Genomic DNA, 285,295 nt, shown 5'->3' with positions numbered 1-285,295 from the left:
CTGAGCAGAAAGCAGCTACTAAAAGAAACAGGCAGGCACGAGGATACAGACGCACCTCTCTGACCCCCCTCTGAGGCGGCCCTTAGCCTCCCTGCTGCGAGCTTCCTGGGCCACATGGCTCCAGCAGGCAACCTGCTTGGCTGCCTGCACGTCCCCCACTGCGGAGTCAGCTGAGCTGGGCATGAGGCTGCACATCCAACAGGCTCCACACAGTCTGGAGGAGGGAGAGAGGGGGCGAATTACCACCATGCGTATCGCTGCTCTCAGGAATATCAACGTGTTATTAATGGGATTTAAAAGAGGGATGAAACGATGTACATTCAGATGCTTGCTAAGGGTTGTTGGTGAATCCGGCATTGATCGCATCAATGGTGAGGGGCGTGCGGGGGAGTCTGGGGGTGGAGGTGAACTCTCAAAGGAGAACACAGGCGTTGGTCTGTCTGTATGTGGCTACAGGGCAAAGCTAATAAACATAGTAAAGTAACAGGACAACGTTACATCCGCTGCTCGTTTTGGGGTGGTGCTGCTGAAACAAGCGTTGACCAGGACGAACGAGGAAGAACAAACTCCTGCCCACTAATTGGTCAGGACTGAAAATGGTAATCGATCCCCTTCAACCGCCTCCTCTGACCATATAAGGGCCTGCACACCTGCCCTGCACCACGTCCACCCACAAGAGCTTTTACCACCTTTTTCTAGCTATTTCCGATTTGTGATGTTTCAGTCCTGTGGCACTTCTTCTCTTTGGTTCACTTCCTTTCTTCCGTTCTGTGGGCAGTCAGTTTGCTTTCACACTGTAAAGAACTGCACCTGGGGTCACTTCCAACTGAAATAAGATCCACAATTTCGGGCTGACCTGAGTTGAGATGTGCTTTCACACCTGCTCAAACAAAGGGAACAAAGGAGGAAACCAACCCTGGTCCGTTTAAAGCAGACCAAGCAGCCCTGGTATGAACGCTCCATTAAAGCTCTCAGCATTGTGAAAGAGGATCAACGAGGTAATCAATGATAAGACATAAAATGGCTCCAGACAGTGAAAACACTTGCCTTACAACATTCCCCTGGAAGTGTGTTTGTGCTCCAAACACCATGACATCTGTTTCCGGGCACTTGTAACCAGTATGGAGCAAATTGCTTCATATGTGGTCAAACTGGTTGGGGAGCATGTTGCTGCCACTATCATCTCATTACTGTCAAAAAGCCTCACCACAGAAAGGATAATGAGTAATCTCAAACAGGAAAATAATTGCTGGACTTTTGCAGATAAAGATACTAACTAACAGCCACAGTAGCAATAGCTACATACCAAAGATGTATGTATGTTGTACATCTTACACGATCATATATTGCATTTGGGGTGGGGGGGTGGGGGGGACTTTATTTATGCTGTTTCTGCAGGTCTGTGATATTAGCATTACCATCCATGTCTGTCCAGCACCACGGTGTTGTACAAAGAGCTCGGTCACATGGTGTAATAAAAACCACTTAAAGCTCAATGTAAACAGAATCAAAGCACTTGAAATCAATAAGATTGAAAACATTGATTGTTCACACAATCCCAGTAGCGCCGATCTATAAGATTAGCACAGCTAATGCAAAAATTGAATTAAAATTACAATCATGGGTTCTTGGTTGGTAACTAAAAATTGGTTTACCGAGTCGGTGCACAACCTTGACCTTTGACACCTGACCATAAAGAAATTGAATCAGCTCATCCAGGAGGGTGGTGAAAATCCGTGAAGGTGCTTATAAGGTCCTGCATTCGCGCCCAGGATTACTTTTAGGCGATGAAACGTGGAGCTTAAGGAAATTTAATAACCTCTGGTGTTTATGAATCGAACGTGACTAACAATTATGCGGCAAAATAATGCTGAAATATTCTTTCAAGGAAATGGCTTTATTTTCATTAGGGTGCAGTTTTAAAGGACGCCCCATTGATAAACAGCATGTTCTCCAACATCTCTGATCTCCATGCAGCATTTGTAATAAAGACATTTCTGCAGAAATGTGAAGCCAACGAAGCATCGTCTGACAGTCCTGCGGGGGTGCCCGTGTCATGGGCTTTAATATATGCATAGTACTTCCACCACACGCACACATGTGCACGTGCACACACATACATACACGGACGTGTGCATGGCATACTCAGGCAGACACGCGTGTCAGCTATGCTGGAGGGCCCTTAGCTGACTGCTGTTAAATCAGCCCTTCCCCCCACAGAAAGGGGCTTGTCTGGGAGAGGGGGAAGGGAAATCATGACCGTCTGAACAGCAGACAGCCAGCGTAGAGCAATCACAGCAGGCTGGGAGAGGCTGGAACAGGCTGAAAAGAAATGTCTCCAAAAGAGGCTCACCTCATGTGAACCCCAGCAAAATGTTGGTTTTCCAGGGAACGCCGTTTCTGGTTGGCCCGATTCCCCGTTGGGCCAATTAAGGTGGCCCGATTACATTTGTAGCTCATATCAATGATGTAAGAGTTCAGCTTTTATACTGCAGGAACATATTTGAGGTAATTATACAAACCTTTGCAGGCACTGTAATTGGCTGCTGAAGGAGCGCATGGATGGTGAATTGGTGTTGTTGATAATGGGATGGTTGTAAAGCTGCTCACCTCCATGTCTTCCTACTTTAGGTGAATAGTCACAGTACCAAGGTGTTAATGGAGCCCCCAAACCTCTTTCAAACATCATCTGTTCATCACTGGTTATGCTTCAATTGTTTTTTTCACCTTCCTTTGAGTGTAGAGTGTCAGTCAAAGGGGGTGATGTTACAAAGGCTGGAGGGGGGTGCATATTGATTTCCTCAGCAGATGTTCTCTGCGTTCACACCTTTTAATAGTGGGTGGCGAAACCATCTGTCCATGTGTCCACGCTTACACAACATGATGCTTCACTCAGTGTAAAGATGTGGAAAAGTGAAAATTGGGGTGTTGCCACTGTGGGAGTTCCTGGTAAATACTGAGAAGCAGGAACTTTAAAGGTACTTTTCTTCTCACTTGGCCCTCTCAATGGTCTTCTGAGACCTTCTGCTCATAGGGGAGGTGCCAGAACTCCTTCAGAGCACTGCTGAGGGACCCCTTGAACAAGGCACCAAACCCACATATGGCCCTGCAATGGATTGGTGATTCCTCCATGGGCGTACCCTGCCTATATGTGTAGCCTCCCCATGACCCCGAAAGGGAAAAAGTGGTTAAGAAGACAAAGTGTTTAACCATCAAGCGTTTCAAAGACCAGTTTTGATGTAATGAAATAGTCTTCCAACACCAGTTTTAATGTAAACGCATTACAAGCATGTCAGATAGGCCGCAAATAATCTAATTAACAGAAAATAAATTGCAACATATTGGCGCTACAATGCAGCCGTGAGCTCTTGAACTGGTTCACAGCATTAGGATAATAAGAGGAAGTTACTTTTGCCAATTATTACATTTTAAAATAGCCAGTAAGGGTGTATGTTTTCATATCGCACTAGCATGGTATCCAAATTTTGTGGATCAAAATAAGAGGACCGATGATCCTCTTTATGAATGAGCTAATGGACACCCCCTAAAGGGATCAATAAAGTACTCTGATTCTGATGAGAACATGAAGTGATACAGTCATGTGAGAAGTTTAGATAATATGTTCATTCATTTGATCATGTAATACTCACTTTTTTGTATCCATTTGTGGATAAGCTATGGTTGAAAATATGAGATGCTAATCGACCCACAGCTGATGTTATCAGGTCACATTTAAAGAGATGAAGTTTCATATTCAAATAAATGAGTTGCAGAGTTTCAGTTCCAGCTGATATTTATTTCCTTCCTTGAAAAAGTTCTGTACACAAGTTTATATCAACAATCTGACAGGCAGTAAATGGACACAAGTTAGCTGGCATGAGACATCCCCCCATTTCTCTGAGTCTTCAAAAGAAGGGTGGTTTCTTTGTTTATGGCATGATTAGAGACAATAAATGATAATTCTACACAGCATATTGCACAGGATGGATGAAAAATAAAGTCAATATATTTAAAAATGCTTTCATATATATATAAAAAGGAGTCCTGAACTGACCATCTTAAATGTAAGTAAGGATGTGTAAAAGATAGCAGTTCCAGACAGTGCCTGTCCTCGATAGCAACAACATACATAAACACACAATCTTTTTGCTTTATGATACAGTCAAATATACAAAAGATCGAGTTCACGGTTTCATCATTTTTCCTCATTTTTTTCTTTTTTTTCTGAAAAACACAACAGCTAATAACCTGAATCTGAAATACAAATGCTAGTCACCATGCCATAAAGATACTAAAACAATTATTAGCTAATAGTTAGCCGACAAGTAGAAAAGATTATATATTCAAATACAATGAGAAACGCAGTACAAGTAGGTGTTGCGGAACTCAAGTCGCACATTTGAATATGTTTGATGTCATCATCCTTGTTGCTTGCTGTGTTGATAGGCGGTTCAATCCAGTGGTTGATTGGCAAGTTTGACATCACTCATTGAAAAAAAATTGTGAAATCAGTCCAATTTAAAGCTACAATCTCCACATGTGTTGTCAGAGGCAAGTAGTTTGACCAGAAGTAGAAAAATTAAAATCAAATAAAAAAACAAAAAAACTGGGTGCTTAAAACAATAATCCTCGTGGTCCACAGGAGTAGTCTCAAGAAATAATGCATTCCTGTGTCTTTAAGGAGCCTGCAGACTGGCACTGTAAACGTAGAAGGTAGGCTGATACAAAGACCGGTGCTGCTTTCAAGTGCTGTCGGGAAATCGCAAAACACCTAGCCACGCGCCTGTGCTGACAACGGTTGATGCTAAGGAATGAAACATCAATAAAGCCTTGTCAGCGTTTGCTGGTTAACGCCAGAAATCGAATTAGTGAATTTAAACTACGGTGAGTTCCTTAAGAAAAATCACACAGGCACCACAGTGATCCGTTTGCTGTTCTTTAAACCCAGAGTAGGTTTAAGTACGACTCCGCAGGAGCACTTGAAGGCAGCATGAAAACCAGTCTGCCGGGCAACTAAGAATTAGGAAACCCAACACAGCTGAAGGCTACACACGCCGATTGGTGATCCCCGATTTTCTATATAGATTTGTACAAAAATACACTGAGAAAATAATCAAACTGTTTCCTCTCTTTTAAGTGTCCAAAAGTGTGTACATTTAAATATAAAACGAAATCAAAAGTTGCGCGTTTTTTTTAACTCTAGCCCTTCGCCTGAGAAGGAAATGTGACAGACAGACAGACAGACGACCATGTAAAAAAGGACTAGAAAGAAATTAAAAAAACAAAACCATCGAGATAAAAATGCTTGGCCCAGTATATAAATACAACATCCCATATAAAATGGCATCTGGAGACATGTACAAAACAAAGCTCAAATGGTGAAAAAACAACAGTTCGGTGAGGATTTCTCTATAGCTATCATCTGAAATTAAAGAATTTTGGTCCTGAAGAGAAAGAGAACGCGTGTATAAAGTTCAGCACAGATTTGAAGTTGCGTCTGAATCCTGAAGTCGGAACAATTAAACAGCTGGTGATTATTTCCGTGTCCTTTTTTTCTGCAGAGAAGAACCAAAAGCGAGCGCCACCTACCCATTTAAATAACCCTAATACTAGTTTTTAAACTGCTCGACAGTCTCACAGAAAGTTTCAGCACAAGATAGGAACAAAGTAGGCTATCATGCTTAACATGTTTTTTGTGGGGTTTTTTTGTTTGTTTTGTTTTTTTTTTTTTGCGTTTGAGAAAAAAAATATTCGGCTGTTTAAAAAAACATCAACCCACCTGCTGCATTTTTTATTATTAAAAATCCCTCTTTGTGACACACCACAACAATAATGTCGCACGGCAGTCCTGTTTTTGTACCTTTTTAAAGTGGTGAAGTTCACTTGGCGGTTGGCTAAAAAGTCGAGAAATGTCCCTTTTTCTTTAAAGAAACGTTGATTGCGTGAACGGCGGACCGCGTAGCGTGCAAAATTAATCACAGTTAAGTTGTTAAATTCTGGGGAGCTCAAAAAACACAATGTTCGAGACTGAGCGTCTCTCCAGTCTCCATTTTCTCCCCCCTCTCTCTCTCTCCTGCACTCCGCTTCTGTGAGCGCACCAAGCCCCCCTTCAGTCCAGGCATCCAAAGAAAAGTACCAGAAAAGGCGAGTCGGTCGCCTCAAAGTTGGGCTTTCCAAGGATGTGCGATTCCTGCCAGTCAGGGCGAGAAGGGACGGGCAGGTTTTAGACTACAAGTCTGGATAAACAAACTATTACGCGCACTAACCAGGACCTCCTGGTCGTGTTTGCGCTCATGTTTTTGCTCGCAGACACCTGTCGTTGGCTTCATTCCCCCTCTGTTATGCCTCGCTCAGTATGTGAACACCAGGTTAGAGATGGTGGACTCCAGCCAGTCCCCGGAAATCATCTCGCTGACCTCTGGCGTGCAGTAGTCTGGGAACTCAAAGTGAGAGCCCCCGGAGCCGGACTCAAAGTTCAAATCTAAGTCTCTATCCAGCACCGACGAGCCGAAGCTCCCCAGCGACATGCTGTCAAAGCTGGGGCTCGGGTTAATGTCCTCGAACTCCTCGTCCTCCGAGGAAGAGGACGACGAGTGGGACGAGGCGGAGGAGTGGGAGCCGGAGGGAGTCGGGGAAGAAGCGCGCCGGCTGCTGTATGTGTGCCCGCCTTGGCGCACGGAGGAGCCGCCCTGGCTGCCGCTGCTGCCGGGAGACTCCGCTCCGTCTTCCCTGCCGCTCCCCGCGTCCTCGTACAGGCTGAGCGGGTCGCTGGAGTCCGCCGAGCTGCTGAGCGTCGGGCTGGCCGGGACCACCACGGAGGACGCGGGGCTGACGCTTAGGTTGGCCGCGCTGCTCCCGTAGACGTACATCCGTTTGGGCTTCTTGCCATCCGGGATCTGCTTGGCCGCCGAAGAGACCGATTTCGACTTGTAGAGGGAGTTGTGGTGCTCTGACTGGTGCTCAGAGGCAAACGGTGATGCTTTGGTACTGCTGCTGCTCCCAAAAAGTGATTTGTGGGGTTTGCTGCTGCTGGGTGATTTGGGTCCATTCTTCCTCGAAGACGAAGACGTCTTAGTGCTGGTGTTGATAGAGCTACTGTGGAGTTTCTCCCCCTTCTCCCCGCTGCTGCCAGGCTTGGAAGCGCTTGATTTTACCTTCTTCCTCGGCCGGTACTTGTAGTCGGGATAGTCCGCCATGTGCTTGAGCCTGAGCCGCTCCGCCTCCTTGATGAAGGGGATCTTGTCACTGTCTCTGAGCAGCTTCCACCGCTTGCCCAGCCTCTTGGAGATCTCAGCGTTGTGCATGTCCGGAGACTGCTCCATGATCTTTCTCCTCTCGATCTGCGACCACACCATGAAGGCGTTCATGGGTCTCTTGATGTGGCCACTGGGAGTCTTACACCACGCCGGGTCCTCCGCCAGCTTGTCCCCGGCGGTCGAGGAAGCTGTGGAGCCCGGCGAAAGAGGCGAGGCGGCCGGGTCCAAGTCCATGCACGTCCCGGAGTCGGAGCTGGAATCCACGGCGAAAAAGGACAGCGCCTCGGCGGTGCTCTCTGTGTGGCTCGTTTTCTGCACCATGCTGCCCGCTTTACGCACGCAGAGGGAGAGCGGTGTGCTTGCTCGTTCTCCCCCTCTCTCCTCTGTCCTGTGAGTCACTTTAAAGCACACTCAGCTCTTTTTCCTCCTCTTCACAGCCGGAGCTGAGAGAAAACAAAAATAAAACCGCAGAAAATAACTCACTCCTGAGATGTGAAACAAACTCTGGGTAACAGTTCAGTCCAGTGTGGCCCCAAGACGGAGTCAAGAAAATATAAAATCTCCAGTTTCTGTAGTTGTGAATGAAGCTCACTCTCCACTCAGCAGCCGGTTATCTGCCTCTCTCTGTCTCTTCCTTGTGCGTTATAAAATCAATTCAGCCGGATGGTGACGGAACATAGTCTGTGCGGCTGCAGAGTGCAGACTGGGTGCCAGACTGTGCTCTAGTGTATAAGGGAAGTGCTTTTCTCTGCATCGGCTCTGTTCCCCGCTTCTACAGTCAAAAATCGTGCATGCTGGGGAGTTTAAAAAAATGTTGAGTTTTTTTCTTTCCTTAAAAAAAAGCCCAGTGGCGAGTTAACACTGTCCGTCTTCCTCCTGCAAACCTGCAGTCGAGTTTCAAGCAGCCCTCCTGTCCCGGCCCCCCTTGCTTGCATTTATCCCTTCTCGAGATACAACGGCGATAAAAATCCACCAATGGGAGGCTGTCGCTACCCTGCTTCTGCGCGAGGTTCACGCCCACCTGGGCGCCGATTGGCTGAAAATGAAATCTAATAATAATCAGCGCGTGCAATGAGGAGCCTCGTGTCTGACCTCATTCCAGAATACAACAAGAAATTTCATTTAAAAAAAAAAAAGACACACTGGTTTATGTTGTGAGACCCCCCTTTTCCTCCTCTCTCACCACCAGCCCATGTGTGTACCATTACCATTAACATCTATATGGGAATCTGCCTGTACTTTACATTATGGAAACTTTAACACAGCACAGGTTTTCTTTTTCTTTTTTTAACCAGAGTAGTCCGGGCAACGGCGAATTAAAGAAACACTCCATGTAACATTAACCTCCTTTTCTGCCCTCTATTACAGACTGTTGCTGTTATAAAACTGTTATATCGAATATGAATAATCTGGAACAGAAGCAACAGCATGCACCAGTTATTATCTAATGTTTACTATGGTGATGCGATGAATTTGAAACACGCTTCAGCGGTTATTTCTTATCGTTATTATCTTCTTAAATGTGACATAAATGGTGATAAAACTCTAATAAAACGCCAGGTGGGCGCTGTTTAATTGTTGTTGGTTTTTATTTCCCCTGTTGACCTTCTTTTTTAAAGACGAGGTTCAACAGTTGAGCTTGTTTTCGGTGCGCTGCGCAAACAGAAGCGCCTGTTGGACACGCTGCGATCATCATGTTGAACTGTTGTGAGCAGACACTAAATCGAGGTTTATCTTCTCGCCTCAACCCTCCCTTCTCCCTCTCTCCCTCCCTCCCACCACCTCCTTCCCTCCAAAGTGAGGCGGGCTTTGTCACAGGACGCGCAGGAGTCAGGTGGCGGTGGGGCGAGCACACCTCCAAACTGACACCCGGCTCAGCTTTCCGTGAAGTGACACGAACATGGAGCAACAGAGTCGACTACCCGCTTTTACGCACACGCTCACCACATTTACGCACGTCGGGACTGCCTCATACGTTCTAAAATATGTCAAATATAAACAGCTGAATAATTGAATTGAATCATGGGTTAAACGTTCTATTCTTCTTCTTTTTATTATTATTATTATTACTACTTTTTTTCCGACGTTCAAGCATCTGTTTATTTGACTTTATATCAGCAGCAAGGGGATGAGGTGTTGGACGGCCGCTAGATGGCGTCGTAGAGCCGAAGAGAACTCGCTGGGCCGCTTTGCAGAGAATTTAGGGAGGCCAACAGAGATCAGACTGAGCATTTAGAGCAGTTACCAGGGGTGAATTACATAATGTCTCTGCACGATAGGAAGGCATCCAAGCGAGGCGCGTGTGTATGCGGTGATAGAACACGGATGCTAGGACTGGGGAGGTGGAGGAGACGGTGAAGTGAAGGGAGAAGGGCAGGGAATTCAAGTTGTTAACTCAGCTCACGGCAGAACATGAAGGCTGCATCAAACATGGAATGAATGGCAACTGACATTCAAAGTTGGTGTGTAAGTGTGACAGAGAGCGGGGGGGAGAGAGAGAGCTGCTCCAAATTAAAAGAGAGGTGACTCGGACTTGGATCCAAACTGGGAAATTTCTCATCACCAACACAACTGGATGCATTTCACTGGGTACAATTATATTTAATATGGGCACCGATGTGCAGTGCATCTAACTAAAGCTACTGGTAATTGGCCGACAATTTGTGTGCTCATGGGGCATAACTGCAACGATATAAGAATGTTAGCTCAACAGTCCTCAATGCCTTTTTAATAAGAAGGTGCAAGGTGGCATTATAGCATTTTTCTTTTATGCTTGGGGGGGCTGTAAATCCAAAACAACAGTCCATTTCTAACTACACATACAATTACTACACTACAGTTTAAAAACTAATTCATATCAGTCACTTTTTGAACATATAACATGTTTTCTGGGGGGGGTTCTGTTTTTTTTTTATACCTCCTGCAGCAAAACTCTACAAGTTCAGAGCACCTGGAGCGACAGCTGGCAGAGCCTTTGAGCTAACACCTTTCCTTTTGTCCGCACCTTCAGCAGGTGTCCTCTGTTCAGCTCCATTCTACTTGTTCTACTTTATAACCAAAAGACAAACAAGACCTTTCCCCCAGTCTGGCTCCAGAGTAAACTTGAATGCACTTTTTTCTAAGCTGCCCACACTTCTCTCCCTCTCCCCCTTTCTGTCCTGTTCTCTTAAGTGTACATATTAGTATGCCACACACACACACACACACACACACACACACACACACACACCACACACACACACACACATGCACACTCACTGAAAGGATAAGTAGTGCATTCAAACTTTCCTCCCTCTTTCTCTGTCTCTCTTTTACTGCCATTGTTCCATGGAGGTGCAGCTGCCACGCGAGTTCGAGTGGGTCGCGTGCCAACCCTAATCTCAACAGGTGTTCTTTTGGGTGTCTCTAGCTCTGCCCCTGTCTCACCCTCCACCCCCCCTTTGGTCTCACTCTCCCTTTTTTTCCCTCACCCTTCCCCCACTCGCTCTTGAACTAAAACCACAGTTGTGCATCTCTTGAACTTTTGCTGCAATGGAAACAAATGAGGTTTCACAAATTTGCTGCAATGCTGCAACAGAATGGAACAATCCCATCATTTTGCTACTAAAGAAGCTACATTGATTCCATTTTATAGGAAGATATTTGAAGATATTCCTTGTTTTTGTTCCTTTTCAAACATTTTGAAATGTTTGAGAGCCTCTGGGCCACTGCTGATTGGTTAAACATCTTTATGTGACCATCTTGAACATCCTGATCTTCCCTGATTGGTGAAGAAAAATCTAGTGAGTCTGCTGCCCCACGGAGATGCCCAGCCTCTGGATGTGTGTGGAGGTTGCCAAATAGGGTTAGGGTTACGATCCAAATACGATCACTCTCTGGGGGGCATCAGCGAATGTTAGAGTCTGACGCCCGAACACGCAACAGTGGCAGGGAAAACTCCCTTTTAACAGGAAGAAAGCTTGAGCAGGACCAGGCTTGTATGGGATAAAGGAGATAACAGAGAACAGAAGCTCAGGTACGCCTCCAGCCCATCCCAGGGCTGTGAGGAACAAGGCGAGCAGCCAATCGGTGGGGGTGAGGGGGCTTACAATTTGTTGCATTATAACCCTCAAATGACATGACATTACAAGTGCAGCTGCTCTTCATCTCGTTGCAAATATATAGTGTCACTCCTTTATATGTATTTCAAAAATGGAGCTTTCACATCACACTTCACCCACCTTACACGGCTGGGATGTGTGTTTCCTTTTGTTTTTTTATGATAAGCACAATACACGGGCCTTAACAACGTCATTGATTAGCTGAATGATGAAATAAATGAAATCTGCAGCTTTTACTTTACGACCGATTTAACGTCCAAAGCGGCTGCGCATAATTGACGAGGGTGTCACAGTGATATTGTTCCAGACGAAAATGGAGCCGCAGGAGTTCTTGTGCGGGGGTGCCGGTATTCCCTCTGGTGCTCATGTGCTCTCAGAGATATTTTGCTTATTCAGTAGCAATGTCAATTATTTCCTCAGGTAAATATAGATTTTCGTTTCAGTCCGAGAGTCAAACTTTTGGTACGTAACACTTCTTTTAGTCAATCTCTCCCTCCCTCTCTCCCTTTCTCTCTGGTCAGGCAAGCTGAGTTTGTTTAGTTGGCACGAGTGTTGGATGAGCGGCACTGCTGCCAAGGCCGGCCCCCCCATCTCTCCTTTCTCCAACCGTCTCCTTCTCACAATAAATCTGATCTGAGGTCATCTGGTATTCAGAGCACTGACACCATATGGTCAGCCACCCACTCACAGTGCATCCAGTTTCATGAAAACTTCAAATCTTCCCATATTAAATATTAATGGAGATATATGGTTGCCTGCTGTTGCAAACCCTACTTATAGAAGAGTTGGTAAGAACCGGACAACTGAATCTGCAAATTTAGTGAGTAAAGATGATCAAATCCGTTAAATGGAAAAGAAAGCTGATTCAGCAGCTGTGTTTCAGCTTGACCACATGATGCAGCGGCTGGCCTGCCTGAGAATACGTTATCTTGTTGGACGTATTAGAGGAAGTCGGCTTAAACAGGAAGTATCCTGCAAGGGTACGTTCATTTGAGTTAATTTGACTCAATGTTGCTTTATCTGTGCATCCATCCATTAACTAGACCATACCATCTCTGTGCTGGTTGCGGGTGTGATGGGGCTTATACCAGCTGCCCATGAGCAAGAGGCAGGTGACACCCTGGAATTTGACAAAATTAGAAGTTCTGCAAATCTGTAGGTTTTTGCCACATTTACACATTCAATCTTAAAACCATTAGTTCCCGAGTGAAGACAGAACCCAGATAAGTCCAGCTGCGAGACCTGTAATGAAGATCTTTGATTTATTGTTTTTACTGTCATCAAAGTCCACATTCACAAGGCAGCCTTTTACAACACTATAAAGGACAGATGGCTGGTTACTGTATATGTGTGAAATGTATTTATTCAGTTGTATTTCTAAAGCTGTGTTTGAACAGGTGTTTTCAGACGCTGATACAGACAAAGATGCAGACATATATACACACAGATGAACACACACTCTCAGTAGTCGGAGTGTTATCTTATCCAGAATGAGCAGCTGCAAAGTGTGACCCTTCGCTTCCCTGTTAATGATTGGCAGTGCGTGTGTGTATCTGTATGTGTGTGTTTTTTTTTAAAGCACCGTAATCGCACCTCTCTCTCGGATGACAAGGGCTCATTATTAGAGGTCCAGCTTTGATTTGTGAAGTTCAGTGAGGTGAACCTGAACATCTGTCACATTTCAAGGCTCTGCAGGAAAGTGCAAACACAGACAGCCAAGTTAGCCATTCTGAAGAGTAAAATTCATTTGCTGGCGCGAATACACACACACACACACACACACACACACCACACACACACACACATCCACACACATATGCACGTGCCCTTAAGCATGCACACACACGCATACACAGACTATAAATATATGCAGGGAACCCATTGGGTGGTGTCACTGCATTTATATTTGTATTTCTACAAATACTTGTAATAATTGCACATAGTTATGAAGCTTTGTGCAGTTCGAGTGCTACTCAAATAAAAATGGAGAACATTTAATCTGCCAGCAGACTTCAAATGATTTTGTTTTTAATTATAGCATTTATTACTTGGTAATTGTTTTTTTAAGGCTTTCTGTAATGATCATTTAATGCATAATGTAAAGGTGGGCTGCATTTATGTGTGTGTATGCGTGTATTTGTGATTACATGTGGTCAGATGTGTCTGCATGCTTGTGCATCCTCAGCTGACTGCATTTACATTGATATAAATCCATATAATTACTCACACACTTAAAATTAATCTTGACTTCTGCTGTTTTGGGGGTTAGTTGCAACTGCTGGTCATTTCCTGGGTCAGGGATGGAAAAGGAAAAACAAGAAGAAAAAAAAACAGAGTGCAAAGTGCTGCAAAATGCTTTAAAACCGCAGAAATGGTCATGAGCAACAGCACTTTGGTGGCTATGTTCCCCAGCAAACTCTATTAAATGATAAGATTTGAGGCGATATCTGACATCCTTCAGTTGATTACTGCAGATTTGATATTTCAAATTGGGAGTTGTCAATTTGTCAACGCAACTGATATGATCAGGTCCAAAAATCTGTTGATTTTGGTGTTTATCTACATGAAGCAGCGTGTCAAATCCAGTCGGTGGAAGAATTGTGGTGCAGAGTAGAAAAAAAGTCACCTCTTATTATGGAAAGTATGCATTTTTCCATAAAACCTGGCAGAAAACAGCACTACAGAGTCGAAAGTGGTGCCAGAATTTTGCAGGACGTCAACCATGATCATGTTTTAAAACTCCACCAGGTTTCTATCATTGAAATTTAGTTTTTGATATTCATTAAGGTTAATATTATACAGTCTGTTCAATGTTCAACAATATTCGAACCAGGCAGCGTTGTCAGAGACACTGTATCAGGGATGATATGAGTCCTGTCCTCTCTCATATCAGCAGTATATTAGATCTCTCCTCCTTTCAGTGACAGAGTGCTTTCTCACCAATTACAAGCTGCCACCTCCCTTTCACACCTGGCAGGAAGAGGATGAGGCTGACGGTGCTGGTGTCTGATGAAGAGAGCAGGAAATACAAAAAAAGGGAGGGAGAGAGAGAAGGGAGAACCTCTCAGATGGATTAAAGCAGAGAGAGGTTTTAAAGAGGTTGTCACTTGTGTTTACGTTTCCCCGGGCCTCATCTTCTGAATGACATGTCTTCATCTCGGTGTGATTACGGCACTGCTGTTAACCCTTTGTTCTACATTGTTCTCTTCAAAGTTCTTCAGATTCGTCACCCTGGAAATAAACCGAATGCACGTGTTTGCAGTTTCGGCAGGGTCCTCTTTTGTGTTCCCCATAGAATCAGACACATTCTACAGAGGTGTACACCTGGAACTGTCCCCAGAGACTTCCCTGTTCTCCACTGGTAAAGCAGAACAGGAACTGGCACCATAGCTAACAAAGGTCCTTCTGCAGGCGTTAAGTTACTGACATGTTTTTCACAGGGGACGTGTGTGTGTTTGCGTGTTCTTGTAAATGATACATAGTAAGGACCAAAATACACATTCCAATGTCAAAGCCAGGACATTTTTAGGAAATGAGGACATTTTGGCTTGTCCATAGAAATCCCTCAGAATAAAACAGTGCTGCATAGGAAGAGTCAATAAAGTTTACCTACTGATCTTTGCACAGGTTGCAATTCATTTAAGGCAATAATCAGTGTAAATAACGAGTCACCTTTATAAACAGTTAGGCAGAATTACTCAACATCACTAATAATAGACACACCCAGACGGGAAAGAGAGTGAAGCATACCTTTATTATCATACTATAGTTATTTTTAAAACTGCTCACATGGTTCCTCCTCCTTAAGCATGAACTCAAAATGACTACCATGTACAAAAGGGCATCTGATCTATTTATCAGTATTTTTCAATACACATTTGTATTGTATCAATACCCATTTTCTGATCAGACAAAACAGAACAGCGCATTTAATTGAGTTTATACACATTGTGAGGGCTCATAAGACTATAAAAGCCTTTATAATAAAGCATAACTTCTCTATATTGCACTGTACACACTGTGTCCAGACATTTGATAAACATGAAAATATAGAAATACTACTGTAGCTACAAGAAATAAAATGTCCTAAGACATATGAAAGTGTAAATATCCAAACCTCCACCAGCGCGGCTGCAAGACAAAGGTTGGTTTTCTTCACAACTTATTCGATTATTAATTGGTGGATGGCAGAGTGGTTCCGACTTTTCGGACGAGCAGAAGGGAGGTGAAAGGAAAAGAATGGAGCTTTGTTCTTACACAGTAGATGTCTCTATCCGTCCACCACACATGGAGACGCGTTAGGTCACAACACGCAGCACGCCACGGTGGCAGATTAGGCGTACCTGCTTGCTCCCAGTCGCTCGGGTTCACTGCTCTCATTGTTCCACACTGTTATCTGCTGGTTTCTAGGACTCCTGAAGGCTCAATGCACATATGAACACATCTGGAATGAAGCAGCATCTGTATTGCAGGCACCACAGAAGAAGAGAATATGGTTCTACAGGACGAGTGGCACCTTGAACACCTGCTGTTTTCTTGTCGCCGTAATTTGTCATCTAAATAAGAATTTAATTAAGACACGGATGAAGATTGGGGATTTGTGTGTGTGTTTGTGTGTGTGTGTGTGGTGTGTGTGTGTGTGTGTGTGTGGTGTGTGTGTGTGTGTGTGTGTGTGTGTGTGTGTGTGTGTGTGCTACTTAAGTTGACTGTCATGTCCACACACTTGCCATCCTCCAAACACACACAGATATTCACCATGAAGGACTGTGACAGTGTGATGAATGATTGATGGCTCCATCTGACTGCTGCACCATGATGCTGCAACCAGCCGGCTTCCTACACACACACACACACAGACACGTGCACAAATCCGCACACACACATGCGGACAGAGACACACACGTGCAAACACTTTCTGCCATCAAACAGTTAGCAACAGTCTGCGTTTTGCTTCCCTCACTTCTACAAGCCAGTCGCTCTGCACTGCGGCAGGGGAAGCCGACACACACTCACACACACTCTCTCACACACACACAATCTTCCCCACTCCACTCCCATATTTTTTGGAAGGGAAGAGACGAGGAGAGAGCAAATGCAATGCAGCGCCGTGATTTTCGCCCTGTCTGAGGAACTGCTGTTGAATCCAGACTTCCAGGCAGACGATTCGGGGATTTCTGTCCTTGCGCTGAAAGTTCTTTCAAAGATTTTTTGGGAGTATCATCATTACAAAAGGAATATGCTTGACTCAACAGGACAGCCTGCCAACCAAAATTAAAAAGGAAAAAAGGAATTTGGATGTATGTAAAGGATTTTGGAGGCGACAATCATGTGAGGTTCCACAGCTTTTCGAGTTCTTTTTATTGGATGGTGAAGTGAGAAGGCAGGAGCGATGCCAAAGGATTCCCGCTTCTCCTCAGAAAACACTCCCACAGCGGCTGAACCGGTGAGTATATCAGTGCTCAGCCTCCACCTGTGTGTCACCTCTGCTGATGCCACGGACATCTCACACTCCCCTTCCAGGACGTAGACGCAGCCGGGCCTGGAGACTGAGCAGACTGTGCAGCGTGAACCGCAGCCAGTGCAGTGGGAACCAGCCAGAGGAGCTGTCCAGCAGCCGGCACAAAGCCCAGACTCCCAGCCCCAGCAGAGCAGGGAGAGAGGGAGAGAGGTGGAAAAAGGTGGAATGAATGTAGGAAGGGTGATGGAGAGAGAGAGAGAGAGAGAGAGAGAGAGAGGGGAGCTTCCAGACAGGATGACCTACATTTACCACTGTCTGGGCAGAAAGAGAGAGAGTGAGTGTGTGCATGTGTGTGTGTGTGTGTGAGAGAGAGAGAGAGAGAGAGAGAGAGGAGAGAGAGAGAGAGATGGGGGTACAGGAAGCTGTCAGAAATTAAAAAGAGAGTGAACGAGGAAGTGGGAAAGACAGAACAGAGGAGGAGGCAAAAATAACAACTGAGTGGCATTGCATTCTGCCTGTTGTCACATCCTTCTTCCTCTCTGGGCTTTTCTGTTGCTTTCTATCTCTCGCCCATCATTAATCAACCATTGTCTGAGGCATGGGGGGGGGGAGGCAGCTGCCTACAGTGCTACACCCCCCTCTTCCTCCCCTTAACAAACAGGGCGAAAAACCCAGACAACCACTTTCCACAGCTTTGTTCTCTCCCTTCATCCTGTGATGCCTCTCCATCCTCTTCATCTCCTCCTCCTCCCCAGTCAGTGCTTATTGTCATTCGGTGCCATTAATGGTATTTCTATGGTGGATTACTTTGTGTGTGTACTGGACTTGTTACTGGAGGTGTCGAGCAGCACCAACGTGCGGCTATCTGTCTGTGAACCCGAGCGGTGAGCCCGGTTTCAACACCATATCCGATCGCCTGTGGGCTAAAACGCTGCTCAGCATTGTTGGTAATTTGGTAAATTTGAGCGGCGCTCTGCAAATGCATCAAAGAGTAACCTTACGCCAGCGCTTTTAAACAGCAAAATGATGATCTAAGCGTTTTCTGCGCCCCATATTTACAAGTCATGGTGGGAACAAAAATCAGATGATGGGATAAGCTGAACGGCTGCGGCTTGACCAGTTTTGCTTCACTGAACATTTGAACATTTTCTTCCAAACTATCATCTTTTCCTACTATTGCAGACACTGACAGTAACAAGTCCCCGTTGCTGAGAACTTGTAGAAATAACATTTTGAGGCTCGTCTTCAGCTGAATAATTCATGCGTTCAGGTAAGAGGACACGTGGCTTTTTAGCCTTTTTCACCGCCCGCTTTCTCGTGCTTTCCGTCTCCTTCCCTCCCTCCTCTCCTCCTCGCTCCCTCCTGCCCGTCAGTCCTCGGGGATTGGCGTTGAGGACATGAGAGAGGATTGCAGCTGAAGTAGAGGAAATGACATGGGTAATGGAAGAGGACACACAGGCATCTGTCAGGGAAAATTAAGGATGTGCAAGGGCAGAAAATGAATTATTTATAAGGAAGAATTACACCGCCTTCACCTTCTGAAGCTTAATTATAATCTGATGTTTTCTACAGTTTCAAGGATGGAGACTTTCTCATTTGTCCTTCTTTAGTCTTTCTTTGATGACGCAAAGATAATTATATTACAGTGTTTCTACAGTTACAGTTGACAGTTATTAAAACATATGAAAAGTGGCTTATTAGAGTCAAACCTGCATGAACCAAATCCACATGAAGTTGCTCACTGAGCACATGATGGCCTACATCCGTTTGGGTTCCACGTTTCTAAACAGGTGATTTTAACACGGATTTTTTTAACTGTTAACCTCACTGCGTTTTAGTAGGGTGGTATCCTGGCTCCATGCTAACGCCGCCCCCACTCGCCACTGCCCTGACAGGCTTTCGCTGGCTCCTGTCCACAAGCTTGTTTAGGCCACTGTGCTCTTTCTTTATCAACCTAATAAGGTTGACCTTTCCATAAACATACACCCAATGAACAATCTCAACACCCCCACACACACTCACATATATACTTTGCTGTGCAGCAGTCTTCACACATCACATGACAGGTCCATTATTCGGAAATGGCAATTACGGAGCATATTCGCTGGCACTCAGAGCAAATCTCCTCTGTTGTGTGTGGTGTTTGTGGCCTTCCTGTGTCAAAATTACCCTCCATTCTATGTGCTTATGCATCTTCCTCTATTTTCCTCACTCTGATTTTGTAGCTTGTTGAAGTCCAGCTTGTAAATGTCTCTAAAATCGTGGGGAAATTGAAGAAAACCTCTGTGACCAAAGACGGCGCTACATTATCAGGGAGCATTATCCGTAATTGGGCTCGCACCCATTTTCAAGAGGACACGGCAGACAATGCCAGCCGTCAATTACAGTATAAAAGACACAAAATTGGAGACCCGCTTTTGGGACTTTGCAGGAAACAGTAAATGTACTGCACTCTGTGTGTCTTAAAATAAATGGCAACAATTTGTGGAATAACCTGAGTGGGTTGCTCTCAACTCCCCACAACAAGCACCTGCGGTGAAGCTGGCAATTCTTCCTCCGGCTAATTAGATGAACATGTAAAGGCTTATGGAGGCAGCATTAAAATGGGTGTTACATGATAGAGTAAAAAAACAAAAAATGCTAGGTCGGCGTGGCAACACAGGACAAAGCATATTTCTGAAAATCTTTTGATGTTTTTCTTTATGTGTGGAGTTAAAAAAGGTCAATGAGGCATCCTGACAGTCACACCTGTTACAAAATGGACGTATCTTTGGCACAGTAATGTTTTCTAAATCAAATCTACACCTACCGCTGAACATTCTAGCAATAAAGCAACAATTTCCACCTCTTTCAAAAGTCACGTTTCTCCCATTAGGCCGAATTTCCTCGCTATGATTAACAGCAGCCAACTCAGCAAGTGGCCGACTGCGTAAAATACTGACAGTATTTATCTGAGTTTCCTTCTTGATTCTCCTCCTTCGCTGATGCTTGAGAGGAGAGCTTATTTGTGTGAAAGGTTAGGCACTGGCGCCCACTGAAGATGAAGACTTCAAAAAACAATCGGGTGGAGAGGAAGCAAGAATTCCTTTTTTTTACTCCTTCTGCTGCCTGATTCCACACCAATGATATTTGTGAAAGCCGTGCATCTGTTGTGTGAGGAGGAATACAGCCAGGCCGACAGAGTGATTCTGTATTGAATAAACTGACTAATAGAAGACATGTTAGTCTATAATTAAGTTGTTTTTTACTTTTGTGTTCAAGCCCTTAAGTTAAAAAGACAAAGTGCCTCTAATGCTGAGAACCAAGCACACCATATTGTAATCATCTGAAGCATCTACATGTTCCCTGAATTAGAATCTGATTAAAGGTAATGGGAAAACACCCTGTTTTGTCTTCAGTTTTTGTCTCGCCTCTTCTACCTGTGCAGAATGAAACAGGTTGTCAAAACATGTCAAGATGAAATTATCAAGCCAATGTGCAGGAAACTGTTTGGACCGAAAACAAGGCACTCACGCGTTCCTGTGTGGCTGTATGCAAATGGTGGTTTGACAGTTTGGATGTTCCTGTGTGCTGCCGCTCTGCAGCCTCGTCATCCCGCTGCTGGCTCCAGCTCAGGGACTGGTCAGACCAGCTCTGAGCCTCTGACTCAACTCAGTGTCTCACACGTTATGCTGTGTCAACAGATAACGTCTCAGGCACCTCAGTTCAGGGGCCTCCCGTGGAAAAATACGTGTAAGTGTAGACACATAACAGACGTGTTTGTTCATTCAAGTTCGGTTTAACCGATCCAACTGCTCACAGGATTACCTGCACAGGAGTGTCAAAATGACCTTGGAGTGCATGCGATTATCATTATTATAGATTATTATCTGTAATTCCTGTTCTAATTATTATTTGCAGGTCAGAATTCCATCATGACAAGAGCATCAAAGCAATTATTCACTGTTGTGCTTTGATCTTTTCCCGCATGCTTGTGTGAGGCTGAAGAATAACTTTTTTTTTGTTCCATTTGGTTGTCAGCATTCCAGATCTGACTCTGCAAATAGGGTTACACACTTATCATCCTGGCAGGCAATCAGACAGGAACAACACATCACTACACGCATTCTGTGTAAAATGCTTTGATATGATGGAATAAAGAAGGTTATCCACGCAGAGGGTACACATTCAGATGGAGAGTGACTGCTACTGTATGTTGATAGGGAAGATGTGGGGAAAACTATGCTTCTGAGGACAATACAGTGAAATACAACATCACACACACACACACATACACCCTGGAAACCAGGAGCAGGATGTGTTTGGCAGTTGAACTGAGCAAACCTGCTGTAGGAAGTTTCATCTCAGCATAACACGCACACACACACACACACACAGTGGGTTGCACATCCCCACGCTGCAGGGTTTAACCTCCTAACACGCACCGAGAACATCAATAAATGCAGCAGACACCGACTTCCTTGGGAAAACACATGCGGGCATGCACACTCGCGCACACAAGCAGGACCCTCCCTCAGACGGTCCCATATGGACTCATTAGGGGCCAGTCTATCGCCACCTGTGCACTGAGAGGCCCAATGGACCGGCTTTGACACTGACAGGACAGGCACTGTGTGGGGAATACACACACATACACACACGCACTCACAGGTGTAGGCCATCATGCACACACACAAGACACCTTCTTCCTTCCTGCAGTGCGAGCAGAGGGCCTTCAGGCTAACGACACAGTCACATGATCTAACTGACTGTAAACTTGTGCCATCCTTCAGAATAAGATGCACGAAAATGTCCAAGTAAAAGAGGGACTGTAATGTTAGAATGAGGGATAACAGAGGGCAATGGATGCTGGGTAAAAACAGCAAGGCAAAGAGTGTGTGTGTATATATACTTCTACACACGGGCCCCCTGCAGCGTGTGTGTGTGTGTGTGTGTGTGTGTGTGTGTGTGTGTGTGCAAATGTTTGTTATCTACAAACGTCACCAGTCAAAAAGCCCTTTGACACAGGCGGTTCGCTGAAGGACTGTTGTGCCTCGAGTGCAGCTCCTGTTCTCTGCACACAGGACGTCTAGAACAGAGAATCATTGTTGTTCCACCTCTGACTCCTCAGCCCAGAAACACACAGAGCCAGACTGCTCTTCCCGGGTTCAAGGGGCCACGATTACATCATCGCATGAAACGCCGCGCGACATATGGACCAAGCATCGCAGCGGTAAGACGTGGTACTCATCCTGAGTTGGACACACTAGGAAGGCTCAGAAAGCAGCTCTGGGGGGGCTGTGAACAGGCCGGGCTACTGGAAAATGTCCTTTTGCTCCAGAGCTGACGATGAGCAGATACTGTTCATACTTGCTGCTCACAGCGTGAACGGAACACGTTAATGACCTGTCAGGCTCTGAGCTGGTCCACGTTTCCACACCTCAAAGGGGGGGAGGGCGTTCACACTTCAGCACAGTCACACTCAGATGCCATCAGAGGTAAAAATCTGCCTCTGACACACACACACGCATACACGGATCCTCTATACACCCATCCTCCGTGTTGTATTACTTACAGAGACATTAGCATATCTCATCACGCCGAAGTCAGGTGAAAAATCTCATTTCTACTCCCTCTCCTTCTTCACTCCTCGCTCGCTCTTCCTCCCTGCCCTTTCCACTGAAACTGGCCTTCGTCTGTGAACTTTGCTTGACCCCCCCTGTTGCTAATCCGCCACGCTTGGGGGAAGTTGGTGTCAAAACGTTGGATTTTAATGGAGTCTTGGAGGTGAGGTCTGAAATAACACGTCAGGGAAGGGAATAAGAGACAGCTAACAATAGCATGGCTAATGCCGGGCTTCAAAAGGCACCGAGAGGGCCCTGCCGGCTTTCATCAGCCTGTCCTGGAGAAAAGAGTTTCCTCCAACAATTAAAGCACTTTCACTTGTTCAGCTTGTTACTTTCTTCCAGTCATTCATTGTTGCTGGCGGAGCTGCTCATTCCTTTGCTTTGCCGCGTTTCTTCCCCGAGGCCTCTAATGTTTTGATTAAAGATTAAATAAGTACTGCTGTTAAGTTTCAGTGTCTTCCAAACGGTTCACGCTGTTATGCTAAGAGGGCGCGGTGCTGTATCTGGTAGATTAATCAAGCTGATACAACAAGAACGAGTCAAAGCAAATGAAGGAACCGGGGGAGCTGGAGTCCCTCCCAGCAGGGGGGACACACCCTGGACAGGTAGCCAGTCCATCACAGGACACACACCAGCCACTCACACCTAGAGGCCGGTTAGGGACTGTGGGTAAACCCCACACCTCATCACCTCACTTGGAACAGTGGAAAGTCTGAGAGGAAACATCCCCCCCCCCCCGCCCCCGCCTGTTCGAGCTGGTGCCCAGTGTTAAACCCACTCAGGCTTTCAGCTCTGTCCGGCTCATGAAGTCACCTGGACTCTTCTGTCTCACCTCTTCCAGCACTAAACTACTCTAATTCTAGAACTGCACTCCTTCCCTCACCTCCTGCCCTCCTTCTGTCCCCTTTGTCATGCGGGTTCTAGCTAAAGTTAAATGTTCAAATAAGGCAGCAGTATGAGAATGAGAAAACCAACACACACTCTTCTCACCTGTTGCCTTCTGGAATATTTCCAAGAAAAAGAAACTGTGTCTCTTTGAAAGCAGCATCGCCGGAATTAAAAAGAAAAAAGTCTTTTCAGCTGTTAAAATGGATCCAAACCTTTCATTTTTCTCTCTGTGCCATCCACATCAGACTGTTTGCTGTATTTTAAAGTGTGTATCCCCAAGGCGGAGTTTAAAAAAAAAAAAAAAAAAAAGCTTTTTAAATAATCTCCACATGAAGGTTTCTGTCATATGCATGTGGAATGTAAGTGTGGGTGAGGTTAAACAGGCTGTTATTAAACAACAATGATATTAATGACTATTATTACTATTATTCTAACACATTTGTGTTTTTAGTGCAGTTTTGTCTTCTTCAACTTGAAATTTTTCTCCTTTACCTCCTTTTGTTAAGGAATATAAGAAATATATATAAAGAATATATCGAAGAAGCTTCTCTTGCTTAAACTCTGCAGTTAAACTCTGTGATGAGACTGAAAAATTCCAATGCACACATTGGTTCGGAATACTTTGCATAAGCTAATTTGTAGCTGGGTTGGGGTTCTTAATTGTTAGTTTTTAATTGTCCGTGCAATGATTATGCTCGTGTGCTGGTTCACGTGTGTGCATGCGCGTGTGGGGCTACACGTGTACACACACCAGCAGCTAACACACACACACACCGTGCAAACACGTCACACACGCGACGCCACGTCTCCTTCCATTTCACACGTGTCAGTTTGTACTCCCAACCAGGCCGTCGCATTAAAGCTGCTCATTATTTATGCAAGGGCAGAGATTGCCAGTCCCAGATTTACCACATCAAATGTTAATGTATTCATTGGGAAATTGTGGATTTTTTTTTTAACTCTACTCCATCAGGGGGACAAAACTAAAACACTCATCCTGCCTCTCTTATTGTCTCATGGTGTGGTCTTGGTTTTTCAAATAATCAGAAAGCTGTGTGTACATGTGTGTGATCGTTCTTTTTATCCAGATTTTGTGCATTAATTGTACTTCAAATTGCAGTTCAGAATATGAAACACACGTTTATGGGGTTGTTGCTCCCATGAGTCTCTTTTTAAGTGACCTGTATCTCCATTTTTTATTGTAATATCAATCTTATTCCACCATTCATGTATCATAATATTATATTCTTGTTTGTTTTTGATTAAATTAACTAATCAATTAATGATTCAAATTTTTTTTAATGAGCATATATCTTCATACAATCACAATATTATTTTCTCTTTTGTTTGTGTCATTTTCTGACACGGCAGACAGAAATATCTCCACTTGTCCAGTTCAATTAAAGAAGGAGGAAGAGAGAGAGAGACATTTCTATCACCTTAAATGAGGCAGTGCTATCTACCTCAAAATTACCTCTGGTTGCTATGCAACCGCAGCATCTGTGAAAAGCCTTGTCATTTCCTAAACCAAACTAATATTCCATTATAACCTCAAATAAGCCCTGTGTGTGTGTGTGTGTGTGTGTGTGTGTGTGTATTGGAAGGACTGTGTGTGTTTTTTTAAAGGGAATAAAAAAACAAGTGTTGTCTCTTTAGAACTTTACGCTGCTGCTTGTGTGTGCGGTTGTGCCTGTCCTTCATACTGAGGAAGACTTTTGTATGTTTGGCTCTATGGAGCAGGAACCCCCGTAACAAAGACCCCTGAATGTTGATATGAATGCAACAGCTGCATCGCTGTCTTTTACTCGATTATTGCTCTGTTTAGCCACGTTTAGCCATCATTTGCTGGATTTTAACAGCTGCAACTGTTGGCCTTGGAAATGTATTTAAGCCTGTCAAGTTCCTACACTGAGCTGGGTAACCAGGTTTAACTCTAAACCGCCGCAGTCTGACGCTGTTCTGGCTGCACTTCCTGCTGAAATCAGTCCCAGAGGAGAAAGGTCGCTTAAAATTCCTGTAAGGTCAAAGAGACAGTTGCAAACATGTTTGTAAAGGCAAAACGGCCACTACTTTCAGACACTAAGACACCAAAACTTTACATGCAGATAAAAGACTCCATTTTCCAGGTGAGTCCTTTTTCCACCCTTTTCTTTGCCATTTGAGTCAAAAGTAAATGTCAAAATAAACTTGGGAGGTGGAAAAAGAAATTGGCTTTCAAAGCTCTCGGGGGATTTCAGGCCAAATTGCACTTTGATCACGAAATGGAGTGTAAACTTTCTTCAGAGAAACGTTGGCCCGTGTAACAGCCTGATCTCTGTACTTTCCAAATATCAAAAGACTCATTTCAACACCCATTCATTCCCATTCACACATTAATATAACACATTCGCTGGTACAATAGGCCAACATACAAACACACGCAGATGGCAGACACTGGGACCAGTCCAGTGCGTGTGTGTGTGGAAAGGGGGGGGGGGGGGGGGGGCTGCAGGACATTGATGGGCAGTGAGTCTGTGAGTGTGTGTGTCCAGGCCACTTCTGCCCCTGACAGTAGGTTTAAAGTCGAGCATACATAAACGAGGTTGCACTTAAGTGTGTGTTTAACTTGCAAACGTGGACTTAACATGTTTAACATCTGTGGGTGAAGCCAGAGACAGAAACAGACCCGGGCTGCTCGCAGTCATTCAGCATTCCTGGCAGACTGATACCGCTCTTAGAGCCATCAGAGAGTAATACCCAGCAGGCTGTGCAGGCCCGAGAGGAGTCTCCTGCCAGCCCTTCCTGCTTTGATAAGATTGCGTTAGCCACCAGCTCACGCCGCCTCACACTTCAAACACTTCTATATCCCCCTGGAAACGGTGCCGAGGATGATAGATACATTAATTTCTAATCGCGCGGCCCATCGAGCCCCATTTATTTATAGTCAGGCAGGTCAGTCAGGGAGGAGGGAAGGTAGGAGGCTTGGCTGGACCTAAATAAGACAGATGTACGAAGGTAAAAAAATTAAGAAAGACTCCCTTCTACTGAATCCCAGCTTCCTGGTCAATTCACCAGCAGTAGAACTGGTTTATCTGGGATCCCCCTTTGATGCACATAATCAGGTCAAACTGCAAATATACCACTAAAATGTTGACATAAATTCAATGAACCTGTTCTATTATCAATAAGTTCAACTACAGCAGAGCAGGATGAAGCAAGTAGAGTGAGAGGGATCTGTAGGAAGGTATCAGCGCGCGGTGAATTTATGACCTCTTAGGCAGTGAAAAGTGATGAAAAGGAGCAGAAGGAGCAAAAGAGTCTCTGTTGCAAGTGATAGGAAAATAAGCAACAACTATTAATGCCAACAAGACTTAAGAGTGAATTTACATTAGCCTTAAAAACCCCCAAACTGCAGCTGAAATGAATGCTAACTTTTCTAGTGCTAATATTATTAGACATTATATCTGTATATTGTCGAAATCTGCTGTTATTTTATTAATTCTTTTTGGAGACACCAATGACACTAATGCAATCAAAATGTGTGGTTAAAGTTGACATTACCTGTGTCTGATATCTAATAAAGAGCATGAATCTATGATAAAGTTTAAAGTCTGTGGTGTTTTCAGTCACCCGTGTGTTTTTCTGTAAAAACCATCATGTGTTTTCTCACACTGAAGTTGTTTTGGGTCACAGCGAGACAGGAAACGGGCTTCCAAAATGAGAAAATATGACAATATGGCAGCGTGTCACACAGCTGGGTATGTGTGGGAGTGAGATCAGGTGGTTACACCTAGCTGTGATTTTCTCACAGCGCCGAAGCCCCTGCTAACTTCCTGCCTGTCGGTATTTTTAGCCCCGCTATCAATCACCTGCAAACACACACACACACACACGCACAAATGGGTTAGAACATGTTTCCTGTCTCTCAAAGTCTCCTAAATCCTTTTTTCACATGACTTTCAGGGCGCCTGCTTTCAGGTGTTTGGTACGAGTGCTGAACTGGATGGCTGTTAGCAGAATTCCTGCATTTTCCCTCTTTGTCTCCCACGTGATGACGTCTTTATGATCCTTTTTCCTTCCTCCTTCCGGCTGACATCACACTGAATCAGCCAGGGGACAGCAGCAGAGCAGAGGGCTAATGTGTCTCCTCGCTGAGTTAAAATCCAGATCAGAGAGCAGCTTTAAACTTCAGTGGTTCTTCATGTGCAGAGGCCAGTTTATTAAACTGGGACTGTGGGAGGGGGTAGGCGGGATGCAGATGTTTTCCTTTACATCATTGCACATGTGTGCTTGAGATGCGTGACTTTGGTTGAGAGTGTTGATTTCATCGGCGCCGGAATCGCGATTACTGTGCACGTTTATTGATTCTGAATGGGTTCATTTTTAATAGAGTTTTGTTTCCTGGAGGAGAAAAAGCGGCCCCGGAGAAAGTAAAATAACGAGACTAATGTCAAAAATAGCTCAAGCATTTACTATTAAACCTTAAGACTTTCATTTTGCTATAACTTCACAGCTTTATTCTTGCAAAAATGAATTTCTATTGGCAAAATTACAGCTTAAATCTGGTCACCTATAGGCAGAACTTCCCTGAGTCGGGGCCGCGTCACACATTCATCACATAAATGTGCGGCTGGATCGTTTTCCCAGCGTGTGTCTCAATCATATCTGCAGTTATGGAGTCACAAAGAGGCAACATTTGTCATGCTGACAGCTCTCTGGGCCGACACTGACAGTTACGCGTGTTGTTTTACGACCGCACACTCTCACCTCGCCAGTCCAGGTGGCACCTTGACCTTTTCCATGCTGGATGTTCTTGCAGGTGACACCGGGCCTCATGTCAGGAAGCTGCTTAACGAAGGACTCCTCGATGAAGGAGTTAATAAGGTATGTGACGCGGTGACTCCGCGATGACAGTGTGGGTCACCACGGAGACGCGGAGCACACGCTGAGGACGGCAGAACGCTCCCGGACCCCCACCTTTAAACTGGTCTGGCTCGCAGTCGTGTGACCAGTCAGTTCTTCTCTTAGGGGTTTCTGCTACCAACAGGCTGCCTCAGTTGCTGAAAATGCTGCCGTAACTATGGCAACAATGGGATTGGTTACAGAATAAAAGGAGGACTGAACAAAAGGAAAACCCCATCATCACCCCCACCAACCTCCACCCAGTTACATCACCTCTGTTTACTTTCAGTCAGTGGCCGTTTCAGAAGTGACCTTCTGACCTTGGCACTTGTGCACGTGGGACCAGATCTCCAAGGTCATTAGCCTCCGTGAAGCCGTCGCCTGTGCCGCGCCGAGGAGGGGGATCTCTTTGGATTAGCAGGAGAATTAACGTGTAAATATTCAAACCCGCTGGACAGGCTGGTGAAACGACAGGGCGGAGGACGCGGAGCCCGCGGAGAACGCTAATCAGTTAGCGTCAGAGGGAGGCGTAGGGGGCCAGGACGCGTAATGTGGCAGTGTCAGCGACCATGAGGAAGGAAGCCAAATGCAAAGAGACACCTCCTCCTGACAGCTCCTGTCCAACCTCCAATGAACGGCACGCTGCCTCAGTCCTGCAGCTTAACTCGCCGTTTGCTTTATTTCAGAACAGAGAGGTCACCTTAATCCATTTCCGGATTCTCTTCACCTCTTTTCTCCTTAAATCAGCCAACATTTTCGCCCTCATACGTCAACCTGCCTTTTCTCTCCGCCCTCTCCTTCCCACGCCGTTCCAACACTCCTGCTGGGGATTTCTCCATGAAGCAGCCACTCTGATCCTGCCCCCTGATTTCTCCTCCACCTTCAGCTGACATTTGTCTTCTGCTCCATTTAATCCTACATCTCCTTTTATTCCTTCACTCCCTCTCAGTCTCTATCATCCCTTCCACCTGCTCCGTGTGGTTTTTTTTTTTTTTTTTGTTCAAGAGCGAATTGATAAAAGGAGCAACGGGATCCGGAATCTCGGGGATCAGAGATGTTGCCTTTAATCGCACTGATGTTAAAGAGATTATCCGAGGGGAGCAGTGGCAACATCTCGGTTATCTAACGCTTAGCTTGCTGATATCATGCAAAATGATTTGATCTGTACAGGAGATGACAGCCGTGATGCTGGAACAAACAAAGGGCATTTAAATGCATAATGTGGATTAAAAAGAGGGGAAGAAGAGCAGAAAAGAGACGAGGAGAAGGAATTAGAGTGAGCTGCTCCTTTAAAACAAGGAAATAGCAAAACGGACGCTCACGAAATGTCACATTTGTCGTTGCTTTTCCACCATTTTCCACAGGGAAAATATCAAACCCCATAATTCCAGTTCAAGAAACAGTGTGTGCACCTCTGACACCAGATGAAACACACAATTAGACCTTCTTTTAAAGAGCAATGTGTGCTTAAGGCTTAACAAACGATCAGAGATTCAAGAACAACAGCGTCTCCCCCTTTTGTACTTTAGATCCAGATGAAGAGAAGAGATGAGATATTATTAATAATGGTATCATTATTGCTGTTTAACAATGCAGCATCTATAAAAGGAACTGAGCCATTACTGCCGGACTCCCATGAAACACACAGACTTCATTTTTGATTATCCCACTACAGCTCACATGTTCAGAGGAATGCTGTGCCTCAGGCGTGTGTGAGTGTGTGTGTGTGTGTGTGTGTGTGTGTGTGTGTGTGTGTGTGTGTGTGTGTGTGTGTGTGTGTCCACTCTGTCACTACATCCACATTTCATACTGTAACACTTAAATGTGGTGTTACAGAGCGCAGAAGAGCCACGGTAAAAAATAAAGTCTGATTGTCTTAGGGCATCAACAGTTGTGCCACTTGAGATCAAAGATGGAGTCGGCGGAGATCGATGGAGTTGCCGAACAGCTCATTTATGCTAACAGAGGACCGTCTTTCACACGAGCCCTGCAGCAACAACGGGAGACATCAGTGAGAGACAAGCTCCTGCTTTGTACCAGACACAAGCGCAAAGAGGGGCCTCCATCGCTCACTCGCTCCCGTTTTCCCCCGCTTTTCCTGCTTCGGAGATGCTTTACTCGCTGTAATCCACTGAGCGTTGCTTTAATCACATCTTCGTGGGTCTCCACTTTTTAATTAAGGCCCGTGTTTGGGCTCATTTCACCGCGCATATTTAGCGCGCCGGTGGGATGCCGAGGCATTCATCAGAAGGATAGTCTGACAGAACAGTGTCAGGCAGCTCTTGAGCAGGGGTTTTAAAGACACTGATTAGGTTTTGAACCAAGGGAGGGATGAGCACACACACACACACACACATCCTCGCACTTCTGTCTTACTGGGGACATTCATGGACATGATACAGTGCCCAGATTTTAACTCTACTCATTTCAACCAACCCCCAACCCCAACCTCAACCTTAAAGACATGTCTTTACCTCTAAACCTCCACTGAAGTTGTGGGGCCCTGTAAACTGGCCCCATTTCCCCAAACGTGGCCCCACTTTACTAGAAGAATGAGGATTTTTGGTGACCAAATGTATATGTAAATGAGAGGACACATACACTTCTCTTCTAACGTGATACATTTAGAGAAGATGCAGAACATTTTCCACTGCACATTCACAATGAATTTAATACACATCTAAATGCTTTTAAAATAGCCAATTAATGGCTATAATTGTGCATTAATTGTTTGTCAACAGACTGACGCTTCCTCGAGCTGCAGATTTCAAGTAAAATACAGCTCTTCTGAGTGTGCAAACACACAATTCCATATCAGCCGTCTAGTCCACAAGACGTGCCAGTCTTTTACCCTCTTTAACACTCCGTCACTCGCACTCGCACTCACACACACGCACGGGCACCTGCACCCATCGCTCCATCGGTGATCATCACACAGTCTTCCATTAACTTCCCAGCACGCGCATTTCCATCTCGCTCCGATTGCTCTTGTTTGTCGTCCTAAGCTCTGCCTTCAATCATGTTTGCCCACGCCTTTACAGCACATTGCCCGTTTAATTGGATCGAGGACCCCGTTTTGAATATGTAGGAGCGGCAGCCGCATGATAATCAGGGGTGTTCAGATGAAGGACGGTGCGGTTAATTGACATTTCTGGACACTCTGGTCAGGCGAGCAGAGGGTTAACGGCCATGTTGGCGTGTTGGTGACACATCAGCTCCACAGATGCAGCCAGGTCATCATTATTCTGATCAGATCAGATATTATTGATCTGCGTGAGGAGAGTATACAGATTCTAAGAGCCAACAGTGAGAAAATTGAATGATGTCATGAATAAAGTGGATTTTCCATCCCGTTTCTGCAGATTCTGTTGAATGAACACACAAAATAACAGCTTTCTTTTGAATGCAAATAATAACGCAGCTCCAGCATTGATCTGAATGACACTGTGGCCCCTTTGGTTTCGAATGCTTGTTGATTATCGGCTCTCTTGGCGCCGGCTGAGGATCGGCCTCTCTCACATCAGCGGTGTGGTTTAAGGTCAGGTCCGCGTCCGGGTCAGAGTTCACGCCTCGCCAGTGAGGGAGCGTCTTGTCCTGAATAATGAAAGAGAAATGTTGCAGTAATCACCGGAGGAGAAGTCGTCGTTTCCTCTAAATGATCCTAGGGTAATGGGCTGTGGCGAGGAGACCTGCCCCATTACGTGGTGAGTCGGGACGGATGGAGGGATGGAGGGAGGGAGCTTCTTCCAGGATCATTTGATGAGGTGTTGAGCTGATTGGCAGCAGGATCACAAGGAGCAGAGGAACAGAAGGAGTCGTGAAGCTCGTGAAGCTCCCGTGTGCTTTGAGATCAAACGCGTTTTAATGATGATTAGAACTTCAGGTTGTAATGAGACCACATGCAAAGACCTTTGGGGAGGCGTCTGTGTCTGCAGGAACACCTGCCGGCGTCGGCTGTAATTAGAGAATATTAAACACGTCTTTCCCCGTATTGTTTTCTCCAACAAGTAGTCCCCCCCACCCACCTCCACCGCCAAGCAGAAGCTATTCTGGAGCTCGCTGGTGCAGACGGAGGAGCGCTGGAGCGGAGAGATGGCGAGATCCCAGACAGAGAAAAGAATAGACGGAGCATTAAGCAGTGACTTATAGGCAAATGACAGAGTTCAAAGCAAGGCCAAGTCCTCTTGTCTCTTCACACACACGCACAGCTGACAGAAGAAATGGCTCCGCCCCCTTTCTCATAACTGACATATAGAACAGCACCCAAGGGCTCAAAGGGGGGTAATGGGAACAGCCATCACTGGCTCCAACACTCCACCAGGAGGACGTCATCTTCAACGTTCACGCCTCCACTGTGCATGCGTGCAGATGTGCGCATTGATCCACTCTGGTGTGAACCCGGGTCTGCAAATTCCAGATTGTCAATCCGCAGTACGCCTGGGCGTGTGAGCGTGCGTGACACCGACCTTCTGAGTCGTCGGTAAATGCCAGCGAGGATCATCGTGTCAGCATAATGCACGAACGCCACTCATGATGAGGAAAAAAGGGCAATTACCACCGCGGGGCTGAGAACTCCCTCCATCCACACAAGTCTCATATATAGAAGTTTATAGGCATTTTTCTTTTTAATTAATAATAATTCTTAATATTAATGCCGACGCAGACAGCCAAAGTCCCAATAACTCTTCAAAAGTATTTCCCAGGTCTATTCCCATGAGGCGTTCAGGTCCTATAGGTGGTGTAGGTAAAAATAGGAATGGAACAAAAGTAAGATCTATTTATTCTGGGCGTGTCCAGGAGAATAGAACATAAAATTCACTTAAAATTCACACCAAAACACTGAGAATCCAACACCACACCAAGAAAATATGTCACTTTCCTTTCACAAACATTACGTAACTTTAAAAAAAAGTTTACATTTGTGATGATTTCCTCTTTTAACTTTACACAAATGGTTTGACTGTTCAGCTCCTTGTTCAACAGCAGATACATGCACAGTTCCCCATGTGGTCCTATCTACATCTCTGGACATTAGCGCCCACCTGCATGTGTGCGGAGCTTATCGCCATGCCGACAGACTGTATTTATCTGTGTGTTTTCATGCATGCCCATTAAATGTAGATACACATATCAAAAAGGATTGGGGTCACCGGTGTAATGAGTGTTGCTGATGCCCCCACATGGTCACTGGGTATCCCACTGCAGAGGCCTAATCAGACACAGGCGCACACACACACACACACACACACACACGGGCCCCCTGCAGCAGTATATGAGGTATAGGCGACATGTTGGCACTGATGAGGGCAGACAGCTCACCCCTTACACATATACAGACTCAGACAGGATGGCATGGTGCCAGTAGCAGCGATGAGGTTGGTGTGTGTGTGTGTGTGTGTGTATGTGTGTGTGCATGTGAGGGGAGAGGGAGGCAGGGAGGGAAAGAGTGTGCTTTGCCCGCCTCAAATGCCGTGCTGGGATTTTGGCTCTGTCTCATAAACAAACAGGCAGGCGCATATAGAATGAGAGGGAATGGAAGAAAAAGACCAAAACAGCCAGAGAAACATAAATATTCGGTTCATCTGCCCACACCACTCTGTATCCTCTCAGACTGTTCAGAGGTAAATGAATCGATGTCAGATGATAAAGGGTGAACCTTTCGCTAGTTAAGGCCGCCTGTCAAACACCTTCCCTCAGCCAAATGCTTCATGTAGGACGCAAACACACACACACACACACACACACACACACACACACACGCGCGCACACATCTGCAGTAGGTGTAAATGAGACAGACACAGCAGGTTTAATTGCAACTGCATCCACAAAGAAGAGCAAACGAGGGAGAGGCCTGACGTTTTGTCTCCTGAAAGCTTTTTTCTGTCTTGACACACCTCAAGCGGCGCAACACACACACCTACACGCCGAATGTGAGCCACACACGGACCCCCCGTCGTTCACTACGCTAGCTAGTTATGCAAATGTCTCTCCTCACTTAGACTGTCAAGGCGTGGAGCGGGATTAGCATAAAGTTGATTTCAAAGCACGTAGACACGAGCACACATGCGCACATGCACACACACTCACACAGATTGATGATATTAAAAAAAAAAACATTACTTGGGCTGAGTAATCAGTGAAGGGGTCTGAGAAAGTGTAAAAGCAGCATTTGCAATCATAAGAAGAAAAGGCCTCCTCTTCCTCAGCACACAAAGGTTCATTTCCTATTGGAGGAGTTCAGATTCACCTTTCCCCTCCCGTCCCTGTCCTTGGGGAGCCCCCCCTTCATTATTGCTCACAAAAATCTCCATTTGTAAAGATTTCCCAGGAACATTTTTGGTTTCACTCAAATTTGGCCTCAATTCTAATATCGCTGCTGATCCGACCCCATATGGACACACACACACCCACACACACCCACACACACACACTCATACACTCACACACCCACACACACCCACACACTCATACACTCACACACCCACACACACACACACTCACACAGCACAGGCGGATTTGCAGACTTGCATTTTTGGTGAAGTGACATCTGCCGTAGGTGAAGATAACCCCTTCGGTGACATCACCAACATCTCTTTATGACATCACCAGCTCGATAAGCTGACTGACAGCAGAACTGACACGTCACATGATCTGGCTCTCCTCCACCCCGCTGAATTTGTCAAGCATTTGTGGAGATTCAGGAAAAAGCAAAAGTTCATATATCTGTAACCTTTTGGATGCTACTAATCTGATACCCTCCCCAGACCTCTACCCGTGCACCCTGAGCGTGCACCCTCAAACAGCCCTTCACAGATGTGAGGACCAGCCAAGTGTCCTCACTTCAAAAAAACATCCTCATTTGGTACTAAAATGTGCTTCTTGACCTTAAGGCAGCATGCACAGGAACACACACACAAACACACACACGCATGCACACACACGTACACAGCAGTTCCTCCACAACCTTCAGTCCACGTGCCGTATGGCCAAAAAATGGTCAAATGGCAGTGCAGGCGAGCACTAAAACAAGAGGAAATGTGTAAAAGCAGGACCAAAGACCGTGTTTTGCTAATTTGTGACAGAACAATGATTAATGGGTGAAGGTCAATTTCCTCTGGACGTCTGGACGAACATCAACCCACAGGTGGGGCCATGGGTGGAAGCTATACTATATAAAATGCATAGACTTAAAACATGCTTTAGCATTTACATGTTCCTGTTGCCTTTCCTTAACAAGAAAAAAAAGAATTTTAATAGTTTTTGCCGGTTGAGTCACAAAATCCTGAAACGACTTCCTGGTAAACCTGAATGGAAATGAAATGGGGGGGGGGGCAAAAAAACATTTGATCACGTTGCTAATGCACTAAGAGTCATCTCTGACTTTTTTTTTCCCTGAGAGCCTGAAGCAAAAACACATCCCTGAGAAAAACATCTTAAATATATTCTCATATATTCAATGACGGCCGCCTCTTTCAAACCAGTGAATGAAAACCGTTTCAAAGCTGTTTACACACTTGTGGAAAGGCAGGAAGGCTCGGAAATGCATACACTTTGAAAAAATGGGGAGATGTAGGCTGTGTGTGTGTGTGTGTGTGTGTGTGTGTGTGTGTGTGTGGTGTGTGTGTGTGTGTGTGTGTGTGGTGGGGGGGTCTTGATCGAGGGCGGAGGTATACACTCAGGAGTTCTGGTCTTCCTCCTCAGCGCCTCACACAGTCAGACAGAATGATCTCCCACTGATGTGATGGCCGAACATGCGCGCGCACGTGCACGCGCAGGCAGTCCCTGTCTGCCATGGGTGTCAGTACATCTAAAAGGTCTCAACATAAATGGGATTAATGCAGTCTCTCTCCCATCGGCGATCATTAAGCATTCTGTTTAAAGCGCAAACACACTCAAAATAAACGCACTTCCACTCTCCCCTGCTGCCCTAAATTATTCAGGGGGAAAAAAATTAAAGAGAAAAAAGGGAGAAACTAAGATGGGGGTGGGCGATGGTGGTAACTTCTCTGAGGGGAGGGGAGGGGAGGGGTACGCTGGATCGGAGAGGGAGATAAATAAAAACGGAGGAGAGCAGAGACGGAACCATGAAAAGAATTGTTTTTTTTAAGTGCTCTCTGGCTCCGATCCCCATTTCTCCTCTCCGGCCACCTTCCGCCTTCCTGACTGCCACCTTCCCTTCCCAGCCCCCACCTCCCTCGCCATTTGAAATCCCCACTCACCATACGTTAATAACAATTTACTTCCTACTGAGAGCAATTAAACTAAGAGGGCCTATTTTTTTCCTCCACTCGTGTTTTTTTAATGTATAAATACCAAGCGCTCGTGCATCTTAAAAGGTAGGTACAAAATGGAGGATTTCACACTGGTGGTCCGACTTTTGTGTGGTATTTAAAATAAATAAAATGTTCATCGAGGTTTGCATTGGTGTTGTTGAGCTGCAGTTCAGTTTCTCTGCTACAGTTAAAAAAAAATTAAAGAATCTGCCACATTCTATAAAAAAATAGTGTTTTTACCACCACACTGCATAAAATAGGAGAAACTTGAAACCTTTACAGGAAGACGTTTGAGGTCTTCCTGTAAGGATGAGAAAACACTGCCACACACAGCTCATCAGATGTTCTTCCATCATCTCAGAGCTTTACATTCGGTCATTTCTTGCCAGTTCGGCACAGTCTTGCTCTTTTTTGAGACCAGCTAACCTTTAAAAGTTGCCTGAGCGAGACGATAATCACACCGGAGCTGTTCGGCCCATTTTAAATGGTCCTTCGAGGGTCTGCTTCCTCTGGAAGGTGTGAAAGTCGATCCGAACTCAGGCGAACTCTGGTGGGAGGCCCCCGACAAACGTGGGTCTCGCTTCACTGGCAAGTGAACTGCGGATCCGTTCCAGTGTGAATGCAAACAGAGTATCAGGAGAAACCACAAGGAAGAGATGAACCAACAACCGCAAATGGACGAGGAGAGCAAGAGACCCAGAGCGGAGAAAGACGTTTTCATTTCATAGCATGCAGCACTTGTTTTTGGAATTTTTCTTCCCACCATCACTACTGCTTCTGCTTGCCAAGCTGAAGTGCATTGTGGGATGTCTCCCAAGTATACTTGGTATACCAGGTAAAATGGGCGAGACAGGAAGACAGGAAGTGAGCCAAAGACAGGAAGTGAGCCGAAGACAGGAAGCGAAGAGCATAACAACGCAGATTTCGATGAGCCGTGCTTTCCTCTCCTTCGTGTTTTTGAACCAATCCGAAAGAAGGTGCGAGATGTTTCTGAGGCTCATCTCCATCCTCTGACTTATTTTCCCAACAAATTCAAACCAACAACCACGTAAGCCCCAACAGAAATCACGCGTCAGTAAATTTTGGGCGTTAGCGCTTCAGCTTGACGGTTTGAAGTTCAACTTTTGAGTGTTTGGCTTTGGCGTCTGAACGCCGCTGCATGATGAAACGCCTCATTTGCATTTCCGGCGTGTGTCTCAGCGTTCACTTCCCATCAGGAAAAGCACGCATGCTGAAAGCCGTCACGGCTGACGAGTTTTATTGCTCTCTAATCTGGCACCAGCAAACGAAACCTTCTCGAACTACAGAACAATCCGCCACGACGGCCTTAAACTCAAACTACATTTATAATGTAAAGTGGATTGAACACATGAAATTTAGCCCCAATTAAGGCATAATTGTCTCAAGTTCTTCTGTTACAACACACTCTCACAAACTCCAGCTCTGCGTAATGAATCCCGGCTCATTTGTGGATCGCGGAGGCCTTTAATGACTTTCCACCAATCAGAAGGCGCCGCCGTGGTGAAGCCGTTGAGCACCGATCCCAACACTTAATCTGCCGCCGCCGTTTAAGATACGCCGCTGCTATCTGCGATCTTCTCTGGCCATTTATTTTTCTCGGGTTATCTCATCCGTAAGTGCGCCCGAGTATATATGTTGCGTACACCCCCCCAGACCCTTTTCTTCAAAGTGAATTAACAAGTAGTCTCTCTGATTAACTTCACATGTAATATGCGGCCGCGTCGGCATGAAATACATAAAAATAATTCCCACATTTTTTCCAATTAGCGTCGACTTTGCTGTGGTTAATTACATTTCTCTTGGTTCAAAAGCCCGACAGAAGATGGCCTCTAACTATAGATGTACAGTATATCCCCACTTATCTACCCAGTGCGGAATTATGGAGCTTTCACGTGGAAAAAGAAATGTATAGCCTTGTTTGTGGTGCACGTGCAGCACCACTCTCCCCCCAACGATATGTACATATTCTGCACATCATCATCATCAGCAACATCATCACCATCGTCTTCATCAGGTCGGACCGTTGTCCCGGCAGCCAGAGGAAGCTGGGGGAAGCAGAAAAGAGGTGCAGGATGAGGCCGCATGACAAGCAGAGGCTGCAGTCAAAACCTTTGATGAAATATAGTTGAAGGCGTGTGGCTGTACGTCTCCAGCTTCCTCTCATCTTCATCTATCCCTCTCTCTCCCCTCCTTCGCCTTCTTTTCATTCATAAGTCATGGCACACTGTCAGACTCATCAATAACCTACAGCAGCGCTCATAAATGTTATCATTACCACCATGTACAGCAGTGTGTGTGTGTGTGTGTGTGTGTGTGTGTGTGTGTGTGTGTGAGAGAGAGAGAGAGAGAGAGAGAGAGAGAGAGAGAGAGAGAGAGAGAGAGAGAGAGAGAGAGAGAGAGAGAGAGAGAGAAGAGAGAGAGAGAGAGAGAGAGAGAGCGAGAGAGAGAGAGAGAGAGAGAGAGTCAATGTAGCGTAACTAGAGTTATTTTCTTGTATATTTTCAGGAACTGTAAACACTCCCAGGGGTAAATCTGCCGAGTGTTTACATTTTCCTTGCTAATACAAGTGGAAAATCGTCCTCTGCTCTGGCTCCGGGCGCTCTGGCCCTCTCCACCACGTTACTGATGAACACCGTTGGGTGACTGAATCTTTTGTTTTGTTAGTCACTAAAACACTCCGGACACATTTGACTGTAGCAAAGTGTCCTCTGGGTTCAGCGTTGAGGTCGGTGTTTTGTTGTTTACGGTTAGGAGGGCAGTTTTTTAACCGGTTGGAGGTTGAATGTGTTATTTCATATTGAATTGCTGTCATATGGAATAAAAAAATGCCCTTTCCTAACACGATAGTTGTCTCCAAACACTCTGAATATACATTTCAAAATGATAAAACAGAGTCTGGGAACTTGAGCTGCATGATGGTTTCAGAAGCTCCATTAATCTGGTCCAGTATTTGCTGGCTGAAAGGCAGCTTAAAGGATTTAAACTAGTGCAGGAAAATATGTTGATGGGCTGATTCTGATTTGGTGGAAGCTCCTCAGCACATGCAGATATCAAAACAAAACACAACCCAGCCCAGAAACGACGGGACGATAACAGCCAACACAACTTCCGCGTCCTTCTTCTCTTCTAGAAGGAGCAACAGTCCACTTCTGATTTGTGGGTTTTTGAATTTCTACATCGTACAAGTTGAGTTTCCGACTTTCTCTGAGCGATGTGTCGAGCAACATCTGGATCGTGAAGCAAATACAGCGCTGGACGTAGGTGTGAATCAGTCTTCCCTGAGGACGGTGGTCACATCTGCCAGAAGCACCAGCTTCTCTGCCAGGGCGGTTTAGCCACTTCATTGTACTTGGCAACAGGCGTAACATCACATAGCCTCCGATCATAAATCCAGATTTGGCGTTTGATGCTTCCCGTGGACCGTCTCGCTCTTCGTTAGCATCGGATCCACAGCGCAGCCTGAATGACCTTCACGTTTCCAACTAAAAATGCAAACAATCCTCCGTCGTCTATTTCAGATACAGAAATGGTGATTGTGGTGGCTAATTTCCACAGGAAGTAGTCAGATTGGAACCTCAAGCCTCACTGTCACTGTTCTATTCCGTTGTCACTCACGTGTCCTTGAACTCACCGTCCTACCTCTGGGACGGCGCCATTAGCTTAATTAAATTTCTATCACCTTGTAAAAATGTGTACATGTATGCATATCTTGGAAACACACTTCTAATTACACGGCTGCTTAACATGGACAGTGAGCGGCTGCTGCTTCTTCTCTTTTTTTAAAGGAACATATTTATATCATTATTTCTCTTTCATCAACCGCTGCCTTTAGTGAACATTAAAGTCCAGAACTTTACAGGGTTCAAATTAGCCATCGAGGTAGTCAGGGGGTCAGAATCAGAGGGAAGACTTTGAACATATTAATTAATAATCCATGGCTGGGTTATTAGTGTAAGAGGAGTTTCAGACCCCACCGTGGATGATACAACCAGAGGGCATCATGGGTAGATCGCCATGTTAGGTTGGTGCTAAGGTCTGAAGTTCTTATCACCTTGTGAGGCAAAAAAAGTACTTTATCAAAAACCCGATATTATTATTATTATTATTATTAAAAATAATTATTTTTGCCTTTTAACTGCCTTTGATAGTCATTTTTAAGGTTATTCTTGACATTTTTGTCAGGTCTGTAAACATTTCTTCACTTGATGGAAATCAGGAAGCTGCACAAAAGATTAAAGTAAACCCCGTATAACACCATCAAATGGAGTCCATTACCCACACATCACATGGAAAAATACCTTGAAGCCCCCCCCACCCCACAACCGCTATAGCCAATTTAATTTCCATACACTTATGCTAATTAGCCTGAAATAATCAAGCTAATATAGAGATGCAAATGCATTTGAGGTTTGGTTCATTAGGAAAGGGGGCCAGAAAATAACAGAGAGAGAGAGAGAGAGGAAGGGAGAGAGGGAGGGAGAGACAGAGAGATGGAGAGAGAGAGAAGACCGAGAGCTGTAGTGTTGAAAAGTAAATCATTGAATCAAAATGCAGGCAGGAGAAGCCAAACATTTGTCTATATTGATTTCAGACGCTTTCAGTTGAAAATATGTTTTACATATAATCTCTCCACTCCCCACTGATTTTTAAAAATATATATGTGGCCACTTTATCAGGTAGCTGTTTAATTGCTTGTTAGCACACATAGCAGATCAGCCAATCACATGGCCTCATGGTAACTCATATCACTCCTTAGGAGTGCAGAATCTCTGAACGCACAACACGTGGAATCTTGAAGAAGGTGAGCTCCAGCACCGGGGGCCCCTCTGGGCAGCAGAGGCCCAACACAAAGGGATGATAGGAGGCTGGGAAAATGACAACATGTAAGCATGGCTCCATCCTGCCTGGAGTCATAGTTCAGACTGTAATACAGATCCTTTGGCATGTGGTAGGACGGGGGAGATGCAGCCGACAAACCTGCAGCACCTGCGTGCCGCTATCATGTCAGGCGGTCCAACCTTTTACAGCAAGCTCCACCTAATAATAATAAATGTCCAGTTCGGTCAAGCAGCCAACAATGTGACACCTTTTATCCTCTAATTTTACCCTTTTTTTTGCAGATGCAGGTGGAAAAAGCTGCAGAAAACCTGTTTCAGCAGCATCTGCATGTGCATACGACAGTGAACCAGCCCCCCACCAGGGACCTGCCATCACAGAAACAGCTCAGATCAGACATCAGACCTTGTCCAAAGGTACAGGAGAAGTGGTGCTTTTCCTGTAATTCTGTTCTTTTCCGTAATTCCTACTGGTGTTGATGTCCTGAAGGGTATAAAAGCTGAAAAACGCCTGGAGCCAACCCCTCCCCCCCACCCCCCTCTGATGTATCTGGTCAGTGGGTTGTTTGATGCTAAACAGAAGCTAACAAAGGAAGAGACTGTGGACCCTCAGAGGTTGAAGTTTTCCCACAGCTTTCCACTGAACTGATGGACTGGGACCACTTGAGTGTTCTAGTTTCTCCTGCTTTGACTTTATAACTGTTGCTGTTATTTAAGGCCAAAGTTCACACGCTAAGTGTGCTTTTACTGCAGCTCTGGTCCAAATCAGGTGGTGACCCGCCACAGCTGGTAAAAGTCCGGAGTGTATCTGTATTCTCTTTTTCTGGTCCAGTTTCTCAAACTAGATGTGATTAAATCTAAAAATAAAAAATACCATAATCTAAAACCCCAAAACACATAATTCTGGCTTTTTTTGTGTTACTACCGACCAATAAATAAATCAAATTCAAAGCGTAAATTAAGTTTTCCTGATTAAAAATTGAAAGTGTTGCTCACGTCTCAACACTGTGACCAGTCTTATTGTGGCTTCATCCTCCTCTGATTATCCATATAGTCTAAAACGAATGTAATCATTTTAATCAGCGTTGCATTTTAAATGGCTCCCTCTGTTCTTTAAAAACACCATCAACACCAATTGACTTTTGGATCTTCTAAATTGTTCAGCTCTGAGTGGAGCCAACCACACTGGCTCAACTCAGAACAAGACCTTTCCTTGGCACTTTTTACCACTGCTGTTGGAGTTTGGTGACAAAAACCTGCTGACTGGGGGATTTCTGTTGTCCACAGGGTTAAACTGTCCCCCACACCCGTCTGGGAAACAATCGGCTGCTGTCGAGACGCTTGATTGTCAATCAAGCTTTTGCTGGGATGAATTGACAGGCCTGGAGCACGTGGCTGATTATAAGGGCCGTCAATCCATCTGATTTGCTCTGACCCCGTCTGACTTGGGGAGGAAGGTAGTTGTTTTGAAATCTTTGAAATCTTCAAGCACTGATCTGTTGGCAGCAGTTGCCTTCAGGAGAGCTCAGACATTTGGGTGCTTACAGTAAGACATTCGGCGTCGATGAGCCCCTCTTCTCCCTGGCTCCTCCGACACGTTATAATCTGACGCCCCTGTTTCATTGGGATCCGCCTTCGGACGCCGAGTCCAAATTTCTGCTGACGAGTCCATCGGCGGCGGCTTGTGCGAGGTGCGCAAGAACAAGTGTTCCGCAATCCGCGCAGATTATCAGCCTCCACAACGCCGCCATCAAAGGTTGAGACAGCCTCCACATTATTCTGCTGCGCACATACAAGCCTAAGTCATAAATCCTGAGACAATGGCAGGTTTAGAGGGAGGGAGAGGCGTTCCTGCACCATTTGGAATCTTTAAGTCACTTCCAGACAAAGCCGCCGGGACAAATCCTTGTCAGTGAATGCATCAAACCTGATCAGTCAGGATTTGATGGGCATTATTTCACACATATTTATATATACATGGAATTAAAGACAGCAGGAGCTGAGCAGAGAGTAAATAGAATACTTTTGCTTTTTCTCTGTTGGATTATTTCATTACGAGCCAGCGGACGAGCACGTCGCTGCAGCTAAGGCGCTTTGAGGCCTCGGCTGGCTAAATGGTTACAGGGAATCGTTTTGATGTTGCGGCAGGTAATTCAAGGCGCATCGGGGGCCCGGAACCGTCCGCGGAGCCGCGCCAGATGATACATAACAGGGATTTATCCGATGATGTCTGTTCTCGTCGGCAAAGCCTTTTTTTCCCTCCCGCTCAGGATTTTATTTCTCTGAGAGGCTCTCGGGGTGAAATTGTCATGTTTTCATGTCAAAGGAGCTTTTTTATCGGTTTGTTTTTCAGGGTACTTTAAGTTGTTTACTATGCAAGAGGGCTTTCAGTCCGCGCACGTGTGTGTGTGTGTGTGTGGATGAGACGAAGCATCTCACCATGGATGATGCAAGACAGAGGTAGGAGTGTGACATCTGAGCAGTAGAGCATCGATAGCGCTGCTGAAGCGGTCGGGGGGGTCGGCGAGTGCAAGGGCACAATTTAGTAAAATTTTTTGATCACGGAAATCTGCGATCGATCCGGGGCCAACTGTTGACATAAAATGAGTCAAACGTGCAGATGACCTTTGTGAGCCCCCCCAGCAGCAGTTCGGGGGGTGGGGGGTAGTAAGGCGGGAAGGCTAAGCGGCGCTTGCGCTGAAAATTATTCCTCCTTGACATTTTAGGGACCTAGCGTCTTTAGCGTTCAGCATTCCAGCACAGGCTCCGGGAGGAAATGTCACCTTTTTATTTACTTGAGGGAATAGACCAATTAAACGTGACTTTAAGGCCGGGCCGCGTTGGCTCACGCCCGCCGACGTACCGACACACGTTCCCGTCCAATGAGCGGAGGAAGGTGTCCTCATCGGAGCGGTGACATTTTGAATAATGCCGACGCTTGACCCTGTTGAGGTAACCTTTCCTTCAAAGGCAATTTAGAAGCCTCTCTGCAGCTTTCTGAACAAACTGCGCCCGGTCTGCGGCGTCAAGGTCAAAACCCTGTACGACAGAGGACGTGGTCACTTTCTACCTGACGGGGTCACAGCTCAGACAGCTGGAAGAGCCGAGTTTAAAGCTCAGAATGAAGATTTGCTGTCATTTGTTGTGCTCCATCTCTCCAAAGTGTCCAAATGGAAGGCGTTTCATTTTGAGCTCCCTTGGCTGCACTGGGACGAGTGGGGAGATTGAGTATCGGACCGATGACATCACAGACTCACTCGCAAGCTAGCAAGTTAGCAACCCACAGCTAAACTGGCACGACCGTGGATTGGGAATAATATCTCTCAGAAGACGCGACATCAGGGGTATTGCCTCCACGACAATAAGGTGTTTTTTCGGAACACATCCAACCCTTCACAGCTCCTCCATCACGCCGGAGCTCAGCAACTTCAGCCGGCGCATCACAACTTGATGTAAAAACCTACATTTTCATGCAAGAAGCAGCAGATCAAAACTAAGTGATGCAACATATTAAATTGGACAGGAAATGTCTCTGAAGCTCGAGGGATCAGCGTCTCTTTTCTCTCCATCCATCCCTCATCCCCCTCCACTGTAATTAGTGCTTTTTAGTATTTCCAGCAATGTTTTCATCAGCGCGTGGTCTCGACAGAGTGCCAGAGTAAAGGCCCTCTGTGGCTGTTAATAGTTCTCATCTCTCCCCTGGACTCTGCTTTAATTGCTCCGCTCTGCCTGCGGGGTCATAATTACTCCGATCAAGCGCAACTCTGTTTTCCACCACTTTTCATGAATATCATTTTGCAAAAACAACCGCTTTGAGTCTGCTCGCGCCGGAGATCACACGCCATAACCTAAACGTAAAGGTTTTTAGCATCAGTTGGGACCTGTCACACTTTGGGTTGTTTTTTTTTTTTTAATTTGACACCAGGAGCTCTTTTTCTGCCCGTGTTTACCGGCTTTAATCAGGCAAAATGTCCTCCAGGCCTTTGAGTCTGGGGGTCAGGGGGGAAAGATTCGCTCTGCCACTGGGGAATGGTGTGGGATGGTCCCAAAAACCTGAATATGTAGCATCCTGAAAAAAGAGCTCAGCTCCCTGGTTGGTCTTTTGTAATTTCTCCACTCTGTCTCTAGAGATTTTACGATTAAGTGCAATTTTTTTGTCTTTCGGCAAAGAAAAGTCCTGTTTTACTGGGTAAAATGAGGATAATGAAGCCAAACGAACTCTGACCACACAGACCAGAGGAGAATTACTCCAACACCAATAGAGGAAGGCACCATTGTACTGTTGAATGCTGCTGCAAAAATGATTTTTTTAGGAGGCAATTTATGGTGTCAGAGGTGATTTAAGGTGTCAGGGTTCTATGCAAAGCTAAATAAAAACCTTCATTTAGAAGCATCCTGTTGAATGATGGATGTACATTCCAGAGACCCACTTCTGTGTGTAATGTCGATTCTATACAGCTCTTCCTCAGAGCGCCGCCTCTTGTCATTCAGAGCCGTGCATTTAGTCTAACATCACCTATTGATTCTCTTCAGCTGAATAATGTCAACCCCTGACATTTAAGATTACATCGAGTCAATTGTTGGCAGACAGGCTGCACACTGTTAAGAAAAAGGTGGCGCCGACATTATCGGTGGTTATTTGTGCACGTTTTTGATTATTTCAAATGTCAATGAGACAAGAAAAACTATTAAATTCTGTATTCACCACCGCCAAATACACAGCACTCGCTGTAAAAGCATCATCCTGCAGACAGGAGCTACAAGCAGAAGAATGTGTGACCGTGGAGAGTCAATAAAGTTTTCATATTTGTAGTGTGTAGCTCAGGCTGCTGGCGCTGCCAAATAAACAAGTGGATCCTTAAATATGGAGAGGCTTATCTCGCAGCTTCTTTTAATTTGACGGTTTTACGAGTGTTTTTCCTGTGCAAACAGTCCTTTACACACTCGGGATGCTCACATCTGTCTGGCTCACGTTAGGTTTTGGATTTAGAGTCATCTGATGCACATTACACCACATCGAAGAGGAAAAAAGAAGTGAGTGAGTTCAGATGCCCCTACAGGCTCTGACAGCAAACATTTTTTCCTCATCTATGCTTATTAAATGGCTCGTTAAAGGGCTTCTCAGCCTTTATTGTAGCCCCACTCAGCAAAAAGTGTTAATAACTAAAACGTCTTGGCTCAAAAAAGTCTATTTTTCTACTAGTTAATGTTAAATTGTTTCCAATTAACAGAAAATGGTGCTGCTGGTGACAAAGTTTGCAGTATTGGGCTACATTGGGTCATCGGGGCTGTTCCCTTTGGACTTGACATGTGTGTGAAGCCGTAAAGTATGCTCACACCACGCTGCAAAAATAAATAAATTCCTTGGAACCCCAAAATGTGGATATTATTGTTATAAAACTCTTAAAGGAGATTTGGTTGGGAATTCCGATCTAAGCCCCCCTAGTGGTGGCGATCAGCGCCTGCACCAGTGGACACAACCGTGTGTTTTGTAGGGATGATTTTAAATCATCAGCCTGCAGTTCTGTACTTAGAACCCTGTTTTACCACCAACATGGACGTTTGCCCAACTTTTACGCACAACTGATGAAGTTAGCGGACGACACAAACCAACATGTCTGATTCTGATGGTCTGAAGATGTTGAGCTACCGCAGATGAAACATACAAACACTTTTGTTGAAAATACCTCTATGTGTTGGATACAGGTTGGAAATATTGGGAGAAATCTAAAGATTTTCCCTGTGTGAGGGCAAAGATGCAGTTTAGTAGGTCATGAAATGATGCCCCCCCCTTCTCTTCCACCTCCAGGTAAAACATCTCTCTGAAGGCACCTGTTCTGGACAGATTCTCCGTTGTTGATGGAGGACTCGTGCAGAAAGACTGTCAATAAATCAAATTTCAGATTGAAAGTGTCAATCACATGACCCCCCCCCCCCCCCCCCAAAAAAAAAAGTCCTATTGGTTTTCAGGAGGTCAGAGTTCTTTTGGCAGAAACCTATTTTGTCAATACATCGCAGAGCACTTTCCAGTCAGCATCTGGTGTGTGTGTGTGTGTGTGTGTGTGTGTAAGCAGATCTGCAACTGGCCCTATTTTGACAACAGGTCTGTGTAACAATCTAACAGAAAAGAAATTGAGCTTATTGATCCGAAGCACAGGAGACTTCAGAGGATCTATATGGTGTGTGTGTGTGTGTGTGTGTGTGTGTAGTTTGTGAGAGAGAAACAAATGGATAAGAGATCAGGCTTAAGCTAATTTCCAGTGTAACTAGTACAATATTTCCTCATTGTCTTTCATTTGTGTCCTTAAAATCAAACATAATTAAATTTCCTTTTTTCTTTATTTTGTTAAAAGCTTCGAAAAGAATCAACTTGGGTGACATCATTGCAATGCCAGTGAAACACACACAAATAACACATAGTGTAGCAGCTCGGTGTGTGTGTGTGTGTGTGTGTGTGTGTGTGTGTGAGAGAGAGAGAGCGAGCAAATTTGCAAAAGCTCCTCATGAACCACAACAATTACCTCTCGATTACATCAACCAATAATCCCTCAGCCAAAGTACGGACACACACACATGCAAGCACACACACACACACACACAACACACACCACACCACACACACACTTGATTGTGTGGGACACAAACAGAACAAGCTGATTGAGTTCATTGGAACAAAAGTAACCTGACATGTTTTGCAGCCTGTTTTCTTGTTACTTTTTGTTAAATAGTAAATAAAATTTATTAATAAAGTTAATAAAACATCAGATTTTTGATTCAACGATTCATTTATTTTTGAAAGAAAGCATCAAATCTCAGGGAACCACAAAAAACGCTCGATGGCTCCACGGCAACGTCAGCTTCAGCTGCTGATCTCTGACCCGGCTACAGAGGCCAAAGTTGGCTTGGCAGTAAAAGTCTGTTTGTTTGTGTCCAGCCTCGTTCATCATCCCTCGTTACTGGTCCACTCCATCGGCTGTCAGCTGATGCAACGGGAGGCAACAGCCGCTCCACATTTACACCTAATCTCTCTCCCTCCCTGTCTCTCCATCCCCCCTCTCTCTCCATCCCCCCTCTCTCCATCCCTCTCTCCCCTCTCTCCATCCCTCTCTCTCATCCCTCTCTCCCCTCTCTCTCCATCCCTCTCTCCATCCCTCTCTCCCCCCTCTCTCTCTCCCCCCTCTCTCTCCATCCCCCCTCTCTCTCCATCCCTCTCTCCCTCCTCTCTCCATCCCTCTCTCTCATCCCTCTCTCCCCTCTCTCTCCATCCCCCCTCTCTCTCTCCATCCCCCCTCTCTCTCCATCCCTCTCTCCCTCCTCTCTCCATCCCTCTCTGCCCTCTCTCCATCCCTCTCTCTCATCCCTCTCTCCCCTCTCTCTCCATCCCCCCTCTCTCTCCATCCCTCTCTCTCCCCCCTCTCTCTCCATCCCCCCTCTCTCTCCATCCCCCCTCTCTCCATCCCTCTCTCCCCCCTCTCTCCATCCCCCCCCCTCTCTCTCTCTGCAGAGGTTCATGTCTGGAGAAAAAAAAATGTTGAAAATAATAAAATGAACCCATTCTGTTTGACCATCTGTGCCAATAACTGATTAAACTTGCTATAAAAATGTTTACGGCATTTAAGCGTGACTTCCTAAATCTAATCTAAAGGAGTGGCGCGCGCCCCGGCGCCTGCCAATTCATCTTCCACACGGGCGGCACCGGCAGGCCCCCGAACAATATGGCACAAAAGTGGCACATGGTGAGGGCAGTCTCTCTCTCGCTCACACACACACACACACAACACACACACACACACACACAGGGATGGACAGAATAAAAGGGGGACAGCAGACGGGACAGGACAGTGCATCTGCTCTTTAATTAAAATAAGAGGGGGGCCCACAGACATGGCCTGAATCTGGATGGGGCCCCGGTGCACGCACATGGACAAATGTATTCACACACACACACACACACACACACACTCTGTGGAGGGTGCAAAATGCCCCCTAGTACAAACCTAGGAGACAAACACTCACTGCATGTTAAAAATATAAGAAAAAGAAAGTAAAATCAATATGGCCGACATCTATTGGGCTGAATCGATAGTATTGATCAGCCCGTGTGTGTAAGTGGGTGTTTACAGAGCACCTGCCATGACATGGATATACAAATTGTTGATTGCTTATTGGCCTGGGACCTTTGACCTCTCGGCAGCGGCACTATTTTTCCCCACTTCACTGAAAAAGTGCTTATTTCTAAAACGAATGAATACTTCAGCAGAGAACCACTGACGCTTCATAAGGGTGTTACCATAAACGGACTGGGGTCAGAGGTCATCGCCAGCGCGGCCTGAGACACGTCTGAACCGTTTATTCAGGCGTCGAGGAACTTAGAGGTGCGCTGGCTGAAAGTGGATCCATCTGCGCCCTTTAAAAGGCATTAACGGCGAAGGGATGCGGCGCACATCCTCATGTTTGAAACATCTCATTACAGAGAGCTAACACGCTGGAGAAATCGAGGTTTAATGATGTAGTGCGGCGCGATAGTCTGAGGGAAGAAGGGAATTATCTTTACATTTCACTACACTGGCAGGAGAAACAGCAATCTCCTGCAGCTGCTTCACTGTTTGGACTCTTCTACCGACGACACCCCCGAACGCGGAACATAATTGTTCTCACATTTCTGCTGCTTTGTGTGCAAAGCCTCGAGTGGAGGGAGGAAATAAACGTGTCCGTCCTGGAAATTTATCTGAGAGTTTGGTCACGCTGACATTTATGGGGAAAGTGTCTCCTTTCATGTATGCCAGACGCGAGCCGAGCGTCTGCAAATGCTGTTTAGATGCAGCGAACGTGTGTAATGTGTTTGAAATGGAGCCGGACGACTCCGCAGCAGTGAAATCCTCATCGTTAAACCCAATTCAACGCAGTGGGGAGAGCGGGCCCCGTCCACTGTCTGCATATGCTCATTTGTATAACATGCGTCTCCCTGCAGAGGCCTGTGTGTGTGTGTGTGTGTGTGTGTGTGTAAGTGAATCCATAGGGTCTCTCTGGGGGACGTCTCTCTGGAAGACAGTCAAATAGTGCGAGCAGGACCTCATATATCTAGCGTGACTAACAGGATTAAACCTGACTGGGTAGGGAGACAGATTAAAAGAAAAAAAGAAAAAGTTGGGGGGGGGGTGAAGGCAGAGGGAGAAAGAGAGGGGGAGAACGAGTGGAAGTGTTCTCATCTTTCATAGGGGAAAGAGAAGAAGTTCTGAGCATCAGGAAGGACACGGGTGAAGAGGAAGATGATGAGGAGGATTAAGTTGTGTGTGTGTGTGTGTGTGTGTGTGTGTGTGTGTGTGTGTGCTCCCCTGCAGTGCACGTATCCACCTAACCCCTTCAACGAGCTGTTCAAGTGCACTTTAGAAACACTTCCAGACCCTAAAAAGCATCTGCAGCTCGTCAGAACTTTCTGTGATCATCACCTGATGTTTGTGGAGTGTTCAACACCAAGGACTCGCGCTTCCTTTCAGATTTTTCGAAAACATTCACTTTGAAAACGTGTCTGCGGGCACCTTTTGTGCGGGGTTGGAGCCTCCCCCCTCTTCCACCCCGACAGCCTGTAAACACATGCCTATAGCAAACACGGCAAATGTCATTGAACGCATCATTTGGTGTCAGCAGGGTCTGTGGGGAAGTCACACGATCACAATCTTCTGCATCACACGTCTGACGAGCGTCTCCCCGAGTTTCTCTCCTACATTTGTGTGCGTTTGGCACAACAACTCCATGACGCTCACACACGTTGGTAACCAGGAACGCCACACACTCCTGGCGCGTGCTGCGTTTAATGGCGACGTGCAGCGTGAGAGGGTTCCCTCCAGACATCCCAACATTTTTAGATCAGTTTGTAGATTCATTTAAGGCCTTTTTTTCCCTCCACATACTGAAGAAAAAGAAAGTTTGCTCTGTCACGGGGCAGAAGCAGGTTTGGCTGGTCTGGCGGCTGTCATGGTAACAAAGCGTGAGCGCTGCCCTACAGTTTAACTCTGGGCTGTTGGCAAATCGTTTGCATTTGGATTCAAAGTGACACCAAATTTAAACAGGACAAAGTCGAGCAGAAAGGCAGATTCCCCCCGGGCAGTGAAGACACAGGTGCTGGTGCACTTCCTGTTTGACTTGGACTCATAAAACCTGCTGTTACAGCAAAGCTACGCAGAGGCTGCTGCCAAAAGGAGCGCGCCAGGGGGGGAAAAGGAATGAATCAATTTGAGATCCTGGTGAGTGTGATCCGTCACACAAGAAAATAGCCACCAAAGATGCTAATTGGCAACAGGATGTGACAAGATGCTATGCTAACAAGTTCAACTGTCTGATCTGAGTGTTTAACTGCACCAGCAGGAAGCGCAACAACCAAAATCAGACACATTACATCAACTTTCATCCTATTAAAATTCAACTTTTGTAACTTATTCTCCGAGAGGAGGAAATGTGGCTGCATTAGCTGCAGAGTGACTGCGCTAAAACTGGGGTTTATTTCCCTGGATAGGAAAAAAGAAGCTGTTTTCCTATAAAGACTGATGGCGGATACACACACCCAGAGGATGCAGATCAGATGTTGCCTGCATGAGAAAAGGTGCAGCAGATCCAAGAGAGGAATGGAAAGTGGAGAGATGATTAGGATGAGAATAAATCAAGCTGCACTCTAAGGCTTGAAAATGAAGCCCGACATGGGCCGTAAATCTTCCAGGATGTAAATAAAGCAGCTCTAGAAATGAGATCGGAGTACTTTGATACTAAATGGTGCCGCTACACTCACCCAAAGACGTTCCTGCTTTTAACGAGAGGAAAAAAGGCAAACATGCCCCAAGAAAGAGGATGATAGAGAAAAGAATTAGAGAGGAAAAGGGGTGATTAAGGCAGGGGGGTGGGGGGGGGTGGGGGGTGGGGATTATGTGTAGTTTCTTTTGCAGCCTCATCACAAACAAATAAGCCGATCATCGAGCAATTAATATTCAAGGAATTGGTTTTTTCTTTTGAGAAAAAAAACATCGAGGGAAAGAAGAGAGATTTAGATTTGTTTCCCCCCTTTTGCAGCAAAGGGCCCATTTGGTGAGCTTAGTCTATAAACAGCTTGAAATCACTTTGACAGCTCGAACTATCTCTCTCACACACAGACACACACACACACACACGGGGGATTTTAATTTCAACCTGTGAAATTGTAATTGCCTCTTCTGTGGCAAAGGATTGTGGGAAAGCTTAGCTCAACTCTTGTGTATTGGTTCTGACAGTGACTCTGGTTTAAAAGCAACTTCAGGCTACTGTTTATTGATTTGAGATGTTTTCCCTTTCAGTCCTTCTGTCCTGTGGCCGTCCCGTCACCGCCTGCCCTCTCGCCTTCCCGACGGCGGCGCTCAGATCGGTCGAAGCGGGACGAGCGAATTCACCTGAGCTGTGAAACTGAGAGAGGAGCAAAGAAGAGAGGAGCCCGGTGAGGTGAGACCTACACGAGCGAACAGAAACATACCAGAAGGGGGACACAGCCACGACACCAGAGGTGTGAAGAAATGCCTTATGGGTAATCGGCGATTTTTATTTATTTTTTGCTCTTCTGAACTGTCTGAGCTGCATCGTCTGGCCTCCCACCCCTGGACGTAGGATCATTTCCCCCCTGTCATCCAAGGGAGATCCTCAGAAGCACAGTAATAAATAAAATGTGTGTGTGTGTGTATGTGTGTGTGTGTGTCCAAATACGTGTCAATGTGTAATCATTGTTCAAGTGTCACGTACTTCTCACACACTCCAAGTGTGAATCACTTTAGGAAACACACTTAGAACATTAGGGACTGTTACGGTTGACACAGGAAGAGAAAAACTCAAACAAATACAAATAACATCTGAGAGGTTGTTGGGAGAGTAAAAAATGGCCTCAGGAAGGATCATGTGACTGACAGGTCTTCAACGTGTGTACAGTTTAAAGAGGACGGATGCGGAAAAGGCTGCAGCCTGAGGAGGACCGAGGGGAAGATGAATGATGGAGCAGGGGTGGGGGGTGGGGGGCTGTTACGCAACTGATGGCTGCATCTAGGCCACGAGGACAATTCCAATGCAGACGAAGAGGACGAGCGTGGACATCTGGACAACCGGGGAGTCACATGACCATTTCCGACAGATTGACATCCCTGGACACGACCGTCTCCGTCACGTTTCGCAACAACCACATCTGACACCGGAGCCACGCCGGGGTCCAGCAGCCCCCGCAGCTCATAACGCATATTCAGCAAAAAAAAAAAAAACACGCTGAGAAGTAATCAAATGCATGTTATGTTTCACGCCGCACGGCGTTATTGACTTTCTCTCACATCTGCTTGGGCCGTAATGTTCCCGTGGCGTTCCGCTCGCCGGTCAGGCTGGGCCAAGTCATGCCTGCAGTGCTCGCTCTGACACTTTGTAAAATCTAATGATCACGCTGGCGGAAAATAGTGGCTGGGAAAAGAGCTCGGAAAGCTGTTTCACATGTTCGCTCGGTCTGGCACAGCCCGCTCCCGGTTTAATTTCGCTCGCTGTGGTCTGGCAGCGGCGTGCACACAGAGTTCGCCTGTGTGTGTGTGTGTGTGTGTGTGTTGCTTTGACAGGACCCTCCTCTGCCCAGACATAAACATCAAACCTTTCCAGGACAAATACTTGCCACACTGGCTGTCCTACAGCTGGATGTGTCAACCCCCTTGGAGACAAAATAAAAGACACTCATTTATGGACTTGTGAGGACCGATTGTCCTCAGTCCTGACTGGGAGGTGTCTCCTCCTCCCACGGCTCATCTTTAACCAACACGAACAGCTCCAGCGTCGCGTTCTTCCATCAAATGTCAGCGGATGACCTCCTCGTGAAGCTTAAAGCCGACTTCCCATTGATTTATTCCCTTCTAAAGATTTTATGACAAGCTTATATTACAATATCCAGGGGCGGGGGAGGGGGGGCGAGCGGGGGCAGCATTGACAGAAATGGGGAGCAGACTTAATGAATGATGTGTGTAATTAGAAACAGGCTGTTTCTCAGGGTGGGGACACATTCAGAGACGCCGGAGTGATGCAAGCTGCTGTTGAAGGGGGGTGAAGGTCACATTTCACCCGTTTCATATTTATTCTGCAGAAGCTCAATTCAATTCATAAACCCGCTCTCATGTCACACGCGGGACCTTGATCCAGGCCGCTCCAACCCGGTCGGACTCGCACCATCGATCAGTTAACAGTCGTCGGTGGAGTTGTGACAGTCAGCGTCTGCTGGTCTCCAGGGAGCTGACGCTGCTCTTCTGGGCTGAGGTTTGTGTTTTTGTGTCTGGTGACAATGACAATCACACTTTGCAGGTTATGAATGGCGGCGCCAGTGTTGACGGTATAATCAATCTCCCAAACTAATTCAAAACAGCAGCGCAACAGCACCTTATCAAGGAGAGCCGTTGGTGTTATCAGTGGTTAGAGGAAACAACAGCCTCCACTGGGAAGCCTGTTGTTTATTGGTCTGATAAATGCACCTTTGTGGCAGTTTAGTAATATAAGTTGACATATTTATTCAGCGGCGCTCTGACGGCAGCCTGTAAATCTGCCCCGAAAGGTAGAGGAAGCAGCTCCGCATCAGGAATTCCATTTATTCCATAAATATCTTCACATCATCTCTGAGGCCATTAGGACCCTTGAATCACAACAAGACCGGAGCTACTGCTGCCTCTTCAGATGCACTCCAGAGTTTCATTAAACGATAATAACGGGGCTAAATTAGCATTTTTTTTTAATGTGTGGACACTGGGAGCAATCTCCATGGCAACGGCGCTCATGCAATCTGTGCTTAGCGCCACGAAAAAACACCATTAAAAGTTGCACTGAGCACAAACGTAACCGGAGGAGGTGGCGAACAGCCGCAACACCCATAGATGATCTAACGAGTGGCGTCGAGTTCGGCTGACACGAGGCGCGTCACCTGACCACAGATCCACCAACCACAGCGCAGAACAACTAACAACGCTTTAGTAACACCTAACATTAAGAAGCTTTTAGCAACAATATAAACCCTGGTCCCCCCCCCAGGCCTCTGCCCCAGAGGTGAGTACAAACACCCTTAGATGCTCAAAGTCAAAGATGTATAAGCCCCTCCCATGCACACACACGCACCAAAACTAAGCTGGCAAGCCACCAACACACTCAATCTCTCCCTCACACGACAGGCTGAGAACTCCCAGTTTGCTTTGCAGCGACAACAGGGTGCACGTCCGCGCGCGTCTGTGTGCAGATAAAACAGCACAATCGCCGAGCAAAGACACAGCGTCTATGAAGCTGAAGGCTTAGACGAGTCGAGGCTTCGACGAGCGCACACGCACTCTGATATGCGTGCCAAGTCATTTTCTCCACTGTTCCGGGAGGGACTGAGGTGTTTCGCAGGCCTCAGCCTATAGAAGCAGGAAGGCAGAGCGAAGACGGCTGGAGAGGTGGGAGGCGGAGGGAGAGCAACAAAGCATGCTGGTCACCAAAATTGCAAAAATTAATTGGTCACGCCCATGTGAGCATTCCCTCGCATCCATCATGCTGTATGGAAGCAGGAAATTGGAGGCTGCTGCATTTCCATACCTTCAGAGCCAACGCTCACATTTTAGAACCGCTAACGAGGTCCATAATCCCGTCAGGCTCCGTGTGCAGCGTCAGGTTGCTGCAACCGATACCAGACTGTACACACACTCCAGACTGTGCACGTGTTCCACATTCTGTTTGTTACTTGTCTGCTGCTAATTAACACACACACACACACACACACGTGCAGAGTTTTTCCAGACTCCAGTTGTAAGGGAGTGTCAATCACTGCAGTTCCTGTTGTGTGTTTGCCCTGAGGCTAAAAAGACCCCACAACCCACACACACCGTCAAAATATAAATTCAAAGAGAATATCAAATCTGTTTATGTGTAAATCATGTGTAAACATATAAAACACATCAACAGGAGCCTTAGAGAAGCAATCGGAGGCAGCGCCGGTCAGCGGAGGAGGAATTCTCTTCGTTAAGCAGAAAAGAAAGGTCACAGGCTGGGAAGGTGGTTAATGAGAAACTCTGGCAGCCAGTAGCCGATGTCAAAACTGTCCACATTAGCACGTGTCACCAGTCGTTAGGGTTAGTTAGCGCGGCCAAGAAGCACGTCTTAAGAGTCTTGCTGCCGAATTTAGCAGCTCTGATGGAGGTTTGGAGCTTTTCTCCAAGAGTGCTGTTGCATTTACACCTGTAAAAAACAAACTTGAAATGCAACGATTTTGCGGGCTTCTGTCTTGTGACCCGATGACGAATTGACAGCAGCCGCCTCTCAGAGCAGAAACTTGGGAAACACACTTTTATTAGAAACAACCTCAGCGAATGACGCAACGCCGACGCTAATCCCCTTTTCCTCGGCTCCTGCCTCCATATTTCATCGGAAGTGATGATCTCCAAACATAAAGGCTGTCGCTGCAGCCATATTTCACCGGAGAACAACGGCGTGTAACTGACGTGCAGTGGCAGGAAATGTGCTTACAAAGCATCAAAAGAAGCGTCACGTGCTATGGATGGTTTCGGAACAATATAGGGCAGCGCTGGATGGATGTAACGAGCTGCACAGCTACACGCATCATTTGATCACATAATACAAAGCTGGCGCGCGTGTTTATGTGGGGGACACGCATCATTTGATCGGGTAATATAAAGCTTTGCCGCATGTATGCGACAAAACTGCAGACGTACGTGCGCGTGTCTGTGTTGTGACACGGATCAAACGGCGCAGAGCAGGTGCCCGTGTGTGTGTGTGTGTGTGGGGGCGTGTGTAGGGTACAGACAGCGTATCTCATAACAGGCGTTTCTGAATGAGTCCTGTCACCTCGAGCCCCGAGCACGTGCGCGTGTTCGCTCGTTCAGCTCGCCTTTCTGCTAAATTAAACATCGGAGGGAAACGCGGATGCATCAGACACGGGCGCGCTGTGTGAATCAGCTCCCAAACATGCTCAAAGAGACACTTGTGACAGAGGCTGTGTGCAGGGGGCACGCGTGGAGATGAAAACCCCCCCTGACAGCGACACATGTGCTGGGGCAATGTATAAATTGGGGCATACATTATTAAATATGGTGTATTTCAAAACACGGGCTGGGACTGCTGCGCCAAACAAAACGGTTTTGGAGAAAGACACAGCCCCCCCCAGTGTGTTCCAGCAACAGAAGAGCATGTTTAATACATGCAAGATGTGTCACTGGCGCTTCAATAATTCCGCTCGTCACAAGCTGATTGGGACGGTTCCCGTGAAGTTATAGATCCCAGCCGTGGTATCACAGAAGACACCATCTACTACACATGGATGCTAACTGGAAGATGGAGTTTTAACGCCGTGAGGGCCACAAAACGCCGCGCTGTTCATGCTCATGCAACCGCAGAGCAGGAAAGAAAAAGAGCAGCAGCAAAACTGGTGTAAAGACCTTCAAATTTATTCCACTTGGGGCAAAAAAAACAGAAAAACAGGTTTTGTTTTATCTTAAAAATACGACATTGACATGTCAAACAGAATTCAAAGACATTTGACTACGTTCATGACACAACAGAGAACCAAATGAGATCCATTTAAACCAGGAGAGACACGAAGGTTTGTTCTCCTTAACTGCTGCTCTGACCTGCTCATTCCACTTACCCAAATAAAATCAGGAATTAAGCCTAAAGGTGTGTTGGCACTGACCAGAAGACCAGTCACGGAGCACTGAAGCCTGCTGCGAGCTGCTGTCCCCTCAGTCCCACCTGTGATGCTGCTCTGCTCAGCTCCATGCACACAGTTTCTCTACTATAAAGGCCAGTAGGGCTGCCGTCAGCGCCAGCCCGATGGCGAGCTTCTTCAGCACCTCCCGGTCCAGACTGGCAGAGCCGTTCCATAAAAAGGACAGAGGAGATGGACGACTGTGGACACCGTTGGCCGTGTGTTCCTGTGGACAGAAAGTAAATAAATAAACCTTGTGCTTTATTTACCATTGCATGACGGTAATTAACTACATTCGGTGGTAATTTAGAGAATAACTGCACAAACCCGAAGGGTCGAGAGTGACTTTGGATTGAAAACTGGCAGATTTGTGATTAGAGGAGCTCAGCCTTCCGTTACGTAATGCTATGATGTAATGAGTCGGACATCATGTCCGACTGTGTTGGCAACGCTGACGATAAAGGTGCTAATTCTAACGCGTCTGGTGAAAATAGTGACTAATATACTCACTGCTGCTGCGTCTATCACGCGAGGACAGAGGCTGCTGCAGCTCCCTGTGCAACGCCACAGCTTCCATTTATAATTCGGGGATCATCTTTCGTTTTACTCTGCCGGCCGCAGTCACAAATCAAATAGCGATGCTTGACGGCAGCGGCGGTCAGTGATCCGACACGTCAAATATCTGTAATCTGAGCGTCCTCCTCCGTCTTAATGTGTCTGACCATTAAAAAGACATCCAGGGCTTGAGGGCTTTGACAGTGAAAGATGGCTGAGAAAGATGTGGAGGGGAGCGTAGCGGGAATATGAAGAGGGGAGAGGAAGCAGGATGGCAGGAACTGCTGCAACTCTGCAGCTTGGTGTTTTTCGGCATACGTGGATGAACGTCAGACTTCCTTTGGCTGTTCATCAAACCCTGATCTCTGCTGAGCAGGGTCCTATCCTTCATGGACCATTACCCAGTTATAAAAACACATGCACTGATCGTGGCTCCACCTCTGCCGTCTCCAATCTAAAGCCAACAGAATTTTAAATCCAGTGATGGTTGTGATATGTTGTGGAGGAGAGCTCCATAAAAGGAGCCATTCACTTATGAAAATGAGTGATTTCAATTCTGTCCGTCTCTGCGGTTTGGAGTGATTTAAGCGTCCGCACCAGATTTTAAAGTGTCGACGAGGTGCAGCCTGGAAGGTCTTCAAAGCTAATGTAGTGTGTTATCAGCTGCCAGTCTTCCCCACAACCATCCTGCAACAATGTGGAAGCGACCCTGGCAACGTATGTCGGCACACGGTCATTAGAAGCGATTGCGTAATTGCTCTCACTGGAAAGGAACCAGGCCCAAGTGCAGGCGCCACTCAAAAAAAATAACATTTTCCCTCAGGGATGGTTCTCTTTAATTCACAGAACTCTGGAAACCGATAACTAGATCCGTTTCTCCGCAGCCTCCACCTGTCGTCATCGATCGTTCCCCTTGATTACGCGTTTAAAAACATTTGAAACAGTAGTTGAGCACATGCGTCCATTTTGAACGCGAGACCATTTGGAGAAGGCCGACAAGTGTCGACATGTTGCGAGGAGAGGAAATCGATGGAGGAGAACCAGGTGCTGGTTCTGGTAGGTCTCCTCCTGCATGACAGTTGGTAAAATGCCTCGGCACAGAGAAGGAAGATTATCCAGGGTGATATTGAGCAATTGATCAGCGACTTTACAGAATAACCTTTAATCAAGTTCACTTGGGAGATCTGTGTGAGATTCAGCTTTGATATTTACCAAAGGTGTAGATTGATTTTTCCCTCCCTCCCTCTCCTTTTCTTTTCAGCCTCTTTCCTCACGCCTGCTCATCACAGACGCTGCCTCTGTGTTTTACCTGTGTCAGTCTGACAATCAAGCGGGCTGTAGCACATGAATAAAGCTCAATGTTCCTGTTGTCAGGGCTACTCAGGTTTAATGGCTGGTTTTCTGGTGTTGTCCACACATCCGTCAGACTCTCCTGTAAGCTGTAGCCACGTTGGTGGCGATCACATCTAGCCCTCTCAGCTAACCGTGACATCCTCGTGGGGGCAGCCTGGCGTCCCTCTAAAGGTGACTCTTCACAGAGAGGAGATGAAACCTGCTGAATTCTCATTGCTTTATCAGAAAAACCTGACCTGGAAACCAAAAACAACTCAAAGGAGATGGGACAAAAAGGGGGCGGGGCTTACTTTACAGTGGACAGGAAGTGCCGTGCACGCCTACACATGTCACACATGACAGTGCATGTGTGCCCCTGTCCCTTCTGGCATTCAGGAGCGCCACCCACACTTCCCCACATTATCTCTGAATGGCCTCCTCTGTTACAGGAAACAATGGAAGACAGATAATATGAGCCAGCAACGCCTGCGTGACGCATCCGCCAGCCCATAGAGGTAAGAACAGGTGGAGGGAGAATGAGGACGGGAGGTCTGGTTCTGCTGTTTAAGCCTGGCTCATGCTGGGATCTACCTCACAGTAACCTGACCCACGTTTTGTTGCTGTTTGGATGTTAAGGGTGGATTTTTTTTGTGTGTTATAATGTAACCTAAACTTCTTTTTTCTGAGAATATGATAGCAGGAAATAGTGCAGCTACCGTTGGGATAATTCCTCGCTGAAAAGTGATGTTTCAACCCTTCAATCTTGAACATAAATGCATCTCCAAACTGTAACATAGCGCAAAAACAGACCAAAACAAGTGATGAAAGCCGAGACAGCCCTTACATTTCTATTTGTCGTCAGGGTTACGTCTACTCTTCTTTAACCGTCTACTTATCTGCGATTCCTCTGGTGTTGCCTCACCACAGGGGGCCACGAATAGCTGCATTATTACAATTGATTACTAGAGGGGGGGCATCCAAGTGCCAATAGGTGCATGTCAAAAGAGTGGGAGTGTGAGGAGGAGAGGAGGGGAGAAAGAGTGACAAAGGAGAGAAAGGAGGGACAAAAGAAGAAATATGTGACTTTCACCACCTGCTAGTCAGGATGATGGGATGTGTGTGTGTGTGTGTGTGTGTGTGTGTGTGTGTGTGTGTGTGTGTGTGTGTGCGTGTGTGAGAGAGACAGACAGACAGAGAGCAGCGTGCTCCATGAAGGCCTGTGGAGGCCGGCGTCGGCTCTCAGCAAATATAATCCTGCTTAAAACCATCTGACCGAACACCAGGGGTACCTGCCTGGGTACCAGTTCAATCCTTTAGCCTGCAGGCTTCTAGCGCATCTCAAAGTCTCTCTGTGAAACACTTCCTCCCCATGCAGCTTCTGTGAGTGTGCTCTGCAAACCCACACAGTCAAACAAAGAGCCACACTGTGCAGCACAAGAGCCAGGAACACAATACACACAGTGGTCACGTTTCTGACAGCAGCTGTTGGTGTCACTCTACACCCACTGTGTGTGTGTGTGTGTGTGTGTGTGTGTGTGTGTGAGTGAGTGAGTGAGAGAGAGAGAGAGAGAGGCGGAGAGAGAGAGAGAGGAGAGAGAGAGAGAGAGAGAGATACTGTAACAGTTCTTAGCCACAGGTGATTTGACAAAGCCATGATGAGCTGAGGCTGTACTGACTGGAGCGAGGTGACGGGAGATGGTTTAAAAGTTAACTTTCTGATATTTGTCCACCTTATTGCTGCTCTGAGGTCCACCTGTGATCCCAGTGCTGACCGAGGTGCTGCGGATCATAGCCTGGTTAACACTTTTCTGGCTGCAGCCATTGCCTCTGGTCAGCAGGGAACACGGCGAGCTGGACCACACCATGTGGAGCATCATCAGCTGTCACATAAATTATGAAATTAAAAGTAGAAAGGAAACAAACAGCCCGTTACCGAGCGTCCTTTTCTGCTCAGTCTCTGCCAGAGTGGCAGAAAGAGCTGACCCATCAGCAACATTGTTCCACTGTTCTTCACATTATTCATTATTGGAGATAAAAGTGATGTCAACAACACCTTAATAATAAAGGGACGGTTTCATCGTCAGGCTGAGAGCAGAGCTAATAGGAACCGTTTGGAGGAGCGCTGTTCTGGTTTAGAACTGTTAAAAATAATTTAATTTAATAAAACTGCACATACATTCAAAATTTCATAGCAATTAGTCCTCTTTTGAATAATTTGCACAATATTTTTTTCTGTTTTTTTCCTCAGATACTCAGTTTATTTGGGTCTGTAAGACATGAACGTGTATTCATATTACTTTATTTATCAGAGTGAAAAAAGCAGCCTGTGTGAATGGAAACACTTTTGTGATCTCTTACTGAACGTAATGAGTGACTTCCTGCTCTAACCTTGTTTTTCCCGTCAGGAGTAAGCTCCTGAATGCAGCAGAGGAGAATGAAAAGAGGAGCATCAGGTTGTGTGAAGGTTACACTTTGTCGAGCGATAAATGCTGCGGCTCCTCAAACCAAAGAGAAGCTCCTACAGTGTTGTTCCCGACTGATTGAGACGTGGAAAATGTGAGTCTTGAATCGAGAATAAACTTCAATTGGAGGGGAAAAAAAGAAGCAAAACCTGTGTCTTGAAACTTCAAAACCATTACAAATGTGGGCCGTTTTAGTTCGAGGACAGATGATTCCATAATGGCTGTGCTCTAAACAAACCCAGGCCAGTTCTATAGTGACGGCTGTGTAGATTCTCAATCATCTGTAGTGACCCGCGTCTGTTGTGAAGTTCTCGAGGCACCTCAACACAGCCAGATGCACCACAGCACTACCACGTAAACACGTCTGTGCAATAACTAAACTGACTGAACCAACAGAAGGTACACGTTCCCTGCAGAGGCGTTGTTCATATATGGCAACATCACTCTGAATAAAGTGTCGACACCGTACGGTACCTTTAACCTATGCATGCATATATATGTAGAAGGATAAATACTGATGCAGTCGGGGCTTACAGGGTTGGCAGAGGATGTTTTTCTGAAAAGAATGATGTCCTAGCTTAAACAACTGCCATTGTCAGGCTATTCGTCTTCACGTTTTGTTAAACTCAAATGTTTTGGATTGCAACCCTGCACTGATGAATGTCTTCGGTATGACATTGTAAAACACATGCGCGCGCTGTTATTTAAGCTTCTTTAACTGCCTCCTCTCTCTGCTTCTTCTGCTAAGCCACTTTGCAGCAGCGCTCCAACCCAGCGTCTCTTTTTGAAGCCGTGTCGCTCTAAATCAATGTCGTTACCGTCGACACCCGTTCGATTTTGCGCCTCGAGTCATTTGATACTCAACTTTAGCCAGGTGGTTTTAGCTCGCTGCATTAGCTGGGCAGCTGCAGGAGCGGCTTTCCACAGAAGGGCAGGACGAGGTGATCTGACTGCAATACAAATCCTTGACATTCCTGCTGATGGACAGCCAAGTGCAGCAGAAACTCTGAAGGGAAACGCATATTTACCATATCTCTTCAATCCGACGTAAACCCGGAGCAAAGGCCTTTCAAAAACTACCGCGTAATACCAGCTGATGCACGAGGTTAACACCCTGAAAACAATCATGACTGATACTTTGATGACACAAGCATCACTTTGGTACTCTGACTTTGCTCCTTTAAATAAACGCAACAAAGAGGACGTGTAATACAACTTGACATGCTAACAGCAGTGCTGAAAACAGCCGCAGCTGCTTGGTTTGACTAAACAAAAAGAAAATAAGCTAATATAGTAAACAATGTCACGCCGAGGCCAAGTACAAACTTTTGACGTTTAAGGGGGGAAAGTGAGTAAAAATAATTTTGATTTCTTGTCGATTTATGTTATTTTTCTTTGACAATGCGGTCGACGCCGTGGGCGTGGGACTGATGATCAAAGAGACGATCTACGGCGGCTGCATTTCGAGGAGATGGCTCGTTTGTAGTGACACACAGATTGTAGTGCGAGTGTCAGTGTGTGCGCCTCAGATTGCCTGCGGCTACCAACAGTCTGACAGTCACACAGGGGAGTGCAGGAGGTGCTGGTGTAAGTGTGTTTGTGTGTGTGTGAGCATTATTTTAGCAGTGAACCTGTTAGATATCCCTCACTCTCAGCATCAACTGCAGAATATTGACCAAATCAACGCTGTGCGTTTCTCTCACACTCTAAATACACAAATAAAAAGATGTAATATTCACTGAGGATGGTGAATGAAAATGAGAAAAGATGCTAAAACAGTGAGTTAAAAAATGAATCCATTCACATTGATGGTTTACAGAGATAAAAAGGAAAGCGTCCATATTTTTCCACTTGAGGTCACAATAGTGCCCCAGTCATCATGAATATTCCATCCCTAATAGAAACTGAGTGGACAGACTGCAGCTTTCTGCCAGTGTGCTATAAAAATAGCTGATTATTGGATGGCACTCGGGCTGGGCCTCTTTCTCCTGATCACTCAATTTATCTCCCCCTCTTTCTTACATTCCGGCTTCATCTTTTTTGCCCCTTCCTCTTCAATTAATTTAATGTCATCTGAGGGTTCGGACCGCTCAAGACTGCTCGTTTTTCCCCCTTTGCCTTCCTGAGCTACTGAGAGCCTCCTTTGCTTCTGCAAAAAACCCATTAATGTCCTCTTTTGTGCGTCATGTTGTTTCTGTCACTGTGGGGCTGACAGTGGGAGAGACTGAGAAAAGAATGGAGAGAGTCAGAGAAAAAAGGGACTGGAGGAAATATTTATGTGGATAAAAGCTAAACCCTCCTAACCTTGGATTTTTTTTATGGAATGTAGCAGCAGGAACGAATGCACGTGTCACTCAGAGAAATAACGGAGGAGCGGAAAAACAAACCCAGAGAGGAGAAAGTCAAATGGAAATCATCCCGTGGTGCTACAGGTGAGAACGCGACCGAAACAGGGTCGAAAAAGTCTTGAATCACGTAATCTGGGTTGCTGCGGCATTGTGGGTAGGTTTTGGTCTCTGTCGGAGTAACCTGGAGATAAATCATCAAGCAGGAACCCCGGATGATTAGAAATGTGTCCAGCTATCCATAAAACAGTCTGACATGAAAAAAGATGAAGGTTTAAAACAAGTGGATTAAGAGCAGGAACAAGTAGCACCTGCCATCAGACGAGGTAAGAGCATGTCCACAAACTGCACAGGTCAGCAAAGCATTCTGGGAGCTGCACATGGACAAAGAGTCATGTGTCATTAGCTCACTGCCCATCCATCCACATGACTCATTCATCCATCCCTAATTCTTTTACCTGTCCGTATATTTAAACATCTGTGCATCAATTTCTCCACTCATTCATCAGCTGCGTGCATTTAAGCCGTCATGTCTCCAGCTCGTGTCTATCCGTCCACTCTCGGCTCTATAAATCAACCTATCCATCAGACCGTGTTCTTCCATTTCTTCACGCGCTCTGGTCAGCACGCAATCGTCTCCGGCTCTGAACTCTCAATTTGCTGCTTTTTCAACAAAAGGGTAGCACAGACCTTGGCGGGCTCCTCTGCCTGTCCGATCACCCGCTCATCCACCGCCGTCCTTTTCTCACTTTCAGCGCTCTTTTGCATCCGTGATGAAAGGAGGAAGCTCAGACTCCATCTGTCTATCAGCGAACCAGCTATCACAGACCTCCACACATAATCTCCTTCTGGCTCTTTATTCTTCTGCTTTTCTTTTGCTACCTGCCAAAAGCCTATAATTACAGAGTCTGCTGCGAGACATGGCTGTGAGTATCAATCAGCCTTTTCCTGATCACTAATTCATCTCACACGCACAGTGTGTGGGAGACTCACGCAGAGACTCATACAATATAGAAGTGTGTTGCTGCATCTCCGCAGTGATCCTCTCCAGAGCTTCCGAGCGGAGCCGTAGCCAGAGGTCAGTTTTTTTCCCTCCAGCTCCTTCATTACTGAAACTTCCTCACACTTCAAACAAACATGTATTAACCTGAACCAAGAGATTCAAAAGGACACAGCGCGACAAAGTGCGTGACATGACAACAGTGCCAGTTAGTTAGCCCCCCGCCCTCTGCAGCACACACACTCCGGCTCAGACTCAAACACTCCCTGGAGGAGGTGGTTCACGCAAATGCTCGAGCTCCCCAACAAAACTGTCCAAGAAAAAAAAAGACCCACGAGAGTGAATTGATGGTGGATCTATGATAATATTCAGTAACCAGCCTTTAAGATTTTCTTTTTTCAATCCAATTCTTTCTGAGCGGTGGTTTTCCTCGTGCCGTGGACCCCAGACCCATTACTCCCTCATCAGTCTCACGAACACTGTGCCAAATACTTTTCCAGAGACTGGCCCTAACTTCCCAGTGCTAAATGGCGTGCCGCATCGCTTGCTGAGAAACATCTCTCTTCTTTTATCTCACTCCCTGCCATCCGTTTCTTCCTTCCTGGAATCCTTCCTTTCTCCCGCGTCTTTGTCTCTTCCTTCCTTCCGTCCGCTCCCTCCCTGTCTGGCAGTAAAGGCTGATGGAGTGTGAAATTAGAAAGTGTATCATATTCTGCTCTGTGGCTCCGTGTATAAGCTGCTGTTAGTCAGAGTGAAAAATAACATGCGCTGAAACAGATACATTAACATGGTGTTTGTGTGCATGCTGGGCTGAAGACAGAGGACAGTTAAGCTGGCCGGGCTTATCTTAAATTACTTATCTCATGCCTGGGACACTTCAGCAAACTGTAGAGAGGAGCAGCGATAAAAGCTATACGCCTTTACTATTTGCTGACCACACAGTATTGGAAAAGTCTGCTCCTTGGCAGATGCAAGGACTTCATTTTAGATAAAGACAAGAATGGATAGAACAAACAAAATAAAAACAAACATTGAAGCTGCCTATAAAGAAAGCAATAAGTGCATCTCCAGGCCTGAGCAGCAGCAGCGTCTGTAATGTGTGAAGGAGGAGCTGGGAAATAACGTTTGTGGCCGTGAGCCTGTTCCATCAATTTCCACACAAGTAGGAGGAAATGAAACGGAAACAAGCGGGAGGAAGTTCAGCGGGTACCAGAAGCCCAATCACACACATGGTTCCTGTGTGCTGCACACCAGGTGTGGGTCTGAAGAGGAAGCAGACAGTATCATTCATCTATCTATTAAGATCAAAGTTTACCCTCCTGTTCCTGAGTCAGGAGACTGAATAATGATGGGCAGATACCGGATGACAAGGGAGTTTCACTCCTCTGTTGTTTGTGTGATGTTTGTGAGAATGAAGGTAGGATCATTTGCATGGACAAATAAACACCGTCTGACTGAAGAAGTATTAGAGTCTCTTGAAGAAAACCCTTTAACCTATATAAGAGTAAATGTGGTTTCCAGGTAAATGCATGTGTGTGTGTGTGTGTGTGTGTTTACCTGGGTCAGGCCTGAGACTTCCCCTTTTTGAAGTGGCACAGCGATGGAGGGGGTGAAAGGCTGACTGTCCTCTACTGGTCCACCTTTCATGAAGTGCTTGCCAGCCTCATAGATGTCCACCTCAACCATCTTCCCTTTGAACTCCGCTCTCTTCGGCACCAGAACCTGCAAGGAAGCAACTGCTGATTCTAATGGTCGTGGTCCGTTTTTAACGTCACCCACAGGAGCCACGGCGACGCGAGCACTGAGAAGATCAGCCTCATTGCAGAAGAGCTTTTATGAAATGTTGCTTTTTTGTCATTTAGATTCATTAACTGTTGCCCCCCCACACACACACACACACGCGCGCTGTTATTTTGTGAGTGCCATTCTGGTGACAAACAACACCTATTTGAGTGACTGTTTTAACTTTAATTTATGGAAGCCCTCAGGGTCAAAATCTACAGCTACAGCTGCGAGATGAACCACAGGGATTTTCTGCTTTGTCTAATTTCACCATGGCAACTGTAAATCTTGGCTGAACACCGCAGGAAACAGAGAAAACAAAGAGTTATAATTGGGGCTTAGAGTGAAATGAGTTTTGTTTTTAAAGACTCACTACTCTAAATAAAGATCCTGTGTAGAAGCCTCAATTATGTTCCAGTCATCAAAAGGTTGACAGCTTTAGTGATGTATGTAAGCTTTAGCCATTTAATCATAACCATCCCCAAAACATGATCATCTGACTAAGAATTAAAAACTGAACAGGAGCAGAGCAACAACCTTGGACAGTCCAATCCAAGTGCCCCTCAGCACTGCTGCAAGCTGAGTCAGATCACGTGGTCGTGTCTGGCCATTACCCAACTCTGCGGGGCTAAGCTGCTGACCAGGCCCCTGAATGGGTGCAGAGCTGCGCTGGTGGGAGTCATCGCAACGCTAATCTGTCTGCCTTCATCCGGCTGGGCAGGCACGATACGGAGAGGAGAGACGGGCACTCACCTGCTGCTTAGGACGTGAGAGGGTGAGTGTGTGCAGCTGAGGGTCATGGTTTCACAGTGATGAAATGAAACACACACGCCTTCGCAGCCAGATGCTGCCAGAACAGAACTGAAATCGACCATTTATCTGCACTTAAACCTGCAGTAATGTCTGTTTCCACTGTTATTAAAAGGACGATTTAATGCAAATTGGTAAACATCCCAAATGTTTCAAACTTGAAAATAAAATGCTTTGTGCGCTTAAAAAATAATGAACAAATGACATATAGACCTTCAACATGATTGTTTTGCATAATAAGGAACCTGAAAAAGACCCATCAGAACCGGTAAGAACAGGGTGAGGACCCATAGATGTACTGAGGTCTCAATAGAGCAGAGATGTACTGGAACATCATGTACTGTGTCCTCTGAGGGGACGGCCTCAGATCATAATGGTAAAGAGGTTTCTTTTCTTCCATGTTCACTCGCTAGTCAGATTTATGAGTGCAGGCCGAGTACTTAGCGGAGGCAGACATTAAACACCTCATTGTGCTCTCCTCTCCAGTGTCGGTGAACTGACACATGGCAAACATGCCATATCCTAAGAAGCATGAGAGGGGCACGCTCGTGCACACATGAACCCAGTCACACTTGTAACTCAAGCCCACGGCCGGGAGAAGGAGGTGCGGAAGGAGGAGAGCACAGGAGAGGAAAATGGAAGGGAGGCAGAAATTATTACCATTCCCTGCCCTCCCAGCTAATAAAAAGCATAACTTCAAACATGTTTCTGATGATGGTTAAAGCGGGAGGAAATTGATTTATTTGAAGATGTTTTAAAGTGAATTTTTCACAGGTTCAGAGAGGGTCTTTGAAGCTGTGCCTGTGTGTATGTGTGTGTAGGATGGAATTTATGTCTTTAGGGCTGACCTTAATGTTTCAGCACGGCAAAAAAGCACTGCCAGTATCAGCTGCCAAATGCTCTCATGACCACCACGGGGTGTGTGTGCCTGTTTGAGCGTGCGTGTGATATTACTGCTAACCTACTTTGGGCTACACACACTTAAGCCTCTGCCACCTGCAGAGACGACTCCGCAGATATGTTAAGCAAAGCCTCTGATCTCATTTACCAAGCGTGAATATGAACAGGCCATGGGTCGGCTGCGTGCGCGCTTCAGAGACTCATCAATTGCAGATCAATGAAGAACTTTTTCTGCCAAAGTCGGTGATGGGAGTTTGGGTCGAATATAATCTTTTTTGAAAATTCACTGATGTAGAAGAGATCGATAATAGTTTTCTTACCTGTTCATAGAACTTGTTGTGAGCCACGTAGTACTGGCCATCAAAAGACTCCTCGGTCACCAGCACCTGCTGCCTCTCCCCAACCTGCACAGAGATTTAAGCAAAGCTACTCAAACTACACTCCAACGAGTTGATCAACCACAGATGCTTTGTAATCAGTCCAAACCTTCATGTCATCCCATCTCATAATCTACATGATCAAAGCTTGGTTCATTTCCTGTGACAGGCTGAAAGTGGCATTTCAAGGTATCGTTTTATTATCATCTGCTGGAGGCTCGGATCACGCTTCCTCCTCCAGCTTTCCCTGGATCTCACCCAGGAGGTCCAGAGATAGATGGAAGCAAGCCCTCCAGCATGTCCTGGGTCTGTCTACTCTAGCCCAGAGGGACACATCTAGGGTGCCAGAACACCTCCACTGACACTCATTTCAGCCACTTGTGTAGGTGATCTTATTCTTTCACTTCACACAGCTCAACTTTATTCATGTAGCATCATGTACAATCAGGGGTTCCTGCAAATGCTGGACAGAACAGCCTGACCCCCAAACCAGCATTGGTGGCAGGAAAGACCCCCCCCCCCCCACCTCCTTTATGAGAAAGAAACCATGAGCCAAGATCATGTGGGGGACCCTTGTGCTGATGGACAGCCATGTAATAGAGGAGAGAGGGCAGGGGGAATGGATGCAATAGGAAAAGAACAGATGAAAAGCCACATTTTCAACTCTCATAGTCAACATTCATTATTCAGTTATTCAATAACAATTATTCCAAGTCTGACAATCATAAATGCTAAATCTCATAAGCTTAAAGAGAGCAAAGTGAATTACATCATGTCAAAACACTTTAAAACCGACAAAAAATAAGAATTGTGTATGTAAATGTAAACCTAAAGTGTAAAGCCAACACTCACAAAAATCTACTGTGCACATGTAAACAGTCATGTACAAGAACAGCTTGCTTTTTAATTCAGTCCAAGTAAGCTGCCAGTTGTACAATAGTTCTATTCAGTAGGATCCTGAATCAATCAAAGTTTTGCTCTTTATGCTTTTCTTTCTTTCAATCTTTGTCTGCAGCTCACAATTTACCTTTCAAGGTCCCCCGAGCCACTACAGCTTCAGAGCTTTGGCACAGAGGACATGGCACACAATTAAACTAAATTAAACTAAACCCCCCCAAAAAATACAGGAAGCTGAATACAAGAAAAACACAAGCAAATACAGCACGCAATTCATATTCTTGCAGAAAACAACCGATTCAGGATATCTGGAATTTAATAGGAGTGTGCTTCTATTCTATTCAAGGTTTTCCAAAGAAAGGGGCCCAGCCAGCGGTGAGGCGCCTTAAAAAAAGGGACAAGGATAAGGAGAGATTTCAAACTTCGATGAGAAACAAACAAAAAAAGAAATAAAGAGTGACTTAAACCAAGGGGAGAAGTCTTTCACTCCCTGAACATGGATCAGAACAAATTTCTGGCCCTGATCTGTGGCTTCTCAAAACAGATACAGCACATTTCTGCTTCGCGAAACTTTAGTGGACCAATGTCGAGTTTGATCTCTGCACTGTAAAAAACAGACTTTATTTAGCAGCATATTCAGTTCGAACAGAACGTCCTGTGCTCACATTTGACAGCACTGGTATTTTGACTGCTGGTGATGAGCCCCCCCATTATGAAAGCATGCTGACTGATGAGTAATGTGTCAAAACCTTTGAAGTCTTGACTTTGAGTCATAACCAGGAGTGTTTCCAATTTTACAGACATTCGCTCCATTTTGTTGCCTCCATTTTTTTAAGATTCATTCCCCCCTCTTGTCTTTGGGCATGTTCTTTGTTGTTCATACCTCTTTTCTTTCACCGACTGCCTCTCATCCTCTCCCAGTCTTTTAAATGATTTTACAGTGTCAGTACAGTCTGCTGGAACCTGCACAGACATGTGGACTTAAAAAGGGAAAGATAAATCAGCATTTCCTGAAAACTGCTCAATGGGCCTTCTAAGAAAAAGATAGAAAAAAGAAATTCTGCTGAGAGATTTGCCTCTTTTGACTGGAATAAGATGTGAGCACACGTGCTATTTATAAAACACTGACCAACAAAGTGACGGATCTAAAGGTACAAAGTTATTTACCTGACTTAATAACCAAACCTATGTGTGCATTATTCATCTCTAATTAAAGGAATAGCCTTCTTCTCTTAATCTGATAAGATGATTATCTACATGAAGCAAAACAATGAAAGACTTGTGAAGCAAAGTTTTAATAGATGAGAAGCTGGGCAGCTGCACACATTTGGGCTCTGTGGGTGATTTGTATGCATCCTGTCTCCTGTTCTTCGCTTAACTGACTCTGCCTGCATATCTTTGCATGTCAGGGTCTGCATTTAGATTTAGATTTACTCCATCTGTTGAAAGACATCACAGAATATCAAACAGACGTGCATATGCATGTCTTTGCGCCGTGTGCATACTTTGCGGAGCGGAGGACGGCGTCCCATGGCACACAGCAGAGCCGCCACAGATTTGTGGGATCACAGGTTTAATTGATAATTAATCCAAATCATAACAGAGATAATGAGACGACTGTGGCTTTGAATTGTAATCGACATTTCATCCCTGTGACAAAAAAAGAGCAATTTCTTCCAACACCACTTAAAGTCACTAGTTTCATCTGTGGCTTTTTAATTACCGGTATTATTTTCTTTTTTTACGTATTTTTAGAGCAGAATGAAAACCATCAGAAGTGGTGAAAGTGATTAACTGGAAGAATTAATCACCAGCATCAAACTGCTAACATCTAACGAGTTAAATTTAATTTGGCTACTTTCCACCTCAACATTTACAATAACATTATTAACTTATATTCTATGCCACAAAATGCTAATATACAAATAAACTCATCCAGGAATACAATTTGAGCCTATCACCTGTGGGATGATGTTAAAACACGTATCAGCACCTTTAAACACACAAAGAAGAGCGTTGGAACACCAAACAAAACCAAATCTGGAGCGTTTTCAGTTAAATTTCCTGTTAAAAACTATTTGACAAGACAAATGCTCAGAGTCTCTTAGCATAAATCAAAAAGAGAAGTGAAATAAAAGCCTCAAAGTCAAAATCAAAGAAAGGACCCAAAATTCCCAGTGTTTGCCCCAGATACAAAAGACTGAGGGTGTCTTTGGCTGAGCTGTTAGGACAAAACCTAAAATCAACACAGATCAAAGCGTTTGGAACAAGGCCGAAGCACAAATATTCTACAGATTAGTACTGAAAAACACCAAAAGAAAGAGGAGGTGGAAATCAAAGAGAGGGTGGCATTGACAAATTCAGGGAGGACAGACTAAAGAGCAAACTCTAATGAAAGGTGGGGCTCCTGATCCCTCTGACAAAGTGAAGAAGGTCCATCAAAACATTACACAAATATACACTCCCAATAAAGAAATAAATGCTCCTCTTTACTATTTTTATGGGATCTTGTTGTCCTCTGTTGTGAGCTGACAGGCCTTAACATCCACATTGGGAGAAGGCCGGCCCCTCAAAGGAAGCTTGGGTATCCACAATCGCTTACTTTCAGTGTGTGAGGTTGTAAATGAGCCTGTGGCAGCAGTAGAGGCTGTTTCTACATGAAAAGCACCACGTTTAAGAGCCAGAGAGTGAGTGTGTGTCACTGCAGACACGTCTCAACAGGCAGCCCAAGTAAAAGACAGCAGATTAATTTCTCTGCTCACTACAAACCAGTACAGCAGAAAAGTGAGCTAATGAGTCATTAGTGAGAGAGCGTTTGATGAAATACTTCTTCCTCCAAAGCAATAAATAATACAAAAAGTGTGTATAGGTGACTGGGTTTTAGATACTGATACAATGTCTTGTGTATTTTTTATTCTGTGGCCTCAAACAGACGGACCTGTCTCAACTGACGAAATACTGGAGAGACAGATGTAATCGGGTTATTTGTCATCGCATGATTAGAACAGGGGATGTGTGGAGTGTGGATCACCCCAGAAGGGTTCAGATATACAGTAGAAATGGTTTTCATTCTATAGGCCTCCTGGTTTATTCTCTCAGCGGGGCCTCGTGACCCCCCCGCCCCCTCCCAGAGTGGAGATGTGAGCAGTTGTTTCCAGAATGATCTGCACCTGCGTCAAATCTAAAAGCCCTCCAGGCCCTCTCCCAGGCTTCCCATGGCTCACGAACTGGGCCTCACACCCACGTGCAAACACACAAGTACAAAGGCTGGCTGCCCAACACCACAAGCAAAATGGAGAGAAAAGAACGGCAAAGGAGAGAGAAATATAGAAACACCGAATAGGCCACGCCAGTCTTTGCTGGGATAATTACTGTAGTCATGGCTGCTCTGTCCACAAGCTTCAAGGACTTAGAAGATTCTTGGATAGAAGAAGAAAGAAAGAAAGACAGACATGTCTGAAAACATCCTGCAGCAAAAGTTGAAATGACAATATGTGCTTGTGGTATTTTGTGCCGTGGATGTCCAAATTTAAGCATTTATTTCTAACCCACCAGATATTTAAAAGCATCAAAGGAACAAGCATTATGATTAGGAATTCCATCACTGTACATGTGTGTTAAAAATGTCATACATGTCGGCTGTTCCACCCCAAAACACACACCATCAAGCAAGCACTTGATTACCTCATCAATTGTGGCCAAAGGAACAGAAGACAGTCAGTCTGTTCCTGGTGACAGATCTAGGTTGTTAGGAGTGTTGTCTTAGCAAAACACACACACACACACACACACACACACACACACACACACACACACACACACACACACACAGGTCTGGGACAGGAGCCTGTAGGCTGTTTAGTGCCTCAGCTGCTAGACTCGAATCACATCAATGCGACAGGAAAAAAAAAAGGCCCAGAAACTGAAATAAACACACTCAGAAAACTCACAATCATGAAAAATACACTCTCAAAATACTAAAGTTAATGGCCCTTAGAAGGCATTGGTGTACACAGCATTTACATTAACTTGTGCACCATGGAGAAAAAAAATAAATAAAAAGCATGTTACAGTCAGGGAGTTCATTAACCTCAAGGGGAACCTATAATTCAGATTTGAAATAATTTGAAAACTATAAAGCAGATAAAGTCTATACGAGTGAGATGTGAAACATAAAAAAAATAAGAATATAGCAGATAAAATATCAAACAAGAAATAATTAAAATGGCAACCAAGCAATGAGGAATAAAACCCAGATATTTTAGCTTATATTATTTCTGTCCTCAGCTATGTTTCTAATAATTATTTCAGTTCAAAAATGAATCAAATGAGCATACACATCTTTTCAGGAGCATCTCTTGCTCTCTCTTTGTGTGTGTGTGTGTGTGTGTGTGTGTGTGTGTGTGTGTGTGTTGCCTCTAGCGCTGGAACCTCCATGGGTCTATAATTATGTGTGTGTGTGCGCAGCATCAATCAGAGCTCAGCTGTGATTGTCGGGCTGATTGTCCGTAAGGTCCCTGTGGGCCTCAAGGCCTCCGTGTATGCAATCCGTGCGCACGTGTGCGTGTAAGAGAGCACAGAATAAAGTGAGCGCGAGATGCACACATCTATACGTTCGCATTAGGCCGTGATTGCGGCCGGAGCCGTTGGCAACGGCGGGATGATTATGATGATGACTGAAGGCCAAACCTGGAGACAACAAATCACACATGCAGAGGAAGGTCTGTCCTGCAAAAGCGCCTGATTGCCGTTCAAGGCCGGCCCTCCAGCGCTCCCATTAGACTGAGAAAAATGTATGTCGGCGTTTTGATAAGGGAGAGGGGGAAAAAAAGAGCTTACAAGGCCACCGTGGTGGTTCTGTGGGATGAGACGGGGATCGAGGCGTGCCGCTCGGTGACCTTTGCTGTCCGCTGTCTCACCTCTCCTACTGCAGGATCCAGATAAACTCCAGGAAGAGAAACAGAAATTTGTTTACAATGATCACACCGCAGTGTGACAATGACTCAGGAGCGGGGGTTCGGGGGTGCTGGGGTATATCTCAGCCATGGCTGGGTCAGAGTCAGGGATACACCCTGGACAGGTCATCAGTCCACCGCACATTCACTCACACACTCACACCTAGAGGCAATTTAGAGTCTTCAATCAACCTGATGAGACTGTTCCTGAACTGTGGGAGGGAACTGGAGAAAACCCAGAGAGAGAACTAGGAGGACGTGCACGGCCAGAGCCCAGAACCTTCTTGCTAATCACCCACGGTGCTGTCTGCTGAAGTAACGAGGACGCCGCTGCCCGTGTTAATGTTCTGTAAACAGCTCAAAGTGCAATTGTGTGTTAATATGATGTGTTTTTTCTTCGTGTTAGTCAAGGTCGAGGGAGGCTCCAATGACTGTCACTCAATAGTGCACGTACCTTCTGTGCACACTTAGGATAAAGGCCTCTCTGATTCATGAATAACATTGTTTGAGATTGAAGTGTTCTGTACTGCACTGCTCCAGCAACATTTTCATTCTCTTTATGTGCTAACCGCTCAGGGCCACTGAGATTTCTGATATGTTTAGCGGGCTTGTGTCCCCTTCATTTCTTATATGGATGGTACATTCTGAAGTGGTACAATGATGTACTGTCAAGTACTTTGCTGTTTTCCTCTCTCTCTGAATCACTCAGGTACCCAAGGACAAAACGACAACAAATGAAGCAAGGACGTGCACAAAGGAAGGCGAACGGGTTTATCTGAGTCGCACTTTGTGTCCAGGAGTCACATTATATATTATATATATATATATATATATATATACAGTATATATATATATATAACTTTTATTTCATTATCGAAAAGCAAGAGTTGAGCGGCATCTATTTATGAAAAACAAATTAAAGTCTCGAGCCGAAGTCTCACTGAAATAACTGAAAGGCCACAGCAGTCAGATATCCTCACCATAATAGGGGAATAACGTATTATGTGTTATTAACAAGTATTTTGCATGCTGGGCTGAATAAAGTTAAAAAGCATGTAGTATTCCACTGTTAGCAACTCTGTCTCAAATATTCTAGTATTCTCCAGGAGAACCAACATGCTATTATAGAAGGAAAGTGGGGAAAAAAAGAGGTTCTGGAGGGAACTGTGGGAACTTTGGCTACACAGAAAAAGTACATTGTGGAAATAATGCTGTTGATGGTACATATCATAAAAGGTCACACAGCAAAGGCAAAGGCAGCATTAATCCCACAGAAGGTCTGGTACTATAGAGAAGCAGCTTGCATATGATTTAAAACTACAGTATGTTAAAAGACAAGTCGCCCAAAAGGCATGTTGGCCTTTTTGCAAAGTTCAGCAGGAAAGTGGAATCACAGACAGACTGACTGTGGATGTCAGCATCATAAAGTGCACATGCTGCTCCGTGTAAAATCGTGCTATATTTCTCCCATTGTACTCGGGCTAATTTCTTCCTCTTACTGTTTTGTACAATCCTGGAAGTTTAATAATGCTTAGTTAATGTGAGACATGCAGGAAGTGAGATACGCCTGAACACGAATCGATCCCATGTCTTTTGATTCACTTTTAAAAGGCGGCGCCTTTCATTTTAATCGGATGATCGGCTTTCTTAAGCTAATGTGATGTTTGATATCAGAATCCTCTATGTGCCGCGCTTGGACTTGAAGTGATTAGTTGGATTGTGCCAGCCCTTAATAGTTAATAACAGAGTTTAAAAACCCATTACATGATACAACACGACTATTGTATGACGCTCTGCAGTTTCTTCCTCTTGTGAAAGTAGACGTTTACATGCTGCGAGTCACAACGCGAGAAGAAAGCAGGCTGAAAACACAATTGCGTTGCCTTCAAAGGACGTGAGGATGATGGGAAGCTGAATGGAGTCCACCACCACTGACCACAATAGCACAAACTGTGGTTAACATAAAAAGCTGTGAAGAGACGGGTCAGGCTGTTGACCTCGCCGAACCAGCCGTGACTAGATTCTATCCTGGTACCATTGAGAGAGCATCGCCTCTCCAAGAAAAGCAGAGCGGCTCATCGGTGTCCTTCTCTCATCCCCCAAGGAGATCAATAGCCTAGCCTAGCTAAAGACCCCTCTCACCCTTCACAGAGGCTCTTCTCCCCGGAGCAGTCATTTGTTTAATTAGATCTTGTTTTATTCACTACAGAAATATAGAATGAAATATGGAACTGTCGGCAGATATTAGCCCACATTACATACTAAAAGGTGAATAAGGGGAGACCCAACATCCGCCCAATTGGAGCAGTGAAGAATCACACTCTTTCAGTGTTGAAAAAGGAGTAATCTATGAAGGCTCTTTGGTCGCCACAGGCACAACAGAAACTCCCACTGATGTATGACCACGCGCAGCCCGCTACATGAAGCTATAGGAGCACACAATATGAGTTGAACCAGCGGTGAGAAAAACGCAGATACGATGTCTCCTATCGCTCTATCCACCCTGAAAGAAGAGCGTCTGAGACGGAAGGTGGGGAGAGGCTGTGAGGATCAAACAGAGCTGACACGTACGCGTACACACAGGCCCGTTCGCTGGATACTAATTAAATTAAGTTCCGTTCAGTTTTAGATGTGATCAGAACAGACATTCATTTTTAAAAGACTTTTCATTTAATATTAGCCAGCGTTTGGGCTCGTTCGCTTTACATAAAAGTGTTGATTTGAGATTAAAGGCGACTATCTTCAAACATTTACAGTCTGAGATGTAAAGATACTGTCAGAACAATTAAAGGATCAATGTGTTAATTGCTTCGAGCACCTTGCACCTCTGCAAACAAAACATGTTTATAGCTTTTATACCAACATTATACTTAGACATTTTTTTAGGGCACCCAATCAGATGATGATGCAGAAGTGACAGACCTGCTGATATCGGTAGGATAAGTGTTCAACTGCCAATCAACTCATTTAAAGAAACAAATTATCTGATTGAATCAGTTCAGACATTCATTTCAACCCATCCATCTTCCTTATATAGTAAAAAAAAACATGAGAGAAATTCATTTAAATATCAAAAATCAAAGAAAATTCTAGTGAGATGAGCCCAAATCCTCATTAGCAAAAGTCAAATTGGCTTCAGCAAGATGAGACTTGAATGAGCAAATGGTTCACAAAGGGGGCGATATTAGCACTTCAATGGTGTTGATTGATTTGCGACAGCGGGGATCAGGTTGAATGCACTCTGAGCGTGCACGCGTGTGCACGAGCGTGCGCGCCTGGTCAAAGAAAATGAACATTAATCAAAGAGAGCAGGTAGTAATCAGACAGAGCTTTGGGAGGCCGGCCTGCAAATGCGCAGCTGTGCCATTCAAACCAACAACCAGCAGAAAGAGGGACAGAAATCCAATCCCTCAGCACCGAGTCAAAACCAGCAAAGATCAGAGCAGATAGAAGCAGAGACACTTAAAACAGCCCCAAATGAAGCAGACCGAGCATGCTGCAATACCGGTTCTTTATAGTGGAATTACTGAGGGAGCGATGCACAAGGGCAGAACGTCGCTTCTCTTTCTTTTAGGTGAGCACGGAACATCATCAGTGCGTTCCTGCACGCACAGAAATGAATGCTGCCCGATGGGAAATAAAAACACGCCTTTGAACGGAGCCTCTATCTAATTTCTCCTCTAATAATGAAACATGACTCCTTCTATCATGGTCAAAATTAAACAGTACATCTCTGCAAGGAGAAGCTGGTTTTGCCCGGACAGACAGAACACGTGCGGTGGCTGGAAGTGCAGGGTGGAGATGACGCAGGACGCGTGCTGGCAGACTGAGCTGGCTCTGACTGCCGTCTAATGGCACATATGCAAATGAGGGGCCGTGTAAATGGATTTGAATTCATTTGAATATGCATCACAGCAGCCTGTAAATGCACACAATTTCCTCTGCTGTTTCTTCATCAGTCTGTGTTTATTGAACTTTTATTTAGACCGATCAAATAAACAGGACCGCAGAAGGTCAACATGCATGAAGAGACCATGTGAGAGACATACGGGTCTGTAAATAAACCCTAAAGGACTGCGAGTGAAGAAAGAGGGCTTTCCAGAGGCAATTCAGCAGATATTGGTCCCTTGGGTGGAATATCACCGGGTGCTCTGCGAGCCAACACTCAAGGCTGCGTCCATATGTGAGAAGATATCAAACGTTCATCAAAACTCAGACCAGCAGAAGTATTTAGATTTTTCCGCTTATTGGTAATAAACACGGGATATGCTTTGCTAAATCTGTGGTTCCGTTTCTCTGTGAAACAGACAGTCATGTGTGTATACTGGGCTTTAAAACGATCAGAAATGAAATTTTAATGACTTTGGAGGCTGAAACGCTGACCTCGAGTGTCTCAGCCGATCCGCGCGTTGCCTCGACTAGCATCTGTTAATGAGTGCGGGATTAAAACATATCAGTGTACACGCCGGCCTGTGGTGAAGTACGCACACACACAACCCTGATGCATATATCCAATACACGCCTACAGCGTCTGCAAACGCCACGTGCCTCTGCCAACGTATACACACTATCGTCTGGCATCGTCGACTTAAACAGGAGCTTAATTAAGCGTCCCTGCCCTCCACGAGTCCCCCAGACAAATATCAACCAAAACCAGATTTGTCAGCAAAGGTTACTCATTCGTTTATGGTGCATTACATACATGAACAACTTGTGTCCTCCAAAAACAGGCCCGAGGGTTCCGTGAAGCACTCGCCGACATTAAAATATCGAAATAAGGGTGCACGTTCATTATCCTCGCGCGAAAAAAACACACAAAAATGTCTACAATATGTTCACAACCAGGAATCTTAGCAGGAAAAATGTACTATGATTACATCTTAAATGCATCTATAATAAAAGGTTATAAAACAGGTCATATATACAATGAGAGTAAAAAGTATTTGATCCCTTGCTGATTTTGTTGGTTTGTCCACTAATAAAGACATGATCATTCTATACTTTTAATGGTAGATGTATTCTAACATGGAGAGACAGAATATCAAAAAGAAAATCCAGAAAATAACTTTAAAGAATTTATTTTAATTTATTTGTTTTTCATTGGGGGTAATAAGTATTTGATCCCTCTATCCAAAAGCACTTAATATTTGGTGGCAAAGCCATTGTTTGCAAGCACAGCAGTCAAACGTTTGTTGTAGTTAACCACAAGGTTAGCACACATATCGGGGGGAATTTTGGCCCACTCTTCTTTGCAGATCCTCTCTAAATCATTAAGGTTGGTGGGCTGTCGCTTGGCAACTCGGACCTTCAGCTCTCTCCATAGATTTTCAATTGGATTGAGGTCCGGAGACTGGCTGGGCCACTCCATGACCTTAATATGGTTCTTCTTGAGCCACTCCTTTGTTGCCTTTGCTGTATGCTTTGGGTCGTTGTCATGTTGGAAGACCCAGCCACGGCCCATTTTCAGCTTCCTAGCAGAGGGGAGGAGGTTGTCCCTCAGCACTGCACGGTACATGGCTCCGTCCATCTTCCCAGTGATGCGGTGAAGTAGCCCTGTGCCCTTGGCAGAGAAACACCCCCAAAACATAATGTTTCCACCTCCATGCTTGACGGTGGGCACAGTGTTCCTGGGATCATAGGCAGCATTTTTCTTCCTCCACACATGACGAGTAGAGTTTAGGCCAAATAGTTCAATTTTGGTCTCGTCTGACCACAGAACCTTCTCCCAATCACTTTGTGCATCTTTGAGGTGATCATTGGCATACTTTAGGCACCTTTCGGGCACTGCAGGATTTTAATCCATTGCGGCGCAAAGTGTTGCCAATTGTTTTCCTGGTGACTTTGGTCCCAGCTGCCTGGAGGTCATTCACTAACTCCTGCTGTGTGGTTGCAGGTTGATTTCTCACTGTTCTCATGATCATTGCCACCCCACGAGGTGAAATCTTCTGTGGAGCACCAGACCGAGGTCTATTGATGGTCATGTTATACTTCTTAAATTTTCTCACAATTGCACCAATAGTTGTTACTTTAATACCCAGCAATTTGCTAATGTTTTTGTAGCCCATTCCCGATTTATGCAGGTCAACAATCCTGTCTCTGAGGTCCTGAGAGAGTTCTTTGGTCTTACCCATGGTGGAGAGTTTGGAATCTGTCTGATTGTCTGATTCTGTGAACAGTTGTCTTACATACAGGTGATTAGTTAGACCTGGTGCCTTCAATTCAGGTAACAAGTTGTTTGGGAGCGTCTAACTGGTCTGTGAAAGCCAGAACTCCTAATGCATACTAGGGGATCAAATACTTATTTCCCTCAATGAAAAACAAATAAATTAAAATAAATTCTTTAAAGTTATTTTCTGGATTTTCTTTTTGATATTCTGTCTCTCCATGTTAGAATACATCTACCATTAAAAGTATAGAATGATCATGTCTTTATTAGTGGACAAACCAACAAAATCAGCAAGGGATCAAATACTTTTTACTCTCACTGTATGATAAAAAACCATTAACAGCTGTCAAATCATCAATTAATAAACATAATAAACATTTGAAAACAACCTTGTTCAGCCCACAAATGTACAGATAAACAACGGATGTGTAAAAATTTGGTTCTGGCTGTCAGAGGACCCAGTTCTCCAGTCTGTGGTGTAATTGCCGATGGGAAAGCAAATTTGTTGGTTTTATCTCAGCTTCGCTTTGGCTCGGGGACTTGTTGTCACAACATGTGTTGATTTAAACTATGAAATAAATAAATCCCCAAACTATGTGATTACATGTGGCCTTGCAGTGATTGGCTGTGCAGCAGTCAAAAGGCACTCAAGTGTTGTGCGGTCGTGCCGAGTGTCAAAGGCACATCATCTACACTGCAACAGTACACGCAGACACACAAAACCAAGTTAAAGACGCTAGAATGCACAAGTAGGTACGTGCACAACCATCGAATACGTGCACACGCCAAAAGCTGCAGGGATATTTTGACTTAATTTGTTTATGTTACAGTTCCTGGAAAAGACTGTGCTCAAGGCAGCGCATCATTTCTGCGTGAGGGGAGATGACTGCAGCTGGTTTTCCTCCCTCCCTTATTTCTGTCTCTTCTCACAGCGTTCTCATCTTTTGCCTGACTCCATCTACGATGACCCTCCGCACTGGCCGGTTTCCAGCGTGAACTGTGCCCCCACCCCCCTTTTTTTTTTTCATTTTTACATTCTTTTGACCTTCTTGATGAATGGGTCATTAAAGCTCTGGAGGAGGGGCCAAAACCAAAAAAGAAGATGAACCCACACGCACAGATGTGTCTTGTAAAGGAACAAGATGGTTAAGAAATCATCTGCATACAAACGGGTCGGGTCAAGAAGGTCAGTGGAAGACTACTCGTAGGATTTAACAGTTTGGAATATAAAACACAGAGTGAATGTTTCCCGTTTAACTTCTTTTCAACCAAGTCCTGACGTGCCTGTGCTTGGTAATGCGTCATATCTGCCTCTGACGAGGCCATTTGGTCATAACTGCTGAGGCCCTCTACCATTTATGGCCTGTAATTAAAGTCCCCTGTCCTACATTTGCACAAGGTAATTAGCTCATTGTTTGAAATGTCAAATTGAATATTACAGTGGGTGAGAGTTTTAAAAATTTGCATACCAATACTGACATCAGTCCCTTTCTGTCAGCAAATGCTTGGATATGCGTGAGAAGCAGGCAGTGTTGGCTAACATATAATTACCTGCTAACATTTAATGAAGTCACCTAATACATAAAAGTGCCATTTTAATAGAATCATTTTAAAAGGGCCATCAGTTCCAGTCACTTTTACAAAGAGTCTATGTTATTGTCAGGGGTTATTTTGTCACAAAAGACACCTGAAATTTAGGTTATTGAAATATTACACTGAAACATCAAAAGACCTTTACATTAAAGCGTAGCTTTAAAAAGGGGATACAGAACCATAGCTGTTAAGCATGTGCTGTTACTTCCCCCAACCTCATGTCTATAAATTGTAAGTTGTCAGAGGAGCCCTCAGGATGTTGCTCATTGGCTTCAAAGCATGTTCAATAGTATGACAGCAAAACTGTGCAAGTGATAGATGACGACCACCGAGAGATGGTGGAGTCAGAGACCGACAAACACAGAGGTTAATTTAATTAAATGCTCTTCTCATAGTCTATAGAAAAAAATGTTAATGATAATTGCACTGATTACATAAAGACACAGTAACCTGGGCTGGAAAATCAGTCAGCAAAAGGTTACCGCACAATTACAATGCTTGTTTAAAGTGACATTTTTACATTTATTTGAACGTTGATACAAAGCTATCTGCTAACCTGAATGCTAACTAGAGCCTGTGTTTCTTAGGCGAGCATGTCACTATATATATCATCCATAGAACAACATGCACCTGAAAAAATTAGAGAGTTTCCCTGTGAATCCAAGGCTCCGACCTGATGAATATTTGACCAGTAGGAAGTGCCCTCAATAACGGTCTGAGCCACAGTTTTATTCTTGTAATACAGTAAATTGTTCTGTGAAAGATTAAAAACCTTCTGGCAAAACAAACCACCTGACATGTTCTGACTTATTGGACTTGGAGCAGTTGACCCCTCCAATAAACCAAAACCCACAGCGAATGCATCCATCCAACCAGCAAGAAAGCAAAACCTTCATCACGGTTTTATTTAACAGATTTTACGATAAATTCGGGCCCACCACCCTTCTTTCATGATAACTGTGATTAAACCCTAAAATGGCTACATCACGCCGCTGATAAAAAGCACCGTGTTTGTTTTATTGTTGTTTGTTTTGCTGTGTTATGTGTTTGAAGATGACAGTTTTACTGGCAGGACTTCAAACATCTTTGGTAACCAGCTTCGACAAGCCCGGGTTCTTAGAATCTACACCAACACCCACAGAGTGACGCGCAAAAGAAAATAAAGAGGAAAAGGTAACAAGGAAAGTGGGGAAAATGATAAGCAGGGAGGACAATCGGCGGCAAAGTCACGGAAGACCAGTTCAAGCTGATTTTCCACAGAGCCGTCTACGTCTGTAGGCCTTTATCTGTGTTTGCATTGTAAAAAGTTGGGAAGGACACCGCTGGAGCCGCCACAATGGACCCCAACGACTGGTTAACAGAGGCTGATAACGCCTAATCTCTCTCTGTCGCGTGACAACGTGTGTTCCTAGCCGCAGATGTTCTGTCTCACAGAGAGAGGAATATTCTTGGTGAGATTTTACCAAGTAAGGCGGCCGACACGGCTTCCTGATCTGACTCCAGCAGTCAACAGAAGTTCCAGGTGGATGTTTCCAGTTGCGGGTCATTGTTCTCCAGGCTGCTCTTTCATGCAGGCATCATCTCACAGTGCCTGTTAATTACAGCTATTTATTAACCCCAAACAGCCAATTAACGGGCCTTCAGTAAAACAAGCAAACCCACTAATCTATAGGCAACACATTGAGAGGTGACTCGGATGGAGATTATGAAGAAAAATGAAAAGTGGGACCACAGATGTGAATAGGTGCCAAATTTGAAATGGGCCTTTGTTTTCCTTTCTCCTCCGCCGCGCCATAAATATTCAGTTCATTATGTGTTTTCCCCCAGAGGTGCTTGTTTCTGTTCTTTTGTCTCACGTTCTCCCTTTCAATAGGTGGAATTATCATCTTTGGGTGATTCTGTTGTTTAATTACCGAATATGTCCGAGGTTTAATGGAACGTAATGATGCTGCATCTGTGAGGTGGAACCACTGCAGCACAGGTGGAACCAAAGTAACCACACAGAGGAAGTCCTTGTTTAAAATAAGCTGTATCTAAAAACTGAAGATTTAAATAACCTGATTCTACCTTAAAGGCAGTGAAAGCCTGTTGGTTTCATCATTTTAGTGTCACATGACCTTGAGCCGAAATGGCTATTCAGTAAATATGAGTAAAGATTATGGCGTTACCGAGTCCTGGGACTCCCAAAAACATGACTTGCAACCTTAAAGCATCATTCTTGGCTTGATGTTTGTATTCCGAATAATAATAAAAAACAAACTTTGAGGCAGTCCTAAGGATTGAACATAAGACCAGAGGGAGCATGACCTTCGACCTTCAAATGTGACCATCCAGCGCTGAATCAGACTTGACATTTGTGCAAAGGAAATCCCTCAAAGCCTTCTCGTGGTCTTGTCTTCAAAAGGCGAATGTGACCTTTTAACTCTGACCTCCAAAACCCAGCAAAAACGTGTCCTTCGGTGTGGAAGGCCATCCGAGCATCCTCTGTCTGCACGATAAAGCTGGTGCTTGGCTGAAGAGCTCTTTTCGGTTACTTGAGAAAGGCAGCAGCTCTGCCCTGCCGCATATTAGCCAGTAGTAATAAATTGTGGCTGTCTGGTGAAGAGCTGAGGGTTCTTCAAGAATCCAGCTGCTCATAATCTGGAGGAGAATCTTCTCATTATTTATGGATCACAAAGAAAAGGCTTGTTTTTGTCAGAATTGTCAGAAGATGACAAAATAGGAGAGGACGCACACAAACACATAACACAGATCAAAATAAGACTAAAAAGCAATAAAAATGCTATTTTTGTCAGCTCCATTTAACTTTTCTTCCCTTCCTTTCATGCGCACACACTGCCTGCACATGAGTAATGCATCACTTTCACCTCCTGCTGTGCCCCAGTTTTTGTAACGCGCCTATAATGAGAATAAAGCTTTTACAGTAGTGAACCCACAGTTGGCCCATACGTACATCTCATTTGTAGGGCCGTGTGAGTCAGTGAGCGAGTGAGTGTGAGAGAGATAGAAAGAGAGAGAGGAGGAAAGGATTCACTGGTCTTGAAGTCATGTGGCGCTCTGCAAGCAGGAACCCTGGACAAGGCGCCTTCAGGCAGAAAAATGTATTAGGATGCTGACACGGGATGTTAAAGCTGAACTCTAACAGACAGCTGCTTACTCAATATTCATATCTTGTCTTCTTTTTAGTCCTCAGACATACTGCAAACATACATCAGTTTTGTCCAGTGAAGTGAAAGATGCCACTCAAATCTTTAAAGCTGAGCCGTTGATGAGAACTGCTGACTACAATTCAGACAAAAGCACCCAAAGAGTGCTGGTTGGCCAGAAAAAGGACTGATAAGAAGAGGCCCAAGAAACAAAACTCATATATTCAGCTGGAAACACAGTCAATAAGCCAATGGAGCCTTTCAAAGAAGTGTTTTGTAGAACAATATTGGAGGGGGAAAAAACAACAAATTATACTATATCATGTTTATTTTGAACCTTAAAAGACCTTATTGGAAGTAATAATAGAAAAAAAGTTACCTGTAAACACATTGTTCAAGATAAGCTTTGCAACTCCAGTGTAAAATCAATACGGCAGCGCAAGATTTCAAACAGTGTTAACATGTGATTTACAATGTCTGATAAATTCTTAACAGATTGTTAATTGAGAGGCCAAAGTAGCCAACAAAGGTAGTGGTGGGGCTCACATCCATCAAGGCAAAAATAATTAATCCCCAAGAAATGGGCTCGGTCGGTACTCTGTCTTGACAAAGTGGGTGTGACAGAGGATGTGTGATACTGAGATAAAGTGAGCATCAACTGCTGGGGTAAAAGAAATGGTTTTTTCTAGAAAAAAAATCCAACTCTTTTCTTCATCCAGACCTCCTCCTTTTCCTGTCAGTCTGAAAAAGTCATCTAGTTTTAATAAACCCGAAACCCAGTCACATTAAGGACATCAGGAGTGAAACTGGACAATTCCAGTGAGACTTAAGCTTTAGCCTGAATGCTAAATAGCCAGAATGTTCCATATAGGGTCCTGATGCTGGCCATAGAAGCCTTTAAGTGATTAAAAAGCCTTTCATCAGGCTTTATATAACCACAGCATGAGAAAGCCAAGCAGACAGAACATTTACACACAGTAGAGCATGTTTTCAAATGAATATGACCAAACGGAAGCTCACGTGGATGAGGGACTCACAGTGGAAAATCATTTAGCCACATACCACATTAAGAACCGTTGCTTATTCATTGCATCGTCTCTTTCTCTCTTCTTCCATCCACATGTGTTCCCCTTTCAGCCCTCTGCTCAGATGTTAGTCACTTATTGTCACTTATATGTGAAAAAGAGGTAGCGGTATGGTCGTAGGGGATGCCTTTGCAAATGACTGCAATGAATAAGCCACTCTAGCCTGCACGCGATGCTAGGTGGTGATAAGTAAACACATTAAGGATTTTAGTTTAGTTTTTTGCAAAGAAAGACTTTGATAAAGTATTGAGATTGTGTTAATTGTTTAATTATCGGCCCCCAGCCTGTTTTGTGATTCCCTAATCACCTAATAGATGAAACAATTATTTTATGTTTTTTGGCGACAATATCCAGGCAGGAGGATTTGGCAGAAATAGTGCCTGGTGATGCTTTTAGCTGCAGCCTCAATTACAGCAGTTAGGTTAAAAGATCAGTGTGATATAATAATCCAACCCGATACAAAGAAACACCAAACATTTTGGTGAACACATTCCTCTCTGCGAGGAAGCGGCCGAGTTCCTGGCTGCTGAGTGTTGATGCTTTTTTAGGGCTGAGTGATGCACCTCCAATTACATATGCAACAGCCTCACGGTGGCGGCCAGAGAACCTGTGTGGCCGGAGGGTTTTTCGTCTTGAACATGTGCAAGAACAACGTAAAAAAGTAAAACAGACATTGGACAGAATGCAAAATAACACACTGTCAAAATAAAAAAAAAATCATGGGCTGCCTTAGTGTAAACACGTGCTAATGTTGCATGTCATTCACAGTAAAGCAGGAAAAAGTGCTGCTTCTCTGGTGCTGCATGTTCTGAACTACAGCGAGATTTCAAAGGCAAGTGCATATTTGCCACTAAATGGATTTATTGTGGGGTCTGCTGTGAGACGGTAAATATAGTATATATGTGTTGACGCTCCTGACAGGCTGATAGGAGCTAAAAGTGACTTCAGCACTCTATCGTGCAGCAGCAGCGTCCAATCAAATCAAGCTGCCCTGTATTGTTGGTGGAATATCAGAGCCCTTCTATCGACGGGCAGAGGCTGGAGTCTCACCATCTAAATGTTTTATTTTCCTGCATTTGTTCAAACAGAAATATTACACATTTATGCACCACACTGTGATGCCATCCCTCACTGACAGACGGACATCTGAAGTCAGATTTCTGCTACGCTTTAAAAGTTATAAGGGCATTCAATTATTAAAGGTTTATTTAAATGCGTGAGGTTCTGAAGTGTGACATGTGCAACCGATTTTGGGATCTGGACCTTAATTAACGGAGTGTAGGGGCCTCTTTCAGGAGTCCTCTCAGACTATGGTCCAGTTCCATATGTGGTAACCTCTCCTGCAGCTCAGTTCTCTCTTTGAAGTGGCTTTAAGAAAAACGGACGTGTTTGAGAGATATGTGGCAGCGCCACGGAGATGCGGGCTGAGAAATACTGGCAGGATTAACAAATCGCACACGTGTGAGAAAATCAATTGGGTTCTGAGCACCACCTTCACCTGTGTGCAGAGGCCACGCGAAGAGGCCGCAACTATCAGGGAGAGATGCAGGGTGTTCACGCAGGTGTCCAGCCTGCCATATGCTAGAAAAGACCGGCAACAGTCTGTAGAATTTATAGATATGGAGGAATAACCTGGTGTGTGTGCGTGTGTGTGTGTGTGGCAGTCCTCACTCACCATGGATGGTTGTTTTTCCCCTCTGCGTGTTTTATTGTCTAAATAATTGAGTGCATCAGCGAGTTTGGCTGCCAATACATCTCACACTGCATGCCATTAAACACGTGTGTTTAGATTTCCTGCGTAGGAACATTAGACACGGGCACACACACACACACACACACACACACACACACCACACACACACACACACACACACACCGTACAGTAAGTCAGAGTCCTATCTGACGTCACTGTGCGTGATCAAGGGCTGCTAGGAGCTACCAGAGGGCCTCAAGTACAGATGTGAAATCATTTAGAGAGGAGAGTTCAAATGAATAAATGCATGCATATTTCAAATCTGCAACAATTATAATACTATGGAAGATGTGTCCAAACCTTGTAGGAGACCCTTCATTTAGCATCTCCTCTGATTCTATCTACCCCTTCTCTTCCCCCTTTCCATCTCAGACAGGTGCAGTGGGCCATGCTGATAGCTTGTCCCCCTTCTTTTGCCGCAGGGGAAACTGTCACCCCCTGTCATTCAGTCCTCTGAGCACGGTGTGGAGAATGTATGCATGTGTCTGTGCACGTGTTCTCGGGAGACTGTGACAGTGTGGGGCGAGACGAAAGACAGGATTTATTAGCTCTGCCATAAACAGATGAATGCATGTAGACTCACACACCTTCGGTTCGCTCTGGATGACTAAAGCAAAGAGATTCCCCACCTCGGCCTGGAGGGACTGAGCCTCCCGGGAGGGAAGCCTTGGACCAGAATGCATGGGCAGCGGGGAGAGAGGTCTCCAGCATTGGATTGGGTTTTGGGGTTTGTTAGCGGCATGTGTTGATAAGAAAAGGGGGCAGAAGGAGTCCTTCATTATTTAATTGTGAGCTAAGTCTAAGTTTGAGACACTTGCCAGCAGATAGACAGAAGCAGAAATGGTGAAAGAAAGGAGCAATATGGCCCTTGAACATTGTCACAATATGTGGCAGACCTTTTCATGTCAAACCAACAGCTGACATATTAGAAGGTGAAGGTCGGCCCACACAGGGACGGAAGAAACAAGCAGAGGTTCAGAAACAAAACACAAGGTCCCCACAAGGCTCAGTGGATTACACAGTCAAGGCCTCAGGGAGATTTGGTGTGTGTGTGTGTGTCCAGCGTGGGGCACCGGCCCTACACAAAGCGCTCCGCCAGCTTTCTGCCCACTGGTCTTTTCATTGCTGATGGATGGGCCTTGTTCAGCGCCATCTGGCTATACGATATTTCACATTAATCATCACACACACACACACACACACACACACACACACGCGCAGACATGAAGAGTACAATTGCATGTAAAGGAGCATGTGAAGAAATCATGAAAAATGCATGAACAGAAAGTGAAAACCTAATGTCTTTATGTTACTGTTAGCAGTAAACTTGTAAGTATTTAAAATAATCATCTTCTATTTTGCCATTGAAGAGGAATTAAGAAAAAAAGAAAAACAATTACCTCATTTAAAAACATTGTTTCATTTGGTTTGTAGCCTGCAGCTATGCAGTAATAAAGTCTCAGTAACCCTCCACTCCCACCCTGCCTCAGGTTTTATTAATGACCTTTTTGGACCAATAGGAAGCTGCGCATTAACGATGATTATAAAGGGGGAAAAATGCATCGCTTCCCTTCAAATCTGTGTTCTCTGGCTCCCTTTCCATTTGTCTCCGGCTTTTCTTGGCATCCAAACACAATCTGGGATCTAAATAAACACAACGTATCCTTATGTAAAGCATAGCTTAAAGGCCAGACACCCAGGGGAATTTCATATGAACTCAGAGACATTATCAGACTTCATTTATTTTATCTAACGGCTATGTGAGCTTAATAGAGGCTGATCTGTCTCAACGCTTCCACGGTACGTGGACATGGGCAAGGACGGGCAGGAGCATGGTTGATCTGGGAGGAAGCATGCTTGACATTAGATTTATTATCATTAAATCATATCTCACGGCTATCTGAGTTTGCAGTGTGCATGGATTTGTGCGTGGATCGACACAGCCTATTGAAAATGGAATATAAACCTTTGGGAACGGGAGCTGCAAATCGCTGCGTGCATTTCCAATCTCCAGCAAAACAACAGTAATCTAAAGCTGGAGACGTGGCTGGTACACATTAAAATGTCACCCAGGACTTCTGCGGAGGATGCTCGCAAACGTTTAATATCTATATCAGAGAAAACCGTGCTAATTTATGACAAAGACGTTTCCAAATGCTGCTGATGTTTGCCTGAGTGTGTGCGGGAGTGCTTCAGTGTGTGGGCGGCACAGATCCATCCCTGCCGCAGTCAAAACGTGATTCTTCTTATATCCTTTTAATTAGTGCAGCGCTGCAGGCACAAACTTTTTTAGAGGTGCACAACTCTGGAGGAATTCAGAAAAACTTGGGAAAGTAGACATTTGCATAAACCAGACGGTGGGGTTGGAGCAGCTGGAATCACAATCATCTCTGCACACGTGCACGCACCGTTTACAACACACTTATAACATGTGATTGAACAGTGAAACAACAGCATAAAAAGGAAAAATTGCATATAATTAAAAGGAATCAATCAATTCTACATACATAAAAATTCCATTCCATTATCATTCCAGAAGAAAGACAAACCAACCCCCATCTCAGGAGAATGAGGTACCAATCCCATAATATTGAGATCGGTATCAAGGATCAGTTTTAATTTTTGTTGTTGACAATAATCTGGAGAATCTTTTGTTGGGGGGAAAATGATTTTATTTCAAGCTACAGACCAACACGATAATATAGCTTTTAATAAAACGCTGTTTTGCTGCTGGTGTTGTTACCGTGTCAATTCCAACAATCACTGAACTGATGGTGGAGAATTTCAGGGTGAAGAAAATAAATGATTAGCTTTATTTCAATGAACCAGCTGTAGAGGTTGTGTTTCCTTCGTTTCAAGAAATGCTTAAAAGATATAGTATTATCTTAATTATTCCTCTCTTAAAATGCTTGGACCTGAACATAGTTTTACCATCTCTCCCACTGACATATGAGGCACCGACTCGACTGAATCAGTCATATCATTATATCTCCTTCACTGCTGCTTTGGATGCAGCCATAAGAGAATAGTGGCTGCACATCTATCAGAGCACATGCATGCACACACACTTGGAGTCACAGGGGTGTCGTCATCATAAGTATTCCTGAACAACTCCAGTCTGCTGTCAGATGTTAACCTCATAATCTATGAGCCCTTGAACTCCACAAAGAAATATATATGGAATATATACACCTATACAAATGGTGGAGGAGATGTATCTAATCTGTCCCACTCGGATGCTGTAATCAGGGCGAGAGCTGTTCTCATCCACTACATTGTTGACACGAGGGGTCCGTCATGAGGAGGCGATGGCCTCGTCACCATCTTAAAGACAATATTGTTACCTGCAGAGCGGTTACTCCTCGTGTCAAGTGAAGCTCGTTGTGGAGGGAATGAGACAGAACACTCAGAGCTCTTTACATCAGAAGATGGTGGCGTGTCGGGAAAACACATCGCGAGGATTCAAAGGACCAAAGGCATAACTGGGAGTGACTGGGACCGACCAAATAAACAAATAAAAAGCTCTTACCTTGTGGTCGTAAGGGTGGTATGAGTGGAAGAGCTGCGATAGTTCTTTCGTCCTCTGCTTTTTCTGTAGGCAAGAAACAAATAAATAAATACAAACACAACAGCAAATAAAAATAAATGTCGATTATATCCTTCCTAAGGCCTATAAGAATTACATTCAAATATATGCATGCATTGATCAGTTGTTTTTTTTTATTGACATTACATCAATAACTGGACCGGAGAACCTAAACTGGACCGGAGAACCTAAACTGGACCGGAGAACCTAACTGGACCAGAGAACCTAAACTGGACCGGAGAACCTAACTGGTGCCAAGATGACGAAGGATACTGAAAAGTTCAGGCCAAAGTCAGAGAATGAATCACACAATCTAAGCACGCCATCAAAAGGTCTTCTGAGGAGGAATGAACAAATTAGTCACCTGTCACTTTTTCACAAATCACTCTTTAAAACACATCATTTTCTCATCTCGTTGGCTTAACACAAAGTGTAAATATGAACGTACAGCACAATTTCCCTCATTATAACCTATGCTGTCAATTAAACTAGAATATAAATATCTCACTGTGGCTGACAGCACCCGGGGTTAAGTCATTAAATGTAGAAAATAGTGAATGAAGGAAGAGGGAGGGAAAAAAAGGTGCACTTATTTGCCCACTAGCAGTGGCAGGGACTCATTCTCATCTTCTCATTTTATTCCTCCTGTAACTCTGGCCCTGACCTTGCATGTCCTTATTGTAATGAGATGCACAAGCGTGACACATGACTGTTTGATGTGTGCCAGTTGTTAATGCAATCAGTTACATGAGACCGATGCAGTTACAAAGAGTGCTAATTAGCAGACTGATTAGGCCATGTCTAGCTAAGGGGGAAGGATATATGTGTATGCTATAGTAGCTAAAGGGAGCATGCATTTGTCGCCGTGCCTTGTTTCTAGCACTCTGTCCTTTTTGCTGTGTATAAACGGCTGCGTTCAGTGTCCCTGGGCCACATCTGTATGTGTGGATCAACAGCCTATAAGTTGATCTGCTATCAAACCCAGGCATCATTACAGCCGGATAATAAATGCAGCTTCAGGATAGGTGAAGGGACCCGGGGACAGTATGGAAAGGGCAGAGTAAAAATTGCATATACACTATGTAGTGTGTGTTCACACTGAATGACATGGAGATTTAACATAATGGCAGCCTATGAGGAGTAAAAGGCTATTTAACACACAGTAAGGCAGAAGAGACAAGGAAAATATGGACAAGGCTGGTGAGCTGAAGGCATTTGGATGATTCTACTGTTCTCCAACACAATCTCTGTCCACGCAGGGCTCTTGTTGTCCATACAACCCTGCAATCATTGGCCCCGACTGTCCGCTGTGATTGTTTTTGCCCCATTCCTTCTTGTTTTCTCTGCCAAAGGGCTCTTCCGAATCTCAAAATCCTCTTTTGTCTCCATTTGCCTTTTCACAGCCACATCGGTGTTGTGCCTCTCTCAAAATCTGTCACTGGCTGGGTTTTTCTCCACTGAAGAAATACTTGTTCTGATCTTTCTGTCTCCACTCTGCTCGCCCATCCTCCCCCCCTTCACAGGTCTGTCCCTCAACAATCTCTCTCTGACCGACTCCCTCTCTGCTTGGAGTGTACTGGGTGAAAGCAATTCTCTCATCATTTCTCCTCAACAGCGGTTTCTCCCCTCTCCTCCACACTTTCATCACTCTCAACATCTGTGTGTGTGTGTGTTAAACTGTAAAACAGATATCACAGGTAAGGATTTTTTCAGGCTACAATGAGCTCCCAGCTGAATTTTTCCACTCCAGCAGCACACACACATCCAATTCTGCCTTCAAAAACACCAGAGGGCACAGATGACGACTCACAGAAACACACTCAGGTGGATAACGTGCCAAAAACAAGATAATTCTCAGGAAAACACAAAGGGAATCAGCTCCAAGATAGAATAAATAACAATTCTCTTCATTATTCATAAAGATTTTGGTTGTATTTCTTTTTTCAAAAATAATGCGGTTTTATTGTCATTTGGAGATACCATGCATTTCCTGTCAGGTATGATCTGGTAGATTTTGTACAACATTTCTTTCTTCACGAGCTCACACTTTCAGGATGTGGACCCGTGCTGTTGGTGAACGGCCCCCAGTTTTTAGCCCCCATTTAAAAACATCCTCCGATAGAAATGAGCATTAAATGTCCTCATTAGCAGAGAAGAGCCAGAGACTTTAAGAGCATCAATTGTATGATTGGCAGCATTTTAATACTTTATTTAATTTTACTAATTTTAGTCTAATATTTGTATTTCAAACAAACAAAACAAATGTGCAAACACAGGAGCTGTGGTAATGTAGTATGCATATAATACATAAATTAAAATACACATCTTGAGTATGTGTGATCCATCAATCAGAGAAGTTAATCTAGCAAGCTATTGCTGTTAGTGTGTTAGTGTACACAGTGTCAGGTGAGGTGTTTGTGTGTATGCATATGTGTGTACCTTTCATCTCTGAGATGATGAATGTCACCATTACACTACCATTGTGTCCATCTGTTCCTGCTGCCACAGATGGATTCTGCATGTAACGCTGACTGACATTACATAGATGTCAAACAAGGAGTCTGGAGGGTTTTTTTTTTTTTTAGATATTCAGGAACACCAACCAAAATAGACATACAACTTTCAACAAGCCACATGCAGGAACATGGCTACTGGAAACAGGGGAACACTTCAGACTGGTTCATCTTAATCACAAACCAGTGTGCAGGTTGAGAAGATGACAGATGACGCTTGGTTTGCAAGAGCACAGGTACTCCAGTTTCCTGGTTCTTCAATCAATCCTGCATGTCCTCTACCCCCTCAGCTCTTTCTCACTTCAGAGAGGATGTCTCATGTGCATATATGAGTAACTGTCATGAGCCGAGCATCAGCGTGCCTGCGTGTCATGAGGCAAGGTAACAGTGATCTTGCCCTGCCCCGTGTGCGCTTCGGGCTCACCACTGACTGTTTCTCTTTCCCTAATGACGGGCAGATGTTAGTGCTACAGAGCCCAGACCCACGGCTGCGTGTTATTTTTCCTCCCAGAATAACCTCGGGCGTGTGTGGTTGTGATGTGTGTGAAGCGGTAACAGCTAGATCGTCACGAGGAATGGTCACAATATTGATGACTGTGGTTTTTGGCTGCGTGTGTCCTTCTCCACAGAGGTCACTCCAGCAATGTTGACTTCGGCCTGATGCTGCTCTAATGACTAAGTTTCCGTATAACACAGTGTACACAGGGAAAACAGAGACAATGGATATTTAATTTAGCAGCTGTGATCAAGTCTAATGTGGTAACATTAATGACTTTGGTAATGTATCAACATTCAATGGAACATAATACAAAAATCAAATAATTTAAAGACTATTTTGAGAAAGGGGAAGTGCATGTTCCTCTGAGCACATTTCTGCTGGATCAAATAAATACGCAACAAATAGATGGGCTTTTTTTTAAAAACAGATTTTTACTGTATTCATTTACACTCTGCGGCATTATGGAACCTGGACAATGGCTGCACTAATGACCTATTCATAAATTTGGCTACGGTGAAAAGGCCGATCATTAAAATGCAGTATGCTAGCCTGCTCATTATTAGCATGCAGGGTCCTCATTAATCAAACTTGGGGTTTCTGAGCTCCAGACGGCAACTTAACCATTAACTCGAGCTTAATACCTGTTAGACTGCCTTTAGTCAAATGTTATCTCCCCTGATAGGTGTGGGAGAGGAGGAACCTGCTGGAGACACAGAGGTCAAAAGGCACGCAGGTGTGTGTGTGTGTGTTTATGTGTGAACGTATGCAAGTGCTTCCCTGTCCAAGCAGAGATAAATTATTTGGAAGCTTGGAGATGGAGTTGCTAATATCTGGCCAGATGTTTTACTTTGACAGGTGCCGCACTGGTGCCTTGTGGGTAATGGAGTCTGTAACCAATTACAACCTGGGGAAATTAAAAAACACTGTCCCCCCAGAGTAGACATCCCCCCACTTCCTCTGCAGCAGCTGCTCGTCCTTGCATACTAATAGGTACCCAAACAACACACACCCTCCACTCACCGAGTCCATTTATCAAGGCTAACTTCAAGTCACCTGGGGATGATTACGGAGATCCAAGCTAACAGAAATCACTTTCCTTTATTCTTCACTTCTCTCCCTCCATCCCTGTGGTCTTCCCGTTATTACCATCTGTCTCTGTTCTCTACTCCATCCTGGTTCTGCTAATAAATCATCTAACACAATGGTTCCTACGAACACCTACACCTCGACGCAGGAGTACTTTAGATACACCTGCTTACTTTTATGTTCATATTTATAGATCGATGAAATGCAATTCATTTTCTAATCATCATCACAACTTGACCATGCACCTTCAAGAATAGAACAATGACTCTTTCAGACAACCAGGTACCCCATAATGTTATAAAGTATATTTTATAAAGTCTCATGAGAATAGAATTTCCTCTTTCTATGCTTCTCTAGGCTGTAAAACAACCAACCTCATATCCTTATAAATCCACAGTCATTAGCCCACACCCACACTGAGGACATCATTCTATCTAGCCCATAAATTACATGGTATTGGTGGTTGGGGCTGAATTCCTGAGCTCAAAGTGACTCAGCTGTACTCCAGTATACTGAGTCACATCATGCTCATGGTGATGCTGAAAAAGGTCAAATGTGCAAATGATGCTGATAACAAAAGGCAAAGATCAGCAGCTGCTTTTGGGTGACAGTCTGCACTGCATCTTTAAGGTTAATGTGGATGGAAAATGACAGCGTGGCACTTTCCCCACACCAAACTGATTTGCTCTATCAGCTGCCACATTTAGCAGTTAGCAGTTCAGTACTAATATAAATTGTAAACCTGAGGGGGGGGGGGGGGGGGGGGGCTAGAACCATAATGCCAGTTCTTTTGTCTTACACTATTTTCCCCATCTATCTGCCCCTCAGCTTTTCATGCTACCTGCCTCTCGTCTCTGTCTTCTCCATCTACCGCTCCAGTCTTCCCTCCTGTGACGACTCAACACAGTTGTGTTCCAGACAAACCATCTGGTGCACTTTATTAATGACTGACCCTACGTGGCCTAGACATTGCCTCGCTGCCACAGCTCGCTGTGTGGGTCTGTTTTGGTGTGCGTGAAGACAGGTGGATGGTGACTGATGATGGGATGCTGGATGTGGACCGGATATTGAGACCCAGACACATTATTTTAACTCTTTTCTCACCTTTTTCTCTTTACTGTCATGCAGAACTGTACCGAGGACTCTTTTGAATGTTCACTTTTAGTTAGATATCAAGAAACGATGATTATGACACAATAGTGACACAGTCCGTGTGTGTTTTCAGGACAAACAATCATGAAGTTAAACTAGGCATTAAAATAATTTGGTGAAAAAAAGACTGATTTGACACTAAAACAAATGAACAAACAGCATCGTACAGTGTGCAAATCAAAGGGCTGCATGAGTAACGAAGCCTCAGATGCTTGCAGATACCCAATCGTTGACAATAAAAGTCGGATGAGACAGTTGGGGGAGAAGTAAAGGAGAGGAGAGAAGATAAGAAGAGGAGAAGCTCTGCAGTAGATGTCTGGGGATTGATCCCTCCAAGACATATTCAGATTCTCCTTGGAGAAAGAAGGGAGATAGGGAAAACGGGGGAGGGACAAAGAGAATGACTTATGAAGACAGTACACTTGAAAGAAATGTGTCAACACTTTGATAGTAAAGAATGAGAGGCTGTACGTGCAAGGCGATAGAGAACATACAGTCAAGGCTATAGCATACTGTAACGGGGCAAACTAAATAAAAGAGAGGTCAACGGAAAACACATGCGCAAGTGTGTGGAGGAGGAAAATTCCACCATGCGATATGGGTTGTAAAATACCGAGTAGCACGATAAAAACGGGTTCATTTCTGACATCATTTACATAAACATATATTTAAAACTGGATCTGACTACAAAACCTGTAAAGAAACACAAAGATTTGAGCCCAAATTTGGTGAGACACATTTACATACAAATATGTTTAAATATAGGATTTAAAGTTACAACATAGCTGTGGTTCGGATAGAGCTGGGGAAAAAAAAATCAAGGGAGATTTCAAGAAAAAGCCCGAGGTACCGTTTCTCTCTCTCTCTTAAATGCACCTTCCTGAACGCTCATGGCTTCATTAGGAGCTAATTGTTTCATTTGGCAGCAGATTGACAGAAAGGAAGACAGATTACCCATCACCACTAGTGTGGTAGCCGAGAGAATGAAAGGAGAGGTTAAAGCGGAGAGCAGCATCAGGCGTCAATCATGGCTTACCGACACGAATGATATCAGGGAAAACTCTGATTATGTTTTATGTGGCTATCACTTATATGTTGAAGAAAGAAAAAAACGGTGGAATGCGCTGATCAGACTTACTATGTGCGCTGGTACTTGCTCCATCTTGGCTGCAGGCGTACCAGGTCTGGGGTAGAACTGGTTGATGAACAGACTGGGGAACTGGTAGAGCTTCACCAGGTCCAGCGTCTCCTGGAAGTCTTCCTCTGTCTCACCAGGAAAGCCACAAATTATGTCCGTGGCAATGGTTACACCGGGGACTCTGCGAGACGAAAGAAGAGCCTTTAATAACTTACACAGGTTCCCCTTTTATTGCATTTCAATATTTTACTGTCCTCATATTGCAGGAATTGAAAAATAATGATCAAGGTACAATTATGAAATAAAAATAACATTTATAGCTGAAAATGACTCAGAACAGATTGTTCACACTAGAAAATTACCAGTTGGTCAATACCCCAATAAAAATAACAAGCATGTGGGGCATCAATATAATTTCCCAATGTTGTAATTTGGCCACTGTGGCTCTGATTAGCACCTTTGACGCAAATCAATTGCTATTGATTATTGATCGGATGGATCATTGGATTAATTGCAGCCAGTAGGGTGAGTTGTGGGAATAGATACTCTATTTGTTTCCATATAATTGTCTTTAAATGACTGAGAAGTGGCCAGTGCCTTCATTTTAACATTAAAGCACAGAGATTGATGAGAAAATTTAAACAAACCCTACATAAGAAAATTTACATTAAGCTTTTCTCGTTGTTTACGATGTTTGACTTCTCTGGAAAGAGGTTTGTAATTTCCTGTTTGTTCAGAACTGTTGACATAAGAAGCCAAGCCACTCTTCTATGGAAAACCAACAACATCAACAACTATTGAGTCTCTAGTCTCTCTGGTTTAGTAACATAACAACAACTTGCGGGTGACTCATGTTTGCTTTGATGCAATGACGCATTTTTTTGGGCTAATGACGCCGCCTCCTAAAAGGAGAGACGGATGTTCTAAAAAGAGGGAGAGAGACAAATGTGTCATTTCAAAGAGCTTGTATAACTTTTATCGTGGTACATTCAAATGTACACCCAAACTATGTGGAAAACATGTTGCAGAGCTGATAGTAGAGCAACCGTGACATTACGTGACACCACAACAACAACAAAACAAACATCAAGGACCAGGAAAGTCCAGCTCTGATGCTGCTATTGCAGCTGTTTCCAGAGTTTATTTCTATTATCTTATTTATCTGTTATAATTACATGTATTAATTGGCTGCATACCAGCCACTCTAAAGTGTGATATTTTTTTTCCAAGCCAAGAAAAAGTCAAGAAGCCCCTGGAGGAGATTGCTCGGTCACTACAGGAGTGTGTGATCAGTGGAAAGGTCAGATTAGAAGCAAGCGTAAATAAGCTTGAATGAGGAGAGGAATAACACCACATCATCTATCAAGCATTGAAAAAGAAGCAGCCTTACAGGTAATAGAGTAATATATCTGCTTCTTGGGGAGCTTTCAAAACTGGAAGATGAAGACATGAAACAAACATGAGCAAACCAAACAGACTGACCAAGACAGATTAAAAGAATAATGGAAAAGACATTTTCTCTGCTATCGACAACATGACGCATCTTTAATTACATTAACTTCCTGCATCTGCTACCCTGCGATAACCTCTGACCTATTGACGACCTACAATTGCTCAGCAGTCATTAATATTAACCGACGGCCTGCAGGCACAGACATCCTTGACCTTTATAATCTGCTGGCAAATGTTTCTTAAAGAAAAGTAAAAGTAAATAAAGTTTAACAAAATAGCCATACAATAATCTGAACACAGAATTCTTAAAACTGAGAATAAATGAATAATTATTGCTTTGTGTTTAACATTTATTTAAATCCCCTAAAGCGGCGCTTCAAAGCCCCCTGAGAAATACGTAGTTTTAACCCGTTTCTTTGTTAGGTAAACACATTATTCACAGCCAGTAGGCATCAGCCACAAATTAAAAAAAATAAACACAAAAATGTTCATTTATGCAGCCAAAGTTCCCTTTATAAAAAGTGCCATCATTATAGCAACTGCATGAACACCTACATGGATCTGAGGGTTTAAAAGATCCTAACATGTGCGTTTTAAATATATTTATTAAACATTCCCCTGAGCCAACTCATTAATCATAGTGGGATGGGGAATAAATAAAATTAGCTAAACAAACAAGTACCTTTTTGTCTGGCTTCAATAGATAACTGTCTGTTACACCCCTTCAGGGTTCCAGAGCACTGTGGTGATTTGGTGGACGAAATAGGAAATATTTTGGTAGTGAATTTAATAAAAAAAATAAAAAAAAGTACATGTCTGCAGACGAATGAACATTCACAGACGTGCACACACTTGTTGACACCTCTCTCACTCCCAGATCTGAGGGTGATGGAGGTGTGATGTCTGATACTAATGAACAAGAGCCACAGTGGTACTCTGCTTGTTAAAACACGGGAGATGAAATACGTCTTGTTATTGTTCGGCTCACATGAAACATGAAACTTTGTGCAGAAAGGGAAGGGGGGGGGCTGTCTGCCAGCTCAACTTGCTTTCAATTAAATCAATCTGCTGAAGTAGTCCCACAAAAACTCTAAAACTCCGCTGTTCAGATGCAGCCTGAAATGAACTTTAATCACCAGGCTGCTTCAGTGATAAGAATTTTTAAATGAATTGTCTAAATATGTGTGTATTTTACTGTATCCTGAATATCTACCTTTGATATAAACCTCTATATATTTGCTGTTTATGATTATTGCCTTGAGTCTGCTGTATTGATAACAATCATTAGTGCTTAAGAACATGTCCTGGTACGATGGAACACAAAGAAAAATGAAGTTAAAACAATAAACAATCAGCGTTTCGCAACCTTGAGACGGAAGTTTTGGAAAATAACGCAGGGGAGGGAAAACTGGATGTAGAACTTCCCGGATGATCAGAAGAGCTGCGATTGGCCTATTGGTTAACTGGATTTGATGGTCGCCTCCATTAACACTGTGTGGCACCAGTTTTATTTGGCATTTAAGGCGGGAGAACGTGTTCATTGGAGACTAAAGTCTTTTAATTAAAACTCAAGATAAAGACAGACAGCCCCCCCCCCCCCCATATCTGCCTTAATTGGCTAAATTAAGCCTTATAAAGCATACCATTGTCTTCGGCATAATTATTATGGACTCTTTGTTTGCTGAGGCACTCACACGTGCATATACAGAATGCCACCATCCTTATAATGTGTGCATGAGACTATGAGCGTATTTGCACAATAGATGCCTGTGAGCAGCCCTCATGATGAGATAAGATCAAGGCAAGACCACTGGGACAGAAGAAAGCTAAAAAACAACAACAGGGAAACAAAATGCATGTGGCATAGAGAAGAGGAGGATGTGTGGAGGGATGGAAGGATGAGAGCGGGAGAAAGACAATCTGGGAAGGTAAATATTTAGCTATTCATTCGATGGGAAGAGGCTGCGGTACCCATCTGTGCTGTGGTGTGTGTGTTCTCTGAAATGATAATGTGTGGCACACTGGGCCCGCTGCATGAGAGGAGTCGGACAGCGAAGGGAGGGAGATGTGACGAGAGGGCGAAAGACGAGTGAAGAGTGAAGATGGGAACAGAGCTGAGCTGTGAGGAGATCTTATTGTCAAACACTAAAGTTTGAGCCTCTGGGAGGGAACTCGGCTCCTAAATAAAACCGCATTAGCATGCAATCTGATGGTTTTGCTCCAATGCGTGATCGTGTGTGAGGCACGTGCAGGGGGGTGGGGAGGTGTACACAGCAGCTGGGCAGAGATTTGAAACCGATTCAGTGAGGACTGAAGTTGGAAGATTACAGAGCCAGCATATTGTGTAAAAACTGCCCCAGTCAGATGGTGTCGTGAGCGTGAGGGGCGTTTATTGTCCTCACAGGAGCTTGACTGAACAATCGGATCACAAAAGGCTGACACAAGTTTACATCATCTCTTTCTCCTTCCAATAAAACGGACACCCTGGTGCTCTGTACTCCTGTAGGCATGAAACAGCCTGTATTAATACCTGGCAATGACAGAGAATTAAAAGACAAAAAGTACACCATCATCTCCCACCTCTCACACACAATCTGCATGTCATAACGGCTTATTTCTACGTGCAACTTCATTCAAGCCATTTTAGAGATACGACAACCACCATCCAGAGCAAACCGGCTTCAGGGTTTCAATCATATTTCAGATCAGGATCAGAACATTCTGTTTGTCAACAAACCAGTTTATTCCACAAGACTGGGCATGAATGAATGCTATAAAACAGCTATTTTGCCGCATTTTAATGCAAAAAAACCTGTTAAAAGCAGCTTCATTCAGTGTTTCTGACAACTCAAGAGCGTGGTATGTATATTCTGTGAGTTGTCTACCTAAACCTTCACAAGAGGCAGCAGGAGAGGTCTGAGAAAATGGCAAGAATGAGAACCCTTGTGAGGAGTGTGCGCAATCACTCAGACGCTGAAGTGTTTGATTTAGCTGTAGGTAATGGCACTGCTGTGTAGCGGCTCAATTTAGAGGAACAAGTGAGGCAGAGAGGAGAAAAGGTCTGCTCGGTTATCATTCACATTCCTTCACCACTTTCAGCGGCAACAGGGAAGGAAACTGTTTGAGGAGAGGCCGTGTGACAGCTCTCAGTGGTGTTATTTGTCTTTAAAAGGGATGAACTGCCACTGAGTTAAAGTTGGATTAACCTAAAAGCCTGAAGGCTAACAACAATGTCTTATGTGTGTCAGAGGCATTTTAACAATTTAGGACCCACTAAAAAGTACTGGAATTTCAGGACTCTATTCCATTTCTTGTAAATTCCACAGTGATTGCAACATGACCTAATGACACTCGAGGTAGGAAGCTGAGCAGTGAGCTGGCACGAGCCAACTGATCGGCTAAAAGAAGGAATGAGACCGACTATTTCCACCGGCCAGAGGAACTGTCAGGAAGCCTCTCTGAGTCTGCTCCTCTTCCTCAACCAGTACCTGGTCTAGGTTTAGGAAATAGAGTGGAAATTTGGATTTTTCAATCCTTTGAATCAAGCGAAACCACCAACTAGCACGTCTAAGCCCCCAGCACAGAGAGCCTCAACACCATTATTTAATCCTGACTCTGCAGTCTGCAGTTAATCATTCCTATTCTTTATCAGTAATGGGGACAAAGCATCATAAGAATGATCCTTTCTTAAAGCCCGCTGGGTAAACATTACATATTGGATAAAAGCCCAAACGGGGTGTATAAACACATTGTATATTCTGTTAGTCGACTAAGTGGAAGCCGGGCCATTTGTCTCTGAACCTGTGCTGCAAAATAACCCCTGTCTCTCTGCATAGCAGGTCATTTGTAAAGATCAAGGTGGCTGCTGTGGAACGAATGGAGGGCCGAGTAAATAATGATCCCGCCGGAGTCATCAGTAAACTTTATCATTTAATGAAACAGCCCGAACACAGCGGAGCAAAACTGCAGTTCAATTTAACACACACACTTACACATGCAGTCACACGCATATGTCATTAGCCCTGGAGAAGGGTAATGAGAACACACACGTGCACATTTCATTAGTCTGAGGGAGGAGTAATACGGGTGCACAGACACCACTAATTCATTCACTCACGCTCTCTCCATCACAAACACACACATTGTGCGTATACATGTGGGGGTGTGTTTGTATGATATATTGCCGGGGCCTGAGACAGTGCAATTGCATGACACTGGCAAAGTGGTATGGACAAATAGAATTCAAATCTGTGTGATTGATTGATTCCAATTTAATAGGATTCATCAACACATTAATGTCCCACATTTGTTGAGTAGATCTGGATGGATGCATGGATGGATGGAGGGAGGAGGGATGGATGGATGATGGATGGCTGACAGATGCTTGTTTTGCTTTTTCTAAGGGTTATTTCTTTTAACAACAAAAGAGGAATACATATATATATATATATATATCAAATAGCTTTAAATTAAATAGTTTAAATATAGGTCTTTAAAGTAGTGTAGATCTTCTCCACATGTTAACAGTGGTATCATTACACAACTAAAGTATAAGAATTGTCTCTTGAGTTGCATGATTAGTTTTATTCCCCTTTACCCTTCATACATACAGAGATGGAAGTGCAAATGATTAAATGATTAATATTATATATGTTTTTGGATGATACAACAGTACAGTAGCTTTTCAATTTTATACTGGGTGCTGAAATCAAAGCCATCTTTTTGTGCCAAGACCGTCATTGCATCTGTAGATCTTAATATTCATTAAATGAGTCATTAAACTGATAGTCATTAGAGACCAGGAGCACATCGTATGGAATTTCTCTTAGAATGAGGAGGAATCTGTCAAGAGAAATCAATTAGTGTTGCTTTAATTAGTGGTGTGTGAGGATAATAAAGTGCATTGGAAAGCCTTTGAAAAAACAGAATTAAGTATATAAAACGAGCACGTGCATAATGTTGTGTTGTTATTTATATCACTGGGAAACAAAGAAATTATTGCTAAAACAAGTGTTTTTAAGTTATTAGTCCACCATTACCACTATCTTTGAATGACGACATCAGTACTCATGTACAGAACAGACACTTGTGCACATGAACTACAAAACCTGAGCACATGCTTGACATAAACTGAACATGGAGCCCTGAAGACGATTCACTGGGGGAACCATCCACGAGGCTGCAAACTTGTAATAATGCAACCAAATGAAAAGCAAATGTTGCCTTCAATTCCGGCAGAGTAGACAGAACCGTCCCAATATCACATACAGTCCAAATGACATCCAAAAAAGGGTGGCTCTGACTGTAGGTGATGAAATGTTGTCATAGCAAACGTCCTTCCCTGCAGAAAACCTTCTGATGGACAGGAACGCAAACACAAGTGGAATGACTGTTACACAACACAGTCAGGAACACAGCAACAACGACAAAACCCGATCAACTGGAGTGAAACTGGAGTGGGGAAGGAGCTCTGAGAGCAGGGTGACTCAAGCACTAAGCCAGAAAAATATCACATGACAGAAGCAGACGGAGACTGAAAGGTGAGTCAGACTCTCAAGCATGTTGTTAGATGTACGCGAGTATCAGTTGAACCTGCGTGTGGGAGCATGACTGCTATACACGTGTGTATGAATACAGTAAACAGATGGAAAATTAACACTTTCTGAATCCTCAGTAATGAAGACAATTGATGGTTGAAGTAATTCTAAGAGCACTTCAAAGAAATAGTGCGCATAAACCCTTATAATTAGGCCAAAATAACATTTAGGGCTGGACACAGGGCAAATTAGCAGTGTGCCATGCTGCAGGCCATGATTTCCAGGACCCAAACACACTAGATGAATTAAACCAAGTCAACCTATGTTGTGTTGCTTGGTGTTTACTGGTCCATCAGTGCATATTTATCACTATGTCTACATCTGCAAGGGAGTGACAGGCCTTTTCAAGGCCTTTTAAAAGATAGCGGGCGCTAGCTCACTTACGCTAATGCCAAATAGCAGTTTATGTGATAAAACTGAATAGCAAACAAAACATATCCCACTAAATCTCAACAGTATTTCTAGATTGCTGAAAATCAACAGTTCTAATACCTTTGGATTAGTTCTTGTAGAACCACCAGGCTTAACACTAGTCTGAAAAGTGACTATTCCCGGTTAGGGGTAATCACTGTGCCTGACCAGTAGCCGCATTCCTCCACTGGGATCAGTGAACTTTCTGTTTGTCCCTTTGAGCAGACTGTTGTCACAGGGTTTATTTCCCATAAAGCTAATGGTGTTTGCCAGTTTATTTACTGGCAGAGTAGACAGAACCACCATACAACTAGAACAAATGAGAGAAAGGATGAAAGAAAATGTGACCAATAAAAGAATTAAATCTCACATGAATAAAGTAATTCATGTACAAATCTAAAACAAGTTCCGAGTCGGCAGGTTACTCTTATTTTGCACAACTTTCAGTTTGATGTGGCTTATTTCTTGTGTCAGAAATGAGTTTATATAATAACAAATATGAAAAGATTATTGATAGCACAAAGGGAAAGCAAATATGAGCACATCTAAAGCAAACACAGATAAGGTGGACACACCTCAAACATCACCTCAGTCCTCCATGGACCCAGAAACCCCTCCAGCATCGGAGTGTGACTCACACCAATTCATATCATTGACGAAAATGACAAATACATACTGCAAATGGTGGAAAAGGGAACATTGCCATAATACTGAACGATGCAGGAGAAATCAGACTGAAAACTGACAAATTTACAGGAGAAAATATCTATAGTGGAAATTGAGCAAGGTCATTATTGAGCTGATGCAAATAAAGGAAAGAAAATACCTCCTTGTTCTTGCTAGAAGGGGAGTGTGCATGCAGGCATACTTGTCTGGAGGGTGCTCACACGCTTAAATACGTGTCAATAGCTGTGTTCATCTTTGTTTTTCAAGGGAAAGGAAAGGAGCCCTTTCACAAAGCGACCGTAAAAACTCAAGATAGATGAGAAACACAGTCGATAAAATGATGGCATCAAAATAAATCACGGTGGAAAAATAGCTTGAAACTATAAATTAGCAAGTTAGGTCGGTGCGAGACTGTTTGGCCAGAGCCTTTTGCTTCATATTTTACCCTAAAGTTCTGGTTTTATGTGAACATTGTAATAAAAGTGACAGATTGCAGACAATCTCCATGCAGCTTGTGTATTTATGATCTTGTGGTTGGAATGATGTTACTAATGTGAAAAGCAGGCCAATGGGGAGAGGTGGAGCAATCCTGGTTAATGTGCAAGTGAGAGCCCCCTAATCTGAAATCTCACTGGAGTTCCTGCATTTTTTTAAATACAGAAATGCTAAACAATATTGTCCCTGAGGCCTAATGAAAAATGAAGACTAAGTGAGTGAAGGAAGATCTCCTGTGATTATAATTTAACACTCATGCATGTGAACGTGTCTGAAGTTGTAGGAAGGAAACTGTAATTCTCAGGAAGTGTAAATAAGACAAGGACAAGTTAGGAACTGCCAGGAAGATCTCTTCACAGGATGTTTCTGCCTCACAGCTACAGACACCTTCGTTTCTGTGTGTAGTGAAGCAACTTGTGTTGATAATATGGAGCCTGTTCACTGATACACAGCGAGTTATGTAGACAGTGAGGCTGCATTCCTCTCCCAGCCAATCTCTGACCAAATCTCTTCAGTGTACAAAGGAAAGAAGCTGAGAACAAGCTGACGCCTCCATGCCATCAGTCAAGTTAGAGCCATAATTCAGCATTCCCATCTAAATTAGGGTGTGTGTACAAAAATGCTTAAGTAGACAGTGTTCATTTCCTTATTTACCTTCCTTCATGACATGGAGGGAAAGACAAAGAGAACGGAGGAGAGACGATGTTGGTCCACATTGCAGCAAACCTGTCGCGACTTCTCCACCTTCCCGCCTTGATTTTCCCTCTCTTTTATCCCGCTTGTGTTGACTCCTTTGCTTCCCCCACTCCTACAATGCCTTAAGGGAGCTACCATCTTTACCGCCTACAATGTCTGTGAAACATTAGCTCTGGTTGATACCTAAAACCTTTTAAGTATCTCGGTACGTTTAAACTAAAGAAGGCATGCCTTTACCAACAAATGAGACACACACACACACACACACACACACACACACACACACACACACACACACACACACACACACACACACACACACACACACACACACAGGTGCATGTGCCCTGCGGTAACCCGGGCGGTTTGATAGAACCGTGTCACTCTTTGTGACTAATACAGATGACTAACACGTGAGTGCGTGCGCAGCAGCGATGACAAATACAAATGTGTCCAAGACATTTGTTTGGACATATGAAATTGAGACATGGACATTTTGTCATCAACGTGTTCTATCAACAGCCGTGGTGGCACTCTGGTGGCACTGTATCCTGAAGGGGCATAGAACAATCCAATATTAGAATCAAAATCAACTGTCTTTGGTACAACTGTGCAATAAAAGCCGCTCTCTCGATGTACTTGGCTCCGTATCAACACAGCGATACCTTTCACTGGGCGGGTGCTACAACACTCCTGGTGCAACACTTTACCCCACTTTCCTACTTTCCCTGTTTAGTGCTCAATAAAAGCCAGCATTGAATGATATAATGATCCATTAAGAGATGATCATTTGCTTGACTGCACATTAAAAGAAACACAAACACAACTGACATGAGGCTTTCTGCTCAACACTGGCAGGATGACATTTTAATAGAGGATCTGTTGTTTTTGTTGGTGCATTAATAGAATTACTTTAGTTAATTTACTTTTAATTTAAATGAAAATCAATAAGCACATCAACGTATTTTACCTGTCTGCATCTTAACTGATGAAAATTAAATTCAAGTGGAAAATCAGCAGATAGGTAACCTGAAGCTGATGTGATGATTAAATAGGGAGTGAGCGCCTAAAGGTCATGCTGTAGGTCAAAGGTCATTGTGCCAGGCAGCTACTGGTACCGGACAGATCGATCACCAGTTGACCTTTTCCTAATCCTCCCTCCTTTTAGACCACACCTGGGTAGAATAGGGACGAGCAAAGTTCAATGAGGACAGGCTTTCTTTGTGTGAGTCAAGGATTTTGTCAATTTAGGCATCCCATCGAGGGAGGGTTGAGGTTAGGGTCAGGGCTCGCATTACGGCAAAGGTAGCAGATTGTGAGAGGGTACAACACATTTCCTCAATGTTATCTCTTTGCTGTCTGGATGGAACAGCATGTTCATGCTGCTCCATCTTGTTTTTACCCTATATCCTTTGCTCTATTAGTACACAAAGTCTATGTCAACTTTTAAGGTCACTCTTTTCCATGAATATTACCTGAAATGGAACAGAGCAGAGCTGTTCTATACCAGGCTGTACCAGACAGAGGACGGCCATTTTAAAGGTCAACAGAGTTGCTCTGTCTTGCTCTCCACTGAGCCGTCAAACTAGGAATGGGATGTTTCTGGTACTTCCTGCGATGCGTAGGAGCCAGCGTTGTTGTGTCCAGTTCCTCTTGGTCAGAATTAACAAAGGCTCCGAAGCCTGATGTGTTTTTGCCTTAAGACTAAAAATGTTTACTAAGGTCAAAACAGGGATTATGAGAGAAACCACAGGAGGTCTGAGTTCTGCCCAGTGTTTACCCATCCTTTACTGTCCTCCCCTTTCCTGTAACACGATTACACTTGCTTACATCCTTGAAATTCCTCCCAACCCAACTAACCCCAGAGTTCAACATTAATTTGGCCACATTCTGCTCCTCTGCATACATAAGCAACCCCATCTAAGCAGTGTCTTTTCCCAGCGTTTCATCTTTGGCCTTTCAGCAAATCAGAGACACTTAATCCTTCAGAGCAGTTATGGGAAAAATCAACCGGGATATTATGGAGAACTATCAAACAACTGTGGAAAATTCTCTGACCACGTTCCCTCGCTCTGTAACAGCTTTATTCCACCATAACAGGATTTTCTTCACACGTCGTTACATAAAGACTGTACTTCATTATGGCATATTAATTGATAGAAGCAGAGAGAAAGGGGTGTAAAATATACCGTCTGTGTTGGCAGACGAGAACAATAATTAATCTGCTGCTATTTGGATTATGTGTGGCAGAAAACAATTCAGTTAAATATTTGAAAATTCCAGGATTGTGCATTTTATGTATTATTTCCTCTGGACGGAATTACTGGAAAAGCGACAAGTACCTGCAGTGGGACTGTTCTCAGAATGGAACTGCATACAATTTTTTAATAACGTGATTAACCTGGACAGTTAAAAGCCTTGCGATAAAGTGTTTGTTTGTTTTTTTCCTCTTTACTGTAGCAGAGCTCTCTCGTAGCACAATCAGTCTCAGCAGCCACAGTCTAAAGAAGAAGAAAAAAAAAGAACATGGGATTGATTTTCTCCGAGTTCATCTATACGTTTCAGTGTGGGTCAGAGAAGTCCTGATTTGCCATTACATTTGATGAGTGTGAACCAGTTTCAGCTGACAGGTGATTTGGGCATTCAACCTTCAAAAGACCTTTAAACACGATACATGTTCAAGTGTGGAACGAATCAAAGCGTTCGAATAAGCTGTCGCATGGTCATCAGGGTGAAAAATTAACTTTTATTTTCCCCTCTCTCCCCAGAGAGGAGAACAGGCAATTGCAAATACAAAGTTCATTAGCGCAACTTAGATTTGTTTTACTCTTATGACTCGCAGAAACTCGGGGCTTTGCTCTTGAAATGTGTTTTCATCATGCCTTCATCTCCAGTTGATAAAGTTAACATTTTAGCTTTATTTATCCCTTCACAGGTTTTAGTTTGTTACCAAAAATAATTAACTTTACACACAAAAAGTAAATTATCATTAGTCAGGATTTCCCAGACCCAGACAACCTTGTGCAGGTTAGTATGAGACAGCCTTCTGAAATGTAAAAGAATAAAAAAATCTACCAACTATGCGTCACATCAATGTGCTTTTGAAATATAATTCAGGTAAAGTGACCCCAAGTTCAGAGGAGAGTTCACGAGCGCGACAGCTGTCACGGATCTGGAGTGGGGGTGGTCGGATGTGTGATCGTGCGCATGTGTGTTTGCAGGTTTTCCCTGATAAGAAGGGCCAAAGGTGTGTGACCCTGGCCGACCCGATGCTGCGATGCTGGTGGCATGAAGCTGTTTGTAAAGAGAAATGCATTTGTCTCCTGCTGTGGGTGTCAGTCAGATAAGCTCTGACCTCGCACATACCTGCGCACGGTTCCTGTGACACGTTCTCTGAGGTGAACTCTGTGTGACTCGACAAAGGCCTGATTGTGGGAATAAGTATTCGCAGTCACCTGTTAGTCTGACACACCTAGACCTATTCACCTTGAGCCCTCCAGGTCTCCATGGTTACACCAGCAAGAAAAGGAAGTCTCTTTAGCATGACATGACCTCTGAGAGGAGGGCAAGAGGGGACGAAAAAGAACTTGAACAAATTAGCCTTTCGCTAAATACTTAACCATTAAGAAACTGACACTATAATCCAATATCCGTCACCATTTACAGGAAAAAAGGATTTAACTGAATTGGTCAGAGGGGAAAGAACTGTAACAAATCCCACACACAACTTGGCAATTTTTTTTGTTTCTGACCCATATCTCAGAACTACGTGCTTTCAAATATGTTTATTCACCGCAAGTGTTTTTGTTTTAGACATAAACACTCTTTCTCTCAACTTGCACACATCAGTGCTCCAGAGCAGGGTTTTTGTCTCGTTTTTGGGCTTGTCCCAAGCCTGGCGTCTCTCCCAGACTGTGCCACAGCTTTAAAAACCACAGCCAACTGGGTCAGCCCACTGGATGTGTACTGGTATTGATTTCACACAGCTGACATCTGTGTGTGTGTGTGTGTGTGTGTTTAAGCCACGGTAGCAAGAAATCCCGAAACCGCACACATACAAACACAAAAAGAGTAGCCAGACAGTTTATGTAAACACAATCTTGTGACGTGATACCGCGCTCGCGGCGAGTTTGTGTGCGAGGGATCACTCTGTGTCTCCCATGACCGTTTGCCGCACGGTGTCAGGAGTTCGGCTGCTCGGCACAACTGTTTGGAAATCAACCAGATGGAAACAAGGACTCAGACATTAGGCTAAACAAATAGTTAAAAGCAGGCCATGCAGAGTAGATACACCAAAATACAATGTTGAGCCCTGGATTTAAGAGACAAGGTTAAAGTAATGTTTTAAAAAAGAGGGAATAAACTCCGACAGCAGGACAGACAGGAAAGATTTGATTTTCAAACCAACAGGTCTTTTTAGAAACTGATAAATGTTCAGAAAAGAAAGAGGTAAAATAAAAAGACAAAAGTTTGCAGATGGAGAGAAAAAAAACAGAAAAAATCAAGATTATAATGACTCAGTATGTTTTATGCAGCACACTCCATTATCCTCCTTTTCAGAAAGAAACTAGTTATGTTTAACTATACAAAGAGGGTAGACCATTAATGACAAGAATGTCTACATGTATGAAAAAGGCTGAAAAAGCTCCAAAAAACATTTGATCAATCACACACTGCATTTTCATTGATAAAGGAGGAAAGTCAAAATTGAAAGTCCAAGATTTGACTCTGTTTATCTGAATTCTGCAGCTGCTCTAAGCTGTGAGTAAATGTATTGAGCTTCTCAAACCGTGTGCATGAATACGTGCACATTTCATGTTACCTATGTGTTAGTAAATGATTAAAGGGAACAATGGAGGAGAGGGACATAGGTGTGTGTGTCTGTGGACGGTCATGCATACTTGTATAATCCTGCAGCCATCTTTCCTTTTTCTGTTGACTGCTGCTTACTTCTAATTAGGGTCATGGAAGGGCTGGAGGCAATTGGGAGGAAGGACCCGGACAGGTTACCAGTACATTACACCATTCACTCACACACTCACACCTAGGGGCAGTTTAGAGCCACCCATCACGCTGATGTTCTCAGGAGTAAACAGGTAAAAACCCACTCACAGAAACACAGATTATTCAACCACTACAAAGCCAGAACTGAACCCAGGAGTTTTGTTAGGAGGTGACGTCTCTGATCCACTTTAAACAGTGATAATGTCAACAGCAGCAGTTTGGACGAGACAACGCGAGTGCAGTGTATGTAAGAATTTGCTGCGTTAAGATTCCTGCTGCAGATTTGTTAAATGAATATTCCATAAGTGGAACACTATATGCACATTCACAAGAGTTTAGAGGAGTGCACCGTTGTACAGGATTAATAGAATCAAGAAATTAATACTCTGCACGAGCTTATCGTGTATGTGTGTGTGTGTGTGTGTGTGTGTGTGTGTGTGTGTGTGTGTGTGTGTAAATCACCATGGTGAACATGAGCTCTCAGGTGTAGACACTGCAGTGCAGCTGCAAGTGTTCCCTCATCTAATCTTACCATCACAGACAGATTGTAGATTGGGTAGATTGAAAGATGAGTACATTTCCAACCGTCTACTGTAAATGATAACCCACGGTGGGGATTAACAGTTGTAAACATATAAAGCTGCACCAGCGCGCCATTACTGAAGCTGCATGATGGATGTGCAGACCAAGGAAGAATTAAATTGGGACTTCTTTGTTCTACCTTTTTCCTCAAGCCTCTGAAATGATGGGATAGAAGAGCTCCTTTTGGCAAAAATGCTACACATCCTGTACTAAATAGACGAGGTTTGTGAGATAAAGATGGAGAGTGCTGGAGTGGAAAATACAAAGAAGACAGAGCTTAAATGCAATGTTCTACGGGCACAAAGACCTTAAAAAAATAGGAATTCAAATGACTGTTAAAGCCTTGAACGTCAAAATGAAACAGTAACATGAAGTCAACTGTTGCAAAACACGAGTCTCATCTCAACATGACTAATCTGCAATATTAAAAAGACATGTCCTCAAAGTGGACTCATATACATCCATATCTCAAATGTGCATGAGGAGGACAAGATTATGGCAACTGATCTGATCGGCATCTGACCTTATTCTCTACACAGAAGCTCTTCAAACATGGATCTGATCCCAGGGTTGGTTGAAAAATATATTTTATAATCTGGCATAAGCAACAACATAATTAAACCCCCATAAACAAGTATTTTAATCATACAATATCATAAATGGATTTATGCAAAATAAGTTCAACGTCTATCCCTTCATGGTGTATTATCCTACCATTAATGTCCCTTTAAAATCCATTCCAAACACATCTTCTCTACAGTAAAAGATTAGATTTTTCTTTTAACTGTGGCAAAGGTCACATAGATGTTGAAAAGTGGATTATTTTATAGGAGAGAGAGAGAGACTGTGTTTTCCTGGGTGAAATTCTTATTGTCAACATGATGGCCTCAATCTGATGTGGAAGAGTTTAAGAGAGTCAGTTTTACAGAGGAGCACTTCCTTCTTACCTCTCCTTTAGGAAGTCCACCACTCTTTTGAAGTCGCCGACACAATATTCCCTCTTCATGTCCATCAGGACGCTGTCTGAAGCTGACTGCACAGGGACGTGGAGGAAGGCGTAAACTCGTGGATGACTGAGGATCTTAGCCATCTCCTGTAGAGGACAGAGAGAAAACTTTCAGCTGCACAGACAAAAGCCTGACTCTGCCATACACCCAGAAAAAGGACGTTGTCTTTCGGTTTGGGGTTAAAGAACACTAAATAGATCTGAACTAAAAGACTGAAAAGTATAATGCGCTGTGTTTCTCTGAACATCCATGAAAAGAGACAAAACCCACAATACTAAAAGGCTCAACTTTCAGTTAATCCATTGATGACAACCCTAACATTCACCTGAACCTGATGCCAAACTGTACAAAAAAGTAGTAAAATATGGGCTCGCTGTGGCAGCTCTCAGCTTTGAATGGAAGAAGATTCCATTAAAATTCCTGTCTTTACATGCATTCAATTTGCTGCAGTCCTTCACAATTAGACGGCCTTTTCCTCCTCTCTCCTGGTTCTTTCCAGCTTCTTCAAAGCCAAAGAGTCAAGGCTTCGGCAGTGGGTGTATTTGGAGTTCGAAAAATCAAGAGCTTTTACTGTGGATCCTCTTCCGCATGCTGGAACAAAGGAGGCGAAGGAGATGAATTGGAAAAAAAATCATAAATAAAATAAGGTTATCATGTTTCACGTAGGGAAAAAGTCAAACGGATCAGTACTTTTACGCCTCTCACAAAATAAAGCTAAAAGATGTGTTTTCAACCACTTAATTGTGTATTTTTCTTATTAGACCAATTATGCATGGATAAGATTATTAACATTTTCTCATAGAAATGATTTGTGTGTTTTAGAGCAAGTTTGCTACAGAAATTCATGCTTGTGTGTCGTCTCTCAGCGATAACACATGACACGCTAATGGCGGCATCATTACACCACATTAATTAGGGCGGCTAGAGCAGTTTGCCTTTTTCTAATATTACAATAATTTCTAGAGTAAAAAAAAAAAAAACTAGAGAGACCACAGATGTCATATTTTCCTGATGGACATGATCATGGTGCTACCATTACCATGCTAATCACCACAAGGAGAAAAAGAGGGGTGGAAGAAGCAATTTAATGATTTCCTATAAGAATATGCTGATTGCAGCCCGTCTTCTCAATTAAGATCTATTGTAGGATCCTCATTCACACCGACAAATATGTGTGTGGGTGTGTGCTTGCGAAAATGCACATACACACAGCTCAGTAGCAGCGCACCATGGGGGGTTGACCACTGGAAGCTCCAAATTAGAACAAATTAATCTAGTTAGAAAATGGAGCTTGATTGGTGACAAAAATCAGCTCTCTGAATGCATCTCAGTGTGCGGCATGGGTGGAAGATGAAGTAATACTGGGGCAAAAATATGTAAAAGCGCAGTAGTTAATGTGAGACTGATTTTGTTATTGTTTTAGGGGAAAAATTCAGAACTGCAGAATTTCAGAGAAAAACAGTGACAAATGCATAATTTATGGAGCAAAAATCCAGAAGATTTAAATCTGATTATTTTAAAAAACACCAAAATGGCATATTTTTGGTTGTATTCTATCATTAATATTTCATATTTATACTAGCTCATATATTCTAATTGTCCAAGTTATAATCAAGGTATAAGCGATCATTTATAAAAAGAGTATAAAATGAAGGTTATCAGGACACTTGTAAAGAGATTGTTGCTCCTTCCACAACCTGAGTGACTGGTCCAGACCTGGTCCATAGGTAGTGCTGGTGTGTGTGTGTGGTTGTGTGTGTCTGAATATAGTGACGAGGGTGAACAGGGTCTTAACAGATGGCACGTTAGCTCGAGTGGCGGAGCAGCGCTGATGGCAGCTGGGGATTAATCTATAAGGGGAGGACTTTTCATTCACATAAGTCATTTATCACGTGTGTGCATCTTTCTGACAGCGTGCAATCCTTCCCGCCATGATTATTCATTGCCCCGATAAGGATCTCGTTTGTTACGGATCCCCGTGGAGTTGAAGGCTTCTTAAATGTTTGCCCGCTGACGACAGTGTTGCGAGGCTGGAGTGAAAATGACACAGCGATGACGAACGTCGTCGCTGCGGCAGCGCTGCTGGCAGAAATTAAAGCGCCGCTTTAGCGCCGTCACTCATTAGTGACAGCTATTCATCTAAATGAAGACTTCAACAGGCAATCGAGTCGGCGAGCGTGCGGACACGTTGTTTGGTTTATGTAGACAATGTTGAGAATTATGATCCCCTCTGGGCTTCTCAGTCAGTCAAATCCACAATCCTTTCATCTTTGGCAGATCAGCTCAGATACATATAAACTAGATTGCTCCATTTTAGCCATCCTTACTCAGAGGACTCAATACAATACTGGTGAATTCAGATAGAACACAAAAGAACATAGATTGGTAAAAAAAAAAAAAAAAAGTACATTTGAGAGGGATCATTTCTAATGTTTCGCATGAAGACTTTCTCCATTCTGTGACTTTGCTGCTCTTCAGTCCACTCATTCTCTGGTTCTAATAATAATAATAATAATAATTTTTAATAGGATTCTCTTAAAGTCTATTGTGCAGGATAACAACTGGAAAAATAATACAAAACTTTTCCAAATGCTTTACTGGACAAGCCCAAAAGGAAAACTACACCAACAGTTGGTGTTTTGTTGGCACGCACCCCGGGAGGAATACTGTCACTACCCAGCCTAAACAACTCAAAAATCTATAATCTACTGTTGGTAATGGCCATTATAAAATAAACTGTGCAGCCATTATTAACCACATATCATTAAATAATACATCTGCTGCATGTTTTATAATGCTATAATTACATAGGTGGAAAAGCTAAAATACTATTTTACTTATTGCTTTTGACATTCTCAGTTGTTGCAGCTAATAGGAATATATAATATTGGAATGCACAAAAGAAAATGCTTGACAGTGCAGTGTCAATATTTGTAAATGCCACATACACGATCTTATCATATGTTTGTATAGTGTGGAGAGAAGATGCATTGGTGATTACTCCACATAAGCGCCGACTACAATCCCAGGAGTGTTCACACGCAGACAAAGAGGGTTCAGCCTGCTGTGAGTGGGAATTCTGAAGCAAAGCGTAATGAAAAGCACCTAACTACACTCACACACACTCAGCCATATACTGGATATAAAGCCACACATCACAGAGCATTAACAGGGTTCACCCAGGGGAGTCTGGAGAGAAAACGGCTCCACGAGCCGCTCCCAGGATAATAAGTCGGGTCCCTGTGTGTGCGCACACTGGCACATATAAACACAGAGTTGGTGGGAACTGTGTTCAGTAAAAGATAGAGGAACGGAGCTCCCAGAGGTATAAAACACAAATTTCAAACACTTCAGGCTGCACTTGATTATCCCTGGAGGTTGTACCGAGCCTGCAGCTACTCACACAGCGAGGAAAAGAGAAAACAAGAGCATGTGTATCATCTGCATGTCAAAACAATTCAATTTAGTCAATCTGACAGTGAGGATAATAAAAATAATGATAATAACAATAACAATAATACTAACAACAACATTAATAATATTAATATAGTGCTTTCCACAAATGTGAAACTTCTTTTTTCTTGGTTAAATGTAAGATAAGAACTAAAAATGTCATTTTAGTCAAAAGTATATTTCAAAAGTGCACAAAGAATGAAATCCATTAGTTTATTATATGGATGCATTTGATTAAGATAAATTAGAAATTAGAATACGCACTAATCTCTGTGACGAATGCCATCTTAATTATTCTCATCCTTTCAAAAAATGATTTTTCAAAGCAAGCAAAGGCAAAATAAAGATGAGTTTTAAATGGGCAGCCAGCATTTGAGTCATTCAGAACTCATAATTCACTGCTCATAATTCACCGCAGCGAGCCGGGGCTCATAATTCAGAGGCATTTCACTACGGCGGAACAGTGAGCACTCATTTGGAGCCGGGGTCCCTCGCACAATGCAACATTAGGCCTCTAATGTGGAGAGGCTCCCAAAGGCTTCATTAAAATGAAAATGGTCTAAGAGGGTGTGTCTCAGTGTGTGCTCATGCAGCCAAGCTCATGAGTGTGAAGGTGAGGGATGTGTGAGGGAAGGTTCCACTCTGGGTTTACTGGGTGAGTTATTGTGTCCGGTGAGGAAAACATCAGAGAGGGGGGGTGCTGCTGCTGGTGGTGGTGGGGGGGGGGGTGATGGGGAAGGGGGATTTGACAGCGGTCCTCCCAAGTTGAAGTGTGAAACTAAACTGGGATTTTACCTGACAGTCAACAATAAAGGTGACAAGTCTAAAAGAATAGGATTTACAACACAAAATATCCAGATGAAAAGATAAAAAGCTGGGTAGAAATCTGAGTTTCTCCTCAAGTTTCGATTTTCAAGGGAAAGAAATGAATGAGGGTTTATGAATAGTTAAAAGTAGTGCAAATGTCAAATGAATAAATACTAACTAACTAAATAATTAACGGTGTTTGCAGTGCAAACTCTGGGGAGAGTCAAATCTACATTTCTGATGTATGGCTGCGTAGAGCGCAGTGTGTTCAGTGGTGGGTGTGTAATGGAGAACTTGGTCTTTCATTCAACTCAGACAGAGTGATTACTACGTGTGAGGGGACTACTTTCACAGCTCATTTACCCAGTCTCCTAGCATAGCAGATTCAATCACAAACTGAAGGTTGCTCGAGCTCCACACAGTTTTCTGATCTGGAAATACACAATCCCTACTCCTCCATATTAAGAACTATTATTTCCCTCTGTGGCAGGCAGCTGGGGGTGGTAGCATCCCATTTTAAGCCTTGGAGGAGAGAAAAAGGTTTTCTCTATCTGGATTGTTTATGTTGCCACACCAAAAGACACATTTATAGAACAGAATCGAACACTCTTGTGCTGCCATCCTAAAATATTGCAATATTGATGTGTTTCCAGACATGGAAAGATAAATGAGGAAAGTATGTATAAGGTGGAGATATGACACCTACTGAACAGCAGCGGCGGCTGGCCAACAGTGTGAATGACTGAACGAACAAATGAAACAACGTTCATCAAAAATCAATCATTCCGCTGAAGCCAAACATCCAGGCCAGTATCAGAGTCGCTGAGCGTCATGGCGCTCATCCAGTGATCGTTGAAAAAACCGTCAATAAGATGTTAACACAACAGTGCATATTTAGAAATTTCATTTTTGAAATTTTACGGGTAGCTCAGTTTCACTTCCGGAATTACAGAAATCGCTTCTCCTGAAGAGGAGAATGTTTTTCCGCTGTAGGGGAAGTCCAGGAATCTCATCAATACCAGTAAGCATGAGGAGCCTTCATCTGATTGGCCTATTGTGTGTGGCATCTCAACATCTTTTACCCTTAAACCCTCACAGTGGTAGCTCAGTGTTCAAGACCCAGTGTGGACACAACATTAAAGAAGACCTTCAGAGCAAGGCCGAGGAACCCTTGAGCAAGGTACCACCCCACAATAGGGCCCTGGGATGAGCTGGTGCACCCTGCCTCCGCTCATATGCAGCTGGGATAGGCTCCACCCACTCACCCTCATTTCTTTCATACCAAGAAAACTAAACATAACTCTCACATCGACCAAGTAGAAACTATCAAGAAAACTCTTAATGGTACCTGGGAGCAGCAGACGTGCAACAGATGTTGTTTATAGGTGACAGTCTGTCTAACCAGGGAGTAGTTAGGCATAAAAACCAACATGCCAATCCAGCATCTTAGACTAATTAGTGAGAGGAGCCATACACCCAGCTACAAATAATCCCAATTCATGATAGTGAGAGGATTACATGCACATAACTTGATGTTTTAATAAATAATATAACCGATGGACAGAGTAACAATGAGACAGAACGCAGCTACGCGACCTTGCTAAGACATCAGCCAATCATGAATGCCTGGACTGGCCAATCAGATGACGGCTCCTACTGAATATTTATTAGGTTTTGGAAAATGAAAAAAATATTGCTTGTAGACATATTCTGAGAAGCATATTAAACTGATGATGATCCTTTTGTGGCCAAATGCTGTATCTAGTTACATAAGATCCAAAAATAAGTGAACTTTACACAAAGGTTGAAAAGGAAAGAAGCAGAAGAGACATTTTCTTTGCAACTGTAAAAGTGAAAATGTCCACCGAGTGCATGATGCAATCAACCAAAATGTCAGAGACAAGTGGCCCACGAATGGACCTTAAATAGCTCCAATCAGCAAATGGTGCTATGAAGCTGTCTACATCTGTCAGGAAAAGTTGGCTGCTGAGTGCACGTAGAAATAAATTCAGTGCTCTTTGTGTTGATGTAAGATGAGTGTCTGGGAGAGAGGATGATCTTTTCAGGGGAACAGGGAAGTAACTTGGCCTTTTCATCTTAAATCACAGCCATTCAGCCTGACGTTGTGCTAGGGGAGTCTGCTATACAAGTGCTATTTCTTTAAAAGTGAAGACAAGAGCCCATAACTTGGCCTTTAATCAGAAGGTTGAATCGACTTTGACCAATAATTTCACCACACTCACATTTTAAAGCTGTTATCATTAATGGGACATATATAAATATGAAAACAGAGACAGCATAACAAGATAGGGAGTTGTCAGATGTGTAGTTTCTAAACTACTAAAAACACCAGAAGGCACTCAGAGAGCACAGACCTCTGCTGAGCGGCTTTTCCCACATGTTGCGGCCCACACTGATAGTGCAGTCTAGATAGGTTACATTACATAGAGGTCTGCTTTATGATCAAAGGCCATTGACTTGACCTAGGAATTTTGGAGGATCAATTTCTGATTTTGTTTCATGACAGACAGATAGACAAATAACCTTTTTGGAGGAGGTATTAAGGGTTGCCATCAACCCAAAGAAGCACAACGATTGTGAACTGAATAAGGTAACAGATCGTGTATGGGAGTGGGGAATTAGACCAGTAGTGTAGTGTAATAGTAATGTCTGGAAAACAAATCCACAATTTAAATTATTTTAAATTGAAATGTTCTGGAGACAAACCAATAAAGTAAAATCATTTTATTTAGTTGCTTTTTTCCTCAGTGCTCGGCTGAAGAGTTTAGAAAAGGTGTTTTGGTAAAGCCATTTGTGATTTTTTTTTTTAAAGAGCACTTACTTTAAAACAGGAAAAGGAAGGGAAACAATAGTTCTAGCAGGATAAATGATGCCCAACAAAAGCAGAGATCATAAGCGAGCTTATCTTCTTGATGGTGTGTTTTCAGACATTCTAACTCATGAAAGGACTGTAGTCTGAATTACAGTCATCCTGAAACTTTTAAAGTCGTACAGCCTGACCTTTGACCTTTCATATCGATCCGTTTTTGCTCTGATTGACAAGAAAAACAAGACGAAGTTCCATCCAAAGACGCTTTCAATCAAAGTTTTAAAGTAGGATAACAAAGAAAGAAAAAGAAATAACTGGGTGGGATTGAGAGGAGCCATGAGGAAAAACAGTGTAAAGGAGAAAAGGGTAAATGGGGGACAGGAGCAACAAAAGAAAAGGATAAGTTAAAGATGAACACTTATCACCATGTCTTATGTAGGTTAATTGACTGAGGAATTAAAGCAAAAAAAAAAAGATATGATATAATTCAATTCCGTGTGTGGACTTTCAATAAAAAGGGCCGGTAGCATATGAAATAATTCTTAACGTGCACACTCCCAAAGACCAAGCAAGTGTGCCATCTTAGTATATTTCTAATTATCAGTTAATTGTTATTCCCTATCATTAGGAGGGCGGGTTTTTAATTGTAATGTAGCCAAGCAGAAAGCCTACCTATACATGTGGGGGACAATTAGCCACCTCCATTAACCCCTGGTTAATTACAACCTCCACTGCTGCTTCCCACAGCACTTTCCAACTCCTCTTACCCCTCATTTCTATCCCCGGGCCTTCATCCCCATTTTTTTTCCCATTTGTGCCCTCATTTCATTCATCTATGATCTTTCTTCTTCCTTGATTGCTTGATTCAAAAGTATATCTGTTTTAAACCTCATTGACCCCTTTAAAGAAAAAAAAACCTTTTGTTTCCTCTTAGTTTTCTAGGTTAACACCCCACATTTTATATTTGTGTGCTTTCAATAGCCTATTTCTTTCCTATATCCAAAGGCAAGCAAAGTTATAGGAATATATGACTTGGGTTCGTTTTATTGCAAAGACTCAAATACATTTTATATCAAATTTCATAAAGGTCAAATTAGAAGAAGTACTTTAATTTTCAGATGACTTTCCCCAGCATATGAATATAAATGTGTTTACACAATATTCTGTGCACAAAAATGTCCCGTGACTAGCAAAAAACAGGGTTTAGTTGTGGGTCCAGCGTGCCTGCTGAGGCTAGACGATGTCTGACAACAGAACAGGAGTCACAGGCCACACAGGTACCAGAAAGAAACATGTAGTAAATGTTGAAAATGATTTAAAACCTAATAAAGGGGATTTAGGCTAGTGGCTAGTAGTAGCATTTTTTTTAAAGATAACGCATCAACAAAGTTTGATGAAGCAGGTGTAGCTGAGACACTCGAATTTGTTTTGCAGTGAAAATGATGCTGATACTTTAAACGGCTAATTAGCTAGGAAAAATATGTTTTGAGTTTCAGATTATATTAAAAACATGCTATAAATAGTTAAATGCACTAATTATGTTATCACTAAAATAAAGAAAACACATTTCCTGCATAAATCTTTTGACAGCACCATGAATATGTCAGGTGGTTAATGTTGGAGCTTCTTATTTTGCCTGCCATTAAGATCTAAATCACAAGTCTCCCGACAGCTCCAAAACAACAGGGATCTCAGAGTGTTTACTGCTATAGATGATGTGATAGCGGACATAACCCTCCATTTTATTCAGTTTGACAATCCAACTATGATGTGTACACTGGCCCCAAAAAAGTGATGGCTATTATTTTAAGGTACCATAATTAATTTAGTTAATATCTCTGGACATAGTAATTCTCCTAGCTGATTTATTGTCCAAACACAGAGCTTGAATAAGTTTATTATCCACTGGCGGCATAATAAGCTGATAAGACATTATAGTATGTCCTTTTTTGAATGTTAGAAAACATGTGTAATGGTCAGAGACAGATATGTGGAAACAGAGAGAGCGAGGGAAAAGAGAAAGAGAGGGGATAACAATGTCCATTGTTCCATTAGGAAAGACACTAATGACTGATAAAATGAGGTTCATAAAGAGACACAATGGCCCTTAATTGACTCATTAGGGTGAGAAGAGAATGGACTGCACTAATAAATGGAGTGTTGTGGTTAAACTGCTGTCCAAGCAAAACAGAAAGGCATTTATTTTTAATTATGGATGGCAAAAGAATAGTAATTGTTCAAAGGAGGGGAAACAGCAGAGACAAAAGTGTCAAAAGTGTTTGGTTCCTTTTAGCTCAAATGTGGTCTTGTCCAGGGTGCCTACCTCCAGGTGTTCCAGGATGTATGGAGGGTTGGTCATGCCGAGCCTCAGCATTGCCCCTTCAGGAATCTCTTCCACCAGCCTCCACAGCAATGTGGGCAGATCTGTTCCTATGTCTCTGCCGTAAGCTCCCGTGTCCTCGCTGGTCAACCAGATCTCACACACCCCCTCTGAAAGGAGACAACACAAGGTGAATGGGCAGAATGTTTTTCAAAGAAAAGCTGTGATTTAGGCTGCTTGGCCATGTTCTTCAGCTGAAGCATCCTGCAGTCCATTGTTGTCATTGTTGTCACCATGTCTCCAGCCTGGGTTAACGAACCTTGAAAATTTCGAGGACAAGTTTGAGGTTTAGTGGCACGTTCCAAAGGTTGTAGGAACGTTTCTGTCAGGCCAACAAAGAAATGTTTAACAAGCAGATCAAGGGTAAGCCAAAGCTGCTCTCCAAATAATTCAGTGAATCTAAAAATCTAAAAAATTACACCTGCAGCAACATCATTAGATTCATTTGCAGGATCTTGCAGGGAATTCAGATCATGCTGAAAAACACACAACAATGCAACAGGGGATTATTTGGGTCCCCGATACCCAAGATCCAGGGACTAAGTAGGCAGTGACACAGTAAAGGTCACAGAAAGCGGAGTGGCTTCATATTAAAGTAAATTAAAGCAACCGCGGCTACAGCTTAATGATCTGTCATTTGTCTGGAGGCCTGGAAATGGTTGAGTGTGTTTTGAAGATATGTGCATCATATCATGCAGCCACACAACACTGCATCTGCAATCGCAGGTCACGAGCCTGCGCACGGTGACGGAGGCATGCAAACACTTGGAAAAAAGCACACAGCTATCATTATCATTAGCTGTGCAGAGACAGAAAGATGCATGTGGTCACTGAGTGCGTAAAGACGGCTTTTGGCTAATTGGACAGTTGGGGGGAGGGGTGTAAATCTGTGTGTTTAAAGGCACACACAGGCCAAACAGATTAAAGATGATGAAGGCATAATTGTCGTGAGTCAAAGACTTTCCACAGCTCATCACTAAAGACATTAAGATGCACTAATGATTGCAGGAGCCAGCTTGTCCAAAAACACCATCAAACACATCCATCAATCGCCCATGATCAGACATAACGACCAATACAAACAATAAAACTATGATGATATCATTAAAGTTGATCCATTTTTGAGGATGGTCACTTCTTTCTTTGAAATGTATTTGATTAATAACTTTGATAGCCTTAATAAAGGCAGATGGCCTCGCTCAGGGAAACAATGGTAAATCAGCTTCCTGCTCTGGACGAGGGGTTCCCTCTCTTCCCAGTCTGTATTTTTGTCCTGGTTTTGCAGCAGTTGTTTACCGAACCAGCCGCCAATCCCATAAGAATTCTTCTAAATCCAGCTTGCAAACACCAACACTTGGCTAATCCTTACGTTCAGCTATCCTAAGACTGATGATCCGAAATTGTTACATTAACTGTCTGACCTTCAAGTTTCTTTTACTATTGCTTTCACATTAACAAATCACTGCAGCTGCTGTTACCCGGCTATCTCTCAATTTCTAATCTAATAGGAAACGCTGCCGTCTGGCAATTACCAATCCAGCACAGTTGCTCTGAAAGGCGCTTTGAAGCCAAACCTAATCCAAACCCAGATCCTATTCTTACCTGCATCATCTGGTTCCCAGGAGAGAACCTGTTGCGTCCACCTATGAAACCAGCCTCATCCCTTTTAGCGTCCAGATAGCCTCCTAATGCACGGCTAAGGCGGCCTTTGGAGCTATTATTGGTGTGTTCCAAAACAACATTCCTGTGATTCTACACACAGAAAGCTGCCAGGCCTGGGAGCATGTGTTGTTGTCTGCTGTTGAATGCCACTTGTGATTCCTGTGTTAATCATGTTTTCAACAAGGTGCTGCTCTGGTGCCTGCTCAAGGCCACAGTTATACAAAGATGTTCGAGTAAACGCAATAACGCGCCCAGTAATTTGGCCCGTTGGCCTGCTTCTGGGTCCCTATTGCATCAGTTGTGGTAGGAGTGTTATCGTTGGCCAAAGACACAGTCAATGTGGCCGTTCCATCAGGAAATGTGGAATTCCTGCTCGCTATTCTATATCTGTTGTGATACACAGCACACACCTGCTTCCTCCGGTTTCTGGTAATGGCAGTGGAGCGAGGGAGGTCATGAGGGATGTGAACAATACGTCAGAAATTTGGCACCAGAGGGGGATTTAACAACAACCTGTAAATTTAATACCAGAAATACTTCATATTTTCTAAATCGGTGCTTTTAAATGTGCAATTATAGTGAAAACACAGAGGCTGCAGCGTCATGAACTAATGAATTTAACTGAAAGGGGTTTTCGTGACCTGCGCAGCTGTCCTTGAAAACAGGTCCATTATGTTTATTATTGAAGTCTGTTTTGTAGCTGACATGAGCCCAGTGATGCCGTCTGTAATTTTAGATGCCAATAAAGAAGCCAGAAGAAAACACAGTAGGGCTGGAGGTCGTTGTGGTGTCTTCACCGTGGCCCGTGCTTTGTAATCTAGTTTATCTGATCGTGTCCTCAAAGAGAAGCCCCAAACGTCTCAGCAAACATCTTAATTGCTGCTATTGGAGCGAGCTGCTCAATGTGCTGAAGCTTTTTAAAAGCTCCCAGATGACTGTCAGAACCGTGTTTCGTCATCCTTACAGTTCATTGTAGGTTTGTACTGCCATGATTTTGGCAAGATGGTTCTTGACCTCAGCAATTCCTAAAATAATGCTTTTTGAATTCTTTCTGTCCATCTGAACATCAATTGAATTTTCCTTTTAGCTCCGAGCAGCATGACATCCAACATGTAAAGCCTTCAGCTACGTCCTGTTTTCCACATCACTTTATGATGGAGTTTGATGTGTAAGCAGTAGCAAACAAGGGTGGGGAGCAGAATCCATTTTCCTATAGACAATTAAAAGATTGAACTCTGACACTGCAGCAGAGCAACAACAGAGTGGCGAGGAGAGGCTGGAAAAAAAAGCAATTGGAAAGCAGGTGGGGCAGGAAAATATTAAAGATTAGAAAAAGTGGAAGCTGATGTGTTTGAGCTGTCAGGCCACAGTGAAGCGGACAGCCGTGGCGTTGTCAAGATCGGAGCGTTTGCCCTGTTGGAATAAAATTAGAAACTGAGTCTCGGGAATGTTTAAAGACAGACTTGCAATATAAATGACACTGTAACATTGTATCATTTTGGGCTTTGTCAGCTCTTTCATGCTTTTGATTTTTATGTGTGTTTGTCATACTGTAAAAAAATAAAATAAAAAGCAATGTTTAACAATGGTAAACTACAGATACATACACACTATTTATGAAGGTTTTAGGGATGCAAAATGATTACAATTTTTAATCTGATTAATTTCAGCTCTGCTGTTGGTTCATTTAGATTAATTACATTTTAATTCACATTAATTCATAACTGTGTTCCATGCTGTCAAGGTAAAAACACAGATAACTGAAGGCAATAAAAACACTAAACGTGCTTTATTTATTAAAAAGGAGACATGGTGGACTCTGTATCTCTGAAAATAAACAAAATACTCTCTTGCCCCATAAAATACAACTTACAAAACCTTTGCAAAGCCTATTGCCTTCACTGATTTAAGGAACTATTTGGAATTCTGGCAAACTTGATATGATTTTATACTGTCCAGTGTCTCCCTGTTCAGCCAGCGCAGAAATACATGGCTGGCAGAGGGGAGAGTCAAACCGACTGTTTTAAAGTAGGACAGCACAAACAGTTGATTCAGTCATAAAGTCTTCTCTGCTATCAATTTGAACCTGGAAAATCTGTCAATTCATCAATCAAGGATAGAAAATTTACTCCAGATGTAATGACAATTCTAAAGCAATTCACAGGAAAGCTATTTGTATTGTAACATTTGCAGTTGCTGCCCAGATATGCATGAGGTAAACATAACAGACCGGGGTAAACATGACGGAGGTATTTTGAAGGTGAAAATGGGCTACAAGTGGAGTCACAATAAGCTACCGGTAAAATATTTTACAAACATGATAAACAAGGGAAGCCAAACCAGCTGCACCATTTGTTGTCACCCAGAAATTCATGGAACTGCTGATAAAAACTCTCCGCTCCAACAGCTGAAGCAGTGATTAATAGTCAGGGCTTTCCATCTTTTGAAGACATACTTTACATAACTTTACTCAATAAAGATAAAGCACATTTTATATGCGTGCGTACATGTTTACGGCTCTGTGTGCTGTGCATGGAAGGGTGTGTATTGCACGCATTACAGCTTATCCTATCTCCTCCATATACATCTGCCTTGACTACTCGGATTTATTTTAATCTCTTTTTGGCACTATATACATATTGATTAGCTGCCACAGGCTGTGATGTTTAACAGATTATAGATTAGATTATCCTATTTAATGGCACAGAACCTTATTTTTATAGTTCAGGTCCACACTGTGAGAGCACAAGCATGATGAAGGAGACGGGGAACATGCTTCAAAGTTAGCCAATCTTCTAACTCATCAATTGTGATACGGTGATTATTTACGCACTGGGAACAAGAGAGTTGTGTTGAAGCTTGTTGTGTAGCTCATGGAAAATCCAGAACCTTCATAATCTGAGCCAGAAATGGGGAAACATTTTTTTCCCCTTCCAGCTGCACTTTTTATCAGTAATTAAACTCAGACGTTCATTTAAAGGTTAACATCAGACATTAATTAAAGCTAGAACAAAGTAATTTCAGCTCATAAAATCAGTCTTGCCTAAAATGACTGGTTTACTGTATTTGAGGTAGCAGAACATGGAAATGAAAGAAATGTCAAGGTTTTTTTCTCTCATACTTATAATGTTCAAATCCATAGAATAGTTCAGATTAATTTAAATGACTGTCAAAAGTGGTTAGTTACATGATCGGGAGACATTCCAGGAGATCAAACCATACACTACAAAAGGAAAGGTTCCACTAAGATCTCATCTCCATCCAACAGATGCTACATTCATATGCAGATATTAGTTTAGAGATTAAATCCCATCTTTTTTTCTTTTCTTTTTTACGTTTATATATATTCAATTAATGATTTACTGTTTTACATTGAGTTGATATGACAGCCTGGTGGGTATATACATCCACTGGAATTCAGTTGATAAGCTTTCACGGCCTTTCATGGTAGCTTAATGTACACCAACGTGCTTAGCGATGTGTTGCATTGTGTCATGGAAAATAAGGATTTAATGCAACATAATAGGATCAGTTTTATGTGCATATAATCTGTAATCTATTCGAGTGTGCCACCCTGCAACTAATCAGATTGCACATGACCTTATGTACAGCAATAACGGCTTAGATTTGTTTGAGCGCTCTTAACTTTGACATCGGAGACTTTATCATATAGTTTCTACTTTGATATAAGAATAAATGCCCCACATGCTGTTGGTGCCAAAATCAACACTCTTATGAGGTCAGCCATATCCAGAGGCAGGGGAGGAAAGTGAGTGTAAAAATACTGTACAGTGCTTTGCTTGGTCGCTCTTGACGAAACTTCATGACAACATTTAAATGTTGTAAAATTATTTTGTATTCTCTGAGCTTTTGCTGCATACTGGAAATAACCAGAGATTCAGGCTGCAGGCAAGAAATACTTCAACACCCACACATTCTGTTCAGAAAATTGCCACATGTATTATCTGCATTATTCGCTTTGCTTGAAGCATCGTATGATGCACCAGACTTTATCTGGTCAACATGAATATGTAGAAGATCTAAATCACTGCTAAAGAAATACAACATTGGTCTAATCCAAAACCCAATAGCTAAATATTTATTTATTCGACTCCCATGAGAGCACACATGCACAGTTTACATACATTTCACCTACTTATCTCCAGGTTTAACCCGACAACCTTCTGATAGTGGCATCAAGTGACATCTGTCTGACCAGTAGTCACAGCAGCAATATGAAAGCAAAGGAATTTGAATAGGGTGAGGTGTGTAAATATCCAAAGGTTCTGATTGAAGCCGTACTCTCTGCTAATCTTTGATTCACAGGCACACAGGAAATAAACATTGTTAGACAATTACAGAGGAGTATATTATTGCATACTACACGCACACACACACATTCCTGCCTTTACACACCAGAACTTGTGGACAAACGGCACACAGAGTTTAATTGCAGTAATTAAGCAGCTTAATTTAGAGCAACAACTGATGAGGTGGTGTGTGGGTGTCTTGGCAGGTAGCATCATCATCATCGCACGGATTAACAGACTCACTTGTGTATGCAAATGTTGGCTCCCAGGCATATTTACACAAGCTACACGCATGTATGCATGTGTGTCTCTGTGTATACATTCTATGTGTTTGTGCACGAATGCAAGTGTAGGAGCATGAGCATGGTTCTAATTGATGGCCTACACATATTTTTTTTCATTTTGTTTTCAAACAGCATTTGAGATTTAACCTACTTTCACAAAGTTTCTGAACTATACGCACCTTCTGCACACACCCGTGCATGGCGCAGAAAGTATGGATACATCAAAGCTGGCATGTGCGTATACTACACGCAATACTACTGCACAAAAACACATCATATTATATATAGGTCAGAAAAATGGTAGGGATATATCACAAGTAATTGGCAGAGGGTCTGCAAGCACACTGCGCTGCATGTGCATGTGGGGGTGTCTTATGGGCATGCATGTTTGTGCAGAAAATGTATCGAGAATAATTGGAGGAGAAGTCACATCCCCTCTTTTATGTTCTCTCTCTCTCACTTTCTCTGATTTGTATATAGTGAAGACGAAAATAGACATTTTACGAGCAAAGTGCGGACATTTTTGGGAGGAAGACGGTTTGTGGCTTTCGGGTTACTGTTTTACTTGCGTTTGATGAGAGAAAAAGGGCAGGAATATACATTTTGTCATTGAGTCCTCAAATTGATAGATGTTCAAGTATATGTATATTATATACTGTACATGCTATATAGTAAGGACTAGAGTGAGGAAATTCTAACTAGCAGGGTTAACATCAGGATTTGAGATGCAGAATGCATTATGGCTAAGTCCTCACAAAGATAGTAAAAAATATGGTATGCAGAGACCAAATGATAGTGTATATTTTGATATGTGCAGCACACCAGTTTTTAATAAATAATTCATTTTTAAAAGAAGTTAAGAAACTGCTTCTGTGTATATAAAGACTGCCAGGGAAGTTTGGGATATATGTAAACTGACATTACACCGTTTTCTAGAGGAAATTACAATCTCCACATGTCTGTAATCATTACTTCATGAAGGTTCAAACAATCGAAAACACAGAGTGACACAGAACAAGAGGGAAGCTAAAAACCTGACAGACTGTTGCCAGAAAGAAACCTCTCAAGTCTGTTGTAATTCAAAATATACGTGAAACAGACGTAATCTGACCAAGACATTAGCTAAATATTCAGCATGTTAATTTGGGGGTGCTGTCTTCAGGGATACTCCAGTGTGTCCAATCTGAACAGAAAAGCCAGGAGAGGAATGCTGGATTAAGTTGTGCCTCTTGGTTATATGCAGATCCATCACCTCTGGGATGCTTAGATTGAGAAACTGAATCTAATTGGGTAGAACTGGACCAGAACGCTTTGATGTCATAATGCATTCCTCTGTTGCTAAATACAGACAGCCTGCCAGAGCCCGTCTTATTTACACGGGTTGGTCAGGTATTGAGCAGTATCAATGAATTGATAAACTGCATGCTGACGTGTTCAAAACATGAAAGAACACTGCTCAAATGGACACACTGGTCAACAGCCATTGAATATGTTCAGGGTTGACATGAATTCGAGGGAATGCTACTGATTGATGCCGTAAAACATAATTCCACAGAGCATGGTTTATCTACGCTGTCCAAAGTGAGTCGACCCTCTGAGACGGGGGCATATTAAAGATGCTATCAGGAGAGATGCATATTGAGTATATACTGTATCATACTGACTCAGGCTGATATAAGGACCCCACCTCAAGTACTCGCAGAAGCTCAAATACACAAACACAAATGCCACAATTTAGATTGTATATGGAAATGACACACTATTAAAAACTCATTTGAGGTTGTAGCGGTTAATATCAACTGTCAATGAAGTCAGTGAAGTGGACAAACACACACCCCCACACACACGCACACAAAGCTGTAGTTACGTTATTAACCAGAGATAATAAGGTTTAACTCTTTCTAATGCAAGGCTGTTGACCCAATTTTCTTAAGCACTGTGTGTATGTGCATGCATTCATGTATGTATGTGTGTGTATGTGAACTTGTGCCCGTCTGTGTACTCATTTACTAAATAATAATATGTCTGGTCAGTATTTATCCTTGTATATTCATGAGCCACCAGCAGGCATTCCGTTTGTGTTTGTTATTCATTTAACCAGTGTGTGGGTGTGCACGAGTGTGCACGTGGGCGCATCTAAACATGCCCGTAGTGCCGTTGCTTAATTAAAATTGTTAATGCATACAACTTTTCTGTGTGTGACGACTTGGTGGATCTCACATGTACATGTGTTATCAGCCTATCAGCATTTATGTAAACATATGGAATATTAAAGGCTTGTATTTAACTAATGACTTCCATTTGTTTGCCTAGTTAATGTACCGAGACAGAGTCAGATTCAGGTTCCACTATTTTCATCGTCTTGCCTGCTTTCTTCTGTATTTTGCATTAAAAGCATTCACCTTTTCTTCTGAGAGGGTGTGGAATGTTTTGCAAACCAAATTCTCCCACATGTCCCAGGGTAATACGCCTCTTTTTAAAGCTGCTTATTTGGTACCTGTCAGGGTATTTAAGGAAAGACAATGGCAGCTCTCAAAAAAATGACACTTTGATTTGTCACACTGCGTCTCGTGTTTACGGCGCTGCTGATCCATCCATCCATCCATCCATCCATCCATCCATCCATCCATCCATGCCTGGTGGACTTTACAGCAACGATGCTCTCTCTGAACCCTGATCTAACTTCATTTCACACTAAAACCTGGCAAAGGCAAGTAGCCAAAAGATAAAAGAGGCATTCAAATCCTGTAAGAAGTAAAGTCTGCAGTTTGAAAATAACACAGGCTCAAAAAGGAAGAAAAAGCCTAATTAAATATGCAACAAACCAAATTAATAGTTTGATGAATACATTTTTCATAAGGCAATTATACATATAAAATCAGTATTAATTGAAGCATAATTAGTTTATATGCAGCCCAAAGAGACCAAAGAGGATAAAATATGTCGAAAAATAATACCACAAAGTGCCACTCGTGGAAACAGGCTATCCATCGCTACAAATACAAATTGTCTGATTTCAGCAGTTAAATATTTGTTGTTCAGTCCAATTACTGATGAATCTACTTCAGAATGCATGAATATAAACACACATTCATTTGTATTCACCGTTCCAGCCCAGAATATTTAAACAAATCAGTGGAACTCAGATGAATCGTTAGTGCAGCGAGTGAGAGAGGTGAATAAGAGCCGGTAAAAGGCCGTGAAAACCAAACGTGAGTTATGTGTCAAAGTCAGCGCTCTTTCAATACATGTTGAAACTTCATCATTCTAACATACACTCCCTTCATGAATGGATTCTTTGGGCCACCTTTATGCAGGTTTGACCATGGATGTGTCAGCACTAAAGGACGAGAATCTGAATATATGTGTGAGCCTTCTGCACCCATCTCTAGCTGCTGGGGAGGGAGCCAACTGTGGAGTTTTGCCTCCAACGTACCCGCTCCCGTGCAAGCGGGGTCGAAGGGAATCAGGCAGAGGCCGTTCTGCAAAGTGACAGATGTGGCGACAGGCCGTCCAGTCAAGCAGAAACACTCGGCGGCTTGTTTTGCTGAAGATCCGCACTGACATTCAGTGTGGTTAGAAAGCAAAATGTCACCACGGTAACACACGCAGGCTAAGAACTAGCAGCAAAACTCACAAGATACAAAAACACGACATCAATCAATCTTTAATTATTCATCTGGAAAATTCCCCACTAAAGAAAGAGTAGAATAAATTGTGTTGTAACATTCCATAAAATAATTAATTATTAATGGAGTATCACATTCAAAGACGCAAAAAGGAAGGAGAGAAGGCGCGTGTCTGTAGGCATGTTCTGACATGTACCCAACATGCACTGACATGAACAAAGCTGCATGTTAAGTGTGTGAGACTTAGACCAACTGGCTTTCCTTCATTATACTTTGTGCAGTGTTGGAAACATATAGAGACATATTTCGAAGAACATTTCCAAGAACATAGGGTACTTTTACTCACTAATCTTTCCTTTTTTTAAGCTTTACCAGGAAACCACACTGTTGTGCTTATTTAATGCAAGTGCACACCTCAAAATGATTTATTGTCTGCATAATCTCCATGGTCCCGATCAGGATAAAATCTAAATGTGTGGGTCAAACAGAAACTCTTCAAGAAAACTGATTAGTGGTGAGAATTAAAACTAAAATATTACACTTGAATGTCTCCCTTATGTCCAAGTGTCATGAATAATAACCCTGACTCCTCAAATAGCAGCACTCCTGCTTAACAGTTCGCATATCAGCTATGGACCCCACATAAAATATACAAAATGATGGTTGTGTGGGCTCCGTTATTTTAATATGATATTGGTTGGAGATCATACAGATAATATTCTAAGTATATGTGTTTAAGAGACTTTAAAAGAAGCCACCGGGTTGTTCTGACATAAACATCTTAGTCCACCACATTGAAAAACATCTCCCAGCACACATGGACACACGCACACGCTCCATGCAGTAACATTTATTTGGAGGGGCATGTGTAGACGTTAACATGGAGGCGGATTAATATTTTTAGACTGCAGCGTAACAAACAAAGCTTGTTTGTTGGTTGGCAATGCCAAGTACAACCTGAAGCGCTGAGAGTTTCACTTAAAAAGAGTTAGGGGGAACATTTACTAGAGGACATGTTTTATCGTTTCCACCTTTGGCAGGATATTTCTCAGAGCGAGTGTCTGTGTGAGTACGAGCGTGTGCGCATCAGCTGCCCCCCCGTAGCTCTCTCATGCCACCCAGCACCGGGGGCCCGTAGCTATGTTGGCGGGTGTTCTACTATGTGAGAACTGCTTCCTGCAGGGGGTGTGAAGAGACCCCCATGATGGTATCAAAATATATACCACAAGGGAATTATAACACACACACCAAACACACGAGAATGTAAGACATTGTACAACACAGTAAAAGTGCATGTAAAGGACATGGGGTTGTTCTTCAGTGTTACAGCAGTATTGCTTCTTGGGGGGGGGTCACCTGAGCTGCTTGGGGTACTGGATGGGGTACGGTGGAGGAAATAAACTGAAGAGGAAACGAATAGCCTGTTATCATGAATTCCAGAGCTTTTATTGCAATGTGCGTTTTCAGAAGGACCAATTTAGCAGCAGGAACCACTCTACGGTGAGAGTGACAGATTTGGATCAGATTTCTTTGTTTTTCATGAGCGCTGCTATCAGACATGTACCGGTGAGTGGCCACACTAGCAGGATGACACTAACTACAACCTGCCTGAACATGGTGTGCTGTTGCCAAGAGCGAGGGCACAGCTCGTTGGGGCAAGACAAAGTGGGATGTCTAAGAACAGTTGGAGGACATGTGACAAACTAATTCTGACTTTTGGTGTCATGGTGGTGAAGCATCCAAGATGCCCAATTGCCTGTCTCTGATTATGTCAAACTACAATGTGTAAAGACATTTGTAATACGATCCGACAATTCATAATCAGGCACGACAGTGAACGTTGGTCTGTGTCTGGGCTAAATTTGTGTAGCCTGATCCTGGCATAAGCAACAACTTGAAACTGCTTATACAACTGCACTGTACAATACTGTACCGCATACTTGTTTTCAGGTTGTAAACTGGATTCAGTCTTTCATTACTGGTGTTTCTATCTATTAATTTAACAACAGAGGACTGAAAAACAACAGAATAAAAAAGAAGTAACTGTACAGAGAGTGCTGAAAGACAGAATAGCTGGAGAGACACCATGAATGCAGAGATCATCTGACAAGATGATCCGTGAAAGAGTGATAGATAAAGGTCATTATGTGTGATAGATGCACACACACAGAGAGTCAGGCTGGAAAAAAATCAATCCAAACCAATGAGAATGCAGAGGAGACAGAATTGATAGGAAAAAGATAAAAGATCACAAACTGTGAAAGTATGCATGGACGCGTGCGTGCGTGTGTGTGTGTGTGTGTGTGTGTGTGTGTGAGAGGGAGAGACAGAGAGAACAAGCAAATGACAGAAACATCACTGGGGCTGAGGTGATGAAATGGATTCAGACAGGAAAACAGACAAACACCAGAGCGAAAGTGGGACAGTTGCGTAATATCTGTCAAATTGTGCCGATACTCAAATTTATTCAACAATGGAATTTTCCAATTAAAACATGAAAAAGGTTGACTTCTATTAAATAAGTAAAAAAAATTTTTTCATAAATATGTAAAAAGATTAAAAACATGACCCTCTTGAGACACAATCCTGTTGATGGTGTGTCTCAGCTGAGATTTCCATCAGACGCTCTCTTAAGACTCGTGCCTCTTTAACAGGTAATCAGTAGTGTTGATCACAGTGATGCAGTCTCCAAGTTAATTACAGTTAAAATCAGCAATTAATTACGATATGTGTGTTGAATGTGTTTATATGTGGGGTGTTTATGGTGCATTTATCTAACCAACAACCTTAAAAGAAACACCTAATTTGGTCAAATGTACAGATATTTCTATAAACGTGGTTCCAGTTAAATTACATTATGGTAATTGTATAACAGCTGGTATAGTTAACATAGGCCATGAGATACTCAGTAATCCTCTTTTCCTCTTAAAAATATCTTGAGAAAAAAGCAGACTGACCCACAGGCAGTGGTTTCAAAAAGCTGTTAAAATGCAGAGAAGTGTACAGTTTCTGGCTAATCTACAGTACAGTGGACAAATACATCAATCTAATAATTCACAGTAGTTGGCAAAAACCAATAATAAGCATTCTGCCTGCCGGGGTTAATTCCACAGACATGGGTTATCTAATTTTGTCAGGATAAACTGGAAGAGTGTCTGACTGCATAGTGACAAATGGACTAAGACAGTCCTCTGTCAACGTGAAATTATTTGTTGCATCAAAAGATCCAAATTACACATCTTTATTTATCCCCAAGGGCCAATTGACATGTAGCTCTCCATCACACGCATACAGTCAGCTACCCAGTTACTCCAGGACATGGGACAGTTGAGACGGGTAACAATAGCTGATAATAGAGCTGAATGTGGGAGATGAATAAAAACAATAATACGTGGTAAAAGGAGTCTATTTCCAGCAGCTTAATGACACACCGACATTTAGATTAGGATGTATTAGTTCTCCTTGAAAATAAATGATAATTTATAAAAATAAATCATCGCTCGCACATGACAGGTACAGGCATTAAATCTTTCTGTATTGTGTATAGAAAGTGGATGCTATACTGTGTAAGTTGTAAATTGGACCATAACTGGTCATTGAAAATCTTCTGAATGTCCTGTGATTTGCAAAGCTGATTGGTATTTGATCAATGCCAGGGATCAGCACACCACCCAGCAGCGGCAGTACTTTTCCTGAAAGTCTCTGTGCCAGACGTCTGCTTCTGTCCAAAAATGTTAATCCTTGCAACTGACACAGGTTTTTATTTGAGACCCTGCAAAGTAAACCCTGAGGAGTTAAAATAAGGGGCTGAGCGAAGCCAAATTAAATCCCAATTAATCCACACAATCAAGCTCCTCAGTCTAAACAGTAAAAGTGCCGTTTCACAACTTGCTGAAGCCTTGTAGCTTCTGTAACTGGACGTCCGAACACTTACAGCAGTTAAACATTTTAACAGCCTCTCTCTCCGGGAATGTGCGTGTGTGTGTGTGTGTGTGTGTGTGTGTGTGTGGACAAGGCCAGTGTGTTGACGAGTGTGGATGTTAAGTGTCCTACTGCCACCTATTGACTGACTGGAGATCTGTTCTCCCCTCCCCCACACAGAAGCGGGACAGAACACACTCCTGTGTGTGAGACGTGATGTAGAAACAACAACTACATTAAATACCTCCTTAATTATGAGTCACAGGAGTCAGGAAATGCTCAACATAAACACAAACCCAAATCTAAAGCCACTTTTACTACATTCAACAAACTAATAACACTAAAAGCTGGGGAAAACTTGTTATTTTTATAGTCATTAAAGTCTTGAGGTATACACTTGAATAAATAAAGAAGAGAAGAACCAGAATGACAGACATGTGCTTCGCAGTCAGCCTGAGAGCAGAGCAGACTGATGGTTGAATAGAGGCGAGATAAAGAAAACACAGGTACACTGCTTGTCTAAAGAGACAGAATGTGGACAAGTTCACAGAGGACAGAGCAGATGGTGTCTGCAGGACTTACACAATCTCTCACTCACACAACCACACACTGGTGACATAATAGCAGCGTGCCAGGTGTGCAGTTGGTGGCCTGCAGTCTGGCATGGAGTGTGAGCTCTCTGTGTGTATCCCCTGCTCCCTTTGTGTAAAAGGGGCCCCCTATTCAACGGGTTCTGCTGCCAGCTTGGCACTGAATCACAGGACGGGACGGTGCAGTCGCTCAGCCCTCAGCTGTCTCTTTTTGTCCAGACCCCCAAAAAAGGTCAAACAAGTAGACTGAAAAGCAGATGGGGGGGGGGGGGGGGGGGGGGTCGTTTTAGTTGAACTTTATCGGCCAGAGACAAAGATGTGGTTCAGGTTGCTGTCCAGGTCAGTCAGCTGACTCATGTTTCCATCTCTGCCATGTGTTTATGAACTAATGAGGAGACGTAAGCAGCTAAAATGATGACACATGATTAAAAACATAGTTCTGTGCACATAACTATGACTGTACAGACTGTTGCTTTAATGGCAGAAATGGACATCTCTGACCTGGAAATGTTGGAACTTTCAAAATTTTGCAATGTCTTTCGGCGTCATTTGGTTACGTAATCTAACTCCTGATGAAGCGAAGGCCGGCGAATGGGAGTCAGTTGAGGACCCTGCGGGACTCCTGGTGACAGATGGACCATTCTATGGAACTGAGTGGATTTCTCATGGAGTTACAGTACGTTTGAATGTGTCTCAGAGAACGTTCAGTTCAGGTTTGCACAGTTTAGCAGGTTTTACATCACATGACCTCCCCGTCTGACACAGTACACAAATATTATTTGGGAAAATAAGGGGGAAAAAACTGCAAATATAATTTTTGTTCATTTTAAAGCCTTCATTTAGTTACGGCTGTATGACTTTCAAAAGATCTCACAATTCAGCCACTTTGCAACTGTTTGGAGGTGTTTTTGGTGCCATGCAGACAGAATCTGAGATAAAGACCTGCATTGCCTCAGAATCATGGCAAACGTTGGTAACTGCTTCTTTCACTTTGTTTTGTTAGCTACAGAAAAACCGCGCTGCGAGAAAAATGCTGAATTGTGAGGCCATTTCTCAGATAGAAAGAGACACATGGAGATGCTTCTGCTGCCGTGAAAAATATCAGGAGCTTATCAGCCTGGGTGAGACTCAGAAAATCCATTTTTAACTGCTCCACAAGACCTTTCCTAGAGCATAATAAACTACTCCCACAGCCGCGCACAGGAAATTTGAGGGAGCGCTTGCCTGCTCAGCAGTTTTGCACATGATCTTTCCAATAGATGCCACTTTAATGGCAGCGACTCAACTGTGATCAATGAGCTCATATCAATACATGTCTCTACTGGCTCTCTTACACACACACAATAAACTAATTAAAGGCCAGCTTTCTTTAAATCTTCTTAATTCTGGCTGTTTAAGGGCGATTTAAGAATGACAAGCATATCATTTAGGCTGGCACATATGCATGCAGATCTGCCTGTGAGTTCTAACTGCATTTGAATAAAAAACCTGATCATGTCAGTCCCTAAAATTAGATTCTGCGTGTCACCTACTTCTTAATTCTTGAGAACACACTTCTTTTTTTTTCTTTTGCCTGCCAGGACGGCCTTAAGCCTTAAGAGGTTTCATCTAATTTTCTATTAATTTATTCTAATCTAAGGCTAAATTCAAAAGTACTCACTAAGCCTGGACTAGAAGAGAGGAACTATAAAAGAAATACTGCCCAATACGGATCATTTCTAGCAAACTATGACAGCCTCGTGTGTCCTGGTGTCACAAAGATGCAGCGACGGAGGTAAACGCGAGTGAATACCTGTCACAAACGCTGGCCAACAAGCTACCCCCCACATACACCCCGCTATCTGTCAAATGTCGCCCAGCTGGAACCCAGAAACTAAAGTCTGTCACGGTTGATGATATCTGTTTTTGATTGTAATGCCACCAGTCATGCTGGAATGAGGGGGGGTTAAGCAGACCAGAGGATGGAAGTGGGGGGATTTCCTTTGATATTTTATTTATGAAGAGGAAAGAGTAATGGACGAAATGCTATAGGATGCTAGCTTCACCTAGCAGTCGCTCTGATTTTACTGCAGAGAATTTAGTTCTGGTGGATCTGGTGGATCAACTACTTTGACATAAGGGGTAAAATTTATGTAGCGGGAAAGGTGGAAGCAATGGAGCCCGTGTGCATCAATAAGCCTTGTGGTTTGTTTAGAATATTACATCGAGGAAGCAGCCGTTAAGATAACAGGACAAATCATCCGGAGATCCCTGAACATGAAAACAGGCCACCTCTAAATAAACTAAACGTGTGAATGCTGAACAACAAGCAGCCAGTACTAATAGATATTTTTTTTAAAACACAAGACTAAAAGTCTGATCACATCTGGATCAGCCACAGCATTTGGTGTAATTTACTGTACATTCTGTTACACCAATGATTTAAAATGATCCAAGGAGAATCGTCCACAAAATTATAGGAGCCCTTCAGTCGTCCTGAAGACTTTTATAGCCCATCACTGGTGCACAGGAAAACACCTCAATGCTGTCAGCTCAGCAGCAACAAAGAGGAGACTATAAAGGCAAAACGTACTAAAACACTTGCTTTCCAATCAGTCCTGATTTGGAGATAGTGATAAGGAACGCCAAGTTCTCCAAGTTCCTCATTGGAACTCATGAGTTCAGCTAAATTAAATATTCACTCCTTTGAGCCACTTTAAACCTGTTTTTTCTTTTTCTGAAACACGCTAATCATTCATTGCTAGCGTCTCTCTTTCAGGCACAAACCTACGCCTGTGGAGTTCCACATCCTCCCCACCCCTTCGCTCACACCCACACCCTTGTCATTTCCGATGACATCCCGGCCTCCATTACCTGCATGCATTAACAAACCTCTGTGATGTTAAAAATTATACATTCATACAGTACATTTGAATAATTCAGATTACTTTAAAAGCTGTGCACTCGCTCACTGTCTCTTTTTCCGGCTGGAAATAAAGCTATTTACCCAAATCGCATTTGAATAAATCCCATAAATCCTCACAAAGTTCCCTGGATAAACCAATCAAACACTCCCAAAGCTGACTAGCCAATCAAAATTAGCATTCATACTTGTGGCCGTTTTTATTTGAGACATCAAATGGCAAATCAAATTTCAGCTTATTTGTGCAGCTCAATTTGTTTGAGATAAGAAAAAGGCAGGTAATGGAATGCGAATGAGGGAGAGAGGAGAAAAATAATGCAATTCCAAAGCTAACACAAATATTTGATGGAGTAAAAAGTGCGCTTTTAAATCATAAATGTGGTCGATGATTCTGCTTATTGAACAAAAGAAATATATTATAATTTGACATACAAAATATGCGTCAGATGCCTCGAGGGTGTGAATGCCATTATTACGGAGATGAAACCTGCTTATCACACTCCTCTGCGTGTGCGTGTGTGTTTTTGTGTGTGTGTAAAAGTAAGAGAGACCATGAAATTAAGTCAAAAAATATAATCACAATAATAATAAATGATTCCCACCGACTGAATATGCATTTATTACAGGAACAAACACGAAGGATCAGTTAAGCTTCACGTTAATTTGGTTTGGCCTGAAACCACCACAGATAAAAGTGGACAGACACTGAAGCCATCCCTGCACACTTATTCCAACTGTCAGTAAATCATGACAGGCGGTAACCCCCAACTTCCTCTTTCTCTGTTTTGAAAACAACAACTAACCGTCTCTCAGACTCATGTTTCCTGCATTTTAACGGACACACACGCATGTGCGCGCACGCACGCGTGCATGTGTTTGACATCCTAACTGAACTTCCTGCTTTTCAGCTGTTCTTTAACTCTGAGTCACTGAATATCAAATAACACCTTTTTTTAACATGTTTGTGAGTGTCTCTAAAACCTGAATGTTAATTTAATGCATTGACTCTCAAGTTTGTCCCGGCTGTGTGTTTGTTTGTTTTTTAGTTAAAATTGTAATAGCATAACTTTTGTAAGCGCAGGTGTGTGTGTACATATACACACCAGATTCAGCAGCTGGTAAGTTTGCCCTTGACTGCCCACCCTCAGGCGCTGCAGTGGCATGGAGGCAGCTGTTTAAAACTGTTTTGGATGGGATTTAAAAACTTGTGTCCTTTTCAAGGGTATATTCCTCTTTTATAAACCAAACAAGCAGCTGAGTGCAAACTGTCATTAACGCTTATAAAACCAGCGAAATGACTATACACTGGTGATAGATAAATAAAACGTTGGCTGGCATATTTTTCAACACTGGGGTTGATGTCGCAGGTTGTAAAATTAGTTCTGTAGCATATGCATCAATCACTGCATTAATATAGGCATCAATCACAGAACCTACACTGAAAAACAGTCACTTTTCCAACTAATAATGCATGAACATGCATGTGCATTATAAGGAAAATGAGCAGAAATTCAGACTTGTTTAGTCAGTAAGCAGGACGCGCCCTTGTCTGACCTGCCTGGGGCTCTATTAGAGACACGGCTTGCTGTGCAGTTGGGCTTTTGCGGGATAACTCTTCAAGAACAGATGCCAAGATACAGCAGCTGTTCCTTTTCACATTAAAATTGAGAAGAACCTCATTATCTTATATCTGGTCCTGTAATAATTTGGCAGGATGTTAGCCAGTGCATTTGCTGAATCCAAAGTTGGTATTGCCATTTAAATATTGACAAACCATGAACAACATTGTGTGTGTGTGTGTGTGTGTGTGTGTGTGTGTGTGTGTGTGTGTGTGTGTGTGTGTGTGTGTGTGTGTGTGCAGGGGGGGTTACTGACCTTGGAAAGACTGCCTTGTTCTCTCTACGAGTTCCTCAATGGGATAGCTGGCCAGGTCTCCTCGTGCATGCTTAGTCTTACAATAGGTGCACGCGTTTAGACACCTAAAATGAAAGATGCACACACCATGAGACAGATAAGGATGCATGGATATATTATATTTTCACTGCTGCCAGCAGAGATGTGCAAGTTTTACCTGTTGAACGATCACTTGCACTATAAGGCCTTCAAAGAAGATAATATGTGACAACTGCTGTGAACCCATAACCTGAGTGCAAACGATCTCTAGATTAACCCCATGACTTAGTGGATGGGAGTAATTCACACTTATGGCTTCATTTTATGCAGCTGGGGCTGTCTCGTTGATGGAATCTGTCCGCTGACACCTGGTAGACTACTTTTCTGTGGTGTTGCACACAGTGAAAACAATACCAGGCTCGTGGTTGTAACCGCTGGGTTTTTTTCATTTAAATCAAATTATCTCAACTGTGGAAATAGGTGCAATTGAGAAGAACATAGTAAGCCCTCAGACAGACTTTAATATTTAATAAAGTCTTTTCATGCACATTTTGGAAGTTGAGCAGAGGCAAGAAAAGACAGCAGGGAAACAAAGTGTTCTTTCTCTTCTAAAGTGTTTATAAGGACTCCAGCTAGTTCCAAAATAACCATGGACAGCTGTCTCTCAGCAGCGCAAGATTAGACTCAATGCAGTGTTTTGTTTCTGAGATATTGAATTCAAACTGACCGTGAAAGGGAGGGGATTGGATTATGAAGCAGAATAATTAATATAAGACATAAAACACAGGGCAACAAAGATAAATACTGCCTCAAACCAGATCCAGAGCATGGCGTAGTATCAACTTTAGGGAAGCCTTTGTTTAGGATAAAGAGGGCTTTTATTTCAACTGTCTGAGTCAATGGTGAAAGAAAAAAAAATTAAATGAAAGTCCCCATTGTACCCTTTTTGGATTCACTTATTAGTCGCACAAATAGACAAGACTTGAATTACACTGTACACTGGCTTTCTGACATTTAGCACTCACAACTGACGTGCATGTCTGTCACACGCTCCAATTAGTTGCAGAACCTTGTTTTTATCAGACTAGACTCAGGCACCGTGAAACTAGTGTGAAGAACAGTACAAACACTACAAACGCTAGTTTCTCAAGTAAAACATGTTTTCCAATGATAAATAAGAATGCACAGCTTGATCATAACGGATGTATTGATGTCCAGAAAGATGATGTAAAGTCAGCTGTGATCACAGAATGTAAACACCCCCGATGAGTAAGATGCAATGTGCCATTTCTGTTAATGCAGATTTGAACATCTTCAGATATCACTCAGAAGATTCGCTCTGATTCAGCAGCCTCTGCTCGGATGATGGCCATCTCCTCGCAGAATGACCACATGAAACTCTGCCCTCAAATGTTCAGGTATAATGATTAAACTAGCTGAAATGCTGCACATTTACAGAAATGGCTTTAAGAAGCAGTTTCGTTCTGAGCCTACATCGATTAGTAAGTACTCACTGAAACGTCAATAGCATCAGAACTTAAAATGAAAGACAACGGAGCTCTCTATATACAATAGAATCTCTCCCTTACAGGGTATTTCTTATCTTTGTTGAGGGCACCAAGGATGGCAGCTAGGTCACAGGACCTAGCAGTGGAGAAAACACAGGCAGATGGGGCCCCGTGCGCGCGCGCACACACACACACACACACACACCACCAGGGGGTCCATCCATCTTAATGTGATCAGGCCCAGCTCAGTGGATCACACCAACATTAATCTCAAGAGACAGCCAGTGGCCTGCTTTGTGTGTGTGTGCGTGTGTGTGTGTATGTGTGTGTGTTGAGCATTTGTCCAGTATCACAACAATATATTAGCAGATTTGACCCTTCCATCAGTCTAAAGTGACTATGACAAACAGTCAGCACCCCTAACACCAACAGTAGTCGCTCTCTGTGCGCATAAACTGGAAAGCACTTGTGTTGCCAGAGTTCCAAAGGGATGATGTATGACAATATAGAACAAAATGTATTAATCTTCCATCCATTCCCATTTTTGTTTTGTCTCCTTGCCCTTCTTAGTCCCAGTTAATTAAAACACAGAGGAAGCTCTTGTACCTGACAAACAGTAAAGTTCAACAATATGAACAAAACAATAAGAGAGGCTACCTCCCCTGTCGACCTGTGTGTGCACGTGCGTGTGTGTGAGCGAGAGCCGCAGCCTATCATGAGATTGCAGCCTTGAAAACGCAACAAAGAGGAAAACCGGGAGGTTTTTCCATACATTTGTGCACGCCTCTCCTGCCAAACACAATCCTCACTCACTCTCTCTCACTCACACACACACACACACACACTCACACACACACCGACACGCAATAATTCACCCAGGACAGATTCCCATTTGTAGCATATTAAAGACATTAATTAAAAACTGCTCTGTGGATAAACAAAATGCACCATGAGGATTTGTGAAGAGGGAGATGAGAACAAAAAAAAATAAAATCTTAAAAACTGGGATCGCAGTGGTGAACAAAGCCTCGTGCCTCTAAGTTTACTCTAAATGTCATCTCAAAGTCAAATACGGTTGAATCCAGAAACAAAGAAGAGTGGGACAATAGAGGGAAGAGCCATTACAAGCAATGAATAGAAGATGATTAGCTGTTCAAAAAGTTGTTAGTTCTTTTTTGCCCTTGATCCAATGTGATGAAAGATGGTTGCATTCAAATTAAGACTGTTATTTATTATTTAATCAGCATCCAAAGTGTTTTAGCCATGATAAAAGGTTGGGATGAATGAAAAACACACAAATGTAAAATTAAAAAAAAGAATATGGAGAAAAGTAGGAAAACCAAGTGATGTAAAGAGCATAAACAGCATTTTAAAAAAAGCTGCATTTAAAAGAAAATACTTGAATTTGGCTGTAGGATGTTTCACCTTAACCGGGGTCCATCTGTGTTCAAGTCAACTGATTGACATCATTGGTTTCGCTGCATCCAAGGTTCCCAAAATCCCAGAGGCCTCCATCGGTCTGAAACAGTACCAGCTTGGACCACCCAGAGAGCCCTGTAGCAGAGCTCCAGAGTGACCAGGCAGGAGCTTCTCCTCAGAGAAGACTGCTCTACACCTGTACACCACCATACCTACACTGAAACAGGGTGGGGGCAGGAGCATCATGAGGGGGGGCTTTGTTCCAGCAGCTGTAACAAGGAGACTGATCAGAGTGGAGGCAAATCTGCATAGAGCAAATTACAGATGCTTCATGAAAACCGGACCCAGAGATCCCAGAACCTCAGAGTGGATAAAGGTTTTCCTTCCAACTAGAGAATCACAAGACAATGTGGATCATCTGTTGTGACCAGATTATTGTCAACAGGGAGAACACTAGAAATGTCCACTAGTTTGGACTTAATTAGCGAGTAATAAAGTTGTTAAACCGATACTCCACATTGTGTTGAATTTATGTATTTTGTGTGTTTGTGTGAAAATCTTTTGGCGATGCTCTTTAGTCTCGTGTTCCCCGACGCTGAGCTCTGAAAGCACTTTGTGTGTTATATTAAACTCGTCACATGCTGATCTTTCTACAACCAACACAGCACACTGTTGTTTTGACTGGAGAGAGGCAGACTATGCATGTACGTGCGCGTGTGTGAAGGCGCATGCATGTGTGTGATAGAGGCGTGTGAAACTGTAAACCCGTGTCTACAGAGGAACCGTAGGACCCAACTTCTTGTTTTTACTGCCGACGGTGTTTGTGTCAGGCGGCTCATTGTTCTTAGAGAAGAATGTTTATTGTCAACTGCTGGAATTTTTTGAGGTTACAATTTTTATCTAAAAATGGAAATAACTGCTCAGAGAGCTGATTTGATCACGTCTGCCCGTCTTTAAATCAAGTCGAAATGTGTTCATATTTATGACAGCAGACACATTTCTCTTCTGGTTACCTGCTATTTCCACCACACACGTTTATTCTGGAGGCAGAATGTCCATCTGCCACTCAGAGACACTTCTGACATCGTTTGGGTTCAGATCGGAACTGAATTCTTGACAATTATTCCAACAACGACTCTTTCTCCAAGACCGTGCAGTAGTAAACAAGCACAACAGTGTTCTGTTCATAATCTCTGAGACAATCTGTTGTGTGTATAAACTGTGTTTGCCGTGACATTCTAGGCTAATTTAGTTTCTCGGGGGTTCTGTAGTGTAATGCCTTGTAATGACACACAATCTCATTTTGTCCGAGGAATCACATCAATCTTTTGGATTTACTATGGGGAGTGGGGACTCTCCTGGTGAGCGAGTGGGAAGGAGGCGCGTGCGCAGGGGTGTGCATACGTCTGTATGTCATGTATTTGTGCGTTTGTGTGTTAAGCAGTGGGGAAGAGGGAAATGGAATACTATGTTCAGACCAGTGGAGCTGAAAACGACCCATACGTTGGTTTGATAAACAGCAGGGAAGGCCACCATGGAACATAGCTAGGGGTGTGTGTGCTTCACTGACCGTGAGCGTGTCTGCATATAATCACATGCGTGTGTGTCGGCAACAAAATAGAAAAGAAAGTGGTAATACCGTTATGTTTTTGTGTGTGTGTGTGTGTGTGTGTGTGTAATCTACAGAATCAAAAGAGAGACAGTGCAAGACAGTGCATCCACACATGCCAACGATCACACACAGTACGTGATCAGAAACGTGTGTAAACACGGCTCACTCCTTTTATTTTGGTTTCTTTTTCACATCATGTATTTTCACTTCTGCTCCGCTCAAAGAAGATGAGACCATTGACCACAGAGCCACAAAATGAAAGCACGGTCGGGCAGAGCAGCATGAAACTGATGTGGACAAATGATCTACATGAAATATCACACATACACCGGCCGTTGAGCCATTCGCCGTCGGTCTGGGTGACAGCGGACACGCCGTTTAATTTGACCACACACCATTTGCTGCAGGCTATTTTTCTGTGGCATCTGAGCTTAAAAAAAAGCTCTTCACTGGGGCCCCTGTTGAAGACTGAGGATTTCAAATCACAAAAGAACACAGAGGCCTGTTTCAATTTGCTTTTTACTTGCTAACGATTTCCTATCTCACCCCCCTTTTTACTTTGTCCCTCTCTAGACTCCCAAGTACGCTTCTTAAAAAAAAAAAGAAATGACAGAAAGGTTTAACAATAACGTGCGCCAACATGAATTAGTGGTTTGGCTATTGTTGATTTATTCCTTGCACACCAAGGTTGCCGGTAACAAGAACAAAACACGATGAGTTTGACCGTTTTGGAAGCAGAAATCATTCAAGGAGGACTATGAAAAGAATCCAGTGTGGAAAGTTGTAAGGTATGCTAATAGAAGCGTTCTAAAGGATCGTAACTATGAGGTGTTGATGTTTGTGATTTAAGTGCTGACAGGGAAGAAAGATGTGTGACTTTTGTCAATAAAGTGTGCTTCCTGTAAATCCTGACAATCACCACTGATGATAAACGCAGTAATTGCTATTAATCTATTAAGAGAAATGTTAAAGTTACAGTTAAACGCTGACCATCCTGATCTGAGAAAAAAGGAGAAGTAGATGATTATTATTACAATCCCACAGTGTATGTTTGGCTCTACAGTCATTATGAACTTTGCCTTGCCTATTGTAATACTGCTAAAGCTCTGTGGCTACGTAGAGTCCTGAATATTGCATCTTTGTTTCAATGCTCAACATAAGTCAATGTAAATGTCAACAGTAGGGTCGATAAGGCCTGTTATTCTAACCGGTCGGTGTTGAAACGGATGGAGATTTGCGGCAGACGTCACAAAACCACAGGAAAGGAGCAACTTATTCACTGGAAGCCCGTCTTTCGAACACAAACATGCTCACAAAGGGTGTGAAGACACACAAAGACCCTTTCAACCGTGTGTGGCTAGTGCATGATTTTATAGCTTCCCTTAAGTGGAGAGCGGGTTAGCAAACATGCTTGTGAGCAACCCTTAGCTTTCGACAACACCGCAGGATAATCAGCAAACATGTGCTCAATATAGACCAAAAGTTAAAGCCATCTCTCCAGGTTGCTGCCAAGTGGAAGTTCAGTATCTTTGGGCCATGTTCATTAATGAGGGGACGAGTGACAGGTAGACGCAGTGTTTGTGGTGAAAATACAGCTGAGCAAGCAGAACTCTGAATGTACCCATCACAATGACTTCAACTCCAAATAAAATGTATTTTCAGCTTTAATTGAAGGGGCTATCGAAATTAGGATGTTTAGCTTTTGGAGTTTATGAGCAATTTTAAGACACATTTCATACATTTTCAGACCGCTGATTGACAGGCCATTTCTCCCATCAGCCTGCCGGACTGAAGGTGATGGACTACCACACTGTGTTGGGTTACTGGTTATATCACATCATCGTAACAATGATAGATATCAGGCCTGCTGAAATGTGACCATAATAGAGACCATGAGATGAGAGACACAATTAAATTAAATGAGCTGTAACTATTCAACAAATATCAATGGTTCACACAATCAGCAACAAATGATCACACAAGTTTAATGAGCCGTGCTGACTGAGTGGCTGTGGATTCCTTGTTTATGGCACTAAGCATCACAAGTTCACAAAAAAGGGCTTTCACATCACTCACGACACAGATGTAGGCATATACAAAGCCTAATCTGCGACCGTTAGTGCAGCCTAGGGCAAAACGCACACACTTGCATCTCGATAGCAAGCATCATAAATCTGGAACACAAAAGGAAGCATTAGAAAGACTGAGTGAAGGCTTTTTCTAGTCCGGAGCCCATGAAAACTGAACTTTGCCCTCAGGCTGATCTGTTTTCATTAAGAGGAATTATGAAGGAAAAAAAGGAACAATTCAAAACTAAATGCTATCTGGATAATAAACCAATTAAAGAACACATGTCCACCATGAGCTGCTGGAGTCAAAGGCAAAAATAAGCAGGGCGGAAAATCTGATTCATCTTGTATTGAAAAACATCCAGCAAAATGTTTCTTTCCAACTCTATTTCCTCTTCTCTGCTTCTTTCTTTATATGCTATGGTTCTGTTCCCCACTACTCCACTTGTCAGTTTAATATGTGACATTTTAATGGTCAAAGAGGGTTTCCATTTTAGTTTTCCAAATCAAACTTTGGAGGTTACTTATCTCAAAAGCCCTTTCAAATCAAAGAAAACAACCTCCTCTAAAACCTTAGCTCGAAGCTCCTATTGTGTCAAATTGATGTTCAAAAGCCTGTTAACATTTTTGATTTTCAAGGTCCCTGGAAGTAGAGAGTGATTATGTTGTTTTGACATCCTTTCAGGGTCAAAAATGCCTTGTGAACTGTTTTTTGAAGAAGAAGAAAAAAAACATGGGCAGAATTTCTAAGCAGCAACTGTTGCGCACAAAGTGCATTTTCTAATTAAGTCTGAAGAACTGATCATCATGTACAAATCAAAACAGAAAAATGCACTCAAAACAACTGCAGCAAAATTCCAAGAAGGTAATCATGATAGATTGTATCAAATATTTAATATTCCCAATATATCCTTAATGGCCATTAGTCTCGTCTCAAGTTTGCGTTATTGGCATATTATACTAGCAATAAAACCGATGTTTTGCACACCCTAACGATACTAACCATACGATGTATTGGTTTGTTCAGAAAATTGACTTGTTACAATTTGTGCATGTTCAGGAGGAACCTGACAGAGCTCTTTCAACACCAAAGCCAGAGGGCATCGTAACCCGAACTCAACTATGCTTAAATTATTTTCTAGGAAGCATAAAATTAACTTGATTAAAAAAAAATAGGCCATTTAAATTTGAATTTAATGGGTGCAAATGAATTAATATGCAATGTAATGAAACTAATATTGTAAGTCAATTTGAACATGGAATTAATTTTTTTTATAGGCGGTCCCATGTGAAGCCCCCTGCTGGCCTGCTGTGAGGATCTGCACTAATAAAGTGAAGGGAGAGAGGAACAATGGTTGATCAAATCAGGCTAAACCAAACTGGGATATAAAAAGAAATGTCTGGAATTTGAAAATGTGAATAAATTGTGTTATATATGGAATGGTATTATGCTAACGTGTCAGGCAGTGCTCGGCTAAAGGGATTTTGTATTCCAGCGTACACGCATTCATGGCTTTTTTTTTCCATTTTGCACACTGGGTAATATGTTTATCCATCCATCTTTTTGAGGACTTCCACTCATCCAACCCTTAACAGTGTGATTACACACAACAAATTATGGTTTGAAATGACAGCGGGACAGTTACACCAGCAGCCACTGAGACGCTTCATTGTGCCTCTGACTTACACAAAGCTCTGTCCGTTTCTATTAAGCGCAGCCTATTTTCCTTAGCACGAACACAGGCAAGAAACTGATGACATCACTGACCAAATCGCAGAAAAGCACAAAATAAGTATGGATTTATGGCACCCTGAGTGTAATTTGGGGGAGATTTCTGAACAGCTGTATCACCTAAATCAAAATATCGGAGTAATCCTCAAGCCTCTAAAAAGAGTCGAGGCAAAAACAAGGGATTTGCTCGTCACCAGCTTAACCCTCGTGAAAAACAAAGCTCTCATCTGGATCAGATATAGACCCCCTGCTGGAGAGAGGCTGGATTTTCATCTGCACAAACACGGCACAGTTTTAATGTGATTAAAGGTTGAAGCAATGTGTCACATTTGATGATAGGAAGACTTTGATGGCACCAATAACCTTTGACCCTATAGGTGTACAAGGGGAAAAGAGTTTATAATAGCAAAAATAACCAGCTGTAACAGGCTAAACAAAAACTAGATGGTTTCAAGCCAGTGTGCAGAGTAATGCATAAAGAATATCACATTACAGCTAACAAGCATATAATGCTCAGAACTTAAATCTAAAGCTGCTTTCAATGGTGTAAACTTGTTTCTGATTATGAAATGTCACAGTGCCCTGGCCCTGACTTGTTTCTCTATTCATACATGTGTGACACAAATGCGGCACAGGCAGCCCAGACATCAGCCCAGACTGGACCAAAATTTGGATGATGATGCTCTTCCTGCTCCGATTAATCCCTCATTTAAATCCGATATCCCCCAAAATCAAGAGGAGAGCGCCTGCACCTGTTGTCGCTGCGCAAGCCAACAAACCGGGATTAAGGTGACGTCACAACAAAGCTGGGCCCGGTTAATGAACAACATTTCAGCTTTTTAGGGTCCTGTCATTACCCAGGTTATCTGATCCTGTATGTGACCATTCCACAGATTCCAGCTGCCCATGTGCTGTGGTTACATCATGTGAGCGTGCATGAGGCCTTGTTTTTGTGTCTATCCTACCCAGTGTTAATTGAGATGATTTCAATGAGAGGGTTCTTCCTGATCTTGGGCAGGTCCAGTCTGGCACCTCCAAGTCTCCGACCTCCATCTTTCTTCTGTCCCAATAGACGAACAGAGTGACCTGAAAGTGGAAGAAGAAATAACTTTATTAATATGATCTTTCATAATATCTGACAGTTGCATGTTAAAATGAGTGTGCACCTGAAGGTATCAGCATGGGGGAAATACACAGCAAACATTTGCTGTTGTGGCTTAACTCAAGTTATAGGCAAGTTTTAACTAGATGAACTGAGTAAAACTTTAAAACACAAGAAATGTATTTTTTCAATTCAACTTTAATTAGAAATTGTTGGTTATTGCATCTACAGTGTTGAGGCGAATCTGCATAAAACCTCTCAGCATTTCAAAATAGTAATATAAGAAAAGTTTTATTGAAACCACTGCAGTCTACTAGATACAACCCCCCCGGCGTACATTATGCATTATATTTGCGTGTACTTTCACCTCCCTGTGCACTCTGCAATGTTCAGACCAAAGTTTGTGCTGAGACTTACAAAAGTCTAGTTGTTTTCATAACAGTGTGACAGAAAATGGTGCAAATCTACATATTTACAATCGTCTTGGGTTTAGAGCAGCAGGAAGTGAATCACAAATGAGCAAGACATACAGTCAACACATCCAACGCTCCGCATACACTGGTGTCATGCTATAACTGGGAATTACCCTTTTACATCACCGGGGGAAATATACAGGACTTCTCACCAAAGCCTTCTGCAACGATGTTCCTTTGAATTTTTAAAAAAGGCTGAGTTTGTCAGGAGTTGGAAGAGATAAGGACTGAAAATGTTTCAAACTCGAGCATTTGGCAGTTTAGTTTGTAGGTTTTTTTTTAATATTAGGGGAGTTGTTGAAAGGTGCACCGATCACAACAGTTTAATTAATCTTTTCGATGTATTTGCGATCATATTTCTTATATGATTTCTCATATTTCTTATACTTCATATATCTTATCTGTATTTTTTTTTTTTTTCTGTCTCTTTACTCTGCATACGCTGCTACTATAACTCAATTTCCCCACGGGGATGAATAAAGTCCATCTTAATCTTAATTTGTGGGAAAATAAACTACTACAAGCTAATAAACTAGATTTAAGGGTCAACTAGAAAAATAACTTACTCGCAGTGTGCGTGTACCAATTTGAACCATAAATCTATGCGTATATGAAAAGCTAGAAGGCTTTTAAGTCAAAACAATGGACACGACGTGGCGACAGAAAGCGCTTAAGAGGCATTGAGTGGAATACTAACTATAACCGATTCTTTAACTGATGACAGATAACCAATAACACAGTAAATAACTCACAATCATGGGAACAATCATTTTGAAAACATCTGTGGCTCCTTTCACACACATTAAGATGGTAATGTTGAACGCCCGTATGGGAACTCCTCTACTGCCAGTTGAAGCTGCACTGTGTTGCGAATTCAAGATGCAGCCGATGTCTTTAGGCAGAAGAAGCTGTTTGTAATGCAGTCAGCGTATACAGTATTTGGGGTATTTTGACATGTCAGGACCACTAAAGAACAACATTGAGAGAACATATCATTTTAAAAGTAACTGGCTCAATTTTTTTTTCCATGGCTGGAGTTTGAAAAAAATGTCCTGTTCTGTAAATACCATAGAGGCCAAAAACAGACGAGCAAAAATAACAAAATGTCCTGTCTTATTCTTTAAGACAACACACACATTTTGATTTACTCGCAAGCACGGAATTTAAATATTATGTAACACATTGTAAATATTTGTGTAATGAAATATTTTCTTTAATAAGCTATTTTGGGCAACGGCGACCCAAGATGGATAAAACAGTGACCAATCAAAACGGCTGACTTGTTTACCTCAGACAACAGGGGCTGAAGAGTTTTTTGTTCACATGGAAATGCTCTACAAACATTTAAAATTTAATCTGTTTTAAAAAAACAAACCTATATGGACAGGTCTTCAATATGTTGATATGTGTGACATCTCAACAGAATCAGATCTAATTTCTAGGAGTTTGTTCAAATGCTAAGTGTGAAAAAAGCCCAAAATGAGCCAAAAATGGCCAGAAATTGACCACTCAAATCAACATAGCCAACTTCCTGTTGATTTAAGGTCAAGGTGTCAAGAGACCTTTTGCGCATCCTCCTATGACGCATGTGCCTGCCAAATTTTGTCCACCTACGATAAAAAAAACAAGGTGGAGGGGGCATTGAAAAATTGGTACAACTGAACCATTTTTCCATGATAGGATGGGATACTTTCACATCTAACCACTAGGGAAAGGAAAAAAATAAATGAAAACAAGGAGCAGGAACAGGGTCCTTGCTGGGCGTTGAGCTGCTCAGGACCTTAAATATAGTTTTGAAGCTCATCTAGAGTATAATGCCAAAAATGGTAAAGAAGAAAAACAGATGATTGAGGCCTGATAATAAAACACACGTGAGAGTTAAAGTGACAATGAGTAAAATACCCGCTACTCTCGGATCCAACAGCAAAACTTATTGATGATGCTCTGAATTGGATAAAATCAGCCAGAAACGGTGAATTTCTACATGAAATGGTTATTGTTTTTGACTTGGACTGTGCAATGTAAGGTAGGCATTATCCCTTCACGACCACTTCATTTGACAGAAACAAATGAAACTCTGCAGTTGCCTCCAAATCCAAGAGAGAGTGATGCGTTTCCGGCTAGAAGGTGTGTGAGATGGAGGCACTGAGGGATGGAATTGTCTTCCTGTTTTCATCCGCTTTACATGGGTCTCCTGGGAGGGTGGGCTCAGGGCAGAAAGCATGGCTATCAATTGGTAGATAAAAATGACAATCTGCCCCGGAGGAGGACAAAAAGCCAATCGGTGAGGCGTGACCGGTCATAATATCCCAGTACAAGCCAGGAAATTAGAAAAACTTCCCAGGTGGAAAACAGCTGGGACTTTAAACACATGCAGCCACGCTTTCTTCTAGCTAGGTGTTTGTGTGATTGCCTTTTGACACGAAAAGTGGATTTAAAATTCATGCGTGCTCAAATAGTCTCTCCTGAGTAACCAGTACTCCATCTGTTGACAGATGGATCAATTCGGCCTTGCATTAATATTTCTTTGAACAGGCGAGATTCACCACAGCTTCAAATTTAAACAATCAAACCCTTTAATTAAACACTGAATTCCAATTAAATGTCCACTCGTGTTTACTTGTTTGGTGAGGGTGCACACTGTCACAACAGTGCAGGTTCTCATTACTGCAGAATTGTTCTGACTGTACAGTAGCGCTGATAAAAACTCAACGTTCCAGCTTTAAAACGGTCTTAGAGTCAAATCTGTCTCCACGTCTGCTAAATTAATTCAGGCTAAAAACAAAAAGGTCTGAATTTACTTCTAAAACTTCATCTCTTCTGAAATATTGTTTACAATAATTCTTTTTTTCCTCTTGCATGGAAAAAAATAAATACCTAATCGCATACAGCAATTTGTCAGCAGGAAGCAATTAAGAGCCTGATGTTAGGTTCCCAGATGTTTTTTCCAAATTAAAAGATTTTCCCTTTGTACTATAAAATCATGGTAATCATTTGCTTGCTTCTAAAAGACCCCATCAATGTGATTGCTAACAACTACTCAAGAAATAATCTCACTATCAGCATGAAATTACACTGGTACTCAGAGCCAAATTCAATTTCAGAGTCTAGGGAGGGAATGGGAAGGAAAAGATAAAATAGTTCCTTTGAATAGTGGAGCAAATCTGATATATGCTGCCGTATTCATCTTCATTTCTGTGCTTTAAAGATCAACTCCTCAACAAGGTTATGCAGCATCCTGTACCTCCTGGGTGTCTCTTTATCTCCTGTGTTTTCTTTTCCAATCTTATTATTCTTCGACCCACTCATAACTATGCACAGCCTATTTTAAGATTCTAAGAAAAAATGGGAGGCAAGAATGGATTGATGGATGGATGGATGGATGGATGATTGAAAAAAATCATCTAAAATGAAAGATGTAAGGGATAGTGAGATGGATGTTCGGATCAAAGGTGGGGAGCGGCAATTTTGACCTGCTGACCTGTATCACATGTCTCATAAGTGGTGGGCCTAGATTTGGCTCTCTGGATTGATTGAGAAAAAGCAGAATGGGGGTGCACTAGAATCTGGGGACAAAGATGTGGAGTAAAAATACAAGAAGGGGTAAAATCTGTCTTTCATCATCTAGACATAACATGTTATTAGAACAAGTTGTTCTTCAAAAAAATGGCCAGTCAGTCAATATTTTACTTTTAAAGCAAACAGCACTGTCATTCTTAAGCGCCCTCTGATGCAAGCATTTTAAAAAGGTGTTTTTGTTCTTGATGATTCCTTCTCTGAACAGCTATTGTCACTTCAAGTTGGAGGTCACCGTCTCCCAGAGACAACAGATTCTAGAATAAATATGTAGGCATCTCCTTGGACACACTTCATTTCCACGTCCTCCAGGTCCTGAAACTTTGGAGGCCTTTTGCTTTTTAAAAAAGATAAAGCAAAACAGTTTGTTTATCTTAGAGAAATAAGCATCGCGGGGTTATATTGATGTCATATACCTTTTGATCTCTAGCTAAGTAGATACATTAGCCTTCATAACCTTCAGTGCTGCCTTTTTCCACACGTACACACTAAATCTACACAATCTCTGAGAAGATCTAAAAAAATATATACATTGTGAACAAGCATCAACCAGGGCTGTTATCTCAGTGGGAAAGCATCAATAATAAGAGTCCAACAAAGATACAAAGGCCTCCTCCAGAGAGAATGAGATGTGCTATTTATGTATTAATGGGGAAAATATCACATGTCACAAGAGAAATGTGTTCTCTAGGCTTGTGTTGTGATTTTTAGAGCTGTTGTTGATCATAATTTACTTAAACTATTATAACATTTGTTTAAGCAATCAAATACAATCCCAAAGGAAAAAGAATCAAGACCGCAGCCATGACAAACACTTCACAAATCATCAACACAGTGTCAACGGGCAGAGGACTGTAATGTGTGATCTACAATCATTAAGTATGTGCAAGCTCAGCAGCTCCACCAGAGGTGAAAGACGTAACCTGCCATTTACAGCAGGTAGTAACTTCAGCTTTATGTTCCGGCAGTGGCGCTGATTAAACACAGTTGCTGAACATACTAAACATACCTGTAGAGTAACCATTTTTTAATGAAGATGGAACCAAAACGGACTGTTTGAAATCTAAAGAACGGAACTTTTGAATAGGGGAAGCAAAAGGTTCTGGAAGCAATTTTAGTGCAGGAAAGAAGTGTGTCTTTTAGTGGCCCGTTTGAGTATCTCAGAAGCCATTACCAGAGGTAAATCTCCCAGTTTAGAGGGTTTATGCCCATTTCTCTGCACTGAAGTAACAGCTCTCAGTTTATATGAGCTCATAAAGAACTCTAATGATGGTGGAGAACTTAGGTTCTATGGAGGGGCTGAAGGATGGAGCATAAAAGAGAGGGTAAAAAGGCAGGAGGGAACAAACGGGGGAGTGGGAGGTGGAAGGAAGGGAGGAATGAGATCAAAAGATGAGAGGGGGAAAACAGGGAAAGATTGAGCAAATCGTTGATGTTAATAAAAGTCTTGATGCATCTGTGTGTGCGTGTGTGTGTGTGTGTGTGTGTGTGTGTGTGTGTGTGTGTGACAGCATCAGTTCAGCTGTCCTTCATTAGACTGAAGCAAACTACTGTAGTGTCTGTTTCTCTCTCTCTCACACACACACACACATACACACACACAAGTAAATCAAATCTGTCCTTTATTAGAAAGCAGCTGGTGGTTTGTGACAGCGTGACTGGACTTATACACTGGACTATAAACTCTGTCTGACCTTCATTAAAACAGTTGAGTGAAGTGGTTCACTAGCAGTTTGAATGGATGACCTAATCACTGTCTTCCTCGTCTGTCTCACTGTCAGTGTCTCAGACACACAAGACCATTTCCTAGAACAACATTCCCAGGCACTCAGAAAACGCATACTGGATACTCTGAAACCAAAAGTTGGAATTGTTCTATCTTCTCATAAATTGGTCATGAAATGTGATTTACTCTAGATAAAGTGCACATCCTCTCAATGCTTTGTCCAGGCCAATCATGTCAGAATTGCTAGCTCTTTCCAATGTATCCATGTTACATGGTATTGTCATATCTTCAGTTTTCCTGAATTTAAATAAAGTTTAAAAAAACACAAGTGATGCCACCTGGAAGCGCCGATACTCCTGGAGCTGATCTGGTACCAACAGTGGTTGGCAATTGCAGAATGCAAACTCCAAACAATGAACATTGCGAGAGGTGGTAGGAAGATTACTTCATTTTAGGTGTCCCACCAGTTGGACTGGCCAATTCTACATGTTGTGCGATTTGTGTGATCATCCATAATGTCTAAAATTCACCGGTCTGATCAATGGCGTCATTGTCGTCATTGATGCTGCAGCATTCCTGTGTTTTATCTGTGTTTGATTTACTCCCCAGAAGTTTCACTGCACAGTTTGTGTGTTTGCCAGTGATGATGTTGCTAACCAATGATTCAGGTTTCAGACAACGTTATTGTCCATCACATAGTGGCAGGCTAAAAACAACTTAAAAAAAAAATACACATTTAAACCAACAAGTCATTATTTGTTTGTTTATTTGCTTTAAACAAACTAAGCAAAATAGATACATCTCACTGGTTTAAATGTTGGAGTTTTTGTGACGCTTTTTTTAAGATCTGTTCCTATGTGACGGACAATGAAGTCTTTTAAATGTTGAATATGTCATATACAAACAACACTAAGTTAACTTGTTGCATCCATTATTTATGTCTCAATTCATTTTTGTTTTTCCTGACTGAACTTCGAACTTTATATCTGGACAGTCCTGAATGACCTCTGGAGGTCAATGAGGTTTAACCTTTTCAACTGAGTTCATTTGGGGCAAAAATTGTCAAACATTGGCAAAAAAGGCTTAAGAATATTTTTGATCCTCAGTAAACAGTTCACAAATGCGATAACAGTACAAGTTATTTAAATACACATATTGCTGCTTCATGTGATCAGGTAGCAGTTTACTAACCTTAACTCCCTATTTGGTGGTCGGACCCAATCATGTTCGTTTATTAGGAGTAAGATGATGCTCACCTAAAATACATTTTTTGAACTTTTTACCTCTAAAAAAATTATGGATCATCTAACATAACCAGAATTGTTGCATGTACTTTGACTATAACCCCCTAATCCTCATGATATCAAATCTGGCATCAGACCCTTGATAATTATTTAAGTGGCTTGAAGAGCGCAACAGTTGCTATCCTGTAAATATTTTAAAAATGGGAGCTGGCGTGGTGACTTCTCTGGTCAACATCAGCGACACACCAAAAGAAAGCGAATTGCTGACATGTTGGGAGATGACGGTTATTCCGAGCTGTGCATGAGGTGAGGAAAAAAGCTGCTTTTTCAAAAGCTGCTGCAAAACTCAACATTTTGAAATTGTATTCAACCCTTCAGTAAATCTGAGGTTTCTGTTGTATTTCCTGCTATGGGGTTGGGAAGTAAGCTGTGAAGGCTCCATCTACTGTGCACAAGTTCCCAAACATGAAGGAATTTTTATTATATTTTTTTTCACAGTGCATCTTCATTACACACATTTTTCCTCCTGGAAAAAAACTCAAACATTTTTTTCTTAAATGTTCCTTTTAGATTTTTAATTCCCTTTAGGTGCTGCTTATTACTTTTAGTTTTAAAATATACTTTTTGCTTGGAAAATAAATTAAACTCACTCTGAAGCCCATTTCTGACTGAAAGGCCCAATATATTCATTTTCTAGCAGTGTGTGGAAATACCTTTCACAGCCTCATCCACAACCTCCACCACCCGATCAATCTGCTGGACCTGAAAAAGACAAGATGGCAAAAACTAAAAATGGTGGAAAGGATGTTTAAAGTACAACAGATAAATAGGAAGTGATTATGTCAGTCTGCAGGTTTACATGATGCTAATACACATAAATCCTAAAGGCACATATTGTAGTGGATTAAAACACTGAAAACATAAAAAGCTTCTATACATATAAATCCTATATCCCAAGAGGGTTGGTGTGCGTGCCACTGGTATTTACAATATTGCTTACCCACTGTAATCCTATGAATACCTGGCCAACAGTGTGCATACGCATGATGTGTCTCGGATACATGATATGACATGTCTGTATCAAAGGGAGGAACAACCATATCCTCGCGTGACTCTGTGTGTACCATAAACACAACACAGTCTTTGAGGTCCCAGCTGCTCCAGACACAAAAAACGCACAATAGAAATGCACAAAAACCAGCGCAGGCAGGTTAGCAAAACAATGAATATGAGAGGAATCGCATTTTCTTAACTACACCCGTGATCTAGCCGTTAGCACCATCACTACATACAGTCAGCACCGGCTATTTGCATCTACTTTGCATAACCCACCAACTGTCACCGGCCTCATGCAGTTGATTGTAACTACCAAAGATATATGGTGAGGGGGTTTGCAAGAGACCATCAGCATGTGCATGTTCGTGTGTGTGTGTGCCTGAGTAAATCAATGCATAATCCAATCTACTCATGAAAATGAAAGGACTGACAGTGGTAAACTTCGCAGATGTTTCCGACTCCCCCTGAAGGCCATTTCATGTAGAAACCTGTTTATCCGGATGTAATTATATTACATATACATGTTATTTAATCGGAACATAATTACGTTACATGTGGCGTAAATCGAGTTATATTATTTATGGCTGTGGATATTTTATGAAAGGTTTAAACCAAAATCCAGCCGCTGCTTAAAGACGATGGCACTAATCAAGATTGGGTACAAAAATGGTTCATTCATCTTCATTTTCAAACAGGAGGTCTGTTTTTATTTAGGCCAATTAATTTACCATGATGTGGAATTAAGATTAAGGTTCACCATGGTAACCTAGACTGGAAAGCACACTTGAGCATGGAGCGTACAAAAGAATGGAAATAGAAACAAACTTGATATTGAAAAAGAAAGAGGCCAGTGGCCAAAGAACTTCAACCATAAATGGTAAGAAGGCTACATTATATAGCTGTGTAATTATATAGGGTTATATAGAGCTCTCTAAAAGCTTTTTATGGCACTGTCCTGTTTTTCATTTATTTTCTTACATGTAGGCCTTGCTTCTCACATATTCTACATACACTTTTGTCCGCTTTTAACCCCCCGCCCCCACCAAATACTTTTCTGCCTTTTTCGATTGGAAAGGCTTTCTAGTTTCCATCAAGTAGTGCTGGTTGATTCTCACAAGGAGGTCTATTGATCCACTGAGCCGCAGGGAGGCCAAAATAGAATAAGAAACAGCAGACTGGCAGCCAGGTGAATGACGGGTCAAACTGTCGATATGAAACACACACTCTTTTTGTGTCTGTGTGTTATACATGTGTGTGTAAGGTAACACACCCCGATGATGCTGAGTCCTTTGAGGTAGTCCATTCTGGGCTGAGCTTGGGGAACGCAACCTGCTACGACCACTTTCTTCTGCTGTTCCTGGGCTTTTCTGTGAAAACCAAAACCACAATATATTGTGAATATCCAATTATAACAGAGAGCCAACTGATATTACAAGATATTCATTCATTAACGCATTCATTATACAGTAATGAATGATTCAATAATTATCTGTATTAAATTTCAAATATCTAGTACCTAATTATATCTGAAATATGTTGTTTATTGGTTACCTTACCGAGAGGTATGTGCCTGTAACATTAAACACTTAAACATGGCCTGACAGTCAATTATTTTCTAATTATTCGATGTAATGAAATGCAGCATTAACTCAACCCAATATTAAAATAATTTATCCCTTTTGTGTGTGCGCGTGTGTGTGTGCGTGCGCGAACATGTGCTCGTGTGTTTAGATCTGTGTACACGCCTTTATGTCACTTCCAGTTAGTGACAGTGAGATTTAAGACAGTGTGTGTGTGTGTGTGTGTGTGTGTGTGTGTGTGACAAAAGCTTTTGGAAGAGCTGCCCAGTCTCTGGCATGAATCTTTAATAATGAAGTCTCCTGACAGCTGGAGCAAGTGAAGGAGGGAGGGTGGACAAAGGGAGGTGCATGTATGTTATGGAGGAACTGTGGATTTGGGGAGGCAGCGAAGGCCGATGGAACTGGATGAAACCTGTCAGTTGTGGTTTGATTCAGACGGTGTTGTGCACCCTTTAGAAGAGGAGGAGGGATGGAAAGAGAAGACGGACGTTAAAGTTAACAACTAGACTCAAAGGTGATTTGGTGAATGTGAGCATCAGAGGATTAAAGCTAAAATTGGTAAGATTTGGAGGAATTGAGGGCAAAGAATGAAAGACAAAAATGAAAATTGTAAGACTGACTGATGGATTTTTATTTTTTTTTGCTCAAATAATCCATAAATCAACCAAGGGTACCGTTAGGCATACGTTAACTTTACACGTGTACGCTGATGACTGAGTGGAATTGCTGTCCGCATAAAGTAGCTTGTTCTTCCCACATGGTTCCCCATGAAGGACTTAAATTGGCATCACAGCACACACAGACTCACACGCACACAGTAGGGGTGCGTCTGCATAATTCACGCCGCCTCCTGCCAAAATGCACCAAACGTTCTTTTAATGTGCTACTCGCTCCCCGCCCACGCACTCAGAGTCATAGCTGACACTGAGAGTAAGCAGACAGCGCCTGAGCCGTCGCCTCAGGGCCCCAGGGGGAAACGGGCCAATCGTATTGCACACAGTTCGTGGATGGGATAAGATGGAATGGGATTATGCAGCGCGGTTGCCTTGGTGATACTTTTGAGCTTGACTGAGCGCTTGCTGCCACTGACCCAGACCAGAGCAGATGCCCCATGAGATCAGAGGACATTGTGTGCTGATGTGTGGTGCGCACGTGAGTGTGCCCACACACGTTTCCTTTGCTTCCTTGGCACCTTGCCCTAAATCTCGGCGGGCTGCTGTCGGCTCTGGGCTGCTGCCCTTCGTAGCCTCCAGACCACACACGCACCCACGCGCAGTGTCCGAACACCCACGCGCTCTGAACAGTCTCTACGCGCACGGAACTGTGCACGGCAGAGTCAAAAGCCAACAGTAGCCTATGCATACATGCATGACCCGGGTGATACAAATGCATTGTGGTGAGGGTTGTCCTGTACATTCTGGTTTTTAACAGCTGAGTAGACACAGTGAATCAGTCAAATTAAACCAGACTAAATGTCCAACTGAATTGATCAGGTCATCCCTGAGAAGCCCCCTTTCTGCAAATATGACGTTAAAATAACTCTAGGCATTAAGACGACCCATACTGGGTGACCCATATAACGGCCTCTTTAACTTTAGTGCTTCAAAACTTGACGTGAATCAAAAATATGCTGCATTGCAAATTCCAAAAATAACAGCCAGCATAATTAGAGCATAATTTGAATGTTATTGAATAAACCTCCCAATGATAGTTTTTGCTTAAAAAAAAAACCCTTTAAATTCACTGTTCCAAATGTTGATGCCCAGCAGTTTCAAAACATTTTTAGGTGGGGTCATATTTATTGAAATCAAAAGCTATTTCAATCAAAAATATCTTAACAGGTCAAGATGTTTAAGATGTTTAACATCGGACCCCTCATTTGGTTGCAGCTTCACAATTCTTGCATCGCTGGAGTTTTTGGCCAGTTGTGCTTGAAGTTCTGCAGGTCAGAATAACCTAGAGTTGCTGTCTGGACATGAACTGCCTCCCACCCTCATAGATCCTTTGCTTGAGGATGCTCCAAGGTCCATGTTCTCCATAGGGTTGAGGTCAGAGGAGGATGGGGTACAGCATGATTTTTATGATGCCCATAGCAGCCAGTGATGCAGATGTATTCCTCGCAGGATGTGACGGTTCATTGCCGGGCGTGCAGGTGTTTTTGGGTAGGAAAGCACGGTCCTTTTTGTACCATGGGAGAAAGTGGTCAGTCAGAAAATCCAAATATATCGAGGGTCATTTTCACACCAGAGAACAGCCAGCTCTCTCCCCATGAATCAGCCCTAAGCATGACTTCACCAGCTCCTTGCTGACGCTGCAGCCTTGTTAGAAAGAAGGTTTAGGCATGGCTGCAATCCTTTGGAGGATCCTACACCTTGATGTTCACAGGACTCACAGGTGTGTTCACAGGTACCAGCAATAAGAAATATCCATTGGATTATTGTTATGGCATTTTAGCAGCTGCTCTCTTAATCCCTCTTAAATTGATGTAAAAAAAACTATATATACAGAGGTGATTGGTGAAAGAATTGTGAAGCTGCTATCAAATAAGGGGTTTGATGTTAAAACATAACTTGAGCTGTTAAAATGTGTTTTGATTGAAATAGCTCTTTCAGTAAATATTTCCTAATGCTACAAATTTGATAAATGTTTTTTTGTTTTTTTGTGCTGCACATGACAACCTGGAAGGTGAATAGAAATGAAGGGCCGGCCAGGAGCCTAGTGTCCATGTGTCTCCTCTCAGTGATTGTTCCAACTGCTAAACACCCTCAGCCCTCTACAGATACCAATGCAGGGAGGTAAATACACACAGAGAAACAGACACACACACAGACACACAGTTAGCCTCTCTCGGTCTCCTTCTGTATCCTCTCAACTGCTCTCCGACAGTTTTCTGGCTGAGTTGACAGTGAGCCAGCCAATCAGTACACCCCTGACCTCTCCGCATTAGCATAAGCAGCAAGGGCCAAGGTTAAGTACCCATGAAGCCTTGGTAATTAAGATGTGAACTGGTGTGCACGCAAGTGTGTGTGAGTGTGATAAAGCCACTGAAAGAGATAAGATGCATTTAATCTTCCACTTCAGATATTTTCCACTTCTATAAACTTTAGCTACTTACAAAATGTAGTTTTAATGTTCTTGATTTAGATCAACAATAGTGTTTCCCACATATTAACATTTATTTTGCCTTGTATTCTATTTTAAATATATTCCCAAAGTGGACAAATATACAGAGAATAAAATCTCAGCGCGAAAGGGTTCATTGGCAAAGTTTTGCAGGAAAATAATGAAAAAAATGCAAGCAGTATAAATAAAACAGCGATAACACTGGGCCTGTGGGATGGGACTGCAAACAAAGTTAACAAAAATGAAAGCTGTTAACACACGAGCACAGGGACACGTGGCTGTGAGGGGGGAGAAGAGACAGAACAGAATAGAAATGATTGACAGGGATGTTAAACTTCTTTAAAAACATGCAAAAATAAGACAAAGAAAAGTGTCAGTGTGGGAGAACTGATAGTGGTGCAGCTTTAACTTCATTTGGTTTTGACTAATTAATCCAATCATTTTAAACTCTTATATAAAGACAAAGATATCACAATATCATTTATTAAAAAAATGAATTATGCACTTTCTGCATGATGCAAAAGGATCAACATGAATACTAAATCACTATAAAAGATAAATAAATGCTGTATACACTTGTGTTATATAATTGATGGGCCAGATAATAGAACATTAATCTATTTATCAGGTGGATCTTGCAAATTGTTGATACCAGTGCAGATATAAATTCTAAAAACATGCATTTTAATTGCCCACCCCTAGTATTGATTTTTTTAGGGCTTTAATTCTTGTAAAAAATAAATTATAGTTCCTTCAAGTTGTCTAGTTTTTGACCAGTGTGGTTAATAAAGTCATCCATGTCACACTTTTTAAAAAAAAATAAGATATAGGCGATCTTTTGACCAATCAATACACATTTATTATGGCGAGTTTATGAGTAGCTGACATGGCCTTTGAGTATGTTAGAGGTAGGACGCAGCTCACGGGTCATCAAGGGTCAGTAAAGGGAAAATGCAGGGGGTTCGGATTATTGCTTTAAAAAAATGCACGCTACACTCGCTGCTGTTGTGAAATGGATGACAGCTGCCTTGTAAAAATGAGAAAATATGTGATAAATATTGCATTACTGAAAATGAGTGGTACTGCCTGGTTCAGTGGTTTATAATATAGAAAAGGCAAAACACATGTGAGCCACTGCAGGGGGAACACAGATGGTAGGGACAATCAGGAGAGGATGATGCATCCTGGAGTGGAGAACTAAGAGGTGTCTGTGTCTCTATACACACAATTCCCAAGGAAAGTAACAACAAAACTTCAAAAATATGTTATATGAATTATATGTGCCCATGCACAAATGCTGCTGTGTGTTATTGTGATGCTGGTTATTTTAAAACCAACAGGTCAGGTCACCAGTCACAGGGGGGCATTTATCATTCAGGGCCACAACCACTCCCCTCTGTGCAAATCAATCTGAAAACATCCCAGCATGATTGCATATACCACGTGCACACTGTCGTTAAGTGTGTCTGTGTGTCGTGTGCACAGGCTTTGGTCTGGAGTGCACACAGGAGGGAAATGCTCGCCATCCTGACAGAGGTGAAATGACATTCATGGCTGAATGGATCCACACAAAATTAGTCCAAGCATAAACAATCATGATTGGTTTCAAGGTCATAAATTATTACAGCCAAGAGTTTGGAAAAGTGGAGCAGCACATGCCAAGTGACCTGGAATCCATCAACAATTTCTGAAAATACTCTCTTTATTTACAGAGAGATAGCAGATAAAACACCAACATTGGTAAGTGTTAAATATCCCCAGAAAATGCAGCAAGATGTAGAAATGTGTCCAGCGTACATTTATATCAACAGCATTTTCTTTTTCCTTTTCAAAGAAAAATGCATTCAGTGCATCCTTGGGTACTGTACATTCTGCGTCACACTGCATATCCTACAGTTCCATTTATTTACAGCCACTTCTGGATGAATTTGTGAAGTAAATGGAATATGTCCGGGCATATGAACTCGGTCATTTTTATTCAGGGATATTACTTTTCACAAGTGTGTGGATCATCACAACTGAAAGACACATGAAACCAACCAACCATCAGAATGAAACGTCCACCACAGCAAATGTATCGTAAGGATAAGGATATATTTACAGATAATACAGATTTTTATGAGGATCTCTAATAAATGTATATCTAATTTTTTATTCCATGGTGGTATGGAGTTTTGTGTCAAGTTTTGTCTTTTTGTTCTTCATTAGTACAGATAACTATATACCGCTACCGTACCAGCCCTGAGCTATTTGCAGTATGTGAGACTGAGTGTAGAACGCAGGTTTGGGATTGTGTAAACATGCTGTATATCTGTTGGAGGGACTAAGGAGAGTCTCATTAAGAGGGCTAACATGTCTGAGCGTCTATTCAGTCCGTTAATTTCCCTGGTTGATATTTTCTCCCCTATGCGGGCTGAAATGTCTGCAGTGGCTCTTCAGGCCCTCTAAAAGACCCCTCATTTAGCCACAGCACATTATTTATTATAAAAAGCATTCCTTTAAAAGCCGGAGATGCAGCATACACAAAGCAAGGTATCTGAATAAATTGCACTGCGGCACACTTTACCGAGCAGAAAAATAATAATAATAATAATTACAATTATTAATGGAATATTCAAAACTGCACCCTCCACATGCCTTCTTCTCACCTAACTTGATGCCAATTAAAAGAAAGGTTCAAGGAAAGGTTCATTACCATTGGAAAAGTGAAGACTGGGTGAATGGTTAGAAAAAATGTTATGCAAAATGAGGAGGCAACGTAAAAAAAATATGGCTTGTTAAAAGGATATTTCTTTTCCTAACCAAGGATGAATATAATCTCTTTTATTCCTACCACATTTGCTGTACTGCATCTACCCTCTCATTCTTTTTAAACCTTTACAATTGTGTTGCAGTCCAGAAATTTTACATCCAACACATTGATCAAAGAACTAAAATTTCATTAATGACACTTTTATGGTTTAATATTGCAAATATACTTCCAAAACATCCTCAATGTCTTTTATACTTTTAAAAAAAATCAAATACTTTTTGTCTCTCAGTAATTAAACATCAATTTGGATTCCAAAAATCATCAGGAACATTCCTCAATATCCAGTTCTCTCCACCAGAGCCTATATCTATAGGTTCAGTGAGACTAAATAAAAACAAACTGGTTGAAAGCAGCAAGCTTAGCATAGCTTAGAGAGAATGCACTGCAGTAACCTACTTGACAGAAACAAAGAGACAGATATATGGTAGCGTACAGGCAACGAATTAATCACAAGTCTAATCACAACCTCTAAATCATAGTGATGTTCAGGCAGAAAGCAAGCGCACATGATCTTACTGTATAGGCCACATGTGGCTCGACCCCCTACAGCACTATTCTTTCCTTCCATACCCAGCTATCTGTCTGTTTGTTTACAGCACATAAGAGGTTATGGTCTGCCCTAGGTATGGGAAGGCACCGACCCACCCACCCCATGTCTTATCGGGGTTGGCATCTTGCTGTGTATGTTTCCGTGCATCCATTATTTTTTGCATGTACCTATAGCTGAGTAGCAAGCCTTGGGCTCGTGTCACTTCAAATAGTCTTTCGTGAAATTGCTTCTTGGCTACTTTGCAATTGCCTGTCCATCTGTTGAGTGTGTAAAATTAGAAACAAACGAGGTCGGTGACGGTTTGATAGCATCTTCGAGATCTACCCCAAGCTAATGTAGACACAGGCATATCAAACACACAACCACAGATATTTTCATATGGGCCGACACTCCAACTGAAATGGAAATGTACAGTTTTACATTTGGTTTCCCCGAGAGTGACCTCGTTTACTCATTCGTCCTTTAACCATTCGTTTTGAGATCCGATTTCATCTCGCCAAGACGATCAACCCTACATGCCGTCATCTGTTTTCTACTGCCGTCCTTATCTCCCACTCTGCGCATCGCTTCTAAAATTTACCCTTGAGGTTCAAGCATAAGGCATGCAAAGGTCAAGACTTCATACTGTCATCTTGAATGACTCAATGTATATCAAGCCCGTCGCTGTACTTTAGCATATGAAACAGGGCTCTGACATCCACTGAGAGAGACGTTGACGGAGTACTCAAATCCTCAGTGGTGTGGACTTTATGCGTTAATGCAAAGTTACTCGACAGTTCTGCAATCACTTGTCACCCTGAAGGCAAGAGTAGAATGAACACTCACTCAGAGGGAGCGGATGTCATCTTTTATAACTCGCAGTTGGTATAAAGTATCTGAGTGGCGCGGTAATTTCCAGGTCATTGCCCGTTCAGCTAGCACCAGCTGAAAAAAGCTGCGCTGGAATGCAACAGGGAAAATGCCAAAAGCTTACCTGAGGAGAAGACACGCACATGCAGGGGAACAGATGACGGATATCTATTTACACAACCTGTGCAGTTCATATGTTTGGAATTGTATCCACACTGATGGGTTGTGCGAGTGTGATCTGATTTCAGCAGCTCAGGGTTTGGTGTCAAATATCTCTCAATACAGTAAACACACTCACATTTACATAAAGCTACCACTTGAACTTTAACCTCCCATTTAAGGAGAAAATTAATGCCTTACCCCTCTTATTCCAGGTAAGAAGCTCAAACAAGCCAAGGTTGGGCAAAGAATTAAAACATGATTATCGCTTTCAGTAGTTTGCCTGCAACAAAGGATGGGGGGGGGGGGGGTGCAGCAGCTGTTAGCGTGTATGTGTGTCACTGCAGGTGAACAGAGGGTCAGTCAGGTTTACCATATGCCATCTGTCAGATCGGCTAACATCCCGCTTTGACATTTCCCCACATTCAGGAACAATGTCGAACACCTTAATACGACCTCGGTAAAACCTCAAAGCAATATTTTTGTCCAATACACTCAGTTAATGTCAAGTTCACTTGGGGAGGGTACGCAAAATGTTAGTGATGACAATAGATGAAGAAAGATATAGCCATGTGTTAAGTTGTTGGGGTTTTTTTTGGATTTGCTCTGATTAACATCAGACCCCCACTGAGAGATTCCCCAACCCACCATTCTGTTAGCGCTCGCACAACACTTAAGTTGAGTCGTCAGGGTAACATGATCGCCTGATGGACTGCATAGAAAAAAAATATTAAATAGTTTATATTCCATAACTGAACACTGGGGGATATGTGTCCCACTGCACGATGTTTTTCTTTACATAACATTTGGGCAATTTCAAATTCGGGGTTTGCAAAAATAACTAATGATGTAAAAGTTTTGGAAAATTAGGTCACCAAGTCCAAACTGTGTCTGGGTGATGATAAAGTGTGAGGGAGTGAGTAAGTGAGGGGAGAAGCGATAGAGAACCGAGGTGTGGGCTGACCTTGGGGAGCTCTGTCATCACCCGCTGAGAGAAAAATTACCTGTGCAAGAAAAGTTGAAGCGCCTGAAAATACATTAACATCCCCTTCTCTGCCCTCTCGCTCCTTCAGCATCCCTTTAACGTCTCCCCGGTGAGGAACGTGTTATTAACCAAAAATATACAACATCAATTAAATGAGAAATGACTGGCGGTGCTTCTGCCTTCATTAACTAACAAAATAATAAACTAACCCATTGTTTCCTGTTTTTTCCTTGCCGTGTAAATTATTTCTTTAACTGTTAATGTAATTTAATGTGCCCGAGTGCTGCCAATGCATTAGTCAGTTGGCTTTAAAATATTTCTTCCATGCTAAAATGTTGATCTTAAGGCCTTCATTTCTAAATGTTGTCATTTTGTTTAATTACATGTAGAACTGTAATTTACTGATCACATACAGTATGAATAGGTGCTCATTAAAATTGGAGTATGAGGGCACATTTTACATGCCACATCCGAACTAATTGGCCAGTTATGACTTCTAAGGTTGTGCCCTCTCTGACAATGAAAATGTGTTAAAATTTAAAATAGTAGAACTCAACTGATTCGAACAGAAATCAGATGTTACAACATAAACTATGAAGCCATCAGGCTCCACATTTATCTTGTTTGTCCATTAGCTACGTTACTGCTGCACGCAGGATGAGGGCTAAAATGGAGCTTATAAAAGTCAAAGAACGTAGATGATGTGTTTTCTGCACCTCTCCATGAAGTAATAGCTCAAAATCACATAACTGATGTTCAAAATTTGGAAGAAATTAAGAAATGAGAATAAAAATGTTTAGAATAAGTGGGGGGGTGATTGGAGCAGGTGTTTTAGTCATGAAGTGGGAATTTCTGAACGTAATCAAGTCCCTGTGTGTGTGTGTGTGTGTGTGTGTGTGTGTGTGTGGTGTGTGTGTGTGTGTGTGTGTGTGTGTGTGTGTGTGTGTGTGTGTGTCTGTGTTCATCTTTTGGTTCCCCTGCTACTGTATTGGAAGGACTTCGACTTCCAGACCTAAAGCGGAAGAGACAAAAAATCCACTTCACCTTTGACCAGAAAATGAGGCAAAGCTGGCGTGTGTATCACAGTAAATACTTCCTGCGCACAAATGTTGTCGTTTAATTAGAAATACTCGCTTGATTACACGTACTGTGGTGCAGAAATCTAGAGCAATAAATCACCATTAAATATCAAATTCAAACAATGACACCACAAAGCTCCCAGATGATGAGACTGACTGATCAATGAACTTAAAACACACTTGCACACAAACAAACACACACAGCCAGGTTGATTTATCTCCAGCTGAGTACAGTATGACCTCTGTGACCTCTGAAGTACAATTTGACCACCTCAACGTAGCCTTTCCAAAGGGTCAAAGTAAATTTATCAAACGACATAATGAGCATCACAGCCACCATCAGTCACTAATGCTGACTCCCTCCCAGGACACGACGAGCCAAAATAAATATGTAGGCCAAAATAAAAACACCAACACATTGTCAGCTTCCAGCAGAGACCTCCGTCTCAAAACACGTCATAATTTCTTATTATAGCTGACAGCTGACACCATCTCTCAATCTTACACGCCTGCCCTGCTGTTTTACTTCATCTATCCATCTCTACCTTCATTTTCTCTCACCTGTCTTCACCCTTGTGGACTGCAGCACATATACAGCAGGAACTGTCAGTCATCCAAGCACAATACTAAATCAGCGGTATGATGGAGCCGCCCGGGGGTATCATGCTTTGTTACAACTCGAATGATCTTGCTGGCCAGGCAACAAAGTCTTGAGAGTGTAACAAAGAGTTTAGTGTAGATGGAGTTGCGTGTACACACCAAGTTATGTGTGCGTAATTCGTGCACACATAACTGTAATTGCAAACAGAGACTTTTTTTCTCTAAAGCCTCTTAAATCCATTTTCCAGATGTTCAAGTGTCATCCTCTTCTCTTAATAAGATATCACCGTTTACTGAGAAGTCCAAGAAGTCCATCAGACCCCCACTGAGGGATTTAGCATTCCTCCATATTGTTAGATCTCACACAACACCAAAGGTGGTTTGTCAAGAATAAATAGCAAACACTGCTAATCCTGTCTGCTAAACTCTAAAGACAGTAGAGTTGGAATTTTATCTTTCACACCTCAAACCACAAAACACGTTTCAAATACGAAAATGTGTTATGATTAAGAAGATTTTTTTAAAATACTAATTCCATTTCTGCCAAAGTCTATTCGCTGGTTTTAGTATACGGAAAACACGTGTTGGAATGAGGAGAATATTTTTTTTTTTCTCCATACAATACATAAGGTGGGGACCTATTTTCCTTAGCATGCTTGTAGTGGATGAATAAGGCTGTCATGAATGGTCAGTCCTTCACCTCTGTACCGAACTGGAACACATTCCCCTCACAAAAACAGACTAACTTAGGACGCAACTATGGAAACCTAAGTTGTAGGGAATCACACTACAGTAAAAGGGCCCGTCTTTATCTTCAAACCTCCATTATTGGAGCCTCTCATATCTTAAATCCACAATCAGGAATCAGTGAAAAGGCGGGAGCTCAGTGGGGTGCACCAGGCGTACAAACGGATAAAAGAAAGACGGCATTTGTGATTGCTGTTCAAGTTCATCTTTCAAGAATGCAATCAAGTAACTGTGCTGGTCATTTATTTTGTGAAGTGCTGGATCTTTAAAGGGATATTTCAACAAAAATAGAAAATTCACTCAGTGTTTACTCCCAACTATCACAAAGGAACAGTGGGAGAAGCCTCCGAGCCTTAAAACAGTTTTAAAGATGGTGGGAGCTGGATACTTTGTGATATTTCTGATTTACAACTGCTCTTACCAAACAAATCCCTCACACAACTGTTACGGGTGCATTGGTGACAGGGAAGAAAAACAATGGTTCGACCACTTATTCTGAGTCACAAAAAGACACTGAGGCACTTGGTACGTTCACTGGAAATGAATACAACAGCATTGTATAGAACAATATCGTTAAACAGGAGGCCATGGTCTTGCAGCCTGTAGCAAAGCCAAAGATGTTTTACGACTGTGTGTTTAATTAAAACATCAGTGGATAAACAAGACTGCTTACATGTCAAACATTTGCCATGCAAATGTACAACTGCCATGCTGTTAAAGTTTTTATGTTATTTAAAAAAAACCAAATGGAAATACAGCCAGTCTGATAGCTGTGTTCCTTATACAGCGACGGCATCTGTGGGGCCAGCACATCAAGACTCAACACGTCAGGTTCACTCTGGTCACCACCCCTCTGACCTAACAGTCTATTTTTCCCCTGTATCAGTCTGTCTCTGCCTCTCGGAATATTTGTGTCTGTTTGGACCCCAAAATGTAGGCTAATGCCCCGCAGAACTGACAGATTAAATGCCAATCCCTGTGTCGTACCAAAAACAGCCTTAGGCAGCTTTATTGTGTGTGTGTGTGTGTGTGTGGGTGTGGGTGTGTTCCCGACCGGCTCCAAATCCATGCTTTCATGTCTACAACATGGAGTAAGAACAACTGCCCTCAGTAAACAACTCTAAAGGTCACTGCAGATTTCAGACTTGGTCATACCTCGCTGTCATGTACTGATGAAAAGGAAACAGTTCTGGCCTTAATGTTAGCCACTTTCAATGTGTCACTTTATTTAAAACAGGCTAGAAGGCTAAATTTAACAGCTTTGGGCATCATGCTTATAGGAGCTGTAAAATCAAAATGTGTCAGGTGACTAGAGAGATGTGATTTTAAAATGATTCTTCAAAGAACTAAACAACACGTGTTTGTCCAAACTTTACCCAAGTCCATTATCAATGGAGCAGCTCTGCTTGTGTCGCTGAGAAATTTTGTTTTCTCCTCCAGATTACAGCCCCGACCTTCTGGGATCTAGGTTCTGGAGAGGGTTGTTAATGCACCCAGACACATGTTGAAAAATGAGGGCTGGAAGGGGGACATGTAAATGTTTCAGGGTGGATTTCAACTGTAATGATTTTATTTGTGGTGTGTGACCTTTGGCTCTCGTAGACGTAGGTGATAGATCAATGACAGAAAACATGCAGGATATTGGAGGCCCTATCTTCATCAACTGATGAAGAAGCTTCACTGTGTAGGAAGTTCAGTACCTATGAGTCCCTTAAATTCATATGGTAGACAACATAAAGCAGTACACTTATTATAATCTGATTCAGAGCTCCTCAACGCATCACAGACCTTGCATAGTTCTTGCCTGACCCCTGATTGAGTTAAAACCTGAAAATACTCAAGCTCCCCACACGAGAAAGTGAACCCAGGATTTCCACGAGCATTAAAGAGGAGGATTTGTCAGCATTAGAGCAGTTGAAAACATGCCAAATCTGCTGACAGCAGGGCAGTACGGCAGAACATGTGCACTGGATAATATGATCCAGATATATATACAAAAAATACAATACAGAGAAGTCAATCAGACAAGCTGAGGGCAAAACAGCAGCAGCTGCCAAAAGCAGGATGCAGAGAAATCGGCTGTCTATCTGTCGGAAGTTATCCAACATGTTCCGTAAATATACTCTATGAACAGAGTTCGATGTTGAGTGTTCCTGTTCAATTAACATGAATTATTTTCTCTTTGTGCGGGTGCTTCATGAATACCAATATTACATTCAAATGAATGTAAATATAATGGGGGAGTTGGCTTATTTTGACAGCAGACGCAGAGAACTCTGAGGTGATGCTTTTGAGCCTTGAATCTTTGAGAGGAGGGGGTCTGATTCATTAACCATACACTCCCTTGATCATACAAATGACAAGAGACAGCCAAGCAGAGAAATCCAACCACACTCTGACACATGCAGCCGACTGTTTACATGCAGCTGAGAACATGTTTTTCCAACCTTTTTAAATGCATCCGGCGCTCACTGGTTTGATCCCTGACGTGGTCTACAAGTTCGATGGAAACATTTCAAATGCACGCACGGTGTACCAAAATCTTCGCAATAAATGGCTTTTTAAGCATTTGGAAGCTGCTGGTTTTTATTAAGAGTGAATATCTATTTGAGGAGTTGGTGATTAATGAGTAGGCTATATTGCTGAAGGATGGAACGGCGGTTCAAACCAGTGTGCTATCAGAAAAAAGCTGGAAGGAATTCTGACGCCCACACATGTCAAGCTCACCCCTAACATGCTTAACAAAATTAAACAAGTGAGCTTTAATGCAGAGTGCTGAGGGCAACAATTTATATATATAAAAAAAAAACAATAAAACAGCACAAGGACTATTTCTGGTCATGAATGATGTGATTTAAACCACCAAGTATTTGATAAAGCTTACGATTTTAACCTGGCATTTGTAAGCTTCTAAGTCAAAAAGTCATTTTACATAACATCAGCGCAGGATAAGTTCCAGGTTTACTTATCTGAGCTTGAGAAATGCAAGTCAAACATTAAAAAAATAAAACATCCGTCAAATTAAGTGATTATTTCAAAATATTTCAAAAGTAAAATCCGAGTGTGAGAACATCACACAGAATATATAAAGTTTTTATTCCTTCAACAAAGAACCCTCAAACTAACTAACTTATACATTTATGTGGAGGGTTTTCAAGTGTGTGCTTGTGCTTCTGGTACCAGGAGGTGCCATCATAATGAGCAGCATGACCAAGTGCAAGGCTGCCAGGGTGTCAGCCTTATCCTTTCATTCCCCCCCAGTCAATGGTATGAAGAAAGCCCAAAGAGGAATTATCAACTGAACAAAACTAAAGAAAATAATTGGGCAACTAGATTCCATCAAACCACATTTTACCTCATTTTGTGCTGCCATCATGGAGGCAGCAAATCTTGAAAAGGGGCAAGAAATGTAATACTTGTGCACGTGTGCGTGTGTGTCCCTCCCTCCCAGTGAATAGGACGTTAATTGCATTAGCATTACAGCTGGTTGATTTCCACTCAAAGGAAAACTTTGGCATCAACAAGGACAGCAATTTCAAAGTGTTGCAGGGTGGTATTTTTGAATTTCAATTGAAAAATTCATATTAGCGTAACAGAAGTGAAGGCAAGCGTGAGACGACGGCCTCAGAACGACAGGATCAAGCTGCATGAATGTAACTGTTCACCCTTGAAAATGTAATGTTACTTTATAATAGGTCACTTTATGATTTAGGCACCCAGAGTCTGCATGTTGACAGATGATTATTAGCTGCTTTGGAACCTAAAAGCCTACAATTTGTCTGGCTTGCCACATTGGACAGCTGCCCTATTGGAGCTCCGAGAGGTTACTAATGACCACTGACTTAGAAAATGTATACAAAGAATAAAAAGTTACTCCAGGCTATTTTTAAACGAAAAATGTAAAAAAAATAAATAAAAAGAATATCAGCAAATGTTTATGTTGGAGAGACTGGATGACTTGTACTGTGGTCATAAAGGAAACACACGGTCTAATGTTGCATTGCTCATTATCTTTAGGTAGTGTAAGTGCAGTTAGTGTGTGTGTGTGTGTGTGTGTGTGTGAGTTTTGCATTACTTGATAGAGTTTCTGAAGTGGTCTTCTGCCGGGTTTTTCACTGTGCAGCTGTTGAGCAACCACAGGTCTGCTTCTATCGGGTCATCTGTAAAAATGAAAGATTATATTTCTGTGACATAATGCATACCACAAATAATAAAGAAACACAGCTTTTATCTGCAAGTATATATCACAACTCAATCTTTAACCATTCACCAAAACGCTGCAAAAAACACTAAACCTTAGTAAATGATCTCCTGCAAGTCTTCATGGGCTATGATCGAAACTTCACATCTGGGTGATCACGGGCTTGTTACTTTAAAGTTTACATTAAGATGTCAATTTTCTAATTTATACTGAAATGTGAAATCCTGCATGGATCCTCAAACTCCAAGAGTAAACTTTTTAAAAAACTGGATGTTATTATAACCATGTTTGAATCTAGTCTCCCAATTCATTAGGAAATGTGACCATTTAAGATTTATTTAATCACCCACAAAGACAGACACACACACACGCACACACACACACGTTGCTCTTTGTAATGTTAAATGTGGTTGCTGCTGAGGGTGGCAGGCTTTGCATGGCACTGCCAGGAGATCCGTCACAGGAAAAGACACACATACTTTAGGGGATATTTTACGGCGGTGGCGGGGAGCAAGCTCCTTTATGCCACACTGAACCAGATATTTCACTTAGAATTGGCTTCCCCGCTGCAGTGAAGCATACGCACACCGCTCATGCTGTATTTCCTGCTGTAGTTAATTTGATCCACACCCTCAGTCCCTTTTCTGTAAAGCACACACACACACATGCACACACACACACACACACACACACACACACACACACAGACAGAAGGGACAGAATGGGGGAAAAAAACTTAGGAGATTACCAACAGCCTCACTTTGCACCTAAATTTAATACAACCACACATTTTGGGTTTTGTTTTGGTTTATTCTATTTACCACCTGTAGATTGTTACTGAAAACATGTTTGAGCGTTGTGTTGCAGAATGTATTGTAGAGCAATTAAAAGCTTTTTATGTTATCAGGTCTCCACGTTTTTAGGTCACATCAGTTGGAACTAGAGAAGAAAGGAAAAGCTGATTTAGGATTTTTTGACAGGGCTCATTAAAAGGAACAACCATTTGGTCTAGGACAGAAATATACAATAGAAAATGTATATTTACTCCTCAAGAATTACATCAATACTGTAAATATTATGAGCCATTAGAAGAACAAGCCTGCAAAGTGTTTTTGGTGTTCTCAGCTTTATTGTATTTAGCAACAAATGTGCAGGGAAACGTGCAGGACTAGTGGGAACGGTCTCAGCTGCGTGGATGTTGTCTCTCCCTGGTCTCGAGGGGCTTTTCCAGACCAACAATAACAAGCTCTCCATTGATGTAACAGACACACTCACAAATAAAAATTCCTTAAACGTAGAAAACTATTGTGGTATTTGGGAATGCAGCAAAAGAGTTATTTAATGACTGTTGAGTCAAAGGTACTAAAATAGTATAAATTGTGTTGAATGCTTACAAAGTGATGTGCTTTAAAAACCCATTGACCTGCCACCATATTGGTTCAGGATTTATCAGATTGAAAAGTTTCAGTTAGATGTGGTGTTAAACAACCGATCTATTATTTAATTAGTGCCATTATGATCACAAGTCACAGCTAGCATGTCACATCTGAAGTTATTGTGTAATTCAAAAAGAAACACCTTTGAAATTAGTGGTTTTGACCTTTAGGGACAGTGTGAAGTTGGTTATCCTGTGTGCTTATTTTGTTTTTCAGTTTCATTCTTTATCTGTGTGGTAAAATGTAGCCTGAGGTGTGACTCAGCTTTAACTGCACATAAATCCCATCATAAAGAATGCTATTGGGAAATCTCTGGAATGATATATTTGCATAATATTTGCATAGTTGGGCGGTGCAGCCAATGACAGTAAAGTGATTTGCTTATATTTGCATAACATAGCCATCAGGCTACTATTTAAGAAGTCATAATGCCAAAAATGTGCACAAAACAGTTGGCTAATCTTTCATTTAATGGGGAAGGTCTCAGAGGCGAAGACTAAAATCCTGCTGTGACACACACATGCTGCTGCTGTGGAAATTCTTTGCATTTAAATGATGACCCACCTGTAAGAGGGGCTGAAAATGTCCCTGCAGTCACAGGAAAAGTGCTCAGTAACATATGCTAAATTAAAAACTAACTTTTGATTAAATTCATGAAGTTTGTTGATAAATAGGTAATGGAAACGTGTGGCTCAGCACCAGCATACCCAACTCTGGGACATATTGCACCTTTTCAATCTGCCCTCAGCACATACATATTTCTCCAGTACCACATATAAGGTATATTCCATTTAACCTCAATGATTGACCCCTAAATAAATAGTCTGCAGCAAAGGAAAAGGACCTCTCTCATCCTATATGTTGTGTGTGAGGGTGTATAGTGGTACATGTTCGGGGGGGACCTGAAGTGACTTAATATCAGCCAGGAGATTTAATTCAGAGTAGTTTCCAGTCAAGAGGCATGTTTATGTGAATTCACCCAGAATTCGCTCCACAAACAGATCAAATGTGAGACTGTATTGCGGGGGTAACATCTGGGGGTCAGTGGTTCACGTATACTCAAGGTCATACATAATACATTTCAATCAGACCTTTCCTTATGAAGACCTGAAAAAGGAGGACGGGGACAGGTGTGTGAACCGGAGAACTGGATGAAAATATAGATGGAACAGATGGAGAGAGCGGGCATAGAGAAAAGACAAAAAAAGGATTAAAGGTATGGGTGGGTCAGAAAAACATCGTCTTGAGAAATGATTGAGACATGATGGTGAGAAGGTGAGTGGGGCTGCAGGCAGATGGCAGCATTTGGCTCCTTTCCTTAGCCCTTTTTACTTCACTAATTAATTTGTTTCCTTCAAAATCAATAAACAATACTGTTACAAGGCTCCTCTGTGATCTTCCTGTTGTACACTGTTTTTCAATAACTTAGGGGCTTGTGTTTTCTTTACAAACCTAAATTTAAGAAAAAAATCTTAGTTGTAGCAAAAAATGGTTTGAATGAGAAGGTGTTGGTGGTAGGAAATAAAATAACATCCTGAACCTAACATGAAAACAGAGGTGGCAGGTGTATATGTTGCTTACATTTGAAATAAAAACACATTGCGAGGATTTTTGCATTTTGTTGAAGTTACAAGTTCGTCTGATTTACCCGTAGGTGTTTTGCAGACGGCACGAGGCTCAGCTGCACGACAGACAGCGCAGAAATCCACAAACAATAACAGACAGAAAGGGAATTGGACCTTTTCCCCAAACTCCAATCTCACAGTTATACAGATGTGTCAATACACACAAAAAAAGAGAATTGCATTCTCGTTCTTTTATTTTGCTATTTCAAATGCAAGACATATTGTACAGCTTTTCAATAAAGCTTAAACTTTTTTTTTTTTTAATTACTAATTTCTGTTCACTTTCTGTAACAAACCATCACAAAAACATCTACACTCTGCTGTCACATTTCCTATTTCAGACAGCCTAGCAGTGGTAAGTTACTGACGATGTATTTAACAACTCATTTACCTTTGGTCTGCAAAGACTGAATCTACTTAAGTTATTGAGATTTTAAGACTTTACAGACCAAAGAAACACACACTTATCTTCAGGCCTGGTAGATGATGTATGACGGCATATAGTGATAAGCTTGAGTGTATCTGTGTGAGTGTGTGTGTGTGTGTAACAAGACTGAGAAGACACAGACAGCAGCCCAAGGGGTCAATATGATGCCCATGGTGCTTCACACACAGTTGCACCATGACCCACTTTCCATCCCATCCCTCACATCCCCACACTCCCATGTGCACAGATGCATACATGCCCACCACACACGCACACACCCTTGTTATTCCTGTCTTCTGCCCCCTGTTTCAAAAACATCATCATTCCGCCTGCTCCATCTCCCCATCTTGTACGTCACACACACCAAACACACACACACACACACACACACAACACACACACACACACACACACACACACCACACACACACACACACACACACACACACACACACACACACACAGTAGAGGACATGCTGACCTTGGGATACAGTCTAGTAGTGGTTGGTGTATAGGGGTAAGTATTGTAGGGCAAGGGGTGGCTTTGGGGTGAACTGACACACTTGGCTGAGCTAACGGGGCCTGTCTGGCCTTATTGGTTGATTGGTTAAGTAGACGGTCAGATGCCAGGTCGGGGGCGACAGGTGGAGTGGAGGGCAACACGGGGCTGTAAGCTGAAAAGCAGTGTTCTCCATCACACTCAAATCAACAATTTATCGAAACATCAGTGGAGACAGATTTAATTCTGTTAAATCCCAATGGTCTTTTTTTTTAAAATCCATAAACTGTTCGCAATTTTTAAATTAGTACAGCATAAGCAGAACAAATGTATAGTTTTAAGTTCCAAGTGTACCTGAGAAGAGACAATACATGTCTCCAGACAGTAATTTAGTCCATATTAAGGCTCAAAAATATAATTCCTCAGCAAATATTAGTAAGCAAATAATAGAAAAAACTGTTGTTTTCATTGACACACTCATGCTAAACGTGTGAGTGTAAGCGTGAGCTAAGTGGTGACAAGTTGAGCATGGCTGATTTAAGACACCGGAGATTTCTAGCTGACAACATTTCAGTCTAAAAGGGTCCCACTCCGCTGGGAGCGTGTGTGTCTGTACATTAGCGTCACTGACGTGGCAAATTCGCAGTGATCCTTAGAGAACTTTGGTGGTTCACGTCCAATCACATTTAACAAGTGAGCCCTCGCGCTGGCGCGGGCACACTAACACCGAGGCGTGCAGACAGACGGGCCTCAGATTCCCAGATACTCAGCTGCGGATGATAATGAAATCAACTCCTATTAGACAGATGCTGGCTGGCTATGTGCACTGACAAGAGCGCCCATAGTGAAGACAGAGTGCCCGTCAGTCACGCTAAACTGTGCAAAATGCTACTCAAATTTGGCGGTTGTAAGTGCAATTTCATGACGCGATCTTTCAAAGTTTCAGGAGCCGGAGCTTGAACGAGTGCCTGTGTCATAAATCATTAGAAAAAAGCTTTTAGAACAAAGCAAAAGAAATGTTACACTTGGGTAAGGCACGAAAAATGAATTTGCTGTGACCTGTGATCTGTCCCAAAAATGGAGCAAACAACATACAAGCGCGCTACTGTCTGTGTGCATCAGCATTTAATAGTCTGATGCAACCGCAGAGCAACAGCAGAGCGGCAAAGATGTCTGAGTGACCCGGTGTAGCAGACGTGAAGGTTCCCTGCCCTGTTGATGCTCCTCCTCCTGCTTCTGCTTTCCCAGGTGATATCTACAGGAAGACCGAGCGAAGCTGAGGATAATGTCTGGATACTAATAAGAAAAGATGAATGTACTGCAGCTTAAGTTATTTCAGCTCAATGTTTTAAAGAAAATGAGGTTTCTCATGCAGCACTGAAAGCAAACACACATTTTCATTTGTAAAACATTAGATATGCACTTCCTTGTATTTTGTTTGAATAAGCAAATTGGTAGAATCTGTCAACTTGGTTTGCTTGTTAAATGTTCTAATTTCAAGCAGGCAGAAGCTTAGGCTTCAGTTGTGGAAAGTGCCAGCCTAATCCGGATATAACCCAGGATAAAGAAAAAACACATTCAAAGCGTAGGCATCATCTGAGCTGCCATCTTATAGGACGTCTTTATTTTCCTCCCTCAGACACCAAACTGCACCGAAGCTGCGTGCGATTCACTGGAGCTTTGACAGAAACTTTCCCAAATCAGCATACCTAAGTGGCAGAAATTCAAAGCAATGGTTTGTGTAACCTGCACATAATCTACCGTCTCTTCTCGGCGACAGATACTCTGTGTGAGTGTGTACTAAGAAGGGGGAGTGTGCCGAGTTAGACACAGCAGGGGTCCACTACAGCGCTCCAGCTAACAGTTTGACAACATTTTAGAAACATCCAGTCATTTGGGATCTCTGTCCTGTCCTTAAATAGCCAATTCCACTAATGTACAAGAAGGAAAGAGGCAGTGACACAAATATGCAAATCAAAGGAGATCTTAGAGGGGAAAAACCAGCAAGCAGGCAGAGTATAAATGAAGTATCGGTGGAGGGCGGGAGATACGACGATGCGGAGAAACAGAACTATATATCACAACGGTAAGGCAAAGGAAAGGTTGAGCACTGCAAGAACAAGTGGAGATATCTTGGTGAAGAATAGCAGGCAAGGTCATGTGAAATGGGAACAGAAATGATGAATGTGGTCCAGCCAGCAAGCCACTAATTTGGATAGGCCAAGTTTGCTTCTGCAGGAAAAGGAATCAATCTGTCTCTCGTTTATCTGATCATGGAGACAGTGGCTGCACCTGGGTCCCGACAGGGGTCTCAAATTAAACATTTACACTTTTTTCCCTCTGCAGAACCTGAAAGTGACTGCATTCCGTTTAATGCCAAGACAGAAAAGTTTGTAAGAACAGTCGATAATAAAGGCAGTTTTCAAACTTTCATTTGCAAAGCAACCGGCGCCAAAGGGAATAAGAATTTAGGCGTTTGATTTTTTCATTGCTGTACATTTAAAAAGCATTTAATAAGGTAAACAGATGCTTAAGTAAAACAAAAATGTCCCTTTCAGGTAACTACAGTGTGTAACACCAATCCTGCCACCTTTGTTTCAGAAAAGCTACAACATACTTTCAATAATGCTAATAACCACTCCACAAAATGATTTTAAAGCTTTATGCTGACAATATTCATACTCATTTGCACGCCGACTGTGGGTACATACAGTAGCAACAGCGAATCACCCAACTATTAATGATCACCAATGTACATTAAACAACAGTAACAAGTAAAAGTCTCAAAAATGTTCCTCAAAACCTATTGTTAAACCCATGTAGACTAGACTAACCAGAGCCAGTTCCTATTTTACAACTCTAACAGACTAGGCAAATATTGATGCTCTATTTCTCTGACGCTACAAATGTGATTATATTTGCTGTTTGCCCCAGGAGATGGCAGTTTATATTCAATGAGGTGTGTGGCCCACTCTGTTTGAATGGGTGTGTTGCATTTTAAGATTGTTTTAGTTAAAGTTAAAAACAAGCCATGGGAAGAACACACATCAATTTGCTGAGTACACAAAAGAATCTGTTGGCAGACTATGTTCGATTCAGAGGAGGGGTGTGTGTGTGTGTGTGTTCATTCTATTTTCCCCCGCTCGTCACCTGGAAGCAGGACAAAGGAGAAAGACGAGGTAAAGAAAAAAGTGAGCACCACCTGTATGTAAAAGCTCACCTGTCGTGGGGAGAATGCAGATGAATGCAAACTGAAAAGAATGCCTAAATAAAAGCATGAAACAATCTTTAGGTCTTTAAGTAATTCTCTCTGAAGACGTTTGGCGTCTGAACAATGGGTGAGGTCATCCACAGAACGATTGGTAAATGATTCTTACAGCAATTCTGCAGCTTGACATCTAGTTTGTCTCCCTGCTGCTTATATAATAGGATAGACCTCGTACAATTAGTGCATTAGCCTGGTCTGAGTGAAGAAATATCACATGAAATTGCCATTTTGTGGTTTTTTGGATCACAGTAAGCAGGTATTAGCCAAATGCTAATCAGATAATGTTTTTCCTCTCATGACGTGTATGATTGTGAGAGCTAGATGATTCAAATCGATGAAAAACTCACAAACTTCAGGTTTGACCGTTTGACAGGAACTTCCCGGTGCACTCTCAGGTAGATGGAAATAACAATGACTATGAATGTACCTGTAATGACGGCTATACAAACCTGTGTTGGGGAAATCTGTTTAACGTTTAAAATAAATGAATATTTAAACTTCAGAAAACGTGTTTCACCACGTGCATTTGCACAGTAAGATGCGTAACATTACAGTATTGCTATTAGCCCGCTGTGATGCTGATTAGTTTCTCTGATTAATTAGCTCTGTAAAGTGTATCTCTATTCAACAGCTGTTTGCCCTAAAATAGCAGAGCCTACCAAAGATTAAAAGGCTTGTGAGCAAAACTATTGGGAGAGGATAGGATGATGCAATGTGGGAAATGTGGCCAGCTACAGACGCACATCATTATCTCCCTGGAAAAGCTGCCTGCGGTATGACGAAGTTGCCTCAATTTGCTGTTGCAGCTATTATCCAATTGCATATTTATGCTCCGCATGTAAAGCTTCATAATTCGATTAATAGCAGTAATTAGACCTTCAACTGCTCTTTTATTTCCATGTGGAGTTAAAACAATTTAGGTCAACAGGCCCCTTATTCCCACATCCAGGCTGTGGAGCTCAAATCAGATGCAAATTTAGTAGAAAAGGGAGAACTAGCTCGGGTCCCAGGTAATAAATACAGAATTTAGCCTCTTGGCATTCCTTATTCAGACAGTTGGTGTTTATATATGTGGCATGCAAATTGTGGTGGGTTTGAAGGAACAGCTTATGTTGTGAGAGTATAGAAGGAGAAAGGAGGCAGACAAAGGGCACAACATTTGTTGAGATCTGGGAGAGAGGAGAGAAACAACTTAACCTGAGAAAAATAAAAGATATGATCAAACAACGCCAGACTTTTAAAGTCATAACTTGGAAACACTAACACACTAACACAAATATAGAAAAAGGGAGTTAAAACATAAAACCAACTTGGAATAAATGGGAATATGGAACAAAAATAGCATCCAACTTTGTTGATCTGACTTTGTCATGAAAGAACAAAGGGAAAGCGAGAATGGAATAAAATAATCAGTAGAAAACACACATACCAATGTGGTCGGCTAAGCTATCACACGCTTAGTTATTCATGCCCTCCGCTATTATATATGCATCACTGAAAGAAGTATTCAAGAGAGTCCAATATCTAAAAATATCAATACTGTAGAGTTATACTTTTACTACTCTAGTTGTTTCAATGTTGGCGGCAAAACTTAAATTATTTACACATTTATTGACTTGATCATTGACCTGATGGGAGCTTAAAGCAGCTATTTCTGTCTTCACTGGTTTGATGCTTCAATCATGTGATGGACAACTGTCCTCAAACAGCTAATGGTGACGTCGATATGCATTGAAATCACAACTGTTCAAAAAAGTTGCACAAAAGACGGAAGAACTACACACCCACACAAATCAGCAGGGGGTATTTGAGAACAGATTTACCCCGTTCATCCTTGGAAGTAGCGTACACACACACACACACACACACACACACACACACACACACACACACACAGAGTAATCATCAGATCAGATATCAAAAAGCAGTGTCTGTCTGGAAGATTAGAAGAGCCATCTGTCTACCATGTGGACAGCCTCAGATTATCAAAAAAATACTTCACACACTTCTGCATGTGACTGTATCTGTGTTTGAGCCCCTGAGTTGAGGAACAGGATAAATAGAGGGAAATGGATCGCATTTACAGGGTTTCTAGTCATCCTCAGCACTCAAAGCACTTCACACAAGAACACCTCATTCAAACACTAACACACGTCCCCAGTGGAATAAATAACTTGCATTCTTTGATAAACAGGGAAAGTTAGCATTCTTAGACAGCACTCACAAGCCAATCTGACACCCAGGAGCACCTTATTCCACAGTGTCAGCCAGAGGACCAGGAGGTTTGGTCCACTTTAGAAGGGCCCAAGTCCACTTTGTCTCGGCAGGTGTGGTCATCTGAACCAAACAAACAGACTGTGGTCCACCTAAAACTGGGGTTCTCGGTTAATCCTGAATAAACCCTGCTGCAGTTTGCTTGCAGACTGCAAACTGAGTGACCTAGTCCACAGTGCATTTTGGGTAATCCACCATCTTGAATCGGTAGAAGCTGGCAAATATTTTGTGACTAAAACCGATTTAAAAGGCCTGTTATCTTCTACATTATCTGCGGCCACGGTTTGCTTAAATAAATGGGCAATTTGTGATAATGTAGAGCTCCAATGTGGGTTTCATTACATTCACTTAGGCTAGCTACTAACAAATCCTACAAAAGCACCAGTAACTAAAATCACTTGTTTTTCTGCACAGACAAATGACAAGCTAATGGTCAGAGTGTTTACTCACTCTAAAGCCATTTCATTGCCTATATCAGTTCCTTCCTATACATTACATTTACTTGCACAATAGCTACCCCCTTATATACCAAATCCTACTCCTAATGATGGAGTAGTATTATTTATTCATCCTCTCACTCGACAATGCAGGCACTTTCAATGCTTCCAGTCAAGCAATCTTTTGTGCTTCCTGATCAAGGTTACTTTGTCCACTGATAATTAAAATTGAACCCACTGCTCAAGTCATCAGCAGCTCTTGAATCATGTCTGATATCTGCGCCCTCACAAGGAAATCCAACACATAGCAGATTCATTTATATGTATGAAGGAGAGATCAGACAGAGACATGTGTAGAATAAATCTCTTACAAAAGGAAAAACTGTACGCATTATCAAGCAAATTAAGACACAAGTATTAAACTAGATATCTATTAAATTATTGCTTTTTATCCAGGGGCAGCCAGTGCTATTCATATCAAACAGATCTACACACAGGCACAATAGGTAACCTCTGCTTTCCTGCATGTGGAACTAATGGCTGGAGATGGTGCATTCAGGGTTTATCTTCCAAAATAATACCAAAAGGTGCTCAGAGAAGTCTGAGTGTGATGAGCCACAAAGGGGGCCAGGAAAGTCATTTACTTCATGTCCTTGAATACCTAACTCTCCAATTATCCTCTTATTTATATAAATCACCCACAAATTTATCCACCCACACCAACAGTGCGGCATGCATCATTAATTATCAACGTCTATCAAGCCTTGATTTCCTCTGCAGAAGAGAGCCTACGTTTGCTCTGCCTGTCAAGATGACGGGAGAGCAAAAAGGCGACAGCAAATTTGAAGTGAGAAATACAAATGTCTGCTTGAGTTTGTAAAATTACACAAAAGCTAATTATTCAAAAGCAAAAAACAGCAGCAATGATTTGGCAAATGTCAATGAATACAGATCATTTCTGCTTTGGTGTTTTAGACTTCAATGGAACAGAGTCTGACAGTGCTGCTCTGTCCTCCAAAGGGCAAAGTTAAGGCAGCGTCTGAAAAATCATAGTTTATTCGGTGTTTTATTCGCTACCAATGTAGTGCTTTAGTCCTTAGTGTGACTCTTTTTCCAGTTATTATTAAAGACCCTAATGGTAGTAGTAAACTGCTGAATGTGGCCTACGGGGTTCCACAGGGCTCTGTACTAAAAATGCTGGTTTTAACATTTTCATCCTTTAAAAACAAGTCATCTGTGTCCTCACTTTTCTAGGCTAATTTTGAAAGAATTGACAGCTGTATTTAATGCCACGTCGGAACTGCGAGCTCTCACTAGGTCCATAAAATATCACCTCACTGCTCTGATATAATGCTCAAAGGTCTGTGGTAGCAAACCGTATCCGTAGACGGTATCTCTTACCCGCTCTCCAGACGTCTGCCTCGTTTCCTTGCCCTGCTCCCTCATCCCCTTCTACCTCTGAGTCCTTCCCCTGGCTCTTGCCTTATCCCATTACTCACAACCCCTGCATGATATTCCTATTATATCTCTTCAGGGTATTCCCAATCCCTATGGATTGCAGGCAGTATTCCTGGGATAACAGGGGGTGACTGGTTGGCTAGCTTCAGATGGGAATAGGGAATACTCTACCATCCTCTTGAGGGAAGCAGCTTCTCCCTTCATTTATCTCAAGCTTTCTTCATAAGAGACATGAAAGTGTGCACGAACAAATGAAAGGACAGAAGGAAGACTGGGACAGAGATTCTCACTTCCATTATTCTCCCTGTCTAGCTGTACAGCCCTTTCTGGGTTAAGAACAAGGATGAGGTACACAATCCTTTGGGGAGTCAATTTGTTGAGTTTTTTGTTTGTTTCTCAGAGGAATGAGAAAGGCCTCGGCGGCATTCAGCAGCAAATCCCCTTCATTGTTTCCAAATCTCACGTAAGGGAAATGCTAGCACAACGGAGGATGATTTTCCTATGACTGAAGAAATTCCACTTCCAGACAACCACTGAAGAACTTCCAGTGTGATATGCGATGTTTGAAATATTAAAATATCACAATAAATCAATTTCCCAAGCAGAATTGGTGGATTTTAAGATGCAGTTCCAAAAATCAAATCATTCCAGGTTCAAATGCTGGTGTGCAGGTTTCTTCCTTCTAAATAATCAATGGATTAGATTGATCCCTACTTTCCACATGCTATGCCATTATCCTTCTCCTTTATCCGTGGTTGCCTCAAGGGACTCTTCAGGCCAGAAAAGCTAAAGTCCTTAATCCCACGGCCTCTAAATGGTTACTGGGTGCTGCCTACACATGGGTCACCTTGTAAGATCACCAAAACAAGAACACATGCACACGTACACATGCATGCACAGGAGGCCCAGATCACTTTAATCTAGGGGCCTCTAGATGGTTACACTTGACTGCCTGGACGTATGGATCTATTTGTAGGACAAACTCAAAGCCTTCAAAAGACCGTGCATGTGGAGGTGTGTTTGCTTTGAGGGAAATAATGGCTCAAATTTATTCCGTTGCCTATAAATGACTCATGTGTTTTATGGCAGTGAGAAATAGCAGATTTTTTTCAAACCACGCTCCCGATTGCATGTGATCGAAACGGGTCTAATGTTTTGTCATGTGACCTCAGTCTGCATAAACTAATTTAATCTGAATTTCACCACAGATCAGGCAGAAGGGGAGGGGAAGTTAGTCAGTGAATTTAAGGACAATTATGGGTGACAACAAATTGTGACGTCCTGTTTTAACCAATATTCAAAATGCTCCAACTTTGTATCTACACATCTGTACAAAAGCAGCAGTCACTGGTCTATAAACCTCCATTGCTCTTATTTTCCCTCTCATGATCACCGACAGATGCCATGCTTACTTCTGAGTGCATGACGCACTTTGTTTCTCTCATACCGGTTTACTCAACACTCCCACAAATCAAATAGACATTTGTGTTGAATTTGGAATTATTTCTGTTCATTTCTGTACAGCCTTTCCCTGCCTGAGTCCCCTCTGTTTATATTAAGATTGTCTGTGTTTCTCCTGTCATATTGCATCTTTATCTGGTCAGTTATCGCTGCATCTATGCATCTCTCCATTTCTCATGAATACAGATCTGATAAGCCTCTTTTAATTTTACCTGCAGGTACAACATCCCTGTTTTATCTGTTACATCAACTGAACTGAGGTTAAGTGCCTCAGCTGGCCGTATGCTTCATCTGACCCCCCCACCCCCACCCGTCTGCTCTGCTTTTTCCTTGCTTTGCTTCCCCTTCACTCTTACATTCCTTTTTTGCTCTCACTGAGCAAAAGGAGATCTGTCTGTTGCCCACTGTAGTGATGGTAAAACACAAGTCAGAGATATTGATATTGATATCACACACAAGGACTCGCCATGGCAATATGTCTAAAACGGCAGCTTTGGAAATACAAACTGTCACGAGCTGACTCGTTCGCTATTCCCACCACGTCTACAAGTGTGTGTGAAAGTACTAAATGTGTTTTTGAGGCGGCTGTGCGCGCCAACGTGTGTAGATGAGAGGCGGAGTCAGAGGAAACATTGTAAGTTTTTATTGGGTATGACGTTGCGGCATGTAATGTTGCGTAGCTCGCAGTCAGCCAATGAGGAGACCCCCATACACCCGTTTTATGAATGAGATGGCATGTATGCGAGGTACACACACATGCACTTAGAGCGAAAATACTCTACAGTGATGTAATACAATCACGCAGAGCAGCAAAGGCGCCTGTAACAAACACATCATGAGCTAAATAAGAACAAACTGATATTGTTGAATTATCAATTTTCAAATAGGCGCAATCAAAAAATATCCTGTGAACCGCATATAATTGGGGAGATTAAATGCGACGGCAGAATGTCATATAATATGTGCTGTATCAGTCAATGCCAATATGTGACTATTACAACCATAAAGCTATTAGGTTGCAATTAAACACAAATAATGACAAAAGAAAAAAAAAAGGCCACAATATAAAGATATTTTAATCTGTATTTAGTTTTACTGTCCTAAAGATATGCTAAAGGTATACTCATAAAAACACAAAACAAATTGAATTTCAATTCAAACCATCATTTGCTAATCAATTAAGACCTCGTGTAAACTCCCCTCTTAACTGCACACACCCTCTCTTTGTAACTCATATCCTTCAACCATCTGTGTCCAAAGCAGGAACTGGGAACGCCTGATTTGGCTGACATTGTGTACAAGGGAGTAATTTTGCCTAACCGGTATGTAAAATCATAACTGAAGTGCTGTGTGTATGGCTGGCTGGCAGGGAGGCGCATGGGAGGGGAGAAGAGCAGCCAAATAAAATCAAAATATCCTGGTGTGACTTCTTTCCATGAAGGGTGTGCGTGTGTTTGTGTGTGACTATTTGGCACATTGCTCTACCGCTGAAATGGGACACGTTCACGTCAGTTGTCGAGTGGGTAAACAGTGCCCCCTTCAGGGATGTAGAGGGAAAGCAGGGGCAATCACAGTGGAGACAATGAAAGCAGAGAAGTGAGAAAAGTAAAACACACAAAAAATAAACCCACAAAGATAAAATGAGGTAAGTGTTTATGAAAGATGGACAGTATTTACTGGGTTTTTTTTAGCATATGCACGTGCCAGGATTCTTCCCATTTGAATAAATACTTATAGCTTATATCCCTAAAACCTGACTAAAACACCTGACTAAACACCTGACTAAACACCTGACTAAATTAGGCTCTTGTTATTTTAACATTAAGATCACAGTAATGATATTAGTCATTACATTAAGTCCATTTATTGCAAAAGACTGTCTATAATAATTATTTTTATACCAAGTTCTAAACTAGTAGTGAAGACTTTCTAAAGGATTACCTCATCCTGTTATTGCGGGAACAAGCGTTCTTCAACAAGCCAAATCTGCCATCTACAGGCCAAGAAAAGAACAGCTACTATCTCACACCAGGTGACGTCATAGTGTCAGTTTTAAAAAAGAACAGTTGAAAGAATGAGAGTAGGTATAAAAGGTGGACAAGAATGATGACAGAGGAGGGGCAATGTGATGTCATTCTTCTGTAGTGGCAGCTACATCTCCCAACTCAACAATACTGAGACCGTCAGGCACAACAAAGGCATCAGTCCTGTTCACATGATGTCATATTTTTAAACAGTTTTTTTTTTTACTTGAACAAGGACACAATATTATGGCTCATATATAGAAATGTTCCACCCAAGCTTACAAGTTCAGTCCAGCAAGACAATACATCCTTGAGTCCATTTCAGACCTTGTCATTCCACAGGATTCCCGTCTCTCAGCTCCGAACAATTTCATGCAATTCAAAACTAACTGCATACTATACGGCAGACAATTCAAAATTATCTACACTTTCTGGACATAACAGTCAATTTCTCCTCCCAAAAGGCCTAAGGCAAACAACAATAACAGAAGATTCTCACAGTCAAAGGATGAGAACGAGGGAGAGATGGGCTGCAGGGAAAAAAAATTGATGCGGCGAAAGGTAGGCAAGCACGGTCAAAGGCCGTGCCTAGAAGCAGAGAGAGGGTGGACAAAAACCAAAGTAATCCCTGATCTTTGACAGACGGATGCTGATAATGATTCTGTACACTTTAGCAATGAAAATCTTTAATTCGCAGACATGACCAAGATCCATTAAACTGTTTTCATTCAAATTCACTAAAATAAACAGACTTCTTTGGAAAACACTGTAAACCTCTGAAACAAATAAGCGGATAAGAAAAGGTTCTGCCAGAGCAAACAGTAGCTGTTTCACACAATTATAATGAACGTTCTACATTATAGGCCACCGGCAGTTTTTAACAAAGTGAAATGTAAAGCCCATCTAGAGAGAGAGCACAAACCAAGACCAGACCTGTAAAATGAAAGGAGATTAAAACATGGATTTTATACTTCTAGTCTATGTATGTGTGTGGGGATACATCTGCATTTTAGAAGGGTTTGAGTAATGGCCCTTCTAAGGCAGTTGAGACCCCATAGTGAGAGAAATGCCTGCAGGGTTAATATTAAATCTTTCCTGTCTCTCCCATCTCTTTTGTTCACACAGTCACGTTCAAAGAGCTAGCACATGCAGAAATCTAAACCTCACCATGACTCTGCAGTAACAACGCAGGTGCTGAAAATCCATCATAAAAAGATTTCGGGGGTAAAAATGTCTCTCCAGGGAACTGTGGAATAATTCATCGTTTCATAATATGAGATTGGCAACATTAGACAGTTTAAACTTTGTCTTTTGACGACTCCCAACCCTCTCTGTTATTTCCAACTAACCAGAATGCATTGGTTGAAATACAAAAACACCTCAGATATTTAATTCAGGGCAAAACTGTCGACTCAACAACGCAGTAATACTGCCCCCTGTGTCTAATATTAGCCACTGCATCAGCCGCATTGTAGTCCGGGTGAAGTTGCAGATTACCAAAACAAGCACAAACACGTGCTTACCTGTTATCTTGTATCCACTAGCAGCGAGCTGTCCAGCCATGTACTCGCCATCAGAGTTGTTGTGGCTACACCCCCAGGTTTTCATCCAGATTTTTTGGGTGCCAGGGATCAAACTAGAATAATGAAAATCAGTTGGACTCTTGTTTATTATATTTATTATATATATTTATTATATATTATGTTTATCATAGTCACTGATTCCTATATATAAAAAACAATGGCCCTTAACAGAATTTAAAAGGAATAATAATTCTATTTCAGAAGGAGTCGACCTTTGCCCGCAGTCAGAGCGGCAAGCAAGCTGTACTAAATCAAATTTGATTTCCTTTTTATCAAGCAACAAATTAAAATCGGATAATTATAGATGTTCTCAAATGGGTTCGGTAAAAATAACAGATATAGATACTGTATGACCGTGTTCGTGATATTACCATGGCAACAAACCAAGAATCCAACTAGCTATAAACAAATATTGGAAAGCACACAGCAGAAATATCTCCTGAAGACAGTCCCAAAACCACTGCCACAGGAGTTCATAGGCTGATCTGGGAATGATAACTTGATGTCTTCTTGGTATCATTTCAGCAACTGTTTAACAAACCTGTCGGCTTGGAGCTCCTCGTGTTCTACGTTTTTCTTTCTGGACCTTGGTATGATCCTTTTTCGAGCAGACTGTCTATCCTGCGGTGTCGGGTCATTAAAAGACACCATGTCCTCAATGTCTTCAATCGCAGAGTCACACGCAGATGGCATGATTATCTGTCAATCACACAAAAGAACAAAGTCAGAGCCTGGATGTGGTCTTGTAATGTCAGCTGTTTACAGAAATGAAGTCAGAGTCAACGCTGTTATTTATTTGCTCACCAAATTCCTTGTTTGTATCCTAATTGCGTGTCATAAATCCCTCAAGCCGATGAAATGTGTTGTTCTGGATCAAAAGAATAGAGACGTGTCTTTACTGAAGATTACTTAGTTTCCTTTTTTTTTAGTTTGTATTAAACATTTTGTCACTGTTGTATTTAAATATTGGACAGCCATTTTGTGAAATATTTTAACTTTTATCACCCCAACATTATAATATTCAGGTCTCCAACATTAAATAAGATTTGCCAAATCTATCAAATCTGTAAATGAGTCGATCTTTGAGGAAAGCAAATCTATCTGCAAGTTTAATTGCTATTTTAACTAAGTAAAAGGCTTAATTTGTGTATGATGGAGGTGCCAATTACCCTATTATCCAAAAATGTTAATCTTTCTGGTGGATTTGTTAGAGGTTCATTACTCGACCTGCATACCTGTATATTTTAAGCACATGATGTAATTTGCTATGGTATTGTAAGACGCATGCAAACAAATCCACCAGAAAAATTAACATTTTTAGATAAAAGGGTAATTGGCACCTCCCTAATACACGAATTAAGCCTTTTACTTAGTTAAAATAGCAATTAAACTTGCTGATGTATTTACTTTCCTCAAGCAATCGTAGCTGTCAGTACGCAAAATATGACAGCAATCAAGTAACTTTAACTAACCTCAAGGGTGGTCCTAATAGCTTTAAAATGATTCTCCAGACTAATATTTTGACTTACCGGCTGAATATAAACGCAAAGTTTAAAGCTGTTAAATGGAAACCAGAGTAATTAATGATAGGAAACACCTGGATACCTGCGCTGTGTAAATATTAAACACAACCTTAATTTTGTTCTAGAGAGCACCTCGTCATAACACTCTTCAGAATAAACCCATTCTTGTAGTAACCTTGATCAAATTCTAATCAAGCACTGGTCAGATTTAACGTGATATCTAAATAATGTGGGCAAGTGAGCGTTTGGCTACATTAGCTTTATTTGCTAACCGTTACACACGTGTCCTTTATTTTGAAAAGATAAAGAAGATCTGACGTTTTATTAAAGTCTTACCAGAGTTGGGCTGTGGTTTCAGTTCATGAAGTTGGAATTCCAAACGAAATTATTTTTAAATAAGCGTAAAATAATTCTACTTTGTAATACCAAAACAGTTGTCATGAATTTCAGGCCGCCATGTTTGTCCGTAACAACGGTGAGTCGTGAGGGACAAACTAGACGCGCGTTTTTCATGTTCATGGGTAAGGAAATAAAAAGTCGCGATTAAAACATGTTTTTAAACCTTTATATCCATATTAGGATATTGAAAGCTGGTAGTTTGAGGGATTCACATTTGATATGTATGTCACTTAGGGCTAATATAAGAAAGTCTTTTTTTAATTTCCTTTATTCAAATTTTTTAATTACAAACACCCATAGTACAAAAACAAATCCAACTCCCACCCCTCCAACAAATACAATTCCTTATTTACAGATTTCAAAGAAATTGTAAGTGAATACACATCAAAAATTATCACATTTTAAACATTCAACAGCACACGATGCTTCCACCCATGCATTCAAATTGCAAAAAAGTAATGAGACAATAATTTGACATTGCATGTTTGTTTTTTTACCTGTAAATAGTGAGAGCATCAGAGATCCTATTCTTTTAGTTACTCCCTACACATAATATTCGCAGATCATTATATCATATTTGGTAACAGCTTGAGAACAGCCAGAGAAATAGCAGGAAAAACACTGCCCCCCCCCCCCAATTTTGACAACCACATTTAGCCAAAAAATGTTCTGTATGGTGTAAACGCACATCAGAAATGAAAAACCTTAATTTTTACTTATCGCCGATTATGTGTTTCCAGATAAGTTGTTGCACTTTAATAAATCTCTCATTTAAGCTCATGAGAGGAAACTTTCCAAAGAAAAGCTTTTTAAATCAGGTAAAGACCAAAAATACCAAACAAAGGTTATGACTGCTTGAAACCATATACTTAACAAAGGGTTGGAACACAAAGCACAAATAATATTAAATACATATTAAAAATGGAAGATTTTCTGTGCACATTTTATTTCACCAAGTGAGCAACATTGCTTTGTCCAACTTCTTTCTGAACAGAGAAATCTCAAATAAAAAGGTCACAACAGTCTGCAATTAAGTGAATCTGACAGAAATAAGGGCTAGGTTACCAGGACAGGCAAAAAAGATCCTGTTTTTCATAGCTCGGTAAAGGTTTACCAGACTGTGGCTGACGCAGGGGAAAAACAACTAAATAAGTTAAAGAAAATAGAAAATACTGTAATTTTGTGTTTTTCTGCCCACGTGTACTCCCGAAAACTTCAGATGCAGGAGACCGGTGGACAGGTCTACATCTCAATCCTCTCAAGCAGACCTTCAAATATTTAGATATTTAACATTACATTGAAATATGAGGGTAAATTCTATGATAAAAGAAAAAAATATGAAAGACTCCGGCACACATTCACTTTTATGCCCCATTACTACTGTCTGATATGAAGTGGGAGGTAGCCTACAGTACCTTGTGCACTGATTTTTTTTTTAGAAAACTGTACATCAATTTACACATGGCAGGCTTACACTTTCACAAGCTTGAACTGTGACAACACTCACACACCAAACACACAAATACCCAAACATACATTAATCATCTGGGAAGAGTGCATGACAGCAGCAGTATCCAACTGAGCGACTGGACCCACTGGCTTTAGAAAGCGGGGGGGGGGGGGGGGGGTCCAGCCGGATATTTGTCGCCAGAGAAGACACATACACCTCAGTGAACAGGTTTACATTGACCTGTGTCCAACTCCAAAGCATTTTTCTATTTTTTTCCCTTGTTTATTACATCTGATGCATCATTTAATAATAAGATACCAACTACATGGCTACCCAGGCCCTTGTTAAGCAGGATAGCCAATCCTAGGTTTTAAAATCCATTAAAATTCAGCTAAAAGATTAACACGAAGAGGAGGCATCACACATACAGAGTAGTGGTTCAGAGTGTCAAACCACGGCCCAATTTCACAGCACGCGGTGCAAACTGGGATGCAGGGCTGGGGGAGCAGTTTGATTATGGCAGCTTCCTTCAAAAAGATCAGGGAGAGAAAGGAAGTTCAGATTCCAAACTCACAGAGCATCATGAGAGGATCTCTTGGGAAGCGAGTTCGTGTTCAGGGATGAGTAGGTTTTGGTTTTTTTTATAGTGGCTTAAGTCCATGTGGCCAAAAACCATAACATGAAGCTGAACGTCAACATACTTCATTTGGTCTGAATAATATTAAGGACACATTTTAGCAAACACATCGACAAACGAGTAACAAAGATCGCTAATGAACTGATCTGTTAAATCCATTTTATAGATGGGAGAGAAAACTAGAACTATAACACATACTGAAATAATTTTGCACCCTCAAAACATGCCATTTGTCTTCTTTTTGGACCTGTACACTTAATTTTCTTATTTAATTTGTTTAATTTAAAACATGCATTTATTATCACCAATACACAAAACTCTGTATTTAACTAGTGCCTCATTGTACAAAATAATTAGTCATGTTTTCAGGGTCAAATATTGGAAAACAGGGCATGAGGAAAGGGTCTGAGCAATAAAACACTAATCATAATCTGCACCACAACTGCCTTTTTTGAAAGCTTTTTTTTTTTTTTTAAATGTGAGCAAACAAATGCTGAATAATGGACCTGAATCACAAAATTACAGGTTTAAAAGAAGGCAGGGGGCTTTTCAACAGCAGCAATAATAAAAAGCAGATAAATACAGGCGCACTTCATTAAAACGACCAGAAATGTTTATGTTGCAGGCTTGTTAGGAAGCCGCCATGCGTGGATGCAGAACCTCAAGGTCGACGCTTGTATTTATCGTACTGACACCACTGCTGCTGTGGAAAAAGGGCCAAGAGAGACTCCGCAGCCCCCAGCATCACACAGCATCGACACACAAACATGTTGGGCTTATCTGGAGTCACTGATGAGCATCTCGTATCCTCTCCTAAATTTCATGTCTGCAATTTCCTGTGCAACACTTTAGCTTGCTTGCCCAGCATGCTAATGCCGTGTGTTCAGAGGGGGCACGTTTTCAAGGTCTCCTTGCACGTGCGAAGGAGGTTACCTTCCTCTGCCCTTTACACTCGACTTCCAGATGTCCCAGAATGCCCAGCTACACCTCACGAAGCCTGAGACTGATAGATTTGTCTTCACACTGACCTGACATGTCTGCGTAAAATCATGCAAAGAACTTCATCTCTCACACTATTAAAGAGCATTTAGTCCCACTGGGACTGAGAAATTCCTTAATGTTTCATTTTCAATATTAGAACTTCAGCTAACTATGCAGCCGGTCACAGGCGTGGAAAATCCCCGTCTCTAACCTGCCGCTAGCTGCACAGCAGATCGTCCAGGCCGAGCGAGCGGATTTTATCAAAGTCACAGGCATCGAACAAGTCACTGATTCCCTGGTCATCTCCCAAACCTAGAAGGTAGTCGTCCTGCTCCAGGAGTGGGGGGGCAAGGTTTAGGAAAGGCCCCAGGGATGTTGGGATCTGGTCTTCTGTCTGCTGCAGGAGACTGGTGTAAGGTGATGAGATGGGGGAGAGGGTGGTGACGGACACGGCTGCGGCAGCAGGAGGCGCACCTGGACTGGGAGCTGAGGTCACGCTGTTGGGATCTGAAGAGGGAAAAAAGATTCAGAATGGGAAGGCGGAGCAAATGCAATTCGGAAAATTGATTCAAGTCTGAAACATGAAAGAAAAGTGTTCACTAATCACTAATTTCCTGCAGCTGCACTCAATGTTCTGCTGCTAATCCAGCACGCTAGCATTGAAAACGGTGGAAATTCTAAACCGTTCCTTCAGGTTAATTTCTAGGATTAGTGTTTATCTTTACAAAACAACTTAAAGTCTGAAGCAGACCTTGAAGGACTTTGAGGAAAGGCGAGTTCCCGTTGATGTCCGTGCCGCCATTTTTAACAGGGCTTGTCGGGTGACTGTCGTCATCCGGGCACAGCAGGACATCTATGGGCCCCTGAGTGCTGGTCAGGTGGATAGACAGACTCTGAGGAGAGGTGAAAAGTGACTCCAGAAATTTACACCAAGCACTCAATGCGAGGATTAAAACTGCTCTTCAAACATTTTCCATCTCTGACATCTGTGCACATACCTCATCGGGGTCTGTTACTTCCAGCTTGGTGTCTGTGGGGGCTTTGACGACAATAACAGTCTGGTCTCTGAGATTCCCCAGCTGTTTGATGTCTTGATATGTGATATATGCATATGTGGAAACAAAGGGATTAAAGAAACAACTGACGTGAAATTAGGTTCCAATCCTGAAAATGCCTGAGTTATAAACCAGACACGGCTGGAGATTCAGACTCCCCCATGTATAATGGAGCCTGCAGCACTACAGACCTGCGGCGTGCAGTACTACAGACCCGCAGCGTGCAGCACTACAGACCTGCAGCGTGCAGCACTACAGACCTGCAGCGTGCAGCACTACAGACCCGCAGCGTGCAGCACTACAGACCTGCAGCACTACAGACCTGCAGCACGCAGTACTACAGACCTGCATCGTGCAGCACTACAGACCTGCAGCGTACAGTACTACAGACCTGCAGTACTACAGACCTGCATCGCGCAGTACTACAGACCTGCAGCGTACAGTACTACAGACCTGCAGTACTACAGACCTGCAGCGTGCAGCACTACAGACCTGCAGCGTACAGTACTACAGACCTGCACCGTGCAGTACTACAGACCTGCAGCGTGCAGCACTACAGACCTGCAGCGTGCAGTACTACAGACCTGCAGCGTGCAGCACTACAGACCTGCAGCACTACAGACCTGCAGTACTGGTTTATTCTGTGGGATCTGTGACACAAACGGAACCAAAGGATATTTCTGGTTGCTGGACAGCTCGCTCATGTGTCTCATGTCTGTGCTGCATCTCTGGATGAGCTGCTCCAGCCTCTGTTCTTCCTCTCCGAGGGCAGAAACTTCGTCCGTCAGCCTCTGTCTCTGGCTGAGACTTCCCTCTTCTTCCAACAGGCTGCAGCCCCTGTGAGAGAGCAGTGAGGACGGGCTCTTCCTTTAGGAACAGCTGGTTCTCCGATCTGATGCCTTTTATTGTTGCTTTGTTTTACCACTGTTGCCAATATTTATTTTTTTTCAAATAATAACCAAGATGTTCAGAAAACATACTGTAACACTGAAGGTTTCATGATTATATCTGTTAGTTTGTTTGTCATTTAGTCTCCTGTGTCTCATCAGCCAGACGGAGTGTCAGGCTGAGGCCACTTACATCCACTGGATGTTGTTTTTGGATTTCTTCTTGATGAGGTGGATTCCTTCTAGCACATTAGTGATGTCGTAAAGTCGCCTTTTCTGCACCTAAACACGATGGTAAACACACATTGGTGAACTTACTCGTTTCAGACTCCATCTTCCACCTAGACGTCCTTTATATTTCTCTTTCTGAGCTTCGCTACGACCAAACTTTACCTGCAGGGTTTCAGCCGCAAGGTTGAGGTCCAGGACGCCATCGGAGGACTGGCCCAGAAGCTCCACAAACTTCTTTGTCAACAGGCCCAGTGAGGTGTCGTACCGAGTCTTCTCTGGTGGAGATTTGGGTGCTGTGGAGGAAAGAAAGGGAGACAGAGAGTTTAGCTTAATTCATTCCTGCGCATGGACGTTTTAATCGATCAGCTAGACGATTATAGTTAATTTCTCCAGAACTCCACTGCTTCAGTTTGGAGTTTCAGAGGTGTCATTTTCAAAACTGCCGATTTTAAAAATGACATCTCGCCCACAGCCTCCTGCATGGTGTCAAACGGGTGACATGTCCCGTTTCTGTAAAACGTGAGTTGTTCCGTCATACGTCAAACCTCTGACAAGACGAGGGAAGACGGAACGTTCCACAAAAGGACGATGTGGACCTCACGGTGTGTGAGAAGAAAATAAAGATGGAGTCCAGCTGCAACGGATTCACATTGGAGAAGAAAAGTGCTGAAACAGTCCACTCTCTACATTTGAGGACAAGGTGGACTGTAAAAGCAACTGGATTTGAGGCATTTAGAGGCTGCTCGGGTCGGCATGGGGTGCGAACAGCACAGGCACCCGCTAATGACTCTAAACACGAATATATCGTCAGCTGCAGAAGAACTCTGCTTGTAATGTGGATATCACCAAATGTGGATGGTAAACAGGAGAAACCGTGTGTAAAAGGCCACATTCAGCAGAGGAATTTGGTGTGAAAGGTGTCACAGGAGGACTTTGCAATACCAAACGAGATGCTGGAATCAACAAAACGCCAAGAATTTGGATGTACTGTTCAACAAAATGGAAACAAAACACTTCTGGAAGTTCCGTTTTATGTATGAACACCTAATGTCTGCTTCTATCAGGCCTATGACCGAGTTCTGGCAATATTTCCGTATGGTGAGCTGTAAATTACAGGTAGGTGCAAGTGAATCCATGGAGCTGCTTACTTTTAGGCGTCTTTATCCTCGTCCCATTGGCCGTGGGACCTTTACCTCTCGGAGTCCTGATTGGCTCAGGTTGGTGCTGGTGGTCGGAATCATCGAGCGCCAGGCGTCGTTTGGCCTGTGGGTGGCAAAGCAAAAGGTTAACAGCAGGTTAACATAGTCATGAGTAAATTATTTCTAATATGGGATCGTAATCTTTTATTTTTATTAATGACCGCACCCCAAAATATTCATGACACACGTCAAAACTGACACGGTGTCAGTTAACTTCTTTCTCTTTAAATCCAATGGGACCACACACCCTGATGGCCAAACATTTACTAAGAACCTTTTTGTTCTCAAAAAAAACAACAAAGTAACACCCTCTGTACTGACTTTAGCACCCATCCAAGGCCACATATATATATTGATTTCCAGGCATGCTGCAACTTTACATCAGTATTCTACACAGTGGTAGTGGGTCCTGGGACATTTTCACAGCTTTAACAGTAGCCAGACACTTCTGGGACAAATTGTACAGTCCCATTACACACGTTATGGGTTGGAAATCAGAGTCCCCATAATAAGATCCTTTGGACTCGGTGGCAACATTCCATCTTCTTTTAGTAGTTGAAAGAAATACTGAAATGTTAATTTCCTACTCAATTTTCATGAGTGCAGAGGTTCGAGTCAGACTCACTCCAGGATATATTACAATATATCAGCATGGTTAACCAAATCAATATTTTCCTTATTAGCAGTAAGTGTAGGGTAAGAATGAAAATGCCCTCTGTTAACAGTCAAAATGTCAGCCATTTTATATCAGCAAGCAGCTCCCCCACCCCCTGCCTGCTCATGGCTACACAGCCTCACATTTAAAAGCTGATTTCTTTTATTAAAGATGAATCGCCAGGAAGAAACCAACACCCTTAACGCTGCTGAAAACATTTGATGTGGTTTGTGCATGCTGAACATGCAGGAAACGTGTAGAACAATTCAACAGCAAAGTCGACAATTACTTTACAACACAAGCACCATAATGTTGCACTTTATTTATAAAGGAGGGGCATTAAAAACACTTGCACAAAATTAAGATCGTAGTCGGCAGCGACTTATTTCGTCCTCTACTCATCAGCTGCTACTAGCATTTAAAGCTAATAGATTTCGAGCTTTATCCAAGTTGCGTTGAATGTTCACAGACGACTGGGAAAAAAACCTATCGAGTAGTTTCAAAAGTGAAGTGTAGCTTCAGTCACTTCAAACTCCGTGTTTTTGCAACTTTAACAACTCTTGCCTTGTCGGTAGGCTTAAAAAATAGCCATGTAACAACCAAGCAGCCCAACAACCCCCAACCCCCCAATTTAAGACAAACAGCAGCCACTAGGCCACCGCTAACACTTCTCATCTCTTACCAATATTTCCATCTGTCTGCAAGGGTGAAGCGGACTCAAAAGCACCATCAAGTTAGCATAGCATCGCTGTGCGATGACAGGTCTAGGTTATCGTAAATGCCAAACTAACCCAAACATGTCGCTTGCTCGCCTAAAGTCAACAAAACACTTAAAACCACTTGGGTAACTTAGCTAGCAGTAGTTATTTAGCCACCTCGCTAGGCTGAGTCGTGGGAATGCCCTGGCTAAGCAGCTAACGTTAGCTCCCCCAGAACAACAAGCTCGGTTAGCATAGCAAGCTAACGTTTTGTCGTGTTTGTGGCTAGTTGTAACAAGCTAAATATGTTCTGTATAGTTTATTACCGGCGGTCTCCCCAGAGCGGGTCGTTGTCTTGCTCCGTTTGCTGCACCTTGTTGTGGAGTTGTGTAAATGCTGTTTATCTGAGGCTCGGATAAACATACATTTGTCTGTGTAACGTTGCAAGGCGGTGGTGTGGTAATTATTTGGATAAACGTAGCGTTGGATTGACCGGGGTTTAAACGATCCGATAGAGTTGTTAAAATTATATTACTATCCAGAGAAGAGCCCCCAACTCCCGTTAAAATCACTTTCTCCGAAGCCGAGGAGATCCCTCTTCTCATCTTGCGTATACGGGGTAACCCCTGTCTCGTCTCTGTACTTTCAAGCCCTTATTACTGCTAATCCGCTGAAATGGTTACAAAAATATTCACACCGATATAAGGTTGACGACCTGATTCAACGACCTCGGAAAAGTATTCGCCTCTAAAAAGGTGCATTTAGGCAGATGCAACGGATTAAAAAGTAGCGCAACTCTCCTTTCCCTCGTCTAGAAATGGCTTCAGGAAACGGCCTGATGAATGAAGGGATACGGTTTACGCGCTCAAGAGCCCTCCCGCGAAACTCAGATTTCCCGGGAAAGTTTTGAACTAATTTTGCATACCACGCGCTATTGGTCCCCCCAGGAACAAACCCCGCCCATATTCTCAGCGTTTGGTCCAATCGCTGCGCAGGACTCAGCGCGCCACGTGTTCATTGGCAGCTGTAAACAGGCGCCGCCGCGTCTTTTCTCCCGTGCTTCCAAACACCGCCGCCAGGGGGCGCGCCTACCCTTCACGGAGTGGTACAGTGTTTTGGGCCCTGATCCACAGCCACAAAATTACTTTAATAATTTACATTTAAGCATATTCAGCCATAAATACTATTTGATTTTTATAATGCTACATTAAGCTACCAATCTGATGCACCTGATAAGGATAATTTTTGTTTATACCCTTCTGAACAACTATATTTTACTATTTTTTGGTTTCTTGTCTTGTTTGTCTTGTCTAGAAAATCGAGAAATGTCTCCCTTATTTATTTACTTTCTTAACCATTTCTGACAATTAAAAAAGATACTTTAAATATTTGTTGCATTTGTTCGTTGTCATTTGTGATGCAGGATGATTGAATGTGAGCCCTTAAGTTTTCAACGAACATTAACTGGAATTCTGCATCTGTAAATTGAACAGTCTTAACCTTCAGTAGAAAATAGGAGTTCTGAACACTATTCTAAGCAAACTTTTAAAAATCATTTACGATTAAAGTGAAGTCTCACAAGCCAGAAGTGTGACTGCAAGGGAGCTGGAGATGATATGGACGGCATTACTTTTGCAGTTAGATTTCCTTTGTGGGTGTCCAGAAGGCTGTGGAATGTTGTTCGGAGCTCTTCTTTACAGAGAAATGAACTAAATTTCCTTTTAGGAGATTTACAAATAGCAACAGTCTTTGTTAATACTGAGTTGCAGTTGTTGCTGTTGTAGTTGTGGTGCTTTGTACTTTTGCTCTCCGTGAATAAAAACAACTTTATTTTCTATCAATTTTACATTTTACTTTATGTTATTAAATTGAGTTGAAGTGATACGATACTTGTGTTGTTTTGACAAAATCTTATTTTAATTTAGTGGGCAAACTCAAAACAATTGGAAACCTTACCCAGAATAATCTGACACGCTGCCTCTCATCAATTTATTAAAATTGAGAGAACGCCATACTGACGACTCATAGTTTCCATGGCAACAATTGTTTAAAATGATTAGGGGGAAATGGAATTTCACAATAATTTACGTACGAAGTGGAAGAAACACAATTGCAAAAAGATGTTTTGAAGAGAATACTGGGTGATTTACGTTCGTCTCTGATTCTATCTTGTAATGATATCGATAATGACCTTAAATAAAACCGTGTCCTTGATAATCGGCGTGTTTGTGCTGTCGGCCGTATTTTATTTTGAAAGCACAAACAGGAAGCGGTAGTGATTTCCTCGGTCGGACTTGACTGAAAGAGAAGAAGTTCAGGAGGAGGGAGTCACTATGCTCCGGCTGTCATATCAGACTGGTTTGACTTGAGGTGGGATTTTGAACATTGAAATTTAATGTTAAAGTTAATTTTTCGACCCAGCGGAACCAGCTTCGTCGTCCCCGGAGAACCGAGGCAGGATGCCTGAGCCCGCGTTCAACACCACCGGATCCCTGCTGCTGCTGCCGGTCAGCCAGTCCCTGGGATTCCCTCTGGACCAGGTAAACGCAGCCCAAACGAAGTAGATCCTGCGGTGATTTCCCGGTCGAGGGGATCCATTGTGCTGTCTGTCCGTTCCGGTTGTGATTTTTGTGACGACGCCCACATTCTAGTTCATCCACAACTGTCAGTGGATTAGAGTCGCTCTGCGCTTCATTTAACCCCCAAATCGGTGCCAAAAGCTTCCTCCCATCGTCGGGTTGTTTGCTAGTGTGTATTTCTAACCGCATGAACCTCCTCTGCCCCCCTCTCAGGTGAACTTTGTGACATGCCAGCTGTTTGCCCTGACCGCTGCCTTCTGGTTCCGTCTCTACCTCAGTCCCAGCCGGGCCTCCCCCCGGGTCAGACACGCCGTGGCCACCACCATCGGCTCGGCCTTTCTCATCTTCTGCTTCGGCTGGTAAAGAACCAGTAAAGTTCAGTCGCAACGATGCCCTGATTTGGTTTTTGGCCTCATCCGATCACCCCTTCACTGCTGACACCATTAGCCAGGGAAGCTAAATAACTCTTAGAGGTTTTGGACGTAAATTTTGATCTCTTCATCTCAGAGGTCAGACAATGTCGTTTCAAGTCCTGGACTTAGTCGTTAATAATTACGGATTTGAACAAATCCATCAAATCAGAGACATCCCACCAGCTACATTTACTTAAATCACCATTCAAATTCAAAGGACGGTGCCCATCTTCTAACAGCTGGTGTGTCCCTGCAGGTATTCAGCTCACATCCTGGTGCTGGTGACTGTGTGTTATCTGATCATGGTCTTTGCTGACATCGACAACGTGCACAAGTAAGTGCCGCTCCGCGTGTTAGTAGCGAGTTTGGAAATCCACTCACGTTCGCGGAGCTTTAGGAGATGGTGAATAGCTCCTGGAATTCCGGGGGTGATGGTGAGCTGGTGTTAGAGTAAAGAGCTACGCTGCGATCAGCTGCAGCCCAGTTTATAGACCAGACTCTTCTGTCAGGCTGTTTAGTCATGGTGCCGATGGGCCAAATCACATTTCCACCATATCAGTAAATTCTAATCGGTTACATCTTCTGGTCCAACTTGTCAGACGGGCTCGGCTCTCGTCTTTACCTGTGGGCAGATTTGAGGATCTACCCAGCGGCAAGAGGTTTAGATCGGCGGTTGGTACGACACTGTTCCAAACGCGTCGTTTCCCAAACGCGTCACGCCTTCATTCCTTTATTCGTCACACACACTGACGTGTAGTGCACGCTATCATCTCGCTGTTAGGGGAAAAATCTATTGTAAAGCAGCAGCCTGCCATCCCAGCCAAACCAGTCCGATGGCCGGCTGCAGAGGCTAAATCCAAAGTATATGCGAGGCTTTCCCTCCTCCCTCTTAACACACTCCATCTCACCACTTGTATTTGCATGCAGGTATTCGCTGGTGACGGCCATGGGTTACCTGACGGCGTGCCAGGCGTGCAGAGCGTACATCTTTAACTATGCAGTCCCGTCCACGGACTTCTCCGGGTAAGGCCAACCTCTTCGGCCACGCCTGCTGTGGGGACGGCGCGATGACTCAGTTCACCCTGTTATCAGCTAGCTCACATAGTTGTGCAGCCACCAGCAGCCAAGGCCTTGAGTCAACACACACACACACACACACACACACACACACACACACACACACACACACACTGGTGATGCACATGCTGATGAGGTGTTTCTAAATCGAACAGGTGAGTGGAGTTATGAAGAAACCGTGGCCTTATTAGAAGCAGTTAGCTTGAAGTTCAAACTCTACCCGCAGACACGAAACCACAGATTCTTTCCTCAGCTGCTTTCACGCCGACGGCTCAGAGTCTGAATTCATGCTCCGTGCTGGTGATCCCACCGAGGGAGCTGCCGAGCCTCCCCGGACTCATTAAAGCCGCACAAATGTTTGGCTAAAGCTTGTCAGGGGAACGCCTGAGCTATCTGGAACATCCACACATCCAGATGGATTCCGCAGCTTCTCTGCCCAGTCCTGAACGGACCTGCTGGCAGCGGCGCTCCGACCGCGCGTGACAGCCAGAGCTGCGATTCAGAGTCCGCTGTATTAGATTAGAGCTCCAGTTTCACTCGGCCTCTCGCTGTCAATGGTGTCCATTGAGGACGAGTCCTGTGCTGAAATGAGAGTAGCCACATTTCAGTCTCATGCTCGGTTCTGGCGTCCTGACGTTGCCAGACAGTGTCCCAGAAGCTGCTGCATCTGGAAGAACAACGGCAAAAGTAGAAGCCGAAGTAGGTCACAATCCCGCTCTGAGAGTGTTTCTGGCTCACAGCGCCCACAGGAACCGGCGTGCATGAGGGATGACGACACGCACACATTCTCAGAGGTCTGGTTCCGTCATCAAACCAGAGGTGGAGGCTGGAACTGGTCCGTTCAGTTTGCCTGAGACTGAAACCTCAACATCGGCTGAGTCAGCTCCATAGATTCAAACACTGTGTGATGGTGATTTGCACCGGAACTGCCCCTCGAGGTGAGTCAAATCTGCACCGTGCGTCACCAAGCAGAGGTTCCAACCCCCCTAGTTTGGGTGTGAGCTTCCTTCGTCCCAGACCCACGCGTTGCCTATTCAGACGCGCTGCTGAGCTCTACCTGCAGAGGCTGGGAGCTTCCTGCCACATTCCAGTTAAAACATAGTTTACCTTAAAGGAGCCCAACCCTCCGCCGCCCTTCTCTTTGTCTTGGACGCAGATGAAGAATTTCAGGGATTGTTGCCACATGCAGGGGATCACCTGGAACCTAAAGGAACGGTTGTTATTCTGTAGCCTGTCAGCAGCCGGCCTGACCTGTTCCTGGTCCTGGTCTTCCTGAAAAGACGATGTCGTAACCTTCAGCCGATCACTTCAGTGAACGGGAACAAAGACGGCCTTATAGTCAACACGTAAGACACGATAGCAACAGGGAGGACAGACAAATGTGCAGGAGGAGATGGTTCTAGGGACGAGGAGCGACCGGAGACCCGACCTGGGTGTGTGTGTCCATGACTCGTGTGGATCGGAGCTATTTGTGTCACATGGCCGACAAAAATCTAACGTCAGTCTCCATTTTCAGGCCTCTGATGATCGTGACCCAGAAGATCACCACGCTGGCCTTCCAGCTCCATGATGGTGAATCTCTTTCACTGCAGCTATTAAATGAGGTTAAAAATTAAAAAAAATAGCAGCATATTGTCTTGTTTTTTCAGGTATGTGTAAGAAACCTGACCAGCTGACACCAGAGCAGAAGCTACTGGCTATCAAGTAAGGTTTCACTGCTAAACCCAAACCCACAGGGTGTGTCTGCGTACTTTTTGTAATGCTAATAAATATTCTTGTATTCTTATTATCCCCTCTGAAGTCGGCTCCGAACTTTCATCCGAATTAACATCTTAATAAACAACTGTTTCTTCTCCCGTCGCCAACGAAGGACGGTGACAAGGAGATGAAAATCATGGTGAAGAGCTTATTCATGTAAAAAGGGGGGGGGCAAAGCATGCTGGGAAAACAGAAGAGAGTCCCCACTTTGCATGTGCATGTTTATGCCTGTGAGCTGATTAAACCCACATCCATCAGCGCCGCCAATGCTAAAACCAGCCGCGTTTGCTAACCCCGCGGCTCTGAGTGATCGGCTCAGGCAGCAGCACTGATTTGTGTCCTTGTGAGGATCCACTTTCATTCCTTTATTTGTGATTCCGGTCAGTTCTGGTTTTCCTGCCGCCATTTGAAGCTATGTTGACACTGACGTGCCTTTAAGAATCAATCACTCATGTGACACGCAGGTGATTCCCGTCTTAAATGTGTGGACGTGTTTCCAGCCGCTCTTTGATCACCTGTAGTTGTGCATCATCCGAGGCGAGAGCGATTCTTCCTTCAGCGATGTCCCCTCTCGTGTCCTCAGCGCCAGGCCGTCTCCGCTCCAGTACCTCAGCTACAACCTGAACTTCCTGAGCGTCCTGGTGGGGCCGTGCAGCAACTACCGGGACTATCTGGACTTCATCGAGGGCGGACACATCAGCCGGAGGCTCAGGCGCCTGTCCGGAGCCTGTAACGGACACAACGGCCACATTACGGCGCCGGACCCGTCGCCCCTGGTAACGCCCGCCGAGGCATCAGCTCGTCTGGTTCTGGTTCTGCAGTGAAGCTGCCACGTGTGCTTCCACCACCGCAGGGCGCCGTCTGTCGAAAGCTGCTGGTCTGCAGCGGCTGCATGCTCTTCTTCCTGGTGGTGACGCGGTCCCTGCCCATCCGACTCAACGTGGAGCCCGACTTTGTCAGCCAGAACTCCTTCCTGGTCAGGCTCACCTACGCCTTCTTCTCCGTACAGGCCGCCAGACCCAAATTCTACTTCGCCTGGACGCTTGGTGAGCTCCCAGGAACCTCCGCTGCCTTATGATGATGATGGTGATGATGATGATGATGATGCCTGTCTCCTCTTCCTCCCTGTGCTGCACCAGCTGATGCGGTCAACAACGCGGCCGGTTACGGGTTCTCTGGGATGGATGGAAACGGTAAAGCGTCCTGGGACCTCATCGGCAACCTGAACATCCTGGGGATCGAGGTGACGGGCCGTGACCTGCTTCTCCCGTGGCTTCGGGATCGCCGCCGTGCTGACGCTCAGTGGGTTTGTTTGTTTCCAGACGGCGACCAGCTTCAAGACGTTCATCGACAACTGGAACATCCAGACTGCGGTTTGGCTCAAAACGTCAGTGCTGAACTTGGTTTGTGGAGCCCAGATTAGCTCCCGTTTCCTGACCGCGTCCGTCTGTCCGTCTCAGGGTGTGTTACGACCGAGCCCCCCGGCACAGGCTGGCGCTGACCTTCATCCTGTCGGCCCTGTGGCACGGCGTCTTCCCCGGGTATTATTTCACCTTCATCACCGCCATCCCCATCACCATCGCAGCACGGGCAGTAAGTGCACGCTGAAATTAAACAGGCTGGAGCCCGAAATATTTGGGCTGAAACGCGTCTTGTTTACGCCTCTGTTGTTCCGTGTCTGGACACCAGATACGGAAGTCTGTCCGCCACCACTTCCTCAGCTCCAGAGGCTTGAAGCTGGGCTACGACGTGCTGACGTGGGCGGCCACCCAGCTGACCATCTGTTACACCGTCATGCCCTTCCTGCTTCTTTCGGTGGAGCCGACATTCATTTATTACAGGTACGTGAACCCCTCAGAGCCGGGGGGAGACCAGCACCACCACTCACTGGGAGATGTTTAGCTAGCTCTCTCTGACACTCATTGAGCTTGAAAAAGTTCCATAATTCTCCCTTTAAAGTGGCATTTCCTGGTCCCGGTCCCGGTCCCGGTCTGCCCGTGCCAGACCTGTCACACACACCTCGGTACAGTCCGCGAACCTCCCAGTGACGCTCTTTCCTGTCCTTTCAAGGTCCATGTACTTCCACGTGCATGTCATTAGCATTCTGGCGGCGGTCGCGCTGCAGCCTAAACACAAAAGCAGGGAAACCCGGACCTCCTCCTCCTCCTCGCTCTCATCCGTGAGCCCGGTGCAGTGCCAGCCTGATCTCTCCAACAACAACGGCAAAATAGACTGACCCCCTCTCTCTCACTCACACACACACACACACACACACACTCTCCCAGTCCCAGGCTCTCAGTCTATGGTTCTCTCTCAAAGACGCCCCCACCTCCTCCCCACGCACCCCCATTGGCGGCTCGCCCTGCTCCGACAACAATGCAGCGGAGGAACGCTCACTTTCTGATGACTCCTCTGGTGGGATCTGAGCCAGCACAGTGGGACAGCAGCTCATAAACGGGACACACACGTACACCAGCTCATAAACAGGACACACACACACACACACACACACACACACAAATTAGAGAACAAGACACAAGGAAACATAATGCGACACGTACTCTCTCCTCCACACACTCATACTGTGTCAGCGTCTGTTGCCGTACAAAGGCTGCTCTTGTGGGGGCAAAACAAGAGCGCAGAGGACAAGTGTGTGTGTGTGTGTGTGTGTGTGTGTGTGACCTCTGGATTTGCACTTCTCAACTCGTCGTTGATGAAGAGCGTTGAGTTTGGACGGCAGCTCGGCTCCTCCTGGCGAGGAGACCAAAACAATTCAGCAGATCAAGTGAAAAAGGAAGAGAAGGCGTTGTTGTGTGTTGTGTTGTTGTGTGGTTGTGTGGCGCTGCTCGGCACAAGATTATACCTTTGCAGGATTTAATAAGCAGTTTTAGGACTTCTTCTCCCACGGGGAAGTTAATAATTGAATGTGTTGTTTACCGAGACACTGGTGCTGGATGCCTGTCATGTGTCATGTGATTGAACAAAAGGCGAATGAATGTACAGGAGATGTAGAAGTGCAGCTTGTGGGGGGGGGGGGGGGGGGGGGGGGGGGGGGGTCGACTTGCCAGAACTTCAGCAGCAGCAGAGACATCTGCTGGTCATTTGCACGGACTGACCGAAGTGATGAGGGTAAGTGGGCCAGGAGGCCTCCACAGTGGTTCGGTTCTTCATGGTGCCGCTATGGTTCTAACAAGCTTTGCTAACAAGTTCAAACTGTTCCGTTTGTGGGTTTTTTAGCGTATCTGCCTGGTGAAGAACTCTGAGATTGTATTTTAAATGCATCCTCAATGAAAACTGAATCCCCCCCGGTGTGTTTTAAAGCTGGGGCGGTTTTTTTCATATAATGGTGCCCACTTTTAAGTTGACAGTCACCGGTTTGGGCTGTTGGGACCCGAAGGCCCCAAAGGTGTCGGAGCAGCCTGAACCTCTGAACCCGCTGTGCTGTAACTGAAGTCCTGGCACCGTCCCGACTGTGTGTTCCTGCAGCCAGATGAGCACAGTGTTGGGATTGTGAGCAGCTACGTTTCAAAAAAATGTCTATTGAGTTTTTGCAGTGATAATTTCTGATCCCTGTTTTAGTATTGATTATTAACGATTCTTTAATGAATAAAGGTGCAGTTGTCTGTGAAGAGAACCGTTTAATGAAGGACTCGATCCAGATGTTTTTTCCAGCTGTGATTCCGTTTTAGCAGCCGTCCCTGCGCTCTGTCCTCCCTTTGGGAGACGTCTGAGTGTTTGTTTCCAATGACAACCAGGGGAAAAATGGTGGAAAACAAGCAACATCAAGCACCTTCCGGAGCTTGGACCTGGGCTCTGGGTCTTAAGGGAAAACAGAATTTTCTACTTGAAAAGAAATGAAGAGCTTAAAAGCAAACTGAGCCTCAGTGTTTTTCCCAGCAGCTTCTCTGATCTGCTCCCAACATCCAGGTGAGATTCCAAAAACGGAGCCATTAATAGATCATTCTATGCTGGATTCCTCGTCATCACACAGGAAACACTTGATTGCCCTTAAATGCATTTATTAACTCAGATTGAGAGCGCGATAATCAAATCATCTACAGGTTTAATATATAAATGTATCAGATCTGAAGCCGTCTCACCCGACGCAGGCTAAAGGAAGCGTGCAATGAAATGGTCTTTAATTAACAGGGTCTAGAAGGAATGAGGGAGTGTCCCACATCCAGAGCAGAGGCTCCCAGAACTGGTGCAACAGGTTGTCTGCTCCTCGGACTGCGTTTCCTCCGCATATTTTGAAGCAGAAATTTGAAAGACACTAAATTTGACCTGGAAATTCTGAGAAGATAAATCTGAGATCAAGATGTGACATTTGCAGCCATAAATTAAACAAACGAGATTATGAAAGAACAGTTTAGCTTTCCTGCTTTACATCACCTCTTTAATTATCCGTCTATCCTGTTAAGACTAAATTAGTTGTAAAATCTAGTTTGCAGTATTAAAATTCCCGAGACGCTACGATAACCAAACTTTAATGTGCCGCTTCATCCCCAGGGCACAATAAAATGTGACAACACCAGTTTAAGGGAGTGTTTGCTGTTTAATTTATATTTAATAAGACATTTCAGTCTGGACCAAACGGGACTGGAGGGCAGATTTAAACACCACTGCACTCTTCTTTTCTTAAATCTCTGCTCTCTAACATTAGTCCCGACTGAGCTTCACTTTCACACACGGTTCTCCTTTAATGACTTATAATCAAACAGATACAATCAGCTGTGTGTTTCTTAAAAAATTAGTAGTGCATGCAGGGTGCGAACCAAGCAATCGGGTCAAAAAATACAACGAAAACCAAATTAAAAGGAAAACACTACGTTGTGTTTATACTAGCACTGTAACCCTCATAAATAAAGTAAAACACTCTTCTACAAGATACATCTTCAAACAGCTCAGTTATGGTACAGTTCTTTTTCTATTCTCTTAAGTTATCATCCGAGATAAAGAGAAAAACAGTGAGCACGTCCGTGAATACAAGTGTGAATATTAGAACTAAATAAATAACCATCCGTCTCAAACCTAACTGATTAAAATCATCAATAGGAACGGTTAGATCTGCTGCTTAGGAACACTCGAAGCAAAACCTTGATTTAAGACTTTACAGATCTGTCCTGCTGTTGCCTTTCTTGGCTGGTAGATTTTACAGGTGTTGTTTGTTTGTTACAACAAAGCAGGAATATCAGAAAATAAAAAGGCAGCTCTGCGAGGAGAAAAGCGTCAACGACGCGCTCGGGCCGCTAGGGGGCAGTAGATCACTTAGTGTAGCCAAAAGACAACCAAAATCTATTGTTAGTGTAAAAAGGTGGCAGAAACTGAAACTAGCTGACTGATGAGGGTCTCCTGAGGTAACCTTCCTCACGAAGATGCTATATTCTGCACAGTATTCTTCTTTATTTGCCTCTATTTAAGGGCCTTGTGGGATTATCGCAAAGAAGAAAAGCAAGATCGTGTGCGACAAAAATGTGCTAGAATCTACAGCAAATACAGATATTACATCATCAGGCAACTATACATATATATATATCTATATATGAGATGGTTGTCACTGGGTTTTGTTGATTCAAGTAAACAGAGATTTATAGTTTAATCTGCTTCTGTGCTTAAATCTTCACTTAAAAGAATCATCAGGAGGTGTCCTGGGTCGTCAGAGTCGGTAAAAATCCCCAGTCGAACATATTTGCTGCTTTAATGTTCTGTGAAAACCAGACTTAGAGGAAAAACAAAGAGTTTCCGCACCAACGGGTCGTCCCTTAAATAAGTTATTACACGCTTTCCTCGCACGTCTACGGTATCAAAAGAAAGCCGTCGTAGTGGGAATGAGGCACTAAGACGAGAACTATGACATCATCATCATCATCAGACAGATATATGAGAGTAAAACTGATCAAAACCTCCAGAAACATGTTTCAGCTCTTGCATGCGTTTTTTTTTTTGCTTCTAAATAATCATGTCAAAATGCTGCGAGCGCTCCTCTGGCTGTTGTCGTGCACCTGATTAAAACCAGGCGGTAACAGACGTCAGTCGTCTATGAGGATGCGCTCACGTGTGTTCTGGTAACGGGGGGGGGGGGGGGGGGGGGTAGCAGCGGCGGGATGGGGCGACCCTCGCGTCCGTGTGCTTCAGCTCAGAGTTCACAAATCATAGCTAAAATCCTCTTCATCCTTCAAATTAAAGTGCTCCTTCAATGATGAGACAGCCTGGGATTTGGTCATGTTTCTGGACACACACACACACACACACACACACACACACACACACACACACACACAGAGCGGCCGCGACCAGTCAGTCCCACTTTAAAGAGTCCCAACACTCGATTTGGTTTCAGTTTTTGCTGCTCTCTGTGGGAGTGGGAGGCGCTTGCGCTTTCTCCTTCACCTCCTTCTTCCCTTCCTTCTTCTCGTCGTCGTCTTTGTAGAAGAGCAGAGGGAACATTCCCAGGATGCAGCCGATGCCGACACCAATGGCTTTGCCCTGCGCACAGGAAGCGAGGAGGGAACGTCTATTTTAGACTGGAGTATTGACAAAGTCATTCTTTTATACTTTAAATAAAGAAAAGAGCGGAATGAGCCTTGACGAGCTAAGCTAACCAAAGCTAAGCAAAATGACTCCATTACATACTTTTACCTACATTACGTGACGTTTCCGATCAGACTAACTAGCCATCTGTGTCTTTGCTCACACAGGGCGCCCATATGCAGCTGGGGGAGGTTTCAGTACGCTGGCCCTGACCCCGAAAGGGCCGGAGCGGTTATAAATGATGAATGATGATACAAACCGAGTGAGAGCTGACTCTGGTCTGCCACATGTCAGCCTGTTTCGGGCTCAAGTCAGGGATCTGCATTCCCAGCCGGGACGCCAGGGCCTCCACGTAACCGGCCAGCCTGGAGCAAAGGGGGGGAAGAAAGGGAAGACAGAAGAGAGGAGGATGTTACAACCTTCATGATGGATGAAGACACTCGATGAACGATTCAATCCCTCATCTTTCGTGCACCAGTGTGCCGCTCCGCCTGGTCGACAGCAGGCTGCAACACAGACGACTCCAGGAATCAATGAGAATGTTTAAAACAGCCTGTAAATCAGCTCTGTCACAAACGTCAGCGCGTGACAGAATGATACATTTCCCATCTGAGGATGGAACAAAGACACCTGATGAAGAATTAAGATGCAGCAGGAGGACTCGTCCCTCCGTGCTCGCTGGAACTGGTCAGGCCTCTGGTGTCAGGCCGACCGCTTATTAGGAAGCTTATTCGCTGGGCATCATATCGGACAGGAAGTGCATGAGGAAAAAATCTCAATGTCAGTATTTTGAGCCTGGTCTCCAGCTCAGATAGTGGCACTAATGGATCCTCACTCCACTGCACACACAATAACCTGCAGCTTCGGCTGTTGAGCCTGAGGAGGACGGGCGGCGAGTGTGAGAGGGATGAACGAGAGGCTCTGCTGAACTGCTGGAGCATGTCCAGGAGCATGTCAGATGATTTCTGTCACAGCAGGATGGAGACCTTCCAGCTGTTTCCCTTTAGGATTCTGTCTCTCAGCAGCAGTTTCACTTATTTACACGATGAAATCTATTGATCTTTAGGGCAGTTAATGCATAGATCACACCGACAGGGGGCAGCACTGAGCCCTATGATTAATGGTCAGAAATCAGTCTGTGCTCCAATTCTTCTCACACACACACACACACACACACACACACACACACACACACACACAAAATGAGTCCCAACACATATAACTCTGATGGATGATGAAAAGGAGGAAAAACACACATCCCGTGGGAGGATTTGCAAATGACCTCAAAAGGGTTAACTAAGAATGTCAGGCATAACTAAACCAACAACCGTCCCAGACAATTTCAGCTTAATTATGACTGAAATTGGTTAATTGTTTTTTCAGTCTCATAACAACAATTTTGTGTCTCCCCTTTACAACCACACTTTCCAGTTCCTGAAACAAAGCAGCTAAACAGAGTCCAGCCGATTCATTTGGAAACTGGCGACTTTGGATCCCACAGATCTCTACAGGATCCTTTACAGCCACCATTTATTCCCTCTTTGAAATGAAAAAAGGTATTTTCCATTAACTGGACATCAGCAGGGCCACCGCTGGGCCTCAGTGGACCAGTCCGACAACCTTCTGGGGCGCTGCTCTAAATCCATCATATTGGGACAAAACACATGTTGTCCGCACTTTCTCTGGGCTTCTCCTGAGAATCCATCAGAGCACACTGGAAAAGCACCAGTGTGGAGTTTGTACCTCTGACCCAGTAAATAAATGCACCAGTAAAGCACCATTAGATCACGGGAGCTGCGCCCGTTCCTGACGACACAGTGGGACCATCGGACACCATGAGCCACGTGAGCCTGATGATGCATCAATAGTTTAAAAAAGCTCCCTTGCAACCATCAAAAACCATTTTTTTTAAAGAATTATAAAACAAAGCCTTAAAAACTGATGAACGGTTAACTCAAGATCTCCCATTCACACATTAATCATCTGCACTGGGTAATTAAAATAGCCACTTTAAGCTCCGTTCCTCCGCCCTGTGTGTACGATCTACAGACAAACACAGTACGTTGGGATGAATCCACGTTAGCTTAAACCTGGAACCCGAACCCTTCACCTAAGGTCAAACACTGCTGTGTAGTCTAAACATCAGATTAATCCGAGTCTGTATCCTGTCAGTGGCTTCCTTCCCGTGCTCGGACCGACATATTAGCGTGACGGGTTTTCCAGAAGTCTGCGGTACGATGTCCTGAGCTAATGTGGAGATGCTTGCATTTACTCTGTCAGGGAAGGGGGAAAAATTATCGTCGCTGTAGCTTTCACTTTTAAAAACCTCTAATTAATGCAGCATTCACTTGCTGTGTGATCCTGCTCGTTTACACTGACATCATTCCAATTAGGCAAGGAAGAGCGAGCGAGGGTGAGAGAGCATCTGTGTGTGTCAGAGAGAGAGAGCGAGACTAAAATTCTTACCCCAATCCTGCCAGATCAGACACCAGGTTGCCAAGGGCAGCAGCTGTGGAAAAAGGAGAGACGAGGGTTGAAAAACTTGAATTTAGTCTCGGGGACGCCGAATATTTTTGCTCGAGAGTCGTCCCACTGAGCAGAAATATGCCGCAGTACCGTCCAACAGAGCCGGCCTCCTGTGACCGCGGGTTTACCTGGGAATGTCCCCGGCGTGGGTGGACAGCGAGTGATGAGACTACGGGAGGGATGCTGCATTAATGAATCTGCCTGTTCTGATGGCTCTCACATCATTAGTGGTTCCTACACAGCCCAGTCAGCCTCGTGCTGACCCAGAGTACAGTACAGCCGAGCCGCAGCAACACAGGCGCCCGTGGGGGTGGTTCTAGAAATAAAGGAGGCTGGATCTCTGTAGAGAATCAATGAGGCCTACCCTGCTCAAGCAGCATCGCCCAACTCTGGGAGTGTGAAGATTTCGCTTCAGTTCACGGCACTTTTCTGGCCACGCATGCAAACTGGATACAATCTCTTCCCAAACTCCATCGTCTTTCTGCTGACAATCATTCATCTCACTTGAAACGTGGAGAAAAACCCGTCACAAAGATGGAACCACTCTGGCTACGGAGACCTTCAGAAGCTGTGGAATACTGACAGCAGTCTGTGCGTGTGTGAAGCCCAGATGTAGCCGTTAACGGCGTCCCAGCGGGCCTCCGAGACCCGTCCGTCCGTCCGTCACAACGGAGCAATGACTGGGCTGGACTGATGCTCTGTCAGGTGAAGTCTGAAAGGTGAAGGCGACTGTCTGAGCCAATCAGTGAGCTGATGATTTAGCTGAAGCCCAGCTCCTTTTGGGGTATTACGCAAGGACACCGAGCAATTTTTATTTCAATTTGCAAGCCAAATTTATGAATAACTGAATCAAACACGTATGAAATTAAATCACCTTTCAGGTCTGCTGCTGATGCATCATTTTTACACTTCATTCATCCTTAAACCAACTAGCATTTAAAAGAAAATCCTCAAAAATGCCCCCCCCCCAGGTGAAATTCACACTGCTGCTCGCTATGACCAGAACAAAACACACTCACACCCACAGGAGAGATGCAAGGGCAGCAAATGAACTTGAAAGCATTTAATTAGTTTGATATGCTAATGCGGGATGTCATTAGAAGTTAAGAGGAGCTGGAACACAAACATTAGTGTAACATCATTACTCAATTGTAATGGATACATCAGGATGTGAGGAGGATACGGCTCGTCCAGGGCGCCGTTTCCATCCCCCATCATTGCCTATCACGCATTTACCACGAGACCATTTTCTGACACCGGCACTCCATCTCTGTTGAACGAGCCGGGAAACACTGCATCCTAGAAAGGGTGATGGGTGGACTCGGCTGCAGATTTGACACGAGTGCTACATCACTCCACACCAGGAACAGATACCTGCACTCCGGCTCCACTGTAAGCTGGGGTGAGAAAATGATACTGCTGCTGGGTGGAAATGGACTCCTACAGAAACTGGGCGGCCACTGTTGAGAGCCGTACATCATCCTGGTGTTCATCTATCATTAGATCTGGGTGGGGGGGGGGGGGGGGGAGTATCTGTACAGGACTGCAACTGTACGATATCTTAACACCCAGAAAACACACCTTTGTCGCATTAGATTTCCCCCAATTAGCGTCTTTCCTTTTGCGTTGATGCACCATTTTTATTGATTTTTTCATCCAGCAGCGACGGGTAATTTACTGGAACGAACCCAGCGGAGGCACGGCCGCGTCAGAAAAGCGAGTGAAGCCAATAAAGGATAGAGCCGTGATTTCCGAAACAAGGCGGAGTGGTTTCTCACGTGCCCGTTTGAAAGGATGCGTAACCCCGAGGCCCCAGAGGTCGCTTACCAGCCATGGTGGAAATGCCGAGGACCACGCCGATGGATAATTCAATGTGCGTGCCCTATAAAATCAAACAACCACAGTCAGTGTTGATCTGTTATGTATATGTATGTATGTAGGATATGAAATATGATGCCTTCACGTTCTATCAAATACTCGATGAATCTAGTGTGATTTTTCCTCATTTTAGCTTTTAAACGTAAACAAGTTTTTACTATAGCACCCAGAAAATCATTATTAACCTTATTTGAATCTCTGTTTACATCTTTCTGTTTGTAAAAATCTATTTCTGTGGGTCTTTTCGCTCTAAAGACTCCCCCAAACTTAATCTTCTTTAAGTAGCCGCACTGTTCAAGCACTGAATTAATATGATAAATTCACTATATTCCACTGGGTTTAGATTTTCCTCCAACTTCAAACTAAAATAAAACTTAATAACACACAGCGAGCAGTTACTTAAAGTTAAAAGGATTTCTGCATCTACATCTACAGAGAACACTATGGCTCGAACAGATAGAGATTTATTTTCTCCTGTCTAAGAGGCTGGTTCCACATGTGCCTACAGTCTCTTCTCAAAGCAACGCCTGGTTGCCGTGCAGGCCTGGAGCCTGGCAACACCGCAACATGCAGACAGACTTACGGCAACGATCATGATGCAGTTGTCCAGGAACCCAAACCCAACGAAGGGCAGCGCATTGTGCAGCAACACTGTAAAACAGGCACAAACATCAGCACCACAGAGGATCTGAGCAAAGTGAAGTGAACTTTGACATTTTGGGGAAAATGTGCAATCAAAAAAGGTAGTTTTAAACGGTAGTTTATCCTTGACATACCTATATAATTCACCAACTATTACATGAAACATGAAGACTTTTAGTAAACTGGAGGTAGAACCATACACGTAAGAAGCACAAATGATGAATAAATGACCATATTTTAACAGCAGAGCAAAACTTCGTCTCATGTGGCCAAATGTAGGACATACATGGACTATGAATAATTTACCATAACTCAACAGAACAGCAATACAGTATATACATATATTTGTATTATTTCTCATATGCCGGTGGTGAAATCAATGTGTTCCTGAGCTGAAATGAGCTTCACCTTTTAATAAAAACATCATACTCTTCAGCCAGTATTGCTTTTCTGCAGCTCCGTGTCAGAACACAACAAGGTTAATATTTCGCTGGGCACTGTGTGAGATTACATTCTAAACGGCACCCGGGAAGTTTAGTCTATTTCTGCAAACGTATCCGCTCCATGTGCGTTCTGTACAGCCAGCCAAAAACTACGCGCGCTGGTATCGAGTTGATCAGAAGCGATACTCTCCGGTTCTGCTGAAACTGATGACGCTAGATTCTGAGCCAGCGAGGGTGTTGATACAGCAAACAGAAGCTCAGATATGATCTGCCCATATGGATCCGTGGGGCAGTGACAACAGCTATTTGTACATTGACAGGAAATTTTACATTTCTTGACTCCAAAACTCTTGTTTGTGCAGCTTTAGCTCGTGAAAATCGATAAACCTCACAAAGATTTGAATATTTTTCATTTCTCAACACGATACCGTCACAGGCGATGAACCAGGGCCGTATATGGTCCAGGTCGTATGAACATCAGCAGCTTTTTCTTGCTTGTTTCTTACATGGATGTCAGGGTAACCATGACAACGGTGTAAGTCAGACAATGACCCGTCCCTTGAAGCTGATCAAAGGTGATCGTCCTCAGTGACTCGATCTCAAATGAAGGGTTTCCAGATTTATTAGCATTAAATCCTTTATGAACGAGGATAAAGACGTGTGCTGCGCTGGAAAAGCAGGCAATCATCTTACCGTATCGTAGCTGCGCAGCGGTGGGGGGTGCGATATCCATCTGCCCTGTAATACAAAGAAAATCCAGCATTGATAACAGGAACTTGGTTGTGGCCTTGTGCTGTTTGGAAAAACAGGAGAGGAAAAATGCTTTTCTAATGAGTTCGAGGTGATGGAAAAGAGACGTCTCCCTGATGAGATGTAGATGAGCAGATAAACTCCTCTAGTGTCAGAGGAGGCCCCATTATTAATATTCAACTGTGGGGATAGTAAAGAATATGCAAAACATTTGGCTGTGGAGCAGCTCTACATGAGATTTCCCAACTGCACCCTGGCCCTGAAGTTAAAGAGCAGTCAGGAATGATTAAAAACGCGACACGGCATCCTGCAGCAAAACAAGCCAGAACTACTAAAACCATCATGTTTTGCAGGTTCACTCATATCGGCATCATTGAAGCGATGGAAAATCCACTGCACCTCACTTCCTCCTCTCCTGTAGTGACTCAGAGTCACATCCCTGAGTTTGTTCACCCTCATCTCAGGTTGCTGACACAAGCGGAGTCTCATTCATCCGCGCCACAGTAAAAGCTGGCACAGAAACACAACTACGGTGCGAACGTGCACAATAGACTGTTTGCAGCCTCTGACTGTCTTGTTTGTCTCCTCCGACTACAGAGGGATGGAGATCCTGCCCAGAAGACGGACGGCTGCTGCAATTAAATGACAACACATTTCTTTGACATTTATATCAACTTCGGGTTTGTTTTAGGCTTTAATTAAAGGCTGTATCTAGTGTGTGCAAACATTCCATCTGACGTCTCCCACTGAAGAGCTAAACTGTCACGCTAAAAATCTAACTAAGCTAACATTAGCAGAAGATCAGCATCAAACTCATTTTGTCATTTAAAAGCAACACCAAGGTCTAAACTACAGTGGTTTCTGTTTTCTGGACCTCGAGTCACGTTGTTTATTAGCCGTTTGGTTGGTGGTGAGATTTATAAATTTTAAATAAACCCTGTATCGTCCCAGGCCACTAGACGGCGCCGTATATAGTCGTCGGAAGAAGTCAAGACGTTCATGTCACCAGATGCAGGTCAGAGAGACTCTGATGCAAACGCAGACCAAACACTGAACACACACACTCTTTTGTTCATGCAAGTGCAAACTGACGAGCATGTGAGCTTCCACACACAGCCGAGCCGGGTTGTGAGGAAAATATTCCGTTTTAATTACGTCTTAATAATCCGTCTCCTATAACTGAAATGCAACTCATTCAAAAGCCTGCTTCTCGTCCCCGGTATCAGACGCAGCCTGGTCACATGAATAAGCTAATTCACTCTACCAGAATGTGAGCTGTGCACAAAGGGCTTCATCAGCCCATTACAAGGAGTGCTGTGGTCGAAAGGACAAGAACTGTTCTGGTAGAAAATATTGATTTGCCTCTTGTTGTCACGGCTGCAGTTTCCTGATGATGCTTTAGCTCCAGCAAAGCCAAACACGTATAATGGTTGTGATAAGAAGCTGCTGGTAAGCTCGAGCGAAGACCTGCGCCATTTTTCTTTCTTTCAACAAAAGAACACTCAGCATTAAGCTGAAAGTCTGTGACACCGGTTTGGTTTTAGATCGATAGGTTGTCGCTGTAATTCAGGCGTGTTACGTGCAGGTTTAAAACCAAAACACAAAGGAATGTTAAATGGACAGTAAGACACACAAACACCACTGAGAATGAACCAAAAAACTCACTAGAAACACAACGGGCGCCGGTCCTGTGGGCGCAAGGACTTAAATACTCTGAGGGGGAGGAAGGACGTGGACACATGTGAAACGCACGAGGATCATCAGAAGGGAAGGAACCTGGAGCAGGAGATGTAAATCAGGGTAAACAGGACCGAACTGGAAGAACATAATCAATGAAAATAAAAGAATGCTAACTGCCGATAGCAAAACCTGAGCCGCTAACGCCGTGGAGTGTGGAAGAATCTTAACGGGGTCTACAGGTATTTTAGAAAGAGGAGATCCAAGTTGAGGGCTGCTTTATCTGACAGTTTTCCCCTCAACTAGCTCAACTTCCTTCTGTTGCTGTGGGCACAAGATTCCCCACTCTTTGTTTCAAAGAGATAAATGGCTGAAAGCAGACTTTGCCTTTGACGCCAGGAAACAGTCGCAAACAGAAATCAGAGCGTAAAACCAAAACTCGACTCTGATTAAAACCGTCACCTCGTTAAATAGCTTTAATCTAAATGATAAATGGAGGCACCAAGACCTTTATATCATCCCTTGTTGACATTACAGTGGTAACAAGTCTAAAATGCAGGCGTACGCGCCATCACAAACAGTGTGACAAAGTCCGTCACTCACATGTTTATGATTCCTGAACAACTGTAAACCGTAGTTTCCTCAGGGGAGATTATTGATCCAAGAGCTGCATTTTATTGGTGTGTTTTGCAGTGTGAAGGGACAGTGGGTGTGTGTGTGTGCGTTAATGTGTGCCAGCACATTTCTGCCGAGTGTGTGTCCAAGCATCAGCTGTGTGATCAACGCTCCTGACAGCAACACAAAGACCGGAAGCAATTAATCAGTGTGACACTCTTCTATTCTTACGAGATAAACAACACAAAACATATAAAACTTTACTGAGGCAGCAGCGAGGGTTGAACAAAACACGAAGCAAAATAAAAGTGTCAGCTGCTGAAAACAAATGAATGCAGGACGAAAATAGACAAAGTCCCATATCTACTGCGCAGTGCCCCCACAGGCAGAACTCCACGGGGCGAATCATGAACCCGACTATTTAAATGAGGGAAGATAATGAGTAACTCCCCATAAACCTGAAGCGTCAGAGCGTGCCGGCACAAGAGCTGACGTTTAACCACACGGTTAAGTTTCAGCAGAGTAATACTGTGAGGGCAGGGGGCACAGACGGGAGCCCCCCCCCCCCATCCCCCGCACACCAATTAAAGCAGCTACTTCTTGGAAATAACCCTCAGATAAAGGGCAAACTGCAAGGGACCGAAGAGGAAGGGAGCTTCCTTCTTCATCGGTGCAGCAGCTGACAGCAAAAGAGGAAAAAACAAAAGTAACATGACAGCATTCACAAAAATAACACCACTCCTCCAATCATGCAGACATGCTCACTAGTTTATATCCACCCGGTCCACTATGAGTTAGCTGAAGAGCCGTATGAGGAACCTGACAGATGTTTGGACTTATTTTATTCGACTCATCTGGCTAATTAAAGTGGTCTGTAAACACCTTCGTTTAAATGTTTATGACGCTCCATTAAGTGTGTTCGGAGGCTCCTGCTTTAATGGTCAACGTGTTTAATTAGGTAAACCTGGCAGAGAATAACCAGCAGTTGTGGACTTTAAAAAAGCTGCTTAACAAGCCTCTGCACATTTGGGAAAAAGCCAAAACAGGGAAGGGAACGAAGCAGATGGAGCACAGATCTTTTAGAATCTGCCTGATAATAAGGAAGGGACAAGAAGGTCAGACGCACATTCCCAAAATTCTGATTCCATTGTTCTGAAGCGCACGATGGAGAGGCTGAACAATGAATATTGAACATATCCTGCTCCGAATATGATTAAGACCACGCTTAGGCGGCTCCCGTCTAATCTGATTCAAGCTTGGCTTGGGCGCATCTATCTGGATTTCACTAGAAAGCCATCCCATTCTCCTCCTCGCTCTCCTATTTTCTGAGTTATAATCTTAATTGGAGCCAGGCTGTCTGCTGGGGCCGTTCTCTCGCTTCAAACGCAGCTTTGATGCATTTTTTTTTTTTTAAAGGGGAATAACTCAAGGACAAACAGCTACTGTGCACAGAATGATTCAAATCTCAGGTCTGATCATGGAGGACCTAAAGAACGTGTTCCATGCTGTTCCAAACACGCTTTGCCCAATCTGGCTGCTCACTCCTCCTGACGAAACCATCATTTATTGAACTCCTCTGCTGAGGTTTCATTTTAAACCAAAGTGTCAGTTTTTAGCCAGTTCATTGAGCTGACATCAACAGAATTATCTGATTAACTCCCACTCCCAAGGAAAATTACCTTTCAGCCAGCAGATCCAACACCTACTGCGGAGAACTCAGAAAATCAGATTCTCTGACACTTAATCATTTTAGATGCAATAATTTGCATTTAATTACATACAAACTTCCTCAGTAGGGAAAATCTTGGCCCAGGGAAACTGATTTTTTTCCAAACAGCTACAGATCATCTGCTGGCAGAGCTACACCTGACGGGAAAAACACAATCAGGTGGTCAAATCCATGTTATGTTTACTGCCCGCAAATTAGAAGCCACCACACGCGGCGGGCAGGGCCGGAGCAGGCCGTTTGCCATGTGTAATTCAGGAGAAGGCTTCACAGGAACACAGCACGGCGACAGCGTCGCAACACCGACGCGCTGAAGTTCATCTGTGCCGACGTCTCCGGTTTAATCAGACCGAAGCCTCATTTTCAAGCTCCATCACAGATTAACCTGGAGCACACCAGGAGGGTGTAGCCCGTTCTATTATTTATGTGCACCTGTGCATGATATGAAGTGCTGCCCTGGTTCTGGTGAGTGTCAGCCAGCGGTACAGACGGCGGTGGGCTTTATTGTGCGTACGATACAAACAACTGATCTATGACCTGAGAATAAAGAGGCTTATTGTGAGATATGGTTCATCTACCTCACTGGAGAAGAAAACTATAAATCTCCTTTATAGCACCGACTTGGGTGCCTTGTTTTTGGGGTAGACGGGGTCTCCCAGAGACCAGGATGAGGTGAAAGAATGAATTTATTTCTCAGCTCAGGTTTTGAAATGAGTTGACGTTTGCCTGGAGGTGGGCCCAGTGAATTAATCGGTGAGTCCCAGCCGAACCTGCCGTCCCAGGACACCAGACAGGTAGAGCGGCCAGGCTGCTCAATAAGAGGTGATGGCTGACGCTCCAGACAGTCACTGTCAGACGCTCCCCCAGGGTGGAGGTTTACTGTCCCCAAGAGGAGAACAAATTGTTCTAAAAACAGTCAAATCCACCTCCAGGTACAAATAAAGGAAATTGAACTGGTCTATGACAAGAAAACAAACCAAATCCTTTCGAGTCATTGTAAACATGAACATAATGAACAAAACAAATATATAATACCCTTGAAAGGATGAATAAATTTAGAGAATCTTCTAACATTTTGTAAGGAGCAGCTAAAGAGTTTATACCAAAGGCCTCTCCCTAAACTCCTCTCCTCTCTAAACGCAGTTTCTCTTCAGCTTTTGAGGGTCGATTGGTAACAGCCAGCATTTTATCTCTTTGGACATTGTGCCGTTCATCAGCAGGCCTGTGGGAAAACAGTGTAAAAGTGCCGATGTCACTCAGCTGAAGTGGGCATGTGGACGGGGAGGATCAGAGATGTCCAGATGGAAGCGACCGAGAGGGATCTCTGGTGGGTTCCTCTTTACATCTGCTGCCTAACGTATGTTCCTGCGAGCCAAAGCAGGCTCACAGGACACCGCCGGCATTTTAATCATTGTATTTTCGCATTATCATTTCATTATTTTCTCCTGACAGAATAATTCATTATTTCTTAACTTAATATGCATTTCAAAATCCAAACATTACTTGCGAAGCTACTTCGGCGGGTTCCCGCTCAGGCTGGAGAATGGCTACGCCTTGCACAACAACTTTCAAACATCCTACACTGGTTATTGATCACATTTACCCAGCGATGCAGAACCCTACTTCCATGACTGGCTTTGTTTTGTTGCATCGGCGTCACACCTCTGCAGTGTGTGTGGGGGGAGTGTTAACACTGGCGAAACGGCCAAATCCACAGAAATCTGCAAAAGATGAAGGGACTTGCAAGGTAATTAGGGACGAACTTCGGCACAAATTACACAGCGTTATTATCAAACGGTTTAAGGGAATATTTGACCATTAATGTCCACGCTCTCGGCTAGATATGAATGGGGGGGGTAAGGTGTCGGGACTGAAAAAATCTCTGCAAGGTGGTGACCAGTGCATTTCAATAGCTGAATCTTAAATAAAGGTCAGTGCGCCTCAGAAAAAAGCACGACCACCTCGGCGGATGCTGCAGTGGACCCAGTTACACGCTGGCTTGCATCACCAATAAACATATATGGAACCTATTGGAGAGGGGGGGGTTTCGCCTCGGCGGTCCTGCAGACTCAGGCTAGAATGAGGCAAGAAAATGATAAACCTGTCAAAAAGATTCATCTGTCAGTCGATAAAGCAGCCGGGGAGAGTCTGTCACTTAAGCAACTACTGATTCAGCTGGTGAGCAGCCTGCACGTCCAGCAGGTAAGACAATCCCGGAGGGTTTTTATAGTGTCAAGGTGAGGACGCCAGCAGTCTCCAGTCAGGCAGGAACCACAGTGCTGAGCAAAAAAAGAACTTAACTCCTATTATTCCCTTATCTTAAGGGTTCCACAGACCTGGAATATGCACCGACTCAAATCAATACTTTCTTTTTGTTGTTGTGATTGGGAAAAAAAAAGAGATCTCCAGGCTTAAAATATGAGAAAATCTCCCCACGTCCGTGCCACAATGTGTGCTACTTAATAAAGCAAGACGTTCTGGGCTACTTTGTAACAATATTGCATAAACACACTGAATTTTTAATAAGGTCTTGAGCTCCTCCAGGTTTTCCAGAAGATCCACAATGCAACCGACATTTTCAGAAATGAGCGTAGTACTCACTGAAGCCCCAGCGTGTGATTAAAACACCATCACAATGAGGCTAATTAGAGATTTCTTTTTTTTTTTGTGCCACGTGCTCAATGTTGATTTAACAGAATGCTGAATAGGGAACGAAACAACATGCAATCAGCCAGCATCTAACAAGCATCTAATGATGCTCCATTAGGATGGCCACACAGAGCCCTAGGAGGTGCCCCGAATGATGGGAAAACAAATCCTCCGAGTCTGGATGGAGATGGTGGAGGCAATGAGGAGGACAGATGTAGTAGGGGTGAGATTTTTTAACTACAAAGATAACTGTGCAATATATTTGTGGAGACAACTGCAGGGTTTAATTTTATATTGCAATAAAAACTATCCCTGAAGGTGTGAGCAGTGAATGTGATGGGTTTCCCATTAGGAAAAAAACACCGTATGTGGTTGGAAAATATCCATGGAGCTCAACCGCCACCGTTTCGCCTTGGATGTCTTTTACGTCGCATCGCTTATTGGTTAACGGTGATGAAATCTCTACTTTTAGCAATAATGTCACTTGCAATGTGTCTCATACCCAATAGAGATGTCTCCCATCACCTGAAACTTCACTAGTAATCACAATCACAAGATGACTGACAAAAACACCTGAGTTCCCCCATAGAAACGTATTAGAAACTCAAATCTTTCACTGTGTGTTGATGCTGATGGTTGCCTGGCTGATGGATGTGCGTCGATATGGAAATCGTTGTAACATCTGATTATTGATCGATGATAATTGATTCTCTCATATATGGGGGTCAAAAGTCGCAATTTGGGTCAGCAGTTCCCTGCAAATTTGTGGCCTCTCCAAAATCACATTTATTTATTGATGTGGTGTATGTGTGTGTGTGTGGGGGGGGGGGGGGGGGGGGCATACCCAATTATCCAAATAGAAAATAAACCTCTTAATGTAGCTCATGATATATCACTGTACTTCAACACCTGGGAATGTCTTTTAAACCATTATCTTCTGTAACATCGACATCACACTTGCCATAACTTTAATCCATGAAAAGGGAGTCAGAAGGACTGGCTGAGCGTCCATTGATCTGGACTCTGTGGTGTACCACGCATTCATCAGAACGGCTGCAGAACACTCTGACCTACCTTGAGCAATGGCTATGGACTCGAACTTGTGCAGCTCCCGTAGCAGGCAGGTGCGCTCAGACGGGTGGAGGCTGTAAATGAAATCCTTGGCCCCCCGGGGCGAGTTAAGGGGCTCCACGGACTCCTTGAGCGGGTGCGTGCCCATGTGGCATCGGTGCACTAGCAGGGGAGCCGAGGCTACAGCGGGGGCTCGGTGGTTGATCAGTCCGGATGTGGTCAACCCAGACCCCGCTCTGAGAGACAGGGCGGGCCGCAGGACTCTCCGCAGGCAGGGCAGCATCTTGGGGAGCTTGGGCGATAATCCTGATGGATCTATGGAGGATAATTCATCATTTTGACCTGAATTTAAAGACCTGCCATGTCGCATATAGGAATTGAAGCCGCCGGCGCGAAACATCGTTGAGTAAAACTCCGTTTGGACCCAATAACGACTGCTAACTGACCCAAGCCGAACATACCCACCTCTGGTCGGGCCAGGATGCGACAGCGACCCACAAATTCAACTGTAACTTATCGTATCGGACGCACCTCAGTCGATGCCCCCACTGTCCCGTCCAACAACCTCCAGGAGAAAGCCCTTGGACACGGAAGCGACTCCGGGTTGAGTCTCCTTATTCACCCGACTCGAGCTGCTTTGGGCGCCTATCGAAGTGCAGCCGACGACCTCCGTCCGAACGTGGCGTTATTACGACAATAATCTCACATTTTCGCTCGCGACGTCCTGGCGGGCGAAACCTCTGGCTGACGGGATGAAGTGAGTGAGGCGGAGGGGCGGGGCCAAACGCGCTCGAAAATACCGTCCATCAGAGAGCCGCTGCTCTGCCCCCCACGCGCGTTTGACGTAATCGTCACGCGCACACGGACAGCCGAGGTGGCTTAAAATAATTGTCCAAATCTTGGCATTTTAGAATCAAATGTGTCGGTGTAACGTAACCGACGTGACAAGGAGAAAGAAAGGGTTAATTTTTGATTTTTAATAATGAAGTAGCATCCTTAATATTATTTAAGGATGCAGTAATAAGACCTTTATGTCCAACGGTGGTGTTAAAATGAGACAATATGATGTATATTTGAAGGTAACTTAAACAGGTTGATGCGTGAGCGCCACATTCTCGGCGGCAGTGCGCAGGTTTGAGCAGGTTACGCCCAAAAGGAATTATTCCACAACGTGGAATCTGGGCATATCTTTAAAATGGAGTCCACGCAGCCAAGGCAGGAGGCGAAAAGCTTGGTGTTTGGATTTAAAATGTCTTTCTAGTATATTCTATTCTAGACAAATTAAAATGTGTTAAATTCTAAAGTGAACTTTTATCTTTTACCGCAGGAGGGACTTTTTTCCCCTGAAAAGAGCGCCCCCGTGTGGTCCAAATTACAAACAACGCATGTTTTCATCACGTCATTTAAAAAAGTCCATCTATGTTCTCATTTTAGATCAGAATAAGTAGTTTATAATCATATAGTAACCCCAATGAACAAGGACTCTAATGCAAAATGTGCAAAAACATCTCTTCAGGGAGGTCAGGATCAGCAACGGGTGTTGATGTTCATAAGCAAAAAAAGAAGTCACACTCAAGGAACCATTTACATTTTATTATATTGCTAAAGCTGTCATTACACAAAAATAACAAACTTTAACTTTCTGACCTGATATCACATCATAGGCTGCTGAACAAAGGGACCAACAGAGAGGTCAACTCTCATTGGAAGGAACATAAACTTAAAACTAAAACTAGAGACCAGGTTAATATTACTTTCAAACCTTCACAAACTATAAAGTTCTTATTCATAGGATATACTGACATTTGGCAACTCTGATATAATATTTATATATATTTATATGTATGCTAGCACTTTAAATATGGAAATTACAGGGATATAATACAAGTTTTAGATAAGTGGATGGCCAAAAAGGAGAAAAAAATAGCAATATTTTGAACTGAAAGCTGCATTTCCCAAAATGTTACTAAAGTGGTCATATTGTCATAGATAAAATGAACAACTCCTACATATTTTGTATGCTAGCAGTTTGGGGCAGATCTTCACAGTTGAATTTAGATGCAGAGATGATATTTGTTAATCATCCTGTGTTACTTTGCTATCTGTTACAGCTTTCTTTCTTATAAAAACAAGATTACATGGACGGATGAGCACAGTTTGCTTCATGGCAGCAAAGATGGTAGATCTTTTCCCTAAAATCTGAACTCAGTTAAATCAGTTAAATTTGACTGAACTCAGTCAAATTCCGATAAACAAACATTTGAATTCCCCATCAGAGAACAATAATTTGTCCCCAAAAACTCTAAACTCATAATACTGATAAAAGCTAGTTAAACTAAAAATTGTTTCAGCATTTCGGCTGCAAACGTCTGTGTGAAATAAGGGACAAAATGAATTGTTGCAGGACAGCCGAGAACGTTTCAGATGAAATAAAACATCTGACAGTATACACATAAACAGTAACTCTATTAATCTGATATCTTGCATTTAAGTATAAAAATAGAGATACGCTGAAAAAAGGCATTTAAAGATGAAATTAATGAAAATAAATTACAAAAATGTGTGAGTTTAAGGACTAACTGCTACAGCTACATGACATTTACAGCTCCACACTTCCCGTAGTAGGCATGGCGACAGTGTTAAAACAGAAATTAAAACCATGTTTACGTGCCAATGACACATAATTGCTCAAAGCCTGTGTTGTAATGCATCAGAGGGTCAGAACTATGTGCTGTTTTAAGCACTCTGATGCCATAACCTAAAGTTTAGGGTGATTAAATCTGCACTCACAAAAAGAAAATCACCAGTTTATGGAGATGAGTGATGTAAATACTCCCCCCCCCCAAAAAAACATGAGCATGCATGCAACATGCGTTTCAAAGTTCATTTCAACAAACAGAAAATTAAAAAAATAAAAATAACATATGACAATATTCAGACGTAGAGTTTTCATGTTAATGGGCTTCTATAAACGTGTTTAGTCATATATTTAAATGTGCTGCGTTGGCACATCTTCCAACTTGTATTAACAATATAAGCAATCGATGAGCAGCAGGATCGCAGTATGTTTGGCTAATACTCTCAATGCTACAAAACCATCTAGCTTGTTCATTAGTTCTACAAAGTTCTACAAAGCTCCGTGTACAGCCGCAGCAGATTAAATGAGGATCAAACAGGGCAACAAAGTGAAAATAAGAAAACCGAGTCTCATCTAAAAGCAGATGGTCATTATACAGAATCCTGAAGGGTAATAAGACACCAAAAAATTGGCAAAATATTTACACATTATATAAGTACTTAAAGTCCCTCATATCCACTTTGTAGTGTCCAATAACGCTCAGATTGCCAAGCTTCTCCGGCTGCTCATCCCAAAGTTGGCACGTGTGTGCTTTCTTTAGAGTTCCTCCATGAGTAGCTCAGAGGCAAACGCTGTGATTGATGACCACTACAGCTATTGCATCTGCCACCGTTGCCGTTTCCTGTGTTCTTTAAATATTGTGCTCTTTTTCAAAGCCAAGGGGCAGCCGGAATGCTGTGTCATCCCCGTGGTGGTACAATGCACTCCTTAAAAATGTCCTGTATGCACATAAAATATTCAGTATTTTCCTTTACGTTTAATAGGAGGCATGTGCAGCTTTCTTCTCTAACCCTTTGGGAGTAAATGCTTCTTACAGGCCCGTAAAACACATTTATTTCACTGAATGGATCATGTGATTTTTGAATGTTGAATCTTGAGTCCCATAACCTTTAATTCAGGACGGAAATCTATCCTTACACTCACTTGAACAATTTTAACCTATAAGAGGATATTTCACAAACCTGCATTTCCTTTATTTTAGGTCCAATCTAATGGTATTAAGCCTCCTTTCACAAAACATTCAATTTTCTATTCTTTTTTCAGCTGGCTCCAGCTGAGAACTTTACAAAATGTACAAACACTTGACAAACGTTCCTTTAACTAAGCAGCGTGTGCTCCTCCCTGGACCTCGTTTACATGCGCGCTGAAGGATGAACTTCATTCCTACAGCCTTCTCTGTTCCTTGTGGCGTGTGATCATGCGATGCGTGGGGCCGAGCGGTCATTTGTCAGAGTCCTCTTGAGCTTCACTCCCTTGCGTATAGCCACCAGCATGTCACCTTCTGACCTTTCTCCTGCCTCGCTTTGAAAGTGCTGCTGATTGGACAAGGGCACGCCGGGTGGGTTGGTCGTAGCCTGGCCGCTCCAGGACATCATTGGCAGTGTGTCAGCGTCGCCCTCTCTCACGAACGTCGGGGACTCTGGGTTTTGTCCTCGCTCTCCTCCCGCCTGCTCTGCAGCCCTGCCCCCGTTAATTCCTCCTGACAGGTCAGGCACCACGGGGGGTTTCACTGGGATGACAGGTGTGCGGATTGGGATGGGGCCTGTGCCCCCAACTGAGGCGGAACGTCGTGCAGACGGCTTTGAGGAGGGCGTGCGGCGTATTGTGGCAACCCCGGGGGTGACGATAACTGGCCCGTGGCCTGAAGAATAGCATCCAGAGCTGGATCCAGAGTGGAAGCCATGAACGGAGGCTGCAACGATCGTAAGATTTAACAATGAATCTAAACACAACCAACACATATTCCACTATTACACATGTGATGAATTTATTATTACGAGTAACAACAAGGTATATGAGAACCTGGAGTACCTGCAGACATCGGAGGATAAGCTCCTGTGTGGAGAGGTGTGGAAGGGTAGGGCATTGTGGAGTAGGCCCCCTGTGGGGAATAAGGAACCTGTGTGCTGGGCACACCAGCTGTGGAGGCCGGCCGCTTGCTCTGAAACATCTGTCGATAGGAGTGACTTATATCGCTGTTTCTCGGGATTGTGGAGGACTTGTCAAAGTCCATCTGCTGAGGTTCAGGCTCCTGATCTCCAGCCATGGAGAAATAGTCATAGTCTGACACTAAAGAAATAACAAAAATGTCTTAGGAATGTTCTAACCCAAGTGTACAATGAAGGGCAATGGTGAAGGTAGAGCTTCCGTCATACCTTGAGATGGGATTGTGTCTTCAGAGCAGCAGGGTGTGTTTGTCTGTGTACTGTAGCCACTGGAACACTGGATGGAGTCTCTGCTGGACCTCTGATTGTCTAAATCCAGGCCTCTGGATAAGGCCAAAGCGAGTTCTTCATGGGGCTCAATATGACCACCCTGAAGCAGTGATGCAACAACAACACTATTTTATAGTCTGTCTGAACACTTTTCAGCACAAGGTTGGTACGATTGACAAAATGCAAATGAGACCTTTAACTTAAATTATTTAAAACCCTTAATGACACAGACAGAGGCGGCAAGATCTGACCTTTACAGGTGGAATCAGAGCTTTGTTTCTTTCCTCCACCGATATGGAGGTTTGCAGTGCAGCGGGGGCTTGTGTCAAGGTCATGGCGAGGCTGCTGTCATTCACGCTACCATTCATGTTAGGTACAGTGGCCAGGTCTTTGTCCTTCTTCCTCCTCAGGGTGTTGACCATAGGTTGGTCGTAGGGCCCTGGCTTGGCCCAGTCCTGCAAAGAAAACAATGTCAGTAACCATCAAGTTCACACGGCCGACCGAGAGGAGGGGGAGGAAATGATCGTCAAGACCCAGGTGAGGGAACAAACCTTCCAGCTCGGGACTCGTGATGAAGGGATCATGGGGCCCAGAGTACAGTAGGGAGGGTAGTCTGGTAACAAGGCTGAGGCAGGACGTGACCATGAACGGGTGGGACTGGATGAGGAGGTGGAGGATGAAGATGCAACAGGGAAGAAGGGGAAGGCGGTGCTGGAGCCTGAGCCCAAACTGCCACCATTGCTATGCAGGTAGGGAGAATTTTCAGGGCTGTAGTGGTCGAAACCATTGGACAACTGGATGTGTGCGCCAGGGAAGAGGCGTGACAAACGAAACAAACATAACAGAATGCAAAAAAACATGGGTGAAATTATTCAAATGATAAACACAAAAGCAAATCGATCAAATCAACAGAGAGTAATGGCAAAAAGAACTAAAACCCAGATGAAACATGGAGAAATAATGTAAAACCTGAGGACTGGACATGCATTGCTTTATCACTTCTATGAAAATGGGATGTACAGCCAGCTTTGAGGTTTAGTAAAAGCTGCAGTGGTGTGTGAAATGCAGATACACACACACACACACACACACATATTAATGAACGGGTGAGTTTGGTGTGGACGAGTGTGTTTCACCTTGTCCGTAACGTGCTGGGGTGCAGCAGAAGCAGCTATAGAGGACAGGGAGCTGCAGTCGCCCAGTTGCCCAGTCTCTGACACCTCAGAGGACTTGGAAGTGAGATTAGGCTGAGAAAGCAAGTGCAGCGACAGGCGGGCCGAGAGATGACGGCAGACGGTGAAGGACAGACGTGTCAGCAGGTAAAGAGAGAAGTCATGTGTTAGAACGCAGTGGCGACTTTTCCACAGATCTCAGCGGTTAGTGAAAAGCTACAGCGGAAAAAAGGCGCTTGGAGCAGCGCCAGTATCAACAGCACGGCCATCAGCAGTTGTGAAGCTGTGTTAAAGTGATGCACCATCTCAACATGTGTGTTTCTGACTTTGACCACAAATGATTGATAAGTAGGTAAAGCTCTGGTTGTTCTGTTATTCTTAATAACGGCAACATTCTTAACCCTTGCCTTCAGGGAATTAGGTCTGTGCCTGAGCGCTGCCTTCCAGAGGATGATTAGGGTTTGGAATCAGTTACAGAACATTTTTCTAGAGTTAGATGCTGAAAGTGGATGAAAATCTGTGAAACTCCAGGAATTGGATGGTGCAGTAAACGGGTCCTTGTGGAGTGTCTAAAACACCTTCAATGTGTTGTCAAATAAGCAAAAAAACAACAACTTCCAACCACTGATGTGTTTTGACATTAAAATATTTTGACATCCTAGCAGCCAAAGAAATGACAAATCCTGGACAATCATACAAACAATGATGCGATCTTTCTCTGGTGGTAAAAGCAAAATATTAATATCTGTAAAATCCATTCAACAAGAGGACACGCCTCTTTTACAGAGATACTTTTAATATAAATGCAGGACTCAATATGCTCAATCCTTTAGTTTACCCAAACCACATTGTCGCAACAGTTGACTCCTAAAAAGCAGGATGGGGCTGACCTCTTTTGCTCTGGCTATGAAGGAGGCAGGCTCATTTCCTGTGCACTTATGTTAAAATAATTGTAGGGAAATGACTTCACTGTGATCATATCCACTTACTCCTGCCAGCTAACTGCCACTCAGTGGTCAAGATGTGTGAGAAAATAGTATGTGTGCACTGCTGATTTAGGGTTTTCTTTCCCAGTACAATGATTTAAAAATCACAGCCCATGAGTGGTTTCATAGTATTATTTCATCAATGCACGTTTTTGTGCCAAAGATGTGGTTAAGTGTGAGTGACCGAGGGGTTTCTCTTACCTTTGTTTCAGTCTGCATGGGTGAGGATGATTTAGATGAAGCCCACTGGTCATGCGATGAAGACATGAAGCCTGAGTCGTGGGAGGAGATGCTGGAGAGTCGGATCGGGGCCTGCTGGGGCAGCGCTGAGCTGCGGTACCGATGTCGGTTGTGATGGTTGAAGAGGTGGTGTGAGGAAGAGGAGGAAGAGGAGGAAGGAGAATGAGAGTGAGAGCCACTGGATCCTCTGGAGTCACTACTGTTAACGCTGTTCAGACTACTGTGAAAGGGGGTGAGAAATGAGGAGATGACCAAAGGAGGGAGATTGACAGTGACAGGCAGTATGAAGGAAATCAAACGAGATATGGACAGAAGAAGAAGAATGGGTAACATGAAGTGGGAGGATTGGGGGAGTGTGGAGGAGACAGGGCGGGAAACAATTAACACAGCACGCCAAGATGCAGCAAGCATTAACTGAGGTCAATCCGATCAAAACAACAACATAACCAACATAAAACAATAACTACAGGCAGAAAATAACAAGATTTTATGCCTTGGACAGAGACTGTTGAGGTTATTCACACAGACAAAATACCAAAATACAAAACAGCATTTGGTCTTATGACTGTGTGAACTGAAACCTAAAAGCAACACTGTAATAATCAGAGGAAAATATAAAAATTAAAAGAAAAATGAATGATACAAGATGTATCAAATAATGTACGAATCAGTGTTAAGAAATTCCACAAACTACACAGTAATTTGTGAATTTCTTAATTTTATGTGTTAAAACAGGCAATGTAAGACTCAAGAAAGCTACCTGTTACACACAAGGATGGGTATAAAACACATATGCATCCTTTTAACATCTTCAGTTTACAAGTAATATTAAATCAGGATTTAATCAGAGGAGGCACACCCACAAGTTGATTTTAGAAGAGAAAATTGTCCTAGCACAAAACCCTGAAATTAAACACCTTTTTTCACCAAAGCATTTCGGAAATAAATCATTGGAAGACACAAAGGCAGGAGCAGGAGGGCAGAGGATGGGAAATATGGTCTGAACAGCACTTTTTATCCAAGTATTTAATAGACGCGTGCTTATTTTAGCACCACAATTGTATTTCTTTAGGGATGTAAATTTATTAGCGACCAAGAAGTGGCCACTAGATGGCAGCAGTACACTAGAAAACAAAACTGTTCACTCCCACTATGCTAATATTTGTATTCATCTGGTTTAGCAATGGCAGATTTCGCCATTAAAATAAATAAATGCAAATGTAGAAACCTGTAATGCCTATTATACAACCACATTATGTAACGTGAAACAGAGCTATCGTGTTGAATTTATTTTAAAATTTAATATAATGCTATAGAGCTATACGCGCATTTGTAAGGCAGATTTTTATTTGCTGGAAGCATCGTTTACTCTGGGATTATACCTGCACATGCTGGATTTCCTGGACATGGTGGTGCTCGGGGATGATGGCGGAGTTTGATATGACCAGCCATAATCTGAGCTCTTCAAATCTAAGATCACCTGAGAGGGAGGGCAAAATTTAGACTTTTAGCTCTTTTTAGTTGCACTTCTGATGAGGAAATGCAAGGAAAAAACCTAGAGTTAATTTTATGAAATCAACAAAAAAAAATTGTTACAAGCTGAGGTGAAAGAAATTTTCCTGTTAATATCCACAGCCTGCTTTATCCCGTATTTTTTCCCTCACCTGCTCGCTAGCAGGGGGAAGCTTGTGTGGGTCAGAGGTCAACGCTTTAAGGTCATCAGAGATTGCCTGGAGGTGGGTGACCTCTCCCAACAAAGAAATTTCCTCATCCTAAAAGAAAAAAGAACAATTTAAAAGTGATATGGGTGAAAACACTATCATCACCTTTCCTTATTGCAGTCTCAGCAATATATGGAAGCATTTCTTCATTCTTGGCTGCTTTACTCACCACGACAGGTCGCAACATGGTTACAAAGCAGCAGATTCTCTGTCTGTGTTCTATAAGAGCCTTCCTGAGGGCTTGCTTCTCTGTCTCTTCCAGCAGAATGAACTTATCGCTGACATCCTGCATGGCACTGTCCAGCTGGGGCTGGATATCACCGCGACCTTCAAGAAAGAGAACACACACATGTTAAACAACTTACACAAGACTACACCATGTCTCACCCCCTCACCACATATGCTGAAGGGATAGTGGGCCCACTTTAACATGCATGAACTGCACATAAATATGATCATTTATAGCAGTGATGAGGGAAATTAGGTGTCATTGCTTGTGGCTCTGTTGTTTATTTAACCTGGCAGCTCAAACCCTCCCTTGACTGTGTACATCCTCTCTATTGTCTTATTTTTCAGCCATCTTCTTCACACAAAGGGCCACTTGAGTCACGATAGTGTTTGCTGACTCTTTGTCAAAGGTGGTGAGAGGGCTATCACGTAGTACTTGTCCTGGGAAATGTCTCTTTATCGTGTCAAGATAGCCAAAAATAAGTTTTGACTATCGCCCCACTGTCAAACAGCGTGTGCGCTTGTGTCTATCCAGTAATGACAAATGTACAGGGTATCTCTAAGGAGGTAGCCTGAAGAAGATTCAAGTTCTCTTGAGTTCTTTAGGGAGGCAGTAAGTCTGGCGACTGCCCAAGATAACACACGAAGAACCTCAAAAACCTCTCTATCCACTCAAACTACACTTAAACACCAACATAAAGAACACAGGCCTGACTTAAACACAGCAAGGTTAAACCTCTATGGTGTCTGTCACACTGGCAGCTCATCGTTTATAGCATATACAGCTGATTCTATGGGACTCTACTGCCTTCTTTCCGTCAGTAAACTAAAATGTTTAAAAGACAAACCTGCTACATGAGTATGAGTGAAGGCTGCTTTAATAGCATAAACACAGAAGCCCCCCTGTGTCAGAGCGTATTACGCAGTGGCTACAATGATGAACTAGATTGTCCTAAGACTGGTAAATCCAAAATGCTGTATGTATTTTCAGTCTCATAAAGATTCAAAGTCATCATAAGAGGAGACGTATACAGTTACACTGTACGGGCTTTAGGCGGCCAGACGGGCTAGACAGGCTTCAGTCATTAGTCTGGTTTCCACTGCAGGGTCAAACACTGTTTATCTACTTCTCTCCAGAGGAAATTAGCCTTTATTCGTTCCGTTTGCCAAAGAATTGTAAACTGGGAATTACATTCTAAATGCAATTATTAGCTAGAGACAAAGTTATGTGATCACTAGAGAAACAAATGAAAGCGTTTGTTGCGTAAATTAAAGCACCTTGCCTAAGAAAAACTCCACTTTCTAATCACTATGAATACTCCGAGGCTCAGCGTCACAGCTGTTTTCTCTCAGTCTGTTTTAAGGCGAATAAAAACACTTAAAACTGTAACTGATCTCATTGTTGAGAAGTCGCTTTCAAAATATAAAGTCTGGGGATGCTGTGGTGTCTGCCTGGCATACATTAAACCCAAGCACATTCTGGATTCTGGTTTTCTCCCACTACTTCACAGTCTTGGCAGAACATAATCTAAATAACTGCGGTGGCTTCGGAAAGATGCTAATGCAAGTTGAAGTCATTCATCTGAGAGAGATTTATAGCCAAATATTAAAATTTGCCGCTTTGTTAATTCTTACTGGTAGTAAACCGGTCAGTCTTATATTACCAGCTAACCTGTCAGCGTGGCCATTTCTGTCCACTTAGGTTATTTTAGAGAGATATAATCTTTCTGTGGAATCAAATGAACGAGGAACGAGGAGGACTGTATATTCGGGCGTGAACAGTGAAGTTGTGGTGAGCTGAGATTGTTAGTGTCTGTTATGTTACAACCTTGTTCCTCCTATGGGCCCTTCCTCAGTTTGTCCACATTCCTAGTGTCTGCACCATGACTTTAACATTTGTGCTTGAGCAATTATGTGAATGACAGGGCCGTGATTACTGCTTCCTTTATCTCATGAACCAAAGACAAACACTGAGGTTCACTGGAGGTCGTGGAGTGCTGAAAACACTCTAAACACATCCACCCTTAAACATAATTCACAAGCCTTTTTTAGACAATTATAGCTCATGTGAGAATAAAATAGCATTGATCTGATAAGTGACGAAGCTCTTAACTTCAGTTACCGTGTGTGCATGAGTATGGATGTCTACTCTATTTCCAGTTTAAGCTCATACGTTCGTTTTTTACTTTCCGATGAACTGTGCTTCGTTTTTGAAATCATACCGCTCTTTCTGTGTTGTTTTTCCTAACTCAGCTGGGCCGAACTGTTGTTACACGTGTGCACGAGCTCCAGCTTTCACATGACCGCTGATTGCTTTAGGTGGAGGTCACAGGCTGATTCTTAGCCAGACTGGGGTCTCAGGTCAGATTAACACTCTTGCAGGACACACATCAAACATCAACAAACAAGTAGACAGATGGCCCTCTTGCCTGGAGTTGTCATGGTAATTGTTTTCCTGTGGGTAGTGTGAAGACGGCGGTCGACTAAATACTCAGTTTGAGCCAATTTGGTGACACTCTTGCCATTTAAACAAAAGTTATATTTGATTCGTGATGGATGGATGTTTGTCAAGCAAAATTAAATTAGATTGGCATCAGTATCATAATCAGCCATGATCAGAGAGAGAGAGAGAGAGAGAGAGAGAGAGAGAGAGTAAAACAGAAATTTGTCAGTGCATTAAAAATGACCATACTGTGTCTCAGCACTGTCATCATCTTTTTACCACAAGCTTTACATCTTAATGTGAGAATAGTTCCTAATAATAATAAACAATGAATGCCATACATATGGAGAGAGACTGAACATGCAAATATTTAGCAGCTGTTTACTTGAAGGTGGCCAAATACACGATGGCTTCTCCACAGTGCAAGCAGGGTTTTGGGTAAAACATTATTGCAGATGCAACAATGTGGACAGAGGTTCTACTCCACAAACTGACTTACCCATATTATCAGCTGCAGTGCAGCATAAAAAGAGGGAACCATGTTTGGGCAGCGAGAGAGGGAAAAAAAATCCGAGTTAACTGAAAGAGTGCCAGCACTAAACTCTAAATGAGTGTTGACATGAAAAGAACAGCAGGACTGTGCTGATGCACCACAGTTCTTTTACAGATACAATCACAGAAAATATACATTTCTGTGTATGTAGATCATGAATGCTGTGAACTCCTGTCCACTAGAGCAACATGAATCATCAGGAGCTGCAGTGTCAAGTTAGATTTAGTGCTTAAGAAGAAGAACTACTGACCTTCTCTCAAAAACACCTGTCAACCAGGTACTAATTCAAAATGGGAAAATATCAACAAACCAAAACAGTGTGGAAGCACCTTCACCTCGTGCCTTTTTTGTGTGTGTGTGTTTTTTTCTTGAGGTAGGTGAATGTGTATGTAGAAGCAGAGCCAAGAGAGCTGGAGATGGAAAAGTCTGCTGCCCTCTCAGTGGGAGTACACCAAGTAAGGTAATGTTTGGCCTAACCAGATCCACACAAGTCTCATCAGAAAGGACAAACACGTCCCTGCTGTCTCGCAAAAATGTCACAAACACAACGTTGATATATTTCTTCAAGCTTAAAGAGAATTTTTACAACGGTTTGAGTAATTAGACGGCTGCAACGATCATTCCCTGGAATTTGACAGTAATGTAAAAAATGCATAAATCAAAACATTTTTACTTGATTCTGTGTGATTAACTCATGATTTTTTTAAAAAATTTAAATCACTCATTTGCCTAAAACTGAACGATTCTAGGACAACAACCTGAAGCAGATATGTTATCTTTGACTTCTTTCAGGAGACGGTACTTCTGGTCATTAAAGATGTCTATAATGTTACAGGGGCAAAACAAATATAAGTTAGTACATATGGCAACACTCCTGTTGTTTCTATGCACCAGTCGAACTGGTCTCTTATGAATTTCTGCAGGTTTGGGATATAAATACCTTTTTTGGCCTTCTTCTGAAGTTTCAGCGTGTCTGAGGACTTCTTCTTTATTTCCTGTCGGGCCTTTTTGAACTCTGTGAAAGATTACAATACGTGCGTAAATACTATGTCTTGGTGTCGTGGTACATATATGAGCTAATCAGAAAGGGCAAGATTTAAAAATAATTATTTGTCTTACCTTTAGCGTAGTCTTTGTCCAAAGTATTGACGCCTCTTTTCCACTCCTCTAGCTGTTCCTGCAGAGGATTGATCAGTCCTTCCATGAAGGTTCTGTAGGAAAAGTTGAATCTTTATCTATACCTTTTAAATTCTCTAACAAAAACGATAAAATAGAATCCAAGCAGAAATCATGGACAAGAAACCTTTTAGGACTGAAAAATGTCTGACAAATCGTGGTGACACAATGTATTCTTTAAAATAAATTAAACTTCTTATTGGTTTTTAGAGTTCCAGACAGAGTTCCAGACAAAACATCATTTCTCCTTGGCCTTTCGGTCAACACACACTGTGGTTTTTGGTCAATCATTAATGGACAGAAAGAAAAGGACAAAACAAAACTGTGTCTGGGTGTTAGTTTAAGAAGCTTGTGCAGTCATGTCTGTCAGTCATTACTCAACTGTGCCCGTTTTGCACGCGTGAACGTGTTTAAGAAGTTGTGAGTGTGAGGTGTGGGCAGCTGCAGGCTTATTACATGACACTAAAATTAGACTGACCCCTCTGGTAGACATGTATTTCATGTCTCTTGCAGGCACTCTGTGTGTGTGTGAGTGTGCGTGTGTATGCCCGCCTGTGTGTATGCGTGGTGACAACATCCCCCTGGACATAGCCCCTGCTATGGAGATCTGCATGGAATCTCTACTGAAATGCCACCCGAGAGCAGGGGCCGGGGGTGTAATGGGTAATACACTGAAACAGTACAGATACTTGTGTTACCAGACAAATCGGCTCTTTTGCAGCGTGCCCTGACAACGGGGCATTCTTACCCACTTACATAAAATGTCAGGACACAGATTATACCATGAAAAAAATTAAGGAATCGGCATTAATGTATGTTAAGTACAATTTCAGAAACAATAAATCAATGGAGACCATGGGGAACAGTGGAATCTGTACACTGAACCTCTTTCTTCATCCCAAAAAGGTTTCAGAAAATGTGAAACATATGACTTTTAATAAATGAATGGAGATAAATGACTGAGTGCTGCTTACATGGAGAACTGTTTCAGTTTAGCTTCTATGCTGCGGTGTCTCATACACATCCTGGTCAGCGCTGATCCGATGTCTCTGGTACCACCTGAAAGACAAAAAAAACACTGTTGAATTCTCTGATATGCACCAAAAGCACATTCTTAAATATTTAACCAAAATTGTATCAGCAACTCCAGTTCAACTGTAACGACAGGATGTTATAAAAGATACGAGTCTTCCAAAGTAATTAATAAACGAAAGAAAGTGAACTCACCTCTTTTCATAATGAATATTTAACTAAATTTACTTAGAAACACAAAGTGTGATCTTTGGAATATTATAATATTAATGCTCATGTAATTTAGCTCTTATACTGGCACACATCAGCTATTACAGTAACACCATCCATGTTTACTGCCTGTGTGCTAGTTTTAGAAATGAAGGTAAATTATATAAATGTTTCAAATATTGTGCATCTTTAAATAAAACACATTTGAAACATGCTGTCCGTGGCCCAATTAGGGCTGAATAGTGGGGTGATCAGCAGAAAACTGAATTGTTGCTGGGACATTGTAAGTTAGCTTGAGGCTTATGTCAGTTCCCTCCACACAAGCTAACTATCTGTCCACACAAAGCCTCAGGCGGGAACGTCAAGCAGGGGACTCGACAGACACACTCTACTGTCTGTCTGCTTCGTGGCTGCCTGGTTTCCTGCGGGACTGAGGCAGGAGGCTGTGTGAGGTTGCGTGTGAGGTCCTAATAAGCGCAAAATCTAAAAAGATGAAATTTGTGAGAGAAATAGAATCAAGTGATTTGACAGCGATGAAGAATAATTTAACTGTTACAAAGTCTGATTTATTCTCGCCCAAATGACCTCGATTGCGCCCCTCTATTCTGTCATTACCCCATTCTCCTTTCACCCATGTGTACCCATTATTGATTAGCAAGGTTGTGGCCTCCACAAGCCACTTGCGACCTTTCTGTTCAGCATAATGCATGTTTGCCTACATGGGGAGTTGTTTTTGTTATCTTATCATCCATCTATCAACATATGTCTGCTATATTAGAGGGTGTGGCTGAAAGATGCTGCTATGCCATGTGGAGGCCACACAGCTGGCAAACATATAATTTCATGAGAGCTATATATCGTACCCATCTGGTCAGAATTGTCAGTGTCAGAGCGTCCAAGCATCTCAAACCTCACTTCTGACTGGCCAAGTGCAGCTCAGCACTTTATTGTAGCAGGCTGTTTGGCAGGTATTTCATCCATTTATTTATTTATTACTGCCTACTTAGAATATTGGCAAAAAAAAGGTTTTAGGTTCTGTGTCTCCTGTTTATGCAGACAAAGTGGGTTTGAGAATTACATTTTGTTTGAGGATAAACCAGCTGGTACCTCACACTGTCTACTTTATCTAGCATCAAGGTGCCACTTAACAAAAATAGGTAGTCGTCACAGTTGTCTGCCACACAGAGAAGCGTCGGTTGCTTCGCTGTCAAACCAAACCACTACTCTGCCTGTGTGTACCAGCATATTTAACGGCCAGTAGAAAAGGGTGAAGGATTCCTGCCCAACCAACACCTACGTAGTCCAAAACACTAGCAAGGAATGACTGATTTTTTTTTCTCGTGGTGTATGTGATGGAACCCTTTATTTAAAAACCCTGACTTTCACGTTTTCTCTTGGCTTTGACTTTTTACTTCTCCAGCAGAAACTGGGTGCGGCTCTTATTATGCAAGCACAATGTTACAAATGCAAAACAGCAACTTTGGAGGTACATCTCACAGTTAACTGTTCACTGTCTCAACCTGCAAATGTCAGTGTGACAGAACTCTGAAACTTCAGACTTTTAATCCACCGCTCTTTCAAAATATTAGAAACATAATACAAAAAGCTCCTCAGGCTCTCACTGCACCAAACCATCAAAACATGTGAGCATGTGGAAACCTGTCCCATTTCAATAATGAATAAAGGTAAGATTTTGCACCAGCTGGAATTTGAATTCTACCTCAAACTTTAGCTTCACTCTTCAAACTATTGTTCCATCCTTCTCTGACAAGATGTTAACCGAGGAGTCAGATTTAATATTGTTACTACAGGACAGATCAAAAGGATCAAAACCATGGTAATTTTCTGGATTAGTGACTCAACATAGTATACGCTATAGAATTACAGTCGTACGAGAATCAGCTTGTGATTAAAAGTGGCTGGAATGGTACGAAGACAAGAAAAGACACACGAGTGAGTGAGGGATGTAACAGAAAAGGAATGGAGGGAGTGGCAAGGAAGGAATGAAAGGAAGAGTGATTTAGCCTGGGTAATTTTAAAATGGAGATCAGACGGGCTTGCTGGCTAAAACCGCCTATATGGGCACCAGATGGCTGCTGCACGGGCCAGTGGTTACACTGATAAGAGAGTGGAATCGTACAGCCAAATATCAACACACAAGCACATAACCAAATGGACGACGGTAAGAAAATAGGAAAAGTATCATGCGCTTAATTGCTGCAGAAAATTATTCCAAAAAAAACAACCATCATTTCACTTATTTTTATTGTTTAACACCTGTTTTTATGGTGCCCATGTAACATTTGCTTTTGACTGTGTGTGCACGCAGTCACACACATACACAAGCTGAACAGTTGGCATTCCCAGATGGAGCCACCCACATAGCGCAGACACAGTCTGCTTGGATTTCATTGACTGATTTATATTTTTGACATTGGTTGTTTGTTAAATTCCTGAAAGCCTCGGCTGTATTTATAGAAAATGCATCTAAATCAAATATAAGAAGCGGAGCAGTAAGTCTAGAAGGTATCAATAAATATGCCACAGTATACTGTTTATGCATTATAATTATAGTAGTCTCCAATCAAGGTCCTGACCTCCTTCTGAACTGCGCCCACCTCCTATTTCATCATCAGTTGCCGACAGATAGTCGGGACGTCTCTTTTACCCCGTCTTCCTTCACAGATCCACAACAGAGTCAGCAACTCTGGTCTGGGCCCACCAACACATGCAGACGCACTGGTGAACAAACTCTGGTGCACCTGCTGCATTGCTGACGCTAAAACGCTCCGGACTGTCTGACTGCAGCACCAACCAGCTGTCGGCTAAAACTGAGACGCAAAATAAAATGAGGTAGGGAGTTGAAAGAAAAGAGGAGACAGATTAAAGTTGTGAGAGCTTATTAGGGGAGGCAACTGACAGAAGCCCCGTGACAGAATACCCAAATACTCCAGTTATTATGTATCGAGATATCAAACCCACAGATTCCCAGTTAAGCTCTGTCAACATTGTGTTCAATTATCATGAAAGATTTCAGGCTCAAAGGAGCCTGACAGGTGTTTTCTGGCACGATGAAAAACACAGAAATACATAATCCTCTCAACGCACGACAACAACCAGTTTATGTTACAACCCAAACAGAATTTAAGGATGCTCAGTCGTTGCTGATTTAGAGTGTCACCTTCAGTCATTTGCAGATTAACAGCTCTGCATACAATACAGTAAACAGCATTATACCACTGAGTGAAAGAACGAGAGCTGGGAGGAAGTCAGAGGGGTAGGGTGGATCATAAGCCAAGTTTAGGCCCATTATGCTGTTTGTGGACGATTCGCATATTCAAAAGGGATGCTAAAACAACTGCAGGCTGACATCTGAGTGTCGTTGAGCATATGGCTCACGGGCACTTACTGACAGTATTCATCAACGCACGCAGGGATTTGATAATGTACACCACGGGAAAATGAACAAACGAAATGCTGAATCCTGTTAATGTGCAGTTGGGAATGTGTGTCAGTGTGCCACTGCAATGCAGTAAAATGCATCCAGAATAGTAATGCCTGAACACCATTCAGCACTTGTCATTACCCAGCTCTCCTCTCCTGAAGGCTGCATCTGCCCACTCTCCTCTCCTCTTTCCGATTCAATCTTTCAGTTCGCTCGTCCTTCCCTGCGACACTCTCATAATCTAATCTGTGGACACACAGCTGATGTCAACAACAGGACAAAGGTGCACTAGACAGTGAATGTGGGGAGACGCTGAGGAGTATAGGGGTTTAAATCTACATGGGAGTAAATGTGCAAAATGGGTTAATTGGGAGAAGATGGTTTAGATGATAATGAGCAGTCATGTGAGAGGCCAAATGTTTCACCTTGGTGCGGTTCTGTTGCGTATATGTTAATGAGACTGCAGCTAAATAAGAAGAGAGGGTGAACAAACACACGTGCTCACTTATTTAAATGTTTACTGAGCTCTTTCTCAATCTTCCCCTTTTTTTTACCTCTTCTGTCTAACAACAATGTGGTATTAAAGGATGTAGAATAATCAAGGTACCACAGAAATTCCGACCAGCCATTTTATTTTTAAACTTAATTAGAGAATCAAACATATTGGTGCCTCGAGGGTGGAGGTAGACGCCACCACATGACCAATTCCATCAAGTAGAACAACTGTACAATGAATGTAGAAAGTAAATAGTAATGCACTGTGAGGTTGGACTCCTATGCTAGCCAACAGTCAACAGAATCAATAATAATTAATGCTAACGATCTTACTGTACTATTAAAGTGCACGGTCATACCGCACATACTGGCAGACGATTGCATTGCAAATCTAGGTCAGTGAGATGTTTAACACCCCCCGTTGCTTAATTCTACTGTATTCCTTTGATTTTTTTAAGCTGTTCTCTGATCTAGGTCTCCATTGAAATACCCCGATGTTTCTGTGCTCAGTCTAGTTTCTCTCTCTCTCCGTTCTTTCAGCACTGGTTCAGCTCTCTGCTCCAGATCCTCACGAGCGATGTCTCAGAGTTAACACGGTGCCTGAGTTAATCCAGTCCGTAAGCGGTCGGCTAGTTCAGTGAGCGGTCAGAGGCAAGACAAAAATAAATGCGCAAAGACAAGCGGGAAATATCCCATGGGAAAGTGCAAGATGGACAGGACATACACTATTTGAATGAAACTCTAGGGAAAAAAGAAGGGTGATATTTATTGTTGAAGACCAATAATAAAATTATGACATATTATGGAGAAATAACTAGTTTATGCAGACCACGACAACACAATTTGCAATATAAAATGTGTATAATCGAATAATAGACCTGCTTAAGTGAACAGGAAAATGACAACTGGGAATGTGTTTCAAATCATTTGCCTGGAATTGTTGCGTGTGTGAAAGAGGACTTTATTAACCTCAATTTTGTTTGTCACAAAACCACTCTCCCGCTGACAAATGTCATGGCAAACATTGTTAATCTTAGCAGTAAAAGCACGCAGGGTGTCTCTGACTGTGCTGTTAAGCATATTATTAGATAAACAATGAGAGGAAGAGCGGCTGAGAGGCAGAATAGATTACCCCAGCTCGCACTTGCTCTTTCAGGGCTCTGCTGCCCCACTTTCTCTAATCTTGGTTTATGGACTGAAACACAAAATCCACAGACACATAGAGAGAAAGGCTTTACTGGGATCTAAATCCACAGTTGTCTCACCAAGTACGGCCCTCCTTTTTTGGTAGCATGTTGAAGCGAAACACGGGAGCTATGATAAACGCAACTGGACGTTGAATCCATCAACCACAGTCTGCACAAAGTTAAAACACACTTTTTAAATTTACTCCAAAAATTAGACCCTGGTAGATCAGTGTTGAGTCAGCATTAGTACAGAACCAGGAAAAGTCTGATGTCATGGTTAATTATTCACAATGAGAACAGAAGTTCATGTTTCCAATGCAATAATGAAATAACCTTAGAATAGCAAAATAAATGAAAGTTTGAGTCGTGGGTTTGGAGTTATATAATTAAAAAAAATGTGAAACCAGACCTTGTGTACTCAGTTTAAGCATGGCGGACACATACAGTGAAGAATATGTTTGAAATGTGACAAATACGAATACTAAAAAATGTCACGCTATACATGACTGCAATAACAGCTCAAAGGTAACGTCTCAAAGTATTTCAGTATAAATTAGGTTGTGTTGTGGGAGTGATACAACGAATGACACATGCGGCTGATAATCACTTATCTTATCTCACAGGTGCTATGATAGGGCTAATTAGGGCTGTATTCTGGTATAAGAGCAGCCACAAAAATGAATCAACATGTTGTGTTCTGTGTCAAATCCAACAAGTTTGCTGGAGTGGACAGTGGACTACAAAAGTCACCTACAAATAAGTACCAGATTTAAGACGAAATATTTATTTTCCAAAATGACCGCTGTCTTTGTGGAGGCTCTACACTTCATTCTGTAGCCCAAAATGCACCTTAATCTGAACATACCAGGCAAAATAGAGTTTGAGATAGAATAGAGTTTGTTTGAAAGCTCGCTTAAAGAGGCCAAGACAGGAAAGCCAGTATCCAAACCTTCTGGCCAACTCAAAAAAAGCAAGTAAATTGTCAGATTTTGCTTTCTGAGAAATTTATTTGTGGGATCAGTGTGTCCTGCAGCATATGAGCAGCAAGATTTATATTCCAGCAGATGTTGAAACTGAAGCCAGTGCCAATGATTTTGGACTTTAAACCAAAGTAGACACGACTGCGTGTCTGTAGAGAAGTTTACAGAGCAAAAAAATCAGATGAGAATCAATAAAACAAATATCAACATTTGAATTGTCATTTGAATGATCGACTTGTTAACGGCAAAACAGGGGGCACATTGTGTTTCCTAGGTTCTCTTAAAGGCATCAACTATATGACTCTCAAACTATACGAAGGTGTCTGTGACCTTTCTTTTCCCCTGTATGCTGAGACGGGCCTTCAGTCTCGAAGACAGCGGTGATAATTAGAACCAGACACGCACGAGTGATTGGACTTTTTGCAGTACAAAACAACACTGTCCTGTATGCAGCAAGGCCACCGTAAGTGCCTTTCGCGGGCATGTGTGCACATGTGTCTCTTATGCTCTCCAACAGTGAGTTAAGGCCCATTCGCTGTTTGTGTCCCTCCACATCCATCTACCCGCACGCCCCCACACAGACTCGTACAAACACATCATTCATTCGGAGCGCTTTATGAAGTGACTCTGAGCTGATAGAACAAGGCAGACACTGACACTCATTGATTCAACTCCCTGAATAAGTAACTTGAATGATGGACTGACGTTAACCACAACTTTATGATTAATTTTAGACCATAAATTCAATTTAAAGAACACATGCACTCGGTCAATGACAGGTTATAACCATCATTTTCATTAAACTGGGATAAATTTAGTATATCTACTGAGTGACTGGAGCTTTTGAAAATCACGATATTTTCCAGTGAGTCATGGAAGTAACATTTCATGTTCAAGTTCACCTTCTGTGGTGAAGCTGTGACAGATGGCTCACCTGCCCACCTCCACAGTCACAATCTGCTGATGCTATCCCACTGCTACACTATGGGGTTTTTATTTTTAAACAAGTGATTTAATGTAAATGTGGATCTATTTTGGCCCCATATAGTGTCAACAAGAAAACACAATTAACCACTGATGTACAGCACATGTTCTATATGTATAGTTCAGTGTTTTCTTTTCTCTGAAATGACTTGTCATGCACCTCTGAAATGCAGAGCAGCCTGTCGGGTAGACTTTCAAACGCTGTCTACTGCCACAATTATATCCCTTTTCTTTTTTTTTCCAGTGTCCTTGAGGGAGTGTCGAGCAGAAACTTTCCGAGGATAAACAGAACAGGGGTTGATGCTGCTGTCACGGCCTGGCTGTGAACGCACCTGGCCTGACAGCAGGGGCGAGACGCAAGGGAACAGAGGAGAACACGGAGGCGGAGAGGAGCGGACAAAATATGAAACAGAAAATTGTTAACTCCGTAACTTTACTGGACAGGACAGGTTTTTGTGCTCTGTGCAAACTGACACGGTGTCTACCTACAAATAGAGCTGAGGCGTTCGGGCAGAGGGCTCTGAAACGATCTCAGTCTTCTTCAGAGTTGGAGGATTTGAGCTTTAACCACAGCCGCTCAGAGCAGCACTAAAGCACTTCTATGAAATCCAGTGTACAAATGTGTGCACATGGAAGCAGAACAAAGGGAACCTGTGTTGGGTCAAAGCCTGGTTGTTAGGCTATCGTCTTATGTATGTCAATGTGTTCAGTGTTAGCTTTTAAAAGAGTTACATTCAGCACCAGCAGCCACAACACACACTTATGATACGAAAACCTCCACACAGAACAGTGCTTTACAGTAAACAAATTACTGTACATGCACGTGCACTTAACAGATGAAATTAAACGTGCACATGTACTTTAAGGACAGTCGTGTCTAGACATGGAGCAGATAAGCTTGGTTTAGGATGCAGGTATGAAAGCATTGTTATAGCCCCAAATTAAACCCCATATGCACCAAAAGGATGTCAAATACAAAATCAACTTTAGTGAGACTGAAATCTGAACTTCCTTTGAAAAGACGTGTTTTGAATTTGGCTTTGCATGCACGTCAAGTGTTCCGAACACAAAGCTTACTGGTCTGACCAGCTTTATGTTTAAACAACACCAGAGAATAAACACGGCTAACACCAACATTCGCAATGAACCCAAGTTCGTATTGACTGGGCTGTACAGGTCATATGATCAAATACACTTCAGAGCAAATACAAGAGCCACATTTTTAATCTTTAAAAATTAGTTGAAGTTCTACACAGTGAATTTGACTGGTTTAATCAGTGATGCTAGTGATCAGAATGGTTTCCACATTGGGTTCCTGGTGAACGGATGAGAATAAAGGGGTGATTGAGAAGCAAACGGCAGCATGGGATGGGGTCTAGGCCTGTGCTGGACAGGAAGTGTAGATGGCCCGGCAAGGTCTGGGCTGAAACTGGAGGACAGAGACGTTTTAGAAATGGCGCGGGTTAGATGAGGATCTTGGGTTTTCTGGAACAAAGGCCAAGTCATGGACTAAGAGTAACAGAATTTTTTTTGCATGGCTACAAACGCCATCATTTAACCTCCAAACTCATTCTACTGACTATGGTTTTTAGAGTTGTCTTTAAATTTCCCATGTATATTTAACGTCTGTCAGCTATTTTGCATGTTATTGGCTAAAATATTTGCATTCCGGTCTGAGTAAAAAGAAGAGTAAAGCAAGAGTGAAAAGAAAAACCTGAAAATATGAGAGTACCAGTGACAAGCAGAGATAACTGGGAACAGTTGTCACAGCTGCTTACTACCCAGATAATAGTACCTGCATAACAATAATAAAGAATAAAAACATATTTATTGAAAGCAGTGATAGAATGTGGTTGAAATAAACACTTTCTCAGGTACAGATATATATGATGAAAATAAGCAAGGTCAAAAAAATAAGAGGAGTCAGAGAGGGCAGACCATCATCACCACCATCATCCTGTCAGTGAAATCTGTGCTGTTTTACATTGCTGGATAACCACTTTTGATTGTTGATTACAGCATTCCAAGCACTATCTTCACCCTGTCTGTAAAAGTACAAAAGTAGAGAGTACTGCAAACAATTAACAACAGACTCCTACTGTTTTGGAGGAATGTTAAATTGGGCCGGAGTTCATGCTGCTCGCCCCTAGGAATGATGCAAAACTCCACTTATCAAGTTTATTCTATACTCCAAGGCAATTTGCAAGACATGTAAGAATGTCGTCAAATTCATTTGCAGTCAAACTGAATTGTGAGTTGATCTAAGAACCTCCATCTGCAAAAAAAAACACTGCTGGGAAACAGTTTCTTCCACGGTTTCCTGAATCTTTATATTTCTCGTATGTCGTCCACAAAACATTTATGAGTGTTAATAATATACAGTAGAGCCGATGGTGCTAAAAGGGCAATACGGTCATGCTGCTTCAAGGCAGGCGCCAACCTGTGTACGTGATGTGTCGTAACAGGGCAAAGGAACAGGTGTGTCTGCACGTACAAATTTCCCATTTGTGAGAAGGTTCAAGGTTTGCAGATATAAAACGGAACAAGACTAAAATGAAAGTAATTTACTGTTGCTCTGTGACGTTTTATAAGTTGAGGCAAATAGCCTTTATAGTCCATAAGCCAAACTGCCATGGCAAAGAAAGGGAGACGTATGACTTTTAATTTATTTAAATGTAATTGGATAACAACTGTTACAGGGAAGAGCTTTGCAGAAACAAAGAGCCTGACCACCAAACAATGGTGAGGTGTCAACAGGAAAAAGCTTGAGCAACCTGAGGCTTAAATGGGGGGGGGGGGCTTCCTGCGAATGGCTCAGGAGAGAAAGAGGAAAAGGGCAGAGGAGATGGACGTTATATCTAAGAATCACTTAAGCCATAAAATAGCCTGCAATAGTGAGGTATATAAAGCAGATAAGAAGCGGATCAGCTAGCTGCAGAGGCAGCTGTATTAGAATAACGGCTTTCACTTTTGCTTCTGTCGTTAAAGATCTGATGGAGTCGCTCGTATGAGTCAACGTCCATTAGCATAGCATTAAAAGCAAAGCCATGACCTTGCTGGTGTCAGTCAAAGAGAAGCTCATGAAAATTAGCACAAAGAAAAGTATAGAGATTATGTAAAATCAATAAGCTATAGAGATGCCATAGAGAGAATATAAGGATCTGGGGTATTCCTTTGTGAATTGGAACACATCACGGTGGAGTACAGTAAAAACCACTGTTTGTGGGTCAGCGTGTAACTATTGGGGCATTTGGTTTCCTATGTCATTACCAACAGGCTATGAATACAGACAACAGAGGGAATAAAGCCTCTTGTCTGAAGACTTTTCATTTCTTTCTTCCATTCAAGCCTTTGCATTCCACGTATTTTATTCCACTCAACTGTAAACTAGTAAGCCGGACTTTACCTTTGCAAATCTTTTCAATGAACAGAAGCAAAACCTCTCCTTTAGAGTTTGCTTCAGCATTAATTCTAATCCCAATCCTAATTTCTATTGGAAGCCAAATAATGCTCTTTTTGGAAGTTTCCCATTGTGAAAAACTACTTTTGTTCCCCCAATACATTGACATTTTCGGATGGGCTGGAACAGTCTCAGCTGTTAATGCGGAATCACCAGCAGACATGTATTTAGTTTTATTTAACTGCTTAAGTTTAAAGTATAAATAAATCAATAAAGTTTAATAGGAAGTTAAGTAAACAGTAGATCACCTGGAAATGAGAATCAATAACTAATTACCTTCCACAGTGCCCCGATAATTATAAGAGGGCAGTAAAATGTATTTGGATTATAATACGTTCCTTTATTTAACCTACATGAGAAGAGAACGCACAGTAATTATAGCATGAACACAGATTAGCCTGCGTGCATAAATCTGTTGTTTCAATAGCTGTTAATCATATAAGAGAGAAAGTGAACATAAAGAGTTTATAGCTTGAAAGAACTTTGCAGTAAGGCCTGACTGTGACTCTAATCTACGCAGGAACACCTCATGTTACTGTACCTCAACTGGAAGTTGTTACTGGATGTTACCGTACCTCAACAAAACTGGAAGCAATCCAGAGCCTGTTTGATCCTTTTAAATGCACTTTAATCTGAATTTCTTTGATTTCTTTGCAGAGATGCTTTAGGTGTGAAGACAAATGTAATTTTTCTCCCTTGGAATAATAAATCCTCTAAGCGAGCAGTGGAGGGACCAGACATGTTGAGTGCTGGCATCATATGTGTCCCAATGACAATCACATGACTATGAAAAGAGTGACATTTCACCAACAACAGGCCCCGTTCTGACCGTAAAGAGGGAGAAATCTGAGAACATCTAACAGGACAGGCTGACACCAAAATAGTCTGACAGACTAGAGGACTTGAGGTATTCAGTTCACCACGCTCCAGTCCAGCCATTTGGGGCATCGTTTCAGACATTTGTGAACTTATCTCATTTGTGGCAGGGTGGGATCCTCTGGAGTGTTCCCAGTTTTAGTTAACACTCATTATGATGCTTTGATGAAAGGACTAACAGGTGATTTGTAGTCGCCAGCTGAGTGAACTGGCTGATCTCATAATCTGCATTAGTCTTTCTGTAAACTAAATAACAGAACAGTCATTCACAAAGGAAAAGAAAAGCTTTAAACTTGAGGTGAGTGAGACATCTCATCTAATCTGATAACCAGCAAACCCTTGAACATGTGGGCCCCATTAACAGTAGGTAAAGTTGAATTCTTCACAGTTGTAAGACGACTCTGCCGGGCACGGCCAGGGTATTTCCTGCATAATGCCCAAATGCAAGACCTAGGTTTGGTTTCATAAAACTGGCCCTGAATATAATATATAATCTTTATTAAACCAGACCATATAATACTTTATCACCAGAAAGTGTGCCAAACCACAAAATCATACTGCTAGTACCTTTAAAACAAGTTCACTTCGGAGGTAATGAGAAAAACATCCTTCCAGGCTTATTCTCCCATTTAACAGCGGTTTCACAGTCCTATAAATTAGTGCAATACGTCCAGAAATACATGAACATTTCTTCCTTTCCCTTCTCCACACACTGGTCATTACAGCAATCGTCACCAGAACCCTCCAGGAGCTTTATCTGTGGATTTAATCAATAAAAACTATGCCTTAAATATCACTTAAAATATCTTTCTAATACTTGAAAACAGCTTTCAACCTCTCAAAACATCTATTAAAAAGAGAATGTGCCTTGAATCCATGAGTATGTGGGAGGCTTATCAGGTGACAATATGACATTTTAATAACCTAGAAACACTGTCTCATGCGACTCTAGACCAGTTTTAATGTTAATGAGGTGACTGTTTCCTCCACTTTTGAGAAAGCCACGCACCCGGCCACACCTTATCATGGAACCAGCATGCCTGCAGGCACGCACATCTGTGCAATACCCACAGTGATTACACAACAAAAATGACGGGCGTGAACATGACGACTGTATGAGTTGAAACAAAAGAATGAGACGTCTGATGACGATAAAGCCCGTAAAGTTGACAGGCACTGCGTTAAGATAAAGATTAGAGGTGTAACAAAGGAGTAATAACTGTAGGGATACAGCAAAGCAAACAGCACTCCTCATTGTGTCAAACATGGCAGTTCACGGTCACATGACAGTTTTCCTTTTACCAATAATTAATGTTTCAAACCTGTTAAATATTCTGTTTTAAAATACATTATTTTAAAGCTATGATTGAACGTTCCTACCTCTTGAGTTGGTAGCCAGGTCGGCCACTTTCTGAAAGGCATCCAGGAAGGTAGCTACTGTGACTGCAGTCGCTCTAGAAAAAAAGAGTAACAAACAAGAAGTGTAAAACTAGCGTCGGACTCTTATAAGCACACAGTAATCTATGAACAAACGGTGTAAAAACGAATGGGAGAAGTGAACAAATGCTGGGTTTATTTCAAGGTAGGATGAAAACATACGTGTGCAGGCATGTGAGTTGCATTTCAGACTTGAAAACTACATGCACGCGTTACATGTAGGCTGTAGACACTAGGCTGGGTGAGTGGTTCAAACTTAAATATGCCTTGCTGTGTGAGGAATGCCTTTGTGATTACTTAAAGGCTGTTGGAATCCTTCCAACTCAGCGGTGCAGCTCTTGAGCTTGAGTTTGTCACACTTAGAGGTCAATGAATGGATCAAGGTGGGATCTACTCTCTGGAAAAGGAGCTTGGGCTCTTTTCTACAGCTCAATCCCCCTTCTCCGTCATTATGGATGCTTTCCCAAGCCTTTAGAACGCAATGTATAATATTTCTGCAGGATATAGCATTACAAAATGTCCTAACAGCATCTAAATGTCTGTGTAGCCTTTGTTTATTTAAATTAGTTCCTTCACTGTCGCACAAAACTGCCCAGCTAGGTGGCAAACACTGACTCACCTGATGATTAAGACTGCGGGTGTGGGGATGAAACGCTCTCTATGTGTGCGTACGTATGATCCCAAAGGAAACTTGTGACCAGTCACGCATTCTAAAAAAACAAAAGTCTTCGCAAACACTTCTGAGCGATCACATCAGAATCACATCAGAGGCCTGGGAACTTCCACAGGGTCCAGATAAGTAGCTTTCGAAACTATTACCTTCAGGTGGAACTGATTTGCTGCCCACTGATCTAAGGTAAAGGTTGAGCGTAGACTTAAGGGATACTGTGCTGGGATTAAATTCCTGATGCTGTGATAACTGTCTCCTGACTGTTAAAGTTGTTGCCTGTTAAATGAAGTTACAGCTCCCGTGGACATCATAGAACTTTGAAAGTGAGGCGAAACCACCCTGACAACATTTATTTAATGTGCTCCTCCAGTGACAGTTACATCTAAGCCAGTGATTTTCTTTGTCACGCAGGCATTTAATGTAATTCCGCTTAGTTGCCGATCAGAAGCTTGAAGGGAGTGTCCTTCAAATGGAAAAAGAAACATACAGAGAAGGACATAGAGATTCCTTTCTATTTAAAGCCCGTTGAGGAACGACAGCAACCTCTGATATCTGCCTCAACTTATCCATGAACACGGTGGTACACGGACTGTATTCTGCATGCAATGGCAGCCGGGCCTTGATCGCGTGCGTGACCAGGTTTCATGTTTGTTTTGGGAAGTAAAACCGAAGTCTGTGGTTTACAGTGCTGCCTATTATTTACTGTACACTGTTTCATCAGTTTACAGCAGTGGATGACTGAAGGAGAACTGACTTCTTGAATGATTTGAATTTAGCTTCTGTATAACCTGTCAGCGCTGCGAAGTATTTCATGATCTCACTGCTATCAAATCTGCAAACATCTCTGTCACGAAAAGACAACTTTAGCACACAGTATCTATTCCAGAAGGCCTTGAGCAAGCCAATCTAAATTCCCCAAAGGCTCCAGGATAGAAAAGCTTCGTTCTTTTTCAGACAGAGACCGTCACCACAGCTCCCCTTATGTATAACAGTGATATGAATGTCATTAATCAGAATTCTTCAAAAATTTCTGTTTTCAAAAATATCCGCGTGCTTCTCCTTAAGCCCCGCTGGGTTTCATTAGCAGAATATGACATTTTAAGGGGATTTGATCCTTAAAAAATGGACCAGGAGGAGGGAGCCTGCCACAGCTGCACCAACCATGACCCATTAACCAGACAGACAAGTTAAAAAAAGAACTGTGATTGGAACACAGCTTGCCTATTCCACTCTACCCTTTCTTCAAAGTCCCATTCCACCATTCCACCTACATGCATGTTTGCATTCATGTGAGTGTGTGTGGATGGGTGTGTGCATGTATATGTTGGCTGCTTAAAACCAGAATGACAAGGGGGGTAAAGTGCCGGATTTGGGCCAAAAAAAAAAATGACAGAACAGCTCCAACACTGTAATTGGTTGATTTCCTAGTTGTTTTGTGAGAGAGGAACAGAGAGTCTAAATTACAGAGTCGTCTTGCTTTAGGATGTCATTACACACAGAGAGATATGCAGCTACCAGTCACTCATTCAGACCAGAGAGGGGTGTGTTTGTATTTTACTGAGTGTTCTTGTGTGTGTGTCCTCCATATAGCCCAGCCCTCAAAATGATTGGGCCTTTGGGTGGGATATAGTGTGGTCATAATCAGCCAGTACGGTCAAATTTGTTGTAGTGGCTGATGGTTGCACTTTAAAGTGGCCAGAAAAAGCCTCATTTGTAGGTCGCCGTGAGCAAAGCCAGATCGTATCTCTTACTGGCACACCAGAAAAGAGGGCACCATTACAGGAAGCCATATGCCACAACCACTGCAGCCTGGAGCAGGGTGTAGGCTTAACTTAATCAGGCAACAGGCTGAACATACTGCCAGCCACAAAATCGGTGCAGCCCACCACACATTAATTTTCCTATTTTAGGGTCATGCACTACCTCCTGTTCTCAATTTCTCTTCCCTAAAACTTACCTGGTGTGTAAACCCAAAAAGATATTCGGCAACCCATCTGAAGTTTTAGATATATCAGCACTTTGCAGAGAGATGTGTAACCACGTTAAGGACAAAGCTCGCACATCTGCACTAAAAACGTAGTAGAGAATCAAGATAAAAATTCCTCAAATCCTCCCTAACACACACACATGCACACACTCTGCTCCAAGCGACCAGTCATTAGCAACAAGGCCACAAATACTCCCCTGAGTGTTAGCATGGGAGGGTCACATATTTAACCCCCGAATGATGGATAAACCTCAATAACAAATCACCATTAATGAGCCTTAATACTGAGAAAATGGAAGAATGGAACAGCCCCTGAACCTTTATACAACTGTCAGAATGACTCTGTCTGAGGACATGCGGGTGCTTAAACAGCTAAGAAACTGCCATGTATCGTTAAGCAAAGAATAATTTAGATCACAGGACATCCATATTTACAGTACTTACTGCACAATGAGCTTTTATTTTAGCTGTCATACGTTGTTGGTCTTGGGACACGTGGCCACTTAAAACCAACTAACTAAATTGGCTGGGATGGGAGTCCATTGTTCGCTAAAGATTTGTGATCATTTTGGAAGGAGGTGTGTAAATTTACAGCATTGGAAATACGAATTAAATTAGGCTTAAAAGGCACAATGGGAAGACAAGGGTACAAAATGACAATATAGACGGTACTGTTGAAAGATTAGGCCTTTGTGTAAACTGTCACGACTTATTAGTCTATGCACAAATACTGCATACATGGCAATTTAAGATGTCTTCTGAAGGGTATGTGCAGTGACATCTGACACAAGACATAATAAAGAAGGAAATGACATTTGGATGGAGAGTGTTACATAAGAATGAGGCCTTTTACAAGCAGCATGATGAATTTTATGCTATTACCTTATGGATTATCCTTGCAAGACCAATGGTTACCCTAATTTCATCAGGTTACATTGTATAATGTTGTCTTGATGTTGTAACGCCTTCAGGATTTAAATGTTATCAATCTTAACGTAAAATTGATATGTGGGTCGTGAACATAGTATTTATTATATAACCACAAAATACTGACCTGAGTTGTGACTGCAGTTTGCCGGCCTTGGTGATAAAGTCCTCCCAGACAGGGTAGCTGCTCTGTGAGGGCAAAGGAGAGACAACTGTTACAAACACAACCCCTAGAATATATTCCACCGTTCCCTTGGTTATCTAATGCCTTAACAAACACGGTTTTATCTTCACGTCTCACCTCAGCTGCAGGGATAAACAAAGCTAATTAAGGTTAGCCTAAGTGCTTTCCCCTGCAGTTGGCTCATTTCTGACATTTCACCAGAAAAAAAAGATCCTGTTGTACCTTGTTGTCATTAAACCTGAGGGAAGCGGCTGATGCACGCTAAAGACTAACATTTAGTTAAAAAATGAAGGCAGGACTTCATTTCAAATGCTCCTTTTAGTTATTTCTTTTTGGTATTTACCGCATTAGTTGGAGAGCAGATTAACTCCCAAAAACTCAAAATGGGCCACCGATCGGTTTGAGAACCCCCCCTCCACCAACAAGGCCACTCATACTATGATAACGGATTTGGTTCCCAATGGTGCTCTAAATTGACCTAAATCAGGTCCTGAGCTGAAATGGCTGGGACCCGTTTATGAAGACAACCACAGAGAACAAGGCACATAAGGCATCAGGAGGATGACACCAGTAAAGATAGTGAAGCTCTACTATGACCTCATGCTTCTCACTAATGTGCAACTACTGTCAGAAGCCTGAGGAATGTCAAGTTATGCTGTGAAACATTGCAACCAAAGACCAAATGTACCTTTTCCAACAATATCTCCTTCTCTCTACCACGTCCCCGAGACTTGGTGTATTTAAGTCACTTTAGTCTTTGATCAGGCCTCAATTTTCCTTTCTACCTGCGTGACGCTGCACACTCCCCAAGGTTGATGGCCTCCGCACTGCGTGTCTCGCTTAATCGGCAAATAACATTGCATCTGAATGATCAATGCAAAGGCAAAAACGCCAGGCCCTGCAGAGATGGCTGCCAATGTCGCCAGGTAGCAAAGTGGCCTGACAGTTGGTGGATTCGTGGAATTGGACATGGTACAATGTGAAGTGCTGAACAGCCCCGCGGTGTTCATAACAAACTTCCTGACTCCAGACGACCCGGAGGCTGGCCCATTTGACCCACACATGTCAAAGCATTCTAAGTCTAAGGGTACATTTCTACCCTGACAGCTACATTCCAGACATTCCTGCAGGCAACTACAACAGCTGGGGAATCTGCTAATTGTCTCATTTGCTAATCTGCAGAAAATATCAAAATAACATGCCCTGGTTTTCACAATGATAGGTGCCACATTTAGCCTATATCTAATATTGGATGCTCCATTTTTAAGTGGAACAAATGCAGGTGGGACCAGCCAAATGTACTAGTTACCTACAAAGCCCCATTTACTGCTACCCCAAACATCAATGAGGCGTATGTGTCATAACAGTACTGAATTTTGTTTTGGTAATAGACGTGTAATAATGCATTCATGACAAGACGGGTCTTAAGAGTTGAGAAATCTGATGGTGCAATAGAGCAACACCTATGGAAGGAAAGGAAAACACGGGTGCAGCTTTCCTATAAACTAGTGTGGCGAATTCACCTCACAGGGAGGTTTTCGACCTTGCTAACTGCAAGCGCTTAGCTGGTAGAAGCTGGTTTTTTTGCATACCTTCATGTCTCCAATAACAGTTTGGAAGAGTCCTCCGAGCGCGCTGCATTCTTTCTCTATAGCAGCCTCCATTTTCAGGACCAACTCCAGTGGTCAGTCCCGACACGGTGAGCCGCCACCTCGGCCAGGCAAAAGCCAAAAAACTACAATAGTAGACGAGCGAAAAACAAAACGCGGGCCAAGGTTCGGGTAGTTTCCCTGTTCAGACGACGGGTTAAAACTTTTAGTCCCCTAACTGGTGCGAGGGGGGGAAAAAACACAGCTGGATTCTACGTTTGACGCTACTTGGAATGAAAAGAAGCCGCTAGGACGGAGGACAAATTTAAATCCCCCTCTCCCCTCCGCGCCACCTTGCTAATAACCATGGCGAGAGGCAGAAGGTAATCGCCACAGGTATGAAAAAAAATAATCAATAGTTCAATGCCCGCCTGGCGATAACGTTAGTCCGTATCTCGACAGGTAAATACCGACACCCGGTGCTCCGGCGGCCGCCTTCCAGAGTACTGCGACGGAGAAATGATGAGCCGAGTAATGGAAGTCAAGCTAACAGGAAGCATCAAATAAAGGTGTTTCCGGTTATTGGCAGCATCACCCTAAAATAAGTTACAAAAAATTCTAAATATAAAACTCTATTATTGGAAGAAACATAAGGTAGAAAAGCATCCTCAATACAATAACGTCTTTTCTCATTTAATGGAAAGAATTTCGATGAATTGAAAAAATTTCCATAAAATGTATTTTATTGTGACGGCTTACTGGCAACACTTCCGGTAACATCCCTTCTTACCTATTGTTGCAAACAGCTATCAAGGTAAGGAGATATACTTCTTGTTTTTCAAAATCTGTTTCATGTTCATGTTTCCACTAACCTGTGGGAAATATAAAATTACTGAAAGATATAAAAAAGATGCTAAAAATCACTAAAATTATGTCAAGTATAAACAAAAAAAGACGGCTAAAAGCACAGTTGGACTCTTCCTCCCCTTTGAGTTTTACCTGACTTGCAGCTGCTCTAGTTAGCTTTAGTGAAAGGCCCAAGAACACATTTTAAAGAATCCAACGTTTTATTGTTTCCATATATACAACTATCTGGTAAAGTAAACGCGGAAGCTTTAAACCACTTAAGTAGACAAAGGGCGACATCTAGCGGTTGGTACTAGGAACGTAACCCCCTGCAGATAACTTATTGGGTCATGACGCAATAACATTCATTGATATTTCTGTATCGTGCTTTAAAATATAAAGAACACTTTTTCTTTACAAGCCAATGCGTGTACAAATTTATAATAGATATAATTATTCTCAATAATTTCAACCCAGTATCAGGAAGACGCTGTGCACAGGAAGACAAACACCTTTTTGTTCTTTAAATCATTTATTTCTCTAGTTGTAATATAGCAGTTGTTAAATAGAAAAAATATATATTTAAAACTGTTTTAAATTAAACATTTCTAAAGCCTAATGCAAACAGATGTATATGTTAAATGAATCAAGTGGAAGACAATTATGGGCTAGGATCAATTTCAAAAGCTTTAAAATAATCACAATGGTTAAAAAAACACTAAACCTTTCGTAATGTCACAGTTTCAAATGGCTGGCAAAAATCTTTTTAATGTTCACAAGTCATGTGTTCATTTAGAAATAGCTATACATCCTGAAACAAATCTTGTATAACATGTAGACAGATGAGGAAAAACACTAATGCCAATTTGAAATAAGAACTCCAATAAATTAGAAATTGAAGTCCAAGATCATATAAGTTATTAGATTTTTGTTATATTATAGTTATAGATTTGATTAATGTAGTGTTAGATAATCATTCTTTAGCACCAGGGGTCACTGGAGGACAGGAAAAATGGTTGTAGTGTTCTGGTATTATGCTAAATCTGTGCATGTCAGCAGCACAGTGGGGCACAGTTTTATTTAATTAGAAATGGGAAATGGACCCTCTGCTGAGGATGTGACTCATATCACATCGAATTCTCAAGAACATCCCTTATGCAGTACAGTGATCCCTCGTTTATTGCGGGAGTTGCGTTCCAAAAATAACACGCGAAAAGTGAAGTAGTCAGCTTTAATTATTAAATTATTTTACAATGCAATACTGAACTATAGAATGAAACCAAAAATCAAAACCTGTTTTAAAGCCCAAAATTTGTTTAAAACAATAATTTTGATATAGTAATACAAGGTTGGAAACATTGTCACTGGCGTATTTCCCAGTCCCAGCTGTGCCTCTTCGTCCTGACTCCGCTCCGCTGGAGCGTCTGTTTCTACTGAAGGCGCAGGAGTCTTTCTCCCAGAGAAGAACATTGTTATGGGTAGTTGTTGGCGCTCTTTCTTTTTCTGAGCAAGAAGATTTTTATAAACGGATATGCCACCTTCGATTATATTTGAGAACTGCAATGAACGACTCGCAAAAAAAATCCGCGAAGCAGCGAAGCCGCGAAAGATGAAACGCGATATAGCGAGGGATCACTGTATAACATTGCATCAGCCATCCCAGATCCTGTCCCTACTTTCATCAACCTTCAATTTCATTTTCAGAAAAGTGGAAACCTGCTGACTAACTTTAAACCAGTACCATCCAGAAAAGCTTCCAGGAGAACGTTGCCATCTTTTGTTAAGCTCCAGGTGGCGTGGAGCTATATAATACGTCCATGGGAATCCAAACAATGAAGCAAGAACATAACTAGTTTCTGTTTTCCTCCTCTTACATCCTCCATCTTTTAAGGCCCATCGCCAAGCTGCAGCCATAGCACAGGGTCGTCACGAATGCAAAAATCTGTCAGAAAGGGAATTTGAGACAAACGTTCAAGATTTGCATACGTAACAACCATCCCCCCCCCAGCAGTGAATGCTGTGATGCTCACCGTGGCCGCCACGTTAATACTGTACTGCCTGTAGTCCAGCGTGGTGAATATGTTGCTCGCCGGGGAGGTCAGGCACATGGTGCCGTTGGGCAGCAGCAGGAAGCTCGCGCCTCTGTTCGCCGCGGTGACAGCGGCCTCCAAGGTGAAGGCAGCAAAGTAGAAAAGCAAAGCCAAGAAATGGTAAAACACATCCTGAGAAGAGCAAAGAGAGAAGCTGTGAAAAATACGCATGCAGTTGATTGTTTTCCAATGTTGGCCTGGAATTTTAATAGATTCTCTGCTGCAGGGTAACGACAGAAGGGACAAATAATTAGGCTATTATCAGTAGATGCAGTTTTTGACATAGAAGGTCACGTAAAGACAGTAAGACGCTAACCGGAGTCTGCGTCTCTCTCTCTGGGAGGCTGGCCAGATTACAAGCGGGCCTTTGTGGTGTTAGTGTGAGCTCATCATGCGTGTCACTCTTTGTTTGGTTGAAAACAAACAACCTCACACGCCCGGTTATCAGCGGGACCAGAGTGGAGACCCGGGGGCGAGGCCGCCCGTGTTACTGTTATGGCAAGGCAACAATCGTAACACAGGAGGTTAATATTTATCTTATATTAGCGATACTGTTTATCAGAGTAGCTGTACTTGGCCTACATCTGTGCTTATGCTGCCTCCTACTGAGGAAGCTCCAATTTCACAAAAGGAAATTTTTGAGTACAAATGTATTTTGGAATGATTATTTGACTTTTTGGATACACTAAAATGTATTAAATAAACCCAAAAGCTAAAGTGCCATTGTCATAGACAATAATACAGGAATTTCAGCCCAACGAACAACACTTTGAAGGCACCATTTGTTTCCTAATGACAACACCCTGAACATTACTGCCACTACAAAGCCATTCACGCCACCCATAAAAGATTCAAATTATGGTTAGAACAGGTTTATGGCCTGTGTTAAGTAGAGTCAACAGGTCTGAAGACAGGGGCTGGGTTAGTTTAAATGCTCTGACAGAGGTGAGTTAGTTTTCTCTTAGAACAGGAAGTGAAACTGCTCATCCTGCAACAGTGATCATAAATAACTGTTCCGACTTCATCGGAAGGCTGATGCTGGAGAAACCACCATAAGTAGTCGCCTGTCACTGATTTGCATTCACCAAGCAACGGCCGCTGCTGCCATGGCAACGCTATCAGACATAGCCATCCGAAAAAAGGCGCCTCGTGGAGATTTATGCGCAAATGTGCTTGTGTGTGTGTGTGTGTGTGTGTTCCCCCAAATGGTGCTCAAAGCACACCAACCTGTGCAGAAGAGGTTGAGAGTGAGAGTTAGTGTCAGAGAGCTGGAACGACGGGCTCTTCCTTCAACTTACCAAGCAGTTCCAGTCGGTATTGATGCGGTCCGCGAGGCCGGTGATGAGGAGAGCGAGGTATGAAAAAGAGATGAAGAACGCGGTGAGGGCGACGAACATCACCCAGCCCTGCAGCAGCGGCACGGGCACGTTGGAGGAGGCCACCAGGATCCACACCAGCCCACCGAATAACTGTCAACAGGAAAGGAAAGACGCCGGTGACGTGAAATCCAACACTCCAAAATACGCGTCCGGTTGTCCACCACTGTAAAAATAGTCAGTCTTTATTGTGCACGTCCTTCACCCGGCGATGTCTCATTTGTTGATGCACGTCACACCGTTGTGCCTGGCAACAACAAACATGGCTGATCAAGTGTCATTTCTTCCTGCGCCGCACTTTCAAAGGAGCAAACAGTATTTTGGATAATTGTGAGCATTAAAATTTCGTTAGAATTTCAGAAAACGAGTAAAACTTTCCCAAAGGCGAAGCATTTACACACTCTCTGATGTTAGGAAGCAGCTGTTGCCAAAGATAAATCCCCAAAAGGCTGGTTCGAAAGTTCAGTGTAATAAATTAACCGCAGATTCTTTGGGGAGTTTAGGGACAATTCGCTCGTAGTCTTTTATTTGCTTTAAATTTTAATAAATTGTACGTTATGCGTGTGGATTTTGCATCTCTGCAGTCCAGGTTTGACATGTAGGAGGGGCACCAGAAGAGGTTGCTGTAGAAACATGTTAATGGCGTTTGTAATCTGCGACCAACTCAAAAGATACGAAGTCAAACGACTGTAAATGTAGCGTGTGTGTGCGTGTGTGTGACGCCGGAATGGAGAGACCTCGGGAAACAGACAGGTTTTTTACTCTCTGCTTACCCAGAAGCAGGTGTCTGTCAGCCCGGGGCGACATTGGTCTTTACGGGCAATCACTGCTGCGGCTTAGAAGCCGCACATGAAAGCGGAAAAATCTTAATTTAGAAAAATAAAAATAAAAGGCTGCAAAAACATGGCTGCAACTGCGACTGTTTATTAAGCAAATCAATAAATAAAAAGCCTCAACATGGGCCACACTTACCAATTCTAAGCAGATCAAAACTCCGGAATAAGTCCTCAGCACTTCCAGTCCCAGAGGTAGAGAAATACTTGCCGCTGGGAAAGAGGTGGCAGCGGGGTTCGGGTTAGCAGCTGGTTCCGACATCTCTTCTCTCTGTCTCCCCCTCTCCTCTCCTCTCCTCTCCTCTCCCCTCTCCTCTCTTCCCACAGAGAGCTCGGTCCGTTAGACAATGGACAGGAGGAGTGGGTGGAATTCCTCGGGAATCAAATGTCCCCCAAACAGGTCGGACAGGTGCAGGGGCCACTCCCTGGAAACCTGTGCTGCGTTCACGGACCTCACGGACGATCCCGCTTCAGCGAGGGGGACAGTGTCTGAAGAGGAATCGTGTTTTTTATTTCTTCTTTTAACCTGAAAACAAGATCATGGCTTTTTTTATCCAAGATTTAAACCAACCAATGACACAAATAATATGACTAATTTATTGCTAGTGATATATTTAAAATTATATTTGTCCTACAGTTAAGTGAATTATACTCTATTCACAGAATCTGACAATGACTTGATTCGGTGCTGCATTTGACTTCTCATTGGCAGGCAGGGGTGAAGAAACACTGGTGCCAGGGAGCCGTGGCTACAACACACAGAGATTATTGGTAAGGCCACTGGAAGAGAATGGAGAGCAAGAGGTAGCCTGCCAGTGATGCGTGGGCTGGTTAAAGTTTGATAAGTCAATATTGGTCTAAGAGGTTACGGTGATAGGCTCAGGAGAGCAGAGATCTGATTTCCTTACGTTTTGACTTGTTTAATTGGCAACACCAACAACGAAACAAAAGATGGAACTGATAGGTGAAATGACCCACCCCCCCCTTTCCAATTTCTTAATCAAGTTATGGGGCAAATTGCAACAGCGCAACATCTGGCAGACCTGGTTTGCAAAGGCATGCCAAAGTTAATGTTTAGCATGGACTTTATGGGAGGAAATGTTGATCTAACCTCTGAGAGGACACTGAGCTCAGTTCAGCTCAGTCTTCCAGTTGGCAGTCTGAATCCATTCAGGCTGAATCCAGTGGCTCCCTCCACCTAATCTCTCAGAGCCACACTCCTGAACTTGATGCTGCTTTATCCCTTACGTATGAATCTGTGTGTGTGAGAGAAACATCGTGCATATTTGAGCGAGACCGGTATTCAGCCATGACGACTCCCATCTAATCTCTCCTAATCTGCTTGGATTAATGAGATTGATGCTCTCAAGCAGCAAATTTATGGTGTGATTTGTAACATTCCAGCAATACAACTGCCAAATGTGAGTTTCATTATTGCTGAAAATCGACAGGAAATTCTCTCTTTGAGCTTTTAGAATCACGGATTATCCAATGTTTAGACTCTGTCTCCCACAACCCCAAGGCTCTCTTCTCCACAACCAAAGAGTTCCTCATTTCCAAGAACACGTGCACCTTCTTCACTGTTGACAAATGAATGTCCTTCCTCTCGTTCTTCCAGACTAAACTGGACACAATGACACAAGTTTTCCAGCAACCTGCCTGCGTTCCCTGCCCCTTCCACTGGTCTCCCCTTCCTACACCACCCGGCCTCTCTGTTATCTATGTACTTATCACCTCACTGCAGCTTTTTCGCACCCCATCTTTTTCTCCTGGCTCAAATCCTACTTCACCACCAGACAACAGCTTGTCCGTATCAACAACGGCACCTTCTCCACTGCCCCCCTGTTCCAAGGCGTACCCCAGGGCTTGGTGCTTGGTTCCCTTCTCTTCATCATTTTCATGCTCTCGGTTGGAAACATCATTCGCCGCCATGGTCACCACGCACCACCCTCACCAAATGACATCAGTTGTTGCTGGGGCCACAAAGCCTTCTCTGCCACAGCCCCCCCACCCTCTAGGACAGCTTCCCGAAACACCTTAGAAGCTGCACTGACCTCACGCCTTTCAAAAGCTTTTCAGAACTATTTTCAACAACAATTTTGGCATCAACCCTTAATTCTGCTACTTATTTTCATTGGATTGTGTGTGATTTGAAATTGTTTTAACTGGAACAAATCATTTTGCAGTTTTTGGTTTTTCTTTTTCTTGTTTTATTAAAACAAATATACAATCTGGACCCTATAACTCCCATATTAGAGTACAAAGTTTAAAAGAGAACAGAACAGGAGAGAAATTTGCATTTATCTGTCATTTTTGATTGTTTCCAGGAAAATGTTAATCACTATTTACTGCTCTAGTCTTCACACACCCATGAGAATCTACTGCTGCAGGGCATGTCGTTCCACGCCGACACGCTTTGCAAGAACTCCACGCAGTCCTCGTCCCCGTCTGCGTTGTTGGGCTCTTCCTCTCGCCAGAATCCATCACCCACCAGCACGGTTCCATCCACCCATTTCCATGTGTTCCCATTCGCCTCTCGTCGCAGGCCGATCCAGGTGGTATCGTAATTTTTCTTCACAAAGTCCAACTCCTCTCTGGTGTCTATGATCACCAAATCTGCCCCTCGCTCCTTGCAGTCTTTTCTGCTGCCTTCCCAGGTTTTCGTTATTCCACTGGGAGACACAAAGTAGCACTTGGCGTTGAATTTTTTCCATCCTCTCCGACAAGGTTTATCTGAAAACAGTAAAAGTCACTTTTACCGGTACTAGTCACACGTGGTATTATGAGATGCATGTGGAGGTTGGGGTGGAGCATTTGAGGATTCGCAATGACATTGTACAGAAAATTACGTTGCCTTCCTGCCTCTGATCATGTCAACTCATTTCCCCACATACTATAATGTACACTTGTAGTGTGGTCTCTACTGGGTATAGGCTGTGGAAATACAAGGTTACACAAAACAGAAGGTTGCTTTGCTTTGATCTATGGAAGATCAATGGGCCAGAGTCCTGCTGGAAGCCAGAACGTTAAATTTAATGAGCTCTTCTTTGGCCTTATCAACACTTCCTCAAATGTCAGAACGTACTGAAATATTTTGACTAACCGACTGACTGACGTCCGCTATCACATAACCGCCTTGGTGGAGGTTGTATATAACGGAGGATGAGGTGGTGTTTCCCTTTACTACAGCCTACAATCAACATGTGCTGCTACAGTAAAAGAATAGCGGCAGCAGAAACATGTTTACCTGTTCGGTTGAGCCTAAGCTTGTTGATCTGTTCCTGCAGCTTGTCTTGACTGGCAGCCACGCTCGTGTACTGGTCCTGCAGCGTCTCCATCTCCTGTGTCAAGTTGCTGATGTGACTTTGCAGCTCATCCCGCTCGTCTCTCAGGCTGTCCCGACCTTTGGTGATCTCATAAATCAGGCTGGTGTACTTTGTGTCCCACTGATTAACCGAACTGGTGTCTGCAACAGGGCAGAGTAGAACCGACTAGTTTGAACCTTACTAATGTTGGGATGCATGAATCAGCCAGCGGTTGGGCTCGTGCACTCACTGTGGGCCACTAAAGTCAGAGTCAGCAGGAGGAGCCCCAGACACATGGCAGCAGCTCCAATCCAGCACACTGCATCACAGAAGAACACCAAACAAGCAGCAGAGGTTCAGTTTAGCTCTGTTATTCAATTAGAAAGACTTAGTCTGCTTCTGCAATCCATCATGAAAGTAAATTTTATTCATTTAGCTGTGCCTCGTCAGTCAGTAAACCTAAATTGCAAAAGTGCAGGGATGGAGGGAAAGTGTTCACCTCTGTCTGGTATTTGAAATCGCATTTGGTTCCTTGATTTGTAGCTGGAATCGATCAGGTTCCAGTCGGCTGAATCCTCCTCCCTGGAGTTGCTCTTAAACGCCACTGACATCTCTATGTCAACACTCCGTTGCGCTCTAGTGCCAGTTCCGCCCAACATTATATATCTGCTTGGATGATGTGCTGACTCTGCAATCTCTGTGAGCATGTGATTGCCCACAGAAAACAGCCCTGGAGTGGATTTAGTTGTTGTCGGATGGACCCTTCATAGATGGGGTCGGCAAAAACTACTTCCTGTAGTAGTGAAGATAATGTGGAGCTCAGTGTGGATACTGAGAATGTTGTTTTTAATGCAATATGAAAAAGATGGGAATAGAGGGAGTGTGGAGTTTATTTAATGATCTAATAAGATAGTTGCATAAGAAAGGTAAGGCATGGGTTTTAAATAAAAGAATATAAAGCAACTAATTAATAATGAACCCTTGAATTTAATTTCCTCACCTCCTTCACTCTATTCTGTACCAAAAATGTATAAAGGTCAGACTTTGGGTCAGACATTTTTCCTTTCTTTAGTCCATGTCATATCTCCGTTTATGCTCACATTTTTGTATTGCCAGGCATCAACTTCGTTTCCCTCCATGTATTTTTTTTAATGCTGCACCTTCAGCCAAGCTCTTTTCCTATGATTGTGGCCCCGCGCCCCCAGTAAAAACCTGCACCATGCCGCAACACTTAATGACCAGTAGAGGGAGACATTTGCACGTTTGCGTAAACAACCGACAGTGTCTGTGGTCTCCTGTTGCTCTTTATTTACTTGCTTGTCTCTCCTCATCAGCTGCCCTAGTATATTTTATAAACTCTCCTCAGAAACAATCCATGTGTAAGTTTTTGGAGTTTCGAGTCAGCATGTGAACACATTGTCTTTTCCTTATCTGTTCATTGGTGAATCCAGGTATTACCGTAGACCTCTGACATCAGGCAAAAATACAATAAAACATGCATGTGGAACAAAAGCAACCATTGAAGTAAAACATTTAAAGTACATTTTGACTTGAAATCAAACAAAAACTCAGATGGTGCACACACAGGGAATAATGAATCAAACGTTGCACACAGTTATTGTTTTATCTTTTTATTTGTGCAGGGTTATATTACTACAGCTGGATCTCTTGACATTAGTATTAAAAAATCCCAAAGGAAAAAAACCAAAATACATACTCAAGCACAAATTCAGCTTTCGCCTGTCACGTACAGACGTAAATAAGCGACACCTGACCCTTGTCAAATGTGCACGTCTCTCCGCTGACAGATTCCCTCAGGTGAATCAGACATCCCCCCACAGGCTTCACATCATCTTCACTTAAACTCCTGCCTTCATCCCAGACTTCAATCTTCAACGTGTTGCTCTGGGGATCCGTGAATGTAAACCACTGTTTGAAGGCTGCGTAGGTCTCATTTTTGACAACTCTGCTTGTTGACAACGCTCCTCCAACATTCATCTTTAAAAATAGAAAAAGTGAGTTGAGAGGTATTTATTATGAAAGGTGCTCTCAGACATGAGGTATTTACTGTATATCCTACCTTAACATATGTGTCTGGAAAATAATCCCCACCACTGATAAAGGAACTGTCCAGAAACACATCCACAGTTTTTCCCTGGCAGGAACCGGATTCCCCCATGGCACCAGGGCAGGACAGAACCCTTAAAAACAGCGATGCCACAAGAGCTGCACACTTCATCCTCAACCTGAGTGTGTGGCGTAGACAGAAGGAGCTCTCCTGAGGGCCTGAGGAGGGCTGCTGAGACCTGTAACGTCTCCAAACATAGCAGACATAGCATAGTGTGTGTTTGTGCAACCTGAGCTCGTCTGTGTTTGAACTGTCCACTAATTCAAGACAAGAGCATGAGATCCATAATGTGGGCTTTTTTGGACAAGGTTTTTAATTTAAAAGAAAGAAAATTTGGGTTAAAAGAATAATAAATTGATTCATGTCTTTGGCATACGCAAGCCAAGGTACATTTGCGCTAACGGGCTACATTAACCTGAAGTTCTAGCATCCAAAGTTTGATTATTTGTGAGATTAAAATCAAAAGGCAAGCAGACAGACAGGAAAGACTCAGTCTGGTCTGGTTATCATGGAAATCTTCACAGCCTCAGGGATGCACTGCAATTTTCACATACACACAACGAATAAAATACACACACCCAAAGAATATTTTGTAGAATATTTTAAAACCCAGCTGTGCACAAATCTATCAGAAGCCCAGCGCACATGTGCTCTATAATTTTTTATTTCTTTAATAATGCTGGCATTGTTAATAGTTTTTTTTTTAATTTTCCTCAGTTTAATTCCAACATAAAAGTCAACAATCCAAAGTTTTTGCCCTTCTCTACTATACATTCTACATTTACACAACAAATAATGCTATAGTCCAATATCTTATAGTTCTAAATGATCTAAGAGGATGAGAGAGGAGACATTCTTCCTCCTCCTGTTCCTCCTCCTCTTCTTCCGCTCTTTGGGAACTCGCAGATGAAAAACATGGCGGCTTCACACTTAACGTGGGCCCACGCTCCAGTGCTGAGCAGCTCCACACAGCTGGAGTTTGAGCTGGAGAGCGCGCTGGAATTCAGCTCCACCTCAGGATTCCAGGCTGGAAAGGTCGCGGGGCGGCTGAAGTCTGCATAAACGTAACTGCTCCCTTCGGCCTGATGACAAAAACACAGCAAACAGCAGGTTCACCAGCTGCTTGGGAGGAATCTGATTCACAAACTTTCACCTAAATTGACCCGACAACGCCTGCGTGTAGAGTGTGTGTGTCGTTGTGGGCACACTCACACTGTCCCTGCTTTGAGCCTGTACTCCTATAAAAACCCGCGCCAGCCCGGCCTGACTGACATACTCAGCCATGAGCTGGTTGGTGTGGTTGGTTTTGGGCATTGCCAGGCTGCCTCCTCTCAACCCGCAGTTCACCGACGCCTCTTGGTACCTCTTGGATTCTTTCACCAGCAGGTAGTAGCTCTCTTCTGTTTCCTTTAACCCAAAAATGACTGCAGAGCACATTATTATGAAGTTAAAGCTCAAAATATCCAATTTCACTTAACTGAAGTTCACTTAACTTCAACACTTGAAGGAATATTATCCCACCTACCATTCTTTAAAAAGTTGACAGAGTTTCTTAGCTTGCCTATGCTGATGTCCAGCTGAGCCACCACCTTCCTGTACCTGCCACAGTCACATGCCGTGCCTTTAGGTGGTGGTAGAGGGGGACAAATATCAGTTAATGAGTTAAGTGTGTGCAGAATTTAATAGCAAAAAAAACCTCTAGGTCCTGTCTGAATCACACGTTCAGCATATAATACTCAGGGTGTGAGTCAGGGGTTAAACAGTCTCTGCTTTCAATAATGGAAGATGATAAACTCATTACTCATTAGCTGTATATAAATCATCCTTTTACTGTTCGCCTGCAGTTATCAGCCATATTTTTTATTTGCCTTCTTTTGTTTGCTCTAAATGTGAAGTTTAAATGTCATAACTGTTCCTTTAGAAGTGACAAGACATTCCCTGCTATCTCCAAAAACAGTAACTCATAGAAAAATATTTACTTGTGCTGCAAAACCAAGTAAATGAATGTCAGAAATGTAAATGATTTTATACAAAACCATACAGGTCAGACTTTTCAAAGTAGTTGTATTTTAACTAATAGTAATCTGACCTTACCTGGCTTCCCCTTGAAACCAGTAGGCCCCTCCAAACCTCTGTCACCTTGGTCACCTACAAAAAAACGGGACTCACTCTGGTGTAGTAACAATAGTTCACCGATAGATGACAGTATTTCACAAAATAAAATGTAATCACTGTATTATTAAGATAAGCCCATTATGAAGCTGTTATGAAATCGATTCCAAAATGATACTAAAAACAGGCTTTCATATGAAATAACTTTTTTTTAAAATTATTCTTAGAAAGACATTTCAGATTATATCTATTTTACACGTAAACTGAGGAGATAACGTGACAGTTGTAAAGTTTGGGGAAGTCGCTACAGAACAAACATCACAATGAGGAAGAAACAGATGTTCCATAAATACAGAATTGTTCTGAACTCTGGCCTCAAATGAGGTTAAAGAGGCCTTTGTATACAGTAAGTTTAGATAATTTTAGATGAAGTCAACTATTCTGCAGGTGATAATGTGCCCTATGGGGAGATGCACAGAAACCAGCCAGTATAGCATCCTCTTATATTGACACCCATTTTTCCGAATACAAAATAATTATTGCGAAATAAAACTTTAAGCAAATCAAGATTTAGATTAATTTTCTTAACCTCTGTCTCCAATGGGCCCCATCTTCCCTACATGACCAATATCTCCTGTGGTGCCCTTCTCTCCTGGGACTCCTGAGACAGAGAGGAAAGAGAAAAATTACCCTGACGAGTAAGGAAAATATTACAGTTTGTAAAGTGTGTGTGGAGTCTGGTACGTTTTATAAAAGGTCCTTCTTATCAGTATGAATTGGAGCGTTAGCGAGTCCATGTTTTGAAAACCACCGACCTGAGAACGGATTTTAAGCAGTGACCATTTGTCTGTTTATTTTTTGATATGGGAGAGTTTTAATCTTTTGTTATTCCTTCAGTGTCTGTAAAGAGTGAGTAATGTTATTTTCACTCGCCCGTTCAACGGTCTAAACGTCCAGATAACAGTCCTTCCTCCCTCTGCGGTCTCTCCTCATAATGGCCAACCCTTCCAACTGGTTTAACGTCTGGGTTTTCCAGCTGTCGGAGGATAAAGATGGCTATTTCTTTTTTCCCCACCCGATTGAATGTTTTCAAGGTTTAACGTGACGAAACCCTCAGGTGAGATGACTCGTTGCCCAAAGACCTCAGACCAGAAGCATCTTTTTTGTCTACCTGGACCTTTACGGTCACAGAGAGTTTGTAAAAATCCATAATTTATAATATCTTGTCTTAAATTCAGGCTGGTAATGCTCGTGTGACTGTTGCACAGCTACCACACACTCTGTGCTCACTCCTCAAGCAGACACACACACACACACACACACACACACACACACACACGCTCACACACACACACACACCACACACACACACACACACACACTGAAAAACCACAATGAGTGGGTTCTCTATACTGTTCAAAAATCCCTGTAGAGTTGAAAAGTTGAAGAAAAGTTCAGATACATTCTGTTGACGTTCTTTATAGGCCTTTGGAAAAGATTCAATTATTCCTGGAATTTATTTCACACTGGATGTGTGTAGGCCTTTCTCCCCCATCTTTCTAAATGTGTGAGCGTGTGTGTGTGTGTGTGTGTGTGCGCGCGTGCACTATTTTTCTAGCATTTTTGTGACCATACAGTGTAAAATTTTGAAGAACATTAGGTTTTTTCCTATTAATAATAGTTAATGATGAAAGAATAAGTTGATAAAAATGAATTTAACAGTTACAAATCATCTGGAACTGTAGTGTGAACTTCGTTTTCAGTTCTTCCATCATGTGCGGTGCTGATAGTTACCTGGAAGTCCCGGACGTCCATTCTTCCCCAACTTTCCCTGATCTCCCTCCTCTCCAGTCTCACCTTGGTCTCCTGGATGAAGAGCGCATAAACAAGAGTGCTCAATAAGCTCTGCTCTGAAATGTCAAAGGGTGTCTGAACATTCAAAGCCTTGGCGTTCTCCTCATGGCCATGTTTCCACTCCCTCTTGGCGCGGATGAAAACCACAGGATGCAACTTATTCAAACTTTAACATTTGTTCCAGATAAGCCATAAAAGGTCTTGGGCTTCATGTTACAGAAGGAAAACGAGCAACAACGACCTGCGTGATTACAGTCTCTGTGAAAAAGCTGGCTTCTGAATGAGCCGAGGACTTATTTGACCTGAGAGTCAGGATTAGACGAGAGCTTGAAGAGTTTTGTTGCTGTTTGAGACAAAAACTCATGAGGCATCTTATGAAAGAGCACTTAGCTTTGACAGGCTTTTAGAGAGTCTGTCTGAACCTTTTAACTCAAGACTTTAATGTCAACAACACTTAATAAGGTTTTAATTCTGTCTTTTCATTGAAGGATTGTAAACACATCCTAATGTTTGAGGGTCAGAGGAACTGCAGTAGTTCTTTTCCTTGTCTGGACTGCAGGAATTAAACCATGCGAAGGCTGTTCGCTCACACCACACGCACGTAAACCGGGTAAAAAAGCAGAACTAATAGTAATGAGACTGCTGCAGAATTCAAATGCACAGCCGAGGGCCGCTCAGATATGTAGAGGCACGCTCAGAGGCTGAATCTGCCCAGTTTTATCTGACTCTTGTACAAATAATCACACCAGCGGAGTGGAGGCTGTCTAAATACACACGGTCCCAATGAATTACATGAGAAAGTTCACTGCAGGCTGGACAAAATTCCTACTACTAATATGACACTGCTGATGCCTTAAACTCGAGTGGTTTGCACATGTACTGTACTGATTTTCTTCTCTTCCTTCGTCTCTTCCGACCTCCAGTGGGTTTTGCTTGTCCAATTCCTGCAGTATAAACTGTTCTAAGGCAAGGTGACGTCATGTTTTAATGTGACTGGAGGTGGAAAATGATGCAGGGTAGAGCTTTATTGGGTCTGTCTGTCTGAATCAGCGGGGGAACGGGCTACTGGATGTCGTAAAATGTAAAACATACTCGCAGGCATCCCCTCCCGGAGCCCACGGGGCAACAGTCGACAAGCTAATAAACCACAGGACATTGCATGTTTGGCTCCGTCAGGCCTCAGGCACACTCAAGGTGTTTTCCTCCTGAATTTTCCACTTATGTGTCACATTTAATTAACTCTGCGGCAAACCTGAGCTCATGGAGGAGAAGTCTGGATCGGCTGCAGCCCGGGCAAACAACGGTGACCTCTAAACATCCCCCGAGCAAATCAGCGAGCTCTGACTCTTCCGAAGTGTCGGACGTGCGTTACCTTTAGCGCCAGGCAGGAGGCTATTGGTGCAGACTTCTGCGGAGGCAGAAACACAGCGGAAGAGAGCTGCGAACACAAGGAGCTTCAGCGGTCCCATCATGGTCCGATCATCACTGAGGGCCGGAGAAGCCCAAGATCTCAAACCGAGGAGGTGAAAATCCTCAAGAGCACAGCTGAGGATGTGAACGAGTGTGAGAGAGGAGCCCTGTAAGCAAGTGTGTGAGTCTCGCTCACACACTTGCTTGTTTATAGTCTCTTATCAGCTGTCTGTCATGATATCAAGCAACACTCCACAGGCTGCCACATTCCATCAATTTGTGAAATTCTAAGTTCATTACTTAGAGGAAAATAAAATAAAAAACAAAATCCAGTTTCACACATTTGGGTTTAAATTGATCTACAAACTGTGATTTTTGCTGATTTGTGGACGGACTCCCGTCTTTTCCAACTGCTAATGGACCACCTCTCGTCCTCCACCACCCGGGAGTTTTCAGACTGCAGACCACAGCATAACACTTGGCCACACCTGCACACACAGAACACACTCATGCAAACACAGAGAAACACAGATTTGCATGTATCCAAATCCAGAGAGCTGACGCTCCTGCACTTATCTGTTACTCGGACGTCCCGGCATTTTTCTTTCTTTGGTCGGGCAATTGCAAAAACTGTAAATGCACCCCAAATAAACTAGATTCACACCATATGTTGTGTTCTCTTTAAACTAATTTTAACTGGTGCAAAGGCTCCTTTTGAATGGCGATAATTTACACTCCTCTGACAGGCCGTTACGCCGTGAATCACCTCTTGCTGAGCTCCGCTGACAAGATCTTTTTAATTACTCACAGGAAGAAAACTCAGCATGGGAACTAAAGAATTTCATTCTGAATATGAGTTAGTTTGACAGTTTGGCGTAAGGATGGACAAGAACGCTGTGCCAGACAGGAAGTCCGGCCCTTTGGACTCAAACAAACTCAAAGAAGGATGATTACAACAAAAAATCATCCAAAGCCACGACACACATGATCTGTCTTTAGGGGAATGTTAAATCACAACTGGATTTAAAAAACTGGAATTAATGTGAAAGTCTGTAAAACTTTATAACGCACTTTAGTAAATAATATGACAGATGTCTCCCAGTGTCTGTAAATCAGCAGCTGACCAACACCCGGCCGCAGCGCAGGCCCCAGACCATTTCCTCAAATGCAGCACCCGGGGAAATTCCATCCTCCATTAGAGGTTCTCTGGAAATGATGCCGGAGAACTTAAACAGTTCACCTGGTATGAGAGGGCTCACGTCCCAAACCAGACGTAGCACGCCGTACGTTCTACACGACATGCATTAGCACGAAATAGACGACGTCAGGAGCTGTGTGACACGTGTGCTAATGTTGGTGACTTATGAAGCTTTACATTGGTGTTCTCACATTATGGTGGAGGCTTGAGAAACACACACACGCATGCATGCACACATACACACCACAAAGGCTAATTGCATACATTTGGTTTCAATTACGTCCTCCAATTAAAAATGTGAATCACACTCCTGGACTGAGGGTTGCCTGTAAACACTGTGTGTGTAACACTGGCAAAACCAGTGTCAACAACAATTGTGGCGCGAGTTCCAGACCAGCCTTCGCCGTTGTGAGTGTTGAACGCCATTGGCAGCGCAGCGATTTCTTGTGCAAACGCCTCCTCAGACAGGGCCAGAGACCTATTTTTGGCCATCGAAAAGGAGAGGAACGTCAGACAATCGTGACAGGGTCACACACCTTCTGCTACGATTCTGCTTTTAGCGGCGTTTCACTTCTTTGAGGAAGTGAGTCAGAAGATTTCATCGCCGAAGAATTCTTACCAGTAATCAATTAAGTCATCATTTTTTTCAGTTTCCAAGCAATGAACCATGTAAAAACAACAAAAAACTGGTTTGGTTTTTAAAAAATGACATTTAGATTGTACTTAATTCATCAACCTAAACACTTTTTAAACAAGAGGAGACATTGCTATAAACTCAGGAACAGGAAGTGATGTCATACTGTTCAGAAAACTGTCAGATTGGTTTTCTACCACGTTTATGTCAAACTGTGGTGTATTTCAAACACAAGTCTCTGCACCCGTCATGTTTAAAATATGACAAACAAAATGTATCAAATGGAATAAGACACACCAGTTGAACTTTTCCCACTCACTGTTTATCCTGCTAACTAAGCGTGGAAAGACCCTCATTCTCATCCCATGAAATGTTCCTCCTACTCAGATAATTTCCCCTTTTTCCTGTTGGTGCTTAAACATTGCAACAGTTTTTTTGGTTGTTTTTTTTAAAAAGAGACAAGAGCAAGTAAATGTCTGATGTTCTTTTATTTTGAAAAGGCCCTCAGTTGATCAGACACGTGTGGAGCAGCAGCTTCATCTGCTTTCTGTACCCAACCAAAGATAAATCTGAGCTGACACCTCTCTCGACTGCGTTATTTATTCCCCGAAATAAAATTGTCATGATTGGGGACAGAAGTCGCCGCCAGCTCATTCGGCTCAGAACCACCCACAATGCAACACTGTGCAGAAACTGTCTGACTAATCACAAACACGAAAACTCTCTCTGACGAATGTGAAAGTACGCCTGAATATGCTAGAAAACGTGCGCTGCAGTTGCACACTAAAATAAAATTCACCCATCTGTGCAGTAAAATTAGATCATCAGTCCTCCGGTCATGACCTTCCTGCCTTTTTAGTGGACTCACAGACACAGAATGGTTTTGTTCATCAATTAGCCATTAGTCAGAATTATGAAGTTAAGAAAGCTCTGACATAAACTGCATGTTTATATCACCTTAGATGGATGTTTTCCTGCAGTATTTGTAATGAATCAGCCATATGATTATTTATACTGGCATTTTCATCCAGGAGGGCGGCTCTCAGCCATATAAGCGAGTACCTGAGCACCGAGACCTGCAACACACGTGGGGTTTAAGTGACCTCTGAAGGAATCATTCAAAGACTTGAAGCCCAGGCAGCTCAAGATGTTCGTGAAGAAAATCCGCCTTTTGTGTGACAGCGAGACCGCTGATGGCCGGTGCTGGAGCTGCGGTTGGGCTGATGGATGGGTGTTTACTTCTGCTTTATTCTCTGCCGTCTTTGGGTCGATACTTTGCTCTTCCAGGAAGTATTTAACTCTAAGAATTATTTTTACTTTTCTGGCAGACCACCGGTTTTCCCCAGTCGAAAAAGATTTTATTACCGATCCCCTGGTTGTTTTGTTTTAATCCAACCTTAACCGCTGTTATGCAATTTATTCTCTCGCTCTGTTCCCCATAAAATCCTTTGAAATAAGTTCAAATATTTGTGAAAAACAGGTCCCGGAGTTTACCAAAGCTCTACATGAGACATCTCCTCTCATTTAAGGCGTCTTTGAAAACAAACCGCTTCAGTGTCGCAACCGGACAGTTGATAAATATGCTTTATGCGGTGACATCTCCCTGTCTTCACTCCTCAGTATTTTACTCCATGACAAGAGTTTGCTTATCTTAATACCAATGGTAACCACGGATTAAGTGTAATTAAGTTGAATGCGGAGTTTTGGCACACCACAGAGCGAGAAACAGTTAACGTCTGCTACTCCATCAAAGGTACAAATGCAGCTTTCAGCTTCCTGGAGGAAGTTTGAAATGTAAATTGAAGCGTGTTAATTCACAATCTTCACCACTATGGAGCTCTAAAAAAGCCTCATTTAAATTGAGATTAAGAGGGAAGAAAACAACAAAAAGTTATTTTGTTCCTGGATATCTGATAAAAAATGTTTCTACAACAGATATTTGGCGTTAGAGCGCTGTTGACATGCAGAGCGCGTGCCAATAATAACTCAGCTGTCTACTTTTCTCCTCCTTTATAATAAACAGTGTTGCAACACTGTCTAATACCATCAACACATGGAGACATTTGAAACGTGATTCCGAGTCAAAGCAGATTGTGCAAAGAGTCCCTCATCTCACCCTCGGAGTCCCACTAGGCCGCAGTAAGCCCCGAAAGGCAGACGATATTAAATAGTATGAGTCAGGCCGATGTTGAGAAATCCACCTCAAAAATCTCTTTCTGTCTTACGTGTCTCCCCTTTGTGGACATGCTGCACTTTATCCAGATGCGTTTGTTTTTGAAAACCTCCTTTGGTTGAAATTAGGTTAAAGTGTTTTAAATAAAAACATGTCGGCAGCTGCTGGTGTAACCCGAAAGATGTGAGGATTTCTGCTGACTGCTGCACATTGCTAGGGTCACTGGGGTCTATCCCAGAAGTCACTAAGTACACTCTGGACAGGACATCAGCCCGTCCAAAGAGACACACACCTGTCACTCACACACTCAGGGTCCAAAAATGAGTCCAACTGTTGAACCTCGATCTGATGCAGATGTCATGAGCTCTAATCTGGTTAAGAACAGTTGAAACTTATTACAAACGTGATTACAAACTCAGAAGCCCAACGCAGCATTTTCAGACACACGTGCACGTGGCATCGACACTCTCTCACTCTATTGAGGGAGCATAGGCTCTACAGATAGACATGCGTATTTTTATACAAATTAAACACTGTCTTAGTCCTATATGATGACAAGAAATATTAACTATGATCTCAAAGAAATACACAAATAACTTCAGTTTTCATATTATTGCACTTAAAGTGGACGCTGTGCTAACCCCTGCCACCAATGAGCTTTTAGCATGTCTAACTATAGCTATTGATCACTCATGTGCAGGAATATATACAAATACAAAGCATTGCTTTGAAAAGGTTCAGCAGGTCAGTGAGAAAAAAATGACCTTTTCAGTTGTTTTCAGTTGTCCTCAATTTAGCCTCTTAGCTAACTCACATAGCTGTTAGCTATGTATTTAAAAGGTTAATTGAAGTTCAATAAAATACACCGGGATGCAATAAAGACATCCTATGTCATCTTTGGATGATACCTCTTCATTCCAGAGTACCATCCCATATCAGGTGCTAAATATTTGCATTTACGTCAATGATTTTCCACCACCAGAGAACAGATTATGCACAACACTGTTGGGGCTGAAATCAGCTGATGCATTTTTCTAAATTCATACAGAAATTACAAATCACCCAATCAGGCTCAGGTGGCAAAATGAAAATTTCATAAAACACAAGGAAAAGGGGCCGTGAACACTAAAATTCCTAAAATCAACACAACAAGACACAAAAGGGAAGGAGATTTAAGTACCCGAGGATGAGGGTGGAGGCTCTCTGATACAGGTGAGAGGCACCGTGGTGACGAGGTGAGGAGGAAGAAACCAACACAATGGACAGGGGAGCTGAAATACGACCTAAACACGGAAATAAAATGAAACTGATCGAAACTTGACATAGTCAAACTGAACCGTGAAAGCTGTTTTCACAAGGGTGTTCTTCAGTCCTGCGGTTGTTTAACTCAGCTGAGGGTTGTAAAAAACCTTTCCACCAAAAAACAAACCCCTGTCTTAATAGGATAATACAATGTCTGGGTGACTTATGCCGCTCCTATGATAGAACAAAAAAAAAGAAGTTAACAAAAACAACAAAAACTTGGAAACAAATACAAAACTTTATTTTTATGGTGTTTTCTTTAGAGCATAAGTCACTGGTGCAGAAAATTTAATTTGCAGGATATGGCTCATGGAACGACAACAGAGAGAATGGAAATGCTTTTGAAGCAGGAGGCTGGGGCCTCCGGTGTTGCTTTAGGCAAAGCTGTTGCGCGTGTTGTCGTGCGTGCGCGTTGAAGTATGTGTTCCTTTCGCATAGTTTTCATATTCTCTGCAGAGATTTCAGTTACAACAGTAGCTGTAATCTTTCGTTTGAAGTACGGA

General features: G+C 43.0%; 9 protein-coding genes and 2 long non-coding RNA genes across 30 annotated transcripts; 3 read left to right on the top strand and 8 right to left on the bottom strand.

The window, feature by feature from the left end:
• Positions 1-3,775: 3,775 nt before the first annotated feature.
• sox4b (SRY-box transcription factor 4b) lies at positions 3,776-8,185 on the bottom strand. The gene has a single exon (XM_057045283.1). The coding sequence runs from the start codon at positions 7,575-7,577 to the stop codon at positions 6,351-6,353; it is 1,227 nt and encodes a 408-aa protein (XP_056901263.1). The 5' UTR covers positions 7,578-8,185; the 3' UTR covers positions 3,776-6,350.
• A 7,919-nt stretch (positions 8,186-16,104) lies between these two features.
• Positions 16,105-20,195, top strand: LOC130532824 (uncharacterized). Its single transcript, XR_008952443.1, has 2 exons — positions 16,105-16,799; positions 16,877-20,195. It is a non-coding gene; the product is annotated as an uncharacterized LOC130532824 (long non-coding RNA).
• A 37,553-nt stretch (positions 20,196-57,748) lies between these two features.
• Positions 57,749-196,428, bottom strand: cdkal1 (CDK5 regulatory subunit associated protein 1-like 1). 4 transcript variants are annotated; one of them, XM_057045041.1, is made up of 16 exons: positions 196,286-196,428; positions 195,231-195,294; positions 194,968-195,125; positions 194,367-194,479; positions 177,809-177,893; positions 162,520-162,616; positions 160,907-160,955; positions 153,038-153,158; positions 143,715-143,818; positions 124,485-124,651; positions 115,012-115,157; positions 99,162-99,342; positions 92,717-92,779; positions 69,536-69,619; positions 67,281-67,445; positions 57,749-58,255 (listed from the first exon to the last, which is right to left on the bottom strand). In XM_057045041.1, exons 3-16 carry the CDS (start codon positions 195,117-195,119, stop codon positions 58,091-58,093), a joined length of 1,692 nt encoding a protein of 563 aa, XP_056901021.1. In that variant the 5' UTR covers positions 195,120-195,125; positions 195,231-195,294; positions 196,286-196,428; the 3' UTR covers positions 57,749-58,090. The 4 variants fall into 4 exon arrangements, with proteins under 4 accessions (XP_056901021.1, XP_056901022.1, XP_056901023.1 ...); XM_057045042.1 differs by lacking the exon at positions 196,286-196,428 and adding an exon at positions 195,899-195,952; XM_057045043.1 differs by lacking the exon at positions 195,231-195,294.
• A 174-nt stretch (positions 196,429-196,602) lies between these two features.
• Positions 196,603-205,008, bottom strand: LOC130532221 (transcription factor E2F3-like). 2 transcript variants are annotated; one of them, XM_057044681.1, is made up of 8 exons: positions 204,468-205,008; positions 202,738-202,852; positions 201,752-201,882; positions 201,552-201,640; positions 201,150-201,308; positions 200,415-200,529; positions 200,168-200,309; positions 196,603-199,923 (listed from the first exon to the last, which is right to left on the bottom strand). In XM_057044681.1, the coding sequence occupies exons 1-8, from the start codon at positions 204,744-204,746 to the stop codon at positions 199,634-199,636; spliced, it is 1,320 nt and encodes a 439-aa protein (XP_056900661.1). In that variant the 5' UTR covers positions 204,747-205,008; the 3' UTR covers positions 196,603-199,633. The 2 variants fall into 2 exon arrangements, with proteins under 2 accessions (XP_056900661.1, XP_056900662.1); XM_057044682.1 differs by lacking the exon at positions 204,468-205,008 and adding an exon at positions 204,126-204,365.
• A 1,421-nt stretch (positions 205,009-206,429) lies between these two features.
• mboat1 (membrane bound O-acyltransferase domain containing 1) lies at positions 206,430-213,615 on the top strand. Of its 2 annotated transcripts, XM_057044679.1 has the most exons (13): positions 206,430-206,681; positions 206,934-207,079; positions 207,390-207,467; positions 208,061-208,156; positions 209,727-209,782; positions 209,860-209,914; positions 210,552-210,744; positions 210,822-211,014; positions 211,108-211,211; positions 211,291-211,355; positions 211,429-211,561; positions 211,658-211,809; positions 212,039-213,615. In XM_057044679.1, exons 1-13 carry the CDS (start codon positions 206,601-206,603, stop codon positions 212,202-212,204), a joined length of 1,518 nt encoding a protein of 505 aa, XP_056900659.1. In that variant the 5' UTR covers positions 206,430-206,600; the 3' UTR covers positions 212,205-213,615. The 2 variants fall into 2 exon arrangements, with proteins under 2 accessions (XP_056900659.1, XP_056900660.1); XM_057044680.1 differs by lacking the exon at positions 206,430-206,681 and having other exon boundaries at positions 206,985-207,095.
• Positions 213,616-214,503: 888 nt separating this feature from the next.
• On the bottom strand, positions 214,504-231,246 carry tmem65 (transmembrane protein 65). The gene is made up of 8 exons (XM_057044683.1): positions 231,008-231,246; positions 230,480-230,791; positions 222,682-222,726; positions 221,487-221,554; positions 220,853-220,907; positions 218,966-219,008; positions 216,759-216,864; positions 214,504-216,454 (listed from the first exon to the last, which is right to left on the bottom strand). Exons 2-8 carry the CDS (start codon positions 230,757-230,759, stop codon positions 216,305-216,307), a joined length of 747 nt encoding a protein of 248 aa, XP_056900663.1. The 5' UTR covers positions 230,760-230,791; positions 231,008-231,246; the 3' UTR covers positions 214,504-216,304.
• Positions 231,247-232,048: 802 nt separating this feature from the next.
• On the bottom strand, positions 232,049-264,063 carry LOC130532184 (protein MTSS 1-like). Of its 12 annotated transcripts, none has more exons than XM_057044595.1 (18): positions 263,535-264,063; positions 261,886-261,947; positions 258,118-258,191; positions 245,043-245,127; positions 244,012-244,103; positions 243,833-243,907; positions 243,651-243,713; positions 242,839-242,850; positions 239,838-239,995; positions 239,612-239,719; positions 239,330-239,427; positions 237,909-238,167; positions 236,686-236,796; positions 236,101-236,343; positions 235,801-236,004; positions 235,490-235,649; positions 235,146-235,403; positions 232,049-235,026 (listed from the first exon to the last, which is right to left on the bottom strand). In XM_057044595.1, exons 1-18 carry the CDS (start codon positions 263,604-263,606, stop codon positions 234,530-234,532), a joined length of 2,631 nt encoding a protein of 876 aa, XP_056900575.1. In that variant the 5' UTR covers positions 263,607-264,063; the 3' UTR covers positions 232,049-234,529. The 12 variants fall into 12 exon arrangements, with proteins under 12 accessions (XP_056900575.1, XP_056900580.1, XP_056900583.1 ...); XM_057044600.1 differs by having other exon boundaries at positions 237,909-238,038; positions 263,535-264,062; XM_057044603.1 differs by lacking the exon at positions 236,101-236,343.
• An 827-nt stretch (positions 264,064-264,890) lies between these two features.
• mal2 (mal, T cell differentiation protein 2) lies at positions 264,891-269,114 on the bottom strand. The gene is made up of 4 exons (XM_057044613.1): positions 268,816-269,114; positions 267,766-267,936; positions 266,408-266,599; positions 264,891-266,319 (listed from the first exon to the last, which is right to left on the bottom strand). The coding sequence occupies exons 1-4, from the start codon at positions 268,936-268,938 to the stop codon at positions 266,248-266,250; spliced, it is 558 nt and encodes a 185-aa protein (XP_056900593.1). The 5' UTR covers positions 268,939-269,114; the 3' UTR covers positions 264,891-266,247.
• Positions 269,115-269,273: 159 nt separating this feature from the next.
• On the top strand, positions 269,274-270,908 carry LOC130532190 (uncharacterized). The gene is made up of 2 exons (XR_008952272.1): positions 269,274-269,447; positions 270,295-270,908. It is a non-coding gene; the product is annotated as an uncharacterized LOC130532190 (long non-coding RNA).
• On the bottom strand, positions 270,869-272,630 carry LOC130532186 (CD209 antigen-like protein D). Of its 2 annotated transcripts, none has more exons than XM_057044608.1 (4): positions 272,481-272,630; positions 272,232-272,300; positions 271,924-272,142; positions 270,869-271,409 (listed from the first exon to the last, which is right to left on the bottom strand). In XM_057044608.1, exons 1-4 carry the CDS (start codon positions 272,590-272,592, stop codon positions 271,030-271,032), a joined length of 780 nt encoding a protein of 259 aa, XP_056900588.1. In that variant the 5' UTR covers positions 272,593-272,630; the 3' UTR covers positions 270,869-271,029. The 2 variants fall into 2 exon arrangements, with proteins under 2 accessions (XP_056900588.1, XP_056900589.1); XM_057044609.1 differs by having other exon boundaries at positions 272,232-272,285; positions 272,481-272,593.
• A 2,125-nt stretch (positions 272,631-274,755) lies between these two features.
• Positions 274,756-281,135, bottom strand: colec10 (collectin sub-family member 10 (C-type lectin)). Of its 3 annotated transcripts, none has more exons than XM_057044612.1 (9): positions 280,964-281,135; positions 279,849-279,973; positions 279,448-279,652; positions 278,016-278,087; positions 276,811-276,882; positions 276,204-276,257; positions 275,671-275,730; positions 275,322-275,533; positions 274,756-275,191 (listed from the first exon to the last, which is right to left on the bottom strand). In XM_057044612.1, the coding sequence occupies exons 3-9, from the start codon at positions 279,545-279,547 to the stop codon at positions 274,940-274,942; spliced, it is 822 nt and encodes a 273-aa protein (XP_056900592.1). In that variant the 5' UTR covers positions 279,548-279,652; positions 279,849-279,973; positions 280,964-281,135; the 3' UTR covers positions 274,756-274,939. The 3 variants fall into 3 exon arrangements, with proteins under 3 accessions (XP_056900592.1, XP_056900590.1, XP_056900591.1); XM_057044610.1 differs by having other exon boundaries at positions 275,635-275,730; positions 280,964-281,115; XM_057044611.1 differs by having other exon boundaries at positions 275,635-275,730; positions 279,448-279,620; positions 280,964-281,115.
• Between the last annotated feature and the right edge of the window lie 4,160 nt (positions 281,136-285,295).

Source organism: Takifugu flavidus, chromosome 10, assembly GCF_003711565.1.
Source record: "Takifugu flavidus isolate HTHZ2018 chromosome 10, ASM371156v2, whole genome shotgun sequence".
In the NCBI taxonomy this organism is placed as follows: Eukaryota; Metazoa; Chordata; class Actinopteri; order Tetraodontiformes; family Tetraodontidae; genus Takifugu; species Takifugu flavidus.
Note: the sequence above shows the minus strand (reverse complement) of the source record. Positions and strands in the feature narration are given on the sequence as shown.

Excerpts from the sequence above, each read along its gene's own strand:
- sox4b (XM_057045283.1), bottom strand. The coding sequence starts at position 7,577 with ATGGTGCAGAAAACGAGCCACACAGAGAGCACCGCCGAGGCGCTGTCC.
- cdkal1 (XM_057045041.1), bottom strand. The coding sequence starts at position 195,119 with ATGCCATCTGCGTGTGACTCTGCGATTGAAGACATTGAGGACATGGTG. Across the intron at positions 160,956-162,519 it reads AAGGACTCAGCATCATCGGG|GTCCAGCAGATTGATCGGGT; the intron begins GTGTGTTACCTT and ends TGTCTTTTTCAG. Across the intron at positions 115,158-124,484 it reads ACATCCTGGAACACCTGGAG|GAGATGGCTAAGATCCTCAG; the intron begins GTAGGCACCCTG and ends TGTCCTCTACAG.
- LOC130532221 (XM_057044681.1), bottom strand. The coding sequence starts at position 204,746 with ATGAGAAGAGGGATCTCCTCGGCTTCGGAGAAAGTGATTTTAACGGGA. Across the intron at positions 201,883-202,737 it reads GAGGATAAAGACGCCTAAAA|CACCCAAATCTCCACCAGAG; the intron begins GTAAGCAGCTCC and ends TTTCCTCCACAG. Across the intron at positions 201,641-201,751 it reads TTGCGGCTGAAACCCTGCAG|GTGCAGAAAAGGCGACTTTA; the intron begins GTAAAGTTTGGT and ends CATCGTGTTTAG.
- mboat1 (XM_057044679.1), top strand. The coding sequence starts at position 206,601 with ATGCCTGAGCCCGCGTTCAACACCACCGGATCCCTGCTGCTGCTGCCG. Across the intron at positions 208,157-209,726 it reads CCGTCCACGGACTTCTCCGG|GCCTCTGATGATCGTGACCC; the intron begins GTAAGGCCAACC and ends CTCCATTTTCAG. Across the intron at positions 211,015-211,107 it reads CTACTTCGCCTGGACGCTTG|CTGATGCGGTCAACAACGCG; the intron begins GTGAGCTCCCAG and ends GTGCTGCACCAG.
- tmem65 (XM_057044683.1), bottom strand. The coding sequence starts at position 230,759 with ATGCTGCCCTGCCTGCGGAGAGTCCTGCGGCCCGCCCTGTCTCTCAGA. Across the intron at positions 222,727-230,479 it reads GTCCATAGCCATTGCTCAAG|GGCAGATGGATATCGCACCC; the intron begins GTAGGTCAGAGT and ends TTTGTATTACAG. Across the intron at positions 221,555-222,681 it reads CGCTGCGCAGCTACGATACG|TGTTGCTGCACAATGCGCTG; the intron begins GTAAGATGATTG and ends CCTGTTTTACAG.
- LOC130532184 (XM_057044595.1), bottom strand. The coding sequence starts at position 263,606 with ATGGAGGCTGCTATAGAGAAAGAATGCAGCGCGCTCGGAGGACTCTTC. Across the intron at positions 239,428-239,611 it reads TTCCCCCTGCTAGCGAGCAG|GTGATCTTAGATTTGAAGAG; the intron begins GTGAGGGAAAAA and ends CCTCCCTCTCAG. Across the intron at positions 235,404-235,489 it reads AGACACAATCCCATCTCAAG|TGTCAGACTATGACTATTTC; the intron begins GTATGACGGAAG and ends TTATTTCTTTAG.
- mal2 (XM_057044613.1), bottom strand. The coding sequence starts at position 268,938 with ATGTCGGAACCAGCTGCTAACCCGAACCCCGCTGCCACCTCTTTCCCA. Across the intron at positions 267,937-268,815 it reads TTTTGATCTGCTTAGAATTG|TTATTCGGTGGGCTGGTGTG; the intron begins GTAAGTGTGGCC and ends TCCTGTTGACAG. Across the intron at positions 266,600-267,765 it reads ATACCGACTGGAACTGCTTG|GATGTGTTTTACCATTTCTT; the intron begins GTAAGTTGAAGG and ends TGCTCTTCTCAG.
- LOC130532186 (XM_057044608.1), bottom strand. The coding sequence starts at position 272,592 with ATGTCAGTGGCGTTTAAGAGCAACTCCAGGGAGGAGGATTCAGCCGAC. Across the intron at positions 272,301-272,480 it reads ATTTCAAATACCAGACAGAG|TGTGCTGGATTGGAGCTGCT; the intron begins GTGAACACTTTC and ends TCTGTGATGCAG. Across the intron at positions 272,143-272,231 it reads TCTGACTTTAGTGGCCCACA|ACACCAGTTCGGTTAATCAG; the intron begins GTGAGTGCACGA and ends GCCCTGTTGCAG.
- colec10 (XM_057044610.1), bottom strand. The coding sequence starts at position 279,547 with ATGATGGGACCGCTGAAGCTCCTTGTGTTCGCAGCTCTCTTCCGCTGT. Across the intron at positions 276,883-278,015 it reads TGGACGTCCGGGACTTCCAG|GAGTCCCAGGAGAGAAGGGC; the intron begins GTAACTATCAGC and ends TCTCTGTCTCAG. Across the intron at positions 275,192-275,321 it reads AGGCTCAAAGCAGGGACAGT|GCCGAAGGGAGCAGTTACGT; the intron begins GTGAGTGTGCCC and ends TTTTGTCATCAG.